The 272,577-nt window shown below is 41.2% G+C and overlaps 4 protein-coding genes, 2 long non-coding RNA genes and 1 pseudogene across 13 annotated transcripts; 3 read left to right on the top strand and 4 right to left on the bottom strand.

Moving 5' to 3' along the window:
- The first annotated feature begins 90,814 nt into the window (after positions 1–90,814).
- On the top strand, positions 90,815–92,257 carry LOC105103644 (tyrosine--tRNA ligase, mitochondrial-like; annotated as a pseudogene).
- A 19,352-nt stretch (positions 92,258–111,609) lies between these two features.
- On the bottom strand, positions 111,610–145,800 carry HNRNPLL (heterogeneous nuclear ribonucleoprotein L like). Of its 3 annotated transcripts, XM_064494571.1 has the most exons (14): positions 145,204–145,339; positions 139,988–140,067; positions 136,568–136,686; positions 131,930–132,167; positions 130,424–130,508; positions 129,206–129,303; positions 129,047–129,119; positions 124,748–124,819; positions 120,304–120,521; positions 117,369–117,490; positions 116,627–116,828; positions 115,900–115,957; positions 115,718–115,816; positions 111,610–112,674 (listed from the first exon to the last, which is right to left on the bottom strand). In XM_064494571.1, exons 4-14 carry the CDS (start codon positions 132,158–132,160, stop codon positions 112,619–112,621), a joined length of 1,314 nt encoding a protein of 437 aa, XP_064350641.1. In that variant the 5' UTR covers positions 132,161–132,167; positions 136,568–136,686; positions 139,988–140,067; positions 145,204–145,339; the 3' UTR covers positions 111,610–112,618. The 3 variants fall into 3 exon arrangements, with proteins under 3 accessions (XP_064350641.1, XP_064350639.1, XP_064350640.1); XM_064494569.1 differs by lacking the exon at positions 139,988–140,067 and having other exon boundaries at positions 145,204–145,800; XM_064494570.1 differs by lacking the exons at positions 124,748–124,819; positions 139,988–140,067 and having other exon boundaries at positions 145,204–145,800.
- Positions 145,801–149,364: 3,564 nt separating this feature from the next.
- Positions 149,365–244,563, top strand: GALM (galactose mutarotase). 2 transcript variants are annotated; one of them, XM_010997256.3, is made up of 10 exons: positions 149,365–149,468; positions 155,867–155,982; positions 184,573–184,661; positions 198,273–198,890; positions 205,685–205,839; positions 209,438–209,644; positions 214,806–214,887; positions 241,990–242,131; positions 242,430–242,604; positions 243,385–244,563. In XM_010997256.3, the coding sequence occupies exons 4-10, from the start codon at positions 198,701–198,703 to the stop codon at positions 243,460–243,462; spliced, it is 1,029 nt and encodes a 342-aa protein (XP_010995558.2). In that variant the 5' UTR covers positions 149,365–149,468; positions 155,867–155,982; positions 184,573–184,661; positions 198,273–198,700; the 3' UTR covers positions 243,463–244,563. The 2 variants fall into 2 exon arrangements, with proteins under 2 accessions (XP_010995558.2, XP_064350642.1); XM_064494572.1 differs by having other exon boundaries at positions 155,867–155,995.
- LOC135323075 (uncharacterized) lies at positions 212,481–227,316 on the bottom strand. 2 transcript variants are annotated; one of them, XR_010384221.1, is made up of 4 exons: positions 225,700–227,316; positions 219,528–219,573; positions 213,439–214,094; positions 212,481–212,979 (listed from the first exon to the last, which is right to left on the bottom strand). It is a non-coding gene; the product is annotated as an uncharacterized LOC135323075 (long non-coding RNA). The 2 variants fall into 2 exon arrangements; XR_010384220.1 differs by lacking the exon at positions 225,700–227,316 and having other exon boundaries at positions 212,482–212,979; positions 219,528–220,942.
- LOC135323076 (uncharacterized) lies at positions 237,317–250,751 on the bottom strand. The gene is made up of 3 exons (XR_010384222.1): positions 250,555–250,751; positions 238,371–238,453; positions 237,317–238,158 (listed from the first exon to the last, which is right to left on the bottom strand). It is a non-coding gene; the product is annotated as an uncharacterized LOC135323076 (long non-coding RNA).
- A 2,717-nt stretch (positions 250,752–253,468) lies between these two features.
- On the bottom strand, positions 253,469–259,003 carry SRSF7 (serine and arginine rich splicing factor 7). 4 transcript variants are annotated; one of them, XM_010997257.3, is made up of 8 exons: positions 258,838–259,003; positions 257,620–257,800; positions 257,175–257,351; positions 256,232–256,306; positions 256,036–256,146; positions 254,715–254,768; positions 254,138–254,173; positions 253,469–253,764 (listed from the first exon to the last, which is right to left on the bottom strand). In XM_010997257.3, exons 1-8 carry the CDS (start codon positions 258,863–258,865, stop codon positions 253,710–253,712), a joined length of 717 nt encoding a protein of 238 aa, XP_010995559.1. In that variant the 5' UTR covers positions 258,866–259,003; the 3' UTR covers positions 253,469–253,709. The 4 variants fall into 4 exon arrangements, with proteins under 4 accessions (XP_010995559.1, XP_010995560.1, XP_010995561.1 ...); XM_010997258.3 differs by having other exon boundaries at positions 256,045–256,146; positions 258,838–258,981; XM_010997259.3 differs by lacking the exon at positions 254,138–254,173 and having other exon boundaries at positions 258,838–258,981.
- Positions 259,004–266,627: 7,624 nt separating this feature from the next.
- Positions 266,628–268,705, top strand: LOC105103661 (tetratricopeptide repeat protein 39B). Its single transcript, XM_010997274.3, has one exon. It carries the CDS (start codon positions 266,785–266,787, stop codon positions 268,543–268,545), a length of 1,761 nt encoding a protein of 586 aa, XP_010995576.2. The 5' UTR covers positions 266,628–266,784; the 3' UTR covers positions 268,546–268,705.
- The last annotated feature ends 3,872 nt before the right edge of the window (positions 268,706–272,577 follow it).

Raw genomic sequence — 272,577 nt, 5'->3', positions numbered from 1 at the left:
GAATCTGAGACTGAAAAGAAAGTATATACATGAAGGGAGAAACATGTATGTAACATGTGGCCTCCTATCAGGAGATCTGAGACATAAGACCCATCCTCAGAGGAAAACCATTCTGAAACTCACAGCCCTCCTCCCTCTCCCCACAAATCTTGGGCAGCTGGCCAGCCCTGTTAGGAGAGACTCAAACAGCCCATCGTTTTTTGGTCTGGTCTACAACCATCACTGTGTTAGGGGAGGCCCCAGAGCACTAGATCTGATTACCTGCTGATGGTGATTTCAGACTGCAGAACAAGCCTGGTCCCATGAGTGACTGTGTATAATTACAACCTGATATGCTTTGGGGATCTTACCACAATTTTCTTTTCAGGGTTTCCCATTTCTTCCACCCCACTCCTACACACACAGACACACACACTCTCTACCTTGACTTGCCTGACAGCAGGAGGCCCATATGGAGTCTGGAAACTGGCTTAGTTTCATCAGTACTCTATACGTGTTTTTCAAGGTCCACATTTTCTTCCTTTAATGCCTCCCTCATGACCATGCCCTTTAAAACCCATCTTCCTTGCTGAATGTCAGAGTCTAAAACTGAAAGAAAGAGGGGGTGGGTGGTGGTGGATATTTCCACCAATTGTTTTCAGTAAGTGCCTAATTCCAAACTACAACAGAACTGTTAAAATGAATGAACTTAACATCTCAGGATCTCCATCCAGAAACAGCCAATATCCAATATGAACAAAGATGTGCAGAGCATGACACAAAGCTGCGTGTTGAAATGGGCAATCAACCAAGCACAGATCCTTTAGCTGATGAGATTTCAGAAATAGTTCTTAAAAATTGGGACAGATAAAAAAAATAAGCAAAAAAGGGAACTAAGTATCCTAGAGATTACTGTGGCCTTTGGAGAGATGTCTGTCGAACTGCATGCAGCCATAGGGAAATCAGGGTCATGTAATAAGATCAGACATTTTGAGTCCAAAGCACCCCTTCAAGCATGGAAGGACACAAACAATACTCTCTCCTGAAAGCCCGGGTGAGACAGTCCTTCTGTCGGCCCTGCCTTCTGGTCGGCTCAGGTTCATGCCCCAGGAAAATCCTTTTGAAAATAGAGGGGCTCATTCTACCTAAAATGTTTTAGCACTTGGAATGTAGGCTCTAAAGGAACATGAAGGAATTGGACATTTTCTAGAATTCCTCACTCCTGGTCCTTTTATCATCCTAGGAAGTGCCTGGAAGTGGAGTGATCAGGCAGGAAACCATGAATAGGGACGTTGGTGGGTTTGCGCCTCCATCATTAGTTCAGCTCAATTCAATCAGGAGTTACTGGGCACCTCCTCTGTGCCCAGCACTGTGCTGAGGGCTATAACAACTATGAAAGGAGCCCTTGACCCCCAGAAGTCTGCCTTCTTGTCAGGTGGGCTGCACCTGTACATATGAAGGAATTAGAGAAACACACAGGACAAGAATATGACTGAGCATTAAAACTGACCTGAAGTAGTAAACCAACTATACCCCAGTTTTTAAAAAATGATCCAATGTCTACCTAATCTCAGGTTCCTTAGGTACCATCTCACAAATATACTTACTAAATTATAACTAAATCAATTATAGTTTAAATATATTAAAATCCATCATGGGTCACATTCCAGCAGAGCTAGAATGAGAAGATAGATAATGCCAAGTGTTAAGAAGAAGGTGGAGTATTTAGACCTCTCATAGACCAGTGATGGGAGAACAAATTGGTAAAATCACTTGGGAAAACTCTTTGGTTGTATCTATGAATAGAAGTATATCCTATGATCCAGCAATTCTACTCCTGGATTCACACAAACTGAAAACTATATATATTTTCACCAAAAGACATGTGTAAGCGTGGTCACTGCAGCACTGTTTATAATAGCCTCAAACTGGAAACAACCCAAATGACCATCAATAGGAGAATAGATATATAACATATTTAGGCAATAAATTATTATATAGCAGTGAAAAAAACCTACAATTATGCACAACAATATGAATGAATCTCACCAACATAATGTGGAACAAAAGAAGCCAGTCCAAAAAAAATGACTACATACGCTATGATTAAATTTGTTTCAAAAAGCAGATAAAACTCACCTATTGTGCGAGCTCAGGATAGTGTTTACCTTCATTTGAGAAGACTAGTTATTGAGATGAGAGGTAAGAGGAGGATTCGGGGGTGCTGGTAATGATCGACTTCTAGATTTGGGAGCTGATGACACGAGTGTGCTCCTTTTGTACAAAGTCATTGAGCTCTATATGATTTACACATCTTTCTATGTAATTTGTCACCTAAAAAACCCTACAAGGGTCACATCAAGTATCACAAATACGTCAATATTTCCTGAAGATTTCTGTCAATGGAGAATTAAAGCCCAGAAGGGTCGTACAAATTGACTTTCATCAGTCTTTGACTAGGATCAGGAATTTCAAGTTTCTGAACTCCCTGTTCTGTCACTGATTCTCCAGACAATCTCAGAAAAACATTACTTCCACTGCTTCTGTTTTAAAAAACAGCAAGGTTGGCTTCCATTCTTCATTCACCACCTCATAGATTTACCTTTAAGGGGGAAATATGTGAAACTGTCCAGCAGTCGATGCTTTTGGTAATTATATTAAAATGAAAATTCAAGTCCCTCACCATTTTCATGATGGGTAGCAAAATTCTACTGCACCCAGGGAATCTGTTGTTATTGTCCAAACTTAATCATTATCATTACGTAATAACTGGGCTGATTCTCTGCTGTACCCACAGGTGAAGACTGGGCTGTCTGCCATAAACCTTTACGTGGAAGCCAAGTACTTTTTTCCTTCCCCTCAGAGGAACGTGGAGACGTGCTCTCTCATTCCGTACATGGACAGATTCTTTTGCTCTGAGGAGCCTGGAGGAGTAACAGGCCTTAGGAATATGAGTCGGAACGTGGAAAGAGAACTGGTTTTGATGGAAGAAGACCTGGTGCTATCACTGAATAGCTAGAACACTGTGGACGAGTCATCTCACCTCTCTGAATTTCAATTTCCTCATCCTTTATTTGGGGCCATAACAATCCCTCTCCTTCTTATCTCATTGGGTTGTTTTTGAGGTAGAAGTGAGATTATGTATGTAAAATCTTTTTTGGAAACTAGAAAATGCTATACAAAAGCGAAGTATTATAGTTATGTAAAAATGCTCTCAGTAAACTGTTGGATTCTTTTTAAAATGAACCACTCCAGGTGCTGAGGATATAGCGCAGGGGGCAACGACAAGCAAGGTCCCCGCTCTCAGGCAGCTTATGTAGTGGGAGAAGACACAGTAAAAAGGCAAACAAAAAATAAGATGGCTTCAGCTAGTAAAAAAGTGCTATGGTGGGAGGGTGTAGCTCAGCGGTAGAGTGCCTGCCCAGCATGCATGAGGTCCTGGGTTCAATCCCCAGTGCCTCCATTAAGAATGAAATATATATTTTATTTCTTTCTTTATATATGCTTATATATGTGTATGTATAACTGAATTGCTTTGCTGTACACCTGAAACTAACATTGTAAATTGACTACACTTCAATAAAAACAAGAATTTTTTAAAAAATGGAAAAATAGGGTGGTTTGGGGAATTAAGATAAATGGAAATAAAGCAGCTATGAAAGAAAGAAAGAAAGAAAGAAAGAAAGAAAGAAAGAAAGAAAGAAAGAAAGAAAGAAAGAAAGAAAGAAAGAAAGAAGAAAAGGAAGGAAGGAAGGAAGGAAGGAAGGAAGGAAGGAAGGAAGGAAGAAAGAAAGAAAGAAAGAAAGAAAGAAAGAAAGAAAGAAAGAAAGAAAGAAAGAAAGAAAGAAAGGAAGGAAGGAAGGAAGGAAGGAAGGAAGGAAGAAAAAGAAAGGAGGGAGGGAAGGAAGAAAAGAAAACGAAAGGAAAGGAAAGGAGAGGAGAGGAGAGGAGAGGAGAGGAGAGGAGAGGAGAGGAGAGGAAAGGAAAGGAAAGGAAAGGAAAGGAAAGGAAAGGAAAGGAAAGGAAAGGAAAGGAAAGGAAAGGAAAGGAAAGGAAAGGAGGACGGGTGATCTAATTACCTCCTCCCCAAAAATAAAATTAAAAAGTGCTATGAAGAAAGTGAAACAAAGCAGTGTGATAAGAGAATGCCTAGGAGGTTTCTTTAGGTTGTTGAGCAAGGTAAGCTTCTCTGAGATGATGGCGCTTGAGCTGCATTCTAACTGTGACAATGAAGTTCTGGGGAGTGTTCCAGGCAGAGGAAACAGTAGACACAAAGGTGTTGATGGGAGGGAGCCTGACGCATCTGAGGACCAGACGGAGAGCCAGTGTGGCTGCAGCAGGAAGGGAGGCCCAGTGGTCAGAAGGGCGGGCAGGGGCTTGACCATAGTTCTCACCATGGGTGGTGGTAGGGGTTGGTCCCCTAGGGAAAGGGCATACGGAGAAAAGAGGGCACAAGACCAAGAGCTGTTTACAGCAGCGGAAGAACTAGCAGGAAAAGACCTTCCTCCCGGGGAAGGAGCTGTGACATTGTAAAATCAGACCTTACTTCTGGCACTATTTAGGACAAACACCACACAGGTTCCAGAGGTGGCTTCACTGAGAAGCTCCTGACTATAAGCTTCAGAGCGCCCCACGTTTACCAGGCTCTTTCAAGGCCCTGGGAGGCACTCTTGTCATCAAATTTTATATTCTTTTTCTTTAAAAGATCTCCCTAAGCCTGCCCCTACCACTGAATGTATCCAAATGCCACTGCAAATTTCTAGAATCAGCGCTATAGCAACAAGCCAGGACCCAGATGTTTGGAAATGTGTTTGCCTTTTACCTCAGGGTCCGCCCACCCCAACCCTGGCCCCCACCCGCCTCACTCCCATCCCCACCCCTCCAGTGCAGGAAGTCTGAGATCAGCATTTCTATGAGCTGCCAGACTCACTTCTCATTTCCTCACCCGCCCCGGCTCCAGGCTTTCCGCAGCCTGGCCCCAGTTAACCTTTCCAGTCTGGTTGCCGGTGACTTCTCACAGCCTTCTCCACCCTCCATCTCCACTGCCCTCCCTGCACCTGTGCAAATCTCCACCAACTTGTCCCTCTTCCAGCCACACACAAATCCTCTCTTGGCTCCGTATTTTCGCACGGGCTGCTCCTCGTGCCTTGAATGCTCTTCCCCGTCTTCTCCTGTCCAACTCCTGCCGAACCCTCCTGCTCCGTAAAGCAGAAGTCTTCTTGTCCTCTTCCTCTAATTACTGCTCCCACGACACTGCGTGTATCACTTGATTAAGGCTTCAACCTCACACATTAGGGTTCTCACGTACATGTCTGCTCTCCCCTGGCCATCCCATACTGGACCGTTGAGTTCCCTGAGAACACGTTCTGTTCATTGCTGGCGCTCTCTTGCCCGTCCCAGTACCTAGCACCACAGCAGGAGGTGAATCAGTGGGTGAGCCTCCCAAATTCTTGGCAGAAGAGAACATGACGGCTTGAGGAAATTTCTAGTTATGCCAATAGACCTCCAAGCATGTAACGCATTCATTTTTATTTAATTATTTAGTTTTTACAGAAGCGTCCATCCCAGCAAGCCCAGTACCCAGTACACACTAGAAGCTCAGTGAGTGGTTGCTGACTTCATGGTTGTGCATTGGCTCTCCCGAGGCGTGGCGGTGGGCTCTCAGCTCCCCTGTTCTTGGGGGGAGCTCACACTCCAGTGCAAGGTCGAGCCCAACAGTCATTCTAAACAAAAATAATAAGATGACTTCAAACAGTAGTAAGTGTTATAAAGACCATTTTAAGAGCATTACAGATGGGGAAAGGAAACTAGTTTGGATAGGGTGTCAGGGATGACCTGTCCGAGGCGTAAATGATACACGAATCTTGTCCTCAGTGTTTGCTCAACAAACCAGTAGGAATTTGTCTGCTTCTCTAAGGGGGTCTGGCCTAGTGAGGGCTTGTCCCCTGGAAGCTTTTCCTGACATCCTGCAAGAGGAATAAAGCTTTCCCAGCTCGGTCACTGGCCTCTGGATTGCAGAGCTGGCCTCAGTGTTTACTAAACAAACCAGTGTGATTATCCTGTCACGATCTGAAAGAGAAAGACCAAAAAAACTTAGCACAAATACAAGGGCACCTATTCAATTAAAGCCACAAACCAGGGCAGCGAAAAGGCTGAATATAAAACAGTCAGGGAGAGTTTTAATAAAAGTGAGTTACATAACTTGAGACTTGCCTGAGACTCGAACAAAGGCATTCTTATCTCAAGGTTAAAGAAAGGAATTAAGACCAGTGGCAGTTTCCAAGCACTTCTCCTATAAACTTTCTGGCAACAGTGAGGCTCAGTGTTGGGAACTAGGGGTGCCGAGGCGCTACAGCTTAGCCATTCCTCAGGGTTCATTAGGATGTCTTCTGGACAAGGGGTGGATCCCCAGTGGTGTTGGAATTATGGGGCTTTCAAAATCATTACCATTTCCCAGCATGAGAACTGCTCCAGTTGGAAGCCACCTTTGAGACCCTAGGGCCACCCTCCTCCTATTCTGGCTAAAAAGCCCCAGAGGTCATCCAGGCAGTTATTACAGAACTAGAACCCCTGACCTCCAGCCTGGGACGACTTCCACTCCATCACACTGCCCGCACACCTTCTGACACCTCCACTGGCCCACAGTTGGCCGTCGATGGCTGGGGTGACAACCAGGCGTGCCCCTCCTCCAAACTTCTACAAATGGCTGGCCCCCACCCACCCTACCTGACACCTTCTTTCTCCCTTTCCTTTCTCTGCTCCTTCTCTCTTTTTCTCCTCCTTTCCCTCAACCTGGTATGTCCTCAACCCACTGGTGGCACAGAGGGATCTTTAGACATTGTTTTCTCCTGCTAGTGGCACCGGAAGGCAGTGTAGTCCAGAAACAAAATGTTTCTTTCTCTCCCAATCTCCCCTCCTACTTCTCTTCCAGTCCAAGCCTTGCCCCAGCTGGTGACCCGTCCCTGGCCCCCAAGCCTTTTCCTCCCTGTTCGTAATGATCAGTACTAGAAAACCAGTCATGTTTAAGGCAGAACCCTCCTCAAGATAGTTACATTCTAATAGCGCACTCTTTAAAGCCCAACAGCTTTCAATAAGAAATCGAGTCCTGCCAGTGGACACATTTAACAGATAAATACTTGGAGTCAGGGCTGTCCTGACCTCCTTTAGATTATAACTTAGAGGCAGTCCAGTCTACATCCCGCTGCTCAAGGACCTGTCAGAACTGCCAGATGCCCTGCACCGCCTCCTTCAGGGACCAGCAATCCCACCCTGGTGTCCATCACCTGCCCTGGCCAGGACTCTTCCTTTAGTGGGACCTACATTTCCCAGGCTGTAATCCAATGTCATGCTCCCGGTGCTATCCTCTTTGGGGACACAACACTGGTCAGCTCAGAAATCCTGACTCACACAAATGAGAAAAGGGTTACTTCTGAGCCACCTGTGCCAGGAGGTGGGTGGCTTATAGCTTTAAATACAGCAGAATGTGGCCCAAGCTAGTTCTATGGACGATGGAGTGGTTCTTTGTCTGGGGGACCTGCCGGACCAGGTTGAAGTTGGAGGCAGGCTCAGGAGGGGTTGGTAGTTTCCCAGGGGTGTTGGAAATTACACAATCTCTCTCTGGATGGACAGGCAGAACTGGCAGGCTTGCTGGAACAGAATGAGGCCTTGGGAAAGAGCTTTTTCCCTACAACTCTGCCAGCATCCCTAATTATTCTGGCTCTAGATTTGGGGATCTTAAATAACAAAATGATAGGTCTGAAATTTACTTTGCCACTCCAAAGAAAATTGTAAGACTCCCCACGGGCACCAGAATTTTAGAAGTGTTAGTTTTAAAAAACTGGCTTTTCCAAAACCCTGCCACATCAGCAAAGCACACCAGAGAGAATGACAATTTGCATTTCTTGGGGACCAGGTCCTGTACTGCCCCTTTTTTCTGAGAAGTGGCTGTCTTAAATTTGCATCAAAACAAAGGGTACCAGCTTCAAACTGGGTGGCTGTTGCTGGGTTGTTTTGCATTTTTCCATCGTCTTATTTAGAAAGCAGTAAGACCTTTTTCATTCCTTTGGGCTCCCTCCAAGTGGAATGGTTTTTTAGGTCCAGCATATTTCGGGATAAGCAATGGGTCAGAGAGAAGGCACAGGGTGGCTGAGAGCTTATGTTTAAATTTCTAGTGTTGCTCTTAGAACAATCAAAGAATGAAGTCTCCCCAGGGTGGCCAACACTCGCAGAGGGCAAACCCCTACAGTAAGTCAGCCAGGGAGAAGGGATGGTTAAAACAGGGGGAGGGCTGCCTCAGGGCTGGGCCTGATGACTTCTGACTGAGCTTCCAGAAACTGACATCCACCTCTACTGAGCGTAGCCCTAGGGAAGAGCCACAGACTATCTCCATGGTGTCTTCTGTGTGGACGTTATTGAAGACACAGTGTATTCATCATGCAAGACCCTCTGTATGAGGACCCTCAGGAGAAATTTCATCCTGGTCCTAATACCAAGGACAGACATACATCTCTTGAACCATGATGCCACCTTATGGGATTTTGTGCATTCCTGCAAGCAGTCTTCAGAACCCAGCCACATATTCCGCATAGATCCTGCATCTGTGGTCCTGTCGGGGGTGTCCCGAGGGAAACGCCTGCCCAGATGCTCAAACCTCAGAGGACTCTTCCCATGGACAGCCAACCCAAAGCCAGAGCTTCAAGAAGCACGGCCTCAGCCCAAAAGCAAAACCCTGGACCTGAGTTTCTGTAGACATATCACTCATTAAATAACAAATAGTTCATATGACAAACGAACATGCACTGTGCATCAGAGGACATGGCCATGAACGTGAGAGGCAAAATTCCTTATTCTCACTGAGTTTACAATCTGGTAGATTTACCCTGATGCATCCACTTGAATTTAAAGATATGCCAATGAAATTAACAGGCAGCTAAGGTGGAAACCTCAGAAAAGGACCAGAGGACCAAAATAACAACAACAAAAAGCTGATCAGAGCCAGAGTGAATAAGGACATTTAGAGAAAGTCAAAGAATTATATTTCAATCTGCTGTGCAATCTTGGGTGAGTGACAACCTCCGAGCCTCAGTTTCCACATCTAAAAAATGATGACACCACAAAGACTCATAGTGAGAAATGAGTGAGATAATACTGATTAAGCTCTTAACACATATTGATAAAGCTCATGAATGTGCTCAATAAACACTGGCTCCTACTACTCTATTGTTATCCAAGGAGTGCTGAGAGAAGAAGGGCTCTTGGTGTGACATTTTGGCCACATGGCCTGTTTCAGTCCTACCAGTGGTAGAAATGGAAATGTGGGGAGGAGGGAGGTTGCCATTCCATAGGGATCATGCCCTTGATGTCACCTTAAGTCCTATTTCCCATACACTCACACTTCAGTTGTTCCTAATCCCAATCCTTCTTTTTAGGTAAGAAGGTAACTCCCGTCGTCGCTTGCATGTTGCTGATGGGAGTGGGTTCCGTCTCACTGATCCTGGTCAGTGTTAGAGAGTTAGCACAGAGAGAAAGTCCAGACCTTCTCACTGTACCCCCTGTTTGTGTGCTATTTGTTTCAAGGGAAGAGAGAAATCAATTTGTGTTTTCCTGTTCCTTTTTGGTGGTAGCAAGCCATGTCACATGCCATGGACAAAACTCTGAACAGGCACATTCTAATTTTGGAGTTCTTTGCAACTGGCTTTGGGGTTATTCCTTCTCTAAAGTTCCTAGTCAGATGCCTCATTAAATGTAACATTGGAGGAGCTGTTGGTTGCAGCCCTGGGATGCACAAAAAGGAAAATTAAGAAAGTTCCAAAGATGAGGTTCCCTCTTTGGCTCCCATCTCAGCCTCAGTGAATAGCCCACTTCTTTTTCAAGGGATTGATCTTCGGTATGCAATCTGGACAATAAAAATTGCATTTTGAATCAATAAGATACTAAAGTTCCAGGATCTTGAAAACCCAGTTTATTTACCTCCTATGCTTCTCCTGCCCATTAGCCCCCACCCACACCCATTCCTCCATCCCTCCCTACACCTTTGTGGCCCTGAAGAAACTTCTCCAAGGCCAAGCAGAGAGTAACTTTGCAAAGAGGTGAATGGAGAGCAAATACCCACATGCTCCCCCACCCCCAACCCCCAGGAGCTTTGAAAGGGAGATACTTAAAAGAAATGGCCTTACTGCATGAAAACCAGGAAAGGCTAGAAGGTGTTGGAGAAACAGCATGCCACCCGTAATTTCTACTCACGCAAGATGAGCAGGCCAGTGACATAAACGGGAGAGGGACAAGTCTCAAGCTCATGTCTTTATTCTCCATAGACCTTATAACACCAATGAGCTGCTAATGGCATGTCCTCTGTCAGCAAATAGGACAACCAACAGCTGGCTTCTCTCAGCTGGTTCAGTTTGGGTACCTTGGAGCATGGGCCCCGAGGAGCTGAAAACATCCACTGTCTCACTGGGGCCTGAGGCTTGGAGCAGTTCTTTCCAGTCAATGTGCTGGAAGGCACAGGTCAGGGAGCCAGCTCTAGGTGCCCTTGGCAAGCACTTGTCAGAGCTCTCCGAACGTGGATTTGAGTCTAGGGGTCAAGTGCAGAGGAAGAGGAGAAAACCAGTGCCAGGAAACAGGGCTCTACATTCTCCAATTTTATACTATTTCTGCTCTTCTGGTGGCTCTGAAGTTGGTGTGAGCATTGTGCTGTCCTCTACCTCCCGTCGACTAGAAATTATATGAGACACTTCTGTGGCCTAATCTGTAGCCCCTGGGAGCAGCAAAACCCCCCAAGTGCATGGCACCTTATATATCGTCCTGCCTGTACACCCCTGGATGTACTCAGGCTTACCTGACCTACACAGGTTATATTACAAAAACTTCTGGGAAATCTCAAACAGTATTATCATGTTGACCTAGGCGATCTTATAATTGCTATACACATTGCTTTTTGAATGCAGAATATATATTGATTATTTTCACATCCAAAGCTGTGAAAGTTAGTGTTTATTTATTTGCATGCTTTAACTATCCTATATTCTAATTAAGTGGGAATCTGTCCTGAATCTACCTGATTTCTTTGATATTACCCTAATTAAAGATTATGAAAAATATTCTAGCTCCCATGAATTCACGTCTCACAGAGTCATGTCTACTATTTACAGGTCAGTAAACATCTCAGGTAATTTACATCCATCATTTCATTTCACCTTTACGCCCGCCCTATGGTATTACTTCCAGTTTACAGATGCTGAATCTAAAAGGCAGAAAGAGTAAGTCACTTATAAAATCACAGTTGCAAGTGGTAGAACCCAAATGCAAGCTCAGATATGTCTGATTCCAAATCCAGTGATAGGGCAATCTGCTTCTCCCCAGTAGGAGCCACCAGGTCCTGGAAACTCCTCCTCCCTCACTTTCTCCATGTAAATACTGAAAGGAACTCATGGGGCCTTCTTTTTGAAAAAGGCTCATGGTGTCCACGAGATGATCCTACCCTCTGCTCCATACTAGTGAGGCCTCATCTGCGGTGCTGGGAACACTTGTAAAAGCCACAGTTTAATAGGGATACCGGTGAGGGAAGTTGACAAATCTAGGTAGGTCTGGAAAATGCAAGGGACTGTTGAAGGGTAATTAGCCTATTAGAAAAAAAACACAAGCTATCGAATCGGAGAGACAGTCTAACAGCTGTATTTTAATACTTGAAAAGCTGTAATTCAAAGAAAGAAATTGATTTTCTTCATTCTTTCATTTATTCATCCATTCATCCAACAAACACTTCTCACACACCAATCATACGCAAGGCACTGAGCTAGGTGCTGGGGAACAGCGAGAAACAGGCCAAATACACCCACAGAGTATAGTAAGGAAGACAGATCTTAAAGAAACCATTGCAAGTGTAATGATCTGATGGTATAAGAAGGAGATGACAAGGAGTCTGGGTCTTAGTCCTGGGTAAGACAGAAGCAGACTATGAACCAGAAACACGGGCTCTGGCTCCAATCACTTCCTTGACTGATGTTCTTGGGCAATTTCATTTAAACTCTGAACCTCAGTTTTCTCTTCTGCACAAAGGAGCTTAAATATCCAGAGACTGACAAGACTAGTGAAGTTTTACCTTTAGGACTTGCCACCTGCACAGGCTATGAGCCTAACTTTGAATTCACTCTTGCGTTCTTTTTCTTAAGGAGGGACCCCCAAACTGTAATAAGCTTCAGGACCTACAAAACCTAGATCAGTCTCCTAATAATGGCTGCTCAGTCTATTACCAGGAAGCAAGAATACAGTAAGCATCTCTATGGCTTACTGATCACATTCATCCCTGTGTAGTAGATGGACACTGTCAGTGTCCTCCTGGGTGACTGTGAAGAGCTCACAGCTTCCGTTTCTCTGAAGAGTTGCCCTTCGCTGCATGGAGCCCCTCGTCCTGGAGGTTGCACCACCACCCTCATCCGGAGCAGCTACCTGACATCTGAGGGGTCCCCCTCCCTGTAACAAAAGGCTGCAGTCCTGTCTCAAGGTAAAATCAGCTCTGTGGTGCAATCTATACTTTTTGTTTTCCTTTTTTTTTTTCATTGAGGTATAGTTGATTTACAGTATTATATAAGTTTCAGGTGTACAACATGGTGATTTACAATTTTTAAATCCAGGCTGCTGCTTTGGGATCCAACTGAAGTTTGACTCCAGCTGAGATGGCATCTTTGCTTAGCCTCTTCCTCTGTCTCATTCAGCTTCCCTCACTCCCTTTCTCCGAGAGCACTGCCCCACCAAGACATGAGCACCTAAGTCCCTGCCTGGGGCTTGGCTTCTAGGGTACCTGACCTAAGACACAGAGTGATAAGAAGAGTGTCATTTATTTCCTATGTCAAAGCCTGTCTGGTCCACTTTCAAACACAGTCAAAAATGAGCCACAAGACCCACAGCAGCTAGTGTGCTCAGGTGACCGCAGAGATGTGATCCCATGACCAGCATCCGGGTACGAGGCCCACTCTGGATCCTGAGCAAAGTCTGCCGATGAAGAGTTACCCGTACCTCTGGAATCAGGCAGCGGGAGAGTGAGGGTGGTGATGCTATTTGTCAAGCCCTGCACTGTGACCATCCCACTCATAGTATCTTCTCTAAACCGTATGCTTCAGATGTTAGAAAAGAGACCAAAAGATGAGAAAAGAATGACTGGTAGTATCATGTCTCTTTTGATCATTTTCTTGACACTTTTTGCTGCAGGAGATTATAACCAGCTCTTTGATCCCAGCTGAATGGAAGAGGGATCGAGGCTCTCCAATGCTGCCTGTCATTTTAGAGAGAGACAGAGTCTAGGAGCAAAGAGATTTAACGCCTGCTTCTGCCTCACCTCTGACTTGCTTTGTGACTTGAATGGAATTAATCATCACCTTGGAGTGCTCCCACACGTGGCATGGAGATTTAGCTACACCCCCCGCAAAGAGCAAAGACTCTCTGGGAAGGATCATCATCACCACCCCCACATGTGTCCCATCTTTCTGACTGTCCTCTGCCATCATTTCTGGCTCCAGTTTCTTCTCTGGCTCCCTGTTGGGACCAGAGCCCTTCCCTGAACTCTTGTCCCATTGGTTGGGGCCCTGTTCATTCTAGTCTCTTCCCCAGGACAAATGGACCCTTGGATAAATATGTGGGATACACACAGAGCACCCAAACTCTCCTTAGAAATCCCACCCTGTGCCCTGCCTGCTCAACCTAGATAGAATCCACCCCTAGCCAGCCTGGCCTGGCTCAGACTCAGCTCCCTCCCCAAGCTCAGTGGTTTGGACCATGGGTTCTGCTCCCGGTGGGGATGGGTCTGCAGCCATCTTCCCCACCCCCAGCTAGTTCCTGTCCACCCTCAACTCAACATCAGTTGCAACTCTTTCCCTCTTTCCCCTTTGGGAGCCCACAGTATGGATAATGACAGTTTTTAATACTTTTCTCTAAAAATGTCAGCAAAGACAAGAAAGGCACAAGATAAAAGGCTCAAAAGAAATATGAAGCATGTGCTTTTAAATTTTTCATCCTTCAAAGGAAGAATCAAAGATAATTAAAATATTAGTGAAGGGAGCACAGGTAGATAAGGATTATATCTGCATATTCTTTAAATTATAAATTATTGTGTTGCCCCTGGGGAGGTGGGTGCGGAGCTTTCTACTTCAACAACTTAGCTGATTGAAATGATACAGTCTGCAGAACCCTGAAAGCCTGTGAAATAAAGGCACCTCGTATGCACCACACGCCTCACTGATGATTGTGTATTGTGTAAACTTTGCTGATGTGCTGGATGATCCTCAACTAAGCGCAAAGAAGGTATTAGGCTATTAGGCCAAACGGAGTGAGATGGCTCTTGTTAGTCACCTAACAGTTTGCAAATATGGCATGTGTTGACTGTTTCTCTGCTGGGCCAGGCAGGAATGGACTGGGGGTGGCTGAGCGAGGGTGGAATGTCCCTCCAAGTGCTGTTCTTGGAGCAGAGGAGAGTAATCCTTCTGGCCTCATCTTAAGACTCCCCTCCCCCACCCCCCACCGCCGCTGCCCCGCAGTTGTAAACCAAGTGACAGCTGGTGATCAGTGGCTTCAGGGGCTTGGAATAGACCCTCAGGAGGCAAACTAGGAAGACAGAGGTAAGAGCAGACACAAGAAACTGTCTACTTGGGAGAGGAGCCAGAGCACCTTTCAATAAAGCCTCTGTGGCCTCGACATGGCCAAGAAAGGAGTCATTTAGGCATCAAGGGGGGCCTAGATATTCCTCTTCCTCCAGGAGCTGGTGTGAGAAGGCCGGGTCCAATGGGGACAGGGAAAGACAGAGGACATTTCTGTTTCTGCTGCTAGTTCACCTGCTGCTCAGCAGCCAGCCAGAAAGCAGACAACAACTTCCTCCTGGAGTCATAACTCAAATCTACTCATCTCTACAATTCACCATTCTTGCAACACCAAAGATGGACACAACCCAAAACTTAGACTATCTAAGCATCTGGTGCCAAGATTCACACTTCATTTCGTGGAAAATCTCTACTTCTTTTATCTTGACTATAAAGTATTGCGGTTGACAATATTTAGGTCAGGTCTGGTAAGTAAAGCAGGCAAATATGATTTGGGACTCAAAATTGTTCAGTCTCTCTAGTGGGAGCGTGTGGGGCCCCTGACGAGGATGGCTCCCAGGGGCTTTGCTGGAGGTGGCTGATTATTTACCTGGAGAGCAGAAAGTACATCTCATCGGAGGACAAAGATAACCAATGAGAGAAGAGGAGGAGGGATGCCCACGAGGGTCAAAAGCTGAAATTGCCAACCACTGAGCTCACGGTTACTCTCCAACTTAAAATCCTTCTTTGGCTTCTCCCTGTCAAAGGGTCACCTCCAATTATGCTGCCCGTTAGGGTGATACATGGGACCTAGTTCAGCCCTATCTCTTGTTGGGACCTCCAGACACTCACCTTCAGGTGTCCAGACTGCTAGAGGCTGGAGTGACCTGGTGGTCTGACCACCTGTCCGCTTTCCTCACCCAGGAATAGTCCCTGCCCTTCCTATGCCTGGGAATTCCCTCCGCATCCTGAAGAATCAGCTGCTCCCTCCCCACCAATCTGCCTCCTCCAGCTGACCATGCCCTCCTTGGGCCACTACAGTAGCCTCAGCACCACTGTATTAGACTCACCTATTTTACGAGTTTGTAAATCCTCTAGGCAGAGAGGACCGTGTCTTAGCCTCCATATTTCAGTGTCTGGCACTGTGCACAGCACCTGATGGGTCCTTAACCAATGTTTGTTGAATCGAATTGAACTGAAATTCGGTGTGACTCTGGAGTAACAAGACACTTTCTTTTCCTTGTTCAACTCACAAATAATGTGAGAAGGAAAACAAAGTAATAGATAATGTATCATCCTGAGACAAATTACTTTAAAGGACAACGTCCACGTGAATTCTGGATATGCAAATTCTGTCACAGCATACATGGAAGTAAAACCAAGTTTGTCTCTTTAGCTTATAGTCACACTTTAGAGCCAGGGTAACATTCAGTTGACTTTATCATTCCTAGTTGTTAGAGAAGTGGGTGTTTCGGGTTAACCAAATAAAGAACAACCATAAAAAGAAACAGGAGACCTGGGTCTGGGGTCCTCACTTTTTCACTGATTGCCTCCTGTGGGATTTGGGCGAGTCACTTCATCTCAATTCCTTCCGCTTCAGAATGTGGATGATAAAGTATTCTTGTTTAAAATACTAAATAAATTTGGAAATCGATCTGCCAGTGTAAGGTACTGTTAGGCATACGCTGACCGATTTCCCAAGAGTGAAACTCTAATATATTTAACACCAAAATATATGAAGCAAGAATTGCATCTCTCTGTGATGATTCAGAACGTCTTTCAGCAAGTGCTTCAGGCTCATTACAGACATTCTTTAGCATTACACCATAGATCTGTCAAGACACCAGTTAATAAAAAGTTCCATTTGATAGAATGGTACTAAGCCACCTTCTGAATAATACTGTATTGTCTTCAAATGGACACACTGTGAATGATATAATGAGGTTATCGCCAAAACAGTGTTAAAGTTTCATAAGTTAAATACAGACTCAGAGCTGGAAAGGTTTGTTCCAGCTCTGTCAGCTTAATCACTATTTACTGGTCCCCAGTGGGTTCAAAGGGATGGTGTTAGGCATTACGATGTGTGGTCAGTGATTCACAAACAGATCCTTGTTTTCAGGCAGGGAAACCAAATATTTGGGCAACAAGCCTTGTAAGATTCTAGGTTACAGGGAGGTTAAGGAACCCTTGGTGATTAGTCTCATCCAAAGAGAATTTTAAAGGTTTTCATCGACTGCGAGTCTGAAAATTCTTATTTACCACAGTGACACAGAAACTGCATTCTAGGGAAAACATCTGTCTTCCTTCAGACTTTCTGGAAACCATATACTGTGGCGGATATTACTGCATGAAGAAGTGGTCTGGGCTGAAGAAAAGCTGTCCACCGAGGCTGTAAATTGAGTCGCATCTAAATTCATCTACCACTAGGAGATTCCATTTTGTAATTTTGCTTTGGGACCAGAAACAAAAGGTGGAAGCCTGTTCCTGTTAGTGCAAGGACTGTGCACTGAAGTCTCTAGGGGGAGAAAACCTGGTGTGGTAGAGGAGACAGAAGAATTGCCTCAACGAGTAAATACTAAATGTCAAGCCAGGAAAGGACTGGGAAGAAAATCGAGAAATAAAAATCATTCTGGAGGGGAAGGAGAATCTACTGGAGGGACTTTGGGAGTGAAGATGACTCCTATGCAAAGTTGAGAGACGCTTTGTAAAAAATGACATGAAAACAAAAAAGCATTATTAGTGACCGAGGAGGGAATTAACAAGTGTGAGAGAGAAGCAGCCTGTAAGAACAGCCTCAGTGAGAGAGCGAGCATCTTTGCACAAGTTCTAAAATGGTATATTCCAAGCTAGGACCTGGCTTCTCAAGTGAGGTGCATGGGGCTGCAGTCTCACCCTCACCTGGAGTGTGTTAGGGCACGCAGACTCTCAGGCCCCACCCCAGACGCACGGAATCAGAATCTGCAGATTGACAGGATCCCCAGAGAACTGGGTGCACAGAAAATTGAGCCCTAGTTTTTTTTAGAGCCCTTGCAACCCGTCTCCTTTTCTCCGGTCTTCTTTTTCTTCTTCTTCCCTTCGCCTTTCATCCTCCTCTTCCTCAAATTCCAAAAACAAGTTATGTGTGAACAGCAATATCTACTTGTCTCTACTTGGTCCTAATTCAAATATGCAAATACGTCTCTACTTGGGCCTCATTCAAACACAAACCAGCCTCCATACATAAACATGTGAACAAAACAGTTATATTGGGCCCCAAGAGAAACAGCAGGCAAGAGCCCTCCCCCACAAGATCTATATTTGTGTCATTTATTGAGACGGGGCCTTAAGTGTACACAGTGCTTTGTGGGGGAACATACCAAGGAAACATTACAATCCCTGCCCTTTAAAAAATATTTTTCTTCTTCTCTTACAGCCCTAGGGACTAGCAGGGTGAGGATGGAATTGTGAAATCTTCGGACCAAAATATTTGAAATAAATAGAAGGAAGCCACAGGTATTTGTTAAGGCCTCCAGACCTCTCTAAGAAAACAAGCACAACTTTCCCAAACAAGATGCTTGAGCAGATTTTTTGCTGGATGTGGAAACAAGCCCTTGATTGTGAAGGAGGCTCAATCATATACACACACCCCACCCACCGTACACACAAAACACAAGACACAGAAAGGTACTTTAAAAGGCATTTTGGACAAAGATATCCATTTAGAGAAGACATTTATAAAAGGAAATTTTAAAAGGAAAGATATTTGATGATACACACAAAAAATCAGTTACATAAAATATAGAACAACAATATGATCAAGTATTATTTGGCCATTCAGGATTTCAACAACTTCTAGTGCAAAACACTAAGTGGCAAAGCAAGATACCAAACTTGCCATTCACCACCATCCCACTTCTACGTAAATTAAAAAAGGGGAATTAAGTGTACCGAAATGTTGACAGCCCCTATCTCTAAAACTGCTATTACAAGTGATTTCAGCGTTCTTCTTTGTAGTCTTCTGTATTTTCCAGCTAGCACAGAAGCACTATGTGTGTATCACACACACAAGTAGTGCCTGTACTTCTCCAAATAGTCACATTTGCTTTAGTAAACGTTCTTTCTTGACCTCACTGATTCTCCTTTCTCTCTATTGCCTTACCAAAGTCCACTTAATTATTCCTCGCTATTCAGAAAAGATTTGGTTCAGAAACCTGGTGATTCTCTCCATTTGAAAATCTGTGCCGGCTCTACCACTGAGAGAGTACAGCAGGCTTGGAAGGGGTCAGAATGAGGAAATTTAACACCTTCCCCAAGCCTCCTATAGCAGCCCTTCAATGTGAGACTTTCAGACTTCATTTCAGAGTGTTTTGAATTCCCAAACACATCATCATCAGTTGATATGGAAACACATTTTAAAGTCCAAAACATGGTTTTTGCACTATCCAGAGACTTGACAGTGGAAAGAATTTTAAAGTTCACTAATTCTCAATTTTGGTGCATAATGCAATCACCTGGAGAGCTGGAAAAAAGGACGCCAGGGTCCTACCCTCAGAGATGCTGATGTATTGGTCCAGGGTGTGCCCTAGGTATCTGAAGTTTCTTAAAGCTCCCCAGGTGATTTAATGTGGATCATCATAATCCCTGCCACTTTACTCCAAACTCCACCCAGACCCCACGATGTGAGTTCCCTCTTGTCTAGAGCGGTGTGTCCGGCATGACCCGGCTCCATCACAGGCTTCCAGAGTCTGATCAGGTCTCTGGCTGTTGGCACAACAGTTACCTGACCATAATTAACTACAATGGGCAACCATGTCCTATTACTGTGGAAGAAGTGGAGGACCAACTTTGGTGGACAAGTAGCAGTCCTGGCCATATCGGATTATCTCCCTTTCACAGCCAAACAGACTCAAGTTAATTTATTTGCCAAGGACCCTAAACTAGTAAGTGTTTACGTCGAGATTCTTACTCCAAAGCCTCAGTCTTTCAACTTTACTATAGAGCAAAGAATCTAATGCATTAAAAATTTTTTTTTCACTTTCAAATGATTTTAGATTTATAGCAAATTTGCAGATAGCCCAAAGAGCTCCTGTATGAACTTCACCCAGCTTCCCCTCGTGTAAACACCTTACTTAACCAGGGTAATCTGTCAAAACTAATACATCAACATTGGTATGTTGTTATTAACTAAGCTACAGACTTTATTTAAATTTCACCAGTTTTTCCATTAATCTCCTTTTGTCTGTTCCAGGATCCCATATTGAGCATTAACACATGTAATATAACCACACAGGAAATGTGAAGTGCACACAGCCGAGAGCGTCCTCCCTTGGCGAGGGATACCTAGACGTGCATCTTGGAAGAGGTGGGGCCCTGCCTGAGCCTGGAGGGACGGGGAGTTGCTTCACGGGGGGAAGGGTCAGGGCACGCACCCCAGCACTCAGCGATATCCGGTATGTCTTCATGTGTGCTGGCTGCCCAAGGAACTTGCAGTTCACACTGGATGAAGGGTGTAGAGCTCTAATCAAGGACTCTGGGACTGGAGAGGACTGTGAGGTTGAGCATTTCCAGGCACAGAGGACAGACCTTCCCCAGGCCTGAAGTCGCACTCCTTGCCCTGCACAATGGTGCAAAGCCTCAGGACCCAGGCTTGTTTCTGAAGCTAGTTCTCAAGTCAAAGGAACAAAAGTAACAAATAGTTAGCCTTGCTGCTTCTGAGGATTCTCAGCTCTTTGCCTCTCCAGGGACCACCTTTGCCCAGAGGCACCAGGAGGCTAGTGAGGCAGGTGGTAGCACCCAGCAAGCCTGGAGGGGAAAAAGCTGAACTTCACTCCTGTGTCCTCAGGGCCCTCTCCGCTGGGCCTTCTCCGTCTGCCGGGTCACTGGTCTTTGCACAGGACTCAGTGTCTGAGGCAGGCTGGGCCTGGGGTGTTAGCATTCCAACTGTATTTGACTTGGAATCAATTCTAGATTTAGCTCTTCAGCTAGAATTTTCCCTCTTCCCCTCCCCTCCCTCTTCTCGCCTCAGGGCCAGGTCGAGGGTGAGGCAAGTAAGGGGCCCAGAATACAAAATGGAAGGAGGCCTTTGCACAACCTGGAGAACGAGCAGCTCCTTCAACTTTGCACCCTGGGCCCTTTGCTTGCCTCACCCCAGTCCCAGCCCGGTTAACTCCTTCCCCCTCCACCACTCCACCCCTGAGGTACCATCACAACAATTTAGCATCTACCAAATAAAAAAGGGGTCAACAAAACCCCCAAATTTCTAACTGCCCCCAAGTTACAACTAATACAGTTTTAAATGTCCCAACTTCCAGCTTTGGAAAGGACTAAGTAGGAACAGAATTCCGTCCTCCTGGCAGCCCCCTGGTGACAGGCCACGTTGAGCAGATTCCTGCCATGGGGACAGCAAATGGAACCCTGGCCCAGTCACCTGCTGGGGGTGATGGCGGTGGGGTCCTGGACAAGGCACCCTCTGCCCAGGCTCAGCTACGGGACCTGTAATTGAAGAGTTTGGGGGGCTGAGAAAGAAGAGAGACTCTGGAACCTCTGAGATCTTGGACTTGGTGGGGAAAGAAGTGGGAGCAGGCAGGTGGCCCAGAGGAAAGTACGTGGCAGAAGAGAGCAGACCTGAACTGACAGCTCTTACTGCTCTGGCTCCTCCAACACCTGGATGTCCAAGCAGGGCTCATGGCTCAGAATTGCCCTTGAGCGTCTCAGTCCTAATTTTCTCATATGAAAATGAAAGGAATTTTAATCACTGAACAGTTCTCAAGCCTGACTACACGCTAGCATCACGAGGGGGCTTTAAACACCGAGGCCTGAGCCCCACCGATGGTGGTGCTGTTTAATTAGTCCAGCCCGGCCATCAGCACTTTTTAAAACTCCTCAGCTAGTTCTAACGTGTTGCCACACTTGAGAACCCCCGTGGGAGATCTAAGCTTCCACCTCTGACATTCTGTGATCCTAAGAGAAATAACAGATAACTGTGTTTTAACTTGGCTTCTCTGAACAGAATGCAGTTCAAGTGCTCCCACTAAAATGTCCACAAGTTTGAAAAAGGTTAAAGGTTTTTAATTAAGTCCCTGGTTCACCAGCAGAAGGAAGAGACAGCCACGATGTCAAGGTTAATGAGTAAATTTCCAAATAGAAAATGCCACGGGGGCTCCCACTGCAGTGGCAGCAGAAGTCAAAATTAAGTTGCTTCTCATGCTCAGCAGCCAGTGGGCCTGACCTTGGGCCATGGCCGTGGTGCCCTAATTGTTACACGATTACTCAGCTGCCCCCCAGAGTGGGTTCAAGGCCTTGGGCAATCAGCCTGCAACCTCAGCTCAACCTCCTGGGAGGACACTGCTGCCAATTAAACTAGAGGCCACCTGGATCTGACAAGGGTGGCAGTCAGCCTGGGCTTCAGGGGGTGGTAAGGGAACAGTAGGCTCTGTGGTGCAGTGGCCGTTTGGGCCTCCATGAACTGGTCACATGCTGGAGCAGGGTGACTAAAAGGTCCACAGAAGATTGGGCAACAATTGATTTCAGGACCAAAGTCCAGGGAAGGGGTCCATCTAATACCTCACAGTACATAGTCCCGGTAGAGCTGCCCAGGATATCACAACTGGGCAGGCTCTTATCCAGATCATGAACCTTTTTTTTTCATTCCCTTCTTACTTTTTATTACTCTCCTCTGGACTTTCACATGTACTGTGGACGCTGAATCAGTGAACGCCAACTGATGCTTTTGAAGAGACTACAGCCTCAAAACATTATCTCACATACATCTCCAAAATGTTCTCCTAGGGCAGTCTACCCAAGCAATATAAATAAAAGCAAGAATAAACAAATGGGACCTAATTAAACTTACAAGATTCTGCACAGCAAAGGAAACCATAAGTAAAACAAAACGACAACCTACAGAATGGGAGAAAATTTTTGCAGATGATGAAACCGACAAAGGCTTGATCTCCAGAATATATAAGCAGCTCATACAACATAATAAGAAAAAAACAAACAACCCAATCCAAAAATGGGCAGAAGACCTAAACAAGCAATTCTCCAAGGAAGAAATACAAATGATCAATAGGCACATGAAAAAATGCTCAATATCACTAATTATCAGAGAAATGAAAATCAAAATTACAATTAGATATTACGTCACACCAGTCAGAATGGCCATCATTCAAAAGTCCACAAATAACAAATGCTGGAGAGGCTGTGGAGAAAAGGGAACCCTCCTACACGTCTGGTGGGAATGCAGTTTGGTGCAGCCACTGTGGAAAACAGTATGGAGATTCCTCAAAAGACTAGGGATAGACTTACCATATGACCCAGGAATCCCACTCCAGGGCATATATCCAGAAGGAACCCTACTTCAAAAAGACACCTGCATCTCAATGTTCATAGCAGCACTATTTACAATAGCCAAGACATGGTAACAGCCTAAATGTCCATCAACAGATGACTAGATAAAGAAGATGTGGTCTATTTATACAATGGAATACTACTCAGCCATAAAAATGACAACATAACGCCATTTGCAGCAACATGGATGCTCCTGGAGAATGTCATTCTAAGTGAAGTAAGCCAGAAAGAGAAAGAAAAATACTATATGAGATCACTCATATGTGGAATCTAAACAAACAAACAAACAAACAAAGCATAAATACAAAACAGAAATAGACTCATAGACATAGAATACAAACTTGTGGTTGCCAAGGGGGCAGGGGGTGGGAAGGGATAGACTGGGATTTCAAAATTTGTAGATACTGACAGGCATATGCAAAATAGATAAACAAAATTACACTGTATAGCACAGGGAAGTGTGTACAAGATCTTGTGGTGGCTCACAGTGAAAAAAAAGTGACAATGAATATATGTATGTTCATGTATAACTGAAAAATTATGCTCTACACTGGAATTTGACACAACATTGTAAAATGACTATAACTCAATAAAAAAGTGTTTAAAAAAAGAGAGAGAGAGACTATGGCCTCCAAGTGCCATAAGGAACTTTCTGGTGACCTGGGTGGAGGGGTGGAGTTCTCAACCCCAGCTGGAGTTAGCTGGTCTGGAGTGGAGTCCGGGCATCCGTATGTTTTTCAAGCTCCCCAGGTGATTCTAACATGCAGCCAAGGGTGAGAAGCACTGAGCTAAGCCTTGCTTGGCTCCGGTAAGGAGGTGGTGGGATGGGGTGGAGGGAACCCTGGCATGGCTCTCAGGGGAGTCATGGAGGAGAGGGAAGTCTCGAGAGGACCACGACAGGGAGAGCTGCGAGTTTTCAGAAATCACCTACTGATGCTTTTTAAACCTAATGCTTTTCAGTCATCCATTCATTCACAACACTGACAGCAGTTGGTTCCAGGGAAATAAAGATGAATGAGGCCCAGTCCTTGCTCCCAGGGAGCACTTAGTCTAGTAGGGGAGACAGACACATAAATGTAACTGTGGCACAGAAGCTGGTCATGGACCCTGTACATACTCCATTACTAGGCCCCAAAAGGCACCCCAATCTGGGGGTGAGGGGCAGGCTCACCCTACTGTCAAGCATGCTGGGAAAACTTAGGAGCTAAAATATCCAAGGAGAGCTTGGAAGGAGGGCCTGGACAGGGGAAAGGCAAGAACCCCCTGGCCTTTCTGGGCTTACTTTCCAGAACCTGTATCCCAAGAAGTCTGGGAAACAGGTACACCCAGAGCTACTCTATTGGACAACCCCAGGGGGGTGCCATTCGTGTTGTATTTCATGAAGACACTGCCTGCTAGAACTGTGCACTCAGCTGGCCCTGATGACGGTGGTGACGGAAGTTGGCTCTGAGCAGAGGGGCCCACGACTGTTAGGCTGGGAGGTGCCTCTGCCATTTGACAAGGAAGCCCCTGTAAGGAAACATGGGAAAAGATCTGGGTCTCTGGGTTCTGAGAGCTGCCATGTCTAGAAGCCAGCAAGAGGGCTCTCTATTTTCTTCCCATTCTCCCAGAGCTATCAGTGAAGTAGAACTAAGGACAGGTCTGTGGCCACCCTTCGAGCTGGCATGGTACCCAGACACTAGCATCCCCTGGGGCTAGGGTAGTTGTGGCTTCCCAAGAACTGCAGGGGGAGTCACTGCAGCATGGGCAGTGACCCAGAGTGATGAGTCGTGAGACCTCACCTGAAGACCCACTGAAAGAGACTAGGTGGAAGGGGACCCAGAAAGACGACTTGAGGTCCCGCCACCATCCTGGTGGGGATGTGCAGCCAGTGGACTTTAAATATTAATGTGACCTCATTTGTTCCCATAACCTGGTGAGGGCTGGGGAAGTGTGGCTTGGGTTGGGGACAGTCAAGTGACATTTAAGTATCGCATGAGATAATAAAGGACAGTATATGAACAAGGAGAAGCCCCAAGGAGAATGGTATCCCTGAGCAAAGGGTCAGGAATGTCAGGAAAAGCCTCTCAGCAACACCCTCTGAGTTGGGTCTTAAAGGATGAACGGACTTCAGCAAAGTGTACTGAGAGAAACAACCCAGATCAGGGGACAGCGTGCACACAGGCACACAGCAAGAGCCTTCTTCAGCTGGGACCTAGAGAGGCAGGTGGGGTCACATTGGGATGCCAGCGAAGCGTACACCAGCTTAGAAGTGTGGATCTTGTCTTGCAGTGGATGAAGATCCCCAAAGAATTCTAATCAGGATCATGATGTAATCTGATAGGTGGAAAATCTGTCCAGCAGCTGTGGGGCCCTGGTAGGGGAAAGACTTGAGGACACCAAGAAATGTTCCCTGCCACCTGTATCACATCCTGCTTCTGGAGAAAAGGAGGAGAGAAGTGGGTGCCTGTTGAATTGCCAGCCACCCACAATTTCTCCACAGCTGACAGCGGAGCTGGCCGTGACCTCTCCTGCACTCCCCATTGCTCACCACCATCAAGCAGAGGCTGGCTTTCAATTTCCAGGCAATGCAGAAACCTTGCCTTCCTTCCCTCTGATTCAGCTTATAAAATAGCTATCTCTACAGCCCAAGGTAAAACAAAAGGAGCTTCGCTTTGAACTTCAGGGGTGTGCTTCCCACAGGGGAAGTGAGGGCTGGCTAAGTGAGTTCCTCACCCGCCTCCCACCAACTCACTCTGACTTTCCTTTGATGGTCAAACCCATTTCTCAGGACCCCCAGAGTGATTCCCATCACGGCTGGGGTCAACCTGCTGCCTCCTTCCCCACCAGAAAGCAGCATGGGGCCCCTGGGCCTGTTGATTCAACAACCATTTCTAGACTTTATTTGCTCAGATCAAGAAAAGACAGAAAAACAAACTAAACTCTTTGACTGTGAGAAGACACAGACACGCAGACACCATGCCGGACAAACTGAATGTCAGAGAGAAGCATTATTTATTCAACTGTCTGGATTAGTGGGTGCCAGACAGCTATTAGAACAGAAATCATGCTTTTGGCCAACTGTGTCTATTTATGTCATGGGGAGCCTCCACAGAGAGCCCAGATAATGCTGTTATCTTCACCCACACGAGCCAAATGTTTGGATAAATAAAGATGTTGTATGAAATTCCCTATCTGTCACTTTTACACAAATTGACATAGAATGGAACACTGTTCGATTGTGTTCCATTTCATGGCTGCGTAGTTTCCAAGGCCAAGGAAAGAGGAAGGAGGCGGCTTCCTGGGACTAGGGATCCATGCAAGAATATGTTTGCTTAACCTGTCACCCTCCTCTTTGCCTCCTCTGTGTGCCACCACCAGGTCCTCCCCCAAGTCCATGGTTCATTGTACATGAGGTAACCGAATCCTTGGGAGGTTGCTAAAATTGTCCACCTGTAACTAATGTTTTAATCTAAACTGACCTAAATACTCAGGTCAGCGTACATCAATCAAAGGGAGTCTTTTAATAAAAGGGAATCTTGGGCACACCAGTCCCACTGGCAGCCACTTTCTTAGACTGTCTACCTTTGTTCCATTTTGGTGTCCAGCTTGTTTGAGACCCTTTGGGCTTTGTGTCTTGCTCCCGGATCCCTGGAGAATATACTCTAAGTCTGCTCCCTTGCTATGACTGCCAGCAATGGACTTGCACGAACCCTGAAGCTCCCCTGGGAACACAGTCCAGCCTACAGGCGCCAGCGAGCCCCTTGCTGGGCAAGTTCCAATTTCCCACATGGAAGGTTGGACAAAAACAGAAAATAAGTCAATTGTTACAACCAGAAAAGGCAATAACTGAGCCCTCCCTACAAGCCCACCTCGTTCAGGTGTCTAGCCACAACACAGAGAACCAAAAGCAGCCAACCTATTGTACCAGACAGGCTACACAGCCAACGAGCCCTACTAAGGGAGGCCCACTTTTTGAAAAGCAGCTGCACACAGACATGGCATACACATGTCCTCCCTACCACCTGTCTGAGCCTTTATGTGTAGGTGCTCACCCTAAGGTGGACTGAGCACCTAGTGGTCACCTTTTATCTCCCCCAAATCATTCTCCTTTTGAAACCAGGAGCCAATTTCTATTCAGAGGATTTGGGATGAGGCTGGTGAATAAGTTAGGACTAATTCAAACTAGTTTAAACAAAGAACAGATTGTGTTAGATGGACGCTGGGGGCATTTATAGGACCCAAGGAAGAATAAAAGAATCCAGTTGTAAGAAAGGCTGGGATGCAGCTGAGCCTCACAAACAATGAAAACCAAAGACCGCATTTCTGCCTGTATCTGCCTCTTCCTACAGGAGATCAAGTTCCTAATCATCTCTGGAGACCAGCTTTTTTCTCACAGTGGAAGACCCGGCCACCAACAGCTCCTGACAGTTTCATTCTGCGGCTTCATTTACTGGAGAAAGGACTTCCATCCCACTCCCTCTTGGTCTGCTGCTGTCCTAAACTTTCAGAAGGGGATCATTAGTCCATTTTGCAACATGAACTGCTTCCACTGCAGGCCCTGGATGGAGCCGGGGGCACGGCGTGGCAGAGCACGGCCCGAGAGCCCCCCAAAAGGGGATTGCCGCAGTTGATCAGAATAAGTGAGAGTCATCGCTTCAACTTGTTCCTGAGCTCCACCAGTCCCAGGCCCATCGAGCAAAACGAGAATTTCCCCGTTATGTCCCAGCTACATTGAAAGACAGAGGCTGCAGTTTGTTTTAGATAAGCCAGTGTGGAATCCTTACCGCTTACTGGCTTATAACATAGACGATCCCTTTTCTCTCACTGGGCAATGGAGAAAAAAATTGAGCTGCCAGTCTGAAGAGTCCCTGTGTCTCAGACAAAGACCTCATTCTGTATTCTGGATGAGGCCCATCCTTGACAAATGGCAATGTGAGAGAGAGGTTAAGCTCATTGGTTCTGGAGTTAATTAAGGGCTGAGTTCAAACGCCTGCTCCAACATGTATAAACTCAGTTTTATCATCTGTAAAGAAGGATGGTTGACACCCACCTCCTGGTGTTGGAGTGACAATTTGAGACAGTACCCAAAGAGCGCCCCGCACGACACCTGGCACACAGAAGGTCTGTCACATCTTCAGTGATGTTCTCTGTCCCTTCCTGATGTCTTCTTCATTTCCCTCTCCAACCACTCGCTGGGGTACCAGGGATCTGCTTCCAGGCTTGCTCCCTACCCGTTCTTCCTGTACAAGTGATTTCCCCGAGGGATCTTTATGAAATGTACATCCTCGCCCCAATTTAAAATCCTTCATGATGCATTAAAACAGTCAAGACAAAGTTGAACTCTAGCATGGGCCCCAAGGCCACTCTCAGTTTGGCCCTGCTGACCTCTCCCACCTCACCTTGCCTACTCTAAGCTCTCACCACGCTGGATCACTTGCTATTGCCCAGACATGCCATGTTCTTTAACTGCCACGCCTATCCCCGCGTGCTGTCCCCTCTTCCTGCAGTACCTATCTCCGACTAGCCTAGCTAAGCAGTTGTCAAGATTTGTGTGATTAGGAGATTCCTGGAAATTTCTGTGGACCCCAGCCCCCTTTATGAATTAGATATGCTTCGCCTGACTCCATTGCCGCCCGTGTATGCCTCTATCAAAGTTCTAATTACACTGTATTTACTTGTTTGTCTTGACTATTAAATTCTGAGTTTCTTGAGGGCAAGACGGCATTTCCAGCACCAAGCACAGAGCCTGGCATGAAACAGATGTTCAATAAAGTCTGACTGCTGAAACACCAATGACATATTTGTGAAGCCACGTGTACTGGAAGGAATGAAGATGAAATGCACAGTCCTTTTCTCCAGATGGCTGGGTGAGCCAGCTGGGCATACAACCCATGACCTGGGCCACAACAACCCAATGGGCACATCCAACTGCTCCACAGGAAACAGAATCTAGCACTGGGTATAAAATACTAGATCTTAAAGCTGGAAACCTACCTGCGAAGTCCTTACTTCTTATATCTTGGTCAAAATGCTTAACTCTGTTTCCCTCACTTTCAAACAGAGTTCATAACTTTATTATCAATGAGAATCAATGAGACAAAGACTATAAAATTTAAAAGTACCATTGAAATGCTTCATGCCATTTCAGCAGATGGCAAATATCCCCAGCTCTAAACCGAGGTTAGTCCTTGTTCCTAAATACCAAATCATTGTCTGTTACAAGATAATGCTGGTCATCATTTGTGTCTGTCTCATGTTTGGGTATTGCATCTCAAGTGGAGACCTGGGTATACACTTTACACCCCTCATGACTTTTAGACTTTACAGTACTCACTGGAGCCTGGCTGTGGCCCAGCACTGTCCTTAGGGGCCATGCTGTGAGATCAGGTCCCAAGCAAAACTCCTATAATGAGCTCTTCCTGGTACAGCCAACAAAAACAACCCTCAGATAAGATGTAACCTCTTCTTATGCAGACTCCTACGCTTTCGCAGTTCACCCTCTAGTGAGATGAGTAATAAAAGAAAAAGCTGAAAGTAACTGTGAGAATAAGGTCTGCTTACTCATCTATAAGGATTATGTACTGGGTTTTAACAATACATGTATTAAACATTGCTAAGCTTCTTCCTGCTTATAATTATTAACAAGTTGCAGAGGGACTCATGATAATTGTCCTCTGGGAATATTACTCAGATAGTGCACAACTCTAAGAAGGTGACCTAATTCCTAAGGTCAGGTGATGTTGAGCAGGGATGTCAAAGTATGCAGAACAGAAAATAATTAATGAGGTAACCACGAGCAGCAGGGCCATAAATTCATCTGAGAGGTTTGAATGAATTCAGGAAGAAAGAACCACAGCCTCATTAAGATTTGCACATTTCTAATGTTTGTTCTGTTACTGGTGGTGCAGTTTGTGGTTAGCTTTCCCTAGGTGACCAGCATATGGAACCCAGGGTGTCAACCTGGGGCAAAGTGGAAGTCAGCGAGCCTTCGCTCATTGCATAAACACTCAGGAAGCACTCACCGAACACTTGGCACAGTAGCAGGCCTATTCAGATAAGTTCCCGGCCCCAAGGAGGAGGTGCTGTGCAAACCAATGAGATAAAGGCAGTTCCAAGTCTGCAGAGAGTACCAGGACAGCCCAGAGAAAGGAGTGGCTCATTCTTCCTGGGAACATTGGAAAGGGTATCTTTGAGGACACGGCCTTCAAGCTAAGTCTTGAAAAGCTCCCCTGGCTGAGAAGTGAGGAAAGGGCATTCCAGGTTAAAGAGAAAAAGCAGGCGCTATAGAATCTCTCTGCTTGTCTGGAGCCAGAGTGGGCCCCTACAGCGTGTGGGCCAGGCAAGCTGGCCGCGAACCTCAAGGTCAAGCTAAACAACGAGTAGGGAGAGCCACAGAGGACTGCCAGCCAAGTCCTGGAGAGAGACAAAGTCCAGGCTGGTTGGCGACAGAATCAAAGGGTCAGAAGCTGGCGGATCAGGAAGAGAAGGAGGCTCCTGTTTATTGGTGGCAGCTAATAAGCGGGTTGGGCTGGTTCAGAACAGACAAATTTGCAGGCCCAGGGGCGGGTGTCTGGGGAACAATAAGTAACCAGCAAAACTGGAGCGTGTGTTTGGGGGGGAAGTGAAGAGGCAGGAGGATGACCCAGCAAGAGGGGCATGGGCCAGTCATGGCGGGTCTCCCCTGTTGACTGAGGCCTGGGCTTCATGTGGGAGTCAACAGGGAAATATTACAGTATTGCAAGCTGGGGAGTCTCTGCATCAGAGAATTCCAAAGGGCCACAGCACCTCGGGTCCTACAGCCATAGGCTCTGTCTTATCCGTGGCCAGCAGGTGCTAGGTGAGCTTTCGTAGACTATGCGAAGCTGGCAGGCTCTAATGGCTTTAAAAACTGCTTGTTTGGGCTATTTTAGAAATAACTAAAATATTTATTATTTAAATAAATTGCTGGATGTGTAAAAATTTGAGTTTGGTGTCGGCTAGCTTCTGAACTAACGGGTCCAGCCTGCAGTAAACAAACCAGCCAGGGGCCAATACACAGAGGTCGTCTTTGATTCGTTCACGGAACACAGCCCTGGCCTCCGGACCTCAGCTCCACTCCTCCCACTTCTCCTGCCTGCTCTGTACCCAGGCAGGAAGGCTCCCCCGAGACTGACTGACAGCTGGGTTTGGCCAAAGGGAGGCACTGGCAGAAGAAAACAGGAGAAAGGGAGAAGCTGGGGCATTTCTCCCCACTTTTCTGTCTTGGGCTGCGTTAACTCACTTCCTCTCTTCCACTGTCCCTCCAGGCTAAGGATGGTAGTGACATCTGACTACTGCCAATCTTCCACTTGTCTCCTTGCTCTTTGCTTGGTTTCTCAGTGTCATCCAGCACCTGTGTAACTGATTCTCCCCATTCAGTTCCCACTGTAAACACTCTGCGCGATTACACAATGCTAGACACAATCTCTTAGTTCTCCCCAGGCCTCCAAATTATGGTAATAACAGGGAGAGCCTTTAACAGAGACAACTGATATTTTCACAATCTTACCTAAAATGTGAGAAAGACATCTGTTAAAAAAATGTTTCCCTTTTTAACTAGCTAAAGAACATGATCTAAGGTATAGGATGTTAGCAGCCTCAAGATAAGGCCCCCAGCTTGCCTATCCCCCTTCCATCCACATGTAAGCCCTCTTGTGTGGAAATCCTGCAGCCACCCTGTTCAAGGTGATCGCATCGTGAGGCAGCCCACGATAGAGGAGGTCCATGAGTTCATACTCGGGCACCGCGGAGAGGGGAGGGGTAAGGCCACCTTCAACCTAGCAAGGAGAAAGTTGTGATTCTGAGTGGGGGCCCAGCTCTTCCAGACTATAGAACATCAACACTTAGGAATCTGATTCTCTTCTGAGAAGTCTCTGCCTCTTAAAATTGGCCGGCCTTACTAGTCAACCAAGATCCACTTTTATACCTTCTTCCTAAGACCAAGAATAACAGTAAAATCACCCATGGTCCCGTAGACCAGAGACACCTCCTGCTAACACCTTGGAATATCTCGATTTTAGATTTTTTTCCCCCGTAAGTGTATAATGGTTCTTTTACTTAAATAGGAGGTTGTTCTAGAATCTGATCTTTTCCACTCAGAATATTGTGAACATTTTCCCTAATCTATTACAAATCTGCATCATCATTTTTAGTGATGCAGAGTGTTCTAGAAGATATGGATGTCTTACCATTTCATTTACCAATCCCCTTGAATTTCCAGTATTTCCCTGAAATAAACAATGTTCTGACAAACATTCTTGTGAACACTCTTAACAGTGTCTTCAGTATAAATGCCTGACAGTGGAATTTCTTGAACAGAAGGTAGGCACATTTTAATATTTACGGCAATTTTGCCAAATAGCCGCCGGGAGGTTTGTGCTTTGTTTTGTTTTAGTTGTTTTTTAAGATTTTGGTTCTTTTCAGATAACAAATACCAGTGCTAGTAAGATACAGGAAAAAAAAAAAATGACCACACAACTAAATTATAATTCCTGGAAGGCTACGTTCATCTTGGTATCCTTCAGAGTGTCTATCCACCACAGTGCAATAAATGTTGGATTTGAAAGATTCACAAAAGCACAGTCAACCTCTATGAATTATTTTCTCAAAATAAAGGCATACCAAGTTCTACAACGTTTAGTCTGGTGGTTCTCACCCTGACTGCATGTTAGAGTCATCCAGGGAACTTTTCAAAGTTATAGGAGCCTGGACCCCACCCTTAACCACTTAAATCAGAATCTTGAAAGGAGTAGTGGGCAGTCCCAGCATCAGTATATTTCCAAAGGGCCCCAGAGAATTCTAATGTGGAGCCAGGGTTAGAAACAAATAATCCTTAAACATGGCAGATAACTGAAAAAGGAAAAGTGGTTTTGTTCCTTCTCCCTAGTCATCATGAAGAATATAAAAATAACAGAAATGAGAAAACCAGCAATTCGGAGACTATGAGTACCCAAGGCTGATTTCATGATATTTAACCCAAGGGAGCCAGTTAAATATCTTTTAAGGGCAGTGTGTTTTCCTCTGCACCCAAAACGCCAAGCTCTCAGGAAAACTCTATCTTTTTGTTCTCCCTATATGGAAACCAGGACACAACAGATGGCAGGATAATGGATCGTGTCTGCTCAAGTGAGAGCTGCTTTTATTTGCGAGACATCAAACTCATACTGACTGCAGGGACAGGATGACGTGATTTATTTCAAATGAAAATGGAGGCATCACGGGCTCTGTCTCTGCTCATCACCGTAGGACAGAGTCTCATCTGTGATCGGGACACAATGGATTAGTAGTGACAGAAACTGTTTGCAGGGGCTGCAAGAGGCCGCTCTTGTTCTCGGTGACTAAACGTCAAAGAAGCCCCACATGCCCAACTCAGAAGCCCGAATTTCACAGCAGTGACATTTCCCACCCCGGGTCCTGCTCCTCCAGGTCAGTCAGCAAAGCACAAGGGAAGCACCACTTCTGCTTATTTTTTTTACTATTAACGCTTGAATTACACACTCCTCCGTGTGCTCTCAAAAGTGCCGCCTGGCATTTTGAAAAGAAAACCTAAGAGGTACAGCCCATTCGTTTTGAAAAGAAATCATCCCCAGTGCCATGAAAGCAGCCCAGTCCCTGACTCTCCGGGATCCCTCGTCAGCTCAGCGGTGAGAAATGGTGAGACATCGGAGGGAGTCTGGCTGCTGTGGGAACTGCTCCCAGCTTCTTCCGGAGGCTGGCTGACAGAAAACCCCACCCCGTGGGAGAGGGAGCAGAGGAGAAACAGCCCAGGGAAGAACACGAGGGGCCCACGAACAACAGCTCCTGTCCCCCACCTGTCAGGTCAAGAGCAGAAGTGAGCCCCAGTGGCCGGGAGCACTCCCCACCCCTCGCCCCCCAGCCCCCCTTCCCACCCTCCACCAGCCTGGGAATGCTAATGACAGTTCAAGAAGGGTCAGTGATGTGGAAGGGCCTTAGAAATCTGGTTCAGAACTCTCAATTTATAGATGAGAAAATGAGGCCAGGGAGGAACAATCAACATGCCCAAGATCCTGCAGTGACTCAGTGGCAGAGCCTAGGATTCAGGTCTCTTGCGTCTCAGGCTGCTCTGCTTTGCCTCACGTAGTCCGGTAGTTCCCAAGCTTGGCTTCACATTAGAATCACCTGGGGAGCCTTATAAAAATATATATATAAATAAATAGCCCTGCCCGGCCCCATCCCCAGAGATCCTGGGTTCTCTGGCCCCGGGTGGGGCTTGGATGTGATCATTTTATAGCTGCCCAGGTGACGGGTGTGCCACCAGGACTGAGAGCCCCTGCACCCCTGCCTAGCTTGACTCAGCTGTCTGTTCCTTTTGTTCCATGATGAGCCTAGCCCTTGCTAGGGGCTGGAGTTGGAAAAGTGAATCATACTCAGTTCTTGCCCCAAAGCTGCTCAGTATCTGACAGAGGAGCCTCCTGTGAAGAGCTCATGCCAGCAGCAGGGTAACACTATAAATATAAATAAGTAACCACAGTGATGAACTCTGTATAGGAAGGTTGAGGGAGGTGATATGTGAGTCCACATTTAAAAGATGAGTATGAGTTTGCTAAGAGGACAAGATGCAGAAGGGTTTTCCAGGGAGAGGAGACAGCATGAGCAAAGGCCCGGAGGCATGAAATGACATGGTGCATTTGTAGTTTGGTGTATCTAAAGCAGGGTGCAAGGTGAAAGCAGTGGATACAGAGCTAAGGAGATAGGCAGGGACTGGATCCCAAAGGCCCCTATGATATAAGCCATTCTAAGGGATTGGGGACTATCTGGAAATGATGGTGAGCCACTGAGATAAGTCACGCAGAAAACTGACAAAGGACATCTTGCATTTTAGGAAAATCAACCTAATGGTGATATGGATGATGAACTAGAAGGAGAAGAAGCCAGGGGCAGGGAGACCAGTTGAGAGAGGAAGCAAAGAAATGATGAGGGCTTGATGAGGTAGGCAGTGGCCAAGAGGACTGAGAGCCGAGGACGGGTAACACCTGAATGCTGAACTCTGCCCCTGATGCACTGCATTTTCGAGGTGGAATTGATAGGATGAGGTAGTTGGTTGGTTGGTTGGGTGACAAGGTCTGATTCCAACCTAACTTCCCCCAATTCCCCTTCATATACTCTGAACTGAGCTCATTCCCCATTTCTCTGATTCTGCCGGTCCCTCAGCCTAGGATGCTGATCCCTCCTCCATATCCAAATGTCCATAAAGGATACATCCTTTGGAGTCTCAACTCAATGCTGCCTCCTTTGAAAATCTGGTTTTTGAAAGAAGGAAGGAGTGAAGTCCAGCAAGTTCATTCTATGTATTCTCAAGAATAGGTTGTTGTATCTGGCCCCCTGAGAAGTCTTCCTTCTCATCCTCACTGTCCTTCAAACCTCTGCTGAAAGTCACCTGTCCTGGGAAGGTGTTCTTGGCACCTGCAGATGTGGGTTGTGTCCCCATAACACTTTCTGCATTCCTCTGTCAGTATTTAGAGAACTGTCTCATGTTGTCTGTCATTATTGCTTTACACACGTGTTTTCTAGGATAAATAACCTCTTCTGAAAAACAGGGGCACTGTCTTCTCTCTCCTGTCCTAACACAGTGCACGGAAAAAAAGATACTTGATAAAAGTCTGTCAAATGAATGATTGTCGAAAGTTGAGTTTGTGAATTCCAGGGACGCGTTCTCTAGTAACGGCGATGACGATGATGCTCACCAGAGGCTGCAATCTCTCCCCTTGAATAGAGCATCTTGGGTTTAACTCTCCAGCATCATTTCAGCCCAAGGGTGGAGTATTATACTGAGGAACCACATCCGTGTAATTTGAACCTGTCTGCAGACACGTGGAAGACTTTCTAAGACCACCACAGGGCTGGGCACTGCACTTTGAGAACTGCTTCTAGGGCATTCTCTCAGAGGAGCCTTTAGCCATGCAGGGAGTGGAAGGCAGGGACAAAACTGCCCTGGCCAGGAAAAAGTGAGGCTTATCCTGTCATCTGGGCAATTCTGGCCTCCTCAGGTAACTCACATCCTCCAGGAATTGTGAGCCTCCGCTGGGTATTACAAAGAAACTTCTGATTAACCGACACACTTAAGGTATGTATGCACCTGTGGTTGCTATCGTACTCCTCCCACGGGCTTACCTTTGTAAAGCGCTGGAAGATTCATTGGAATTTCAGATGCTGTAGCGACTTAAAGGGGAAAAAACTAGGCCTCAGCAGTGTCCCCGGCTCCGTTACCATGAGGGAGCTGTATCTGAGGGTATCCCAACCCTCCTTGAGCCACACATTAAAGCAAGGAAGTCCAAATCTTGAGTCTGAGCTGGCAACTGAAGGAAGGGACCTAGAATCAGCATAGCAGTCAGAATTCTGCTTGAGGGCAGCACTGTTGAAACTAAAAGGAACAATTGTATCTGGAGCAGCCTCTCTACACACTTGTTCCCCTGTGGCAACTGTGATGTTCAGATTAAGGCTCTGTATACTGGGAGGCGAGGAGGAGGGGGGCGGGTGGAGAGGATGAGGGGAAAGAGGAGAGGAGGGAAGTTCCCCTTCCAGGCACAGCTGGATGTGAGGGATTTCCCAGGTGATCTGTTGACTGCAAGGAAAATGAACACCTTCCAAACAGACTGCCTTCCTCCCTGGGAACCTGAGGGCATTTAACCTCTCAGAGAAATTCCCTGAAGCTTTGGCTCTGCAGGAAATTCCTGGCTACTCTCCAGGAGATGCAATTGCTGCAGAAGGAAACTCGCAGGCTGGACGAGGGCAGGGCAGGCCCAGCCCTTCATCTCTCCCAGGCAAGTCCAGACTGCAGGGCCTTGTTTGCTTTGGGACTGCAGTTCTGCTTGGAAATGAGATCTGGAGGAAAGTCCCAGACAAGAAAGAAAGCCTCTCTCCCTGGAAGACCCGTCAGCTTTAAATCACCCTGAGGAACTGTGGGCGGAGGCCCGACCTGACACCTTTAAAGCAGCTGCAAATAAAGGACGCAGAGACCGTGTTGAGGGCAAGTGAAAAAGAAGTTAGTCAAAATGAAGAACAGAACATCCATGTCTGGAGCGTTTCTATAGCATCTGTTGCTTGGATGGGCGCCTGTGTTCCCTCCAGGATAATGTCTGGAAGCCTCCAGAACGTGTTATCCATCAGGCTGCCTGGCATGACACTATTCTTTAAGGCCAGATTCTTTCTGCCCGAGACCCTCTAGCATCACTGGATTGGGTCCTCAGTATAGACCATTTGAATTTTCAGTGGAAAACATGGAAACCATGCTTGCTTTACAACCAAGGGCTTGTTAATAGTTAAATACAGCTCTCGGGTTTGATGGACTGGTTCCTGTTTTGCTTTGTCCATTTTGCTCTGTTTTCGGCTTTCTTCTTGTTTTACCAGAAATGTAGGACCACTGACCTATAGAGCAGAAGTGCTGACCTGGACAATGTAATGACCACACTCCGATGCTGGCAAGGCGCCTCGTGATTAATGTACAGGACCCCGAAGACAGAAGAGCAGCCCACCCCGGCACGGAGCCAGCAGCTGTTTCCTGCTTCACGTCTCATGTAAACCCTGACTAAGCCTTGGGGAGTGGAGGGTTGATGCTTTCGGACAGGAGGCCGCTTTCTCCCCAGGATGCCAGCTTCCTTAAAAGAAAGCTATTTTTCCTTTACCCACCACTTGTCGCTCAGTATTGGCTTCTTGAGTGACTAGCAGCCAAGCCTGAGTTGAGTAACATCAGCCATCAGCTCTGAGGACTAGCACTTGGTGGCCTAATTCTTCATTATCACAAACACAACCACGATGAAGAGCAGTGGAGAACCATCGACAGTCCCAAACACTGCTGGTCGATGGCTATTGTTGGTCTCTGGAACTACCCAGAACAGGTACCCAAGCCAGAGGCTGAAGACCTGAGGCCCAGGACCCACTGTAAAGGAAGGGAGTGAAAATGCCTATTTATTACCCTCACTCTTCAGACTTCGATGTTTGCTCCAACCTTTCTATGTCCCATGCGGAAAAGGGAAGGTGAGCTGTTTTGCACTAATTCCTCCAAGTCTTCAGACTCTGCAGCACAAGGAAAACTTACGAAGCAAGAGACCACACCTTCCCTGCATTGAGCTCAGTGGAAGATGAACTCAGCTGCCTGCACCATCCTCTTCATGGCACAGCTGCAGGACAGCCTCAGCTGCATTGGTTTGGAAACCCTCCAAAGTGGACCGAGCCCCTCAGACTGGTTTTAGCACTGTTGTTATTCTTAACCCCTTCTGCAGGGAGAGGGCAGGTCATGAAGACTGCAGTTGTAGGCTTTGAGCAGATGAACAAATCAAGATGGTGGCACTGCCAGTTACAGACGGGATGCATTAGGTGACTAGGCCTTCCCCATTTCCTGGTCACTCCTCTAGCACAGACATGTATTGTGCTAGGAGGAAAATTGCAACAGAGTTTGGCTCATTTGCCACTAAGGCAACACCTACAAGATCAGCTGCAGTGAAGATGAGAAGTGAGGCCCAGAAAAATCTGATCATATAAACAATTTGAGAGCTTCCAGTTAAACCTGTCTTGTAGGGCCAGCATCACACTTTATGCTCAGTCCTCCACTCTCAGCAAAGAAAAGGGCCTTCTGGTTTGTTATTTTCTCTCTCTAGTCTTTTCGTATTTCTGGTGCCTAGTAAGGTGCCTGGAGCATAACGGGCATTTAGTTAACATTGGCCAAATCAATTCAGAAGGAGACACTCAGGGGAAGCTGCAAGGCTGTTTGGAAAATGGCCTTTCTGTTGGATGGACAATGCCCTAGAAAAAGGAGGAGCTCCCGGATGGGACCTGGCATACATCAAACCCTTCCCCAGGGGCAGTCCAGGGGTGGCTTTTGGTGGACTCTGAACATTCTGGGGCTGGAGTCCACAAGAACTTCTCGTCAAGGAGGAAGATTCTACAACTAGATCTGGAGATAAGGGGGTTAGAACCTCTTGCTAAAGTCAGAGTGGGAGAAGTACAGCTAGGCCTTGGACCTGGTTGTAAATATCACTTCTGCCACTGCTAACAGTGTGATCTCAGGCAAGTTACTTAGTATCTCCAGGCCTCAGTTTTCTCATCTGTAAAACTAAATTAACAATAGTACCTACTTCGTAGAATCAATGTGATGATTAAATTAGACAGCACATGGAAAGAGTGCAGCAACTGTGTGGCACATAATTGATGCTCAACAAATGACTCACTGATGTGCTGTTGGTCTGAGGTGGGAGGGGCACAACATCCCTTTGACAGCCATCGCCTATTGACCAGGAGGACAGTGAAAGAAGCAATGCTGCCTATAAAAATCCCCACACCTCTTTCCCTCTGCTTAACCCTGACTTCGTTCCTTCTTGCTTGTCTACCTGCTACTCCCACATTAATGTAAAGCTCATTGAGGACACAGATTATGACCCAGTGGTCAGCAGAGTCTTTCTACATTGGTAATTAGTCAATAAATATTTGTGTGTAGACTCATGGATATTTTCCCAACTGACTGGTTGAATATGACTTCTGATGCTTATGGGTATCAGTACCCAGGAAATATATAGTCTAAGATGGGAGAGACATGGGTTTAATATTTCCTAACATTTCTGCTTACCTGCCACCTATTTTTTTTAAGGCATTAAATCCAAAATCTTTAGATCCTGCTGCTTTGCATGACTGGGTTAGGTTGCATATGAGAATTATGCAAAGCAAAAAAAAAATACATCATACCAATTTGCATCTCAATTTCTGTTCCTCTCAAAAGCCACCAAGTCCCTTGGCAATAATCATGCGCAAGGCAAAGAAATTAAGAACTCTGGCTGGGAAGACATTAAATGAGTCTCTGGAACGTAGTACAAGACATATCCAAGGGTCTGTCCTTCTCCTAGATTTCTTTCTGGCCCTGCCACAGGAGAGCAAGAACTCCCAGGGAAGGTTCCTCTCGAATAATGAGAGACGATACAATCAAATCATGTTACAAATCGCTGCTTGGTACTGTGGGTTCATCACACTCTAGGTCAGATCATGTCCCTGTGCACAGTGGTGTGTGCAAAGCATTACTCCAGATAACAACAAAAACCTATAATGTAGAGTTTCTAAGGCACAGAGTCCCACAGTAATAAAAAATCAAGGCCCAAATAACCCAGGAGTTCTCTTTATCCTCTTTCATCAGCATTCCAGGCAATGTCTGCAGCCCTTCTCCCTTCCAGTCTCTCAGGAAACATAGTGATAATGAGAGCTTGGGGAAGGCAGGTGGTAGATGAATCTGAGTAGGTTATTACGGTCCAAGGTTGTTGTATTAAAAAGATGAGTCTGATTGAAAAAGAAACAAATGGCCCAGCCTGACTTATAATGGCTCTGAAGGAATTTGAATTCCAAAGTAGGGCTTTGTTTGTGTTTGTTTGTTTTCATAGAGCAGTAAGACTAGGAAAGTTTTCTCAGTGCTTTCTGTAGATTTACTGCTTGGAGGAGAAAGACTCTGAATCAATGATGGGAACTCCCCCTCTCACGGGGAGTGTGTGTCTGTCTTCAGTGAAGCCTCAGAGCCTCTAACAAGGCTTTGTCTGCCCAGTGGGCACGACAGGGTGGTCACCATTCCCATTTCAAGTCATTTCCTCTGGGAAGCCCCCCCCCCCAGCTGACTCCCTCCAGCTTGGTGGCCCAGAACACTTTTGGAAGCTCTTAACCTCTACCCATCAGAACACGAGGCCCAGAGTCTCCCTTCAAATATTTCACCCGTAGTCTCCACAATTAGATGGTTGGAAAGAACAGCCAGGATAAACATTCCTGGAATAACAATAAATCCCCTTTGCCAAGTCCCTCACCTCCTCCATGCCCACCTTCTTGGTGGGGCCTTCTCAGATGTGCGCATTAAAAATGCACCTAGCCCAGCCCAACCCCACCCCTAGTACTCCCTAGCTCCTGCCCCTGCTTCATTTTTCACCACAGAACTCACTACCTTTGACATCATTTACTTTCTGCTTACGTGTTTACCATCTCCTTCCGCCAGACTGTAAGCTCCGAGAAGGCAGGGATTTTTGTCCTATTCACGGGATTCCCAGTACCAAGAACAGTATGCAGCACAGAGAAGGCACTCAATAAATACATTTTTTGAATAAAGGCCTGCCGACGGCCAAAGGCTTTGTACTGATCGCAGCCTCCAAGCCAACTCCACAAGTGAATGCTGGCCTCTCAGGGAACCTAAGTGTCCTCTCAGGGATGGGCTGGGTCACCCTCTGCCCTCGGGGGAAGGCTGCCTCTCAGGAGGTATTTCAATGGCTGCTGGGTTAGTGGGTGGGGTCACTCTGCCAGGTCAGAAGCACAGAGTATGTAGTACAGTTTTTTTTCTTCTGTTTCTTTCTTAAGCCCCAATTGGTAAAAGAGTCAGACCCTGCCCTCTTCCTCCTCCTGTCTTCTCCCTGTTGGACTTGGCTTCTGTCAAGAAGGCTGCAGAAAGAAGTCAGTCTGAGCCCGAAGCTCGATGCCCTGGAGTAATGGCCGGCGCCCACCTTCCCGTTCTCACTGGGAGCCAGAGCTCCAGCAGTCACAGTTCTTAGCTGAACAACAGAAATTCTAACTGGCTAATTTAAGTAGAAAAGATACTTATTGAAGAATGTTAGTCGTCCACCAGTTCCAGCAGCTCTTCATCTCGGCTGTCACTTCTCCATCTCCTTGGAGCCTCCGCCACCCCTGGTTCCCTGACCGCCTTATTACCCCCTGCCCCTGCCACCCACTCTGCTTTCATCTGCTTCCTTCCACTCCTGTCTGGCCCCTGGCCCCTACTTTGCTCTTGGTTGTCCCAAGAACTCTTCTCTAGGAACCTTGACTCCAAAGTGGGCAAAGTTCCCTTCACACCTAGAAGGAGGCTGTGGTTGCACAGCATAGTGAATGCAACAAATGCCACTGAACTGAATACTTTAAAATAGTTCGTTGTATTTATGTGAATTTCACCCCCTCCCCAAAATAAATCCCTTCACCCTAAACCTATTTTTCTGACTCCATTCTCTTACCTCTATTATTCTCCAAAACCTGGCACTCCCTTGAAGAACACACTGTATCTGCTGATACACCTAGTCCCCATCTTAATTTGAGCCCTTTCCCTATTCAATAAAAAGTCTTAAATATGACATCCAAGAACACCCGCATAGAAGGACTGTGAAAATATCTGCAAAACTTTAAACATTGTACATAGATTTTTAAATATTTTGAAGTGGTCTGTGATCTCCAAAAATATTAATGTAAAACACTATGCAAAAAAGAGGAGAAAATTGATGTATATTTGCACACATATATGCATAGACTATATCTAGGGCAGTGGTTCTCGAATTTCAGTGTGCACCAGAATCACCAGGAGGACTTGTCAAAACAGATCTCTGGGCACCACCCCTGAAGTTTCTTTTTCAGTAAGCTTGGGGTGGGGCCTGAGAATGTGCATTTCTAGCAAGCTCCCAGGTGATTACTTTACTGCTAGTCCAGGGACCACAAGGCTCTTGAGAGACACACAAAAACTGTTAATATAATTACCTAGGGAAAGCAGGGGGTAAGGGGGGACCTTGTAGGCTGGGAGCAAGGGTGGAAGGAATTTTCTCTGTACACTCTTTTGTATCATTCGAATTTCTGTCTATGTGAATATATTTCCTACTTACAGCAAATCTGAAATTGAAAAAAAGAAGAAAAGTAAAATATCACTACCTTAAAGCTGCTCCCCTCCCTCAACCACATGAGAAGGGAAAGAGACCAGCTTTCTTTACACCCCCAGTGACTCTGTGAGAAGGTCGCTGCCCCGCCCTACCGCTTCCCATTTGTACGCTGTGCATCCACTCCTGTTACTTTATTCACATAAGCCCTGTTGCTGGGTACCAGAACCCATTTCCACCTTCCAACAGGAAGCCTACTGGTGTTCACATATTTCCTCTCAGACCCACCAGGGTTCACTGTTCTCAGAGGCTTTCAGAAGTTATCAGATTCATCAGTCTCTGCATCTCTCATGTCCTCAACCTTGGAGCACAGCATAAACCTCCCTCTCCTTCCCACAGCAGCCCCAGACCACCAACGACCAGTCTCATCACTAACTTCTCCAATCACAGCCCAGTGTCTCCGTTCTGTTAGCCCTCTGTGGCCTCACTCAAATCCTTGTCAGGTACCAATGCCATGGACCATCCCTTCACTTTGTCCTAATGCCTAGACTCCTTTGTCCCTCATTCTTGTCTGATGCTAGTGTCCTGTCTGGGACTCCCCCACCACTCACTTACCAGGTATTATTAATTCTCATCTCATAGGATCTTTTGAATTCAGCACTGATCAAGGCATTTTATATATCCTATAAATTTGATCACGATTATATTTTTCCCAGCTAATCTCCCCAATTTCAGTCTCTTCGTATTAGCCCACAATCTACTTTTGACTGTTTAAATTCACTACTCAAAAATTTTCAATAAATCCTTACTACTGCAGATCAAAATACAAATTTCTTAGCTTAGATTTCAAAGTCCCTCCACTGTGTAGGCCCTAATCTCTATTTCTGGACTTATCTGTTACTCCCCGAGAATCCATTTATTCTACCTGCCACTCCCCAAACACACTGGATACCTTCCCACCTCTGCCACCACCTCTCTCTGGAATTCTTCCCACCCCATCAAAATTCTATCCAGCTTATAAAGTCTATGTCAAATATTTGGGTATATTTTATTGCCCCTACTGGATTGCATATTTCTTGAAAACAAGTACATTGTCTTGCACATTTACGTGTTTCTCACAGCACTTTCCCTATGTTGGGGAAAGGAAAGAAGTTAGCATTTATTGAGCACCTCCTGTGTGACAGAGGCTGGAAATCACTTTACATATGTTATCTCATTAAATCCTAACAGTGACTCTATTTAATAAGAAATATTTTCTAATCCCATCAGTGATGAAACTGAGGCTCAATGGAGTGGTTTGTTCAAGGTCAAAAAAGAGCCAAAATCTGAACCTAAGATATGCCTAATAAATACATTCAAGGAAAGAATTATTGATGCTCACAAAAGGCCAATACAAAGGAAATACAAATGGCTAAAAAACACATGGAAAAATTCAGCCTTATCAGCTGTCTAAGAAAATAAAACAAAGATGAAATGCTGTTTATTGCCAACCAAATTAAAAGTTATCACACATCCAGTAATATGTTGGCAAGGGTTGGGGAACAGGGATTTCTTGCGCTACTGGTAGAAACAAAAATTGGATCATCTCTAGAAGGCAATCTGGCCTTTAGAAATATGCAGAGCTTTTGACCTAATTAACTCCACTTCTAGAAATATATCCTAAGGAAGCAGAAAGACATGCATAAAAGCATTTATAATTAAGGATGTTCATCTTGCCATAAAAAAAAAAAAACAGAAACCAACTCAATGTCCAACAAACAGCATTTATTAAATATTCTGTGCCCACATCTACCATGGAACCCAGTATAGCAGTAAAAAATCATAGTATAAAAAGATACGTAATGAAGTGGTTATGTTCTCACGATGTATTAAGTGAAAACACAAACTGAGTTAACAAAACAGCATTGCAATGTGATGCATTATGTTTAGAAGATGTGAATATAAGAGGACTCAAAGGATCTGTTCTAAAATGTTTAATGGTGGTTATCTCTGAGTAGAATGATGGTAAGTGGATTTTATTTTCATTGCACTTATTTGTATTTTCAAACGTTCCACACTGAGTGTATATTACTTTTATAATATAAAAAATTGGGGAGGGGACTTGTGTTGATATTAACTATGCTTCCTAGTATGAAAACCAAAGAGGCCCATCAAACACAAGGCCTGCTGACGGAGAGGCCTCACAGAGGGTTGCCACTGCCCACCCTTGAGACGCACACCCTTGGGTGGGGCAGGCCTCTGTCAATAGTAGGAAGCAGAGTGGAGGAGGGGAGGATCACATTGCTGCTGGGGCTGCTGTAGGTCAGGACAGCACCCAGGGGCCTAGGGGAGGCACCGAGGTAGTGCCCAGCCAGTGGCCAAGACCCCTGCCCACCCCTCCCAGAGCATTCAGTATAAGAATCCACCCGAAACAGTGAAACCCAGGTGTAGACTCCAAGATTCCAGGAGAAGGCGAGCGAGCCCGTCCTGACCTGCTTCCTGGAACCTTGGGTGGTTTGCGGTTAACCACAGCGCCTGAGGCGCAGGGCAGGCTTGAGGCCAAGTGAGAACTAGTGTGGGAGTGAGTCCCCAGAGTGGGAAAAAGAGTGCAATAATCAAGACAGAGACTTAAGCTGAAACTGGGTGTAGGCACTGACAGTGAAGGGGGCGGAGATACAGACAGACTTTGAAGGAAAACCGGTTTTTCCACCAGGGAGCTGGAATTTTCTAGGTTTTGGGTAGCCCCCACCTGACACAGAGCCATTATTTAAAAAACACACAAAATACTAATTTTGATTGTAAGAAAATGTCCCATCTGAAGAACACACTCATACTTGTGAAGCCCCTACCGTTGTTCTTCACAGCCGTCTTCCAAGGTAGACCAGGAACGGCGCGGCCCCCAGAGTGAAAACAAAAAACAAAAAACACCTGAGGCGTTAAAGCGAAGTTTCCACAGCTCAGTCATTTTGAAAGGTGACGACGCAACAGAATCTACAGTGTTAGTTTTCTGCTCAAGTGAAATTCCTAGTCCCAAACTCTGAACTTCCGTGTGGCGGTATTTTTTCAGCAAAAGCTGAAACTGTGATTTGGTAGGAGCACAGGATCTGGAAGAATCACAGACTGCAACTCTACAGCGACCCAACCAGCAGGCAGGTTTGAGCTGCAGCCCCACATCTGAGAGAGGTGACTAACATCTGGGGCGTGGGTTCCTTGTCTGTGAAGTGGAGAAGGTCACTCCTCCAACAGATAACTGGAGCACCGAGTATGTGTCAGACAGCATGCTGGGCACGAGGAGCACGATGACGAGGACACAGGGAGGGACAAACCACAGCCACAGGTTGTCTTTGTACTCTGCAGGTTAAAAAAGGGGTTTTACTTTTTTGAATTAGTGAAAAAATTAAAAGGAGGATATTTTGCAACCTGTGAAAAATTATATAAAATTCCAGTTTCAGTGTTCACAATTAAAGTGTCGTTGGAACCCCATCCCATTCATTAGCCGCTGCAATGTTTGTGGCTGCTTCCACGCTCCCAGGACACAGCTGAGCCGTCATAAGAGAGACTGCATAGCCCACAAATCTGAAAATATTTACTATCTGGATCTTTCCAGGAAAAAAATTTGCTGACTTTCAGACTAAAGGAAGAAAAACAAGGTAATTACAGATTCAGAGAAGCTCTGTGAAATGAAAAAGGGCAGGGGGTGGCATTTTTCAAGGCTGTTATGAAGGTAAGGATTAAAGTGCTCCACTGCTCTATCTACCGCTTTGTAAAACCCCCTATCTGGAGTGTTTCCAGGTCTCACTGGGCTGCGGGTACCAATCCAGTGAAACTAACAGATGTGTCAGAACGTCACTGGCTCCCACCTGCACCTACATGATGGGGGCCCTCCAGCCCCACTGAAGTCCTGCCGGCATTCCCAGAGGCTAGGAAGGGACTCGGGTGCTCCCAGGCTGCCCTCTGGGAATACACCTGTATTCTTGCCAAGGGGGCTGCTTCCACTACACCAAAGGTGTAGGGGCCAACATGGGGTTACGCTCACACTCAGAGATGTGCTGCACAGGGATGGGAGGAAGGCCCGTCCTCCATTCAGTGTCCATGGGAGTCACTCTGGAACCAAAGCAGACAGCTGGGGCCCTTGTCTGCATGAGGCCCTATGAAAATGACCTCCTCAGTCCCTTCCTGATGGCCTGGGAGACAAGGTCAGAGACTAGCATTGCCCTGTGTCCGTGCAAACTCTCTCCGCCGTCTTCCTCTCCCCTACGTCTGTCCTCAGCCTCCCTTCCTCCCCATGCAAACGACTCATGCAAACTGGTGCCTGTATCGACTAGTGAAGAACACACTTTGGTTCTGTAATCTGCCGTATAATCTGTATGGTGTACAGACGGCATTTCTTAATCCACCTCCCAGGCAGCCACCCAACCCTTCTTGATCCTACCACAACTCCCTCGCACACAAGTATCCCGTCAAATATTTGTTGACTTGATTGGATGGAACTTGGAGCCCAGCAGTTCAGATAGTCAGCCCCAGACTCCCTCGCCCCCTTGCAGGCCCTAGACTGGGGGCCACGGGGTTGGGGGGGGGCCCATGCCGCAGGATCACAGCCTGCGGAGGAGGCTGCTGCCTCTGGTTGTCTGTGGGGCACGCTGGCTGCCCTGACCACCAGGCTGTGGCCCTGACATTCTGCCTGGCTCTAGCCTGCCCCTGGCCCATGGGCTGAACCCTGAACCCTGTCCCCTGACTCCTCACCCCCGCAACTCCCACCTGCACAGGCTGTGACCGGGACATCCTGCTGTGAAGGAGTCAGTTCTCCAGTTCTGTGCATCTCCCACCAAGGGCCCTGTCCCACCAACCACGACTCACTGCACCATTACTAAAACTTGTCTGGGCTTCCATGCCCACTGGACCTTTTTGTTTGTTTGTTTCCATATTCTTTTTCATTATAGGTTACTACAAGATATTGAATATAGTTTCCTGTCCTATACAGAAGAAACTTACTATTTATCTATTTTATATACTAGTAGTCAATATCCGCAAATCCTGAACTCCAATTTATCCCTTTCTACCTCCTTCCCCCACCGGTAACCATGTTTGTTTTTTTGTACCTGTGATTCTGTTTCTGTTTTGTAAATAAGTTCATTTCGGTCTTCTTCCCACTGGACTTTGAACGCTACGTGTCCAGGCTGGGTCAGCACCTTAAATTGCTCCCTCCCCACCTATGTCTGGGCATCCTGCCCTCAATTTTTAAAAAGCATCTTCAGCTACCCTCTTTAGCCCAGAAACTCTCCCCAGCTTGCAAGAGATTGGGAGGTCAGTGTGAAACAACCCTGCTGCTCCAGTGGATGAATTCTGGTCTTTTCCAGGCTGGCTTCCTTCCCTCACCTTATAGGACCTATGTTCCCCTGAGGTCCCAGCCTGGATCAGGGCCCAAACCCACTTTACTATGATGGCAGCTGGGGTCATGGCATGGTTCCTGGCGCTAGCAGAGCAGAACAAAAGGTGGGAAGTCAAGTGGAAAAGGCGATTGTTAACACATATTGCACTGTCTCTGGGTGGGCTCAGAAATGCAGGTGGGCTCAGCCTTTTGAGAAAAGGCAGCCAGTGACCCAGGAGGCCAGGAAGACTGAGAGTGGGGGAGAGGTGACAGAACAGTCCTGCTGCCTTCAGCTGGGACCAGTAGTGAGTTCATTTTTGAGGAGAAGCAATGCCTATGTTTCTGTAACTTTAAGGAGGAAAGAAAGCAAAGACAAAGGGACAGATGGACCTGTGCACAGAGGATTCCCAAGTAGCAGAATCTCCCTGGCTTCTCCACTCCTACTTCCAAGTGATGGGTCCAACTCCTCTGTCATCTCTGTCCCTCCTAATGCAGTATATGATTATATTAAGTAGATTAAAGGTGTTTTTGACCATGAAAGGCATGCTGCATCTTTAGAAAGTTTTGCAAGCGTCTGTGTTCATTTTAATTCAATTAGCAAACTTGGAATTGCTCACACTGATTTTCGATTCTCAAAGACAAAAAGAATATCGATGCAAAATTTTATGAGTTTGTAACCTATGGCACTCCCTGTCCCTAATAGCAATGCCCTTAAAAAGCAAGTTATTAGAGGCCGGTGATCCAGGCTTGTTTAAGGAAAAATTATTTTATTGGTGGGAAGTTGGAGAGGTGACTTCCAAGGTCCCTTTTAACCCTAAGCTTTTCTGACTCTAAGGTTCATGAACACCAAGTTGTAGGGCAAGAAAAGCCATCTAGCAACCAGGGTTTAAAAAAGACTTGACAATGTGTTTTACCCAAAGCAAAGTGAGCCCAAACATTTCAAACAAGAGCTGTCAACGAAAAATGTGTTTGCAAACCAGACAGAATTTAAAATAAACTTCAGCCGGCGAATGATAAACCTTCCCTAAAAAGGTAATCAGATGGTGAGTGACCAAACTTTGGAAGCAGTATTAGGAAACATTTCTACACCATCCCAAATGCTTTCACACTTTAACCCCAAATGGGCCGGTGCACTTGTTTTGGGGGGGTCACAACTTGAGGTTAGGATTAATGCATCTTATTCAGCACACAGAGATGGGAAAGCTGCAAGAAATGGAGTATGTGGGGGCAGCTCTGAAAGGGAAAGCAAAACAGGCTAAATCTTCAGGACTGTGGTACAGAAAGGAAGGGGTAAACGTGGACAAGCTGCAGACCCAGGGCCACGTGAGCAAGAGGTCCTGAGGACAGCAGGACATGCCTCCATCCAGTTGCTGGTGCTTAGGGCAGGGGCGGACTAACTTCCTCCTTTCTCCCTGATTCCGTCCCACACCTTCACGGCACTACATTCGGGAAAGTTCTTCTTCCTTTGAGGCCCATACCATTCATCCACACTACCTTTTAGTAGCACTGGGGGCGAGGGTTTGGCTTTGACTTTATTTTAAATTTTTCTTCATTGTGAAATAGATCATTCTTACAAAAGTGTGTGTGTAACATGTATGTACAGTTTACAGAGTAATAATAAAAAACCAAACACCCACATGCACACCAACTTAAGAAATTAACTATTGCCAATACATTGTAGGCTCCTCTGGGCCCGCTCCTTCCCAGCTGTCTTCCTATCCCTTCCCACCCCAGGCAAGGCACTGACCTGACACATGTGTTATCCACTCCTTTGCTTTTCTTTCCAGTTTCAATCCATGGGTTATATATCCCTAACCACTAAATTGTTTAATGGTACCTAGTTTTAAACTTCATATAATGAATTCATGTGATGGTCACCTTTTGATTTGCTCTTTAGGGTCAACAGTATTTTTTAAATCCGTCCATGTTTATGTGTATACTGGTAGGTTGTTCATTTTCTCTGCTCTATGGGATTCCAGTGTACGATTTTAGCACCATTACCTCTCTATTATTTGTGGACATCTGGACTGCTTCCTTTCTTAGTTATTACAAACAAAGCTATTATAAGCACTCTTGTCTGCATCTCCTGTATAATATACGTGCAAGAATTTCTTAGGGCAGAGCTACTCAGAGAGTGGTCTGCAGACCACTGGTGCCCAAACTGTCGCTGCTTTACATGAGATAAGGAACTTAGACCAGGCTGTCTGGAAACTACATTACTAAGTCCACTGTGTGTAGTTCAACTGGCGTGTTTTCAGAGCAGGACTCTTGCAAAGGAGCAGCTGATTCACATTGTGGCCAAGCCCCTCATTTCTTGGGAGGAGCACTGGGTACCCTCTGCCTTTTTTCTTCACCTTCATCTATCAACCTCCAGCTCATCGCTCTTTAATCAGTGACGACACTGGCCCCAGTGCAACACCAAACCAAACCAAAAATCTTAAGCAAACAGGGGGATCTGAGGTCGCCACATTGTGGTAAGGGTCATTTCCCTCTTTCCCCTACAGCTCAGGTATCAGGTATCAATGGTTTTGCTTGGGGTATGCCATGACCCCATCTCTGATCCCACACCAGGCCTGCCAAAGCCTACTTTACCAGCAGTTTCCACTGCGGACATCACTCAGAGTGCCATGTGACACCATGAGGAAGGCTGTTTTACAACATCCAAATATAACCCGCATACATGTGGAAGGGAAAACAACAAAACCACAAAACCCCAAGAAGAATTTTCAACAGCAGCTGGGACAGCTGGGGATATGTTTGATGGAAAAAAAAAGATAGGAAGAAGCATCAAGCAAAGAGCTCTAAGAAATAGCAAGAGTCTCCCAGGAAACATTCGGCCCAGAAATAATTCTTTTCAAAGACAGAAGGGGCTTTTAAACTATTTTACTAGAAAAATCCGAAAACCTCTGTGGGCATTCTGTCTGTCCCTGTTTAACCTGAAGGGGGTCACAAAGCACAAGCACATCCCCATCACTGCCTGGAGCGGAGGGACCAGAGCAGCAGGTTGCCCCACCCCTACCCCTAGGTGGACACCCAGGTGTTCTGGGGTCACCTGGCCACAGTCTGTTTTAGGATCTGCCCAACTTGGGCAGGCTCCTGTAGTAGATTATCTTGGTGCTTCTCCCAGATTCGCTCAGATCTCTTTCAACAGGTTCCGTGCCCTCCCTCGCTCTCTTACAGGACTGCCCTGGGGCTGCTAAAACCCACTCTTCCTGCAACTAAAAGAGCTGAAGGTGGCTGGCAACTTAACCCCCCACCTGTGGCCCTCAGCCAAGGAATGAGGCTGGGGGAGCATGAAAGCCCCCCTCCCCTGACTCAGGTTGGGACAACTCTGTCTGTCCTACCAGAGTGCATAGGCTGTGCATTTGAGAACTCTGAAAAGTTAACAGTAGCAGGTGAACCAGAGGAAAAGACGGAGATTCAAAGCACCACCAAACTGGGGGTGAGATTGCCATTATTTTTTCCTGCAGTACCTCCCTGCCTGAACCCAAAGCAGCTCAAAACCCAGAGGCAGACAGTGGGGCACAGACGGTGAGAGCTCTGTGGGGAGCACTGTGGTTCTGGCTCAAAGCAGAAATGGGAATGTATTTCTACGGCTCAGCCAGGACGGGAGAGTCGCCCACTTTACTGTCTCTTCCTTTTTCCTTCCTGCTTCTTGCAGGCCCAGCCCCTGGTCCATGGCACTGAGCTCAAAAGTGGAAGCAATTAATATTGATGAATGAATGATGGCTATCGAGCACCAGGCTCAGGACTGGTCATCTCTTCTCAACTCAGTAAGAATGATGTCAGAGCTAGAAGAGGGAAGTTGGAAAAGAAAGTTGTGCTTCTTTTGAGCTTTAGTCCCCCACCTCCCACTTAGGGCATATCACGTTATCGTCCTTCCTCTCCTGTCTTTTCCTCCCTCAATCAAAAGAAGAGAGAAGTGTGTATCTGAGAGAGTGCGTTTCTCAGGAGTTGAGGAAGATTAAGACTCATTTCCTCTCCCTCGGCTTCCAGCCCCACTGAGGCTACTGTTAAGTCACAATTAACAAGAGCAGACAGAAAGAGCACTAGACTTGGAATCAGGAGACCTGGATTTAAAGCACAGGGGCGTCTCTCACAGCTGGAATGTCTTGGCATTTTATTACCAGTAGACACCCAGAGAGCTCCAAGGGGGGCAGGCAGAGGCCTGTGGGGCTTTAGGGCTATGCTCTTCAAACTGGGAACCAGGAAGGCCAGGAAATCAGTTAGTATGCTGGCTGACATTTCTGAATAGAATAGAAAATAACTTTACTTCACACTCCATCCTACGGTAAGGTTAGGAACTGTTTTGCAAAACTTTCATTACTCTGTGTGTGATGTAAAAGGTTAGTTTGTTTTGTTTTTTTTTTCTTTAACCATGGGTCACTGTCAAAAATGTTTTGGGAACTCTGCTTTGAGGAATAACTTCTAGCCAAACCTCTAGTTGTTACAGTTAAATGCTTTTACATTCTTCACAGATGTAAAATACACACACACAAAAACTTTTTTTTAACACAGTAATAAACAAAATTTGAGGCTATTGTAGTAAAGATCCAATTAACCAGAATGCTCAGGGAATTTAATGTCCTGGTTAATTGAATCTCTGCATTAATGAGGACAAATTAAAAATCCTTGTCGGGGGGAGGGAAATAGTTCAGCAGCAGAGCACATGCTTAGCATGCACAAGGTCCTGGGTTCAATCCCCAGTACCTCCATTAAAAAATTATAAATTAATTAAATACATTTTTTAAAAAATCCTTGTCAGGACACAGAGTCACAGAACTTCACTGGTGGAAGAGATCTGGGACATCAGTGTTCATCAATTCTCTCTCTCCTCTGAGCAGAAGCTGAGGCCCAGAAGGAGGAAGCGGCTGGCCACGGGCTCGGGGGCCACAAATCACCCGCTCAAAGCTCCTGTGAGATCGAGGTGAACCTCAGGCAAATCATCCATAACCCTTGGGGTTGCTTCTCAAAATAAAATCCCAGCTTTCAGCTTGTCTTTGCCATTTTCTTTTTCTCATAGGTCAGTGCAATTGGTTTTGCAGAATTTAGAGCAAACACCAAAGATCGGCTGGTAGCATCGAAAGGTTGGCGTGATCAAGCCTCTCTTTCCTTCTCCCTCTCTCTTCAATCTCTCTGATTTATTAGAACTCATTTTTCTTTGTTCCTTCTTTGCTTCTTCACGTATATTATTAGTATTCCAGACACAGGGTGAGAACTTACATTTTTTTATATATATTTATATTGCTTGAGGATAAGAGAGAGGCTCTTTTCATTCTTGAAATTCTCAAAACCGTCCCTATGACCACAGTTTGCTACTGTTTCTGCCTGCAAGCTATTCTTTAACTCACTCCATCATGTAGAAACCGAAATGCCAAGCAACGTCCTCCAGTGACATGAGCTGTTCTCTGCACACATTCAGTCTTTCAACACATGTATTCAAGCACCTACTGTGTGTCAGGCACTGTGTCAGGCACTGTACCAGGCACTAGGCATCCAGCAGAAAAAAGAAAAAAACAGAAAAATTCCTCCCCTTACAGAGTTTACTTTCTAATGATAATAAATAAACAGTAAACAAATCCAAAAGTAAATTTATGGTATGTCAGATGGTAATAAGTATGAAGGAAGTAAAAGAAAAAGAAAAGAACGTAAGAGAATAGGGATTGCTAGGGGTGGGTCATTACTATTTTACAGGAGTGAGCAGGGAAGGCCTTGCTAATCAAGGTACAGAGAGCTAAAGGGGTTAAGGGAGTAAGGTTGTCACTCTGGGAGAAGAGAGTTCCTGGCAGAGAAAAAAAGCACAAGTGATCAGCATTTGTGTCAGGTTACTGGTACACTCTCCATCATGTACCACCAGTGATTTCTGACTTATTAAACCCTCCTCACCAGCGACACAGTCCTAGAAATTATTAGATGTTGATTTAGGGATAAGTTGCATTCCATTCACAAACATAGGTGCCACGTTCGGGGATTCTGTAATGATCCCTTGGCCTCAAGATTAGTGACCAAAAATCACTACTCACAGAGTTCAGTGACAAGATGGTAATAAAAGCATTGCAAAGAAGGGAGGTAACCACAGGAAAGTCTACAGGGATTTCGAGCAGAAGAAAATAGCAGTTACGAGGGCACAGAGCCAAGAAGGCAGACGGTGCAGGCAGGGATCCTCAGGTTATCTGGCATGGTTGGAAGGTGAGTCTCAGGAAACCAGGATCGAACTGGGGAGAAAGTAGGAGAAACCCTACTTTCTGTAATAATGTTAAAATCTTTCCTGGTTGCAACCTAAAAAGCACTATGGAGTGGGGCTGGGAGGGTGCTTTGAGGAGAGAGGCACCAGAGAGGTAGACAGGGGCCACAATCAGAGGGTCACAAATTTTAATATTTGAAGCAGAGGAATGATATGATCAGATTTGCCTTTTATAAAGATTCCACTGATACCTAGAAGATGAAAAGAGGGAGAGACTGGAAGCAGGAGAATCAATAAGGAGGCTGAAGACGTTGACAGGCCCAGAGTCCTCCAGGTGAGACATGTAGATGGCCCTGCCTGAGAGACTGACAGAAGACCCAGGAAGAACGGGGTGAAACTGACACACGCTGGAGATGGACCGGATGTCGGGGCACAAGCAACAAGCGTCGAGGAAAAGGGAGTCATTCCCTCATAGAAGACAGAGCAAAAAGATAAAAACTATGTTTCATAGGCTATTTGGAATTCCTCAAATGACCCGTTGTAATAAAGACAAGGGTTATTACTTTCACAGATGATCGCTTCAACAGGCAGTTGTAGAACTGGCCAATTAATTTGGGTTAGTAGAGTCCAACTACAGAATATCATAAAATACAAGATAAAACATAAAATATTGTGGTCAATTCTTCAAAAGCCATACCAGGATTGTGGATATGATCCCTTCCTTGGAGGATAAATGAATATTATCCTTTCCTCGGAAGATAGACGTTCATTCCTACAATGCTGCCACTGCTGAGGACTAATTGGGACTTCCTTCAAGGATTTCCCTTCATGCTCACGTCCCAGGAACAAGAAAATCTTCATCCTTTCAGAAAGAATCTGATATTTAGAAAAGATGAAATGTCATTTGCTACAAGCAGATCACTGGCTGCATAAGACAGGGTAGGTGGGGACATGCAATGGGAGGCATGGGATACAAGAGACACCAGGAAACTTTGGGGGGATGGATGTGTTTATTATCTTAATTGTAGTGATGGTTTCATGAATGTATATATATGTCAAAACTCATCAAAATGTATACTTAAATATGTGTAGTTTATTGCACATCAACTATATCTCAATAAAGCTGTTTTTTAAAAGTTATTTGTTGCAAAGAATGATCATCTAAGGCTCATCATCCCACTAAGAAATCTCCCTTTATATTTTTTTAATGAAAAGATAAGAGACTAGTTTTCTTGTGTGTCTTCCAGACTGACTTGAAGGGAATTCTCAATCACAGGTTGTTCTTTGTTTAAGAAAATAAAAGAAAAATTATGGAAGAATCACTGAAACGAGTGATCTGCCCCCATTACAGAACAGTCCTCATGTGTGCATGTAAGTCCTAGAACATGTTTGTAAATTCTGTAGGCAGGCCCTGTAATCTAAATTGGAATCCAATGACTTGGTATTTCCTGGTTCTTCTACTCCCTCCCCACGAGGCACAGCTCTCGGGTCTCAGGTTTCCCTTTGCCTCGCTCATCTGCACAAAGGGCTGGGTGAGAACAAGGATCACTGCTTCTACTACCTGGGGCTTGGGTTTCCCATATGCAGGACCAGCCTTACGGAGCGGGGACCCCAGAAAGGTTTCCTTGGCCCACCCCAACAAAAAAATCATTCTCTAACCAGTCTGTCGTTGCCTGGATGTCTGTCCTTAAAGGATTCCTTCCTTTTAGGTTAACTGTCCCATCTCCCAGAATCCCATCTGAAAATAAGACCCTGGACTGGGTGATGTGCCACAGGGGAGAGATAAGGTGGCCAGGAGGCACTGTGAGGTGGCGTCCAAGCATGGAGGCCACTAATGGAGGGAAGGGGAGTCCAGAGAGGGGAGACAAGGCGCCACAGAGGACCTAAACTAAAGCTAATTCCTCATTTCCTTAGTCACTTATTTCTTCATTCAACATGCATTTCCTGAGTTCCAATATCTCCACCTTCCTTTTGCGTTTTACACTTAGCTGTGTAAAACAAGAAGCTTGGTCAAGTTGATTAGCAAGCTATAACGGCATGTTAACGTACATCGACAGCAAGAGAGCTGGTCTCTGAATCAGCGGTTGGCCCCACCCTGACTCAGAGGGCAGGTGCTCATATCGCACCTTTAGCAGCAGTTTGGAATTAAATGAAACAGAATATTGACAAATGGAAGTTTCAGAGAAGTATTAAAAACATGAATGCAAAGCAGGTGGGAATAATATCAAAATAGTTCATCTAAAAATAGTCTAATTCTATCTAGTGGCCAAACCCTATTAGGTTTCATGTTCATTTGGGTTCACAGTTTGTCGGGAGCTAACAAAGGAAGGGAGGAGGGTCTTCATGATCTTTATACTCAACCACACAGTGGCCTACCCTCCAAAGCTGAGCCCAAAATGTAGAGTAATAGAGACCAGGAAGAAAATGTTGAACATGGAGCTGTCAGGAGCCAGGAAGGTTTGGAAGGATTTAGAAGGAAAGTTAGTAAGGCTTTGAAATCCTCCTTTTGACCTGTCTCCCTTCAAACAAACGAAGTCAAAACCACACCTGTGCACTCACTGAACGTCTGGCATCCCCTGTGTGCCAGGACCCAGACGGCTGGGCCCAGGGGCCGTAAAGGCGAATGAAGCAAGGCCCCAGAGTGGAGGAGGTCGTATCACATGCAGGAGTAACCCAGGGCAATGGTCCTGAAAAGCACAAGGCATCCTCAAAGCTTACCCACGAGTCTGGCAAAGGCGCAGCTGCCCAAGAAAGTCCACTGTTGGGAGAGTGTTGGGATCAGAACCCAGGAAGGGGCTTGTGGCTCCTACCCACCGTCAGCTCTTTTACAGAAACTGCCCTCTGACAAAGGCCTGGACCCAGGGTCCTGGGTGTCAGACCATCTGACCCTGCGCCCTTGCCACGCCCTCCACCACCACAGCCGACTGCCTAGCCAGTGACCCAGAATGGAGGCCTGGACCCCTCGGCCTTTTTCACAGCAACGACAGCAGTTTGCGACGCAGCCTCGCTAGGTCAGGTATTACCACGAGAGCTTCATTTTCACCTACTGCTGTTTGCACCCCTGGTCTGTTGAATGTCCCATTCTCCTGGTGATTTAGAGGAGGCCAAACAGGTCACACGTGGCCAAAGGCAAGAGGGAGTGATTAGGGAGAGAAACAGAGGAAGCCAATGGCAGGACAGAAGGCAGCAGACACACAGGACGGCCAAGCCACATGGAGGACCCTGGAATGAAGGTCGTCATGCCCTCTACAGCGTCCACGGAGACAGACAGGATCCAGAGCCACCCATCCAGCCCCTCCTCTGTGAGTTCTGACCCCCACTGGCTGCTCTCCTGCATATATACATGAGAGGCTTCTCGCTCTGCTCGGAGTGTTACCGCTCTTACAAAAGCTCCCACTTTCTGAGGATCCCTGCCTGTGAATGAGCCACATGGCAATTTTGCAAGAGGTCTGCTGTCTCTGTGGAGCCCGATGTGGTCACTGGGATACCAGTGAGGTCCCCCTAAGAACGATGAAGTCTCAACCTCATGGGGCCCTTTGCCCTTTGGAAACAAAGAGAGTGAACTCACAGGCTCTGTTTCCCTTCTAAGCACTTACTTTTTTTTCCCCTAACAAATCAGCTTGCCAAAGTTTAGAGGCAGCAATACGGCGCCATAGAAATAAAACTAGAGCAAGGAGGATCACAAAATTTGTACCTCCCTTAATTAGCTGCGTGAGATTGGTCAAGCAATTTAAGTCTCTGTCCTAGTTTTCTCATCAGAAATACAGGACGAATATCATCTGCCCTACCACCTGGAAGATTTTTATGAAAATCACATTAAAATTGGCATAAGAAGCCTTCGAAAAACATGAGTAAGAGCTATACTATTTCATGAAATGTAAATGAGGATGGGAGGTATGAGGCTGGCACCATGCAGGTCAACCAGCCACGAAGTCACTACCACCTCCCCTCTGCCATGCCTGATGTAATCAGCACTAAAGAAGCCAAAAGATTAATATCCAGATCTCCCCCAAAATGAAGACCCACAAGTGCTCTTAACTCCAAAAGGGCATTAGCAGAATTGAAATGTATACCCCCCAACCCCCATCTCTATTCTCTCTAGATAGACAGATGATCAGTAGATAGATAGAGAGAGAGAGACAGTGAGATAGAAAGAAAGATAGATAATCAGGACGCTTCCAGCCCCAGGTAACCATATAACCCAGCTGTAGTGGCTTACACAACAGAAAATTTAGAAAATTCTCATAAAATTTCCAATGCCAAGGTTAGTTCATTTAGCGGCACACGGATTCGCTGGCTGCCACAGGGATGCACAAGGGCTGCCACAGCATCACACAGTATGTTCTTTCCCAACCACATCCAAAAGCAGGAGGGAAGATTTTTGTTAATTGTCTCTTTTTATTAGGGCAGAAAACTTATCCCAGATTGCTCCCCTCCTCACACACACGCCCAACACAGACTCGGCTACATAAGAGGCTGGAAAGTAGGAGTGGGCACTGCCAGCAAGGGAGAAGTGGGAGGCAGGGGTGCAAGGGGGTGGCATGGAAGAGACAGCTGTAGGGCTGCTGAGAGCATTTGGCTGCACAGAATGGAGTTCATTCTCACTAAGCAGAAGGAATTTGTTTTTAAGGTATTAACTGGCCAACAAAACCGGGCTGAAGAAGCAGATTCTGAGTTGAGCATTCAGGAAAAAGTCTTCAAGTCACCCTGCAGAACTGGACCACCAAGTAAGCTGCTGCTGGTCTGCACTCAGAAAACCAAAGAACCACACTGCCATGGCCACGTTCAGGAAGCCACAGTACTGCTCCCAGCTCCGTGACTCCACGGTGTCTGCTGTGGACCACACTGGCTCAACAAATGACCCACCCTGCCTCTTGACATCCACAAGGCTAGGGCCTGGGCACTGAGGTCTCCCCTACAGCTACTACTCAAAAACCAAACACCTCTGAAACTGAATTTGCTGGAGTCTTGGCCCCATCTCATTTCAGTGATCCGAGCTTTACAAAGGGTCATCCAATAGGCAGGATCAAATCACAGCAGAAATTATAGCTGAAAAAGAGTCGGTAGATGTAATGGTTAGCTCTCAATCCCTTGCATTACAGGAAGGCACTGGAAGAGGATGGAAGATACGGAGTTCCAACTCCACCAAATCACTCACAGCAACCGACTATGTCTGCCACACCCTTCTTCTGGCTATGGCTTCTCACTCATTAGATCAGCCCATATGTTCAAGAGGAGAGGGGAGGAGGTCTACCTATGATTCTAGGAATGCAGCACATGACAATCAGTGTATCTCATTTTTCTGGCCACAGTAATAGACTCTGGCAGACTCTTGACATCGGGCTGTTCAAGCTGCTCAAACCCCCAGGGTTTTGCACAGGCTCCTGCAAAGGGAGCTTGCTCCTTCCAGCTGAGCATGAACCTGGAAAATCTGGAGTTGCCACACCCATCTTCCATTGCAAGAGAAAAGCCTATCTGAGAATGAAGCCAGCTGAGACAAGGCAAAGCCAAAAGACAGAGAAAATCTGGGATCTGATGACATTTTAACCCCGGATCCAGCCATTCCTGAAGTTTTTTTAGGCTGAGCTTTTTTAGGCACATAAGCAAATATGATCTCTTTTCATTTAAGTCGATTTTAATTGTGATTTGCAATAATAATAATAATAATAATAATAATACAGAAATGTTACCAAAGACCCACTTTGTTCATTCCCATGAACATGCAGGAGGTAGCCACTGGTTTATTGAGATTAGTGCTCCAGCCCCTTAAGAGTTAACTACTCACACTAAAGTGAGAAAGTCCAGAGACAAGGGAGAGATGTTAGCAGCTGGAGCAAGGGCTGCAGTATGGACAGCTGCAGGCTTTGATTTTTTTTTTCCTCCACTGACATAAAAACCACTTTTGTCTCTGAATTCCCAACAGGCTGAGGATTTGTTCATTTTGCTTGGAAAGATGACAAGGGTCTTAACATTTTCCTTGGGGATCCCATTTAAAAGTAATAATAATATCAGAACACATTATTATATTTCAAATATATTCTAAACATATATTTAACTTTTTGCATTTTGAATGAATAAACATTCTTTTTAATCAGCCAAATAAACTAATTAATAAGAACTTATACATCTGTCTTCGTATCTAGTATTGAAGACGTTGTACATACGAACTGCTCAACACATTCAAGTTGATTTTTTAAAAATCATCACCTGGATGAGGAGAGACAAGAGGCCCAAGGAGTCTGACAGTCCTAAGCCTGGAGTGCACTACAGGGCAAGGGGACCAGAAGGGAGTCAGGGCATGGGGGCTCTGTGACGGGCCACCAGATGCCCCTTCAGAAATGGAAAGCTGATTCCCCCAGATGCTGGAACTGCTGTCAGCTGATAGGTCTCAGCTGTCAACTGTCTTTGGGGATTATCTCGGTTGAAGGTTACTGCCTCACCCAAGGTCACGACACCTTCCCAAGGGGAGCCCATATCCAATGACTAATTGACACAGGAGAGAATGGCCAGGCTCCCTCGGCCTGCCTGAGGCAACTGAGGGCCCGCCCAGCTCCCAAGCTCCCTGTGGGCGAGTGGAGGCCTTCACTGGGCAGGCACTACAGTCCAGTTTCGCCTCCAGCCACTGCTGTTCTTCTCCCCCACCTACTTCCACAGGGGTTGACCCCAATGGCTCTCCCCAGTCAGCACCCTGCTCTCCAGTCTCCATCTGAGGCTGCTTCCCAGGAAGCCCCCGCAGCACTGTGCTCTAGGACAGAGTTTCTGGAGTAAGCATCCTCTTTAGATATTTCCATTCCCAGAATGTCACTTAAGATAATTTCTGATCACTGCACCACATGAGCAAACTGAAGCCCAGAGATTCAAAGGCACATGGACAAGATCACACAGCTGGCAGATGGTGGAGCCCAGATTCTAAATCAGGCTTTATCTCATGAACAACCTTGTTATCCAACCTGTGGTCCTCAGTGGCTGTATGAGGACCTCACTCTCTCCTGGAGCAGCTCATGGGGTCAGCCCACCCACAGGCATCGCAGGCTCATGGAGGGTGGGGGAGATCTGCTCTCCTGGGTTCTCCAGAATGACTGGAGCCAAGGGGAAGCCTTGAAGATACCAATAATACAAGTTCACCTTGTGTTGCCTATCTCCTAAGATTTCTAGATGGCAGAGTAATTGGTCTTTCTCTTTCCTTTTAAGTTGACTTCCCAGTTTCCAGTGCCAGAGGCCAACCCTAGAAAAAACCTATACTAACTCGTTAATACCGATGCCATTAACACCTCCCCTCCTTCTTCCCAGGACAGCAGAAACACTGGCTCAATACAGATAATAATAAAGTCCTGCAGAGTGTGTGTGTGTGTGTGTGCGCATGTGTGTGCATGTGTATGTGTGTGTGTGGGATTCTGGAACAGTTAAATAAATATATCCTTATCTCTCATGGGATTCTGTGCAGTTTGGTTTTAGCCAACCAACATGGGCCAAAGACTATCCTAACCTGCACAACTCTAGTAAAAGGCAAATGGAACACAGAGCAATCTACATTCGATGCTTTCTGAAATGTCAAAGTCTCAGAGAATTTAGTACATGGGGAATCCCAAAAGTAGTTTAAAGATGCATGCACACACACACACACAAACACACACAAAATCATGAGCTGGTGTTAAATTTGTCCTTCGCTGGCCTGGTTCAGGGCATTTCTGGATTTACTTGTGCCCTCACTTTTCCTCCTCCCTAGGCCATCTTTTCCTGCCCCATTTGACCACAGTACTGGCCTTGACCCTGTTCAGAAATCTTTAAGCCTTGCCCCTAAGGATTCATGCGTCCCAGTGACCAGCCTCCGTAAAGGAGACGTTCTTTGGGTTCTGTCATTTGCTGGAATAATTTTGCCATGTCTGAGAAACTGCTGAAGTGACAGTTTCACCTGTCTACTGGCTCGCTCCCCTCGCACGACTGTGGCAGTGTGAGCGCCTGGTACAGATGCAGGGAACGCAGTGGGACTAATGGGACTGACACATGGTATGAAAGAATAGGCTGTGAGATGAGGAGGGCATTCCCAACAGTGCAGAAGGCACTTGGAGATCCAGCCTGAGAAATTCTGGAGGACATGCAAATTGCCACCAGCTACTGAAGATACAGGGACACGTGGACAGATGGTCTGAGAGAGGGCAGATGACTTTCAAGTCATTTCAGGCACGTACTCTGATCCACCCAGAAAGCATTCAGCCAGAGAAGGACCCAGTGGGGTTCTAATAATGACCCTGTGGTCCTTGACCTCACTGCCTTAATAATGGATGAATAATGGTCAAAATATTTATAAAGGCCATTTTTTCCTCCAGTGTGCTTGCTTGTTCAACTCACAGGTCCAGGGACAAGGCTCGGCTGTCTGGGATGACGGGGTGCTAAGATTCCATTCTTTAATCAAACTTATTTTTAGTCATGGGGACAAGGGAGTTGAATTACCATGCTACCATCCCCTTGGGATGAAATCCATCTGTTCCTAAGAATCTTAATGGAAATATTAGACCTTTTTTTTCCCTTCCATTACCTCTATTTTTGGGGAATAGATATTCTCCAAAAACTATTTTCTAAAAATCCATATTTGCTGATCTGTTTATATCTTGGGGTCTTTTTCCCCCCTCATTTCATCTTTATCTTCCTCGTCATCACCATTACTCCCCATCACTTACGTTCTCCCCACCTGAACACCTACTACATAGGAAATGTTGTTTGGAAAAGTCATCTTTCCTTTAATAGATAACTGCACAGAACAGCAAGGAGGCACTCGGGGGAGGTGGAGTACTATGCTCGTCATGGAATCTGGAGAGCAAGCTTGCGTTTGGGAACTCAACAGTCAGCAAAGGAGCCAGTCCTTTTTATGGAGACCTGTCAGTCTTCAGCTGAATGTCAGAGGACACTCCTGATCTGCCTGCAGTTTTCATTTGATGATCCTGACCTTTCCAGTGTGCGTTACCGTGGCAAGATTCCCATTGGTTCAATGAGCCTCATTTGGAATCAGATGAGTAATTATGTCTTTTCTGGCTTCCTACCCCATTCTAATTAGTGTACTTTCCCTAACCAGAGCCAGCAGGAGCTGCCTCAAACTCTCTGCATTCCTTTCTACTGAATCTCTGAAGCTTGTTTGACTAGACAGTAAATGTTAATTGCTAAAAGTAGCTCTGGAAGGGTTTACGACTCAGAGTCCCTCCTCCTCCTCCCTCCCCTCTCCCTCACTCCCTTTCTCTACCCTCCAGTCTTTCTTCTTCCTGGTCAGTCTATGTGATAATAACACCTTGATGTTGAATCTCTTTTTTTTTTTTTTTTTTTTTTTTTAGTTAGCATCATACCTTTGAGCCCATGTAAGAAAGACTTTAGGGATGGGATGGCAGGCGAGTGGGAGCCTGGAGGGCAGTGAGCTGTGGGGCTGGCCAAGGAGCATAGATGGAAGACTGAGAACATTTCCAAGGAAGGTAGCCCACCTGGGCTGTGACCCTCACTGCCTTCCCATGAGGGAACGGAGGACAGAGCCCAGGTAGGCCTTCCTTGAAGTGGAAATGATCAAGCGCTGGCCCTTGGGATGAGCAGCCTTGATGAAGTTCACTCTGAAACCAGTGGCAGGTATGAGCCTAAGACCTGGCTCTTGCCCATCCTGCATCTTCCCACTAGATCAGCGCTTCTCAGAAAGTGTCAGCAACAGGATCTTCACCCGAAACAAAATGTAGGCAGAATCTACTGTTTAAAGCAGGTAGAAGTTTAGAATGGCCATTATCAAAAAGGCTACAAATAACAAGTGTTGGAGAGGATGCGGAAAAAAGGGAACTCCTGTACACTGTTGGTAGGAATGTAAATTGGTACAGCTACTAAGGAAAACAGTATGGAGGCTCCTCAAAAAACTACAAATAGAAGTACCATACGATCCAGCAATTCCACACCTGGGTGTATCTGAGAAAAACAAACACATTAATTTGAAAAGATACATGAACCCCAATGGTCACAGCAGCATTATTTATAATACCTGAGACACGGAAGCAACCCAGGTGCTCATCAACAGATGAATGGATAAAGAAGATGTGGTATACATATACACAATGGAATGTACTCAGCTATCAAAAAGAATGAAATTCTGCCATTTGCAGCAACATGGATGGACCTAGAGAATATTATGCTTAGTGAAATAAGTCAGACAAACACAAATACTATATGATATCACTTATAAGTGGAATCTAAAAAATAATACAAATGAATGTATGTGCAAAAGAGAAACAGGCTCACAGATATAAAAAGCAAATTTGTGGTTACCAAAGGGGAGAGGGAAGGGGGGAGAGACAAATTAGGGGCATGGAGTTAACAGACACAAACTACTGCACATAAAATAGATAAGCAACAAGGATATATTATATAGTACAGGGAATTAAAGCCATTATCTTGTAATAACTTTTAATGGAGTATAATCTGCAAAAATACTGAATCACTATGCTATACATCTGAGAATAATATAATATTGTAAATCAACTATGCTTCAGTTTAAGAGAAGCAGAAGCTGAGTATGTGAGGGGAGAGAATGAGCTTCCTCCTCAGTCTCCCCTTTCCCCACCCTCTGCCCTTGCAATACCCCCAGCAAACTGCTGGGAAGAGTGGGGACCACCGCTCCTCTCAGCCAGCAGCCTCCTTTAGGCAGAAGGACACTGTAACCCTAGCCTTCCCCACCCCCACTCTCCCTCTCCCCAACCAGAGGGGAGGACAGATGCTCCCAAATAAATGAGCTGAAATCCAAGTAGGAGAAATTCCGAGGGGCTGTTTACTTGGTGTTCCATGCCTAGCAGGTTCTAGTGTGGCCTCTGGCTTCATCATCCCCCTGGGTTGTCAGGGAGGCCCGGGGCAGGCAGCCAATACTGCCAGGAAGCCTGGCAGCACTGGGTGACAGTGCTGCTGGCTCAAAGACACGTGGTGTCTGATACCTGCCCACCTGCTTGAGCCTTTCCACATCTCTCCCACTTCCAGACAGATTCCTGGCTCTGCTGTGTGGGGTTTCCTCATGCCTTCTCACCCATTCCACACCGAGTCTGCATCAAATTAGACAGCATGGATTCGGGGGGAAGAGAAGATATGGAAATGTTAGTACAAACAGTCCTGCTTTTTTTTCTTTTTAACTACTGGGCAGCACTTGGAGAGCATCCAGCAGAGCAGGTGGCAGACTCCTCCTTGACCTCTCTAGGGGGCAGCAGGAGGGGTGCTGGACCTGGAGTCAGGGGCCAGCTCTGCTTCTCACTCTGTTACAGACAGTCTCAGTGGTCCTCAGCAATGTCTTGACTCTCTAAACTTGGCCTCTCAGTAAAATTTAAAGGTTGTTTCTAAGGTCTCTTCTCTACCTTTGTGTTTAATAGGCCACCAATGGTTACTGCCTAGCGAGTCCCTAGCCCTGCTCTGAGGAAAGGGGCCCAGGAGGCTCTTTTGGTGACACTACCCTGGATAGTGTCTGCATGCTGAATGACATCAGCCTTGCAGCCCTGCCCAGGACCAGCTGGAACAGAGAAGATGCCCAGACCAAGAGCAATCCACACACTGGACCAGTGAGGCTGCCACCAGGGAGGTGATCCACCCAAAAGGGACCTTCCTAAATGATAGTGACCAGACCCTCAGGTCTTCCCAGGTCAGGAGAATAAATGTGAGGTTCATACAGGGAGCATGCGGGAGTAACCACTGGAAGATAGGGTGCTCTGAACGAGGACTGGCCGCTGTCCCACTTCTCCCGGGCAGTCCCCTGGCCAGCGCTGGGCGCACTGGGACAAGGCACAGCTGCGCCACTGTTAAGATGCTTTCCAGGGCCCCGTACTTTCTCTCGTGGCCTTGCAGTCAACATCCATCATCTGAGGAGAGCCAGGTCTCCAGGTCTTGTCCTTGCAACCCTAAGCACCAGCCCCAAAGCACCTAGAGATGATGTCTCCATTCTATTCTGTAAGCAGGTCGTGATGGGAAGGCCTGCGTCATAAACCACTGGACACCTTGAGTTCTGTGTTGGGCATGACTCACTCCGATTCCAACGCGCGGGATTAACTCCATGTGGGTCAATGGAGCAAATGTTACTTCAAAATCAGGAGCCCTGAGTAGGGTATTACTAACCAGTCAGGTGATGTTGAGAGAGGTGCTTGACCTCTGGGTCAGTCTCCTCAGCACCTGATGGGAACAATATTATTCAATCCCCTCACCTCCTAGGGCTGTGGCAGAAGGAAATCCAAGGTGATCCTGCACGTGAACCTACTTAGGCCTATACAGTGTGTGAGGCTGGTAGTTGTCCTTAATGCCCAGACCAGGACGGGCAGGAGACAGCAGGATGTGGACAGTAAGAGCACCGGCTCCGGAGTCAGACTTGACTGGGCTCAGACTGTGGCTCTGGCACTTCCTTCACATGAGGTGCCCTTGAACAAATGACTTAGCTTCCTGTGCCTCAGTTTTCTCATCTGTAAAGTGGGGAGGATAATAATAGTTCCTGCTTCATGGGGTTGTTAACGAAGTTGGCACATGTCAAGTGCCTAGAACAGTGCCTCGCATATAGTAAATGCTCAATAAATGACTACTATTTTTCAGAGCAACAGGTTCCTCTGGCCAGAAGCACATTGTGTGGGTGCCCACAGCCCTCCTGTGCACATCAGAATGGAACCCTTGCTGGGGGGTCCTCCTCCCTTAAGGCCAGTGCTAGGCCTTCATTCAGCTGCATCTGTACTGTGGGGCCTCGTGCAGCTCCCTCCTGCCACAGAGCCTCGGTCTCCTCCAAAAGGAAAGACCATCATAATGACCTGTCACACAATCACAGGGACTGCTTTGTTTGCTGCGTCCCAGAAAAACCCTGTACTCCACAACTTCCAGGCGTGCCCCTGACCGTGGGGGGGGCCTGAGCACACACGAGTCACGGAACCAGGACAAGAAATCACTCTGGGCCTGAAGAGCTCCCCTGCAAAGCACAGAGAATGGTTTTTGCTCTCACCTCCTTTAAAGGAGTGATTGCCCAGCTTTTCTTTTGTCTTTCATTTTCCTGGCTGGGAGCACAGAAACCCCTCACCTGGAGTTCACAATGAGGTGGACATTTTAAGAAGAGTTTAATTTCCAGAATGTAGCCTGCTCTCCTCTGCAGAGCCCCTCACTGGAACCAGCGGGCCCTGACCCAGCTGGTGGGCCGAGAGCGGGGAGGGCACACGCCCAGCCCAAGTGACCTCACTCAGAGTTTTCTGAGGGAGTAATCTGAACAAGTGAGCCCCAAACCCTGGCGGCCTGGCCTGAGCTGAGCCGTCCGTGCAGCAAAGGGCTGGGGGTCTCCACCACGCATCACTCAGTGCTTCTGCAGTAGTTCTAATGTCAACTGCCCAGAGATGATCACCTGGTGACCCCGAGACGAGTCTCCTTTGGAGCAGAAGGACTGGAGAGGGGAAGGGAGAGGGTCCCACTGCATTTTTATATACATATTTTTTTTCATTCAAGTATAGTCAGTTTGCAGTGTTGTGTTAGTTTCTGGTGTACAGCATAGAGGTTCAGTTATACATATATATATATGTATATATTCTTTTTCATTAAAGGTTATTACAAGACCTTGAATAGAGTTCCCTGTGCTGTATAGTAGGACTCTGTTGTTTGTTTTTTTATCTAGAAGTTAGTGTCTGCACTGTGAGTGGCTCTGTGTGTTGAGTCGGCTGCTGGTTGGATTGCCACACTCGGCCACGCCGTCTGTCACTGACAGACAGCCTTCATGTGTGGCCAGAGTGACATCTTTGGCTCTGAGTTTGGATTTCCTAACCCCTAGATGTGAGCCATAAGCAGGAGTGACCAGTTCTTGGTATTTACTCATATGGCACAGAGACGTCTGTCCTTGAATCAGATCCCAAGCCGAACCCTGGGCTCTGCCGGCCTGGCTTCCATAGCTGCTTCACAAGTGAATCCTAACAACTGACCGGTGTAACAGGAGGTAAGAAGCAGTACATCCGAGCCTCACCAAGGACGCAAACACGCAATCCCAGGAAGGCTCTGGGTCAGGAAAGACGGATCGAGAGTCCCCGCAGTGCTCCCCAGCTGCGCAGGCCCTGACCTGGGACTGACAGCATCTTCCTCCAGGAGAGAATTCCTCTTTGTATGCGAGTAAGGGACACAGGTGGTGAGGTTTTCTCTGTGGAGGTCAAAAACGTTTTGCAGATTTTACCTTTTCCAATCACAAAAATATTTTTAAAATTTCAATATTTTCTGGAGCAAAGTCTGTATGAGGCATGATGTTGTTACTGTGAATCCCATCATACAGCGAAGCCAAGGCCTGTGGGACCACAGGAGCGTAATCCAGTCCCTCTTCCAACAAATACGTGAGCCAGTGAAAAACCAAAACAGCCTGCTAAGTGATGCATAAATTTCTCTCACTAAAACACAGCCTGTAGTCACTCACAAGATTTGATAATCCAGCAGCTGTGGTCAGGACCTGATTAAGACCTTTAGAGACCGTAAATACAGAATTGATTAAGAAACCTCATCCCAAGTAAAAACAACACTAAACTGCAAATTTTTTTTTAATTATAAAGGGAGGAAAACAAGGATCTGATTTTCCCCATGATGAATACTTCATTAGCAAATGATCCCACCCCTCCACCCGCCTCCCTCCACCAAATGTTTAATCCGGCCTTGGGGGGGAGAGAAGGAGAGGTTGCCTTTGAGTGCTTATTGCCTAGAAAGTGAGAGCTCATTCCCAGGGGGGGAGAGAGAGCCTTTCTCACACTGCAAAGTGGTCTAAAGTAGCCACGGCACTTGAGGGGCAGCTCGCTGGAGCAGGGTTGAGAATTCTCTGGAGGGGAGGAGACTGATGCTGTCATCTCCGAGTGGGGAAGAGATGGCAAAGTCCAGCTCAGGAAGTCTCCCGGGAGGGAACTGAGGCTGTTTGAGCCTGTGGGAGAACGACGTTGGAGTGAAATCAGAGGGCAGACATGGAGCCCAAGCAGGAAAGTATCTGGACTCATCTCGGGAATTAAGAGCAAAGGCAAGAACTCAGTCTTCACCGAGAAGCATGTGTGCATGTTCTTGGGGAAACGCGGGGGAGAAACACTGGCATTTAAAGTCAGCTTTTAGGAGACACGAGACTTAAAAGTTAGGCTAGGGGAGTAGAGAAGGGCAGGAGATTGGGAAGGTTGGGAAATAGCTCAGTAATATTATTGGTTAATACAAGCTGATCCCTCTAACCTCCGAAACCCATAGTCTTAGATGTACTGTGCCCTGAGATTCGTGAGATTCGTCGGCCCTTGGCTGTGCCCCAGGAGGGTGGATGCATAGACACCGTGTGGGAGGGACACTGTGAGAGCCCAAAGGGGGAAAGGCTGGGAATCCCAGAGCACCCCTTTTGGAAAAGCCATTCCTCCTCGACCTTGGATGATTCTGGAAGAACATGACTATCATACAAGGGGCAATAAGAAGTGTCCGGAAGCCTTCTACCTTTCTACTTGCAACTGTCCTGAGACCAAGTTTTCATACAGTAGTACCTTGTGTTCTGTTTATTGTTTGTTTGTTTGACTTTCTCTCTAAATAAGTTTCTTTAGCTGTTAAAAAACCAGTGGTTCCTGAAACAGGGGTTGCTGGACCAGCAGCATCAATATCTCCTGGGAGCTTGTTAGAACTACGGATGCTCTATGTGACCCCAGACCCAGAGCAGCAGAAACTTAAGGGGTGGGGCCAGCAACCCATTCTGGCAATGCTGATGTAGGCCTGCTTGAGAACCACTCCTCAGCAGGCCCACTACCCTAGAAAAGTCCTAAATCATTCATCTTTTTGCTCTTCATCCATCTCTGTTTGGCTTTTGTGTTTAAACTTTCACTGACATGTAGCTCAGTGTTGCTGGGGTTATCATGCATTTTTTTTAACCTTTTTTTTTTATTGAGTAATAGTCATTTTACAATGTTGTGTCAAATTCCAGTGTAGAGCACAATTTTCCAGTTACACATGAACATACACACATTCATTGTCACATTCTCTTTCGCTGTGAGCCATCACAAGATCCTGTATAAATTTGCCTGTGCTACACAGTACAATCTTGTTTATCTATTCTGCATTTTGAAATCCCAGTCTGTCCCTTCCCACCCCCAGCCCCCAGGCAACCACAAGTTTGTATTCTATGTCTATGAGTCTGTTTCTGTTTTGTATTTATGATTTTTTTTTAAGATTTCACATATGAATGATCTCATATGGTATTTTTGTCTCTCTTTCTGGCTTACTTCACTTAGAATGACACTCTCCAAGAGCATCCATGTTGCTGCAAAGGGCGTTATGTTGTTGGTTTTTATGGCTGAGTAGTATTCCATTGTATAAATATACTACATCTTCTCTATCCAGTCATCAGTTGATGGACATTTAGGTTGTTTCCATTATCATGCATATTTTGAGTCAACTATTTTAGCCTTGAGGGTGAGGAGGAGGTGCAACGGGCCAAATTTGTAATTGGACTCACTGGATCTCCTGCTTTTCTAGGCTCGGGGTGGTCCAGCAAAGTAAACAAAAAGCTGTGGTTGCATGTGGCTCCCTCAGAGCCGTCTGGATTGGCCAGGCAACTGAGAAGTAGCCTTAAGACCTGCCCCAGCTGGTCCTGGTCCTTCCCTTGGGAAACCAGAACTCAGAGTGTGGCCCATGACAGGAGAGTGACAGCTGAGATTGTTCACATGCTTCCCCGTTCCCTTTTCACTTTCAGGTTCAGTCCCCCTAGCAGTTCTCAACCGCGAGGCCCCCCACCAACCCCCGGGGAAGATGGAATTTTATAGCCTAGGAGACTCCGTCCCACTGTCACCTTTTAGCCCCATACCCCTCCCTCCCCCCAGCCACACATTCCTTCTGGCTCTCTCTGGGTTCTGGGCTTGCCAGAACATTCCAAGACAGAGGCCACTCCTTCCTGTCTGGCTCACGTTGTCAAGGAAGATATGTGAGGCCAAAGACAGGTATCGGTCAGGGAGGCCGAAGCATGTGATCCCTGCGGCCTCTGGCGCGTGGAGAGGAGGAAGTGACTGGGGCCTGGAGCCAGCTAACCGAGGAGGAGGGTTCCTTATGCGAGGGAAGCACATGGGTCTGAGCACAGCTATTCACCTGCGGCTGCTAAGTGCGCTGCGCGTCAGCCTGCGCGAGCTCACCTAGCTGTCAGAGTGAAGACAGAGAGAGCCATCGGGAAGGGGCCGTTCAGTTCAGCAAAAGCATTCACTGAACCATGTCCTCTGTTGGCTGCTAAGGAGTTTGTGGTCAAGAAGAGGGACACAGGCCAGTAACCAGTTGTCCAAATCCATGTGATACATAAAATGAAACAATCTCCAGTCGACAAAAATCCTGCAGAAGCGCTTTGAAAGTTGAGTCAGGCAGACCTGGTGGCTGTTTCCAGAAGGATGTTCCAGGCAGAGAGAACAGTACATACAAAAGCCAGGGAGCAGGGCTGGGGTGCTCTAATCCTGAAACAATCAAATTAAGCTAAGGTTCAATGCCAGGAGCAGAGTAGGAAGGTGGCCTCCTTACAACGGGGCCAAAATCTGAACAGGAGAACCTGAGAGAAGAGAGCAGGTAAGGTCAGGCAGGGACGGGAGGGACACAGCAGGGTGGGGAGACGGGAGGCCAGGGAGGAGGGAGGCCAGGGAGGTTACTTGGACAATCAGGCAGCCCTAAGGCCTTTCTGGGTTCGTGGGTGCTGCTTGGGAGAGCAGGCTTGCCGAGACAGCTGGGCACACTCCTGCCACGCAGACTGTCTGTGCAGACGCTGACATCCCCAACCAGGAGGAACGGGGCTGCTCTGCTTGAAGGAAGAGTGGGAGCTGGAGCCTAGGGACATTTTAAACCCCCTTATGTGTCTGAGACGCCATGAACTGGAATAAAAGGGAGAATCCAGGAGTGTAGAACCGAAATCTGCCCACTCATACACAAGAGGAGGTTTTGCAAGAATCCTGGGGGCAAAGAGGATACAAGAATAGAAATGTTTACAGAACAAAAAAGAACTCACTGGAGGTGTGTTCTGTTCTGTCTCTACCTATAAAGAGATTTTTCCCTCCGATGTCGAGCTCTGTCCTCAGTTCTCCCCCCCAGTGTCACTCACTGTGGGTTATCTCTTGGACTTCAGTTACCACGACAACCCGATCTCCAGGCCAGTTTCCTGGAGCAGACAACTGCTTACTGGACATCTTTACCTTGACACTCATGGACACACAAACCTAACGTGACGCATCCAAAACCGAGTGTATCACCATCTCTCCTCCCCTACCCCTCTCCAGTGAACCTGAGCTCAGGAGACAGGACCTCAATTCAACTTGCTGGACCCAGACATCCCGTGAGGTCTTTTTCTCACCTACTCTCCCTAATGAAATTATTTACTGAATCATTCTGGAACCCATTCACCTTATGTTAGTTTCCTATGGCTGCTGTAACAAATTACTACAAACTCAGTGCTTTAAAACAGCACAGACTTATTATCTTGCAGTTCTGGAGATCAGAAGTTTAAAGTGGGTTTCACTGAGCTAAAATGAATGTGTCAGCAGGGCTGCATTCCTTCCAGAGGCTTTAGGGGGAATCAGTCCCTTTGACATTGTCCAGTTGCCTGCACTCCTTGGCTCCTGGTTGCTTCCTCCATCCTGAACGCCAGCAGCCCAGCATCTTCAACCTTCTGACTTTTTCTGCCTTCTTCATCCATCTTTTTAAGAATTCATGTGACCACCTTGGGGCCACCCAGATAATTCAGGATAATCCTCCATCTCAAAATCCTGAATTTAATCCCATCTGCAAAGTCCTTTTTGCCTTGTCAGGTAACACAGGTCCTGGGGATTAGGAAATGGACCTCTGCGGGCCATTACTCTGCCTACCACACACCTCTTCCCACCCAACACCACCACACCAGCATCTCTTTTCCGGCTCCAGTGGGCACAAGTACACTGCTCTTATCCATCCCAGCCCTTGTTCCATCCTTTCGTAACTGCCTGTCACAGACCTGTCTTCTGTGAGCTTTACCTGCCTTGAGGACAAGGTCAGAATCTGGTTCCATATTGTCCCCCAACTACCTCATAAGGCTCAATAAATATTTTCTGAATAGAATTTTTAAAAATAAAATTACTCCTTTGATTGAAAACCCTTTGGGTCTCAGACCTGATCTGGTTTGCCTATGTTCAACCCTAGCCCAGGTCTTGTTTTCTTAGTGTTTACTACCTATTGTTGGCCTGATTGAAGAGCGTAGAGACAAATCCAGCAGAGGGACACTTTATTAGGGGAAGGAGGGGGCCAGTAAACAGCTCAAGGCTTGTCTATCGGTCCCAGATCAGGAAGGCAACTGGGGACAAGGCCCTGGCAGAAAGTCCTGGCAGGTTTTCCGAAGCAGGGATCCAGAAGAGAGGTTCCCCTCTAGGGTCACATGGGTGAGGCTGGACACTGTTGTCTGTAATTTCATCGCTGGCCAGAGCCAGATTCCTGCGACATAATAGGAATTCCAGGACAGCACACATGAGGCAGCAGCTGGACTGTCAGCCTCAGGCTAGATGAAGGCCGGGCCAGTGTGGCAGCCCCCACCGCCCCCCACCCCTACCCCTCCTCTTCCCCCACCAAAGCCCCCTCCCCATCTCCCTTTCCTTCCTATGTACTCCTGAATGCCAGACCCACACAGGGCAGACATTTAAGACAGTACTATCAAACTTCTAGCAACTTCAACAGCTGCTGGGACTGAGGAGAAAAAAAAATGTTAACAAATGACTCCTTTCCATCTGTTTTTAATAGAGGAAAGGTTTACAAAATCATTATTAGTTTCCTTCAGCAGTTAGTGAAGCCAAGACAAATCACATCAAAAGTCCTTGTAAACTTAGTTCATATAGACTAGAAGATAAACAAGCCTCTTTTTCCTATTCCCGTCTCTGTTTTTTTTTTTTAACTTTTTAAAATAAATAAAGTATATATTATTAGGACTTTTTGCAGCCAGAAGTCAGTTTTTCACTTCCACTCCATGTGGAAGTTTTTGCTGTGGTTTATTTACTGTCACAGCTGTGTGATCTTCTGTAGCACGTCTGTTTCACAATGTCTTTTTCTCTTGCTGGACATTGAGGTTGTTCTCAGTTCTTCTCCTCTTATAAATAATTCTGCAGTGTATTCTGTGTGTATGCTTATGCACGTGTGGGAAAATCTAAAGATGGGCCCATCTTTACTAAACAAGTAATTACTAAACTGTACAAAATGGTCACATCAGCTTACCACCCTTCCCACCCCACCCAAAGGCATATGTATTCCTGTTGCTCCACATCTTCCCCAAGACTTCAGCAAATGTTTTTGGTTTTCACCAATCTTATGAGTATGAATTGGTGTCTGGTTTGCTGTAATTTACATTACCCTGACTACTAGGGAGATCAGGCACTTTTTTGTGCATTTACTGGCCTTTTAGATTTCTTCTGTGGATTTCCCATCTGTATCTTTGGCCTAATTTTCTATTGAGTTATTTGTTTTTACATATGCATTCTGGTCACTAGCCGTCCGTTATTTATAGGCTATGTCTGTTCAGGACCTCCAAGAAGCAGACACCAAGAGAGAATGAGAAGTGCAAGCCAATTATTGGGGGTCAATGCTCCTGAAAGGTAATGGGAAAAGGAGCTGGAGTACTCGGTTGGGAAGAGCCTTCAGACCCCAATGCAGATCTTGATACCAGTGACCGGAGAGAAGAAAGGAGAGCTGGGTAGGGAGAGCGTCCATCAGCAAGGCAGTTCTGAGAAAGTCTCGGTCAGGCTAAGGAGCAGCCCCAGAAGAAAGTTTGCCTTTTGAAGGAGACCAGCACTGGGCAAGAATGGCTCAGCTCAGGTTCTCCCACCATGCTCAGACACTGGTGGGGATCGGGCCAAGGGGAAGCATGGCCTGGGCTCAAACATGGTGGATCTTGAAGGTGCAGCAGCTACAGGCTGTCAGCCAATCACACACCAGGCTGGTGCTTCTCTCCTGAAGGGAGACCGAGCAGCACACGCCTTAGGCTGCCCTGTCACCAACAGCTTCTCCTGGTTCGTGTCTGTGTATTTTTAATCTTTCCCTTATGGCCTCTTTTGATGAAAAGCAGCTTTACATTTTAATGCAGACAAATGTATCACTATTTTTCTTTATGGTGGTGTCCTTTTTGTGTTTTCAGATATTATTGCCTACACTATGATCTTGAAAGTTTTCTATATTTTCTCCTAAAAGTCCTAAAGTTCTGCTGCTGAAAATTTTCACCTAGAATTTAATGGATTGTTTTGGTTTTGGTTTTCTACACGGCTTCCTGAATTCCCAGTGCCATTCACTGAATAGTTGGTTCTTTCTCTACAGATCTGCATGTTGCCTCTGTCATGTATCAAGTCTTCACATGCACAGGAACCTGCCTGGGGGCTAGTTCCCTGGGTCTGTCTGTCTCTTTCTGGGCTAATTCCACACTGCCTTAACTTTTTTAAAAATATATTTATTATTGTATTACTTATTTTTTATTTTGGTCAGGGGGTAATTAGGTTTATTTATTTTTAGAGGAGGTACTGAGAATTGAACCCAGGACCTTGTGCATGCTAAGCACACACTCTACCACTGGAGCTACATCCTCGCCCCACACTGCCTTAATTTAATAAGTCTTATTAGGCAAGTCGCTCATCTTGTTCTTCAAAATTTCATAGTTATTTTGGCCCTTTGCTTTTTGGCAGCAAGCTAGAATCATCTATCTAGTTACACAAAATATCCTGTCGTGATTTAGTTGGATTCACCTAGAATTTATAGATTAATTTAGCAAGAATTGAAATCTTATGACAGTGAATCTGTGTATCATGAACACACCTTATCTATCAAAGAATACCTAAATAAGTGAAGTTTTATAATTTTATTCATAAAGATTATGCATATATTTCATTAGATTTATTTCTGGTCCTTTATAGCTTTTGTTTCTCTTATAAATGTTAGCTTTAAAAGTTTTGCTCCCTCACTGTGATTGGTCATAAAAATACAAATCGATATTTGTATAATGAGCTTCTATTTAGCAACCTTGATGCCTTCTCTTATAATAAAACTCCTTGAAGCTCTTTTTCACACATCTCTAGAAAATCTGGATCCTTCTGTACCCAAGGAAAAACCCATCAGCAGGTTACCCAAGAAGTCCAAGCTGGGAGAAAGGCTATTTGCTGACTCCCCTGGCTAAACAGCAACGCCCCCTTCTGGAGACCTGCCAACAGGACAGAACTCTCCCCGGGACAGCTGCTGTGCCTGTTTAGATCAAACAAGGATCTGGTCAGAGTGGCCTAGCTTGAGGTCAGCTTTACTGTTACAAAACAGAATGAGCCCCAGGCAAAAGGCTCAGCGCCAACTGGGTTAGACAGGGGGCTGCCTGGGTGACCTGATTAGAGCATGTCGTTTCTTGATTGGCCACATCCACTCTGTCCTTCCACTCTCCCTACTTGGAAAGGCCTTGGGGACATCAGAAAGCAGGCCAGAAGGAGGAGGCAGCACTGCGACAATGGGAGTCAGAGTGAAGCCTGCCCCCACCCACCCTTCCCCCGACTCAGCCCTCAAGCCATTCCCCAACTAGGTCCCGCCAGAAGTGTCCACCTGGCCCGACTGCTGGAGGGCAGCAGGGCAGCTTCGAGAGCCCTCTGTGAGGCCAAGAAGATGTGTTCTATGGCCCATGGGCTCTGGTCTTCCTCAATGGACACTGGAGAAAGAAAGAGGACGAAGATGTGTTGCCCATTTCATGGACACGGGCCTCTCCTGGGCCCTCAGCTGTCTCCACAAAACAGTCCTCAGGTGAGGTCTCTTTTCCAGAGCTCCCACTGTCTCCTCTCTCATCTCTCCATGGCCTACTCGGGTATACAGGGTCCCAGTGACTTAATGAGAAGGCCTAGGTTTTATTTCCATATCCATCTGTATCTAAAGTGTGAGCCTGTGGGGCACAGTGAGAAATGAATGTGCTCTGAGTCAGACAGACCTGAGTTCGAATCCTGTAGCAGTCACCTTTCCTGATCTTTGGTTTGGTCTAAGGGAGAAGAATGTACCTCCCTGTGGGGCTGTTGAAATGACTGAATTAAATCATGTACATTGCTGCAGAGTGGATGCTGAGAAAGCTGTTTGTGTCCTTACAAGGTTCACGGCGAAATCACTAAATCACTTCTCCAGTTTCAAGGGGTGTCAGGTACTTGTCTACTTCACCTCTTCTCCAGGGAACCAAGAAATGTGAGTCCTGCCGAAATGAGCATTTCATCCTCACAACAACCCTATGAGGTGGACGGAGTAGATACTATGGCCACGCTGCAAATGAAGAAACTGAGGTTCAGAGAAGCAACATGACTTCCCAAAGTCTGATGCAGGACATGGCAGAGCAGAGAAAAGAAGCTGTGTCCCTCTTGGAGCCTCTGCTGCCTGCCCTCCCCTCCCCCCCCAGTCACTTCCCTTTTCCTGTCCTGGTGACTTAGCCCCAGACTTCAGATAACCCCATGGTTTTCAGCTGAGCTCCAGGGCAGTCCTGACCTCCCTGTTTCAGGCGGTAAGTTAAATATTTCAATTGCCAAGAGCAACAGTTCACTGACTCATGTGACCCTTCTAGTCTCCAGTGTTTTCCTGCCTACAAGAATGGACTGAAAGGCTATTGTTTTTCTTATTCTTCCTTTTCACAGGAACTGCCATTCTGTATAATGCCCCGAGCTGCAAAGTGCAATCAGATAAAGGTGAACAGGAAAGAAAGGTTAATGGGAAGAAAAGAAGGGCAAGAGAGGCTATTTATAGGAATCAGCAAACCATTATTTAAACAAAAAGTGATTGTTCTCACTATATAGTGCCTTTATTATAATGATCTATGCATCTGTAAGGCTTCCTCCATTCATCTGTAAGGTTCTGGAGTGTGCGTGTTGTGTGCGCACACGAATGTCGGTCTGTGTCTGTATTTAATCTTCTATTGCACCTGGCCTGGCATCTAACACGTAAACAACTAACCTGTTGAAGGGAGGAATGGGTGGCCCATCTTCCCAGAAATGCCTTCTCTGGCTCTCAGGTCTGACATTCGCACCACGAGAGTTTTCACCTCTTGGAGACCGTTCCCGTTTACTAGGGTAACCAGGTCCTACCCACTGTCTACAGAGCAGAGCAGAATACCATGGGAAAGGCCCCTCGATGAATTAAATGGAGGAAAACGATAGCCTTTGGGATGTTGTCCTTTGTGGGATGGGAACATGTTCTTGGGACATGGAGCGTGGCTCTAACCCTTGTAGGCAGATGAGGAATCGCTCCACAAGGAGCACCCCTGAGAAGGCAGGCACTGCTCCCGCCATCATCCATCAGGACCTCTCTGACTTGGGTCTGGTTCCAGGCTGCAGCCGGGGCCACCAGGCAGAGCAAAACTAAGGGGCTCCTGTGTAAGTCAAGCTGATGCCCTTGGTCTCCATCAAAATGGGGCTGACTACTAGGGACCTCTGTGGAGCCCAAAATAATCTTCAGAACAGGGGATGTCCAAAGCCTCATTCCATCAGGACAAGCCAAGAGGCTACTGATGTACTTTTTTTTCTCATTTGTCTGTTTCATTTATCATCTGATCATTGGTTTATTCAGTTACTCATTCATTAACATACTTATCCCTGCTTTGTCACAAAATGGATTTAAGGTGAAACCAGTTTATCCAAAAGATGACATTTTTAAGTCAATTCGTGTCTATCATCAATTGCATTCAATAATTTTATTCAACAAATAATCATTAAATGCCACCTCCACTAGCAGCGAGAGAACATTGGTGAAAAGATAAAGATGGATCCCACCCGAACGCACCTTCTAGTCTAGGTGCGGCTGTGGACAAGTAACAATGACAATACATGTCAACTGTTTTATAATTCTAGTGATCCGGGCTAAATATTTTCTCTTACTATCAGTCAGTCCCTAACCACCACAAAAATTAGTTTTCATAGCTGTTTATATTTATGTACTCTAATGACATCTCACTAACTGTCACAGCATTCCTTAGCAACCAAAAACTGCTCCCCAGATGCAGGCTGATTCAGCAGCAGCCCCCTGCCCCCACCCCCAGCCTTTGCTGCCCAACAGCCTGCTGGTGGAGTTCTCTGCTTATAAATGGAAGACTTTAAAAATAAACACATCAACGAGAATGAATGTTAAAGCAGTCGGCAGACAATTTTAAATGCAACTTGTAAATTACAAGTAAGCATGGGGAGGCAGCTAAACTGGCCGAGATTCCATTCAGGGTCTAGTTCTATTTAGCTCAGATGAAGAAATAGCAGCTTGACCACTGACTCCAGGTCACCCCAAAAGTTAGTGAAAAACCAAGACCCATGAGCCAGTCTTCACCTCCCCAGTCAGAGACACAGGGTAATGGCTAGTATTTGGACCTTGAATGTGTTTTTTTTTTCTGAATGTGTTTTAATTTATTCTCTCATTTTATCTCCTCAGGATGTCACATTTGGCAAATGGGGGGAAATCAGGCCAGAGAAAGATAGAAGACTTCCCTATGGTCAGTCACAAAGTCACTGTCGGGGTTGTAACAGGAATTCTGGGACCCAAGTTTCCTAGCACCAGGTATTAACAGTAAATAGAGCATCTGCTACACCTTTTGAGAGCAGCATCATGACTTACGAGGAAGCCCTAGCATGTCAAGTGTTACTATTGTCATACATCTTAGCTTGAAGTGAAGAAAGGGCTCTGGTCTAGGCTGAGGGTCAATCTACTTTTTAATGCAACGACATGATCTAGCACAGCAGTTCTCAAAGTGTGGTCCTGGGACTCCTAGCATCAGTGTCACCTGGGGACTTAACAGAATGCAAATTCCCCAACCTCACTGAAGACCAACTGGGTCAGACACCCTGGGAGAGGAGACCACAGTCTGCGTTTCAACAAGCCTCGTTGGGGGGGAATTCTGATGTATGCTCAAGTTTGAGGACATCTGCTCTACAGCAATGTTCTCAAGTTTTGGTCCTGGGACCCCTAGCCTCAGGATCTCCAAGGAGCTTCTGGAATAGGTGATTTGGAGGTGCAAGAAAATGAGAGAACCAAGGTTTACTCCTGCAGCCCAGCATTTCCTAAGGTGGCCTAATCTTAAGTATTACCAGGGACCTCTTAAAAAAAAACCATTATCTGACCCCTGTCCCAGGGGATTCAGAATCAGAGTGAGAGGGAAGAGTTGCAACAGCCAGGCTCAGATTCAGATGTCCTTTAGAGGCTGTGGCCCTCTCCTGGGGCTCCAGCAAGCACTGGTTTACTTAGAATATCCACCTCAGCCCAACACTATCAACATCTAAGAGAGACCAGCTTGCTGGTCCTTCATTCAGATGATAAATACTATTCAAAACATAACCTATTGGGGTTTTATAGCCTAAGAAAGTACAAAAACTTTTAAATACACATTTCTGTCTCTGATTATTTTTCAGGGTTAATTACGGACGGATCAGGCAAAGAGCAGCCCATAGAGACCCCTGAAAACAAAGCATTCAGTCAGGATGGAGAAAAGACTGTCAACAAACGAAGGGAGAAGAGGGACACTAAGTGGGAGAGGGGGCAAGAAGGCAAGGGAGAGGGGCAGAGAAGCTGAGATTTCATGGAAAACGAATAAAGGATGATTCTGATCCATTAGATTCATGGTAGGGAGCCCAGCTTGATGGTTAAACACATGGGCTTTCGAGGCTTCTCAGTTTAAGTACCAGTTCTGTCTCTTTCTAACAAGCAGCTGAAGCAACGTTTTTGAGCCTCAGTTTCCCAATCTATAAATTCGATAATAATAGAGCCTCCCTTGAAAGGTTTTGAGTAGCAACTGCAACGAGGTAGTTGGTATTTAACAGGAGCATCACCTAGCGTGGCCACACTGACAGCAAGAAGCACTCAGTGCAAACCATTATGATTCTAACATCTCTTTTGCAGAAATCATTTCCAATCTAAAATCGAATTTATCACTTCTTAGTCAGGAAGAAGGCAGTACCCTTGCAGACCATCCCCATGATGACAAGTCCTGTCCCCGACTTACTGTAAAACCAGACCACACACAAGTGAAAGATGTTATAGGGCTCTTATTGTCCCACTGATGAATGAGGAGAGGCGGATCAGACAAGGAACCTACTCCCGGGATGGTGGGGCCAGCAGCCCTCAGGGCCCAGTGGGTGTCTAAGCCTCCCCTTTTGCTCAATTTAAAATTCATCCCAGGTGCACCTTCTGTTCCAAAGACTGGATCCCTCTTCCTCACCTCAATTCACACTCCAAGCAAAACAGGGCAAGCTGATTACAAAAGAGACAAGGTTAACAAGAATTGTATTTTCTCTGGGAGACTTCCTGCAAAGGGGCTGGGGTGCTCCAAGCTAGAGCAGGTTGATAGACTACAGACTGGTTAATGGGTTACTCTCCACCAGTGGTTCTCAAACTTGAGTGTGCATCACAGTCCCCTGGAGGGCTTGTTCTAACAAAGACAGCTGCACCCCACACCCAGAATTTCTAACTTCCTAATTCTAGGGTGGGGCCTGACAATCTGCCTTTCTAACAAGTTCCCAGGAGATGGTGGTGATGTTACCGGCTCTCAGATCATACTCTACACTTCAAAGAAAAACTACAATTTATCAGAAAATATACATTATCATCAAAAAGTCAAAATGAAAGATACTCCTCCTCAATGGCTAATTACAATGGAGGCTGGAAGGAAGAATAAAATAATATCACTAAATAGACATCAGATTATCTTTATTATGTCATACTTAATTATAGTATTAGTCCCAATCACCAAGCACAGTATTTTTGCTTATGATACTGATGGTCATCTCATAATTTCGTTTTTAATTTATGAAGAACTTTGGTATCCATTATCCTGTGAAACCCCTTGAATGACCATTAGTCCAAAAGCATTTCCCACTTTATGAGAAATTTCCAACATCAGAACCACCAAGTCAGGGATGGTGTGTCCGGACTGATACAGGGAACTCAACAGAAAACCTGGAGTACCTTCTAGTCTTCTCTCATTTAGCTTGGAAACATTCATTCAATTAGTTTGTTAACACTTTGGTGCTGAGACAGTGAGATGCAATGAAGGTCTATGGGTAGGACCACAGCTAAAACCAGCCCCAGGGAAAATGAGATGGGAGGACGAGCAGCCTGAAGACTGGGGTATGAGGGTGGCTGCCCAAGGACAAAGGAGGAAAGGAGACACTGAAATAAGGTTATGGGGAGGTACTGGGTACCTGCTTTTGTGCCATCTTGATTATTAAAGGGGCTGCAAGATGCAAAGGAGAGGAGTGAAGGTGAGAGGAAAAACAGTTCCTGACTGCTCCAGAGGGAAATCAAAGAAACATTAACGGCTCAGCTCCTGACCAGCTATGTGTGCCCTGTTTAACTCACAAGAGCCTTACCTCTCCCTCGTGGATTGTCCCAGTTCTCGTCTCTTGACCCAGGAAGGCATGCTTTCTGTATAGGTCATTCCACAAGGAGGCTGGGTGACTTATTTCTGGGAGGATGTGGTGCAGGTCCATGGAGGGAGAAGATAGACAGCTCAACCTCAGACAGAAATATGTACCCTGAAATTTGAGATGCCTGTAGCTGACTCCCTTGGAGACCAGTGTCAGGTAACTGAGGACAAGACTGTAAACACAGGCGCCTCTGTCCACTCCTGTTCTGTGAGCAGAGTCCAGGACCTCTCTCCCACAGGCAGCCTCCTCAGGGCTCCAAACCAGCTCCTGGTATAGAGACGGTGCCTGGGAAGGAATATCTCCATTGTGCAGGCTCAAAAGAGGCTTCTGGGTGAGCTCAGTGCCTCCGTAGACAGCAATGCGCTCAAAAAGGGGGTGCTGATTAAAGTGTTAAGTGTTGGAAAACAGGATGGATAAGGTTAGGGGGCTCAAAACACAGAAGGCTGAGGGCTTTTGAACATATCAAAGGAAAGGTGGTACTCAAGTATTCTCTGTTTCCACAGCATGAGAGTGTTTGGTTACACATAAATGGATTATCTCAGGAAGCTAAAAAAATTCCTTCAGGAGTATTGCCCTGCCCTGAACTCGGAGAATGCATGGTAAACGGCACCCTTTGCAACTGGGGGGGCAGCCCAGAGGAAAAGGCATGGGTGTGGGGTCTAGAAGCAGTTCTGAGGAGCCATAGAGGAGGTGAGCCACAGAAGCCTCCCACCCCTACCAAACACACACTCACACAATCAAAAAGATTAACTGAAAACTTAAGGGCCAACTCTCAAAGGAATGAGGCTGTAATGTTACAACAGATGGTGAGGGGGCTGTTTTAGGCTTAGACTTGTCTGCCCCTCCTCCTCGACCCTCTATCCCCAACGTAAATGCCACTGCTTATTCTGACACTTGGAGAAGGAGGAGGAGCAAGATTCGTGCCCAGAGTCGTCCTAAGCAGAAGCCGATCCAAGCCTGGGTGGTTGCCCTCCATGGGCCCTGCCAGGCAGCTGTTGTGTGCCCATCCACAGACGGCTGGCTGGGTCCCACTGCAGACCCAAGGGTCCCCACACCATGGGTGCCAGCCAAGAATGGAGATTAGCAGCAAAATCAAATGCAAACCTTGACAGTCCCTTTGCCCATGGGCTTCTGTGTCTGCAAGCTTCAGATTCTGCAAGCAGTTCAACACCTGAAATGAGCTCCCTGGGGAGAGGTTCGGGGTCACCAGATCCTCTGAGAGGCTCCAGATCCCTAGAGACTGATGATAGCTCACCTCCTGTCAGAAGCAGAGAGCTGTGACCCCAGTCACAATGCACAGTGTAAGATGCTCAAGGCAGGCCCTCGGACCACACTGCCTGCCTGGTCCCCCGAATGCCCCCAGGGGCTGCCATATGCCTCTACTCATAATATGGTCCTTGCCCCCAGATGCCTCTCTGTTTTCCCCCTGTCAGTCTAAATCCTGTGCATCCTTCCAGGACTAACGGAAAGACACTTCTTCCTTGAAGCACCCCTGCCCACGGAGGTCTCGCCCTCCTATGAATTCTTCACCGTCCCTGCCTACACCACTCATCTGACTTTTCCCCGGCCTCTACTCCCTTCAAGGTTAGTCTGTCTAGATGATTACGCTTTTCAAAAAAATCTCCCCCCACATAGTGTGCACAGTAGGTATTCACATACCTATTGTTTGGCTGCCTAAGCCTGGATTATGGACAAACTTTTTCAAAAAGATATTTTTATTGGACCTGCATTACACCCTCTCAGAAGTAAACAGCCCAGCCTTCTGAGGTGTATAACACATCAAGGAAGGTCTTGCTAAACCCAGGAGAATGGATCAGGGCGTATCTACTCATATAGAGAAAAAAACAGGAAATTGAAAATATTCCTAATCCTACCCTCCAGAGTCAAGCTCTTCGTAAGCGTTACAGTACAGCCTTCCAGACGTTTACTTATTTATACACATAACAGCTTTATTGAGCTATAATTCACATTCCATACAATTTGGACACCCATAAGGAAAAATACAAAATCAGATCCATTTCTCACACTATATACCAGGATAATTCCAAATGAGTCAAAGATCTAAATGTCAAAATGAAACCTTACAAATAATAGGGAAAAAAGGGGCGAAACATTTTATACCCTAGGAGAGGCAAAATTCCAGAAGTAATATGAGAAAAGATGAATAAATCTGGCTCCATAGCAATTTTTTTTAAAGCCCTAAGTAAAATCAAAAGGCAAATGAAAATCTGGGAGAGACAACTGCAAATTATATCACAGACAAAGGGCTAATATCCTTAACAACTAAAGAACTTGAAAGAAGAAGAAAAAGCCCAGTAACTTGATTTTTTTCAATGGGCAAGAGATATGAACAGGCATTTCACAGAAAAAGAAGAGCAAATGAAACTAATGAAAATACATTCACTATTGCTCATAACAAGAGGGTTGCAAATTTAAACTATCCTGAGATACTATGTCTTATCTGTCAGATGAGCAAAAACCCAAAAGCTTGACAATATACTCTACTGGTGAGGTTCTGGGGCAACAGTCACTCTTCTGCATTGCGGATGGGAATTCAAAATGGTACAGCCTCTGTGGAGGAGGGTTTCATCATGTCTAGCAACATTGCATGTGTTTCTTCCCTTTGGCCCAGCAATCACAGTTCTGGGAGTCTACTCCAAATATAACTACTGAAATTGTGAAATGACATATGTTCAAGCTTATTCACTGCAGCATGATCTGCAATAGCAAAGACTGGAAGAAACTCAAATGTCCATCAGTACGGGCTGGTTGGATAAATTCTGGAATGCACACACAGTGGAGTGTTACACCACCGTAAAGAGAATAAGGATGGCCTCTAGAAATACAAGGTCAAAAGAGTAAGCATCATATTAGAAAGGGAGGAGGAACACAGGCACTCACACACGTAAACAACGATGGGAGGATAAAGCTGAAACTAATAAACTTGTCTCTAAGGCTAGGAAGAGACTGAGCCTTGAGTAGGGAAGAGGGCAGACAGGGAAGCTATACTTCTCTGTTTATATCTTTATTATAATTTTGACTTTCAGCCATGTAGACATTTTGCAGTATTATAAAACAAAATCGTATTTAGAAAAGGCAGCTCCCATCACATCAATCAAAAACAAACTGGGACAAACAAAACTAACAGTGTATCAAACTGATTTCACAATCACACAGGGAAGAATTATTTCAAGTGACTTTAAAATACGGTATTTTGACTGAACATCCCTAGTGGGAAAGTGCCTACAGACAAAGAGAGCCACAAAGACATCTTAAACCCATCTTCTCAGTCTTCCTAGTTATTCCATAGGACAAATGACCTACTTTCACCAATAAATAAAATGTATAAAAACTAAAAGGAAGACATTCTTTTATGGATAAGAAAAAACTTTAAGACCTACAACCAAATGCACCTGTAGAAAGAGAGTTTTGAAATACTCAGAGAACACTGAACTCTAACATTAGGTGACCTTATTTTTTTTAACATTAGGTGACATTAAGGAATTATTTTTAATTTCATTGAGTGTGATAATGGTATTGCAGTTACTTTTAAAAATCCTTTCTCATTAGAGATTTTTCCCCCTTACATTTATTTTGTTTGTTTGTTTTAATTTAGAGGTTGTTTTTTTTTTTTAAGTGGGGCTTTAAGTGGGTTCCCAGGCATCTGGACAACAGAGCAAAGAGATGGCTTTGAGAGCCCCAAGGTAACGTTCCAGGGCTCTGTGATACCAAGTCCTACAACACACACCTAAGTCAATGGTGAATTTTTCAGAAAGTGCAAGTGAGGAATTGGGAGTCTTAAAGAGAATGACCTTATAACACATACTCTGTTGGATCAAGTTGGTTGAATTGGAAAAACATTCTTGGCAGGTAAAAATCAAGCCATCCATCAAAAAGATACATGCACCCCAATGTTCATAGCGGCTCTACAATAGCCAAGATATGGAAGCAACCCAAGTGCCCATCAACAGACAAATGGTTAAAGAAGATGTGGTATAATATATATAATGGAATATTTTACTCAGCCATAAAAAAGAATGAAATCCTGCCATTTGCAGCAACATGCATGAACCTAGAGAATATTATGCTTAGTGAAATAAGTCAGAAAAAGACAAATACTGTGTGATATCACTTACATGTGGAATCTAAAAAAAAATACAAATGAATATATATGCAAAACAGAAACAGACTCACAGATATAGAAAACAAACTAGTGGTTACCAAAAGGAAGAGGAGAGGGAAGGGCGAGGGGCAATTTAGGGGTATGGGAGTAACAGATACAAACTACTATGTATAAAATAGATAAGCAACAAGGATATGCTGCATAGTACACGGAATTATAGCCATTACCTTGTAATCACTTTTAGTGGAGTATAATCTGTGGAAATACCAGATCACTATGCTGTACACCTGAAACTAATATAATACTGTAAATCAACTATACTTCTATTTAAAAAAATAAAAATTAAAAATTAAAAAAACAAACAAACCATCCAACGCCAAGAGCACAGGTTGCAGAGCCAGGCTTTTCCACTTTCTACCTTTTGGGCCTTGGGCTAGTTACTTAGCCTCTCTGTGCCTCAGTTTCCCTATGTTCAAAGGGGAGTGAGAATAATATCTACCTCAGAGGGTTGCTGTGAGTAAACACATGTAAGTCAAATACATGAAAAGTGCTTATAACAGTGACTGGTACCTATGGAGCACAACATGTTATTAGACACAATAAATCTTTTTTTAAGCATTTAATTTTTGAAAAAAATTTACCAGACATATATATTGCTCCTTTTAGTTTTCCAAGGGAAATAAAGTTTATTGAAATTCCTCAATAAACTGCCTAGAATTATTTTTGCACCTTTAAATGGAGAACGTGTTAGTAGTGAAATAGTCTCAATAGAGACTGACATCCTCCCCCGAGCTCTGCTCCTGCAAGGATGAGCCCCCTTCCGGCTGATTCCGGAAGGTGACTACCCTCCCTGGGGTCTGAGGAGTGGAGGAGCACTTTTATTGAGGGCAGACCAAGCCAGGTGCCAAATGACCTCTGGAATACCTCCTCCAAGACGGCTTCCATCATTCCTTGGTCCAGGGTAGGTGCCTCTTTGCCTCTTTTCCCACAGTGAGTAAGCACTACTTACTTACTTACAGAGGGCGCATTCCTCACTTTACACAGAAGTTCTCATCTTGTTTATCTCCCTGCAGGATGGCATCTAGTAAGGGTAGAGCATTGTCTTGTTCACTTTGTAACCCCCAGCACAGTGCCTGTCACCCCATTTGTTAAACCGAACTGAGTTTCAGCATCACCATGGGGATAGAGGGCCTCGTGCCTGAGCAGAGAGGAGATGAAAGAAGAAGGCAGGAGAGGAAAAGGGGCCACAGGCAAATGCCATCCGCACTTCCACTTGGAGCCTGCCTTGCCCACCAAAACTTGAATCCTACCTCATTAAAACTAGCTGCCTAATTCCCCTCAGTGTACATCCCTGGCTCCACTCCCCAGTCATTTACTGAAGATGCCCCTGAAGTACAATCCTGCCCTCCAAAACTTGAGACTGGTGAAAGAGATAAGCCTCATCAAAGGACATAATCAACACAGTGAAAAGGCAACTGACAGAATAGGAGAAAATATTTGCAAATCATATACCCAGTAAGGGGTTACTATGCAGAATATACAAAGAACTTCTACAACTCAACAGTAATAATAATAATAAAAAAAAAATAATAATAATAATAATAACAACAACAACAACAACCCAATTTTAAAGTGGGCAAATAATTTAACTAGACATTTCTCCAAAGAAGACATACAAATGACCAACCAGCATACGAAAAAATGCTCACCAACACTGTTCATTAGGGAAATGCAAGTCAGAACAACAGTGGGATAACACCTCTCACTCATCAGGATGGTTACCACCAAAAAAAACAGAAAATAACAAGTGTTGGCCAGGATGTGGACAAACAGGAACCCTTGTGCACTACAGTAAAATACTGTAGACACTATGGAATATAGTATGAAGGTTCCTCAAAAAATTAAAAATATATTTACTATATGAGTTTGTTTCCCCCCCAATTCTCATATGTTGAAACCTTAATTCCCAATGTGATGGCATTTGGAGCTGAAGCCTCTGTGGAAGGTGAGGTGATCAGGTGATGAAGACAGAGCCCTTATGAAAGGGATTAGTGGCCTTATAAACCAGACCCCAAAGAGCTCCCTCACCCATTCTACCACGTGAGGACACGGGAAAAAGACAGTATTCTACGATAAATGACAAGATCCTACTGTATACAACAGGGAACTATATTCATATATTCAACACCTTATAAGAACCTATAATGAAAAAGAATGTGAAAAAATATACATATAAGTGTATAACTGAATCACTATGCTATACACCAGAAACTAACACAACATTGTAAATCAAGTATACGTCTTTACACCAGAAACTAACACAACATTGTAAATCAAGTATACGTCAATTTAAAAAAAATTTTTTTTAAAAAGACAGTCGTCTATGAACCAGGAAGTAGATCTCACCAGACAGCTAATCTGCAGCGCCCTGATCTTGGACTTTTCAGCCCCCAGAACAGTGAGAAATAAATTTTTGTTTTCTATAAGCCACCCAGTCTATGGTATTCTGTTATAACAGCCCAAAAAGGCTAAGACAAGCCAGCAAGCCGACTTCTGGGTATATATCCAAAAGGATCCAAAGCAGGATATTTGAAGAGATATTTGTATACTCATGCTCATAATAGCACTATTTCTGATAGACAAGAAGTGGAAGCAATTCAAGTGTACATTGACAGATGAACGGATAATTAAAATGTATGTATACATACAATGGAATATTATTTATTCTCCAAAAAGAAGGAAAATGCTCACACATGCTACATAAATGAAACTGGAGGACATTATGCTAAGTGACATAAACCAGTCACAAAAGTCAAACCCTATATGATCCCATTTATTTGAGGTATCTAGAGAAGTCAAATTCATAGAAACAGAAAGTTCACTGATGGGTAATAGAGGCTAGGGGGAGCAGAAAGTGGGAAGCTGCTTAATGGGTACAGAGTTTCAGTTTCGCAAGATTAAAAAGTTCTAGAGTTGGTTGCACAACAGTGTGAATATACTTAACACTGTATATCTAAAAATGTTTAAGGTAATGAATTTTATGTGTTTTTTCACAATTTTAAAAAAGATAAGCTAGATGCAAAAGTAAATCTAAAGAGGTTTTTTTTTCATTTTTTGGGGGGTAATTAGGTTTATTTATTTATTCATTTATTTATTATTAAATGGAGGTACTGGGGATTGAACCCAGGACCTCATGCATGCTAAGCATATGCTCTACCACTGAGCTATACTCTCCCCTGCAAAAAGTTTACGGAATAATGTAAACTAGGTGGGAGATAAAAGCATGATTTTTGGTTCTATAATTGTCCTCCAACTAGTCCAGATTGGCTCATCTCTCTTTTTCTAAAGAGCAGGTCCCTTAATCACTTCTTTGCCATATATTCCATACCTTCCCAGTTGCCTTTGATCCTTTAAGAGTTAAGGCTCTGTCTGTAACCACGCAAGATCTTATGCCGCCTTCCTGGGACAGATTCCCCCCTGTCCTCCTGGTCTAAGTATGTGATTTGCTACAGCAGTTCAAAAATACTTTCTCTATAATCTGCCAAGTTCGTGATTTCACAGTTCAACAAGTCAAGATTTTTCAAGGTTTTAAGATTTTGTAGGGCTTCTACTATACAAAATCTTTGACTTTGTTTTCATTCAAATTAACATAGATAAGATTTGGACATTTCTCTGCCAGGTTTTCCAAGCCTCCAGAAATTACATTGTCACTAAATTCCAACTTTCAAAGTTTATTTAAGCTGGGCAGCCGGGCCAGTGAATTTAGTTCCACATTAGCCACACTCAGAAACTCTAATTTTTTAAAAGTATCATTCAGGCCCTCATTGTTCTTTCACAGGGCGGACAGTACCAGAAACAGACACACCAGAACTAGATAACCACTGCTTGACGGCCTCTCAGGGTCGCAGTTCCCTAGGACTAGAATGGAAGACTTCCCACATACAGACAGGGGTATAGAGAGCCTCAGTCTTAACGGGATTTTCCCAATCACCATTCAGCCGGTGCCAGATGGCCAAGGGACTCCTCAGCCTAGGGGAGAAAATCCAACTAAAGCGGACTCCATTCAAAACCAGGTGACCAAGTCTTACACCTTTCCCCCAAAAAGGAAAATCTCCAATCAAGGCATCCCAGGACAGAAGTATACCGTGGTGTCCGCACACTCGAGGTTCCGCCACTTACCACAGATGTCTCACAGACCGGACCCCGCCAAACCGGACCGGCGCCCTGTTTCATCTTCATCCTCACCCTCCTCTTTCTCTTCCTCCTCTTTCTCAGTCCTTCAGGTGGACCAGCTTCAGCTCCCTCTTCATCTTCATCATCTCCATCTCCATCCTCCTCATCCTCTTCTGAGTCTTGCCCTTCGCCAACATGGCGGCGCCCATGTTGCGGTGCGTTTCCAGGGGTTGGTGGTTTGGTATCCAAGACGGGTCAGGAGTCTTGCCCCTGGGGCTGCGTGAGGTCCACTAGGGCGCTCCGGAGATGCTGGCGGTGCAGAGGGCTCAGGGTCTGTTTAAGGAGTTCTTCCCCGAGAAGGGTACGAAGACAGGGCTCCCAGAGCTCTCAGACTGTGCCCAGCACGGTGGGCAACTTTGCCCAGACTGTGGCGGCTTCGACACCACGGCCTACTCGCTTCATGTGGGGCATCTTCCGGTGTTGTCGGGCCTGTTTCACTTCCAGCGAGCGGACCACAAGGCGACAGCAGGGGTGGGAGACGCCACGATGAGCCTGGGGGACCCGCAGGCAGGCAGCCGTACCAAGGAGCGCAAGGAGCTGGACGCAGAACAAGCGCAAAGCAACGCGCGCGCCCTCTGCCGAGGGTTCAAGGCCGTTCTTCACTAACGGGCGGGCCCTGGGCGGCTTCACGGTGCTGAACAACTCCGCGCGGTACCAGAAGCTGCACCCGCTGGACTTCCTAGTGGCGATGGGCAGCCGCTTCTGCATGGGCACGCTGCACAGCGGGCCGAGCGTGCAGACTCGCTCCAGAGCCCCGGAGGCATGAGTTTGGCCGAGTTTTCATACCAGGTGCGTCAGGCCTATGATTTCTATTACCTACTCCAGCGTTATGGATGCAGGGTCCAAATGGGTGGATCTGATCAGCTGGGCAATGTCATGTCCGGATGCAAGTTCATCCACAAGTTGATTGGAGAAGTTGTGTTTGGAATTTCTAGTCCTCTATAACTGGAGCAAAACTGGGAATGCTGTTTGGCCAAACAGGGAAAAGACAGCTCCATTTGGATTGTATGAGTTCTTTGTCAGGCAGCAAGATGCTTTGGTAGAAAGGTACCAGGAGCTCTTCATTTTCTTCCCCATCCAGAGATGACCACATAATGCAGCTGCATATCAGAGCCAGGTAAGCGGGGTCCTCAGAAACGACTTGCTGCAGAAGTAACAAAGCTTGCTCATGTACCAGGTCTGAACTCTGCTAAAAGGTGTGTTTATCAAAGTAGCATAGATGCAGTGGAGGTCACGTCTGATCAAGAGTTAAAAGAGGTTTGTTTTGTTTTTTAAAGAAGCTTCATTTTCTGAATTAGTTACTGACCCAGGAACAAGCGTCCTAGATACCTGCCGCAAAGCAAATGCCATTCCAGATGGTCCTCAGGGGTATTGGATGATAACAGAAGGTGGAGTCAGTACAAATCACAGACAAGTAACAATCTTGAGAGTGTTTTAGTTGTTGGACAACATATTCTTAAGAATGGACTTTCGTTACTTAAAAATAGGAAAAAGGAATTTCTACATTATAAAATGGCTTCGGCTATGATGAAAAATCCTTCTGGTGATTCAAATAAATTTATCCATCATTCATTCTCAAGACATGCTAACTTAACCTTTTGCTTATGCAACTCAAGTAAGAGGCAGGCAAGGACAGGGGGATCTGTCCCAGGAAGACCCCATAGGGTCCTGCTCGGTTACATGAGGACAAGAAGTTGCAGGACCATAGGCAGCGCCGTTCAGCTACATCAGACATGCATGAAGGGGGTCGTAGAGCTGAGGTTGGAACATGCCCAACCATGCCCAGGACTCTCTTTCCAGGCGCATTTGGCTCGGTCTGCTTTGCGGAGGGATAGAGACAGCTGTGTGACCCTGCTTGGGACCTGTAGGTTAGCTCAGGCAGATCAAGCTTAGAACACTTAGGTTCGCTTGTGTGCTGGCAAGGAGCTGTCGGTCTTGAAAGCAGGGTGCATTTATGGTTTACCTTTTCCTTTGTCTCTAGACATAAAATTAGCAAAATTTCTCCTGCAGCCAATCACGGTTTTCTATGGGCTTCATACAGAAGCACCAGCTGTCTCTCCATGACTCAGATCACTCCACACAGCTCATTATAACCTAAGTGACACTAGCCAAAATGCACTGGCCATCTGTCCAGCCTCCCCTGAATCCCCGTCACTGCACAGCCTGATGTTAGCAGAGGGAGGCCTGCTCAAAGGAAACAGATCTAGAGGTTAGCTCTGACCCCTCGCTTGATATGGGACTTCAGACAAGTTAGTCTGAACCTCAAACTTGTCAGAAAAATAGGAGTGAATACTATCTGCTCTAAATTAAGGATCAAATGAAGGAAATAATGTGCATGAATGTGCACTGAAGAGTGACACATGACACAGAAATGTAAGAAGCAGTGATGACGTGTATCTTCATACACTGAATGCGGCGTCTCTCCTCCCCTGGAGACCCAGAGAATGGAAATGCAGAAGGCAGCAGACAGCATGTATGTTCCGAGAGTGAGAGGCTGTGCACAAAGACATGATAAATAATCCTGCTGGCTTAAAATAAACACTGGTGTCACAAAAACACTGCTTCCAGCCCCCTGGAGTTTTGGGTCCTCCCTTTCTGTGTTCTACCTCCCTGCTCTTTCTCTCTATTTCTATGGCACCTGTCACCATGGTTTCTAAGTACTCAAATAAACACATCAAGTTGAAAACAGAGCCGTAAGTGGGAAGACACACTCACTTCTCAAAGCTGAGCTTGGAAAAGGAGCAACAAGGTGGAACTGACTCCCCGGATGATGGAATCTTGAGATTTCATATGGGAGAAGAAGGGAAGCAAATACCAAATACCTATCAAATGCCCACAGGGTGTGACACTTTATTCGCTGCCTGGAGATTCCGAGTAATGATTCCATGTTCCTTGCCTTCAAGGACTCACAGCTTCTAAGGCAATACAGACTCTCCAAATATACCGCCAGCATAGGAACACAGGCTTGCACTAGGGCTTGTCCTTGCCAAAGGTGAATAGATGTACGTACAGATGAGAGCTCACCTTCGGAAAAACACCAGCTCAGCCCAGAAGTGAAACCTCTGTCTCGTCTCATACTGTGCTGGGGCATCTGAACTAATGGATGAAAGCCATCACTATGGAGATGTGTTAAAGGGAGGGGAGGATGAGTAAAGACCTGCAGAATGGAGCAGGCAGAGCTAAGCAGGGACTGCTTGTTCCAAACTAAGAGATGATTCTTGTATTTCATCATTGGACACTGGCCCCTCTTGAGCCAGAATTTGTAAAAGTCTCAAATAACATCCAAAGAGAAGTCAGTCAGGTCCTTGGTTCTAGCTCCTTTTCTGCCATGATGTCATAAGATCATCTAAAGTGATGACTGAATCTTGTCTGATGACTGTGGAGTTACAGACCTTCAGAGTTGGATAAAACCCTAGAACCTTGCCCGTAATTTATGACCATGAGTCAGAATATATTTGACAAAACATCCTTATTCTGTTTCCAAAATTAAGAGGCTTTCAAAGGGGTATGGACTGAATGCGGGCATACTGAGCTCTCAGGGACATGTGATGATTTATAGTCACTGTCATAGGCAGAATATTGATAACAATCCTAAAAGCCTGAGACAAGGGATGGCAGGAATAGACAGCTTTCCAGCAGGACATTCCGTCTCAGGGCACCACCACGTGGTCAGAAGCACCTTCCTTAATATCTCCATGGGGGCTAGTTTTACTCCTGAAGCAAAAAATCCACTTCCTAGTAACTTATTCCTTGGTCCCAATTTTGCCCTCTAATCCTATACAGAATAGTATCTTCTCTTCCACAAATATTCTAAATATTTAAAAGAGAGACTGGTCTTTGCATGTCTTCTTTATTCTAAACCAAACATCCTTAGTTACTATAACCATTTCTTGGTTCCAGGCCTATTATCCGGGATAACCTTTTAGCTGACTGTATGCTAATGCACCACGCATCTTTTTAGAGAGATGGTTTGACCAGCGTGGTGGCACACATTAGCCACAGGGGAAAGTCAAGGCTCCCTTAGTCCACCCTAGGAGAGGAGGCAGCTGGAATCTTGTTGAGGGTAGAGAGTTGGGCAAACATTCTTTTGGCCTCTTCCACTCTCCTTCTAAGGATCTCCATCCCTTGGAAGCCCATGCCTTCAGTCTTGTCAAAAGGGCTGGGGCATGGGGATGGAACCTGCCCTTGCCAGCAGGACCAAGGTAAAGCCAGGTAAAGGAGATAGGGAGTAGCTGGCCTAGAGCAGACCTCTAGAAACACTGTGGTCCCTTTGCCTGGGGCTTCTCATCAACCAAGTAAAAAGGTCAGCTAAAGGGGGCCAAAGAGACTTTTCAGCTGCCTTTGGCCTGGACTTAGTTTGAGGGAAAAGGACTGCTGGAAGTTCACCCAGCCTTGAGGGCCGGCCAAGACCCAGCCATCTCCATCTCCTTCCAACAGAGAAATTTAAGCCGACCACCACCAAAGAGTAAAAGTATAGTACACTGAGATGATTACAGCCCTTGGCCCAGGTGCTGTGCTGCTATTAACACAAGCAACCATAGCATTTATCTTTTTACCCAGTTTCTCTACTGGCTCATATGGAAAGCACAGATTACAAGGGAAAAATGTTTTCTTAGATAAAATTAAACCTAGATCCTGCAAGGTTTAGCATCAGAAGGAGAAGCCAAAGAGGAAAGGATGACTATCTACGGAGCCCTGACTAACCTCTGGGTTCTCTCACTTCAGTTATCAAGTCAACACCGCACTGGTACTCAGAGGCTACAGCCTTCTGTCACAGCTGTAGTCTAAGAGTGGATGTCATGCCTTCCTTTGTCTGTTGGTTTTCTCTCAGCTCTGCTCTGCTAAGACCAAGTGGCACTGCCAGTATGGTGGTTGGCTCCAACATGGGTCATTTGTCCCCAGAGTTCACAGGGTCTAACCCAATTTACTCACTATCTGAGAGACCTACACACTTGCCCAAAGGGTCTGAAACAAGTCTTCACTAATCCCCTGTGGTTTCCTCATTTCTACACCATCCTCCAGCCCAGCCCCCAAGAGTTCCCTCATTGACAAGCTTGATATCCTCAACCTCTATGCAAAGTGAGATCACCCACTCTGCAGCCCACCCACATTTTCCCTGCTCAGATTGCAGAACCAGATTTGAGAAATGTTCTTCCTCCTTGGTTTGTTCCAAATCAAGAGATGATGGAATAAATGACCTCACCCTTCAGATAGGATCCTGCCTTGTCATGGAGAGGTGTGCCCTTAAGCACAATAACACAATACTCACAAAGTAAACTAGATGGCCAGCCTAGTCTTGGGCCAGGAAGGGTCCCCATGGACATGGGTCTTCATGGCAGTATCTCCAGGCAGGTCTGGTTGAGGGATGAGGTCTTGCCCTCCCTCTGTGGTGCCTAGGACTTGCTTCATGTAACAAAGGGTGCCAAGCAGCACATGGCCTGTGGCCTACAAGCTGAAGGGGGCCCAGCAGAGAGTTTCCTTCAGGATGGGCTTAGTGCCATAGCCATGCAGACCATAGGAAAGGGAACATGTGCCATAGAAAGCTGCCTTCAGGTTCAGGGAGCCAGTGAGGTCCCGGAAATTCACCTTGGGCAGGTAGGAAGTTATACAGGTCTCACTGATCTTCCTGGCAGGCAAACGGGAGAGGGAGAGTTGGTGCCCAGACCCCTGCTCTGATGGGGGCTTCACCTTTTGGAGCACCGTGCCCTCTGCCAGTGCCCCAAAGTACTCTTCTGCCTCTCCAGCTGTGCCATGTTCCTCCAGCACCAGGAGGAAGAACTGGTCTGCAACATCAAGTTTTCTCAGAACTCGGCCGGGAGGTCCTCAAGACTTGGGCCAGATGCCCTTCCACACACTCTGGTCTGCATCGCTTATTCCGCAGGCGATCACACTTGCTCTTCACGTGCCTAAGATGACTGTTGTAAGGAAAAAACACAGTATGTCATAATTCCAGCCTTAACACCCTTTCTAGAAAGAGGTAAGGATACAAAGAAATACACATGTGCCTGTATACATAAATACACGAATTGTGGTACTTGGAAATGTTAAAGAGCTCGTTTTAACAGTCCTTAGGCAAAGCACCCCTCTTAATTCCTGCCTGGAGAAAGAAGGTGGAGCAGGTTCCGGAGAGAGTCCTGCCTGTGTCTGAGAAGGCGGCTCGGCGGGAGCGCCCACTCCTGGCCCAGCTCCTCGAGACAAGACCTCAAACAAGGGTTAAAGGCCCATCTGCACCGGGCTTGTAACTACGGGGACCTCAACACCCCTCGGCTTCGTCCTCGCGGGAGGGCGGCGCGCACCCACAGGCGCGCGGGATCCGACCGCCCGGGCCGCGCACCCCGCCGGGTTGAGGCTCCTGGCCACCAGGTGGCGCCACGCGGCAGCCAGAGCGCCGCTCCAGGTGCGGGTCACGGGACGGAAGACCCAGGGTAACTGGCCTCCTGAGCCAGCCGACCCGACCTCACCCCGGGGGCCCGGACTCAACAACCCGGCTGGAGCCAAGGGGGACAGGCAGCTACAGCAGAATTGCTAAACAGCCTTGTAAAAAATTTCCACTCCACCCACCACTCCCAAGTCAATTTTAAAATAAAAAATAAACTGATAAGGGAACTTCTTGGCGACAGCGTACAGAACACCTTGGATACAGACAGCAACAGAGGTGCTATTTAAGAAGGAGCGTGGGTTCTGGAGTCTGCGTTCAAATATGCTTAACGACCTTGTGCACGTTATTTATTTAACCTCTGTATCACCTCATCGCCTCCTCAGCGACTGCCGATAATTTGCAGTGTTTACCTCATGGGGTTGACAGGAATTAAATGAACTGATACACCACATGTGTGTGTATTTAATATATGTATAGATTGGATTACATACATATAAAATACATATATACCTATACATTATATAATTATATATGTATATAATATATATGAAGTTATATGCCAAGCACACAGTAAGTACCAATAATGTTAGCTATATTTTATATTTTACTATTCAACTTCTACAACCTATTTATTTTTAAAAACAGCTTTCATTCAAACAAGAGAAAGTCATAACTTTGGGGGTTTTGGTTGTTAACTTTTTATATGGAAAATTTCAAATGTTCACAACAGTAGAGAAAATAGTATAATGAACCCCCATGGACCTATCACTTGATTTCAATAACTATCAACACATGATCAGTTCTGTTTCATCTGTACTCCGCATACTCTCCCCCAATCAGCTGCAAGTCCCAAATCTCATACCATTTTGTTTGTAAATACTTGACTATTATACAGTACGTTTAAAGATCAACTTTTATTTAATATTGTCTACAAGCACAATCTGTTGTATTCATCAGTCCAGAGATTTCCCATAACACAAGAATCTTCTCCACACCAGCATGTGACACAGAAATTGGAACTGAATATTGAATCATTAATGAAAATTTTGGAGCAGCAGTTTCTCTACTGGAAAAGTATTTCTGCTTCTCAAATGTGTTCTCTCTACGGAAGGAACATTGTGTTCAGCCCCTGGCTCCCTCCCAGTGAGAATCCAAAGGCCGCTCTATTATCCATGGTGACCCAGCCCTGGCTGAATTACTGCAGTCTGTGAAGGAGATTTCTCCTAATTAGTCAGATTCCTGCACTCAGAGCAGAATATGATCCATTTTAAGAAGGGAAACCACTTCTCCAGACACTTGAAGATTTTAGGATATACGCCCTATACTTCCAGGTGGCACGGATTGGGAAGCACTGGAAACTTTGCCTAGAATGTTCCTTACACAGTGCCAGTGTCACTTTCACGCTGAAATTTTAACCAAGTTGTTTCCCTCAAGGCATTTTGGAACTATCTTAACATTTTAAATTGTTGTCTTAAGACACACACACACACACACACACACACACACACACACACACACACACCCCTGCCTAATATTCCTTACATTAAGAGCCCTTTCAGACAGAAGACAGAAACCAAATAATAGGTTCTCATTCAACTGTATGCTTTTGAAATTCAGCACTACTGCTGACCGTTACATGAGTAGACGCTGCCTGACCAACAGTGCTGACGTGATAAAAGGCAGATCAGCTGCACTTGGGGATATTTTCAGCTTCTCTGGAGACAGTTACCCTATATTCTGTATAATAACAACAGCAGCCAGCATCAGGGTGCCTCAGACCTTGAGAGTAATATTCGTATTACTGATGATAAGGCACTTTCACCAAAGACTGTATTTAATCCTCACAGTCCTGTGAAGTTGGCATTATACCCATTTTGCAAAGGAAGACACTGAAACTAAAATGCAAAAGAGTCCAGGGACACACAAACACACACACACACCCCCTCAGACTTTACTCCAATTTTGTAGCTTAAATAGGCTGAGTGGATTCCCTCACTGAATCAGCAGTGCTATACAAACCTTAGTGCTGTTCTCTTATATTTATAAAGTAGACATCTGTCTTCCTCTCATTCTCAAAACAGGAAAAAATGTGACCACATTAAATCAAGCAGAGAGACTAACTAGGCCTAGGGACATAATTCTCAATTCCTCCAGTCTCTTTCAGCAAGTTGAATGAGTTCTCTAGAGTTCTCGAGCACAATTACACTTTTGACACTAGTGATCCCTTTTTCCTTTTTCTTTTCTTTTTTTAAAGAAAAAAGAGGGACTGGGGATTGAACCCAGGACCACATGCATGCTAAGCATGTGCTCTACCACTGAGCTATTACCCTCTCCACTGTGACCCCTCTTCTGATCATCATTCTCCCCTGTCTGGGTTAGGATTCCAAGCGTCTCATAGTGATCGGTCTCCAGTTCCTACGGCCTCTGCACCTTGGGGATGAGATTCCTTAAAATCAAGAGAGCTAAGCAGCGGATGACTCTCCCCTGAGTCCTTCGTTCTATCAGCCTACCAGCATACAAGGAGAGACATGAAGGTCCAGATAGCATAAGTCTTTTAGGGACCAGGACCCTCACACACTTCCAGGAGAGGGGCAAGGAAGCAGCCATATGTCCATGGCTATTGGCCAGTGAACTGAAGCCCGATCAAGAACTCCTTAAGCTCCTTTTCTTCTTTTAAAATCCACACTTTAAAACCTTGATCCTGCTACTAGATGTAATCACCCTCTTCTTCCCATTACCGCAATGATTGGGGTACATTTCCTATGCCCTTGCATTGGATTTGTTGATGTACTTTCAGCCTTCTCACTAGATGACAAAGATCAGCTTGTTTATCTTTTAATTCCTCAGTGCCCAGCCTCGTAAAAAGGGGGCGTGGGCAGCCTGGGCGGCTAAGAGCAGGGAGCTGTGTGGATGAGCTGGGGCAGCCGGGGCCGCGAGGAGACTGGGGCACCTGGGTCCCACCGCTTTGCTGTTTCAAAGAGAACAGCCAGGAAGGATAAGTGTGCAGGGAACACACTTTCCTTTTCAAAAAGGAGGTGGGGTGGATTCTGCAGAGCGGGAGGATGGTCAGTGATTTCTCTCTGGGTGGGTTTCACAGGATGAACACTCTTCAAATCAAGTAGGTGTCCAGTCTTCGCTGGTTGATCTGATGAATCAATCATGGGGGCCTTGACTTTGCTCTCTTGTATACCATCTGCAGCTAACGTACATGCTGGACTTTTTTTTTTTAATGTCATTCACAAATTACCTTAGCTTTTGTTTGTTTTTAAACACAAACGCTCCAGATTCAAAGCCTTCTTAGAAAGCAAGGGACATTTTAGCTTGAAGGCTCACTGGGGTACCATTAACTATAAAATTTAGGAACTACCAGAGGTAGAGCTGGTGGGGAAAAAGTGGTTGCAAAATGTAGCTCTTGACATCAATCATCTATTTTCTCCTCCTTGGAGTCAAGCTGCCCTCGGGCTAAAGTGGAATGGCCTGCCTTGGTCACTCACCTACTGTCAAACGTGGAAGAAAGCCACAGCCGACATCCAGAGCTCAGCGTCACCCTTCCTGTTTGAAGCAGCCCTTCTCTGTGTGATGGCAAAGCCCTGGCAACAATCCACAAGTGGAAATGCTCTAGCCATGGACTATAGTAGGCACCTCTCCACTGACCGCTGTACTCTGAGGGGATCTGTTTTCCTTGCTGTCCCCACCAGCCCAGAGTTTGGCTGCCTTTCTGGAAGTGTCCCTCACTACAGCACTTCCTCCCTCCATCCTATCCCACTAAGGCTTGCTGCATGGGACACGCTGTGTGGCATGTCTCCATTATTCATTTTTTGCCCATGTCCAGTTGGGACAGTTGCACATCTTCTAAGAATGTGATGCTATCTCTGCAGTGGTTGGCGAGCGCCAGGCAAGCTGGAGTGTCTAGCATCAACTCAGTCTGCCTATGGCCCCCTCACTTAGGTCTATCTTCCTAAAATGCCCGCTGCCCTTGGGCCCCCTCTCTTTCAGGAATCTACAGTGACTGTCTATCTCTGACTGGGAAGGAAGGACACATTTGTGAGGACCCAGCACCCTAAACACCAGGGAGTGCTGGTATTTACATGTGCTTGTCCAGCCTGTGAGGTAAGTGATACTGTCTTCTTTCCTCAGATGCAGACTCTGCAGCTCAGAGAGGTTAAGAAACATGCTCCAAGTCATACACCTGTAAGCAGCAGAGCTAGGACCCATCCTAAAGTCCACAGTCTTTCCTCAACACTAATTACCTGTCAAGGTGGAATAAAGATTAGAATATAGGCATCCTGTAATTCAGACGTTTCCTAATTGGCACCCACCTCACCTCACATGCCCTCACCCTCCAGTACTTTTCAAAGAAACATCTGCCACAGTCAGATTGGTCTCTGAAAGGCCCTCACGCACCTTGCTCTTTTGGGCAATGAAGAAACACTTGCCAGCCTTCAAGCACTGATGGTGCAAATATGTAAACGAATTTCTCACAACAAGGAAAGTAAATGGCAGGGTGAAAACTTCCAGGCTTCCACGTGAAACGCCACCACACAGTCTACCTCAGAGATGGCCTCTTGTTAGTGCCCTCCAACCAAAAGCCACCAGGAACACACCAAGAGTCAGCTGAGGGACTGCTGACTTGCTGCAGTGAGGGAGACTGCACACCCTCAGAAAGGGCTTAGGGCTAGGTGTGGGCGTGTGTTCGGTGATTCTGGGGAGGGTTCAAGGCCGTGGGGCTCTGCTCTGGACTGGATGTTGTCGGGAAGCAGGGATGATTCTAAGATTGGTACCTTACTCGTTATCGGCAAGGCAGGGGGAACAGAGCAAGCCCACAGCTGTACTTGGTAAAGATGCTGCTGTCACTCATGTTACCCAGGACAGGAGAATGTTTGGTGGCCACTTTTGTGGTGTGGACAATTCTTATTTTCAATTATGGTCAGACATGGTTCTAGAGGGGGCTTGTTTTTGTCTTGATCCATCACGGTCACAGAGAGGTCTTGTCTGATATGGATGTTCAGTGGGATTGTGTTTAACAGGAGTGTGCCCCAGACTGGCCAATAGAGCCAGGCTTTCTCACTCTCACTCCCCTCTCTTGGCACTGCCAGCATTATGTCTACACGTTTGTCATCCCCTGTCTCTCTCTATCCCTCCTCCCAGATGCCTCTGGACCCTGGGTCTTTTCCTTCACTGAATTTCTGCCTCCAACGTGAAATTTGGCACCCACTGTGTGTGGACATGTCCACAGAGGCTGGACCCTTGTGGAGAGGCCCAGGCATTTCTGAAGAGTGGGACCAGCCCAGGAGGGCTGATGTGTTTGAGGAGCCCTATTGGGCCTGCACCAGTGACCACCTAGCAAAGTGGGATGGGGGAGGAGGAAGAAAAGCATTTCTCCTTCCTGAACAAAGGCGCTGCTGGGACTTCAGGAATCCAAGGAAATATGGTGCCACCTGACAGCTCTGGCAGAGCGCTGAGCACAGGCAGCGCCCCCTCAGGGCAGACATCTGCCTTGGTACTGTGCTAAGGCCCCACCCCAAACAGGAGAGGGTTGGCTCCAAAACCACCGGGTAAGTTTTAGTGCAGAGCTGGGGATGCTGCGGAGTGAAAGGTGGAACCATGAACCAACATATGTCCACACACTGGTGAGGCCTGAGGAACCAAAGGTTATGCTTTTTTGTTTTACGAAAACATTTTTTAAAAGTATAATACACATCTATTGTAACAATTCATACAAACTGAATTACAGAAAGATAAAAAAAAAAATAGTAATTCTTTGTTCCTCCTCTGTCCGACCCCATCCTCTTAAAGTAACTGGTGGTAGCATGTTGGTGTATATCATTCCATACTTTTTTTATACTTACACAATCATAGAATTGCCTGTTTAGAGTTTCAGCTTTGCTTTTTACAAAAACATGATCATTCCGTTCATATTGTTCAGCACTTGCTTATTTTCACTTAACAATATGTCTTCCATACCTTTCCAAGACAATACATATAAATGTGATTTGTTCTATTTGGTGATTGCACGGGATTCCACAGAATGAATGCACCGTAATTTACCACATCAGCCCATTAATTATGACTTATGGTTCTATCTTATCAGCTTTGTTTGCTAATTGTTCCATCTGGGCTAGTCTCATTTTAGCTATACTCTCCCAAATAACAAAGAAGTGTCTTAAATACAAATTTCCTTCCTAGAACCTAACACATCACTGCCTACACCCGCCTCACATTTGACATGACATGAATATTCTTTTAATTTTGGAAATGCTCATAATGTTGTCTTCTCATTTGCTAAAAGAAAGACAGTACTTAGGACAAGAGGCTCATATTTGGCACATTTACTGAGCAGGAAGAGATCATTTTTAATTTCCTAATCCCATATGGTCCAATTTTTCTCCATATGTCAATCTCCCTCCCAATACGTGCATCATATTTTCTCATGGAAATATCCTTGTATCACTGTAGAAATCATTTAAGATCTTCCTCCATACCATAAAACTATTCACAGTTCAGAATGAGGCCGCCCAATCCAACACCCTTATTTTAAAGGTGAACAAAGTGAGGCTTGGAGGGATTCACAATTCGAGCAACGTCACATGGTTACTTAGCAAAGTAGCTGGGACTGGGACCACTAGAGGGCTCTCTCCACTGCAGGACATGACTCCAAGGCTTGGGGGTTGCTGGGGCACAGCACACAGGCAATGGTATCTTTGAGGAGAATTTAAAGGTAGCTCCTTAGTTTTTCTCAAAGACTTATTTTAAACAGGAACCTCATTAGCGCCACTTAACCACCCATCCCTCTGGAGAAGGAAAAGGGTGCAAAGGCACACCAGTTCCTGAGTCTGCAACTGGTTTTTCCCCAGGAAGTCTCCTCTTGCTTCAGCTTGCCGTTTTCTCTGTATCCAGAAGCTAACTGAGTGACGAATGCTCCTCTTTTCTTGCCTTCCCACGAGATCCTTGGCATCCCAGTGTGCCCTGGCATGGAATTGAGCCTGCTTTCTATCTGCTTAATGACAGGTGAAACAAACCAGGCATGGCCAGAGAGGAAACACTTCTCAGGAGTGGATCCAGACTTGGATGGCCTAAAGCTTGTAAAATTTTTCAGGTCATTTTTAATGGAAAATAATACAAAAATATATTTTTGCTATTTATACAAAAACATTTGAACACTTCTCTAAGTCCCCTCCCAGTGCCTTAGAAAGAGCCAGACCAGTGAGGGGTGCAGAAGCGTAATTTTCTTTAGCTTCAGGGTAATTGCCCCTCAGCCTTGTATGATGTAGGACCTCTGAGGCACCCTTTCTTTTTCTTGGGGGGGTAGGTAATTAAGTTTGCTTATTTAATTATTTTTTAAATGGAGGTACTGGGGTTTGAATCCAGGACCTTATGCATGCTAAGCATGCACTTTACCACTTGAACTACACCCTCCCTGCTGAGGCACCCTTTCTAATCCCTTACATGTATTTGGACAGAGCTGCCCAGACCCCCCCAGGAGCAACCAGAAGCCCCAGAGTTTTCAGGACAGTTTCTATTTCAAACATTTTATCAAGCCATGTGTCAAATGATGCATCCTGACTTTTCAAAAAATATAGCTGATAATGTTACAGAATGGAAGTACAAAAGACAAAGAAAACAAAGCCAAAAACCCCCAAACCAACCCCCCCAAATGAATACAAATAGGGACAGAACTACCAATTGTTTCCTGTCTCAGAATGTAAAGAACCAACCCAGGAAGGACAATAACAGCACACAGCCTCAGCAGTGTACCGAAGTTTCCACCTGCTAAGACAATAGCAGAAATCTTTCAGGAAATCATCTACCCTTAGTGGGTAGCAATAATTATGTTGCCGTGAAAAGCTTGGCTTCTTAGACTTACGCTGGATAAGAAATAAAACATACCCGGAAAGGACAAGTTGACTTCAAAAGACTAGAGAACTTCTCTCTAGTCCCTGTGCTCAGCTTTTTATTCCATAGTAACCAGACCCGAGATTTCAGAGCACAATACTGAAGCAGCTGTGCAGTGTAGGACTCCGCTGCCAAAGACTCAGGGAACTATTCCACAGACTTCTCGGGGGCTGTCAGGGAACAGATGTGCAGTGAAGAGCCATTCACCAAGCATTTATGAATCACCCATGTGGGTCAGGGAAGAAGCGTTCCTTCTGCTTTCTAGGAGACACTGTCTATCTGAGACAGTGACACACATCGAGCACTTCCAGGGTTAGCCCAGTGCAATCCCTCCTGTTCAGCAACAGTAATAGTGATCATAATAACAGTTGAGACTATGTGCTTTAACTGTTTTATCTCGTTTAATTTTAACAACTCTATTATTCTTCTTCTTTTACCTAAAATAAAACAGACTTAGAGATGTTAAGAAACATACCCAATGTCATACAGTTAATAAGTGCTAAAGCTGGTGCTCAAACCAGTTCTATCAGACTGCACAGGCCATTCATTTAACCAATGTGCTTTCGTGTCTCTTTTAATGGGCAGCAGATGGATTGCTGAGCTCTTAAGAAGAAAAGCAGGATTCAGTTAAACATGTCCATAAAAATTAGCCAATCCCTGCTTAGTGTCAACATCAACAGAAAAACTGCTCCAGGCCGAGCTCCATTCCCTCACCAGTCCCAGCATCAGAATTACCTGGGCACTTGTGAAAAAGGCCAATTCTTGGGCCCGTCTCGGACTGACAGAGACAGAATCTCCGGGCATGGGGCCTAGGAAACTTTGTTTTACATTCCCCACTCACCCACCCCCGCATTCTGCAGCACAGTCAAGTTTGAAAACAGCTACTTCTAGAGTACCATTCTCCTGGCTCACCTGGAAGAACAAATTTCTATCTGTTGTCTTGGCATATGTATCAATAGTGCCCCCTTTATTCTCATAAGTGTTTTTGTTTAGACAATCAATTTGCACGTACAGTCGTCCCTCTGTATCTACAGGTTCCACATTCATGGATTCAACCAACTGCAGATCAAACTTATGTGGAAAAAAAATTCCAGAAAATTCCAAAAACCAAAACTTGAATTTGCTGTGCTGGCAGCAATATACGGGTATTTTTCGTCATCATCTAGGGCCATTTGGTTACCACAAAAATTTTTTTTTTCAAATTAAGGAGCGAGTTTACTAGCTGCTTGGGTCCAATTTCAAGAGAGTGAGCACTTTCTAGAAAAGTCTAGTGGCTGGAGAACTAAACAATTTCAAAAACTTTGGCCACACTGCGCACAGACATGATTAGCAACAAGAAACCACTGAAATTACAATTTTCATGTCTGACTGTCAAGCCACAATCCCTTACTGCATTTCTTTGAGCTCAGGCAGTTCTTGAAGAGCACTTCATTTATGATAGGACACACTCTGTTGCCTCTCAGAAGAAAGCTTTCATTAAGCAGAGGCAGAGCTGTTTAAGTTCATGGGCTCTCGACACACAGCACTGCACCAAGCTATGAGACAATGGTTCTTTGTGTTCTGAGTTGGACATGTGATGCAGGGCTTTAAAAAGGGTATTTCCAAGGACACGTTCAACAATCTCTCTCAACCCGCATGCTCTTCTTACACTGTGACTGACACTCCTGCCAGTGAGAGGTGGGGTCTGTGTACCCCTCCCTTGGTCTGGGTAGGCTTGTGGCACAGCAGAACTGACACCACGTATGCACATACCATCGTTTGTTTATTCATTCACTTGTTGATGGACATTTGGGGCTGTTTCCAATTTGGGCCTATTGTAAGTAAAGCTACTATGAACATTTGTGTACAAGTCACTGTATGAACATAAACTTTTTTTTTCCTCTGGGAGTAAATGGCTGGATCACATGGCCAGTATATGGCTTAAAATTTAGGAAACTGCAGAATCATTTTTGCAAAGTATTGTACCATTTTACATTCCCACCAAAAGCATATGAGAGTTCCAGTTCCTCTACAGCCTCACCAACATTTTGTATGGCCAGCCTTCTTAATTTCAGCCATTTTAATAGGTATGGAGTGGTTATCTCACTGAAGTTTTAATTTCCATTACCCTATTGACTAATGATTTTAAGCATCCTTGTATGTGCTTATTGATCATTCATACATCTTAGGTGGAACGTCTATTCTAATCTTTTTGCCAAGTTTTATTGGGTTCTTTTCTTACTACTGATTTTTTGAGAGTTCTTTATATTCTCTAGATACAAGTCCTCTACCACATATACACATTGCAAATATTTTCTCCTTGTCTTTTCATTCTCTAAGAGCAGAGGTTTTAATTTTGATGAAGTCCAATTTATGAGTTTTTTTTTTTATGGACCATGCTTTTGGTGTCGTAACAAGAAATCTTTAACAAAGGTCAGAGATTGATCTCCTGTTTTGCCTACAAGATTTATAGTTTTAGTTCTTAACTTAGGTCTTTGATTCATCTTGAATTAATTTTGTATATGGTAAAAGATACGAAGTTTTGAGTCTGTTGGGTTTTGTTTATTTTGCAGCTTTTTTGCATATGTATATCCAATTGTTTCAGCAACATTCATTGAAAAGACTTTACTTTTGCCACTGAATTATCTTTTCATTTTTGGCAAAAAATCAGTCAGCAATGTACGTGTGGATCTATTTCTATACTCTTTATTCTGTTCCACTGATCTATTGCAATCTTACACCACCACCCACGCTGGTGACTACTGCAGCTGTATAATAAATTTGAAACCGAGTAACTTGAGTCCTCCAACTTTGTACTTCTTTCTCTAAGTCGTTTTAACTACGCTGGGTCCTTCACAGCTCGTGTGAATTTTTAGAATCAGCTTATAAATTCAATTTTAAAAAGCCTGTTGGGATTTTGATAGGGATTGCATTAAATCTATAGGTTAATTCTGGGAGAACTGACAATTTAACTATATTGAGTCTTCTGACCCATGAACAAAATACACCTCTCAATTAATTTAGGTCTTCTTCAGTTTCTCTCAGCAAAATTTCATAGCTTTCAGTGTATAGGTCTTGCACATCTTTGTCAAGTTTATTCTCTAAATAGTTCATCCTTTCTTATGTTACTGTAAGTGGTATTATAAACATTTTCAATTTCTGATTCATTGCTAGTTTTATTGACTTTTTAATTTTGACTCTCATTTTTTGATTTCTTAAGAGTTCATTGTGGTTTTGTTCTTTTCTGTTGTTGTTTAAAAGCATTCCATAGTTGTTTCACTCATGCAAAAACCTCATTTCCCTGAAAACGTAGAAGTTTTTTTTAATTTTCTTCTGTTCTTCAAGTCTTATGTTTTCTCTAGATTTCTGTTTTTGTCTGTTTAGATCTTTGTCTTTCATGTTAAAGTGCTGTATTTTTGGCAGTCTACTCATGTTTAAGAGGGAGATACTAAAATGCTGATTGAGAAGCTCTGCACACATTGGCAAAGGATGGTTCACCAATAGCCATCTTTGTAGGGTAAATGCCCACAATCTCCTATGTATCACTTTTTCTCCACCAGTTAGTTTCTCTCAAGAACAAAATGGCTATGGCAAAGCCAGGTCTACCTTATACATGCAAACCAGACTCCTTTGGGCCCCTTACCAACTCTTTAACAAATTCTAAGCTCTACTGTCTTTGGATTAATATGGGTTTATCTGTTCAACCCAGAACTAGATTACTGTGTTTAAAGCAATCGTTCCCAACAATATGACACCCTTCTATTATGCTGAAATAAAATTCCTAGATAGTACCTACCTACCTAAACACACACACACACACACACAAACACACACCATTTAATGAAAAACAAAACAAAACCCTAACTGTAATATAAGGGAGAAGTAAAAGTTACAATAAAGAGCACACTGTGATACATAAATGCTCAGGAATGGCTATAATAGAAGACATAAAGAGATGACTCTGACCCTGATATGTTGGAATGTCAACTCAGATACCACTTTGATGATGCAATTTTCCAAAATGGCAAACAACTTTTGGAAATATCCCGAACAAAAAATCCTCCTCCCTTGATTCATAAGGTAGTTGCATTCCTAGAAAATTCAGTGTACAGTATACAAAAATACTTTGTGTTTATATATATAAAACAGAGTTACTTTTAGGATAATATCTGATGAAATACTGGAAAGTCACTGTAGGGCAAGGGACAATTTTTCCTGGTCTCTGCCTATCAAGTACTTGTAGTATCCTCCACAATATGAAAAAGCACCCTTACAAACTGTCAAAATGTCCCCCAAGGGGGCAGTATCTTCCTTATTAAGAGACGCTGGGCTAGAGGGATGAGATTCAGTCAGTCAGGCACATTCAAACCTTGATTACTCTACAAAATGTGGGAGGGTGGAGGTGCAGCAATATCTACTATTTCTAACTTCCTCATTCATAAATTAAAACTAAGAGAATTTCAAGTGCTCCCTCAGATAAAGGGCTTTATATTGAAGAAACTTTTACTAGTAAAGCAAAGTTCACTACATTTGTTCAAGTTGAAAGCATTTTAAATTTGAGATGGCTAGGAAGACGATTAGTTTAAGTAAAATAGATTATTTTGATTAACACTCGAATTCCTTTGGTAGAAATGCTAAGTTTTAGGGAAAAACGACATCATGGATTAAATAGCCACTAGATTTAGAATCCCCAGTAGCTCTTTTTGGCTTAAACAAGAATCATGTTTGTACACTCACTTACTTTTTGGTTGACATTGGAAATCACTTACAGTTAAAAAACAAAAACAAAGCTCCGAATAAAACATGCTGAGGGACAGAACCTAGGAATCTTAATTTTTCATTTCATCAAATGCCATTGCTTTTTAAGGCTTAATTCTGTGAGCAAATAAATGGTACTATGAATAAAAAGGCTCTCTTCACATGGCCTCTCAAAGGATTAAAAGTCCCTTGAGCCAGACAGCCATAAGGAGACTGGAAGATTATTGTAAGTTATCTTTTGTGCAAGGAGCTTTGTCACCTGAAGAACTTTTTAAGTGAAGCAAATCTGTGCTTTAGATTCCTAACTATGGAAGAATGTTCTACACTTAAAATTTATTCTAGAAAGAGAATCTCACTGATAATTACTAAGAAGCAGTCACCTAGCCACCTAGCCATGCCTGCAGATACCAATAAAAGGAAAACATAAAATGACCCCATTTAGTTATTCTTATCCCCTTTTCTCAGTTCAGTCCTAGAAAATATACTGCTTTGATAATCAAATCACTAACATGCTGCCAAGTCTCATGTCAATTGCAACTGCAAATATTTTTTATTTGGTGGGGTAATACCCTCAGTAGGAAAGCAGGGATTTTAAAAGGCAGTTTATAGTCCATAACTCACTTTTGCAGATTATCAAATATTTCATAGGATTTGGATATGGAATGGAACTTCAGTACTAAAAAGTAAACTCAAAGCTAGTATTATTTCTTTACAGATGTAAAACCTGCTCTTTCATGTTCTCCCAAAAGCAGAAAGATAACAGAGGGAAGAATGTTGTTGTTAAGGCTAAATGAAGAGGCAGAGTTGCCAAAACAAACTCCATTAACAAAACTGTGATGCCCAAGCAAACTGTCAAAGACAACTGACAGCAACAGAACAGGACCCATATACCAGTGCGTAAATCAGCAAGGCCCAACCTACAAACCAGTTCACGTCTGAAGAATCTACTTGTCACTTTGGTGGGGAGAGAGCATTAAGATAGAGTTCATATCTAAAAGTCAAACCACTTAAAGCAAATCTAAATTAAGTCTTGTCACCATCCACAGGTCTGTCTCCTAAAATCTTAGGCACAAAGCAGTCTATAACACTGACATCCATATTAGTTTCCAGAAGAGGGCAAGGGAAGGAGACAACTATTACATACACCCACAAGTTACCTTTTAAAATTAAGACATCTCAATTTTTTTCAACAAATGTAGAAGAATATTTATGGGGAGAAAAAAAAGCTTTGTTTATTGTAAAGTCAGGTAAACTTAGGTATTAAATTGGCAATGAATAAGGAACACACACAGCCCAATATCATATATTTATAGTTCATACACAGGTTACTTTTGGCATAACTTACTGGATTTCATGATAAGGGTCTAAAACGTTTCTAGATGGAATTTAAAATTTTCTAGATCTTTAGAGGGCTGTCAAAATTCAAGGATAAATAAAGGTTAATGGGTATTTAATTTCCATCTACACTTTCTATTCAACAGATTAAAAAATTTTTTTAAACTCCTGAATCATTTCTAAAAGGATTAAGGCAACCTCCTTTATGTTAAAATTCAAAATAAAGCTTTTACAAAAGATCTAAATGAAACTTCTATATACAAATTTGTTTGAAACTCTCAGGATCACAAAACTACCATTGCCAACTATGGCCTTCACAGTTATTCTAAGTAGATAAAACATATTCTCCCTTCTTTTAAAGATGAAAATAATTTTCTATTATTTCATCAGTTTTCTATTATAAAAAAGCTGTGATAATGGGTGTGTTATATGGTATAGTCTCTCAATACCATGTTTAGCCCTTACACTAACTTGCCTTTGTATGAGATATATTATTCTCAAAAACAAACAAACAAACAAAAAAAAAACAAATCCAGTGGGAGAAAGAATGTTTAATTAATGGTGTTGAAACAAATAGCTATCTGTTTGGGAAAAAAAATAAATTTTGATCCTTATACCTTGTACCATGTAGAAAAATACATGTATTACTGATGGATTCAAGAGTAAAAAATAAAAATGTAAGTACCCAAAATTCTACATACAATTTTAGGGAGTTCACAGACTCCCTAAAGCCCATCCATGGATCTCAGATTATCTAGAAAAGGAACTGTTAATCATAACTTCTATTAAAATTTCAATGCCAAATACCAGACGTGTTTTCAAGATCAAGTCACGTGCAGCAAATGAAGATGAACACATTAACTCATTGCTGTAACTTTATAAAATCTCCAAACTGGAACTAGAAACAGAGGCATGTCAATACAAATGGACAATGACTTAGAAAAAAAAAATACACCAATTTAAATAAGTTTGAGTGCATACTGTACAAGTGTATCCATATGTCTGTTAGCCTTTCAGAAATAGAAAATCAGCTAAATCTGTAGTACTTAAATTTTAATATATGCAATGCTATTCTCAAACTTGATTAAAATACTCAATAAATACAAGTTATGTTTAATATGAATAACTGCAACGTACTTAAACATCTAAACATAGAATAGGAATTCTATAATATTAAAATGCAATACTTTCACCTGCATTAATCTCATACACAATGGAAAAATACTTGCAGATAATTAGCATTAAGAATGCAAATATATTTTCACTGTGGAAGAAAAATAAGATAAGAAATCATATATTTGTGTAATCTACAAGAAAGCTGTAGATAGTCTACATTATGATATTCTATTTTAAAATGAAAACAATTCAATATTTAAGTTTACAACAAATTTACTCAAGGCAAAAATATTTGTTTATTACAGAACAGGATCTTAAAGTAAGCAAGGCAACATTAGATCAACCATTTTAGGTTTTTTTTTTTTAAATGAAGTGTTGCTTTAAAATTGTAATAAAGGTAAACATAAATTCTAACATGCTCTTCTCTTCTTATAAATGGGATGATGTAGAAAAGCAAAGCTTCAATGTGTAGGGATTGGAACCATCTGTAAAAGTTAAAAAACAAAGTTAACAGTTCCCTTCATCAAACTTTCATGATTACCATCAATTAGCAGAGTAAATTACTTCACATTTTATAGTATTAGAAGAAGGAATGTTATGAAGGAAAATTTCTATGTAAGGTAAGGGGAAGATTACTTTTGTTCCTTATCTACTAGCAGGTAAGCTCCATGAAGGCAGGGACTTTGTCCATTTTTACATTCCTATTGTTCTAAGCATCACCTGACACACAGAAGGCACTCAGGAATTAAAGGAGATAGTGTACTTTTAAAAAAATTTACTATGTTAATATGATACACCGAGAAGGAGACAATGCCATTTTGGTACTATTCTTGCACAAAATGCATTATCTCATTTCAATCATGAGAAAAATCACAGAAATAAAATTGAGGGACATCCTACAATGTCTAGCCAGTACTCCTCAAAAATGTCAATGATATGAGAAATAAGGAAAGACAGAAGAACTCTCATGGGCTGGAAGAGACTAGGAAAAAATACCAACTAACTGTAATATGGGGTTTTAGATAGGATCCTGGAAGAGAAAACGGGTATTAGTGTGACATGGGTGGCATACAAATAAAATCTAGGCTTAGTTGACAGTAATATGACTAATATTAATTATCAATTTTTAATTTAAGAATAAATATTCAATAACAAAAAAGAAGTTTCTCAACTTTTTTAGTGAATCAATCATTATAGATGAATAGTATCAGGATTAGGCATATCTTTGTCTATCCAAAGCTCACTTTGCAGAAAACATTACCAATGGCAATTACCCTAGAAAAGCTAATTCAAATATAGCTTGGGAAGTGGGACAAGACTGGAATGTACAAGAAGACATCAATGAGCTGGAAAAGTTCCAGGAGATCTAGTATTAAATCTCTGAGCATCAATGGGGCATTACAGATTTTTAAATTGGAAAAAAAACCAAAACTGGGTATAATCCATAAAAATCCTTCCATATGATACATTCCTCTAATTTTTCAGACCAGGTAGAGATAATTCTTCATCAATTGATTATGCAAAGAAATAACTCTGGTACCTTAATGTACCAGAATTTTAGTATTAAAAGCTATTGCTCCTTAAGAAAATAAAATCCTGTAAAAGAAAAAGCATATACATCAACAAGTATTTGTAAGACAGTGCAGAGGATAAAAAGAGAAATAACTGTACTTGTCTCCCAGGAGTTTATAGTTCATATACTATCCTGAATATTTCTCAAATATACATATAATTTTAAAGTCTTTTAAAACTTTCCATCAAAAATTAAGCCTGACTCACTACTTGAAATTTACTTTTGTGACTGAAGGTAAAATGAGAAGTATTCCTATTTTTTATTTTTTAACTTTTCACTAAAAAAATTTTCAAACATAAAAAAAAATACATTTATTTTTATAAAAAGTATAAGGAACACCCATATAGCTTTAATAACTGTCAACATTTGGCAGTCTTATTTCATTTACCTACCCTCCACACACTTTTGGGGGGCTGGAATATTTTAAAGCAAATTCTAGATATATTATTCCACCCATAAATCCTTCAGTGTATATTCTTTTTTTCTCCCTTCACTACAATTCATCATCACACCTAATAAAATTAATAACAATTTTTCTCCTATTATTTAGAAAAATAAAGTTTCAACATCCTTTAGATCCAGAATCAAAGTAAATTACATAGCACAAAGCTTCAAAAGTTAAATACTTGAGTCTTCTTTGCACAGTAAAAAAGAGGCCATTTACCATTTCAGAGAGAATAAACATAGTGACAATTTCATTTGGAACAACTATGTGGAATACCATTTTTCATCTATCATATTGGTAAAAATTGAAAATGTGACAACACTCAGTGTTGGTAAGAGTGTTGGGCAGTGGGCATTTTCATATACCACAGGCGATAAGGTAAACTTGTGTAACCTTTTTAAAAGGCAATCTAGCAACATTTACCCAAATATAAACCTTTATGCTCTCCACTCTAAGAATACTGCCCTAAAAATACAAAAAGCACAACTATAAGGAGTTTATTACAGTAATAGAAAAACATAATTGGAAACAACCAGTGTTCATTAGTGCAGAAGTGGATAAATCCAATAAAGTGTGCTATATCTCTACTAAAAATAGCTACTCTGTGGTAGGGGTGGGGTCGGGGTGGGGGTAGCTTTGCATGTGCTGATATAGAAACAGCTCCAAGATATATTAAGTGAAAACAGCAAGGCACACAACAGTATGTACAGAAGAATCATTCTATGTTAAGTTTTAAAAATGTAGATACATACACTGGGGAGGAGGAATAAAAGACAAAAAGGTTAGAGGTTAATGAAAACTTTAACTTCCACTTTGTACCATTATGTACTGTCCAAGTTTTTTAACTGTATGTACTTACTGCTTTAAGGACAACAGGAATTATGGAAGTCAGCCTCCAAGATGGCCCCAAATTTCCCTACCTCCTGGTATTCACAGCCCTGTACAGTCCCCTCCCATACTGCACTATGGTTGGTCAGTGTGACCACAAGATTACAATATACGTCATAGTATGTCACTTCCAGTATTAGGTTATAAAAGACTCTGTGGCTTCTGTTTTGTTGTTTTTTTGTTTTCATCTCTCTTTCATCATCTCATTCTGAAGGAAATGAGCCAATGTGGCTTGACTGTCCCTACAAAGAATTACGAGTGGGCACTGAAGTGGATTTTCTAGCCCCAGTCATAAGATTTGAAATGACTGCAGATTATAGGTGACTGCAGCCTCATGAGACACCCTGAGCCAGAACTACCAGCCTAACTATATACACAGATTATTGACCCTCAGAAACAGAAGGATAATAAATGTTTGTTGTTTTAAGCTGATAAATGTTGTGATAGTCTATTACACAGCAATAGGTAACTAATACAAGAATTATGTGGGTTGTGGGATTTATATGCCTTTTTGAAATTTGTACTTCTCTGTATTAAAAAAACTACTAAATGTTATTTTAAAATTATCATCAATGTTTCTGATGGTAAATCCCATGGAATAATTACCACACAATCTACTTACTTGGAACTCTTATCTGGTAGTGATTTAGTGCTGTAAGGGCTTCTACTGCATCAGTTTTGCATTCCCACTCTAACAGCCCAGAAAGCGTTTTGGCAGAAGCTAAAACCAAACACAAATCCAGCTGTTATTTGCTTGTCATCAAACTAACCAGAAAACTTAAAAAAAAGGAAATGTGCACTTACGTTTTGCATCAAACACTTTATATTTGATGAATGTAAGAACTTCATGGTCATTACACAACTGTCAAAGAAATGTAAAACTCCATTAAAAATGTGGCCAACATAATATTCCTACCTTTTTTTTTCTCCCAGAAAGTAAACTTTATGGCAGCATTTAAGGTTTGAGTCTGGCATGAATGAATTAAGTAAAATATGTTCTTAGATTAATAAGCTGCATGAAAAAATCAATTAAAATAGTGACACTCTATAATCTATGTATATAATTTTAGTGCTGTACAATAAAATCAAGATTTGTAACTAAAATATATACTCAGAGTTGAACCAGGATTTATCAAGTACCTAAGGTAGGGAATGGAATTCCAGAAAAATCAATTCTTTTCTGAGGCATTTTCTACAGTTAGGGGAAAATACAGGGATATGTAAAATTTTTTTATAGGTGAGACTTAAGGGCATGGTAAAAGCACCTTCTGAATGCAGGAGTAAGGGTACCTCATTCTAATTCCAATTCTCAAAAAGACTGAGCCACAAACCAACAAGAGATCAATGAAGGATGGAGGCCAGAAAAGTTAATGGTCAAAGAATGAATTATATTAAGTACCAAATTAGTAACAGAATACTAATAATGTCAAAAGTGGATGATGAACAGAGCAAGACTCTAAAAAGCTAAAATATGATATATTTTAAAATAGGAAATAGGAACATTCTACACAAATTTTATTTCAGTGCCTACCTTTGTGAAGGTCTCTTCTGTGACACACAGTGGAACATTATAATAATGCAGCACACATGAGGGTGGCTGAATTATATTCTTAGACGCTTGGCCAGCACTTGTAAAGCGATTATTTTTGCTCATTGCAAAATCTTTGTAGCTACTTGTACCATCCTCCAGCTCAAATATTTGACTTGGAACAACTGAATGTTGTTTAGATACACTGAAGATTAGAAAGGAAAGAAGTACAGAACGTAACTTTGTTAGATAAAAAGCAGCAAGTAGACAATCTGAAAATGTTAACATGTATGCCTGCATCAATCTTAACAAATATATAGCTATTTAAGTACAGTTTAAATACTATTTTTAACATGTAAATACTTTAAAGTTATAATCAATCACTCATATAGATTAGACATCACTTAGGAAGAAAAATCTATTGAATACATTTTCAAATTAGAAAACTTGAATATAAAAACTTGCTCATATTAAAAAATATGCTATTATACACAACATTGGAAATGACTATAACTCAATAAAAAAATGTTTAAAAAAATTGTTTTATAATCATAAAACTAAAAACTAGGTATATTTAATAAGTAAAATCTAAATTATATGACCATAAGGGTCTAAAATGACATCACTATAGCTGTTAATTTCAGATTTGCCCGCAGTTACATTAAAATTTTCTGAAATGGAAATTAATGTCTCTAATAAAAAGGCTAAATATTTTTTAATTTTACCACTTAAGATAAATAATTACCAAACATTAAGTCTTTTCCCAAATAATTTGACATTGTTAAGGTGTGTGACAGCTCTTTCTACAGCATACTCATCACCCATCTCTACCAGTGCTGTACCAGGAATGGTCTTCATAAATTTTACCTGTAAATATGAAATCCCAAAAAAGTTAACATTTAATCCCCCTTTACAGTAGCAGAATTTCTAAAAGATAACATAAGTGGTTGCTGTCAAATAAAGAAGATAGCCTTGAATCTTAACTTTATTCTGCTGTGCTATTAGACACTCATCAAAGTTCAATAAAATTAATTAATTAAAGGAAGACTATAATTCTATTATATAGCACATCGAAGAAGAGCACAGGCTTATGCTGACTGTCATTTATTAATTGTGTGATTTGGGGCATTTTACTTCAGTCCTCTGAGCCACAGTCTTCCCTATAAAATGGACATGATAACATTTGGCAGGACTTATCAATATTTATTCATTCAATATTTATTAAGTGTCTAATATGTTTTAATAATTATGCACTGTGCCAGGTACTGGGGATTTAATGGCAAGCATAATAGACATGGTCTTCTTGAAGCTTATACTCTAGTAGGTAGGTTTGAAATTTTAAAGTAAATAATAATTAACAACTATTCAGAGTGTTTAAACAATAAACACTCTAAAAGCAATAAGCAAGATACCATATAAGAAATAATACAAGATGGCCTTGAGATAGCATTGCCAGTAGGAAAGTTTGCACAAGGCAGGGGCAGCTTATTAAATAGGCAGTACTAGGCGGGAGGGTATAGCTCAGTGGTAGAGTGCATGTCTAGCATGCATGAGATCCTGGGTTCAATCCTGAGTACCACCACTAAAAATGGAAGTAAATAAACCTCATCTCCCACCCCTCCAAAAACAGGCAATACTTCACAAGTTTTCATGACATCTTTGACAGAGGCCATACTTATCCTCTTAAATACTATGCCAATTTTAGTATATAATGCTGTAAGGGTTAGATGGGAGAAAGTACGACAGCATAGTGCCTACCCCTTGGGAAGTCCCTAAATAGTTATTAAGTACCACTAACATTCATGACACTTTGAACATACTTCTTTCTTATCTGCTAACATCAAAGGGAAAGTGGGAATGTATTTATACAACAAATGCAACATAGCATTTATATCTATCAATTTGGATGAGCTATCCTAGCATTTTTATACTACACCTGTACTTGAACAAACCCGGTTGTAACAGGACTTTTCAGCTTTACTGGAAATCAATTGTCTTCTTATGGGCAAAATTTCCCTCCCTTGATTTAATCCAATAACATGCTATAAATATAATAATGACTAAATATATATGTCAAATATGTAGTTCTTATATTAGTAAATTTCAAAAGAAATCAGAAAAAATTAACTATATATAGATTTAAAGGATTATGATGGCTTGAGTTTAATGTATTATATTGTGTCATTTAAAATGTTAAAATGTTTTGAAATGTGCATTGAGAGAGACTAGAATTATTGAAATGATATACAGAAAACTTAAGTTTTATTAGAAAAAGTGATTTGGGTTTCTAAATAATGAGATAATTTAGTTCATAACACAAAAGACAACAATCTAAAGATGTTGATTAAAATGCCTGATTCCAGTTGTCTACGAACGTGAAAAGCACAAACAGATAAGTAACACTACATAAAGGTTAAAATATAAATTAAAGCCCATTTAGTTGTCAAGTACGTGGTTTCTAGACCTTAACTAGACACCCAGAAGTCTAAAAAATTTATGTGAAAAAATCTGAATTACTTTTCCCAACGTTGCTGAATCTGCCCTATTTCTTGGTTAGTTATATAAGCAGAAATATCCCATATGTTATCCCCTAAACCAAATATGGAATTTTTTTCCTTTAAAAAAAATGTGGTCAAGTAGTAAATTCTTTTTTCAGAGATTTTCAAGTTGCTCTCTCAGATCAAGGAGAATTAATGTCTCAGATCCATTTAGAATTAATTAACTAAGAACTAAGAGTACCAACTCCATACTCCCCTCTCCCACACTCTTGTGACTCATACACTTGTACTTTTTTATTGTTGTGAAAAACACACTAAAATCACTTTAAAAAACAGGGAAAAATAACATTACAACTATATCAAAACTCAAATAAGTGAATATATCAAAAACTGGTAATAAGCCTACCAATTGTTTCCCCAGTTAAATTTTCCATGATTCTTTCAAAAATAGCTTAGAATCTACTTTGTGACAGGGACTATTCTAAGTATTCGTGAGATGTCAATGAACAAAACATCACAGATCAGGGAAAACCACAAAGTTACCCGGGGAAAATAAAGTTACAATTTTAAAGATCTTCAAAATATGTAAAACTGAAATGTTTTACCACTTTTTGAGTGTAAGCCTCCAGACAGAAAAGTTTTGGACACCTTCTATCAAAGTGGGTCAGTTACAAATACTGACTGAGCTAAAAGCATGTTGTTCCTCAGAAGATACTAGGACTCCAGCACTTAGAAGGTAAGTACATAAATCCAGAACTCTCCTAAAATTCATGGCTGTGGCCACGCTGTGAGGCATATTTATGTGTACCTAGCTCCATGAAAGTAACTGCTCTTTCAAAACCCCACAGTTCAACATGTTAAATGCTAGAATCTCTCTGAAATGATTTTTTAAAATATGGTTTATGCCTCTAGTATGCTAACTGATTAAACTACTTACCGTTTTGGACTTCTTTTTATTAGTAATTTTAAAAATATTTTTAGTACCAACAACCTATACCGATCACTTACCAACAAAAAACAATTCCTAGAATTCCTACCTAATGGAGTTCTAGCTTATGTGGATCATCACTGAAAGAACTTGCGTGTTCCTAAATACAAGGAGAAGACACATATATTTGCAGCCTTTTCAGATATTCCTACTACATATCCTAACAAAAGAAGCTAATATAAAATGAAACTTACCTTTTCAATATTTCCATATAAGCAGAATAGGTTGAAGACTCTTGAACAATTCATTTTCAGTTGATGTAATCCACTAACCATTACAACTGAACCAGAGGGATTTCCTCCATGCATGTAAGAGGAAGAAGCCTGCGGTAATGGATATGCAACAAGCTCAGGTGTATCTCGAGAGCCCATTCTGTAACGACTTGGTAAAGGTAATAATGGACCATGGGATCCTATTAAAAAAAAAAAGGGGACAACAAAACACAACACAACTTTAGTAGATACACTTCACCACATATAAAAACAAACCCTTAATATTAGCTAGGTGGATGGTATGTCCAAGGAAAACTCAAATGAATATTCAAATATAACCTGTGGAAATTAACAAAAATCTATATTTATTTTGCACCAGATCCAATATATGTTGACCTGCACACACCTGCATACAACAGGCTTTAAGTTCATATTTTTAAAAAATAATAGTTTAACAAAAAAGTATACAAGACCAGGCCATATATGGAGGGGGGAAATCAGTGCAAAACTTTGGGCCACTGTATATAAATTATACCTAAAAAAAAAAAAGAAAAACTTCTGCCAACATCTTTTAGAGGATAATACAATAAAATCTACAATGAAATCTAGGAAACTATCTTCATACAGATATAACAAAAAGAACATCTTCAGTTCCACTGAAAAGTTGTCCCCTTGAATATATTTTACTATAATGTACTTTCAGGCTAGTATTTTATTCTCCTAATTATAATTAAGGAAACTACAACCCTAGATTTAGTTAATACCCCCCACCTCTACTCAGAGGTGTCATTACTGAGCAACCTCCATTTTTTGAAACAACATCAAAAACCCACTAGAAAATAACACGTAAGTATCTAAAACTGTTGTCACAGAAATCTGTATCTCTTACACTGAGAATTCTTATTAAGAATCAGCTTACTAACTCTGGAGTAGTTTTAAACAACTTTAATTTATTTAGTTTTCCCATCCATAACAGATTAGAAGTAACAAGAAAAACAAAGCTAAAGTGAATTGGAATAGACAGGAATGAGGAAGTCCAGAGAAACTGTGATACTGAAAGTATGCATGGGGCACGCTTACAGCAGCAAGAAGAGAGGCATAAAAACCCAGAAGAAGCAACTAAGATGGAGAGGTGTAACTCAAATATATAAACCTACACATCTTAGCTGCTCCTGAGTCAGTGATTACAGACGCATACTCTGGGGTGCACTGCAAGATTCTCCTGATGTGCAAGAAACCAATCCAAAATCTCAAGTCCTTTCCTCATTTCTCAAGAAGTACAAAATGTGTAACACTACTGACTTTCATTTTTATCTAAGACTAAGGAACACTTGTCATCTATTGAGTTACTAAGAACTATTATATTTTGGTATCATAGCACATTATAGTTTATGGGGACTCCAATTTGGTATTCAGTATCCTAAATATAGCTGCCATTCGTAACAACACAGCAACACGACCACTGAGCACATACAACATGGTGTAAATTCCTGAAGTTTTATGGAGGAATACTTTATGAACACACCATCAGTGTTGCCTTAAATTGGTCACGGTTTTCAACTGCTCTTACTGCTGGTAATTGGTAGCTTATCAAAACAATCAACGTAGCTCATGGTGAGTTACTGGTTGGCAAATATAAGTACACTGTCCTCCAATTTAGACTATTACACATATACTGGGGTCAAATATCAATTATTCTTACCTCTATAGCAAAAATACATATACATGTTATACTTCACCCCCACCACTACCATTTGCTTATACAGTATGACACTTCAGTATTATCACTAAATTTTCTCACAGAAAATAGAAAAATGTATGGAAGATGGGCAGTGGAAGTTTCCACTCTGCTTAAGCAGACCAAGGTCCCAAAACTCTGAGATCCACTGCCATAGGTAACAAATTCAGTGCAAAAGAATACCTGATGTTTGTAATTATGATATTGAGCCATCAGGATTAAATTATGTTACTTACACTACCTAAATTGTCACCTATGTTAAGAAGATAAGGAAAAAAAAAGTCTTTTAAAAGCTTTATATACTATACTTTTCTATATTTTCATGCAAAAAGCTTTGGTGCTTAAAAAATGAATGCTTCAAGTTTAAAAAATCTTACTTATATGGAAAAATACTACATAAATGGCATTTTGAAGATTTTGAAGGCATTCCCCATCTTTAATACTTTAAAATCTTTGGCCCAGGAACCACATCCAAAAATGCCAGCAATTAATATATAAATTTTTCTTGGGCTCTAAGCAAACAAATCTGTACATTCTTTTTTGCCACTTTTCAAGTATGAGGGTTTCTACCAGTTCCTCTCACAGGACTGGGCTTCCCAAATTAAAAGATTTAAAGAATTCTGAAATCAAAGATTTATACTGCTATATTAAACTAATGAATAAATTCAATCTATTAAATAAACCTTTTCTGTTCCTTCTCACATACCATTATAAAGGAAAAGTCACCTCTTATATGACACCAAAATGCAAATAAACCTGTTTTTGTTGAACTGCTGACTGAAAGGATACAGCTGTGATTTGCAGCATTTGTAAAAAGGCTCTGTATCATTAGTACCCACTCCTGTCTTTGCTTTTCCCCCAATTTCCTCATCTTACTTCTTTCCTCTACCAATCTTTATTCATCTCTCTCTCTCTCTTCTATACCCTATTCTGCTTACTTCCCTAGAAAAGTAGAACAAATTTTCTTTTGAGTTAAATGTTTCAATGGACATAGCTCAGAACGGACGCACCTACACCTTACCACAACCATTCCTCCTGGCAGGTCTCTCCAGAACCTGAATGATCCCCATTTAATAAATGTCATTACAAAAAATTGTGCACCTCTTTAAGTAAGCTTACATTTAAAAATTTATACACACACACACACACACACACACACACTTATAAATTAGAGCATGAAAGTGACAAAGAACTTCACAATAGGCTTTTTAAAAATATAAAGCTCCTCTAGGGCATATAACATATTCTTCTTTATGCAATTTTTCAGTAAAATGTATCTTATAAGCAAAGACAAACCTGAAAAGCCATACTGAGAAAACTGTCTGTGTCAACACTACTACAGCAGAGTTCTTCGTCCTTCACTTACACTTTCACAGATTTCTCTAACCCACTTTGGCAGAACATGTAACCAATTTTTAGCCTTAAGCTGTCATGACACATTTATATGCTCCACAACCACACTGCAAACTTGTGATCAGTCATTCTTTTGTAGCCCTCCATTAAACAAAGCACAGTAGTTTCCTAGTAAGTGTTTCTTTACTGCAGGATCAAAACTACTCATACAACCACATTTAATATTTACTCTGTAAAAGAAACAACTAAGGAAAACGATCAAGGAACACACTAAAACGACTGTAGTAAGATTATCATTCTATACCACACTGTTTTGATATAATATAGAGATTGTTTCAATCTCTTCCGCAATATAGACTACCACAGAAACTTTAATGAATACAAACACACAGACATACACACACACATGTAATAAATTCCTGGAGTTCAAATAAAGACACTAGGGAATAAGCTAGAACTCACAGCTAAAAATGGTCACCAAATATGTATATAATGTGAAAACATTTTGGACAACAGGCAACACTGGGTTTTTTTTTATAATAAATCCCCAGACTACAAATAGCAATTTCTATTTTCTACCACTTTTAATACTACTTCTAACTGTACTTTAATTTTAAACCACAGAATAGGTGAGGTCAACAACTACTGCTAAAAACTAAGAAATATTTAAAAACATAGAACCTATATCCAGTTAAAAGTTTAAACAATAACAATTTTCAACATCTACTTACAAAGACAACAATCTGATACCTAACTTTTCTGGCAAAGATTATTATTCTAGGTTTCATAATCTTATCAACAGAGCAAACATTAAAACTGAGGTTTTTTTTTTTTTTAAGAATTAAATACAAATTTAAGCAAAGCTGAAATACCAACTGTAGAACTAAAAGAATTAAGGATCTAACCAAAAACATGTTTCCTTTTCAACAAAAACACTAATCTCTCTGCCTTTATTATTCAAAATTCCTCTTTGCTCATAATCGCTAGAATGGGAGAAAATACACTTACTGAGCTATACTTCTTTTTGGTCCTCTAACAGACTAATTACTAATCAAATATCTCTAATCAACAAATCAAAACAAAATATAATGGGAAAAAAGCTTTCAATCCCAGTGAATAGCTCTCAAACCTCAAAGATTATGAGCTATAACAATAGCATAAGAAGACAAAGGAATTTAGACAACTCCTTTGGAGTACATTTATGAAGGACTGATCCCATAAACCAAGTCAGGTGAGCAGGAAAAACAAAGACAAGAATTGTGCCATTCTTCATCAGAAATGCAAAAATTCTAAAAGTTTGTCTATACTACCTTCCTTCTGCCTTGACAAACTTACCATAGCCATCATGTCTAAACGAAGAAGGGTGTTCTCCCAAAATGGCTTGTCTCTGGCGACCCTTTCCTCTATCTGACACAAAAGTAGAAACATGGTTTTAACAATTTTGACCCAAGTACTTAACAGAGTTCTCACATGGGAAACACCCATTCAAAACATCCATTACAATTCATAAAAGAAATGTGATTCCTGGTTAACGTTAAACATCCATTCATATCCAATTTAAATACAAACAACAAAAGTTTAAGAAAGTAATTCTATCTAACAAATTCCACTTAACTTGAAAATGTCTTTTTGGCAAATGCCAAATACAGTCACACTTTCAAATTTAAGGAAAGAATGGATACTTTTCAGAAAGTGAATGTACACAATGCTAGAGTTTGACACTGTACAGAAGTTTTTACCAATACATGTCTTTAAAACAAGCTTTAAGTGCAGTACTTTTGAAAGACAGTACCTGATGTATACTATTAGCTTCAACAGCAACACATTTTCAAAGTGGGCTTCTTTCAAGAAGTTCAGCATAAGCCAACAACAACCTGTATTACATGGTTTCACAATCAGTAAACACAGAGTATTTTGTATGTATATACACATATTTACAAACACCTAGTGACTTGAGAGCTGGAAATCTGCACATCACTGGCCCATATTGTATCATGATTGGTCATTGTCTATAGACCTTAATACCAGCCAAGACTAGGAGCACCCCCCGAAGTTTAAATATGCAAAGTTAAAGCTAACCAAGGGGGCTACATTATTGGGTGAGAGTACTACAATACTCCTAAAGGATAATTTTTATGCTAGCTACTTTTTAAGGAAAGGCATGCCAATCTTCCCAAATCTGAGACATCAATAAAAAAAAATTACTTGTAAGTTTCTAAAATAGCACTTCCTATGTTAGTAAATTTAAATCATTGTATAATACTTTTAGAACTTTGTTGATCAAATTATAGTGTTCACTAAGACTTTTTTCATATATCTTAAGAGTCTGGTCATTCTAATCTTTGAAAATTCAAAGAGAAAGGCTTTCTATATATATCCTTAGTCACCTAAACAAATGAGGTTTATGGGAGATGAGAAATACTTTAATTTTCACTTCAGTCTACAGAAATATCATTTTAATTACCTATTCCAAGTTATCACAGCACTGAAAAGGACCTAGGAGGTCATCTAGTTCAACTTTTACTGAGTATACAAATTATCCTTACATTCTCCCTGGGACTGTCGACTGGGACCATCTAGCCTCTGCTTACCCAACACCGATAAGACACTCACTACTTTCCCTTACATTTTCAGTTAGTCCTAAATCATGAGAAAATTAATTTTTATATTGTATAGAAATTGATCCTCTACATATATTCTACTCCATTTAGAGCCTCACAGTCTTTCTCATTACTCAGTCTTTCTCCAAAGATCCTTCTGAATGCTTAGAAGTTATGATCCTCCCTCCGTTTCCCCAAAGTCATTTCTTGATCTTCAGTCTAAACACTCAACAGTTCATTCTTTCCATTACATGGCTTGCAGCATCATCATTTAAGTCTCACTCCTCTTCAATCAATCCAGTCTGTTAATCCATTCTGCTAACATTCCTCTGCTTAAGCATGCCACCAAATGCTAAATTTAAGTCCTCATCTGAGCTAAGAACCTTAAACCAAAACCACCATAATATTTTCATGGCTTAGTTTTATTGATACAGTTAACTGTGTGCTATAAAGGAAAGAACACTGGATTGCGAATCATAAGATTTCAACTTAACCACTAATTTGCTATATATCATAGAAGCAATCTTCATTCATAAAACAAAGGAGTTAGAGTAGATGATCTCCAAGGTATCTCTCACCCAAACATTCTCAATTATTAATAATTCTTTTTATTGGAAGCATTCACTACCTAATATAAGGTGACATAAGAAGTGTGAGAGAGTCAAACACTGAATATATCAGTCTATAAATAGTGGTTTGTAACCTTTTCATGCATTCATCTGAAATCTGCTGGAAGTGTGGACCTTTTCTCCCCCGCAAGATGCACATATACACAAGGTTTGCTTAACATTTCTGGAGGGATTCTCTGGAGTCCAGGCTAAGAAATCTTTGCACTAGAATGTAATTTGAGCTGAAAAGAACTTTTAAACATGAGGTCTACAAAAGCACTCTTTTTCTTTTTGGTAGAAAAAATTACAATTCAATATCAACTTGAAGCTGAAATCACTACAAAAATAAAAACAAACTGCTATAGTCCTGTGAGACAAATATTTACCTGTAAGAAATTAGAAAACAAGAATTCTTTTCTCTCAAAAACAACTGAAATTCTGTTTTACCTCCTTTAATTATATTTCCCTATTTAAATATCTACTTTATATATTTCTAAACTTTTCTGATTGTAATTCCTTATATGAAAATCTAATCTAAGCTGGTTTTGTGTAAACTTTAGACTTTTTAAAAGAATTGATGTAAATAAACACTATTAAAATAAGAAGTATGTCTATAAATGTTTTAAGAGACATAAAGAGAAATGTAACCAAAACTCACTATTTCAAATAAGTTAAAAAAAAAAACTGCATGTTCAGTAACCAACCGTAATTTGACAGAAGTGAGAGATTTCTCATCAACCACTTGTTCTGTTGTTTAGTACTAAGGCTTTGTATTCCAACAGTGTATTCAACTATACCAACCCTATGCCAAGCAGATTTCTGTGAGTAGTGAAAAACGTGGGGTCCAACCAAACCTGCTTTACCAAACAAACCTCTCTGCAACCCCATGCATAAGGCAAGATGATTTCCTGAGAATTGAGAATTAAAGGGGCCAATCAACCAAAAGTCCTAAATATCTGAACATGCAAAGGATCACTGCAATGTCTCATTTTTTTTCTTTTGGCAAGAGTACATGCACTATGGAGTCTACTGCCACAAGATACTTTAAATGCCATAAAATTTTTTCCTAGTTTATTGACTTCTACAGACATACTCATCTTCGTGAGTTCTTCCAACACATGGTTCAAACACTGATATTGTAGTTGAGATATAGCCAATACTGCAGCCCCCTTGTTTTTACAAGATCCACATTTTGATTTGTATATTCCAGAATTGCCACACAGTCAGTTGAACAATTTTGTCAGTCAAACCTATGCTCACGAAATCTAGCATTTATGTTATAGGTGAAAACGCACCTCAAATGAAATGCTCTTATTTTCTGATCTATCAAGTTTAAATATATTCTACTTTGAACACATGTTACTTTCACCTACATCTGAAATATCAAAATTTCTAGTTACATAATTAACATGAGTGATAACCTTAAATTGTTACAAAAAGTGACAAATTATAAACAGCCACTTTACAAAAATCAAACCACACAGAAAATCGTCTTTTACATATAATGCACCTTTTTCATTATTATGTTACTCTACTCAACGTCCACAATTGAGAAAACAAAAAAAAGTAAACTTAAGTGCAGCAAGTGTGCACCTTTCTAATCTTTTTATCTTTAATATCTGTGTGGATTGGTTAAGCATTGTAATTCCCAAGACCTGTAGATAAAGTGGCCCTGGTTATTTGTCAATTAACAATTTGAATCTAAGCTACAAACAGTTACAGTAATGGGAATTAAGATTTACAACATTGTAGATAAAATCTAGTATCCATTAATGAAAAGTTTTAAATTCTACAACTGAAACCTTAAGGGAAATCAAACCAATATATACATACAACTTGAATAAATGGGCACAGTCTATCATGGTATTCATCCCATGCAAGTCTGAAGTACTGTTAAGTGTCCTCCTTTAAAAACTTGGGGTGATGGTGCATGCAGTATGCAGTCAAGGTGAATTGCAAGTCTGAGTTTTTCAGAGGGCTTTTTGCTGATGCCGATGTTGTGCATGATGAAGTGTAGAGTCAGCCTGCTGGAGTCCTCTATCCTTCTTAATGCCTCGTCCAGCTTGGGGGAAAAGTCCTTTCCTTGGAGAAGCAGTGTGCAAGTCTGCAGTTTTTAAGGAATATTCTGAATCAGTTTCCTCTCCTCCAAAGAGAGAGAGCTGCTTGGAGAAATGCAAGTCCTTGAACTGCGGGCGTGCCTGTATGTGTGGGCTCCTTGTTGAACTAAATATAAATAACTCATTACATACCAGTAGGGGGCACTAATGTTCAAGGTTCTTTTCCAGCATTACAAGGCCTTTTGCAACAAAAGCTTCACCAGCAAGGTTTTCATTTGAATGAACTAGCTCATAGAAAAAAGGAATCTAACCACACGTAAAAATTTGTCAGCAGATGTAAGTACATTCTAAAATGCATAGAATACTTACCTCGTCTTCCCAAATATGGTTTAGTGTAGTCCCAACTGTCATTGTCATTCCTAATAACATTGAGACGAGTTGGCTGTTAAGATTAAAAAGAAAGTAAGTTCAAATTGTATATCCAAAGCATAAAAATTTCTTTGGCGAGTGTTCAAAAAAAATATTTACCCGTGCATATTCAATTTTTAGTGTGCAACATCCAGCATATATATCTGCTCCATTGAGTGCTGCTTTAGCTTTCTGGGCACAAAGGACTGATTCAAACTTAAACTCTATTAAGGAAATTTGGTTTAAGGTGTTCAATATTTATCTCTATTCACTCTCTAAGAAATGGACTGAAAAAAATCAGAAATAATTCTCTCATTTCTGGAAGTACTTTGCCAAATAAAATTTATAGATGAATTTTAGTAGGAGAATTCATTCTTAAGATCAAGGGTACCAAAGAAACCTTAATACAACCAAACTGTATACATTAATCCTTCTAGGTCATCAGAAGTACTTTATAAATTGGGGGTGGGGGAGGATGGAGCATGGTCCCATTCCCTAGCAAAGGCCAGCTCGCTATCTTGAAACAGGAAATATTTTACTCTTAAAGTAGGAAGAACATTACAAAGAATCAATATAACACAAAACAAATATTTGATTTTCATACATTTCTGAGAAGGGAGGTTTATAATCATTATCTTAATTTTATTGGTTTTAAAAAATTACTTGAGTCTCTAATTGTTTAAAAAAAAAAATCCACAAAAGTGGTTTAAAAAAAAAAAAAAAAAGCAAAAACACCTTGCCAGAACTAAGCACCATGAAGAGGTTGCTATTTATCCCTACCTTTTTCTATGAATACATACAGGTTAGGGGTCTTTTTCAAATTATTTTTAAAATGGAATTACACTATATGTACTATTTTGCAACTTGCTCTTTTTACTCAATATATAACAAATTTAACATAGAGAAGTAAGTCATACATAAACCATGACCATCATTAAAAAAATTTAAGGAAGAAAGTCAAGAAAGGTTCTATCAACTCCGTTGTTTTGATACTTTCAAACTAATTTTAAAGAGAGATTCAGAAGATCCATTCGGGATAAATTTCAAAAATGTACAAGTATACATATTATCAAATAGTGTTTTTCCTCCCCATTAAAAAAGCAAAGCACACTATAAAATCAAGCACTGGATTGTTTTATAGTAGCAAGTTATTTTATGAAAAATAGTAAAATTCTCTATGGGCACTGCAGTTTCATTTTTTAAATCTAAGATAAATAGATGTGGGAAGCAGTGGGGGAGAATCAACAACACTTGTCTAGAAATGATTAAGCAGGAAAAAATAATCTATATTACACAGCATTCACACCCATCAATAAAAAATTCCAAATAAAGGATATTCAACCATTGCTTGTATCCCATTTCTCTTGAATATAACAATACGTTGCACTTTTCCAACAGGGTTGCATACAGTATATAAAACATCCTATAAAGGAAAGAAAGTAAGACTTCATCACATTTTATATTTAGAAAAATAATACAGGTATACTGTTTTATTTTACTAAAAATAAAACTGTCAAGATATCATTTCTATTAAGTACTAATTAGATTTTTAAAAATTGTTACTTTAGTAAGTCTAAAGTTATTTCCTCACCTACACAATATACCCACATTAGAGAAGTTCCAGTGCATTATTACTTATTTTTATCTCCTAAATTAATCCTCAATTTGTACTTTCTTAACAGATGCCTAAAAGAATCTCTGACAATACACAATTAATAAACCAAAACTGTAATCAATTACTTTGTTTTTTCCAAATGTGCTTTTGAAATGTTTAATCTTATAACCACTTAAAGTAATAAATGTTTATTAAAAAGTAGTAGTAGAACAACTCAGTATTTATTTTTCAAGGACAATGGCTATAGAGGAAAGGCTCAGGGAAGATCATTTATACAGTATTAAATTTCACTAAACAAGATGCCTCAATTATCTGCGAATCTAAATACCCACTTAGGAACAATTCTTCAACTTTCAGATTTCTTGAGCACCTACAATTACCCAGCCACATCATTAGGTACTAAAGATACAGTAAACAAATCAGAGTACTCATAATACTTACATTCTTTTTCCTTAAACACCAAATACTGCAAATATATTACTATTTAATCAGTAAGTCTATAAATATTATAAAAGTAAAGAGATATATAATGCCTAACTAAATTTAAATAGTGTCTTATGCTTTGTTTTATGTCCCAATATCACATACCCTTACTAGCAACTGTACTAAGTGAAGCTCCATTTACTGTGATTTCATTACAAAAATCAAGTGTCTTTGTCACTAGTTTATTATTAAACAGCATGTGATTATTATGAAGTAGAAAACTCAACTGGTTCAAGACATAAATCCTTTTAAAAACCCTATTAATATCACTTTTTGAAAGTGTGAAGAAGAGAATTTAAAGTAAATCGGATAGGTTTCTAACAAGCTATCTCTACACAGCTTATAACAATAGTTGCATCTTACTCTACTACGAGATTCTGTCATTACCTAATAGATGCTCTTAACACACGTGCTTGCATATAACTGAGATATTTCTTGGATCATTTCCAACAAGTCTAATACTTTATTATTAGAAAGAGAGTTAACACTGATCCTAAACAATAAGATTTTTAAATGTGCTTATTAATAATGACAACTGTGCTTCTGACCTTTTCATAGCTTCAGTGCTCATCATTTCTTTGTGCGTTAAACTTGATAGCCAAAATTAAGATTAATTTTAACAATTCTTTTTTAAAAACCCACTCTTTTCAAATATCTAGATGGCTGTGAAGAAAACTACAGGTTATTCACACAAGGCAAATTTCAAAATCATTTTTAATTTACTTTGTCTTACTAAAAATACACACCACCGTAATTGGATAAAGAGGATTCTGAATTGACAGCAGCAGAACTTTGTTGCCTCCTGATGGATCATCAGTATTTCCTGGCCGAGTGATCCTTTTGCTTGTAGAATAGTTGAAAAAAGCTTGCTGCCCAGCTATGTACACAGGTTCATCTGCAGCAAACGTCACACATTCTTTGGCACTGTCTACGTTCTCAAATTCCACTAGAGCCTGCCGTTTAAATGGCATCATCATCACATAGCTGAAAGGCAGATGGGGAAAGAATACCCTAATATAGCAAGTTCAATTAACATTATTTTTCTCAGTCAAGTAAAAGAAGACTTTAATAAAAATGTGTCAAATCATACAGATCAGTAGTCTTCACTACCTACATCCAGTGTTAGTCAGCTCCTAAATCATCCAAATAAGACGTGGTATACCAGGTAGATGGTGCATATTTGAAAGCTCCTCCTCCTATGAGTGAAAGCTTATATCTCCCTCATACTCTCAAGTGCAATTCTGTTATAGGTTACTAATAACGCCATCTAGTTTATTCCTCAGTATGCCAACTCCAAGCAGTATTAGAAAATATCTAGATACAGAAATCAATAGATAAACCGCAACAGAAGGTAAACTCTTTCTACTGAATTTTCCAAATAAGTGTCATAGGAAGAAATGACTACACTTTCATTTATCTCACTAAAAATAGAGAACCAAAAGATAAAAAGAACTACAAACAGATCAAATTTCATATAATAATCTCCTCTAAAATTCTTAAATATTTTTAAATATTGAAGAATCCATAAAAAGATATTCACCAGAATATGGTAATCATGGATGCCTATGGGTAAGAGGATGAAGTATTTACTTTTTGGGGGGAGGTAATTAGGTTTTTATTTATTTATTTATTTATTTATTTATTTATTTATTTATTTATTTATTTATTTATTTATTTTAATGGAGGTACTGGAGATTGAACCTAAGACCTAGTCCATGCTAAGCACGCACTCTACCACTGAGCCATACCCTCCCCTGCCAAAGTATTTACTTTTCATTGTACACTCTTTGGGAAGGAGAATATATTTTAATACATGAAATGAAAAAGAAATGGAGGGAAGAGAGAAATGAGAACACATAGATCAGGACAAGGAAACAACATGTTCCCTATTCACAGGAACAAGGACCTCAAAAAGATTTTAAATACAATTAACATGCTTTTGATAATAGCAGAAGGCCAGAGAAACAACATCAGGCCAGGTACTCAGTGACAGCACTGCCCCTCAGTCAGGCATCCAGGACCTACCTCTATGCTTCAAAAACTAGCAAGTAGTTTCTTAATAAGAAATAGACTACTTCGTAACCTGGCAAATGATGTAATTTCTTATGAATTTCAGCTTCCTCCTTTACACAACTCGGAGGACTGCTGTCAAGATTATAGTTTCTGCATACAAATTGCTTGCCTTGCCTCATTCATCTTTATATCCTCAGAATCTAGAAACGGAGCCTGGCACATGACAGGTATTCAATCAATATTTGTTGGTCTATGAGGCTTGTTAGCTCTCTCAACCCACATTATTCAAAATTAAAGAAGAAATACAGAAATAATAAAGCCTGGGATTAAAGGTTTACTAACTATAAATGCAACATATAAATTCCAAGAGAGAAACATTCCTTTTAGAAATGCAGACTCCTAGCTGAAGTTCTAAAGTCTTGCATGCAAAAAAACAGAAACCCCTGGAATCAGGTCTATGCTAAAAGAAATTAAATAATAATATTCTCCTCTCACAAATATAAGTTGGTTTAATAACTAAATGATATCCCAAGTAAGTATGTTAATAATGCCCTTTGGCTTTTTGGAAACAGAAAAATTATAAAGGCTCAAAAACAAATTCTTTATTGGCCTATTATAATAGACTTACCTGTTCATAGTAAAAACTGCTTTCTATAATTATAATATGGAGCTAGAAGCACAGACTTAAAAGTTAAATACGTTATTCAGGAAAAGTGGCACCACATGAAGACAGAGAAAGGAAAATTAGAAGGTTACAGACATTTTAGAATGTACTTAAATTGTGTGGCACATAATTTTTAAAAAAATCTTTAAAAAGCATTAATATGATAAAGACCAAAACACCAAAGAGAAAAAAAAATAAACAAAAAGACTAAGGAACACGGTAGGATAGGTGCTTTCAACTTATAGCTTGAAACATGTTTACTAATTTTTAAATAAAAATAGGAGGAAGCAAGAGATTCACTATACAAATTAGAATCCCCAAAGTTTTGTTTTAAAATTTAAACTGGTATAGCTAATCACTACCTAGCATCCTCTCCTTTAATGAGAAGGGAAAAGGGAGGAAAAGAGACTCTGCACATACCTTTAAATATTCTTTTGATTATAATACACAGAATAAAGACCAAAACACAGCAATTTTATTAGCCTGATAACAACCATTCTCAACATCCTGTTATAGTTTCTCTTAAACTCTTTCCTATGCATCTAGTTTTTAAGTATAAACTTACTATATATTGAACTTGGTGACACACCTTTTTAATATGAGCAGTTTTCTATATAATCTTTATACTCCCCCTCAAATCAACAAGAACAAAAAAAAAAAAATAGGGAAAGGTTCTACAAATGCAACATTTTGAAGCAAAACACCTACTCCTCATATAAGGCTGCCCAAGGTTCCTTCAGCTTTAGTAACAGCCACCTCTTAAGATCATTTCACACAATTCAAACTCCTATTAAACGTATTTATGCCAATTAAGCTCTTAATTATACACTAATTTGTTCCAATTACTTTAAGACTTTTCTATCCACATAACTACCAATCTTGAGGGCAAAAGGATGTACTATGCAAATTAACTGAGTAACATTCATATATGGAACACATTACTATGGACTAAATATCAAACAGTATAGAGTCTAAAACTGGATAGGCCACTCAAAAGTAATTCAAATTACTAATTTAAACAAATAGTTCTATTTCTTTAATCTCCAGCATTCAGATCATGGTCATAATTAACATCAAAATATCAGTAGTTAGTTGGGAGGACATAGCTCAAGTGGTAGAGTGTATGCTCAGCATGCAGAAAGTCCCAGGTTCAATGCCCAGTACCTCCTTAAAAAATAAACAAATAAATCTAATCATCTCCTCCCACGCATACACAAAAAAAGAAAGAAACAAACAAAATATCGATAGTTATTATTTCCATAAACTGTATTTGTTCATCATCTTGTTTTTGACATTGCTTTAGTATTTCTTGGCTATAAGAAAGTAACTTAGAAAGCCCTAAATATATAAAAACAGAAGAAAAATAATCCAGAGATAACCATCTCTTTATTCTCCATGGGACAATGAATGCAACACTTTATAGTGACTGGAGCTAGTCTAATGCCAACATGCAAGTCTAAATATGGTCTAAGAAGTCTGCTTCAAAACTGTGTAACTCTCCAGACAAACTTCCAGTATCAGTTCCAAATGACTAAGAAGTGATAGTCATCTTGGTGATACTTCTAGAAACGGGCTTTTTTATGCCCGTGTGGATTTCTAATTTGTACTTCCAAGGATGATTAGTATGTTAACAGTGGTTTCTGAGGTACATAAGTTGAGGGAACTGGTTTGCTAAGTCATCTACTTTTTAATAAGGTCACCAAAGAAATTAATAAAAAAGATGCCATGAGGGAAGGTGTCCCCTAACACTACTAGTACCCTTTGAGCAATGATTCCTCTCTGTTGAACATCTCTGATCACTCCCTCACCAACTATTTATGCACCATCCTTTCAATACTCAAAACTCCATATATTTCTATAAAATTGAAGCAATCAAGTTATCTCAGTAAACATACTGAAATTTCTCTCCTATTTATATATTATGACTTAGTCTGTATCTCTGCTATCTATAACAAAAATCCCGTATCTATCAATAGGGGAAAAAAAAAAAAACAAACCCTCTAGATTATCCATACTAAGAAGAGAACAACAGCCAGGCATACTCCAAAAATAATTTAGAAAGAATTTTTGAGTGTCTATTTTTAGCAGCATATTCACTTTTTAAATTATGTTATTCACTTAAGTCAGTATTTTTTTTTAATTTATTTTTATAAGTCAATATTCTTAAGCACACACCAGCTGTGGGAAGAGAAAGGAGGAGCCTGAGTGAATACAAAACACAAAAGGAAGACAAGCTAAGCTAAAACACTGACTGCTCTTGATCTGCGTAAGAACTCACAGCAACAGGCACCTAATGAAATAATGCCTTCCCCTTAAACTACCCATTTTTCATTGCCAATTAATTTATAAATAGTCAAAACAAATAAAAACAAAAAAATCAGTATTTAAGTACCACTAATTGAAACTCTGAAGACAAAAGATGTAATTAATTAACTCAATTGTTTAAAGTAGAACTTAAGAAGAAATCATGCACTCATTTGAAAATAAGATGAAAGATGCAATAATCAATTTTATATACAACCTGGTTGAGGAGTGAGAGGTGAGTGTAGATTCACAAAAATTTATCCATGCATCATTCCAGAAAGAGTCAAAAGGTTTCAAAGAAATACAGTCATATGGAAACAATATATACTATGGTTAAACATCAAGGCTTGTAGTGTTCTATAATAACTTTTCACAATTTGCATTAAGTCCCTATTGGCCTTACCATATTGTCCCAAATTTTTCCAGAGCCTCCACGAGGTCTGCTTCCACCACAGATTCACAGAGTCCTCGAACATGGACAACAGGTGAAACAGAAACTTTATGATGACTTCCACCTGCCTCCTATCAAGATAAAATAATTTCTAGTTAAAAACTTTAAAAGTCTAAATTGCACCTTTCAGTAAATCTCTCTCTGCATTAAAAAGCAAACATTTTTTTAAAAATCTCAAACCAACTCACAATTCACAAGTAAGCAAAAGGACTTAAGAGTAAAATTATCAATTAAGTGTTTGGCATGAAAATTTTGATTTCTTAGAAGGGAGCACTGTCTCACAATAAGAAGTACAAATAAGTTATTTAATAACTTATTTGAACTTCAACTTATATAATACTAGACTAACTATACTAGATTAACTATGTATCAATTAAAAAATAACTTATTTCAACTTCAAGGAAATCTCAGAAAAAACTTCAGCAGGTTCAAAACATGCTACAACTGGAAATATACTTCATATTCATAATTTCATAGTTTCACCTCCATAAAATCAAAATCTCAAGTAGTCCAAATGAACAAAGTCACAATTTAAAATTTTTGTTTATTATTAAGATTATATACTTTATCTTTCCTGCAGTATAGATTAATACCACCTTTTGTCCTTGTTTATTTGGTTATCTAGTCCTACTATACCTTGAAGTTACTCACTTGTACACTTGCCAACTTAAATTTATGCAAGGTACCACCTTTGCTGATGAACAAGGAATACTCAAAATACAAAACTTCCTGGGCTTCTGTGAAGTACTGTGTATCTCTGAGTATGCCCAGCAAGAAGTTTTGAAACATATGGTCTTAAAGTTTAATTTAAAGGAGACTATGTATGAGAATTATCTTGAAAATGAAAATAGCTCTCATTTACTTATTCAAGCTCTACTTAGACAAAGAACTATATTTATAACTAGCCACTGGTCATCTCCCCTGCATCACTTCAGAAGTGACTTCCATAGCATGGTGTCCATCAGTAGATGAATGGATAAAGATGTGGTATGTATGTCTAAAATGGAATATTATTCAGCCATAAAAATGACATCTTGCCATTTATGACAACATGGATGGATCTAAAGGGTATTATGTGGAATCTAACAAACAAAACAAACAAGCAAAACAAAACAAAAACAGACTCATAGATACCAAGAACAAATGGGTGGTTGTCGAGGGGGTGGTGTGAAATAGGTAAAGGGGATTAAGAAGTACAAACCTCCAGTTATAAAACAAATAAGCCACAGAATGTAATATATAGCATAAAGGATGTGGTCAGTAATATTATAATACATTCATATGGGACAGATGGTTACTAGACTTGTCATGGGGATCATTTCACAATGTATCCAAATGTCAAATCACTATGCAGTACACCTGAAACTAACATAGTATTATATACTAATATATTCCAATTTAAAAATATTTTTTAAAAAGGAAAGAAATGACTTCCATGTACAACTCATATATACACCGCCCAAAAAACCTGTTAAATGAAAGGTTTTTTCTCCCACAAAGAGGAAAAGGTTTTTCCTCCTAACCTAAAAGCACAAATGTTTTACCATTAAAATTTAAGAATTGTTTTAAGAACATTAAATCCCTTTATGACTATTTTTAAGACTCACTAATTTTTCTTTATTATAAAAACTGTTAGGAAATCCTGTAATAGTCTTGTGCCCTGCCAATAAAAATGTTAAGAGTTTAAAGAAAATAACTAATTTAAATATATAAAATAACCATGAGACTACTCTTACACTCTTGTCAAATCCAACAAATAAATCCAGTCCTTTGCAAATACTAATTCAATCCTTGGAATTTCATTTGAATTGCTTATGCTGAGGCTTTTCCATGGTTAAACAAATACTCATTACATGCTACTAAGTTTGAAGTGAATCATTCTGATTGAACCCTATGTGACACCAACCCTCTATTAGCAACCTAAACAAATGAGGCTGCCTCAGTGAAACTACAACCAGAAGTACATTATCATCATTAAGCTCTTAAGTATAGCTGGATAACAATAATACAGGACAAAAACTCTAAATAATACCGAAAAATTTAATTTAGGGAATACATTTAAAATATAAGCAAATTTTACTCCAAAAATAATTAGACAATAATAAACCGCAAGAAATAAGACAGTCATCTCTGTTGATCCTTAGAAATCAGCTGGCAAACACAACTCCTCCCCCTACCCCTCTTCCCGTTGTGGATAACCACTATCTTGCACACAGTGCTAAAAAATACGAGTATTCTCCACACTGGTCTCTTACAAAGAAATGGATTGTAGGACCAGTTTAAAAATCCCTCAAAAGATCTGACTTCAATAAATTATTATTTAATTATATTTCCTAAATAAATAGATCAAGATTTAAGTCATTCTTTAAAGGCTGAAAGATGTTAAATGCATTCAGTATGGTACTTAGGGGAAGATATGATTATCCCAACCTCAAGGCTGAGAACATATCCCATACCTCCCTGTATTTCCCTTATTCCCAATAACTCTGCCTTCCATTTTATCTACCTTGATATTTCTGTATCTTTAAATTATGTCCCCTTTTTTTTGAACTTAAGAATTTCTCATCCTGTCTGTAGTTTATTTAAAAAAACAAAACAAAACAACTCTAGGGTTGTTTCCAAATATAAAACTGACATATTAAAGGTATCTTTCCAAACTGTATTTTCACCATCCTTCTTCTCCCCCCAATATACTAACACTTTTCTTAAACCAACATTTTCTCTCTACCTATACTATACAATGGTGATAACAAATCTGAAATCATCTGTGGAGCTTCTTTTACTACCCTAAAATTACCTCCTTCAAGCATCATACTATGCACGTGAATCCTAAATTGGTGAATAAGTCAGTTATTATTCACCCCATCCACGTATTAATACTTTGGCCATGTCTTCTAAAGCTTAAGGAGTTTTTTAATCCTTTCTCTTATAGGAGCCCAAATTCTTTTCATTTCAAATGTTTAGTTATCTAGGCTCTCTCCTGGTCTATTTCTATCTATTATTTATCAGACTAGAAACAATACTCCAAATAAGTACCCAACAAATGGAGGCATGCCTACAACATATGTATACAATTTTTTTCTTTTTTAATTACTCAATCCCTTCTTCAGATAAACTGGATCAACTATATGGAAGCATTATTTGGTCCTCACTGCAAGCTACAGACCAGTTACAAACTCCTAGACCCTCAAATGCTAACTCAAGGGCAAACTCCAGTAATACCAATCTTGAGTGCTAATTTTGACTATTGCAGATTTGAAGACCAGGCTCAACCAAAGAAAAGGGATCAACAGAGTATAAATGAAGCTTCTATCTGAGAGGAATGAGAAGGGCCCATTAACATCTCTCAATATAGTGAAACTGTAAACTCACAATGTCCTTAGGCTTTTTGTTTTCCCAATATCTCCATGCATAACATGTTCAACAGTCAATGAACAACCGTTTCTGCCCTCCTACAAATATAGGATTAAAACAGACAAGTCTCAAATTCAATAATTCATTCCCCAAAACCAAACACACACAGACCTACTACAAGTGATTATCAGCCTCTCCTTAAACACCTCCAATGACAGGAAAACATACTACTTCATGAGACAGCCTATTTTTAGAAAATTCTTCATAATATGCATCCAAATCTGTCTCCCTGTAACTTCCCATACAAAATGGCTTTTAAAGTCAGACCCAGGCATGTAAATCTTTGGATGTTTACTAGCTCTGTGATCTAACACTACTTAATCTTTCTGAGCTTCAGTTTCACTTTTAAAAAAATAAGAAAATCCTTATCACATAAAACTACAACAAATAAACAGAATATACAGTGTCTAGCACAGTGCTAGACGTAGTTGTTGAATAAGGGTTCAATAAATATTAGTTGCCACCCCCATCCTTATCTTCATTTCCCTTTTACATAACCTTCCTATTACTTGTGACGATTTCTTAAATCATACCTAAGTTTAACCTTCAGGCTAAATATTCCCCAAATATCTTCTGTCATTCCTCTTATGATGTGATTTTGAGTGCCTTCTCTATTCTGGTAATAATTTTCTGGATACACTAGAATTTATTAATATAGTACCAAGAAATAAGTACAGTATTTCGAGATATTTAAGATTACCCCTCCTTTTATTTTGGATACTTCATATAAACCAAGGACAAACTAGTTTAAGGTACGGTTGCAAATATTTTTTAACTCACACTGTGCTTAGAGTTAACTAGTTAGTACACGTTTTTTCTTACTAAATTAAACAATCACATCTCTTTACTTGGTCTTTTTCTTTTCTGAAGGAAATAATAGAGCAGATTCAAAATATGGGAAAGCCTTTAATTTTCCTATCCAAAGTTTTAAGGTACATTTGATTCCATGGCAAAGATTAAAAAGAACAGCCATATGCTTCAAATAACTTTTTAAAAACTAATCTTTATTTTTTTGCTCATGTGGTAGAAATCCTTTGGTTTTGCCTATTCAGAATGCCTTTCCCATTCTTCTGGTTAAACACAAAAAAAGAAAAATTCCTCAACCCCAAATTATTCTACTGATATTCTCAGTCATATAGTCATGCCTCCCTAACTTCAGAGGTAGTCCAGTGATTAGCTGGGGGTAAGGGGACATAAAAAAATGGCTGATCAGAGGGAATGAATGCGGGCTCTCGGGGAGACTGTTTTATTTGCTAGCTATAAGAATGTAATCCTAGCTTTATCACTACATAGAGGAAATAGAGCTGAAACATATAAAGAGACAGAATCTTGTCCCTATGATGACATCATTTAAATCCTTAGATCCTGCCATGCCTAAAACTAATGCCACAATTTGGCATTCGTAAGTATATGGGCCAATACATTTCCTATTCCCGCCCCTTTTGGTTTTGCTTAAATTCATCTGAGTTGGTGCTACGCCTGCAACTGCAAGCTTTGAAAGTTGTACTCAACTTCATAGAGAGAAAGAAAGCACTAAATGAGGTAGAATCACAGATTTTTAGATATGGATTTTTTTTTTTACTATTATATCCTCATCACCAAGAACAGAACCTAGCATATGATAAGGCTCAAGTATTACTTTTTAATGAGCTAAGAGATCATAGTGATCATCTAATCCAACCAGCTCATGTGACTGGTAGCAAGGTGAGTTCCACAGAGGTTAAGTCACAAAGCATATTGGTAGCAGAGCCAAGGCACCTGCTTTAGTTGGGCTTATGGCTCTATTAACAGCACTTTTCACTCTTTGTACTAACATGAAGAAATGGTCACTTGTTAAAACCAAAAGATAGTAAAACCTACTACTTTTCATTTACTTCCCAAAACTAGGCCTAAAATCCTCACTCTACTTTAGCAGCTTAGCTAAATGAGACAGGACGTTACTGCTACAGAAGCCTCAAAGCTCTGGCACTTACCTCTGAGGTACACATCCTTGAACTTTTTTATTCTCCAGAGCGTAGTTACTATGCTGTCAGTCTCTCAACTTTTCCTGTGGGAGCTAAGCTAACAAAGTGACTTCATGCCACCTCCCATTCCATAGTCATCTCAATAAGACATCAAAATATTCCTATCATCTCTGTATTCAGATCTTTAAAGTTTAACAGTGCATCTTAAATTCAAACTAGATTCTCCATATAATGCATATTCCTTTATTTGGAAATCCTAAGATCTATATTTTTATCTTGGCATTTTGCCACCTTGCAAGTCTATTTATTAAAAGTTGAGAAACATATTTTCACCTCATCAGCAAACAAATCACTTTAACAGTCACTGATTTGCCTGTTTACTCATTAGCAGAGCAGAATAAAAGAAAAACTTAAAAGTCTCTAAAATAAATTAGCACTCCATTAATTTTTATTGATACCAATCTTTATAAAAGGAAATCTTTTCTAGGTAACTTCCCAATTCAGTTCCTCAACTAGTTTTGCCAAGTGAAGTGCTAATATTTAGAAGTCAAGCTGCTTTTTTTAAAAGATACAGAAATTTACTATTAATACGATCTTGAAGGTCATAACTGAAAAATTTAAGAATACAACTTACTCCGTAAGAATAAAGTTAATTGTATAATATATAGCATGAACCTCCATAATCAAGCTTTGTTCAAAATGCAGCCCAAACAATCTGAAACACTCAGGAGGGGTTTTGCTCTTCAAAGTACCAGAAGACATAAATTTGAAGGGTATCATTTCTCATATCTGAACTACAAACTCATTTCTCTTTATACCTTAAAACATCATGATCGTTCACAATGATCAATTCATCTTTAAATCAGGAGCATTTGTAGAAGCAGTTTTTCTTAAATACTCATGTTCCTCTTTAAATCTAGTTATTATTCTCAAGGAAACTTATGAAAAGCCAATGTAAATCTCATGTAAATCTCTGAAGTCTTACTGTACACTTTTACAAACTTCCAACTAGAGTTGAAAAGATTACCCATCATTGTACCTAATCTGCATTTACTCACATAGTTTGATCACAAAGGTTTATTTCTTCTGGGACCTGGCTGAGGTTGAGCCAAACCTTTTTCAGCTAGATGAATTACTATACTTCTGGATAATGACACACTAGACAGTAAACGTCTATTCAGGGCATTCCTGTCCTAGTAAAATTTTAGTATGTGCAGGTTTCCACAGTTGCAATGATTTCAAAAATAGTACCCGAAATTACATGAAGAAAAATGTTTAAAAAACAGGAAAAATAATCCTTCATTAGATTTCACAGTGCAGTATTGGTTCTACTGTTAAATAAAAGCAATTCACCCTCTCTTAAGAAATATAACACCAATAAGATAAACAAAATTTGAATTTATAACTCAATCTGCATACATTAGTTCCTGCCGAGGTAATTTAAAAGCTGTATTACATCAATCACTGAACTACAACTTCAGGTATGGAAAGCCTGTAGTTCAACTTTCACATTTTACAGACTAAGAGAATTCTAAGTAGTAAAGTGACTTTCCCAAGGTCACATAGATGTGTGCTAGCCTGACTCTCCCCAAGACCTGTCCAGTGCTATTCCCACTGCTACATAAAATTCACTCTGGATGTATTAATTATACATAATTTTCTTCCCAACATCCAAAATAATACTATTGGCTTAATATTTAATTTGTTTTCAAAAACAAAAATTTTTTAATAAACAGGTTAAAATATTTTCCCAAGACACTTGATGGAAGACATTTCATGCTGCGGCACAAAAATTCAAGCAAGACTTGGGCAAAAGAAATACACTGATCCAATGCATCTAAATATCAATTATAATATTCCTGTTTCCAGCATCCACAATAGAGTTGGCTTTGAACTGAAACTTAAGAAATGCACTTCCTTTATTCACACTTTTTGTTACATTATGAAGTCTGAAGTTACATTTTGAATGTTCCAAATAGCCAGGAACAAAAGTCGAAAGCAATATCTAGATGTAAGAAAACTCTTATATTTAGAGGAAGAAAAAGTTCCTTTTTTTTTTTAATGTGGCAACATTTGTATCTGGAACTCTAACACTGGAAACTACTGACCAGAATTTTTTACATAAAAATGCAAAAAAGAGCTAACAGACTTCTAATTTGCTAAGACTTATAATTTCTTATAAAAGGTGCAAAACATTCTAATATTAGAATGTATGTGCAAAATTTCATAAATTTCGGGAAAAGTCTGCTTTGAAAAAATCACAATTAAAATGTGTTAAACGTTTAAAGAACATTTAAGTCTATTAGACACCATAAGTGCACCAAAAAGGGCAAAAACATTTGCTTTACTTTGTTTCCTCAAAGCTGAGCTACCACTTGCTGTGGATTTTCACATTCCTTCTGCCTCAAGCTAACCTTTTTAATGAAACAAGAATCTAGCAATGTGTGTTCGATTTTCAGTTCCTCTTTCTATGGAGCGAATTGGGAACAAACTGCCCATGAAGAACTGCGGTGATTCTTTTTACTTGGAAGTAGAGGTGTGCGAACACCTACCATTTTTTTTTTTCAACCTAAGAGCTAAAAACTGTACTGAGCAATAATCATGAAACTGGAGCAAAGCATGCGCGCCGGGTCTATTAAGAGTAAAAAATTTTAAATTAAATCTTTAGGGGAACTAGGGTGTGCGAGTCAGGGTCAAATCTGTTACCTAGCTGCGGCTCTCCTCAGGACCTGGGCGTAAAGAGCCCTGGGCGGAACCGACGCCCCTATCCTGAGATCGTGACCAGTGCGCGGGGATGCTGCGGGCAGGGGGCTGAAGGGAGCGGGTCGTTCCGACGCCGGCCAGCCGCCGGAGGAGTTAAACTAACAAAGGGCTAATCACGCAACAGAGCGCCCCCAACATACCCGACCCCGAGCGGGAGCAACGCCTCCATTCCGCCCCCGCCCCCGGACCCTCCCCAAGTTCAAGGCCGGCGGCTGACTTTCCGCGGGGCCTGCAGCCAGGCCGGGGCCGGGTTCGCGATCGGGATGCTGGAAACAGGTAGGGCGAAGACTAAAAGCCTCAAAAAGAAGAGCCGGCGTTTCCCGAAAGGGTCAACGCAGCAGAAGGGGAAAACGAGGCGGCGGGAGGCCCGGGGCCGAGTCCCCGCCGCCGGGCCCTGCTTCCCGGGGAGCCGCCGGGCACAGCGGACTGGGCGCCCCGCTTTGTTACCGGCTGTGAGAAGCTCCGGCCACCACCGCCGCCATCGCCCCCGCCCCGGGGCGTCGCTTCCCGGCGGTTCTCGCCTTCCTCTGCCGAGTAATCGATCTCGCCCTCCTCGGTCTTGAGGCGTTTGGCCTGGCTCTCGTACTCCCGGTCCTCCTCGTACGTCTCCCTAGGGGAGGATGAGGAGGAGGACATGGCGGCGGCCGGAGGGACCGGCTGGCAGGCGGGGGGGTGGCGGCAGGGCGCGGGCCTCGGACGCCACCGGCCAGTCCTCCCCGCGGGCAGCGCCTCTTCAGCGAAGGTCTGCGCAGCTGGGCCGTCCGCGGGGGCCGCGCGCTCAGAAGCTGGGTGGGTCCGGAGAGCGGGAGGGATGAACGGGGGGCCCCCCGGGAAGAGGCTCCGGAGCGGCCGCTCCTCTTTATCACTGAGCCAATATCCAGCCTCTCCCTCTGCCTCCGAATCCGCTCCCAGCCGGGGGGAGCGAATCTAAGGATGGGGACGCGACCGTGGCTTCCGGTCTTCCCTCCTCCCCTAATCCGCTCCTCGCCGCCCAAGCGGACCCTTCGCCCCCGCCTTCGCGGCGGCGGCGTAGGATCGAATCCAGCCGCAGCCCCCGGGAAGCACCCCCCCCCAACCCGGGCCTCGTTCCCTATTGGCAGAGGGAAAAGTGGACCATGCTTCCAATTGGCTGTAAAGGCTGTTCGTCAAAAGCCGACCACGGCCTGGCCTCGCCCGCCCCCTCCCCGCGCCTTCTGAACTCGCCGCTTGCCTGAGACTCCCGGCCTTGCAATGTCCGCTGCGCGCCGCAGTGACGGTTGCTACCCCCGCGGCCGTTAGTGCTGTTGGGCTAACTCGAGGTGAGGCACGAAGTGAACCCCAGCGGGCGAGGAGGCGTGCAGTGGGGCCAGGGCTGCGGTTGTTAACCGCCCTCCCGCTAATTTAAATGCTTTTATTAACTTCTCTTCAAAAGAGAAAATCACACAGCCCTAAAGCTACAGGGGGTGAGGGGAGAAAAGGGCTTAGAACCGTGAGAGTAGCCTTCTTCCCTATGTTGTGTGCAAAATCTGGTACAAGTGGCCTCTATCACCGGCCCTGAGTAGATATTCGAGAACAGTCGGTATTTACTGAGGTGCGAGTCTGAACGAGACACTCCACAGGGCGACTGTCAGTTTGATCGGTTAGCACTCATGGGTCTTCTGGACTCTTCTTTTCCTGGCAGTTACAGGGGACTTGTCTCAAGTCCTTGCTCCAATTAAATGCGTCATAAACCTTCCATATCAAGTTTCATCCTTCGTCTCAAGCCTTTCCGTTCTGGGCGATATGTTTATTTCACATTATCGTTTATTTGAAAGATACGAGAGCCTAGAGCCTATCAAAATTGTTTGCCCTTTGGACCACACACAGCTCATTTCCTCTGTGGAGCCCTGAGGACTCCTCAAGCTTCTAGTTGCCGCTATTTTGCAGCGGGGCCCTTTATAACTGCCTATTAGGATGTTCTGCTTTAAAGACTAGAAGCGCTTGGAGACAGGAACTGAGCTCTTTTCATCTTTGCTAACCCAGTTCCTGTACAGCCCCCGGCACAAGTTCCGTGCTAAACGATGCTGTGTAAGTGGGCCTTGGGAAATAAAAGTCCAGTATGTTTCAGGAGCGGAACTGGCAAATCTGACACAACCTAACTGCCCTCGGTGGCTTAACCTTTGGAGGATTGCTGAGGATCAAGATTCACTTAAGTGTTTCATTGTCCTTGCCCCTCAGATGCTTCGCTAAATGTGGCTCTTCCTTTCCTAATGGTGTGGATTGTTTCCTTCCCCAGCCTAGTCTCTCTCCTTTCCAAAGTTCTTTCCTCAAAAAAAGCCATTTTTATTTATTGCTGACAGTGCTTTAACCTACACTGTTTTGTAGTTTATAATTTACACTGCCTGTCATTTTGGAATCCATTTGGAAGCTTTTTCACAACACCGTATAGCTATAATTAAATTTGTGTGCGCCAGCTGGTATACATTGACAAAACAGAACTAAAACACAATTAGAAAAAAAAAAGGAAGAAAAAAACACAATTAGAAATGTATTTTTTAAAGTATTGATAAAATGGAGGTAGACAGAAGAAATATCAAAGGGAGCTGCAGAGCTGGCTGCAGGTGAGAAAATGTTGGCGGAGCACTGTGAACAATGAGTGGAGCCAGGAGGCCTTATACAAACTTTCCAAATATTTCTTGTGATGGTGAAAATATTTTAAATTCTCGAAGCCTATATCCAACCTATGGATTATACCAGGTTAAAAATGCAGCTATCATACCAATCTACCGGTAAGGAAACCCAGCCTTGCCGACCCTTGCTGCTATACTCAGTGTTTACTCCACTAACAGAGTAGAGTCAGTATGTACTAGTGTTAAACTTAAAACTTTTTTGAAACAGCTCAAATCAAACTGTTGATTTAAAGGACTAAGAAGTAAAACTCAAAAGCATATTTAAAGGACATAGATCTGTACATTGACTGAGAGTGACCTTTGAGCTTATTGCAGATGAGTTGTTCAATGGCAGTAGGCTCTTAGGCATGGAAAAGTTCATCACTACAGAAAACTAGCTCATCACTAAAACCATGACAAGAGCTAAAGAAAGAGGACATACGTTATATTCTGCATGATTTAACTTAGGCAAGGTAAATAACATACTGCCCAGTAGCTGTAAGTGCCTGAAAAACTCAGAAACAGCTCCTAAATGTATGAAAATAAATCAGTTATTTAACTCAACCTGGAATCTCTTGCACGAAAATACGTACAGCCTCAGGCTTCTGGCCAGTTGTGTGAGTGCTTGATTGGACTGGTAGCTGTTGATTGGAGTAGGCAGCAGTCATGAATTCCCATTGCCACAACTCAAAGGGGACTCAGAGATTGTACTAGAGTGGGAGACAGGTCTAGGGAAGGTCTGGGGAAACTGATGGTCAAGGTCCTTTATAATCTAGCCCCAAATTGCCCTTTAGTTTTAAATATCATTGCTGACCTGTGTAATTTGTAAAACATTGTCCTGAGTGATGAAGAGACTAGAAAACTATATGAGCTAGTTTCTGACTCCTCAAAGCTTGCAATCAGGTTGAAGAAACAAGGCACATATAACAGACACATAATAATAACAGGCACTTAGGATGCGCCAGGCACTGCGCTAACCACTACAGGGGTAAGGTCAATGATTTCTGACAGAAGCCCTCTAACAGAGGTGTTATTATTACTGTGCCCACGGTACAATTAAAGTCTAGAAGAAGTTAAGAGACCTGCCCTAGACTGCTGTTAGTAAGCTAGAGAGCCAGGACTAAAAACCAAGTGTCTGATCCCAGAGCCAGAACTCGTCATCATAATGAATGATGATTTAATTATTATATTATTTATTGCCATGAACATATAAATCGAATTTATATTCACTTATGATACTTATTCCTTCACTAATTTCTACCAGGGCTTAGACAGCTGTAACTCTGGGAAGGCATAGATTATAGTTATCACTTTTATCATTGGCATAATGAAATTCAGTTAGTTTGCATAGAAAATTACAAATATAATGCACTGTTTTAGTCTTGATTTTTAAATGTAATTTCTGTAGACAAGGCCCAGAAATCATAAAAAAAGTTTCACCATTTTCTGATGGATGCATCATTTGAACAACTAGAAATACAAATAAGATTTTCATACCCAAACTCAGTTTCTAATATTGCTACTTCACTGAGTATACAAAACTTTTATTTCCTGCCTCAGCTCCTACAAAAATCAAATAAAACCTTAACCTTACTTGTGAGCACTTATTTCCAAAGGATTGGAATCCTAAAGAGGTATTTTAATTAAGACATGTTTAACATGAAATCCAGCTTAAAACAAAATTCATTCAGAGACAAATCAATTAGTTCCTATGAAAGTCTGTCAAATCCAGAGTATACTATTTGTGATGATACCGCTTTCACGTTAGAGATCACCAAGAAGAAGCGCTATGGTGCTGTTACCCAGTCTAGCCCCTTCAATTCATTTGGTTAGTTATGGTGAAAAGAAGCCACCGTTCCAGGAGGATGCACCCTGCAGGAAGTGCCTCAAGCACTATTACCGCACTGTGTAGTCAAGTGTAACCACAGTGGTATTCTCTTTCAGATTCTATCATCATGCAGGTCTGCATTGGGGCTGGAGCTGCCACTGTGTTTGGCCTCTTCAAAGAAATCATTTGTGACGAATCTGCAAAAATAAATACATTGACCCTAGAAGGATATATGGTATATGACTAGATAATGACAGGTAAAATTCAGATTCTTATCAGTTATAGCCAGTTACCCTTAGTCTTAGAAATAATGTTTAAATTGTTTTTATCTTTCTCTGTGACTCATGTGAACTGATAGTTTCAACATCTTTAAAAATAATTTTAATAAATAAAAAGGAAAATCATAGCATCTGTCCATTGTCAAGAGTAAATAGAATTTATTAAAGTAAATTCATCTTGCATATGAAAATGTAGGTAAAACAAAATTAACCAGTACCTGATCACTTTTAACAAAAACATTTTAAGTACTACAGATCATTCCCAATTATAAGTGATCAGTAACATGTAATACCTTTTTGTGTGTGTGAAGTATGAGCTCTCAATTCTTTTCTGTTTTTTTTTTAATTTGAGTAAAATAAAAATATCTTGGTTGTGGCCCACCTGACCCCATCAAGGAAGTTTCCTTCGTAAGCATGTTGCAAACAACTTCATCTTTTCCTGATCTTTAATGTTGCAACCACTATAAAAACAGCAAGGAATGCTAATGGTAACACATAAAGTTGGCTTTTTAGACCTCAGTTTTTTTACCTTTGCTGTCTTTAGCTTTCTTGGCTTGGCAGTGTCTTTGCATTCCAAATATGTTAGGGGACATTTTAATCAAACAGAACAGATTTTAAACAGAAACATGTAATTGTTTCCGTTGATGCTACTTACTTCCCCATATCATTGCCGCACTTTCCCCACCCCAACTCCAAGACCAGAAAATTAATAGTCCACCTTTATTTTAAGACAAGAAAACTTTTGCTCCTGCATCTTTTTTTTTTTTTTTTGGTAACCACAAGTCAGCTATTGGGTTCGGCCTAGACCTGTGCTGTCCAATACAGTGGCCACTAGTCACAAGTGGCTATTTGTATTTAAGTTAAAATAAAATAAAATTCAGTTTCTGAGTCACACTAGCCACACTTTAAGTGATCAGTGGCCATGTGTACAATTGGCTGCTGCTTTGGACAGTGCTGGACTGGACAGTAGGATAGGGGATGACCGTATCTCATTCATCTATGTGTCTTCAACACCTAGAACACTGTCTCATACGTGGGAGGCACCAACTAAACATTGGTTGATCAACATTGTTGATCTAAATTAAGCTTCTCTTTCACATAGCTCAAGAAATAGAAGCACATGAAACAAAGCATGTGAACTTTGCAACTTATGTCTGCAAGTTTCCCAGAGACTGATCTTACCCATGTTTGAAACGAGATCATTGTAAGATACGATTCGATTTTTCAAACAACTAAACAGCTATAGCTCATTTTGTGCACTGCATGTACCAAAACACATATTATTTAAATTTGCAAATCAACATTTGTATTAAATATGAGAGTCACATTTAATGAAAGTTTTCCTATTGTGAATATTTTTCAAAAGTGAAATTCCTTTCACAAAGTAAGTAGTCACTCTCTTATTTATCTTTAAGAACACCATTATATAAAAATCAGAATTTGCAATGAATTGAGAATTAGACAAACAAAAATAGTTGTATTTAAAGGTGCTATTATAAGTAGCACTTTCGTTGAAAACTTTGTAGGATAAAGTTACTATTATAATTAGAAGTAAATAATCAGCACTGTGTAGCACTTTATTATGTACAAAGCAGTTTCACATAGTTTGCCTCATTTGATTCTCACAGAAACCTCATGAGGTAGGGTAGGTCCTTACTATCTCCATTTGTCAGATGAAGTTTGGAAAGACTAATCTTTTGTCTCTAAATTCCCATCTCTTCATTATACCAATGAGGACATATGAACTATCTATGATGATTAAATTGGAAATGGAACTTTAATTTTTCTGCTGTAATTGGATGGAACTATTTTCCTAGAAATATAATTTTTAAAGCAACATATAATTTGTGTGAGCTAAAATCATTGCTTTACACATCTGAAGATATATATGTACTATATATCGCAACATCTTTTCAGAGGAGGCCTTCAATAAATATTTGTTAAATAAATCAATGAAAAATGAGTTGTCCTGAAAACAGATTGAGCAGACTATATCAAAGTTCAGCTGGGAAGAACAGAACCCATTCTGGTTAGTTTAAGCTGGAAGTATTAATACACTTGACAAGAATAATTGAGAATATTAATGGAGCAATTCTCAAAACCACACCTCAAAACTAAAATACGAAAAGAGCTGTGCTCTTCCTCTTTGAGAAGCCGACAGCTTCCAAAGTACAGCACCACAGCCACTGTCTGGAAGACACCAGAATCAAGAAGCTGCCACTTTCACAGCCAGCTCCAGAATCACCATACCAACTAATCTGAACCAGCAAAATATATGCACTGCCAGTGCTTCCTGATGTTCACAAAGCTGATGACTGAACAATGACACTTCTGATACCTCTGCTACAGAAGAAAAAATTGCCTCTACAACCATGCCTATCAGAGAAACAGCTCTCCAGATTGTACATGGAAGCTTTTGATTATTGAAACCTATATATTTCCATAATAATAGCTGCAACAAAGTCTGGAGGATGTGATTTTTGGTTTACCGGCCCTCAGGCAGTACTTGAAGCTTGAAGGAGGATGAAATGACTTAGGTGCAACCTCCTTATCTTCCACGCACACCTAAAAAAAAAAAATGAACGTTTGGTTTAAGTAGACCATGTGTTTTATTCTGCACATTTATAGAATACTGAAAGATTTTAAATGTATACGAAGCTCCATGATGACAGAAGAGTTATAGGATCATATCTTGGATCCCAAGCAATGCCATTTAGGCACAACTTCTTCCAGGGGAAAAAAACATTTTAATGATGTGCTATTTTGTTAATGTCCAGTAAGTGCAACCTCCCATATCTAGTAGTACTACCCACTATTTTCTAGATCCATACTCTCAAACTTTAATGTGCACATGAATCACCTAGGAATCTTATGTTAATGCAGATTCTAATTCAGTGATAGAGCCTGCGAGTCTGAATTTCTAACAAGCTCCCAGGTGACGCTGATGGTGCTGATGTGAAGACCACATTTTGAATAACAGCATTTTAGATAAGCCATCTCTAACCAGGTCACCCAATGAATGGGGTATGCTGAGAGAAAGATTCCCTTCAACCTTTGGGGCAGCTGGGTGAGACCAGGCGCAGGCACAGCCTCCAGGCCAGATGACTCCAACTTACATCAGTGTGCAATACAAATATTAATATTTTCTATGTGTGCTGTGATGTAGGAAGCATTTGAATAAATGTTTGAATAAATACGTCCAATATTGAGTCTTAGTCAAGTATTGGCCAATATATGTGCTCTTTTTGGAATCTTTTATTAGTAACAATTTTTTTAATAGTAAATATTCTTGCAATGAAGAGAACTGAAGATAGCAATAATCATATCACCAAATTAACTGTTCTAATAAAGACTTAGAAAAGATAGTGCTAATACAGATATTATCTCAATCTGAAAAGCAAAGTCCTAAGATAACTTCAGCTATTCTGCAAATGACAGCAAAATGACCATAGAAAGGGAAAAAAGAGTCAGTCTGCTTGATTGTTTTCATACTACGGTGCTTTTTGAAGAGAAGAAGTGAAAATTTACAAAAACGATACTTGGAAATATTTCTGCATGAACACCAATGTGTGCCTCTGCAGTTCAGACATACTATATACATACATATGTTTGGGGAGTTTTTTTGGTTGTCATTGTTTTGTCCTGCAAACAGTAAGACAAACTCTCGTGCTTGTAAACTAAAGGCAACAGTTCTGCCTAATCAAATTGAGTTCTTTTCACAAGAAGTAACATTTCAACCACTCCTTAAACCTCTTTTATGCCCCCCCACTTCTCAGCCCTATCAACCAACTGGAGATGGAGCACTAAGAGGGTAATTGCTGGGTGAGCAAAGAAGAGAGAGAATCTTGTAACCACCACCTTAACATGGAGAGCAATTTTGTGTGCACTCTGGTATGGGGTTCTAAATGGCCAGGGCACGTCGGGTATTGCATGCCAGGGAAAAGGGTGAAGAAAGCTGAGATCACAAAGATAAACTTCACCTACTGCACAACTTTAAAAGATTAACTCTGCCCAGTGTTGTAGTGAAGAATGACCTCCAGATTATCAAGCCCTTCTCTTAGATATTCAAATATAAGAAAGGGAAGAATGGATTAAAGAAGACAATCTAGAAATGAAACGAAGCATCAAGTCTCTTGATTGCTATTTATTTCCTGGTATTTTGGAGGAATCCAGTTGTGACAAGCCAGGCTTCACAGTTCAATACTGGGACAGAGTCAGTAATTCATAATCTGGTTGACACCATTACCACATCGTGAAAAAATTATTTTTAGACACCCACAGCTACAGATTCAATTCACTTCCTCTGAATTTTCAGCTGGGCATACAGCCACCCAGCTAAAGATTACATTTCTCAGCCTCCTTTGCAGCTAGTCATAGCCGTGTGACAAAGTTCTTGCCAATGGAATATGAGGAGAAATGATGCTGCAACTTATGCACCATTTGCTTAAAAAGAAATTGTTTGACTTGTATGACCTTTCTTTCCCTTTTCACATGCTGGAGTACAGATGGGACACTGAGCTTCCACCTTGCCCAACAGTAAAAATGATACAAGAACAGCAAGATTGAAGGCACCAGGTCCTAGGATGATTTTTGTGGAGCAGCACCACCCCCATGTACTGTGTGCCTTACTTTGGGACTTCTTGTTTATGGCAGTTTGTAGCCTATACATAGCATATCCATGTTAGACCCTCCAGGGAGGGAAATTGGATTGCTGGAAACTCCAGTTTGAAAAAATACGTTATATATTCTTTTATACTTTTCAGCTTTTGTGCCATGTGTATGTATTCTCTAGTTATTAAAAATTCACTGATCAATTTTTAATGTCTTTGTGTCTCTTAAATTAAACAAAAACCAGTGTTATCTTGCTAGAGAGTGCTTTTTATCCTGGCTGAGAGGAAGAGCTATGTGTTTGTTCCCAGACCTTCAATATATTGGCTTCTACCACCAATGTTAGGAGATATTTCTAGCAGAGTCTGATAACAAGAGCTATAATCTTTAAATCATCGAGTATAATGATAATTATAAAAACCAATCACAACATAAATGCTAATGGTTTTATGGGAACACAATCTATGCTGTCATCTGTCCCCATAAAGTCAGTCAGATCAGTTAGTCTCTTCATGTGTTACTCCTACCCTTGTCTGTCCATTCAACAATTGTTTATAAGGTACATTTTCAACCTGATGCTGGGATGGGCACTAAAGATATGAAGATGAATAAGGCACCATCACAACCCTTTCCTCCAGGAACATAAATATGGGTAAAGCGATATCTGCTCTGCTCCTAAAATCATATCGTCTATTCAGAAAGCTAAAACTCAGATGTAATCCTCCCCCAGCACCATTACTTCCCACTTACAAAACTATAGCATTAGAAACTGTAGTTACAAGCAAACTTTAATTCTCTTTAATAAACCGTTAATAATGAATGTGTTTTGCCAAAGCTAACGTTTATAAGTTTCCTATACCAAGTTTAAGAGCCATTAAAATGATAATACCCTTTATCAAAGTAATTTTACTTGTGAAAATTTAAGTTTAACCCAAGCAAATTTAGAAGCCATATGTATGAAGATGTTCATAACAGTATCTATGATATCTGAGTGGGTAAATCATTAAATGAACTATGATTGTCAAATAGATAAAGGGATAATTACAAGAATCTTATGACAAAAATAAGATTATTTAGCAAAGTTTTGAAAAGCATAATACAAACGTGTGTGTGTGTACAAGGGCTTCTCAACCTTGACACTATTGACATTTTGGATTGGATAATTCTTTTTTGAAGAGTTACACATTGTAGTATGTTTAGCATCATCCTTGGCCTTGCCAACAACGTACACCTGCCCATATTAGGGACAATCAAAAATGTCTCCATTCATTTCCAACTGTTTCCAGAGGGGCAAAATTGCCCCTGGTTGAGAATCCTTATTAGATGAACTATATGGTTAGTGTATATTCTGTGATTGTAGTTATATATAGCACACACACATATATATAGATAGATATAGATATAGACAAAGCTGGAAGGAAATTTGAAAAAATTTAAAGGCATTTTAAATAGGATGTTGAAGGTTTTGAAGCTTTTAAGCATTCTCTGTAACATTTTTGCAATAAAGATATTAAGGCAATAAAAATGAAAGTGAGTACCATTATGATTCACAAACTTCTAAGGAGTTTTAGTCTTTAAAGATTATTGGACATTTTATTATTAGAGATAATTTTTATTTCCCCACTATAAGCATATCATCAAAAGAAACTTTATTTAGATGGTTGAAAAATCATTTTTTAAGAAACCGTAAAGCCAAATTGATATATGATTCAGATGGGAAAGAAGGACAGAATGACTCATTAATACTGCACGTGATTCTTATTCTGCAGAATGCTTCTTGGACTTAGCCCACGTTCAGGATTGCCACTGATTTCAAAAGAAACTCTGTACAAGAAAAAAGTGATTTCAGAATTATTTCATCACCGATCCCCATCACTGGATTTGAGTAAGAACTTAATGTATGTTTGGTTTCAATGGGAAAGTTACTGAAAACATTTTGACAATGCCCTATTTTGTAAAAGATGTATTAGGGATTATAGCATCTAACATTTGCAGAATACATCGTTCATTCTCTCATTTAATGGAAGTGAGCACAAGAAATAAAACTTCAGTCATGAACATGTGCTGAGTAACACAGCAAGTATAGAATATAAAACAAAGTGTAGGCTACTCTAACACTGTAGGATTGAGAAAGAATAAAACCATTGTCAACATTTATATAGCCATTCTGTTCCCTGCTCCATTAGAACAGATGATTAAAAACTTTTTTTTGCCTTTTCTTTCTTTTATTGAAGTATAGCTGGTATATAATGTTGTGTCAATTTCTGGTGTACATCGTAGTGATTCAATTATTCATATGTGTGTGTGTGTGTATATGTGTATATTCCTTTTCATATTCTTTTCATTATAGGCTATTACAATGTATTGAATATAGTTCCCTGTGCTATACAGTAGGACCTTGTTGTTTATCTTTGTTTATCTAGATTATATATAGTAGTATCTTCAAATCCCAAACTCCCAATTTAACCCTTCACCCCCCCACTTCCCCCACTAGTAACCATAATTTTGTTTTCTTCTGTGAGTCTATTTCTGTAAAAACTATTTTTGAAAGTCTCAATGACATTATTCTGAAAAGCAATCTATCTGAGAAGCAGGTGACCCCGTGGACCTACACTTTGGCAGAGAGGTTGATGGTTGATGGATACCCTCTCCTGTTCTGAGGCATATATTTGAATCTGTAAACAAACACAGAGGTGTTTGACTTTTGACTTAGAGAGTTATGCCTGGAGGTTTGGGCGATTTGAAAGCTGAGGAAGAAAGGAAAAGAGAGATGATTGTGAACAAGAATCTGGAGAGAGTAGAGTGGAAGGCATGGCCTCTCACCCCTCCACCTCTGCTCCACCCTGCCTACTTGATCCTGTGGACTCATTAGATCTCTCAAGTGTTTGAATCAGAAGCTGAGGAAACTCTCATGATACTTTGTCAGACTGGTTATATACGGTACTATTTTGAGACCCAGGTAATAAAGAACAGAGTGGACAGGGGGCATTGTCTTCACTTCTGAATAGGTGGAGCAAAGCAAGTACAGCCAGTGCTGTACAGGTGGAGCAGCAGAGAAGCAGAATTTACATGGCAGGCCTCAGAACAGATTTTGAACAAGGGGCTTCTTCCGGGAAAGTGGACCACCACAGGAACGTGAGCAGATTTCTTTCTAAGCACATGCAAGAAACCCACTCAAAACTCCTGAATTAACTGGTGAAGATTTTGTGAGGGGAAGTTATTGAAGTCTTTTAGGTGGGCATGTCTTGTTGATAGGATTTTTTTGGTTCCCATGGGCTAACTAGGTGTGGAAACATTCAGACTGTATCTGATTTACAAAAAATAACTTGCCAGTTCCCAGCTTTATATTCCATAATATTCCTTACTTTATAAAATAAATATTTCAGAAAATTTGACTATCTTCTAAAACCCTATTTCCTCATAGGTAGCCATTTTTAGGTATCACTTAGATACACAGTAACCATTATATTCTTCTCCAGTCAGGGAAAAAAAAACAGGTTTAAAAAGTTTTGATAAAGAAGGGCATTGAGATGAAGGCTAGGTTGGAGAAGGCTGGGCATTGACAAGCCAATAGGGGTACTTCCCCATTCTAAAATTATTCCTTCACTGGAAGCCACTGCCATGGTCTCATGTTCCAAACTATACCAAATTTTTAAGCTCATATTTATGAAACCTAAAGAATGATGCTTTAATAACATCATTTTGCAGGTACTATAATCATCATGCTAAATTAACATTAACTTAATGTTACTTAGAACAAGTTAATTCCATGTTTATTCCAGAAAATTAGAATGTTTTATATTGAATGATGCAGTCTCTGTTAGGGACCATGCGGGCTAGCACACAAAATAAGACTCTACTCCATCAGGGGTAAATAAACCTGTAATGGACATCCCCCGTTTTTAACAGTCTTTTCCTTCTCCTTATAACAGAGCTCTTCTTTCCTGTAAGGAACTCAACTCAGTATCTTAGTTGGGGCTGAACTCTCAATCAGGGCTACATGACCATCATCACAAGAGTGCACAAGGGCCAGGCCAGACCAACCAGAATTCTTCATACCCTTCGTGTCATTACTTGTTTCAGAGATATATGTGACCTAGCAGAACATATCAGAATCACCTTAAGGCTTTTTTGAAAGAGCTATCGGGAAAGGCTATTCTTTTTTGCTGGATTTGCTAAGCTGGGAGCATAAACATCCGCGACTTGAGAAACCCAGAATGAAACTGCAAGAGACAAGTAGAGCTAGGGTATAGGGGAGCAGCCCTAATAACTTCATTTGAGCCTCTGATTCCAGTGATATCTGAAGCTCATTCCATGTTACCTCCTCTTTCTTTTCCTACCATCTGCTCTGGAGCAGTAGGCTCAATTGCTCCAATCCCAGACTAACTTACCCCACTCACCAGGAGTAAAAACTGTCACTATTTTCCAGTGCTGAATTCCTAGGGTTTCATTACAGGAATTGGTGCCAATGAAACAACTGTTGAGGCAAATAAGAATATGCAAGCACATAATTCGTTATCTTCATTAACTTTGACTAAAGTCAGCGAGAAAGATAACAGGTTGAAAATATCTAGAAGCTCTCTCAAGCCCACATGGTCTAGATAATCCTTCTTACAAACAGAAATTATTTTCCTCATAATATTACTCTTATCTGTGATCAAATCACTTAAAAAACTCCTCTGTAGATAGTTTCCCAAGGTTCAGTTAGCCAGACGACCTGTGACTTTGCCCCTGCTTGTTATTTGCTTCATTTGTATGTGGTCTTTGTCATTATCGAAAAGAGGGTGTTCTTTTGCCAGAACACCTGTTGGGAAGGAGTGCGTCACAAGTTGAGTGAAGTTTGAACTACACCAGGTTCAATTCCCACTGTCTTCTTTGCTGCCTTGCTTCTGTGTTCACAAAAGCATAGGCATTCTGCAGTTTCTACATATTTCTCTTCTTGTTTTGTGTCCTTCCAAAACTTCTAGCTGACATGTTCACTTTGTCCTGAATTTATTCATTTAATTTGTTTTACTTATCCTAATTAATGTAGATAGTTTGTGTTCCTCCTACATAATAGATTATTTCTCTGAATTTCTCTTTTAGACCAAAATTGTTCATTCAGCCTCCTGAGCCTCCCAACTTGCATGAGCCAATAAATTTTTCTTTTGCTTAAGCCTGTTTGCACAGGGTTTCTTTCACTAAAAAGTTATTCAAGTTCCTGCCACAATCTGCTCAACTATTAAACCTTTCTCGGGGGGGTTTATTCCTCCTACTTATAGTGAGCCAATTATTGGGATGCTCACTACCATAATTCCTGGGATTGAAAATCAACTTAACTAGATAAAGGGAGGAAAACATGGCAGAGTGACCACATGCCTGTTCCTCCTCTCAAGCACCAATAAAATAACAGTAAAGGAATATATGGTTAAAAAAAAAAAAAAAAAGACACTACCCCCAACAAGTTGGAGAGAAGACAGAAAGAATACTCAACAAACTAATAGAAGATGGAAAGTAATAACCAATTTAATAGAAGAGAGGCAGTTGCAATCTAAGTATCTCAGAAGAGAATTCCAATGAATAATGAACTAGAAACTAAAAGTCTCAGTGTTTGGAGGCTCAAAAGGTAGAAATGAGGATGTGACTCTAAAATTAGTGGGATTGGTGGATTATATGTGTGGAAAATGGTTGAACCTCTAGTCCTAGGTCCCCTTCCAACTTTAAGCAGCCAGATAAATATCCACTCACCACTGCACAGGAGAATGGAGGTTCATACATGAAAGAAAGTAACCCACAAGGCTCTGGACTTGAAGACTAAGCCACATGCAGAGCAAAGACAAATCATAGAGTTATAAACTGGTGTGTTATGTAAGAAGCTATAGACTGAACTGTGGAAGCTTCAGGTGTGTCCCTTTCCTGCTCCTAGAATGCCAGCAGCCACGCATATACCTGGCCCCAACCCCTGCCCAGTCAATTAGAGATTCTCCTCTACAGAGACTTGACAGTCCCAAAAAAGACACTCCAGACACTGGCAGTAGAGAATCTCCCAGTTATAAGGCTGGTTCACTACCCAATCATCCTACAGCAAAGTCCTTCAGGCAACAAACCTCGTCAATGTACCCAGAGTTTCCAAAGAACATTTTTAAAAGTTAGTCTTAAAAATTAATGGCCAGCCAAGGAATCCAGACGTTTGAGAAAAACATGGTAAAAGGAAAGACATATCACAAAACAGAGAAAAATGAAACTCAGGTTTTCGAAGCCAGAGAGTTATTGACCCTGGAAAGAGCAAAGTCTAGTTACAAACACTGCTTGTGAGGATATTTGATCAGCGGAATTAGTGTTACTATGCCCACAAAGTCTCATGTCAGCTAGGATTACATTTAGTAGCTAGTAACAGAAAGCCAGACTACTATGGCTTAAACAAATAGTCTGTTTTTCTCAAATAACAAGAAAGAAGTAGCAGGCATTTGTTCAATATCTCAGTTATGTCAGAGATGGCACCCTTGTGATTTTCTCACTCTTTCCTTCATGGCCCGAGATGGTTGTTGCACTTTCAGGCACCATATACTGTTCAAGGCAGGACAGGGAAGGAAGGGGCCAAATACGGAGCCAGCTATGTCTGACTTCATTGTATCATCTTATTGCCAGAAGCACATCACACCACTACCTCCACTGCCATCACCATTTTGCCTGGGACACTCATATTGACTCTGGGATGAGCCATTGCTGCCTTAACAAAATCAAGATTATCCCAACAAGAAAGAAGAGGGAAATGTTCTTTGATTAGGTAACTAGCAGTGTCTATTACAGTATTCAAATTAAAATTGCTTCTCTGGAATGTACACTTTCATAGAGCTTGTTATATAATGTCTGAAAAGGCCATAAATGATTTTTAGGTGGCAATGTATCAGAAGAAAGGTCTAGAAAAAGTTCTTGAAAGTAAAGGTGGAGATGCTGGTGTCTTTCTTCTACACCACAGAGTTTAGTCTTTCTATAGCTGATATCACTTAATTATTCCTGTAACAAGGAATCCAGGAAGAATCCACATTGCCACAAAAATATGCAACTGAGACAATTCCCTAAATTTACATAACTTTTTCAGCCTTATTTCTCCCCTGTAACTTAAATTTTGAAGTTTCTACATACTTTCTTGCATATGATGAATGTTGGCTCACCAACAGCATCAAGAACAGCACCATCATAACTGCTGTAAGAAAATTATAAATGAATACATGTAATTAATATCTACAATAAGTTCCAAAAGTGGCTACAAGAAGCATACCATAGGCTTAAATATGAACTTGTTCTTCATCAAATCTCCCATACTCATGTCTAACATACCCTGTAATAAAACTTTGTTCAGCTCTATCCTGCTAGAACTCAAGCTCCAAACGATCTTTGCAGGGATCTTTGTTTTGTTTCTATCAACAGGGCCTAGAACAGCACCTGGGACATAGTATTAATAAATATTTATTAATTAAATATAAATAATAATAAATATTTATTAATTAAATGAATGAATCTATCTGTCTTCCTCTTTTCTCCCTGCTTCCCTAGTCTACCTCCTACTTCTTTTGAAGAGGAAAACCACATGTTAGGCATGTGAAGGACTTCACTGAAAAAGGTAGAATTGCACCCTAGTTCCTAATCTATGCTAAAATATCTTCACATTGTCCAACCAGATAAAGGATATTATAAATCATATAGAGGCAGCTGAATGTCTAGAATTTTTTTATTACACCCAGAAAAATATGATGAAGAAAAAGAACTTGCATAGGTTTTACCTGCATGTAAAAAGCATGTTGTCATGGTTGTTTATGAATGGATCCATAGTGACCACTACTGTTGGCAAAGCTCTTCTCTTCTTTTTTATTTTAATTTTTTAAAATTGAAGTATAGTTGATTTACTATCTTGTATTAGTTTCTGGTATACAGCATAATGATCCAGTTATACATATATATATTCTTTTTCATTATAAGTTATTAAAAGATATTGAATATAGTTCCCTGTGATATACAGAAGGACCTTGTTGTTTATTTAGTTTATAAATAGTAGTTTGTATCTACTAATCCCAAACTCTTAATTTATCTCTCCCCCTCTTTTCTGTTTGGTAACCATACATTTTCTCTCTGTGAGTCTCTTCCTGTTTTGTAGATAAGTTCATTTGTATCATTTTTTAGATTCTATAAGTGATATCATATGATATCTGTCTTTCTCTGTCTGATTTACTTCACTTAGTATAATAATCTCTAGGTCCATTCATGTTCCTGCAAATGGCATTATCTCATTCTTTTTTATGGCTAAGTAATATATATATAAAATGTCACAACTTCTTTATCCAGCCATCTTTGATGGACATTTAGGTTGCTTCCATGTCTTGGCTATTGTAAATAGTGCTGCTATGAACATTGGGGTGCATGAGTCTTCAAATTAGAGTTTTCTCCAGATATATGCTCAGGAGTGGGATTGCAGGATCATATGGTAACTCTATTTTTAGTTTTTTAAGGAATCTCTATACTGTTTTCCATAGTGGCTGCACCAAATTACATTCCCACCAATAGTGTAGGAGGGTTCCCTTTTCTCCGCACCCTCTTCAGCATTTATTGTTTATGGACTCTTTAATGATGGCCATCCTGCCTGGTGTGAGGTGATACCTCATTGTAGTTTTGATTTGCATTTCTCTGATAATTAAGAGATATTGAGCATCTTTTCCTGTGCTTTGGCCATCTGTATGTCTGTATGTCTTCTTGGAGAAATATCTGTTTAGATCTTCTGCCAATTTTTGGATTGGGTTGTTTATTGTTACTGAATTGTATGAGCTGTTTGTATATTCTGGAAATTAAGCCCTTGTCAGTCACATTATTTGCAAATATTTTTCCCCATTCCATAGGTTGTCTTTTAATTTTGTTTATATTTTCCTTTGCTGTGCAAAAGTTTGTAAGTTTGATTAGGCCTTATTTATTTTTGCTTTTATTTCTATTGCCTTGGGAGACTGACCTAGGAAAACATTGCTACAATTTATGTCAGAGAATGTTTTGCCTATATTCTCTTCTAGGAAATTTATGGTGTCCTGTCTTAGATTTAAGTCTTTATGCCATTTTGAGTTTATTTTTGTATATGGTATGAGGGGGTATTCTAACTTCATTGATTTATAGGCAGCTATCCAGCTTTCCCAACACCACTTGCTGAAGAGACTCTTTTCTCCATTGCATATTCTTCCTCCTTTGTCAAAGATTAATTGACCGCAGGTGTATGGGGCTCCTGTCTTCTTTAGGCTTAAGTTTAAGGAGGAGGGAGTGGGGTGATGAAGACAGAAGACTAATTAGGACACAGGTCTGAAGCAAGACTTTTTTAAACAATCGTTTTGATGTAACCAGGTGAAAATGGTCCTGTATAAGTATAAAATCACTATTTTTAAAAAGCTCCAAGTAATGAATTCAACAGACCCTCTTGACCTTAGCCTATCCCCTATCAGCATTATTACTAAGACACTATTTACAAATTTAATGGGTTTTTTGGAATTGAGAATAAAGGATCCTATTTTATATATTTATATTTATATAGTCCCTACCCAATCAGTCTAGTGTATACCAGATCAAGATCAAGAATAATATAATAATGAGATCTACAGAAAATAGAGGTATCTATCCTCTAGTGTAAAACAATGTTTCTTGCCATTTTTAAAGAAAACTTTTCTTTCAGTAAATACAGAAATCCCATCTCCTGCAGAAATTCATTTTCCTACTATTCAATGATATTTTGTCAAGCTTTCTTTTCTTTACAATATGAAAATTGCTGAATAGCCAATCAAAATCTCTCAGTCTTGGCTTTTAAACAGTCTCTTGGATGACTCAGTCATGAGGGTAGATAGATGCTCAGTGATACCCGGAGGATGGTAGCTCAGGGTGCAGGATTTGGGGTCAGTAGAGGAGAGGGGCCTCCGATTCAGGTGGTGTCCAGGATCCTTCCTGGTCTTTGCTGTGGAAGGACTAGTTTGGTCTTATCCCTGGATAATGAACTCTGAGTGCAAATGTTCCTTACTCTCTGGCCATTTGGGGTATTGTGCTGCCACCAGTGATAAAGCAATGGTTTTATTCATTTGCTTTTAGTCGTGAAGTCTCCACACAGCTCTTTGTCCCATTCCAGGCCTCTATTGAACGATGTGCTGCTAAATATTTAACAGCTGGTTATCTTCAAACTACCTCATGTCCTTGGGCCTCTAACTGCACAGGGTGCTCCCTATGGCGCCTCTTCTAGGTCTTCCTGTTACTCTGCCTATGCCCCCACAGACCCTTTTGAATCTCTGGCTGCCACAAAAGAGAAGGACTTCTCAAAGATCTCACAGTGTTTTTCCTCTGGTCTGTAGGTAAGTGGAGATGAGAGATTTGAGTGGCCAGAAGTGGACAGGGACTCTAGAGAGTTACACTGAGTAGATTCATGGTGGTGTCCCACACCTACCTCTTGAGCCCCCTTCTCATGCAAGACTGTCACTGGCCAACTCAGAGAGAAGCTGGGAGAACAGGAAACTCTGCTTTCCCCTCTTGGTCTCAGTCTCCATTAGCCATACCCCTACTTGATCAAATCCAGTCACTTTTTCAGCAAATATTTATTAACTGTCCTTTATGTACAAGGTGCACACTGGGTATTTCAGGGAATTCAGTAGTGAACAAACCACAATCTTCATTTGTTCTCTGAGATAATCTAGAACAGGAGATGAGATATGTACACAGGTTATGATTTTTTAATGTTGCTATCTTTTAAGTGTCAGAAGAGTTTTTTAAGACAATAAATCAAACCTGTTGTGTGGTATTACCCCTCAAATGCTATGCAAGCATCTCTCATAGTTCAAGAGCAGTTTGCATTTGAGTTGGCAGTCTGCAATTTCAAGGGATGTATGTCAATCATCATTAAAAGATATATAGACTAAACATGGGAAAATGAAAGTGATTCATTTGTTAGGGTGGTGGAATTATGAGAGACTTTTACCCAATAGTTTTTATTTATATTTCTATTATATAATGAGGTTTATAAATATTTTTATGCTTAAAGGAAAAAGGTTAAAAATTGTTGTCAACAACCTAGCTCCAAAAACCGATTCCCAGGTTAGCCCAGTTCATCTCTGAATTAATCCCCTGAGAATCTGAGAACTCTACAGGATGCCATAGAACACTTCCAGTTTTACATGGTCATAGCAACGTATTTTTTAACCATTTGAGACTGTTTCATGATATATATGTATCATATATAATATGAAATACAGTTTTAAAATGATAAGTGTTAAACCTTTGAAAAGTGATATGCTCAGGTTACAAAATTATACAAAAATCAGTTGCATATCTGTACACTAATGACAAAATATCTGAAAAAGAAAGAAAACAATCTCATTTTCAATAGCATCAAAAACAAGAAAATACTTAGGAATACATTTAACAAAAGAGGTGAAAGATCTGTACACTGAAAACTATAGGGTTTGATGAAAGAAAGTGAAAAGACACAATTAAGTGCAAAGATATCCTGTGTTCATGGATCAGAAAAATTAATATTGTTAAAATGTCCATACTACCCAAAGCCATCTATAGATTCAATGCAATCTCCATCAAAATTCCAGTGATATTTTTCACAGAAATAGAATAAACAGTCTTAAAATTTACACAGAACCACAGCTTTGGCTTTTCAGCCAAAGCAATTTTGGAAGGAAGAACAAAGCTGGGGACATCACACTTCCTGATTTCAAACTATATTACAAAGCTATAGAAATCAAAGCAGTATAGTACCATTATAAAAATAGACACATAAACCAATGGAACAAAATCAAGAATCCAGAAAAAAATGTATATATAGTCAGCTAATATTTGACAAAGGAGCCAAGAAAACTCAATGGGGAAAGGATAGTCTCTTCACTAAACTATGTTGGGAAATCTGAATAATCACATTTGAAATAATGAAACTGGACCCCTATCTTACACCACTCACAAAAATTAATTCAAGTTGGGTTAAAGACTTAAAGACCTGAAACCATAAAACTCCTAGAAGTAAACATAAGAATGAAGCTCCTTAACATTGGTCTTGGCAATGATTTTTGGATACAGCACCAAAAGCACAAGCAACAGAAGCAAAAATAAATGACTGGGACTACATCAAACTAAAAAGGTTCTGCACAGCAAAATAAACAATCAACAAAATGAAAAGGCAACCTACAGAATGGGAGAAAATATTGGCAAACCACCTATCTAATAAGGGTTAATATCTAAAATACATAAGGAACTAATACAGCTCAATAGTCAAAAAAAAAATTAAAATGTGCAGGACATCTGAATAGACATTTTCCCAAAATTTTTCCAAAAAAGACATACACATGACCAATAGATACATGAAAAGATGCTCAATGACACTAATCATCAGAGAAATGCAAACCTAAACCACAGTGAGCTATCACATCTGTTAGAATGGTTATTATCAAAAAGACAAGATAGCAAGTGGGGACAAGGATGTGGAGAAAAGAGAATCCTTATGCACTGTTGGTAGGAATGTAAATAGGTACAGCCACTGTAGAAACCAGTATGGAGTTTCCTCAAAAAACTAAAAACAGAACTACTATAACAAAGACCTACTGTATAGGACAGGGAACTATTCAATTTCTTATAATAAGCTATAATGGAAAAGAATCAGAAAAAATATATATGTGTGTATACATATAACTGAATCACTTTGCTGTGCACCTGAAACTAACATTATAAATCAACTACACTTCAATAAAAATAATTTTTTTTAAATTAAAAATTAATTAAGTAATTAATTAATTATAAAAAAGAACTATATATTCCAGCAGTCCCAATTCTGGATCTATATTCAAAGGAAATGAAATCGCTATCTCAAAAAGATGTCTGCATTCCCATGTTCACTGTAGCATTATTCGCAATAGCTAAAACATGAGGACAATCTGTGTCCATTGACAGATGAATGGATAAAGATTGTGGGGGCTGTGTGTGTGTGTGTGTGTGTGTGTGATGGAATATTATACAGCCATAAAAAGAAGGAAATCCTATCATGTGAGACAACATGCATGGATCTTGAGGGCATTATGCTAAATGAAACAAATCAGAGAATGACAAATACTATATCATCTCACTTATACATGGAATCTAAAAAAGTCTAATTCATACAGATAGTGGAATGGTGTTTGCCAGGGACCAGGGGGTGGGGGAAATGGTGAGATGTTAATCAAAGGGTACAAACTTCCAGTTATAAAATGAATAAATTCTGGAAACTTAATGTACAGCATGGTGACTATAGTTACCAATGCTCTATTATAGACTTGAAAGTTGTTAAGAGAGTAGATTTTGAATGTTCTCACCACGCATACACACAAAGGCACTTTGCGAGGTAATGGAGGCGTTAACTAGCCACATTGTGATAATCATCTAGCAATGTGTACACCTTTGCATCTCATTGCATACCTTAAACTTACACAATGTTATAAGTCAGTTATATCTCAGTAAAGCTAGAATTTCTTTAAAACTGATGTGCTTGTAGGTCTCTCAAGACCCAAATTACATCCTTCGGTATTGGTGGTAACACTCCCTCATGGGCACACTAATTGCCAGTTAACTGAATATAAAGCATCATTAGGGAAACAGGTGTCAGCAGCGGCACATCTGCTGATTTACCTATAATCATTACCTGATTACTTGCATTTAACAATCACCAGTCTAAGCCAAAAATCCTCAAATGGGAACTGGTATACTAATACCAGGAAGCATGCCTCTGAGTCTTTGGCAGCCATCAAGCCACTCCTATGAACAACTTCCCTTACAACCTTCAAAATGGACACAGGGCCAGAGGCAGCCCCTTCTCAGCTGCAGTCTTAAAGGCCATCTGGAAAGACACTTCAACCACTTGTTCCCACTGGCATCCTCCTCCACTGTTCCCAGCCCCAACTCCAGGCTCTCAGGAAAGTGCCTAGAGGATATAGATCTTGGTTTCAGAGGATGATAAGACCAGGAGTGTATCTGAATCTAGGTTGCAAGTTGTGTTATAGAGGCATATTATTATTCTTGGTAGCGTCAGAGTATCCCATAGTCAGCGTAGTGGTGGCCTGACAGGAAAAAATTCAGTGATAAAAATAACATCTTAAGTATTGAGAATGTTTCATATGCCAAGCACTTTGTGAAACACTTTACATATATTAATTCACATAATCCTTACAGCAACCCTGGCAAGTAGATTCTCTTACTATCCCATTTTATTGTTGAGGAAAGTGAGGCTAGGAGGTTAAATAACTTGCCTAAACTTATACAACTAGTAAATGATTGCTAGAATTGGGTTTTCTTTCATTGAAAGCAATAGAAACCCACTTGAAGGGGGGTGGATATAGCTCAAGTGGTGGGGTGCTTGCTTAGCATCCACCGGGTCCTGGGTTCAATTCCCAGTACCTCCTCTAAACAAATAAATAAATAAGTAAACCTAATTACCTCCCCCCCCCAAAAAAAGAAACCCACTTGAGCTAAATTAAACTCCCCCTCCTACACAAAAAGGAAATTTAAGAACAGAGGGGTGTTACAAGTAACCCAAGAGTCAGGAAGTAACATCAGGCATCGAGATGGACTTGAATCTGAAAATGTAAATCTGTTGGAGGTGCCCAGAATTCATATGAGGGTACTTGTATGGTTAGTTCATCTCTATTTCTTCCTTTTTATCTTCCTTCCTCAAAGTTTCTTGCCTCATTCTCTGCGTATCTTCTTCCTCTGTTTCATTCTTTTCTGTACTGTGCTTCTCCATATGTGCATGGCCAAATGTAGTTGTCTCCTAGCTTTCAAGTTTACTTGTTCTAAATCCAAGTGATCACAATTCTAAATATTAGGAGAGAAAAATCAATCTTGTTGCCTCCTCCTCTGATCCAATCAAATATGTCAAGTCAGGCAGTCACATAATATGTGAGTGTAGGGCACACTCCTGGAGGCAGTTCTCAGAGAAGGAGGCTTGTGGTCTCGGCAGACTTCCCAGAAGGTATATTCTTCAGTGCTTGAGATTGGATTAGAACCCTGGTCTTTCTGACTCTAGAGCCAGAGTTCTTAACTACCATGTTAATCTGAGAGAAAAAAACTGAATACCTACTGGATTTCCACATTGTTAAAAGTCATAGCAAACAATGTATTTGTGATGTTTTAGTAATTGGGATGGAGATTAAGTATAACATTCTATACACTTTTGTGTATTTAAAATTTTTCATAATTTAAAAAGCTAAGGCATCAAAAGATGTTGAGATTTTAGAAAAAAATTGAAAAGGTGACAAAAACTTTAATTTTTAGCAATATGGTAGCCCAGCAATATGGAGGGTCCAGAGTAACTCTCCCAGTAAAGAACACCTAAAAATTCTGGATAAGCTATTAAAGCACACACACACACATAGCAGTCTTTCAAATGTGTGGTTGAGCTGGCTGAGATATAAAGGAAATGGCGGGGTGGGGTGGCGGAGAGCAGAAACATCCAGAGAAGCAAGTGATGAGTATTTGCCGTGGTGTATCTGCTGATCCCTGGTAATACTTGAACTTTAATAAATCTCTTGAGTATGAGGGAAGCAGGAGAAAAGCATGAGGTTTTCACAAGGCGAGAGTTCAGAACAGTGGCCCACAGATAAAGCTAGAATGCTGTAAAGATGACCCACTAAATGGATGATCTAAGAAAAAAAAAAAAAGCAACTCACACAGTGTGAAGGGGAGATCTTTTTCAGTCTTAGTGCTGAGATACTCGTGTACTCACATAAATCGTGGGTATTGACATTGCCTATATGACCTGAAACCCCCAAACTGAAAACTTAGCTTAAGTGGTCCTAAATTGTCAATGCTCCCCAGCACTTAGCAGGTACAAAAAAATGTATCTTTGATAGGACACACTTTAAACACAGGCTTCAAAGAATTCCCACAAAGTTCCAAGCAACATGACCTCACAACCAAAAATCATAAAACACTTGGGGAAACAAACCACCATAGTAAGAGTGATCAAAACAAGAAACAGCAAAATCTGTCTACCACAAATATAAATGGAAAGACATATCTTTTTCATAAATAGGACATCATAAAGTTGTCTGTTCTCCCAAGGTAATTTACAGATTCAGTGTAATTCTGAACCATAACCCCATCAGGTTTCCTTTTTAACTTTACAATTTTCTTCTAGCATTTAGATAGAAGAGCAAAGTGCCAAGTATAGCTTAGACACTTGAAGAACAGGTGTAGCGATTCGTCCTAGTGAATATTAAGACTAATTATAAAACTGTAATATTAAAGACTTCATGGTATTAACCCAGAGACAAATAGGCCAACAGAACAGACTAGATAAGTGAGAAAGAGACTTGCATGTGGAGATATGTTATATAATAGAGCTGGCATTGAAACAAGTTACAGTAGCATGCATATACTATGATTGCATTGATACAAAAGTTGAAAACAGGCAAAATCAAGCAATATATTATTTAGGTATTACCTGGTAAAACTATTTTAAAAAGCAAGAAACAAAATTCAAACTTTGATAACCTTAGGGCTTGGGAAGGATGGGATGGGAGAGTTTCAGAGGGCAACATCAAAAATATTCTATGTCTTAACCTGAGTGGAGAGTATAGAGGTGTTCTTTTACAATTCTTTGCATTGTAAAAATATGCTATATATACTCTTTTGTTTGAATATCTTTATATTTTTAATTTAAAAGGTAATCTGAGTTCATTTTTTAAATTATTATATTAAAAAGTTGAAAATGCATAAAAGTAAAGCCAAAATTATCTAATACTGTATAAAGTTCATATAAATCAATGAGATAAATACTAAGATAGTGTTAGAAAATGGAACAGAAGTCAAGAAAAGACAAATTCCAAACAACAAGGTCTTACTGTTTAGCACAGGGAACTAAATTCAGTATCTTAATAGCCTATAATAATAATGAATATAAAAAAGAATATATATATAAGAAACTGAGTCAAAATGCTGTACACCAGAAACTAACACAACATTGTAAATCAACTATACTTCAATAAAAAAATAGACAAATTCAAACAAGAGGAAATATAAATAGTTAAATAAGGTAAGCAAAACAAAACCAAACCAACTTCCATCAACCTAGTAGTAAAAAAAGCCCTTAACATTTAATATTTGAATACTATTATCTCTCAAATTTTAAAAAAAAGGTTAAAAAACCATATTAGTTTTGACACTATACTACTGATAGGCCAATAAATTGATGCAAATTTGTGAAAAGCAATTTACCAATACCTATTAAGAATCCTGAAGTGTTTATACTCTTTGGTTAAATAATACCATTTCCAGGAATCTGTTCTATAGAAACAATTCTTATATATCCACAAATATTTTTGTTACAAAAAGAATAATATTTACTGAACACTTATGCCATGTGCCAAATATGGTGCTAAACCATACAAAATAGGTAGTGTTACAATCCCCATTTCACAAATAATTGAGTTGGGCTAAGTCACTGCTTAGATTACTCAGCCTGGAGGTACAAGGGTCAGGATCCAAGGGCAGTGTGATTTTGGCAACAACCTAAATGTCCAAAATCGCAAAATAAAGTATGGCATATTTATAGCAATTGGAGATGGGAAATTACTCATTTTTCATTTCAGAAATTTTAATACATAGGAAAAATGCATCTTAGAACTGAAGAAATGTATCATGGTTCAGTACAATGTATCACTGTTAAAATTAAACTGAAAATGAAAGTCCTACTCATGGTGAATCAATAATATATAAATAAGCAAAAGATATCACATTCTTATTTCTATTCTAATGTAATGCTAATAATATATTCACATTTTCCAAACATCAAAGTATAAAAACATACACAGTAGAAAATCTCACTCCCACTCTGTCCCAGATCCACTTGGTTCCTATTCCTAACCCCAACACAGGTCATCAATATTAGAAGTTTTTTGTTTAGCTTTCCAGAGGATTGTTCCTGGTGAAAGAAAATATATATTCTTTGTCCTCTTACATTTTTTACACAAATAATAAAATACTGTACATATTTTCCCAGCAACTCGATTTTTTTCATTTAGTATGTCTTGAAGATCTTTCTAAATCAATACAAAAAGCACTTACTCTTTCTTTTTAATAGCTGTATAATATTCCAAAGTGTAGTTATCCATATATTATTTTAAAAGGCCTGTACTAATTGACATTTATGTTGCTTCCAATTTTTTGCTATTACCAAAAAATGTTGCATTGAATAATATTTCTTAGATACTCTCTCTAGAAATCATTATTCAAAGTAGAATTCTGGATCCAAATGCATATCCATTTGTAATTTTGATAGGTTCTGCCAGTCCCTAATGGGGTCATCATTATGCTTTTAGGTCTTTCTACCCAAGAACATGGTCTGCCTTTCCATTTGTCCCTGGCCTCTTTTGTGAAGGACAACATATTTGGGACCTATTACCTTTCAAAAAGCAGTATATATACACAAAACTGTATATATTAATGATTTCAGTTACACAGGAAAGATTATGTTAACATTAATCTATCAGTGCAAGTGGGACTATTGTTTATATAGGTTACCTTTGTATTCTTTATCCTTTTCTACATTTTTCAATTCCTTGCTTTATTTTGTTTTGTTATAATGAGCATGATTACTTTTTTAATAGAAGTTTTTTAAATTCTACTTTTATTAATGTATAGTTGATTTACAATGTTAGTTACAGGTGTACAGCAAAGCAATTCAGTTATATGTATACCATACATATATATTCATATATTTTCAGATTCTTTTCCGTTATTTTAATAGAAGTTTTAATAATGGTCATCTGGCCCAGCCTTTGGCCTTCAGTCTACCAAGATGAGACAGCTAAAGCAAAGAGTTTAAATAACAAGTCCAGGGTCACATTAAATTATTCATCTTAGCTGGATGACAGCTCTAGTCTTTTGCCTCCCAGCATGGGATTTTTTTTTTTTTTTTTCACTCTCTACAACTGGCTACTTCATTCGGCAACAATGAAGGTTTCAGTTACTTGCTAAAGTTTGGGAAAGTGCATTTCATAAATTTAATTCTGTTATTATGCAGTGTTTTCAAGGTTAATTTAGTCCTGAGTTTTGATACAATCCTGGGCTATGTTTTAAACATGAGGTCACTGTATCCCAAGAATAAATGTCTCCAGAGAAGCCCCATACTTTGTTACAACTTTCCTGAAGACTAAGCGGAATGCAGTTTAATCTGGCCAACTGCCACTCTTCCATTCTACATCTTCACCACCAAAACATCTATTTGGTTCTTCAAAAGTAGTATCTAACCAGTACTACAAAAAGTCGGCAAAATCTGGCTCAACTGTGTGACCAGTAAGTACGTCAAAAATTCTGCACTTCCAGGAAAGTCATTGTTTGACAGAAAAGTTAAGGCATGGTAGAGGGTAGGAAGCAGGTGGAATTGGGAATACATAGTTTTCCAGAAGCCTAGAAAGAAGACACAGGTTTGTAGTTATTTGTTTTATTTCAGTTAAAAATCTCAGAATAGTTAATAACTTTTCAAAGTAATAAGATTTAGCATCTTCAGGAAAAAAGCATGCTCAATCTACAAAAGATTGGCCCAGAGGATTAGGTATTGAGGTGAAATTATACAGTGTCTAGATAAAGCAGATTCCCCCTTTGTCCTTACCATGCCTACTATCAAGTGACAAGTTCATGAAAGACAAATGAAGAGGAAGCTATACCCTTGCTCTGAGTTTGACCTTTCTCAAAGCAGAATGTGGTTTTGCTAAAATAAGAAAATAATCTATCAAAGTCATACTGTACTTGCTTGTTATCTTAAAAAAATTTGCGAAAGTTTTGCCCTAAATCTATCAGCAGTACTGACAATTTCATAGAATTTGTTTAAGCTGGTGCCACCAACTACTGATGCATAATCTCATTTTAGGGAACTATGGTCTTGGGAAGCCACAGTTAAAAGTTGTATAATTTGATTTTCTATGGGACAGTTTGAAGAATTTCTGAAGGGAGAAATTCTAATATAGAGACTCATTGAAGGAAAATTTTACTGAAAATTTCCTTTAGGGGAAATTTCCTATGTGGCATAAATGACTTTCCCCTCTTTGGTCAATTCTTATAATAATTCTTTCTTATAGACCAAAACCTTTTGAACTTCATATCTGGGGACAAAGGAAAGAAAGAAGCAATGGAAGGAAGAAAAGTCTTAAAATTCTGGGGGAAATAAAAAAGGGCTACTCATAATTATGCTAGGGGCTCATCCTAAGCAAAATTACAAGAAGTTTCTGCTCCTGCTGTTAAACTTCACAGTATCCTCTCCAACTTACCTGTTTTGTATTTGCTCAAACTCTTCTTGCCAACCAAATTTCAAACATAGAAACTTAAAAACAAATCTTCATTAAGATGGTTTTCCTTTCCAAGGGATATTCACATTTCAAAAAAAATTTCTAAAGACCAAAAAATCTAAAGACCGAAAAGAACATATCTCTAATATTGGTGGCTCAGAGAATATAAGAGGCTGGTGCAGAAACATAAGAGAGGCACATACCAGCATCTTTGACCACACACACAGGTTGGTTACATACACCAACTACTTAAGGTTAGTCCCAGATCCCCAATATGCCCTAGGAAAAGAATCTTCATTATTTCTACCTTCAAATAAAGGAAGAAGGAATATGTTCAAATAGATGGCATATAAGGTTTTATTTTTGGTTTTTGAAGCAAAAGATACCTTCAAGCATGGCTCCAAATCATATTTCATTAGAGTTTCATTTAATACATTCAAAATATATTTAACTATAAAAGGAGATTCACAAATTATCCATAGAAAAATAAATGAATACATCTACCACACCTAATGTGTATCTCAATACAAAAAATAATTAATCCTCCTAATTATAAATTTTCTTTTGAGGCTACTTATCAGATCGCTGAGTTTTCCTGGATCAGAAACAATGAAAACTCCTGCCCACTACTGCAAACTATCAAAGTTTTATTCTCCTGTCTTTAAAAAATGAGATGCATCTTGGAGAGATGCATAAACTCTATAGGATAAAATGTATAAATGAAGAACATTAAGACAAATGGTAAACAAAGGTTAGAAAATAAGCCATTAAGTGGTTAACACATAAAAGCCATGCCACAAGGATCTTTCCTCTTAACATAGGTGGACTGTATGCTTGGTCTTCAGCTTCTGGAGCCAAATAAGAGGAAAACTAGATCAGTTAGAAAAATCAAAAGCCAAGTTGAAGTTCTTGAGTCACTGAGCCCAAGAAAACAGGACACAGATGTTGTCAGGTGCAACATCATATATTTATTTGAGCTCTTCCATGAATCTGTTACCAAGGACCAAGATGCAGAATTGTAGTAGGGAGAAGTCAAGACTTACTCAGGAGAGGGCAAGCTCTTTACTAAATCTGGTGGCTAGAGGGGAGTCACAGACCATAGTCATCAAGGGCTGGCCTCCCTGACTCACCCCCATCTAGCAGGGAAAACTAAATGTTTTAAAGGCAAGAGCAACCACCAGGAAGTCCATATTAAAAAAAAAAAAGAGAGAAACATTCAGGATACAGAATAAGAAGATAGTGGAAAATATGAAAAATGAACTTGAAGGATTCACAGCAAATTCATGGTTGATAATTGCAGGAGATGAGGAGAGGAGATGATGTGATGATGAGTGGGGATCAAAGGTACTTGAATGGGTAGGGAATATTTATTATATATGTATTTATTACATACAGAGAAATATGCATAAAGTCTAAAAACAAATATGTCAAAATGCTAACCACACTTAATTCTGGGAGGTGAGAAAACTTAGTACTTCATATTTATACTTTATATTTAAACTTTTACTTTATACTTATTTTTGTATTTTTTTAATTTAAAAATATTTAATTGTTCTATGTCAATAATATTGATTGATACGATCATTTTTTCTTTTCCATTATAGTTTATTACAGGGTATTGAATGTAGTTCCTGTGCTAAACAGTAGGTCCTTGTTGTTTATCTATTTTGTCTATAGTAGTTTGTATCTGCTAATCCCAAACTCCTCCACCACCTTTTCCCCTTTGGTAACCATAAATTGTTTTCTATGTCTGTGAGTCTGTTTCTGTTTTGTAAGTAAGTTCACCTGTGTCATTTTTTGGATTCCACATATAAGTGGTATCTTATGGTATTTTTCTTTCTGTCTCTGGCTTACTTCACTTAGAATGACCATCTAAAGATAAGTAGATATAGTTGCTCTGAGTAGTATTCCATTGTATAAATATACCACAACTTCTTTATCCAGTCATCTGTTGATGGATATTTAGGTTGCTTCCATGTCTTGGCTATTGTATATAGTGCTGCTATGAACACTAGGGTGCATGTATCTTTTTGAGTTAGAGTTTTCTCCAGATATATGCCCAGGGGTGGGATTGCTGGATCACATGGTAACTCTATTAGTTTTTTAAGGAATCTCTATACTGTTTTCCATAGTGGCTGCACCAATTTACATTCCCATCAACAGTGCGGAGGGTTCCCTTTTCTCCACACCCTCTCCAGCATTTGTTATTTGTAGACTTTTTGATGATGGCCATTTTGACTGGTGCGAAGTAATACTGTAGTTTTGATTGCATTTCTCTGACAATTAGTGATGTTGAGCATCTTTTCATACGCCTATTAGCCATCTGTATGTCTTCTTTGAAGAAAAGACTGTTTAGGTCTTCTGTCCATTTTTTGATTGGGGGTTGTTTGTTTTATATTTATCTGTATTTTTAACTCACTTAAAAAATTTTTTTAAATAGAAGAAACTGCAGTACAAGGGATACATTGGTAAAGGATTCTTGGAGATTAGTTTTGAGGCAAACTGTAAAAAAGTGGACTCTGGATGGCCTCAGAGGAGAGTTGCCAGGGTCAAAGACTAAGAAGCTTTCTGTTTGGAAATAGTTCCTGTTTTTCAGAAGCTAGTTAGGAGTATAAGATTTACCTATGTGAAGCACCCAGATACCAATACACAATCATGCAGACTTAAAAGTTATATCACTTATTACTAATAAAAGAGAAAGCAAAAAGAAATTACTTTAGAATGAATAATTCGGAGTTTTTCGTATGACCTCAGATACACCTTCTTCTTTCTTTAATCTTCCTCACTCATCATGACCCATACCTATGTTATTACCATGTCACTGATTTCCTTGAAATAGTCTAAAAATAAGAAACAAAGAGAAAGAATAAAGAGGAAGAGAGAAAAAAGAGAGGGGGGGGATAGAAGAGTGAGAGAGGGAAGCTGAAGAAAGAGGAGAGAAAAGAGAGATAATATATGTCCATGTAACTCACTAATGGGCAGGATTATTAGGCATCCTAGAAAAGAAAGAAAAAACCAAGTAAGTCCACAATAGATGTTCCACAATATCATCTTTGAAAATAAGAAGTTTTATATTTTGAGGGACAAAAGCAAAGGTTGCTCTAGAAGGATACATGGCAAGTCTCTCACACTGTGATTAAGATATACCTGAACATTTTTAGTTCTGTTGGGTTGTCTATTTTTATGAGTATGTGGTTACAACAGAAGTACCCCCCGCCCAATGTTTCTCAATCCTGTTTGTATCAACTCAAGTTTTTTTGGTTTGTTTTTTTTTCAGTGGAGGTATTGGGGTTGAACCCAGGACCTCGTGCATGCTAAGCACACCCTCTACCACTGAGCTATTACTCTCCCCACTCAACTTAAGTTCTAAATGTGTTGAGTCCTTTTCTTTTTAAAGATACTTCATTATCTTGGTATCTTTGGGTAGCATGTATCAATTAACAGTATAAGCTGCAGGACACCTGGCAATGGATTCTGTTACCACAGCTGCAGAACTCATCCATGCTATAAAACTGCATTTAAATTTTGTCTTTTAGAGTTTGAATGAAGTATAATTCCATTATGATGCTACTGAGCACACCTATAATGTGAGCATTCACAAACACTGCCTCCATGATTAGATATTTTTTTCTTCCTGAACTGTTGAAGATCTCTTGCCTGGTGTAAAACAACCTACAATGTGAGGTCAGAGTCTGATGCTTTAAGTCCTGCAGATAAACAAGCATAACACTGCATTGACCATATTCTTTGGGGAAAAATGCATATATTTTCACTATAATTGCTGTGTCTTAGTCCTTAATGAGCTGTCTTTTGCAGAGAAAATTTTAAAAAAATTCTGACATAGATAAAATGTTCAAATGAAGGGGGAAAGTGAGAACATTCAAATCACTCTGAAACTAAATAATGGTAAATTGTAACAGCTTCCAATAATTACTGTGTTCTTATGAAAAGTATTTGCCATGGCAACCACTGCATCAAATTGCTCTTAAATAGTTCCTGAGCTGTACACACAGAGAGAGAGGAAGCAGGAGAAAATTTGTCTACAAGACCGGTATTTGTTCACTTTAGGGGCAAGAAGGTACTCCTACAGTAACATGATAATACAAACATATTACATGTGCACCATGCTTTCCTCTTTAAAGAACACTTCACTTATACCATTTTTTTAGATGTGTTCATGATGCTGCAATCAGTTTAATTATCTTGATCTCCTTCCTGACATTTCAGAAAGGATTCCCAGACTATTTAATTGTGAAATAGTAGGTCTTTAGCAAATGGTTTGGAAGGGTCACTCCTCTCATGAGATTATTGAAATAGTGTTAAATTCTTGAAGGTCCTTCCATACTACAAGGCTACTTCCATATTTCACTTCATATTTTAAATCCAGGCTATGTCACTTTCTAGATGTGTGACCTCTTTTTCTCTCAGTTTCTCAACTATAAAATTGAGATGATCATAATACCACTGTATAGGATTATTGTAAGGTTTATTTAAGTCAATACATGCATAGGGCACATGAACAATGCACCACACAGCAAGTGCAATAGGAGTCTTTGCTATTATTGTCACCATCATTATTAGGAAGCACATACTATGTGCCTGGCCACAAGATCCTTTATATTCATTAGCTCATTTCATCACTGCAGAAACCTTATATAGCAAATATTGTCTCACTTTACAAATGAAAACTCAGACCCAGAAAAATTACATAATCTGCCCAAATCACACAACTGGTAAGTGGTAAAACCTACCATTGCAAAGCTAATTAAATAAATAAATGTAAGATTCTGGACCAGTTTTCACTAAATTTAGTTGTGATATTTGCAAAGAAACATCTGACATAAAACAGAGGCTACATGGTTTACAGAAAATTCACACTGAGGGAGGACTAGAGAGTAGTAATGGTCCAGAGCATCTGATGCTGAAGTACAGAGTGAGTCCACTGGGAGTGCTCACTGGGAGACACACACACACACATATATGAAGCTATTACAGGCAGAGGAGACAGAGTGATCTCAAATACAATGCTCAAATCAGAAACCACAAGGGCAGGCTCACCAAATTATACTGTTAATGTGCAGAACTGTCACCTAGCTGCTTCTCGTTTGTACAACTCTGTGCAGAATCGTCCAGGAAGCAAGTAATCATTTATTAAGTGACAACTGTTGATCTTCTAGAAGAGGGTCAGCAAACTATGACCCATGGACAAAATCTGGCCCACTGCTTATTTTTGCAAATCAGTTTTTATGGGAACATAGACGTAGCTATTTCTTTAGGTATTATTGATGGTTGCTTTTGAACTACAATGGCAGAGATGAGTAGTTGTGAAGAATACCATGTGCCCTTAAAGTCTGAGCTATTTACTATCTGGCCCTTTACAGAAAAAGTTTGCTGACCCTTTCTTTAGAGCAAGGCAGGAAAGGCTAGCCTATCTTTCTATTTATTTCATATTTACAAGGTTTTGAAATCTACATATTTGTGTATATGTTTGTATATGGATATACAGATGTTTAAAAGAGGAAAACACATCTGAATTAGAAATAGATTTTTAAATAGAAGATGCTCATTTTTTTGTAAAGAACAGTTTCACATGCCCAAGGTTTTTATAACTGTGACACTCACGTGTTTCGTACTGAGAAAGTTGAGGAGGAAACAGTGAGCTGTCTTGGATAGGATAAACGTACGGTGGTGGTGACACACCCAAATTTCTACTTAGAATATTTGCTAGGCAGATGGCGATATAAAGTCTGATGCCTGGGAGACAAGACTGGAGTCCACATTCAAAAAGTGATATTTTTAGCTCATAGACATGGAAAAGCACTTATAAGGAAAACATATGGGGAAAAAAAGCATGCTTTGGTCCAACATGTCACTACAACTTCTAGGTACAAATATTAAAGAAGTACTCACAAGACAATATGTACGCAAATGCACATAGCAAAATTGTAAATTGTAAAATTTGACAACAAACTAAATTTCCATCAACAGGAAAAGGGATAAGTGAATTGTAAATATAATTCATGCTAAACTACACAGCACTGGTGAAAATGAATAACTTGAACTACATGTAACAACATAAACTAATCTGACAAATATGAAGTTGAGCAAAATAATCAAATTGAAGACTGAAGTATATAGTGTATTGCATAAGGTATAAAAAAATAATAGCATCTAAACTGTAATAGAGATGCACCAGATAAACATTTTGGCATAAGGCCAATAAGTTGAAATCAATATTTCGTTGAGGACAAAGATAAATATCAACATCAAATAATGGCTTCTGAGATACAAAAATAAATCTGAAATTACACTTAAAGTATTTATTGCTGTTTAATTATTTACTAATGACATCATAATTGCATCGTAGTACATAAACAGTAATTCTTTTAGCACTGTCAGGTGCTATTTTGCTCCTGCAGTCAGTGGTCCACCTATGTGTGATACCAAATGGACATTCGTTTTCACCTGAGGTCAGTAGAAAAGTGAGATATTTGGGGATTAGCTAATTTTCCTCTATACTTTTTTCTTTTCTTCATATATTTTATATTTTTTATTATGTCTAAACAAAAAATGATTTATTATAGATGTTGTACATGATTTTGGAGTTTTCCTCTCAGTGAAATTTTGAGATGGCAAAATTGACATTCAACTTTAAATTTATTCCCATAAAACTATTTACAAAACAGAAACAGACTTATGGACATAGGAAACAAACTTGTGGTTATAGGAGTGTGGCAGGGGGAAGAGAGGCATGAGGAATAAATTGGGGAGTTCGGGATTTGCAGATAACTAACTACTATATATGAAATGGATAAACAGCAAGGTCCCACTTTATAGCACAGGGATCTACATCAAATACCTTTTAATAGCCTATAATGAAAAAGAATATGAAGAGGAATATATATATGTATAACTGAATCACTGTGATGTACACCAGAAATTAACACATCATAAACCAATAATACTTCAAAAATTTTTTTTAATTTATCCTCATTAAAAAAAGGAATTTCCCAAATGACAGTTTCTTGAACAATTCATGTTCTAAGTGGAATTTTAAAACTAAAAATTAAGTAGAGTTCTTAAAGATTATTTTATTTAAGGTTTTGTACTAGTATACAAACAATTGCACAGTTATTAAAATTATGATATAATCTAGTACCTGTTAGTCTGACTTGGGTTATTATTTCTATAAGGATTTATATTTATTGGCTCAAAATCTATTGTTCTTCCTACATATGTCTAGGGAATGCACACAATATTTGTATTAATTGTCCATTTATTTATTTCTTTATTTAACTATTGTAAAGTTCTTAATAACTTTATGTAAGATTAACAGATTTCACAAGTCATTAATGATTGCAGCATACCCTCTTGCAATAATAAATATATATTTTACTTCAACAACTGATAGCATTTGAAATACAAAAGCATACAAAGAGATTTTTTACTGAGTTATATCTAGAATGCTAAATTATATTTGAAAAGGAATTTCCAAATATTAGCAATACATCCAAATAACATGTCTTGTTCAAGTAACTGGTATAGCTGCACTGATTAGCTGTAAAGTTATAAGATCACGTGATCATTCTTTGATCATACCTTGATCCCTGAAATGGGTGCCATAAATGATCTTGAAGCAGGATTCAGCTATTTGGCTTTCCCAAAGCTGAAGCTGATGCCAGAATTATAGTGCTTTGGAAATGTTTAAAATATGCAAACAAACCTGATTTTGTTTAGGATGTTAGAAAAAGAAATTCAACTGAATAAATTTTGAAGATCATATTGGCCATATTCAGTGATTCATGAATCAGGCGGTATCCAATCTAGCAGATAGAAAGGAGTTCCAAGGAGCTGTACAAAATGAAAGGCTTTTATAGGTAGAAGGAAGTTGTATTTGGCAAAAAGGCAGATTGGTTATTCCAAGGTTACTTTCCTTTAGGAGATGATAGAGGTCTGGCAGGCAGATATTACCTAAGTAGTGCTAGTCAGGCAATTCCTGGTTGACCGGTTTTAAAATTTCCTTGCTAAGAGAGCTGATCTATAGTTTTAAGTCTCAGTTTGGAGACATGGGGCTTAAAATAAGTGACTGCACGTGGGGCCTGTTGTCTTGTTTTTAACAGGGATTACATGGATATGTATCACAATTATAAAAGCATGTCTGAGAATAAAAACCAAATTCAAGTATGAATTTAGTTCTTCTGCGGGGCGAAGTGAAGAATGCAGTAGATGAAAGATACACAAAAGGGCCAAATCTATTTGTAACGTTTTATTTCTTAAGCAAGATACGAAACTTGAATGTTTATTATATTTTTCTTTATCCTGTTTTACATGCCTCAAAAATTTAATAACAAAAGAATTTTTTTAAGCAAAGAATTAAAAACTGTGCTTATGAAGAAGCCTATACAGTTCTAGAAACCAGAAATAATGCTTTCTCATTTACAAACATTTTAAATTGGGAAAAATACTTTAAAATAGGGATTTATCTTTTCTTCAGAGGTGAAATTATTGGTTATTAAATCATCCACTTAGCTGTTGATTTATTTAACTTTCAAAAAATAAGATAAAAAAACAGAAATCTAAGTTAACCATACACCATTTTTAATGGCAAACTGGAACCAAAATGTCTCCCTGCAATCATGATAGTAATTAAAGGCAAAGGGGGAAAAGTAGCTAGGGGGAAAAGTAGCTAAGAGGAAAAGAAACTTTATAGTTTGTGTCTGAAACCAAGTGAGCAGCATGCAAATCTGCAGTCTTCAGGGGTAAGGTCTTTAAGTGGTATGTAATCCAATATCGAAAGCCGTCTATTTGAAATGTCCCCTCACTTCTGTTTGGGCACAGTTTTTCCTTTTTCAGTATTATCTGGCACAGGTTTTCTGTTTCTCTCCACACCTCCTCAAACCTCTGATCAGAAAGGCGTAGCCCTGGAACTCTTTGGTCATAGTTGTTTGCTTAATACCAGCTTCATTTCCTGTTTTTTCTCTCATCTAGATGTAACAAGTACCAAGTAAAGCAGGATATGACAGTTAGAGGGAATGTCGCAAACAATAATGAAAGCAATTATTCTGCATCATAGGCCCATTTGCTCATTTTCATTTCAGTAGATAAACGATATTATCTTTTGCAAATAACACAAGGTGGGACAGGGTCTGTACCCGTCCCAGGGGAGAAGGAAAGGCACCTGGCTCAGTTATCACTGTCAATTAGCAAATGCTTGGGCTCTTCAGGCCTTGAGTGTTGTTGTTTTTTTTTAATTAAAGGCTTCCCACTAATGAGACTTTGCTTTTGAATTTTGAGTTTTGTAACTATTTCTACTTTATATCTTCATAAATCTCACCTTTAAGAAAGGCTGAACTATAAGACAAGATTTTAAAAACAGCATGATTCTTTAGGACGAAATGAGGAAAGGGATGAGGTGCTTAAAAATTCTGCTTTCACTGAGTGCAACAGTGCATCAGTTCCTTCACAAGAAAACTTTACCACAGTAGATGAATTGCCTTTCATGATATATTTAAATCGAATTACTTACCTGGAAGCTCATTTTTATGGTGCTTCATACTGACTTTCCTGCACAAAATCACTCTTTTAAAAATATGTTCTCAAACAAAATAAATTAGTGGTTGCCTAGTCCTGGGGAATTGGGATGGGGATGACAGTGATTGCTGCTGGGTATGGGGTTACTTTTTGGGATAATGTTCTGAACTTAGATTTGGGTGGTGGTTGCACAACTCTGTGAATATACTAACACAACTGAATTGTACTTTTTTATATATACTTTTTTTAATTGAAGTATAGTCAGTTTACAATATTGTGTCAATTTCTAGTGTACAGCACAATGCTTCAGTCATACATGAATATACATACATTCGTTTTCATATTCTTTTTCACCGTAAGCTACCACAAGATATCAAATGTAGTTCCCTGTGCTATACAGTATAAACTTGTTTATCTATTTTATATATACTAGTCCGTATCTGCAATTCTCGAACTCCTAATTTATCCCTTCCCACCCCCTTCCGGCCTGGTAACCATAAGTTTGTTTTCTATGTCCGTGAGTCTGTTTCTGTTTTACAAATAAGTTCATTTGTCTTTTTTTTTAATTGTACACTTTAAATGGATGAATTTTATGGCTTGCAAATTATTCAATAAAGTTTTTTTTCTTTTAATCTGTTCTCAAGGAGGAATCTGAAAGAGAAGAGTGGCATAAAGAGAGGTCTCTTGGATTTGAGTAATGTCTTCTCTAAAGCTCTACCACCAGGAAACAAAGGTCAGACCTGAGATTTTTGATCTATATATCCTAATATTCCACCATTTTCTCTCTCCACCTCTCATCAAGGTTTTTTCTTTATAATTTATCACATGAATAATCTAACCCAGTGGAGCCTGGTGATAGACATTGGGGATTGGCAACCCGGAAACCACTCACAATGCTCTCTTCTCTTGCCCTTTCCCACCATAGAGGCTGGAGAGCAAAATACAGTTGGCCATCTATACTTTCGGTTCTGTATTAGTGGATTCCTCATCTGTGGATTCAACCAACCTCAGATTGAAAAAAAATTTTTTCCAGAAAATTCCAGAAAGTAAAACTTGAATTTGCTACATGCTAGCAGCTATTTACATAGCATTTACATTGTATGTACAACTATTAACATAACAGTTGCGTTTATTAGGTACTATAAGTAATCTAGAGATGATTCAAAGTATACACGGAGGACGTGCGTAGGTTATCTGCAAATACCACGCTATTTTATATAAAGGGCTTGAACAGCTGCAGATTGTGGTATTCGCAGGGGTCCTGGAACCAATCCCTGGGTGATTGCACTCCATTTTCCTTTTTTGCTGCTAGAAGCAGCCATATGATTCAGTTCTGGCCAATACAATGTAAGCAGAACTCTCTCAGATCAGATTTCCAGGCAAGTTTTACTTTCCAGATGAAAAGGATAGTTACAACTGGCAGAGCCCTTTTGTCCCTGTCGTCCCTGCTGTCTCTTCCTCCTTCTTCGTGCCTAGAGAGCAGACATGAGGCCTGAAGATGCAACAGCCAGTTGGTGACATGAGGTGACAAGCATGAATAAAGGCCCATAAGCTAAGGAAGTTGGAGCAGAAAGACTGACAGACTCTTAGTCTTTGTCAGCATTTCTCAGCAGCTCTACCCGTGCTGGACTGCTCAGCTCCAGATTTCTCATTGTGTGAAAAAAAGAAAACACTTTTTTGCTAGCCTACTATTACTTGTTACAAACAGATATCCTTTTACTTGCACAGGTACCCTTTAATTGCAACCAACAGCACTTTTAACAAGCCAATTATAAGACTTTCATATTTCAAAATGATCTAAATATGTCTAAGTCAAAGTGGGCTTATTTTAATGTCCAGGGGAATGGAAAAGGATAACTCCCTTTTAAGAAAATAAAATAGGCCTTTATTTTATACATGAGTCTCTTAAGAGTGTAGCTGGTATTAGTTGCCCTAAGCAGGACTCATCCTGGGGCCCTAACAAGACTGAGTTTCTTGCCCAAAAGGCTGAGGACCAAAGCCTGGACTCATGGGTGAATTCATACTCTGATGATCACTTGGCCAGTTTCTCCTGGTGACACAACTACCTCCCCATCCTGCCCCTTCTGTCAATGTCATATCACACTGATGACTCCACCCAAGGAATCTTTATGGAAACAGAAAGTATAGTCTAGCCTGATACAGATATTTCCTCTCAGCTCCTGTGCCTGTCCCAAGACACACTCCAGGTGCAGTGGACAAGCTGTCCACTCAGTGACTCATCCCTGAACCACTTCCCATCACCTGGCCCACTTCCTTCTGACCAACTTTTTAAAATCCTGGCTGCTGATTTTTGTATTCCTTCTCCTACACATTTCCCCACTGCTCCCATTGGATTTGACCTTGGTTGACTCAAAAAGCCTTGGGTGATCCCTTTCCTGTTTTGACTTGTCTCCCTCTACCCCAACCCTGAACTTAAGGGCTCTCTCCCACCAGGCCTGCCCTGTTCTTGCAGACAGGACTTAGACCCACAGAACTATCCAGGGCACACTCCTCCTATCATAAAGGGCACAAGTTGGAATCAACCACACTGGATTCAGCATGAGATGTGACAATCCCAGCAATTTCCAGAGCTGTTGCCTGGGCTTTTCTACCTCAGGGAAGTTCAGCAAAAAGACAGGGAAACTTTCAGCAGGACTGGTGATTTCCCAGGGAGGCTCTGAGAAAGTAGCCGCTTCAGTAAGTAGCATCTGTAGACTGAAGCTTTTCCTAGTTGGCAGCCCAGAGCTGTCCTGTCAGCTGCCATTTCCATAGCAGCGATTATGGAGTGACTGACACTCGGTACTGTGTCTGCGGTGACTCCAGCTAACAATTAAGTCACACCAGCTCAGCATGTTCCCTTTTAATTACTTACAATCTGAAGTAGGTATTAGAACCAGGCAGGCCTGAGTTTGAATACCAGCTGTACCTAGTTGGCCCCAGTCTTCCCTGAATCTCAGTTTTCTCAGTCATGAAATAATAATAGTTATACCTCCCTCACAGATACACCGCATAAAAACACCTAGCATGCACATTCCTGACGCAGCAGACACTGACCAACGTGAAGTCCAATTCTTTTTTCTTATTCCAACCTGAGGTAGAATCTCCAGGATCCTAAAGACCTGCTTCACCTGGGAGTCCTCTATATTCAGTTCTAATTCTTCCTTGTCCTTAAGTCAGGGGAAGGTGGTATCCTACAGTCAGACTTGAGTTTCTGACTGGACACACTTCTAGACAGGAGTAGTATTGGGGGGTGGAGATAGGCTCAAGGAAATGCTTATTCCATGGCTTTTAAACTTCAGTGTACATGAGAATCATTTAAGGAGTTTATTAAAAATACGTATACCCAAGTCCCTCCCTCAGTGACTGAGAGTCAGACCCAGGAATCTACATTTTTAATAAAATTTTCAGAATGTGCTCCAAAGTTCGAGAATCACTGCCCTGTCTGGAAGTTTCTCTCTTCTCTTGACCTAGCTACTCTGGTAGATAGAGTAGGTGGTGGGGCCCAGTTGGGAGCTGTGGTATAGTAAAACATATTTGATTTCTGTCTCCAGTTCCTGGCACAAAACTCCCAAATGCTTGGTTCTCTTGGGTGATGAGTGTCTTGAGTGATGAGTGTCTTATGCTAATGAGACAAGCTTTGGTTGGTGGAAGGAGGGTTAGGGGGCAGCCACACTAGATTTTCACATGGGGACTGGTCACCAGAAAAACCAACCAAGTGATTAAAAGACTAGACTTTTGGCTCTAGCCCCTGGCCTCTTCAGGAAGGGGAGGGGGAGAGACTGGGTTCAATCACCAATGGCCAGTAATTTAATTAATCATGCCTAGCTAATAAAACTTTGATTAAACCCCCCTGAAAAACAAGTTCCCTAAGCTTCCAGGTTGGTGAACACATTCACGTGCTGGGAAGATGGCACCACAGGAGAGAGTGTGGAAGCTCTGTGCCAATCCCCACCCCTCACCCTTATTCCCTATAACTTCTCTATGCATCTGTAGGGGAGCAAAATTTGCCACCCCAAAATATCTCTTTGTCATGCAGATTATTTTGAGCTGAAAACTATCAAGTCCCAAAAGACTCAGGAAGAACGGTTGACCTTCTCCCTAACTGCCTAAAGAATGTAGATAGAGGACCTGCTCCGGGAAGGGAGCTATCACTATGGATGACTATAGTATGAACTAGGTATGACTGACAGGGAGGAACCTAGCAAAGTCGGTTTGTTAAAATTCCTGTGTCCCACTGTCTCTGTATGGCCCAGCAAATATTTGTTTACCAACAAATTTTTGTTTTTCCACCTCCATGTCAATTGCCTCTCTCCCCTTTGAAGTCCCAAACCACTACACTCAACATCCTCATTTTCTTTAACTGAAGATGGTATTTAAGGTGAGAGCTTCAGCCATTTTGGCGAGTTAGTTTTCCTGGGTTTCTCCCATAAATACATGTTATTAAACTTTTATTTGATTTTCTTCTGTTAATCTGTCTCGTGTCAACTTAATTCTTAGACCAACCAGAAGAACCTAGAAGGGCAGAGGAAAATTTCTTCTTCACTGACACATCTCTTCCATTTGGCTGTTTCTAAGTTATATCCTTCATAATGAACTGGTAAACGTTAAGTGTTTTCCTGAGTTTTATGAGTCTTTGTAACATATTATCAAATCTGAGGAGAGTGTATGGGAACTCCCAAATTTGGAGTCAGCCAGGCAGAAGAGTGGATAGCCTGAGTACCCCATTTGCAGCTGGTCTGAAGTAAAGGCATGCACGTGGGACTGAGCCCCTTAACTCACATGATCTGGCACTAACTCTAGGTAGATAGTATCAGAATTGAATTAAATTGGCACCCAGTTAGTGTCATAGAATTGGTTGGTATGTAGAAAAACGACACACATTTAGTGTCAGCTGTGGTGTCAGGGAAAAAGAACCACTACACAGGGGCCTGTCACATTTTGTCTCCTGACTTCACCTGGCCCTTGTGTAATCACACTTCTTTATAGAATGTGGTTAAGCTCAGAAGAAACGGCCAATTCTGTTGCAATTCTCTGACCTAAATTCAGTGTTAACCTTTTGAAGAGGAATAGAAGTGGGGTTAAAATGTTCCCTGTTCAAGTCTACCCAAAAGGAGGGCAGAATTTCCCTATAGGCCTCTGACATACTGACTGTGATCCACAGCACACCCAGAGGACAGTCTCCAACAAGCCACGGAGCTAAGGGCCTGTGCTATAATAGCGTGCAAGCTCATTTGCTGGAATCATCAATGGACTAGTTGACCACCTTGACTCTGGCTGGACCCCACCTGAGCTGCTCTCAATCTTTTGAGCCTAGTCATATTGTATCTGCCAGACCCCTTCCATCTAGCTAGATTCTCTGCCCTGGTTCCTCTGGGCTGTTTATTAGTGGTCAAGCCTTTCCTCAAGCCTCAGAGTTGCTGTAATAAGCTCATTCAGCCATTTCCACCAGAATGTGTCCAGGTAAAGTCTTTGCTGATAAGCCTTCCAATCTTGGCCCCATGTCTGAGGTTCCAGCTATGCTGCTGTCCCAGCATTTGTTGTTAAGATGCTATTCCCTCCCTTCCTCACCTTCTCGTCTCTCTTTCTTCCTGGAGTAGCCACGCAGTTTCATCAATCAATGCCACTCATCTTGTTATAGCTTCTGGCATACCTGAAATCATTCAAAGGGGCCTCATTCTTAGTCTTTTGTGTGTGTGTGCGTGTGTGTGGTAATTTTTCACAGAGATTTCCTCTGCTAGGACCCTGTTCAGGACAAAGTTAACCCGGTCAATGATTGTCTCACTCACCTGCAGGGAGGGAGACACAGTCACTTTGGTAAAAGATGGCACAATATCAAAGGACATGACTGAGGCTCAAGGTGCTGAAGTCCAAGTGGAATGAACTAGCTGAGTGAGCTGAGTGCTTCTACTTTGATCAGAGGCTTAAGTCTTCCATGAAGGAGAAGCTTCCCTGGGACTAGAGGGCTATAATGCAGAGCCACCATTAGCTAGTGGAGAGCATCTGCCAGCTGCAAGGTCATCCCCAGGGCCCTCAGCTAGACACTACTTGTGATAATGCCCCAGGCATTTGACCTTAGGAAATTCCTTACTCTAACTACACAGGGTCAGTACTGACTCTTAAAAACTGCTCCCTCCAACTTTGGTTCAGTCTCCTCTTTCATGATACAAATAACCCTTGAACCCTTGTCCTGGGCTGACTGACTTGGGTTTCTCCATGTTCTTATGGGAGTAAGTTATGTGAGGTCTAGGGGGAAATCCTGTGGGCTTGGATTCTTCCTCCACTGACAGACCCATCACCTTCAAAATGCTTCCCAACCTCACCCAACTAGAGCTCACCCAGTGACGAGCCTCTCCACGTAGAGCTTGTTTAGACCTCGCTACTTTGATCCTTGGAATCTCTAGCACCACATTCACAAATGCACCATCAACTGGAATAAAATCCAGATTGAGAAAGTCTTCTTCCAGATCCCTGGAAGTCACATGATTCCTTTGTGTTACTTTGGGCAGTGCCTGGAGAGTATCTGATAACAGTCCCATCCCAGGAGTGTGTTCATAGATATCTGTCACCAGTGCCTACCCAAAGCGTAGGCTCAGATTCTCATTATGTACAAAGGATGGGAGGAATAAAGCAGCTATTAGCAAACCTCTAAGGTTCGTACAAAGTATTTCTTTAAATTCCAGCAAACTTTAGTAAAGAATGTGTCAAAGTACTGCTATCTCCAATGTCTTTTCCTTTATACTACTTTAATAGAATCCTATAATTAAGATTATACATATCCCAACCTACCCTGAAGTTTGTTATGATCATGTGAGTAAATTCTGGCCAATGGAGATGAAGGGAAGTAAAGAATAAAACTTTCAGGATGTGTCCTTAAAGGGAGGGGGCTGCCCTTTCTCCAACATTCTCGCACCCTGCCTCCTCTCCTTCACCCTTCTCCTCTAAATGTGGACATGCCAGCATAACTCCTTGGCCAAGTGAACTACAGGCCACACCCTAGAGATGTGAAGCAGCAAGTTAGAGGGAGCCTAGGTCCCAGGTGACCACATTGAGAACTGCCATCCTAACCTTGACCACTTGTTGAGACAAGCAATGGTGAGCCTGAGCATCCCTGAACATCCCTTTTGGATATGCCAAGAATACAAGACCCTGACTGCTCTTCAGCCAGCCATTTCTCAAAGTTGAATTCACAATGAGCAGGCTCAAGGGATAAAGTAACATCTTCTCCCAGACAAAGAGCAGGCTTGCTCACCACTCGCTATAAAAATGGTAGATTACAGTTGTCATGCAAATCCACTGTGTGTAGAGTAGCCACCTTGCTCCCTCCATGTTGCCTCCAAGGGTCTTGAGGGGCATGGGGAACCAGCACCAACATGATGCCCATGCTGCTTGCTATGCAGTGAGTAATAAAATCTTTTGTCTCAGGCCCAAGAATCTTGTATCTTCAGCCAGCATCCGTGAAACAGTAATTTATTAGTTTGAAGTAGAGTAAAATCCTAGAACTTCACATACTTACCACTAGACTGTTTTCAGGAAAGAATCAACTTATATTTCTTTTAAGCCACTGTTATTTTGGATCTCTGTTACAGGCAGCCAGACCTAATCTAAACTAATCAAACAGTTGCTTTTCAAAGTTCTGATTTGGCAAAAAAAAAAAAAAAAAAAAAAAAAAAAAGCTTATTACATCTTGTCAGATATTTATCATTGAAGCTGAGCCAAATATGATCCATTAAAAAGCAAGAAATTATAAAAGTGTTAAGGGGAGGGTATAGCTCAGTGTGTAGTGTGTGTGCTTGGCATGTATGAGATCCTGGGTTCAATCCCCAGTAATTCCATTAAATAAAGAAATAAAACCTAATTACCTTCCCCCTCCAAAAAACACAAAAAAAATTTTTTTAAATAAATTTTAGTGGGGAGGATATATCTCAGTGGTAGAGTGTGTGCTTAGCATACACAAGGTCCTGGACTCAATCCCTAGTACCTCCATAATAAACAAACAAACAAACAAACAAACCTAATTACCCCTCTCCACCAAAAAAAGAGAAAAAAATGTTGAGACCTCTTGAACAAGTAGAATATAGAAATTAAGAAGATCACATTATGACTGGTTCCCATGGTTAGCAGACATGGAAAGGACTGAGTCACAGCTTACTGAATCAGCCTGGCAAAATCACGAGAGTGAATTCTTCACATTTCTTTGAGTGAGATAGTCTTAAAATGTTTCTTGAATGCTACTTTCTACCGAGAACTATATTCACTCATGATTTTTGACTTAAGTTTCCATACTGTGAGAAATAGAGTCCAGATAAACTTGGAGAGCAATTCCCTGATCCGCCTTGTCCTCTTCCAAGGCAGGGATTAATGTGCTTCAGGCTAGGCTGGATCTGAGCTAACTAACATTCTTTGTAAAATGTTGATAGCTCTGTCCTTTGAAAAACAGCAGGGTAATTAAAAGTGTTGAGAAAGGTTCCAGCAAAGTTACATCAATACCACATTAGTCAAGAGATCGAGGCAAAGATACAACAAGAATAAAGTGACGATGTGGCAACACCTGCTACTGAACCACTGACAAGATGTTGAAAGCTTTTTATGAAACATAGGTATTTTGATGTGTCAAAATATTCTGAATGCTTGAGTAGAGTTCCCTACTAGAACTCTAGTAGAGTTCCCTGTGTAGTTATTTTTTATTTCCAGCTTCTAACACTTAAATGACATTAGTCCCATTACTCTTTTTGGTGGGTGCATGTTGTTTCTACCTGACCAGCATCCATTTTCTCTTTGGGAATAGCATCCTGGTTTCCCTCTGGGGAATCACCCCTCCATCCTCTCCCAGTCCATATTGTTGGGTGAGCCTGACTCCACACTACCAAACCCCAGGTAATTTGTTCAGAAGAGCACATGACCAAGTGAATTCAATACTGGGACTTTTGTTGATATTATTGGGAATGTGAAGTTTCCTTTATTCTAAGATTGCTATTATAAGGTAATATAAGCCTGGGGATGCTAGAAATCATAGGTAGAAAGAGCAGTTCTAAAAATAGGGCTGACACAGTGGAAAACAGAACCAACAGGAAGAGAAACACCAAGTCCTACTGACATAATTTTAGCTCAGATCCAACTATGCCTGAATATACCTATTCATCCCTAGACTTTTCACTATGTTAGTCAATAAATTCCCTTTTTTGTGTAAGCTAAGTTTGAGTTGCTTTATACCATCCAGAAATAAAAGAGTTCTGACTCTGGAAAGTATCACAAAATACACTCAGAAGTGGCTATTCCTCAATTAAAAAAAAAAAAGAGAGAGAGAGACAGAGGCAGAAAACGGGGAGGGGTAGGGGGAAGAAGTGTGTATTGAGTCTGTATAAAAGCAAAGAATGTGCTCAGGCTAGTTGTGGCTCCAGGATTTCTATAAATGGTTGGCACAATCAAAGTCAGACAGACTGGATGAAGGATTTGTTTTGAAGCTGTTTTACATAAGTTTGCTTAAACATCTGTTATTTATATCAAAGAATAGGGGGAAGAAAAGACCCCCCACCCCAACCAAGCTACTCCCTTGGCACTACTGACTCAAACTAAGGAAAGATCAACAAACAAGGCTTCTAGAGCACTATGAGGTGTCTAATCCATATCTGACTATAAATGCTTATCAGAGGCAGGATGATAGAGTGGAAAATGATCTGGGTTCAAATCCTAGCTTTACAACTTACCAGGCTAAATGACCCTGGACTAATGGCTTAAATCCTCGGAGATCTAGCTTGTTCTGCAATTTTTTGTATTTGATATAAATGATATAGCTGCACCCTTCTGCCCTGCTTTACTTCTCCTTTAACATTATAATTATGAAATTCATGCCTGAGAATCTGTGGAACCCTAGAGCATTCATTTTCCTGTTATGTCATATTCTATTACACGGAAGTATCAATATTTTTATCCATTTTTCAATTGATGGATCTTAGATTGTTTCCAAATTTTTATTCTTACATAAACTACTGCCATAAATATTCTTGTTTATATGCAAAAGATCATCTAGGGTATATTCCAAGGAATGAATTTCTGGATTTGGGGCCATTGCTGAGGTATGTGCAATTTGAATTTATTAGATATTGACAAGTTGTCCTCTAGAGTGGTTTTATCAATTGAAATTTACACCAGCTTTGTCAGAGAGATGCTTCACGTCCTTTCTAGCAATCAAGCATTCATTCAACAAATATTTTTTAGTGACCTACTAATCTGTTCTAGGTACTAGGATATAGCAGTGAAATCTGTTCTCCTGAAGCTTCATTTTCTTGGCAGGAGATATGATAATAAATAAAGAAATGAATATATAATAGGTCTGGAGGTGATGATTGCCTTGTTTCCAGGGCCTTTGGGTGCCAAGGACTAGTTCTTCTCCTTGCGCTCTTTTTTGCCCACAGTAAGTGAATGCAGTGCTCTCTTGAGCCCAATGTGACCGAATTCCAGACACTGATTTTCTAAAACTTTCAATTACCATAAAAATTAGATGATGAATATTTTACATTGATGTAATGTTTTATAGTTTAATTAGTGCTTTGGAATCCATGGTCTCAATTGACCACAACACTAGGCAAAATGTAAGGAAGTGGTTAAATGCTCCTATCTCTGTGGTCAAGCTGCCTGAGAACAAATCCTGGTTTCCTGACTTACTAACCACGTGATCTTAAACAAGTTATTTAACCTCTGTAAGTTTCAATTTCTGTATCAGATAATAAAGTCTGATTCACAAGGATGCTCATCAGAGAGCTCAGTAATTTTTATCACCTTGTTTACTAGGATTAATTAATAATTGGATGGACCCATCATGTGATATGATTCCCATTTTATAGATGAGGAAACTGAGGTCCAAAGTGGTTGAACAAATTGCCCAGGCAGTAAGTTCTGGTGCCTCTTGAACCCAGGTCCTCTGGCACAGAATCAGCTCTCCACTAGAACATTATATATATGAATCTATCATGTATTCACTCAATAATCATTTATTGAGCATCTAAAATTGCCAGTCACTGCTTTGTGCTAGGAAATCCCCAATATCGGAATATTTCCAATATGGCTGATCATCTTTGGGCAGGCCTAGAATTATAGCTATCTTGAGGTCAGTTCCAGTACTGACTATGAATTGAATTTTGAAGATTTTACTAAAGCTTTTATGGAGGGTAGAGATGACACACCAAAGCATAATAATTATTTATATCATATTCGACTGTAAACATCTTGAAGGCAAAGATCATATTTTACCTATCAATGTACAAGTAGAACTTAGCACAGTGTCTGGCACATACTCATTGAATATTTGATGAATTAATGACATGCCATACAACAAAATTTAATCTGTCTTCCTCATCAGCTTTTCATATGCCCCCATAATGTGTTCCCCAGCAGCTGCTTCAAAATTGTTGATGAAATAGAGTTGAATTTAACTGTGAAGAATTCTACCTCTTGTGAACTTGATGGGATTCTCCCAGGAATTCCTGGCTTCCAGATACAAGTAGTTTTCACCTGAAGCCAAATAGAGTGTTGTTTGGGTTACAAAAAATATGGAAGTCAAAATATTGAGTCAAGGAGCCCCAATAGTTGAATAAACAATAACAACAAAATGTATTCATGGAAAGATTAAGAAATGATCTAAGACAGTGCATACTGAGTACCCAATGAAGAGAACTGGCAATAAACACTATTGGATTTCAGAACAATAAGAAGGGGAACAGGAGGGTGGTCAGGTATCAACCTGACTGAAGAGAATCTATTCTAGGTTTCTTTATTGACTAATTGTGAGGTATTGTGAGTTGGTTTTATCATTTTAGCTCAGAGAATTTCCTCTGTGTGGTGGCCTATCAACAGCCTAAGGCTTCGGAGCCATCTTCATGGGCTTAGGATCTGATGGATCCCAGAAACAGTCCACTTGCAGTTTCTGTTTAGAATAAGGAGGTGCCACCCAGGGTCCAAGGCTCAGGTTTCCCCATTCCTGACTCCCCTAGCACTCAGCTTTGGGGACTAACCTCCAGCTGAGAAGAGGAACAGACCTTATTCTTTACCTGTCCGTCCTGATACCTCACTCTCTGGTTGAAGAAAAAGGTATCCACCTTAAGTAACTCTTCTTTGACATGTGTCACAATTTCTACTCCTTTTATCTTGTAATCTCACTCTCTGCCCCTATTCCCAAAATAGAAATAAATGCCTCCTAGAATTTGAGAATGCCTCATTTTCAAGATTACTACCTTACTTCTGATCTAATCCAACATATGGGAGGGAGAATATTTCCTTAGATTTAATCATCATCATCATCTTCTTTTTCTTTAAGTGAATAAATATTCCTTTAGTGTATCACTGTGGAACTAGGAAAATAGGATATTTTGGTAAGAAAAATCAAGGTTTGTGCCTGACAGTTGACTTAGCACAAGGACAATATGTTAAACTCTTCAAAGCTAAAGGAAAATGAAATAAGTGTACCTCTTAAAGGGACATCATGGTATGTTTCATTTTCTACCAAGCCGAGTTATAAGACACCCACTAGTGTCTTGGCTCTGGCCATCCAAATGCATTTATTTATTTCTGTGACAATATGAGCTTGGCAGAACATTGAGAACTGGTGGCTGAGAAAAGACTACAGATCACAGAAGACATTCTAAGACATCCTTGCTAACACAGCTTTGCTGAAAGGGCTTGTGTATGAATCAGCCATAAATGTTAAGTGGGCTGATGAGGGTTGCAGAATTCATGAGAATTTCTGATGAAGCAGCACCAAGAGTGCCTATCAGTTATTGTACGAGTGCGGTGTAGTCTATAATTTGATTTGTTTGGGTCTTTTTGTTATTACATGTTATGCTTCACTGAAGCTTGTTGCAAGCTTTCTTTTTCCTTTGCTATCAGAGTTCCCCTGATTCATGAATGAGAACTGAGGCTCTGTGGCAAGAATGTTAAATATTCCTTCAAACTACTCAAACAGATAGGGTTAAGAGACGGTTTTGTTTTATTAGCATCTGATTCCAGGAGTATGATTCCAATTCTCCTAATTCCCTAATAGATGCATTTTGGCACTCACCACAGTCTAGTTGGATCCCCTCTGAAGTATGTAGGAACCAGATCAAAAGCAGCATTGCAAAGACTAGATGAGTATGCAGATGGTCAAGTAAAACATGTCATCAGGCTTCCAGAATCTTCCCCCTTCCTAGGCCCAGTACTGTATGGAGTGGACAGATTTATCAGAGAAATGCATAGGCCCCTGTATTTTATCTGACAATCCTATTAAGGCCTTTAGTAGCTCTATTTTAGTCCTCAGCCGTTGGAGCCTTTTTTGGGAGAAAAAAAGTCTGAGGTTAGTTATCGAAATTTGGAGCAATATTTCTCAGGGTCTGGTCTCTGATAAACTGCATTAGAATAATCTGAGCAACCTGTGAAAAAAACAGACTCCTGAATCTCACCCTAGACTTACAGAATCAGACATTTCAGGTATGGGCCTGGGGATATGCATTTTAAAAACTTCTTATGTAAGTCTGAGACACACCAAAGCATAACAATTATTTAATAACTTCAGTGTTTTTCCTCTCCCAGCAGTACAGACTTAAAGCCTTTTACTCCTTATGGAAAGGAGATAATAAAATTATGGTATCTGACATTGATGAGGACCTTAATAAATATGAATCCCTAATCCCTTCTTGTTATTTTTTGGGGGGTGGGGTGGGGAACTAGGTTGATTTGTTTTTTGAGGAGGTACTGGGAATTGAACCCCAGGACCTCATAGCATGCTAAGCATGTGCTCTGTCACTTAAGTTATACCCTCCCCCTCCTTAATCCCTTCTTAAAGGAACTTTGGACTTCAGGAACAAGATGAGATAGATACCCAAGACCCTTTCCCAGTCTCCTGAAGAACAGAAAAGTCAGAGGCTGCCTCTGATCTCCTTCATATAGCTAAGCCCTTATCCATCTACATGTGACTCTGTACAGGCTGCAACTCCAGGCTGGCATCAGGAGAGCCTCTGGGCCGTGACTTCAGCAGAAACTTGTTCAGAGCTGTTTGTGTGGACAAACAGAATGGATCTTCAGTCATTACGCAGAGAAACCTGCAATTATTTACCCCTTCTTTAAACTACTTCTGTACTTCTTTCCCCTCTGGATCAGAGTTAACTTAAAAACCAAAATTTCTTGGGGAAGGTATAGCTCAGTGGTAGAGCCGTACTTAGCATGCATGAGGTCCTATGTTCAGTCCCCAGTACCTCCATATAAACAAACAAACCTAATTACCTCACCCTCTTAAAAAAAAGAAAAAAAAGAAAACACCAAAAATTCCACCTCTTCCTCTCCTCACTGTTCTAATTGTAATCTCTGTATTTTCCAGCATTTTATCTGAAAGTCAGCCACCAATATTAATGGAGAGCTCATTGCACGTTGAAAACCTCGGCCAGAGAATGGAATAGAATCCTGCAGATTCAGGATTTGGGTTTAGAAAGACTACAGGCCCCAACATGCAATTTCACCTTCCAAAGACTATCACTCCCAACATGCAATGCATCCAGGGTTAGCAAAGGAAAACAACTGGCTGGATACTGCCAACCCCGCGGCAAAGTGCCTTCGTGCTATCCTCAGGCAAAGGAATGATTAGTGCCCCGGAGGATTTTTTTTGTGGGAGTGGTCACTCCCTAAATCCAGGCAAGGAAGAGGAGGAGTCTGAGCCGCGTCCCGCCCTTCTCCAGTAAACTTGTCGCTCCAGGTTTGGCGGCGGGAGTTCGAAGGCCCAGGAGCAGCGGCACAGCTCGAGCTTTCGCCATGGTTTCGGTGACCAGAGCCGTGTTTGGGGAACTGCCCTTGGGGGCAGGGACGGTGGAGAAGTTCCAGCTGCAGTCAGACCAGCTAAGAGTGGACATCATGTCCTGGGGCTGCACCATCACGGCCCTGGAGGTAAAAGACAGGCAGGGCAGAGCCTCAGACGTGGTGCTCGGCTTTGCCGAATTGGAAGGTGGGTTGAATTCAGTCCCGGGCTACGGACGGACCCCAGGCCCACCGCGCACACTGCCCCACACTGGCTGCTCGCTATGCAGCGTGCAGGGACCGAGGGGAAGTACCGAGTTTGTGACCGTCAGGCTTGCTTGGATCCGGGCTAACTCACTATGTTGGGATCCAGTGTTTGGAAAAAGGCAAAATGCATGGAAACAGCTGTAGGGCTTGGACTCTGGGTTATACATTCAGGCCTTGCCTTAATTAAAAAATCAGTTGAGGGTAAGATAAAACTCCAGCAACCCTGGAGCGATCTTTGATCTGCCAGATCTCTGTGAGGGAGGGAGAGAGAGAAAAGTGCACCCTAGAGGAGGTGTGGCTCCCAGCTCTTCCCTCTTGCCCTTCCTGATGAATGAAAAAAAAATCAAAGACAGCATCTTCTACTTCCTTTCTCCTTGATCAGATTCTCTTTGGGTTTTGGTTGTCTCACAAATGCTCCATAAGGTAAGCTCAGAGGGTGCAGACAGCTTATGCGCTTTGGCCTGTGGGGTACAGTGCCCAGCACCCCCTGGCTGATCAACAACCACGTGTAGGTTTATTTTATTTATTTGTTTATTTTATCAGAGGTACTGGGGATTGAACCCAGGACCTCGTGCATGCTAAGCACACGCTCTACCACTGAGCTGCACCCTCCCCCAACAACCACATGTTGAAAGGACATGGAAGAACAACTTATTGTCTAGAAACAAGTCTCCTTATAACTTGGGTGGACTTTTATTCTTTGGGAATCAGCAATTAAGAACATTAATATTCAGGGGGATGGGTATAGCTCAGCGGTAGAGTGCATGCTTAGCACACATGAGGTCCTGGGTTCAATTCTTAGTGTCTACATTAATATTCATTAATTCAAAGACTGTTGATTCGGTTATTTCATTCAGTGAGACAGACAAAGTTCTCACCCTCATGGAACTTGCAGTTTAGATGTGGAGATAGACCTTAGCCAAATAATTGCATAAATAAATAATTAAAATTGCAGTTTGGTCGGGACAAGGGAAAATGTACACATTGCTTGCTCCCTCGTGGCACACCCAAGTAGCCAGACAGAAAATGACGTCTGAGGTAAAGTTGGCAAAGGACACCTGCTTGAGAATTAATTCTCTCTGCTCAGTGGTCAGGGAATGAACAAAATCTGTTAGAGAGGAGATCTGAGGTTTTACTGTAAATGTCTTTTTTTGTCTGTGTGATTCTTTAGATATGTAACATGGCTCAAGGTTAGAGGTCAATAGAAAACTGAGAGTATTGGTTTTCCCTTAGGATACCGAAGCTGGCCCATTTCCTTGACAAAATGTATTATAAAAAATATTCCTAAAGATCCTATTCTTTGCCCTCTGGTTGTCTTTGACTGCTTTGGAGCCTTCACAGCTTGGCTTGGAGAAGGGGTAGGTAACCTTCAGCAGAATTTCTTTGGTAATTTCAGTGAGTCTCACTGGTAGGAGGGTGCAGGGCCTGGGGAAAACCTTCCCCACTTCACCTTGTTCTCCACGTCCCATTCAGCTTCTGGGAGTGGGTGATCATATCTTCTGTCTTCAGAGTCAGAAGGCAAGAGAGTTGACAACTGACGAAAGAGAATTCTTTAGAATTATTTTTTGCTGAATCACCTCTCTCTGTTAGCATAACCATTTGCTAGACTGAAGCAGAATCACAGAGATTACTTGACTGGTGCAAAATTGCCTGATGGGATCCAAGGAGAATGGAATCCTAGAATTTCGGAGCCAGTAAAGCATTGGAGCTGACAAGCTATAACCAACTGCTTTTATCACCTCATTTCCATCTCTGCCTTATCACCATTCAGGAGGGGACTACCCTCACCCTACATACACATATGTACACACGCTTGTCCACACACTGGCTTCTTACTTTTTTTAGTTCTGATGTGAGAGTCACGTGGATCTTAAAGCACAAGGCACCTTTGTGGAATTCACATGAAACGTGTGCCAGGATGACATGGCACCTGGAAAGCACCAGTTTCTTACCAGGCACAGAAATGCCAGTTTTGTCAGGGCATTAATATAATTGTCACTGTGTACCCCTGAGTCTTGCGGGAGTCTAGGTGAAAGAAAGTATTATCCCCAGATGGAGAAAAAATAAATCCCCTCGGATTACAATGATCTAGCTTGTATTAGCTGTGCTGCCCTCCTTGTTATTAACATCTCTTGAGAAAGTTAAATAGCATTTTTTTTTACCAGGATACATCACAGGCGTCACAAAATGCCAGGTGGAATCAAAGCGTCTAAAATACTCTAGGTGCTAGATCAAGACAGACATTTTCAATCCAATGTTAAAATTTACATAGTTTAATTATTTAAAGAGGGCAAGCTATTTTCAAAAGAAAAAAGCCTTCAGAATATCTAATAAGGCTTTCTAATATGTTCAGCCATCTTTGAGTTGCAAGTGGACCTTTGTTCTGTTTTTAAAGCCCTGTCTTTATGTTTTTGTCATATTTAGTACATTTTGTAGTATTTCCGTTTTTTAGTATTGTCAAAGATACGGAAGACTTCATATATGTCGTAACAGGCAGCATAATTGTCTCAATCAGAATAGTGTGAAATGGTGGTCTGCTACTATTTTGATCAATCCTAGTGTGTTAAAACCCATGTTAAGAAATTGGTGACAGAGATGTCTTTAAGAAGGGTAGCTAGCAGGGAGGATATAGCTCAGTGGTAGAGTGTGCGCTTAGCATGCACGAGGTCTTGGGTTGGATCCTCAGTAACTCCATTAAAATAAAAAAATAAATGAACCTAACTACCTCCTTCAGGAACAAAAAGGAAGGAAGGAAGGAAGGAAGGAAGGAAGGAAGGAAGGAAGGAAGGAAGGAAGGAAGGAAGGAAGGAAGGAAAAGAAAGAAAGAAAAGAAAAGAAAGGTAGCTGGGGTACAGGAATAGGAAGGAGATTTAATTTTCACTCTAGTCTTTTAGAATGTCTGGGTAGGTAAGTATTGTACAAACTGAGGCAAACAGTTTAAAGCAATAAGATGTGACAGAGTAAGTGGTTGTCTTCACATTATCATGTCCCAGAAATGTTTTGAGCCACAGGGAAGAGAGAAGCATGCATAATTCCATGAGACATGGTCCTTTTGTAATTGTCAGGTTAGATGTGAACTATCTCCAATTTCCCAGATAGATTATATAAACTACTTGGACGATGGCCATGACCAGAGGTCAGAATGGTTCAATTCCTCCCTAGGAAAATGAGATCTTCTGTAGAATTCTAAAAAGGCAAATCTTATGACTGTTTGGTAAAGGCTAGAAAATCAGTAGTGCCTCCTGAGGTTTTTTGTTTTTTGTTTTTCTTTTTTTCCTGCCATTTTTTTGTGTTGAAAATATCTTTAAATGTTTTTCATCTGCATGTTCCACCTGCAGTCATTATGACTTCTTTTAAAACCAGTGATGAGAATATTTGCTTATAAGCTACAGGTATAAATAACCTACTCATACATGCAATGTGATTCCTTCCCCTTTATCTTTCCCCCAGTTAACACCAACACCCAGCTATTACTGCCATGAGAACCATCATGGAAAGATTAGAAAAAATAAACTTAGTGCTTTTGGAAAAACCTGAGTTTATAAAAGGGAGTGGGAAGAAAAGGGACCGGTTTAGAGACTGTGGTTTTTTACAGATGGCCATATTCCAGGTGGCCAAGAGTGTCCTTATAGGAGCATTGAGGATTCCTAGTTTAAATCTCTGCTTTGTCCCTTAAAACTGTGACCTTGGGCAAGTTATTTCACCTCTCTAGACCTATTTCGTCTGAAACAAATGGATAATGATGATCAGATGTGCTATTGGCTGTGATTGTGTCTGACTATAGTGAACAATTAATAATTTTAATCTCCTTTCCTTTTGCCCCCAAATATCTTCCCTCACACTCTGAACTTTTTATTTCACTTTGTTAACAATACACAAAATGGCATGGAGATTCGTCTGGGACAACCATCAGCCATTTAAAAATATATAAAATATTTGGGATGCTTAAAGCATTTGTCAATTAAAATAGTGTTTGTTTTCCTCAAAAAAGCAAAAAGAAAGTCATTCAGGATGTGGATGTTTTGACTGAGAATCATGAGAAATTTTATTTGAGACTTTCAGGCACTCTGGCTAATGGCTAAGGCTTGGGGTGGGTGTCATAACTGGAATCTTTGGGATGTTAGAGGAGTGGAAAGGGCCATACCCCTTGTTAAGCACTTATTGATATATTCTGGGCAGTCCCTTGCCTAGAGAAAGGACAAATTTTTCTTCTAACCATTATCCCACATCAGCAATTGACTTGATTAAATCAACATTCATGGCGTAGAAACTGCCCGTTCTCATGGAAAACAGTATTTTCTACTTTTCATAACAAGCTTTTTAGTCCTATTCAGAATTTGGAGACTGTCACTTTTCTTAATTCTGATTTGATTTAAAAGCTTAGTAATATATGAAAATAGTGTAAAGTCCATTTGTTCTGAAGACTTTCTCAGAGACAGTTGGGAGCAGTGGTTTCTACTGTCCTTATGGTTTAATCCTTAAAAACTTCATCTTAATTAACCAAGGTCTGACAAGTGCTTCTTACCTCTGTGAGCTTATTAATTGTCAACAGAAAGTGGTCCCTTCTGAGGGAATTCTTGCAAGCCCGTGAGGCCGTGGCCTTGCTTTTGGATTTGTCCTAGTCTCTGATGCCAAGCACGTGGGGGGCAGAGAGTAGGGGCTTTGTCAAGGTAGGAGTCAAAAAGAGCTATAGCCAAATAATTTTTGGAAAAAGTTCTGCTTTTACATTTTTGAGCTGAAAAGCAAATGAAATTTGTTCCACATTATATGTCATAAGGGAAATGCAAATTAAAACAACATTGAGATCTATTAGAATGGCCAAAATCCAGAACACTGATACACAAATGCTGACAAGGATGTGGAGCAACAGGAACTCTCATTGCTGGTGGTTACAGCTACTTTGGGAGACCATAGTTTGGCATTTTCTTAGACAACTAAACGTATATTCATATAATCTAGCAATCATACTTGGTATTTACTCAAAGGAGTTAAAAACATATGTCCACACAAAAACATGCACATGGGTGTTTATAGTAGCTTTTTTCATAATCGCCAAAACTTGGTAGCAACCAAAATGTCCTTCAGTAGGTGAATGGATAAATAAACTGTGGTACATCCAGACAATGGAATATTATTCAATGCTAAAAAGAAATGAGCTATCAAGCCACAAAAAGATATGGAAGAAATTTAAATGCCTATTACTAAGTGAAAGAAGCCCATCTGAAAAGACTGTATTCTGTGTAATTCCAACTCTGTGACATTCTGAAAAAGGCAAATCTATGGAGAGAGTAAAAAAATCAGTGGTTTCCAGGGGCTAGTGGGATGGGAGGGATGAATAGGCAGAGGACAAAAGATTTTTAGGACAGTGTAAATACTCTGTATGATATTACAATGATAGATGTATGTCATTATATGTTTGTCCAAACCCATAGAATGTTCAACACCAAGAGTGAACCCTAGTGTGAACTATGGACTTTGGGAGATAATGATGTGTCAATGTAGGTTCATCAATTATGATGAATGTACCACTTTGTTGGGGAATTTTATAATAGGGGAGGGTATGCATGTGTGAGGGCAGAGAGTATATGGGAAATCTCTGTACATTCTGCCAGTTTTGTTTGAACCTAAAACTGCTCTAAAAAAATAAAGTCTATTAAGAACTAAAACAAGAGCAGATGAAGCAAAACCAAGAAAAGTGTTTGGCACTTGGGGACTTTTGTTACTCGACGCCCAACAACAGTTTACACTCATCAGTATACCATGTAGCCGACAAAAGGAATATGGTAGATGGATATGTAGACACATGGAGGGATCTTAGGACATTTGATAAATGAAAAGTTGCAAAACAATGTATATAATCTGAGTCTCTATGTAGAACATGTATGTGTGTATTTGTTTGTGCTTATATGTAGTTAATTTAAAAAACAAAAATAAGCAGTTAGAACTGTATATATCTCAGACTGTTAGTGGTGGTTATCATTGCGAGGGAAAGGAGTTAAGAGTTGAAGGAAGGTTTTCATGTTTTTCTCTTTATTAAGGTTGCCAGATTTAGCAAATAAAAATATAGGACACCCAATGAAATTTGAGTTTTAGGTAAATGATTATGTTTTAAGTGTATGTATGGCCCATGTATAATAATAATAAGGACATACTTATACTAAAAAATTATTCACTGTTTATCTGAAATTCAGACTTAACTGGGCATCCTAGATTTCCTCTGGTAAGCCTAAGCTATATACTTGTGTATTTAATGCTCTTTAAAGGTTATTTTTATGTACTAATGTTTTTAAAAAATAATAAGAGAAGTATAAGATAGTTTCTTCTCAAGAGTACACAAAAATATAATTTTTAGTTAGAAAAATTGGCCTAGAAAGAAGCAGATTACAAGGCAGCATGTGTATGAAGTCCCCAGTTGTATAAAAACAAGAAAAGCACACGCAGACATATACTTAAAGACAGAAAGATATACTTACAGTGTGTAACAGTGGTTCGTTCTCTCTAGTGATGAGATCGGGATGATTTAAATTTCTTCTCTATGCTTTACAAAGTTCTTTTTAAATGTTTATGAAGAACATGAATTACTTTTAGAAAGGGAAAAGTTCATGTGTAAAGAACACAATTTTTCCATGAGGACGTGAATGTGACCAAGTTGCCGACAGAAGGAAGTGGACAGTGGTGTGAGCCTCATCTTTGGTTTGAAGTTTTAAAAGACTCTGTCATCCCATGTCCTTGCAGGGTACTTCCAAAAGCAGCCCTACTTTGGAGCAGTGGTTGGAAGGGTGGCCAACCGAATTGCCAAAGGAACATTCATGTTGGATGGGAAGGAGTATAAACTGGCCATTAACAACGGGCCCAACAGCCTGCATGGAGGAGTCAGAGGGTTTGACAAGGTGAGTCTGGAGCATTGGACAGAGTCCTCTCTTAGCGCATTTCACTAAGTACCTTCCAACAAATCTGTTTTCCAGGCACAACTGTAGGTCCTAGAGCAAATGCACAGTAAGGTGATACAGGAAAGAGGAGTGGTTGGGGAGCAGATGTGCTGGCTCTGTTCCAGGACCCATCCTTCTCTAGCTCATCTGACTGTAATAGGCTGGGGAACCCAGAGTGAAAGGTTGACAGCCCTCAACTTGAAAGACAGGGAACACCTTTCTCACAGATTTGGGATCAGAGAGTTGGGTGGACCTTAGGCACAACAGAAAAGTGGATTAAAAATAATACCTTCCACTTTCTGCACAATGCATTTGCATATATTATCTCCCATTCTTACTAGAACCCTGTATTATCACCAAAGGAGAAATCTGAAGCTCTGAAAGGCCACATAGTGCCTAAGTTGGGCTGCCTGACCCAAGGCAGCCCTCATTCCTATACTACAGTTGCTGTTGTCCTCCATGGTTGCTCTGGGTGCCCCCAATCCAACACACCCCCTGTATCAGCCAGTGAGCCTCTTCCCTGGGCTGTGTGGTGCCACATCCAGGCCTGCCTTCCACGGAAGTGCCTCAGGCCTCAAAATGACCTTAGATTCTCCCCAGTTCCCCCTTTCCACGTTAAAACTCCATTCCCCACGTGAATCCCTGAAAAACCAGGTTAGGAAAACAAATTGATCAAACAGCTTCTCCCTGAGGTACAAATGCCTGACCTCCTACTTGAAGCTGTGTGGGAGTCTGCAGGTTAACCCTAGTGACTCTCTCACTTGTCAGCTTCCGAAAGGTAATTTTGGTAGTTTTCTTTAAATTATACCACTCAGGCTGTTTCCTAGAAGAGTCAGAGAAGAGAGAAACATGTATGACAGCTAAGAATTACAGTTTCTTCTTTTCTGCCTCTTCCTGCCTCCTGCCCCGTTGAAGGAAGTTGGTCACTCTCTGTTCCCCTGTCCTACCAGCTTCCTGTTTGTGGCTTGGAGCCAGACGGCTCCATCACTTCCCTTTTCCTCCATGTGGGGCTCCTCCCACCAGGGAAGCATGAAGGCAGAGAGTAGCCTCTATCCTGGTAATACTAGGGCACAGGGTCTCTGGGATGTGCCAGGCCCATGGGCAGACCTCAACCACAGGAAGTTAGGCACAGCTTCGTTTGGACAGGGATCTTCAAAAGAGCCTCAGGACAGCACCTTGTTCTGGTTCGTTCCACTGTGGTATTTTCTGTGGTGTCGCTTAATGGATTTGCCCTTATGAACAAACGTAGCAAGAGAATGAGTACATCTATCTTTTAATGCACTGTGCCTGCTGAGCCCCTTGTGTAGACCAGAGAGCGTAAATAGAGGAGGATTCTGGAGACTCCAACATAGTGAGGGAGCCGGACCCTTACACAAGTAATGGTTACAGGCAACAAGCCTGTGATACAGATGCCAGTGGTATGCTATAGGAACTGGATCTGGACAGATTGATAGCAACAAGCGAGGTGAGATTTGAACTACTCTTGAAGAAGAGTCAGCATTTCATTTAATAAATGGATACTGGAGAGAATGGCTGTGCAACAGCCCACAGAGGGGAGGGGAAAGAATTGGAACTAATCATGGAGCCACTGAAAGTTTTTGAACAGTAGGTTTTCATGAAGTAATGTGCGCAGTATCACATGAACTTTGTTTTAAGTTGTATTTGAGCTCAACAATTACTGAATAATTATTGGTTTGGAGGTGTGTGTTTTTCTATTTATACCAACACATTCTTTTAAAAGATGAAATTTAAGTAACCTGACAGGATTAGAAATGGTGTCTGTAGGACTAGATATGCAAATTTGGAAATTTTCAGAAAATTTGGAAACTATAGAGTCAAAGAAAGTCTTCCATGAATAGGAATTATACTTTCCACAGAATTATACTTATCTGATAATACTGGTTTACACAAATATCTTTCCATTGTGTCCTTTCTCTAAGGGAGAAAAACTCGGTAGCAAGTTAAGAACATTTTATTTCAAATATTTTATTCCTAAAATTTTCTATTTAGGGGATTCCTTTTCTTTTCTTATTTCCTTTTTTTATGGTATAAACAACTGAAATTTATTTTCTCAGTTCTGGAGGCTAAAAGTCTGAAATTTAAGGTTATGGGCAGGGTTGGTTCTTTTTTTTTAATTGAAGTGTAGTTGATTTACAATGTTGTGTTTGTTTCTGGTGTACAGCAAAGTGATTCACTTACCATATATATACTTTTTCATATCCTTTTCCATTACAGTTTATTACAAAGTATTGAATTAAGTTCTCCATGCTATATAGTAGGATCCTTTTTTTAATACCCTCCCTTCTCCTATTCTTTTCTTAATCACACCATATAACAGGGTTTATATTTTAAGTGTCTTGAAAGTTCAACATTTCCGGGGATAATTAGGGTGTAAAATTAATTTTTCACTAAAGTCAGTGAATTTGTTTCAAATACCAGTTGCTTTCACTGTAGGTGATTGCAGAGACCTCTGCTCCCACTGAGCTCCCCTTCCTGGCAAATGCAGTGTCCATAAGAGATCCAGGCCATGCCAGGAGTAGGTGGGCAGAGCCTGGGCTTGTGGTCTGGTCCTCTGGCCCACAGAAGCTATTATCTTCAAACTCTTATTTGGAAGGACAGTGTTTGGCCTCAGCTCTGCTATTTGAAACTGAAGATAGGAACAAAACATTCACTTAAAGTAACGTGGAATAGTGTAGACTGTCAGGCTAAGTTTGAATCCTAGCTCTGTCACTAATTATGTGTAATAAGATTTTTTTTTCCCTTTAATCAAGTATGAAAAGATTCTCCATCCTTTGGAATGTGGGAGGTGGAAGTGGGCGAGTTAACTCCATTGTACTCAATTTGCTCATCTGTAAAATGGGGGTAATATCATTAGCTGGAGTCATGTGAAATTGCCAGTGTTCAACTGTTTTGACATATAAAGATGGTAATTTCATTTGGTTCAACCAAATTCTTACCTTACAAAGTGGTTTATGTAGAGTACCAGGTCAGTGGCTGATGAGCACCCAACAAAAGGAGGTCTTGTGTCTGCAAAAGGCCCCTTTACTAGTGACCCCAGGGCTCCCCAAAGGGTCTAGGGGGGGTCTTTGGCTACCTCATCCTCTAATGGTGTGGAATAAAGGAGCAGGCTCAGGATCAGACCACTTGATTCAAATCCACTGTCTTATTAGCTATGTGTAGCTATTGTAGATAATATACATGTAAATTTAAGGAGAACGAGTATGGGAAATGTGATTAGGTAAAGAAGAAAACTTCTTCTCTCAAAAGACATTTTTCCAGGTAAAACAAAATTTTAGAATAATTAAAATCTAGGCTATTTATCATTCAGCCACCTTAGTGATTATATAACCACCTCTCTTCCTAGAATAAATTGTCTTTATATATTTTAAAGAATTTTTATTGAGGTATAATTGACAATATCATGTAAGTCTGTTTCTGTTTTTTTAATATTCACTAGTTTGTTTTATTTTTTAGATTCTGAGTTGCCTTTAAATATTGAAATGTGTCATTTAGCTTGGGATTGGAGTGACTAAACAGCTTTAAAAACACTTTCTTCCAGGTCCTCTGGACCCCTCGGGTGCTGTCAAATGGCGTGGAGTTCTCGCGGGTCAGCCCAGATGGAGAGGAAGGTTACCCTGGAGAGTTAAAAGTCTGGGTGACATACACGCTGGATGGCGGGGAGCTCGTGGTCAACTATCGAGCACAAGCCAGTCAGGCTACACCAGTCAATCTGACCAACCATTCTTACTTCAACCTGGCAGGCCAGGTAAGTGAACTTGCTTCTGCTCACCTGCTGCAGTGTTAAGTGTCAAACTTGCCTCTTCTCTACTGCGATGTGCTTTGTGGGATAACCTGTGGGGGTGACTGGAGAGACTAACCCAGGATGGAATTACTCTGGCGATGGAGTCACCCCCATGGTGAGTAAAAGTGCCCAGCAAAGCATCTAGCTTATAGTAGGTGCTCAACAAACGGATGTTGTAGGGAAAGATAGAATGAATACATCGTGCTGCCCCACATTCTCAGACAAATAACTAGCTATGTCAAGAACTCCCTTTCATCTAACTGTAGCATGTGCTTACATTTGCTTCTCCTGTTCCACGCCTACCCCAGCCCCCCAGGATTACTTCCAATTAAGGCACTTTCCCACCCTTGGATCCTCAGAAATGTGCTTAGCCTGGCCCCTTTAGATATGCCGCCAATATTTGTATGCTCCCACCGTACAGCCCATCCTAAGAGTAGTGGAGAGACACTGACAGCCCCCCTTAGGTAATTCCTTCTAAACTACTTCATTCCCTCCTAACGGTATTTTAGCTTGTTGAGGAGGCTATTACATGAGATGGAATAGAGAGCTTGGCTAAGCTCTGTAGATTCTATCTATGACTTCCTTTTCATCTGAGGAACTCATTATTGTCCACCATACTTGAATCCCTTTGACATGATTTCCTACCACAAGATATTCATAGCCAACTAGTATTGCCTTGCATTTGTATACCTTTTTAGGAGTTTGCTGTTAATCTGCTGGGGGTTTTTTTCCCTAGGATTTTTTCAAATAGCATGAGTTAATTGGTTCTTACATAATTTCTGAGGTCCTTCCTTTGGAAATAAGAAAGATGGTTCTTCATTAGCTTGTTCCTTCTCTTCAGGAACATCCACCCTTTTTCTTGAGATCTTAAAGACAAATCAAAAAACAAAAGCAAAACAAACATGCATAGCCATAAGAGGCTCTGCAATCATTGGCATGAAGACCCCACTTTTTAAAATAACTTCAGAAAGAAACTTGGCAGAAACAGAACAAAATATTAATAGTTTTGTGTGGGTAGTAGATCGTGGTGATTTTTCACTAGTTTCCACATTTTTGTATGCTTAAGACATATTATTTTATAACCAGAGGGGTGGTCTCAAGGAATATATTCAGAATTAGAAAGAGAACTTAGGCGTGAAGTTCTACAGGGACTTAGAGTAACGGGTATTTCTAAATTTCTTTTCAGAGGTTAAATAGTTTCCAGGATCACAGACCCCACCTAGAAGGTGGTCAGAGTCAGCTCTCTTCTGTGTGCTGTCTTAGTAAGTGCAGCTCAAATCTACAGCCACTAGGTCAGGGATGAGGCTAGGTGGGGGCCATCAGCCTTTTGGAACACTTAGGTAAGGGTTGATGGGCAGTAATCCCACCTGGGTCTTCTGTATTTTCAGAACATCTCTTGCCCTACCTGGAAAAACATTATGTGTCTTAAACTGTCCTCAGGGAAATAGCTCAAAATTTGATATTTAAAACAGTCAGCTCATCTTATATATTTTCTTTTTGTTTTTTTTTTTTAATTTAATAAGCAGTATTTTTGTCCTACTCGGAGTCAAACTTTGACTCATCACATCTAAGTTTGAGTGTTGGAGGCCTGGGGGGAGGAGAGCACTGTGTTTTTCAAAGAATGGAAAAGGTATGTAGGTTGTAGGTTGGTTGGGGGTTTTCTTGACTGTTCTTTCTTATCTAATGCAAAACTGGGTGAACTTTTTTCTTTCTTTTTTTTTTTTTTTAACTGAAACTTTGCCTAAAGAGCTATGAAAGCAGACTTGGGGCAACGTGAGATAAAAAGCAATAGCTACAGTCCTGGTATGACTGGGTAGGTATGTCCTCAAGGACCCAAGTTCTCTCATCATTCCATTCTGCTTCTTCAGTATTATGGTTTTTGTCTTCAGGCTTTTCCCCTCATGGTCACAAGATGATTGCCACAGCTCTAGAAATCACCTCTTCATATAGTCACATCCAGAGACAAAAAGAAAGACCAATTCCTTTTTTTCACAGCTCTAATGTTCCATTTTTAAGAATGAATAAAACTCTTCCTGGAAGCTCCTCAGCAGGCCTTCTGTCACATTTTCTTGGCCAGAACTATGTCTTATGCCCTACTTAACTCAGTGACCAACAAAGGAATTAGACCACCATGATTGGCATAGACAAATCAAAATTTGCCCTCTGGGATCAGGGTAGGGGTCCTTTCCCTGAATGTATGGCCTAGGACAGGATAAATCAACAAGTCAGTGTTCTGCCAAGGGAAAGGGAAAGTGCTGATAATGGAATTGTGATGGCTTTTGGGCAGTTTCCAATAGTGTCTATTATATCCTGCTTGAAGGGGGTAGGAGTTGAATTAAGGCAGCAGTAATGGCAATGCACAAAAAGGTCCTTAAAGCACCATGCAAGGCACAGTGAGCTCTATAAATGGTTAATATTACAGACTGGTAGCAGCCAAACAAAGTCAACCAAAGCAAACAGAATTCAGAGATGTGCCTCAAGTTCTGTTTGTGAATCAACATTCCTTGCCAAGGAAGATAGTCTAACAGTAGTATTCTGCCAGAGTAGATCATTGCATTATTCCAGGTCAGGAGAGTCATAAAATGAAAAGCATGCTTCCTTTACTGAAGGAATGTTACTGCTGCTTAGTGACCCAACGATGACCAGTGGGTGCCTAGTCGTGTTCCTTTCCTTCTCCTCCCAGACTTTTTTTTTTTTTTTTTAACATTTTTTATTGATTTATAATCATTTTACAATGTTGTGTCAAATTCCAGTGTTCAGCACAATTTTTCAGTCATTCATGGACATATATACACTCATTGTCACATTTTTTTCTCTGTGAGTTATCATAACATTTTGTGTATATTTCCCTGTGCTATACAGTGTAATCTTGTTTATCTATTCTATAATTTTGAAATCCCAGTCTATCCCTTCCCACCCTCCACCCCCCTGGCAACCACAAGTCTGTATTCTCTGTCTATGAATCTATTTCTGTCCTATATTTATGCTTTGTTTTTGTTTGTTTGTTTGTTTTTGTTTTTGTTTTTTTAGATTCCACATATGAGCGATCTCATATGGTATTTTTCTTTCTGTTTCTGGCTTACTTCACTTAGAATGACATTCTCTAGGAGCATCCATGTTGCTGCAAATGGCATTATGTTGTTGGTTTTTATGGCTGAGTGGTATTCCATTGTATAAATATACCACATCTTCTTTATCCAGTCACCTGTTGATGGCTCCCAGGCTTCTTCCTAACATCTCAGACTCAATTTATTTGGTGTGTGATTTTCATGTTGAATCATTTTCTTCCTGCCCTAGTGCTAAAACAAAAAATAGAAAAAAGACATTCCTAAGAAGCTTTATTCATAATATTAAAAAAAAAAACTCGAAACAACACATCAACAGGAGAATGGGTAAACAAATTGTAATATACTCATACAATGGAATACTACTCAACTTTGAACTGAGCATTAAATGGATAAAGCCAAAGAAACAATCCCAAATTCTCTTCCCTCACATCTGCTCCCCTTGCTGGCAGTAGCCCTGAGGCATGAGGGGATGACAGTAGGGAGAGCCACACAGGAGAGAGACCCCCCCAACCCCAGGCTAGAACTGCTCTAGGCAGGGGTACAGGCCCCTTCCATTTTGAACCTGCTTTCCCAGGTCAGATCAGGGACCAAACAAGTGGCTAAGACAGTGTGAGCAGAGAGGCCTGTGCCCCAGCCTTGTCTCCCACCCCCTCCTACCCCTGCCCAGCTGGGACAATACAAGAGACTCACAGCTCTTCAGAAACAGAGGCGCCTGGTAGTGTAGATCAGCCAGATTTCTGTCATGTGTAGACGTCGATTCTTATGGTGTCTAACATCTTGGCCTTTCTCCTCAGGGTGACTCCATTTGATTTTGTGAAGCTGAGTCTTTCTAACCGTAGAATTTGTTTTAAGTTAACCGAGAATGCTCTGCCTCTCTCTGTGTACTTCCTTCTCAGGAACCCACAGAGCCTTCAGTTTAGCCTAGTTCAGAGTTTCTCAGCCTCGGCACTATTGACATTGTGGGCCAGGCGGTTACTTGCTGCAGAGGTCAGGAGGCTGTCCTGGGCATGGTAGTGTGTTTAGTAGAATCCCTGGCCTCTCCCCACAACTGTTTCCTCAGCAGCATTCCCACCCCCAGTCATGACAAGCAAAAATGTCTCGAGATGCCGTCAAATTTGCCCAGTGGGGCAGAATCATCCCCAGTTGAGAACTACTGATTTACCTTGTTTTTGAGCATTCACTCAGTAAAAGCCCTCACCTGATTCCCTTTTCACATCTCCTGCTGGGAATCTTTAAAATACTCCTATTAAAATATGGTCCTTCTTATTAGAAACATTTGCACATGTGTATTTTCCAGTTTGCAAGCAGCATAGCACATCTTTACTGAGCTGTTCCCTGCAAGAACCCTGGGAAAAATGGGGACATCATCAGCTCGGTTTTACGCAGAAGAAAAAGAGATTCTAGGAGGTTCAGTGACTTTGCTGGGGCCAGTCATTGGGGTCTGGGACCAAGCCTTTCTGACCACTGACCAGTGCTTCGTGTACCACCAGCCTCTGACTCCCCCAGCAGGGCAGGCTGCATCTTTATGGAGGAGATGGGACCCCAGTTCTGACTCCCAGGCTTCTGCCGTGTGGCAGGGAGTGGGTCCACTGGGTGGGAACTAGGCCAGAGAAGGGGTGACATGGCCCACCCTTAGCAAGCCTGGTGGCCGTGCTCTAGCGGTCCAGCTCCTGTGTGTTACAGGTCCCCGACCCTTGCTCTTCTGTTTGCCTGGCTTGTGAAGAGAGTAGAAGAAACCCCTCTGCTAATAAGCCCAAATCCAAAAGGCTTTCAAACCACTGTTGTCTCTCTGACGTTTCACCTTCATAATTGCGTTCAGAAAAGAAAATGAATGCTGGGGTCACACTTGAAAGCTTTTTTTAAATGTATCACTGCTATTTTGAGACCCTATCTACCTAAAGTAAATTAACATACTAATCATTTTCATAGGTCAAATGGAATTTCTAAAGGTTTTGTCAATGTTTGAAAATGTTTCTGCAAAAGAAGTTATAAAACAAATATATAAAGTAAGGCTTAGCATTAAATCTTCTTTTCCTTCTCTTCTTTTTCCCTCTCAGGGTTCCCCAAATATATATGACCATGAAGTCACTATAGAAGCTGATGCTTTTTTGCCTGTGGATGAAACCCTGATTCCTACAGGTTGGTGAATTTAAACTTTATGTGGGAATGCAGAGCTATGGTGCAATGTGAGAGACATTAAAACTTCATTTCCCTAAATATACTTCCCCTGTTGGCCTGACAGTGCCTGTGATTACCATGATTAGTCGTTTATTTTGGTTAAGGCTGGGTGACCATGTAATTAAACACCCAAACCAGGACACTTTTGAGAGGGAAAGGGGATGCTGTTAATAATTAAGCCAGGGCAACAGGCATAAACTGAAATAGTGCCAAACACTGGGTCAGATGGTCATCCTAGCTGAGCCTGAGAGTCCAGAAGTTACCCATTAAAATCTAAATCTGTTACTCCTTAGCACCTTGGCAGAGATACATTTACCTAAGCATTACCTGACAATTGCAAAACCCTGATAGAACATGACGTGGTATTTGACAAGTGAAAGGGTGGAATGGGTTGTACCCTGAAGAGGTCAAATGCAAATAGATCACCTCTGAGGCACAGTTAGGGGGACGGGGTGGAAGGGGGAGTCCAGTGTATCAAAAAGCGAGGTGAGGTATTGTCAGTCAGGCATCATGGGTGTGTATATGTGTGTGTCCTGGGTTAACTGGACCGAGATCATCCTAGTTATCACTTGAGATCAAAAGCACCTTGGTTCAAATAGGCAGATCTATAGAGATAGAGAGTAAGTTAGTGGGTTGCCCGGGGCTGGGGATAGAGGAGAGTGGGGAATCACAATGGGTACGAGATTTCTTTTGGGGTGATGAAAAGATTCTGGAATTAGATAATGGTGATGGTTGCATACCACTTGTAAATATACTAAACACTGCTGAACTGTACACTTTAAAAGGGTATGTGAATTATATCTCAATTTTTAAAAACAAGAAAGAACCTTGGTTCATGTGTTATCTCCAGGGTTCAGTGGTGTAGTTTTGTACTGGATTGCAGGTGCACCCCCATCTGTCTTCAGGGGACAGATGGCTGAATACAAGGTGATTGGCAGGGCTGCTGTTATTTGTGGCAGTTGACAGAAATTAACTTGAAGTAATTACTCCCAAAGGTGCATATTCTTATTGAGGTTTTGTTAAGATCAGAGATCAGCTGAATACAGAGGCATAGTCAAAGAAAACTAAAGTAAACCAAAGTAGAGGATGATGGAAAGGAGAAGCAGAAACCTAGAAAGACACAAATACTTCCTGCGTCAGCTCCCCTTCTCCTGGAGGAAGGGCCGCCCTTGTGCTGCCTGGCTGATCAAGGTCTCCTGCCTGTGTCTGACAGCAACTTGACTTCTCAGATGTGTTACCTCATAGCTCCTTGGTCAGATGTCTTATGTCCTGTGTTCTGGTCTCTCAGGGCTCTGTTTAGGGCTCCGGCTATCGCAGCTACTTGTGAAAGGCCAGGAAGGCCTGTGCCTTCTGTTCCCACCCCATGTGAGGGCGCTACTACTTCAGTTGTCTCTGCTCCAGTAAAGAGCTTAGCATGATAGCAATGTGAGCAATTAGAAGCCAAGGGCACCATCTTGGTTAATTACTTGATTTACATCACCAGTAATAAGACATACTGACATTATGTCCCCCTCATGTGATGCACTGAAAAAGCACATCATTTGTGTGGTATTCTGTCAAAAATGTATAACCTCAATGCATTCAGAAGAAAATATTACATGAACCGAATTGAGGGACAGTCTACAAAGTAAGTGAGCAGTACTCTTCAGTGGTATCAAGATCATAAAAGACAAAGAAAGATTAAAGAGCGGGTCACAGAGGAAACTAAGGAGATAACAATAACTAAATGCAACATGGGATCCTAGATTGAATCATGAGGCAGAAAAGGGGCATTAGTGGGAATGCTGGTGAAACCCTAATGAAGTGTGTACTTTAGTTAATAACATTATAGTATTAAATTTCTTAGTTGTGATCATTGTACCATGGTCATGTAAGATGTTAACATTAGAGGAAAGTGGGTGAAGGGTACACAGAGATATATTATTTCTGCAACATTTCTGTAAGTCTAAAATTATTTCAAATTTTCACAATGGAAAAAAAAAGGCTCAGAGCTCCAAGTAAGATATTACTTAAGTTTATTGGGCATCTGCCTTATTTTAGGTAAGGGCTTCTGTTTTGTTTTATTTTGGCATCTTTAAAACAATGGGGTTGTGTATATGGCTGCTAGTTCAGAATTTTTAAGAGGAAAAAGAATGTGAGCCTGCATACTGAACAGCAACTTCAGTTAATGGCCGGAATTAGAAACTCCTATAAACAAGGCAACTGTGAAACTAATTAGAATAATAATGAGAAATCAAGATAAATGGATTAAAACATTTTAACTTCACAGTGTTGAATGTTCTCTTGGCTCCCAGGCTGGGTTTAACCGCTTTTATCTGCCTTGGTAACGTGTTATCCTGTGATTATGATATTGATGAGGCTTAATAGACAGGTGAGAGTCAGCTGGCCCATCTTGTCCTAGGTGCAGAAGTATTGTATTAGGACTATATGTTGTGAACTGCAAGGGAAAAATAGTGGTGGCTACTGTTTTGTAACTGATAAGGGGGAAAAGCAACTAAGTAGCCTATAAGTGGAAGTGATGAAATAAGGGCCCATTTATTTGGGTATATTTATAAACTCTTATGCTGCCCTGTTGAGTTTTGATCAGATGAAAATCACAAAAATGCATAATTCATGTCGGGTAAAGATTATTTGTCATAATTGTAAGAGATAATTGTGGCAAAGCACAGTAGAGCTTAACAGTCTAGTGGACTGTGTAAAACTCAGGTTCATCTCAGTTCTGCACTGGTAAGTGGCTTTAGGATCAAATTCCATACTCTGTACTAACACTGAACACCTGAGAAGCTGAGTGGGCTGTAAGAAGTCTAGACTCTCAGGGAAACAAGAGCCCTGGTTCTAGTCTTCCTTTTGCTGTTAACTAACCTTCAGTGTATGTATAATCCTTTAACATTTAATCTCTAATAGACTCTCATTTTCTTTTCTGCCAATAAGAAGGAAGTTGAGCTCAATTAGAATTCATAAATTTTCATAAATCAGCCCCATATATTTTATTTAAAAAACAGTTTGGGAAACTTATCTGGGGTTGCCCAACTTTTCATTTTGCCAAGTTAGAAAGCTACTACAAATACAGGGCTATTAAAACGAATTGGGAATGTATGTACATTATATTTCAATTAAAATTTTTAACCATTGGGGTAATAATGAAGAACAGAGATAAATAGACTACATTTTTTTTAAAAACCCAAACTACCTTCATAGTCACCATTTTTCATAAAAGAAAGAATATTTTAATAGCACAAAAGTGGGGAAAATTTAATCTCAGAATAAAAACAACCGTTTAAATTGAATTCATCTTTTTAAAGAAGTGTGACAGCTGCTTATTCAAATATATCTCAGTTTTCTGTGGACCAGTGAAAATTTTATCACGGACTCATGATTGAGAACTAGTCATTGGTCTGTAAGGTCACTTGTAGCTGTTATATTCTGTGATTCTACAAGTATCTTAGTATAACATCTTACTGCTATTTCCACCACACTTCAAATTCATTAGAACTCTATCACAAGAGTAAATAAGTAGCAACAACTTCAAAGTTAAAGAAAAAGTCATAATTCTCTTTTACATGTCCATTCATTAGCCAGTCCCACACATGTTATATCTGATTGACCAATGACCCTTAAACTGAAATTATCTGGGGGCTCCTCGATAGAGGAGATGGGCATTAAATAAAACCTAGAAGGGCAAGTAGAATTTTGCCAGGCAGTGAGGAGGAGAAAGCTGTTTTGGACAGAGATGAACAAGAATGGGCAGGACTGTCCCCCAGGGAAGTGCTGGGCTTCTGAAGCATTCGGGGCATGCTTTCGGTGGCAGAAAAATGGACAGGCCTGTAGAGATTGGCAGGGGCCATGTCAAATCTGCACCAGGCTCGGCTGTGACTATAGTCCCTGATGGGACTTGGAGTTCAAGGCCAAGCCACACAGGCAGACTCACGGTGTACCAAATATTCAGCCAGAACTGTACTAGACTGAACCCCAAGGACACTTGCCTGAGATGTGCTGCCAGAAATCTGTTAGACTAGCCACACTCTGTTAAGAGTTCTGGGAATTGATACGCAGTATCTAGAGATTGTGGTTGTGCTGAATTAAGAAAAAGGAAGAAACTTTTTCTCTGTGAGATAAGGTGATGGTTTACGATAATATAGCTGGTATTTCAGAGATGACTTTATAAATAAAGAATCCACACCACAACCCTATAAGGGTTCTGTTCCTTTTCTTATTTAATGAATGTGGAAACTGTAGCACAAGGAGTTTAAGTAACTTACTAAGGACCACTCAGTTAAGGAGCAGTGGAAAGCTGGGATTCAAACCTAGGTAGTCTGGTACTGAAACTCAGTCTCTTAACTAGACCTGTACTCTGCAGACCTTACAGTGTGGTTAGATGTCATAAAGGTTCTGGAGTGGAGGGGGAAAGGAAGAAAGGAGAGAGGGAAAAAAGGAAAAGTAAATGAAACTCTGGACTATATCGATATCCAAGATCACCATATAGCCAAGAAGCAGGAAGTAAGCCAGAAAATAAGTAAAGCTTTCGACAATTGTCAGTTCCCGTTTTTTGGGTTTGTTTTTTTTTTGCCACCTTTTATATAGGTGGCCTCACAATTTCTTACCCTGTTTTCCTTCCTGTGTCTTCTCCTCAATTACATTTCTGCTTTTCTGCAAAGAAAACAGAAAAACAAGTTTGTTCAAATTACATTAAAAAAGAGGAAAACAGAAAGGCCACGCCTCCACATTTTGTGGCTGTTATACTTACAGTTGTTTTTCACCTCCTTGTTTGCCCTTCCTGAAATCTGTAACCTGAGCTCTTCTTAAGGGAAATGCTGATGTAGATCTAAACTTTGGGGGTGTTTTTTTTTTTACCTTGGTTACAGATACCCGGTAAATAATTTTTCAGGTGATGGGAAAACCCATTGTGTGAGAAAGTAGCACCTGTGATACTGTAGCCGAGGTACCTGATAAAAAGGGACCTTCCCCCGGCGTGTGTCTGGGGGAGAGGTGAAGTCCTGTCCTCCATCTTGTTTATCGCAGGCTTACTGATTAGGCGTTATTGCATAGAGAGGAAAGGGATACCCTGACGTAGAGTTTCCGGGAGCCAAAGCAAGCACAGTGTGATGAGATCTCCTCCTCCTAATTTATAGCCCCATTTAGACCTCTACCCCAGGCAGGGCCCACGGACCTCCAGCAGCCTTGCACACCTGTTTCGTTCCTCCTCCTCCTCCCCCCCTCCCCTTTTTTGAGGTGGGGAGATAATTAGGTTTATTCATTTACTTTTAGAGGAGGTACTGGAGACTGAATCCAGGACCTCCTGCATGCTAAGCATGCACTCTACACTTGAGCTATATCCTCCCCCTCACCTTTCTTCTTGTTGGCAATTTTTGGGGGGCATATAACATGTCTTCAGCCCTTTCTGTCAATAAAGCATAGAACACAACAGCCTCTGCTATGTGGCTTCTACATTCTTCCCCTTTCTCTGCTCTGGTAAAAGGCTGTCCTTTTCCAAAAGCCCAGTGGAAGTGCCTCAGCAAGGGTGAGGGTATCAACAGCCTTCAGAGGGGCCCATACCAATAATCTAAAGTCACCCTCATTTTCCCCCTTGGAAATTTCTGCCATCTTGTCAGTCCTCGAAGCTTCCTAACGCAAGCAAGCAATATCCCTTGTGTGTTGTTAGGCTGGAAGACTCCAGCATCTTTGCTTTTCTTCTGGGGAAAAAAAAAGAAAAAAGAAAGAAAAACAAATATTCTGAGTAAAAGAACAGAATCCATCACTTAGCTTCTGAAGCTATTGCCCTGGATGAAATTCCAGGCACTTTGGAGTCGGCAGTGGTGTTTTGAGAACCTGGTCCGTGCTCCCGGGTGCCTCTCTCCTGCACCAATAGAAGATCACTGCAAGGCTGAGAGCTCATTTCACCTGTAGACCAGGAGCAAAATAGCAGCTAAGTGTCAAGGCTGGGTGTGCATGTCAGCAGTTAGTGTAGCTTTGCTTCTTCTGAGCAGTTGTTTTTCTCTACTTTAAAAATTTGTTTGTTTGTTTTCTGCAGCCCATATAGCACTTGCTACTACTTAGGATGGGGCGTCTTCAGGTCATCTTGAGTATGTTTTTATGCTGTTGTCAGGGCTGTCCTGTAGCTTCCCAGAGGTAGAACTCCTGGAAGAAGCCGTTTACCAGGAAGCACAGGTATATAGTGGGTGTCCACAGAGAGAGAACACTCCAGTGCCAGCCCTCTGTGCTTACATGTCGGACATTTAGCTTCGAGACCTGAGTTTAGCGTCCTGCCCTGTGGAAACAAGGGGAAACTGATCCCTGGTGCCCTGCTCAGGTGTTAAGCCAGCTGAATGTGAGCAGGTGAGAAAATTCAATCCTTCTGTTTCTCTAAGGATTAATTCATCCCCAAGGTGGTAAATATTACATTTCATCCTTTTGCCTTACAGAACTGTGAGACTTGAGGTGATCTGGGCCACCTGCCCAGACAGACTTCATGATGCATACAACAGAGTGCAGAATTAAGCATGTCTTCAGGCATTCACAGCACATAGCTTTTTTTTTTCCTTTTAATTTTGCTGTTCTTTAGTTGTAGTAGTAGATAAGGAATTAAGAAAGTAAACATGAATGCTTTGATTAGGTCTTAAAGTAACATTAGTGAAATCCCATCTTACTCTCTTCCTTAAGAAGAGATACCTTTTATTTTCATAAAAATTTACCCAATCCACTCTGTCCCCCAGCCCATCTGTGTTCACTTGCTGTTCTTGCTGCTCTCTGTTTTTGAAAGTTCCTTCTAAAATTACATGAAAGCAACCCCATTTTGACAAAATTAGAATTCTGGTAGGGAAGGCTTACCACGAGGCTGTGGAGAGAAGCTCAGCAAGACATTTGTATTTTATTTCAACCTCTGAGTTCAACCTACAATTCAGTTGATTTTATAATTACTTCCCTAGGGCAGGTCTAAGTCTGTGACCTAGAGAAATAACAAATTCCAAAGTAGTCTCCTGGTTCAAAGACAGTGCAAATGAAGACTGTTTTGATCTACATGTTTTAATCTTTGTGGAGCTTCTTACAGAAAACTCCTTTAGACTTTATATAATTCTAAAATAGTGGACATAATATTAGTTTCAGCCCTCCATCAGTATGCTTCCTCTTTCCTTTTCGTCCCACCTCCTCACCCCACCGAATATCATCAGGTCCTGCTGATTTTTTTTTTTTCACTAAAACTTAATTTATTTTAGAGGAGTTTTAGGTTCACCACAAAATGGAGCAGAAGGTACAGAGATTTACCATATACCCCCCAGTCCCACACATGCACAGCCTACCCCTTATCAACATCCCCCACCACGGTGGTGCGTTTGTTACAATTGATGAATCTGCATTGACATTGCCATTATCACTCAAAGTTCATAATGTACATTAGGGTTCACTCTTGGTATGGTATATTCTGTGGGTTTGGACAAATGTATGACATGTATCCATCATTATGGTATCATACAGAGTATTCCCTGAAAATCCTCTAGACATAATATTAGTTTCAACCATCCATCAATGTGCTTCCTTTTTCCTTTTTAATCTCCCCACTCCCCACTCCTGTATTGTTAGTCATCAAGTCTTGCTGACTTTTAGCTCCTAAGTATTTCTCCAATCTGTCTCCTCGGTAGATATTATTGTGTATATGGCTCCATCTCCATTGTCACTGTCCTAGAGTAGGCTGTCTTTTCTTGTTTAGATCACTGCCTGGCTTATATTATGAGATTCATAAACTGGGATCAGTAAATGAACAAATGAATCTGGACAACAGCTCTCTAGCTGGGGAAAGAAAATCTCTTTAGATCTATCCTCCCATCTGGTTACTAAAGGCATCTTTCTAAAATGCAAATCTTATTTTGATACTCTCCAGTTTAAATTAAAAAAAAAAAACTTTTAGATGGCTCCCTGGCTAGACACCAGCTGCCTCCCAGACCCCCCCCCAGCATGCCTTACTCATTACCCCACCCTATTACAGTGCCCTCCTCCCACCCACAGGGACGACCCAGTACCCCTTCCTTGCTGCATAAACCCCTACTGTCTTCAAGGCTCATACTTTCTCCTTAGAAATCTTTCCCCCACTTTCTGGAAACAATGGATTCTTCGTTGCTCTGGGATTTTCATAATAACAAGCTGTTTAGAGCATCTGTGTTCCTTATCTTCCTCTCCATTACAGATCCAAAGTAGGGAGCTAAAGGGGAACTTCAGGATTGCTCTCTTTGGCTTGAAGCTAGAAAACCAATCTATGCTAAACAGAAAAATGAAACCCAGTAGTAGCCAATCTGCACGTGCTATGAACAGCTACTCCTTCTTTTCCCCTACCTCTTATCAGTCTCTCTCCATTCTTCTCTCCTTACATTTGTTCTAAACGTGGTGTATTAAAGCAATACTGTGTGATAACTGGAATTCAGCAAAACTGGATACAGGTCTCACTTCTCCTGCTCATCAGTCATGCGCTCAGGTCAGCCATGAAAACCCTCTGGGCCTTCTAACCTACTGTAAAATCTTGTTAGATGACAGTTGTATTAACTGAACTCCGAGGTCCTGTCAGTTTCTAACTGTGATTCAAAGACCACACAGAACCTCTACCCCAGATATTCTTAACCAGGGTCCATACTTGTATGTCTGGAAAGATGATAAAAGAACTCCAAGGGATTCATGAGCATTTCACACTGTGCGAGTTGGTCACATCACCTTGGTCCACAGAGGGGTCTTCTGGTCTTTTTTTTTCTCTCTCAAGGTAACGATAGTTTATAGTTACCCTGTTATGTATTATTCATAAAGATAGTCATCATTTTTGAGACTAGCAATGGTATATTTTCCTCTTTGTAATATTTAGGGTGGTTTAAAATTTTTTCTTTTCTTTTTTTTTTGGCTAATTCATCACCATTAAATTCCCCGAAGGGAGCTAGAAGGCTAGCTAGAAGAGAAAGATGACACACCAAGAAGAGTAACTTCCCCAAGGTCTTACTTGGAGGAGCTACAGCAGCCAAGACTCTAGGTTGGACGGCCAGCTTTTGTTTTTGCTTAATCAGATGAATGGAAATGTCTTCCAATACTCACTAGCCCTTGTATAGTCAGGATTCCATGGCCATCAGTCCATGGAGTATGGGAGCAAGCAGGCATGCTGGGGCCACACTGTAAGTAGAAGCTCAGAGCATGGTGTTCTGGCTGTTACCCTCAGCTGTGCAGTTCTGGAGACAAGCCCTTCCAGGTCCGAGTCTGTCCCTCAAGTTTCTTTTCCCATTTTCCATCACTAGCTGATATCAAGTACCTACTATGTGCCAGGTACACTGCAGCCCTGGGAAGCAATGCTGAGCAAAATAGATATGCCCAGGCTGCCTGGAGAACACACAGCCATGTTCATAGCACAGGTCCCGCTCTCAGAGAAACCAGGCTACAGTTAAGTAAGTGCTTGAATAATACTAAAAAAGTAAAACTGGTGATATTGGATCTTATAGACTGTTGTTTACTCTAGAGCTATTTGTTCTATGGTAGGTCCCTCCTAGACAGTGTTCAAGGAAGTTCAATACCGAAACTCCAAAAAACTCTCTTGATAGCAATCATACCCTCCAGGGGGATGCATTACTGAATTTATCTCTATAAAATTGGTCCCAAGAATAGCTTTTGATGAGGCTCCAGAATAACTCCCAAAGCTACTCATGTTCCCTGCTAGAAAACATCACTGCTATGAGATTGGCAAACATGAGCTAGCATGGTGGAAATTTGGCAGGAAGAAAGCTCAGAAATTAGCATTTGGCTAGGCATCATGTAATTCCTATGAAAGTGTCAGACTAACATCAAGTAAATTTGTCAGAAGGAAAGTTACTTGCTAGAACTCTGACTGCTGCCCTTGGAGAGCTGATGGTTCAACACCATCCCTCCCTCGCCCCAGGTCTGGATGGGGGCTGGCTTTAGTTCATATCTCGTGCACAGCAATCCTTAGAGGGCACCCTATTCTGAAGAGGCTGAGAAGTAACTGTGGGCTTTGCACTGTGGGCCTAAGCCTCAAGCAAAGTTCCCAGAGCAGACCTGCATTCAATTCAGCTAACATTTGTGGAATGTCTACTGATTGCTACATGCTGCCTGGGGCACTGGCCATAGAAAAATGATTCGACAGGGAGTAGAGAATCTAATGTAGTCAGGGCAGTGGTGGAGCTAATGCCCATGGGACTAAGGGAGCATAGAGGCAAGGGCAGGAAGAGGCTTTCTTGAGATCACCGTGAGCTTCAAGAAGCTTCTTAGTGTCTGTAAGGATCTAGCAAAAAGGAGAGTAAGAGCACCAAAACACAGAATGTAGGGCTGGGCTGTTAAGCCAAAAGCTACAGACAGTTGGGCACAGTGGAGGCTAGGGTGGGCAAAAGAGGTGCAGCACCTAGGGTGCAAAATTTAAGGCAGGACTCATGTTCAGGGTTGTGCAAATGCAGGATCAGATCCTCAGGGTGAGTGTCTCCTCAAATTTTGCACCCTAGGTCCTCGCTTTACCCTGGTCCCAGCCTTGTAGCTGAGTGTAGTCATCATGGGCTAAGCAGCCGGGATTTTACCTTCAAATCGTGGAAGGCTTTGAAGCATTTTAAGCCAGGAGATTGACCTAGCAAGACTGGCATTTTACAAATACCACCAAGCAACTGTTGGGGGTGGGGCTTGACTGGAGACAGACTGATGATGAATCTATTTTAGTAGTCCAAGCAAGAATAGAGGACCTAAGCGAGAGGTCAGATGGAAGAAATGTGGTCTTATAATATTTAAGAGGTAAAAATCAGGAGGCCTGACCTGAATGTAGTAGATGAGGAAGCAGGAAGGCTTTAGGATGACTCTTAGGTTTCCAGGGCAGCTCCTGGGCAGGAGAAATGGAGATATTAAGTAGAGCGAATGAAGGAGGTGGAGCTAGCATAGGGGTGAGGTGAAGGACGGGTCATCTGGGAAAACTATGGATCTGGTCTCAGGGATATTTGAGGGTCAGTTGGGGCATCCAGGTGGGGATGTCCAGCAAGCAGTTGGATGGATGGGTACGATGTTAGGAGAGAAGTGAGAGCAGGAGTATCAATCAGCATGTGCTTTGTAGTTTAAGCTATGTGGATTTCCCAGGGAGGAACTGTAGACTGAGAAGAGCAGTGATCTGAGGGCTAAACGTAGGGGAACCAGAGGTAACTATCATTCATATTTAAGGTGCAAGAAGGGCTCACACTAAAGGTGTGGAGGAAGATGGTTAGAGGAAGAAGGAGGAGAAAAGATGTCCAGAAATCTTAGAGTGACCAACAGCATCAGTATTGCAGAGAGGTCCAGCTGGGGAGACCTGGGAAGGGCGCCTGCGCTGTAATGGCTCTCACTGCTGACCCATTTCACAGAGGGTTAGGATAGAAGCCAGACTGTGACAGTTGGAGGAGTAACTGGAAGTGAGGTGAGAGAGTCAGGGAGTGTAGTGGTCCTCAGGTAAGGCAGCTTTTGAATATGGAACCCTGGGCCCACCCTAGAGATTCCCATTCATTGCTCTAGCATGGGGTAGGGAACCTGAACGTGTAAAAGCTACTTAAGTGAGCTAAGGAAGCCACTGGTGTTGAATCTGCTTTCAAAAAGCTCTGAAAGGAAGAAGAGGACACCTCCGTGAGTGGAGACACAGAGCCAAGGAAGAGTTTTTTTAGTGGGAGTGGAGCTGACTGAAGACAGGTAAAACGCTTGTCAAAAGGTGCTGAGAATCCAGGGGAGGACTGAGACTGTGAATCTGTGGTGGCCTCAGTGGATGCTTCTGGGGGTTTTCTCCAGTTTCTCTCAGCAGTACGGAGTCAGGAGCAGAGAAGGTGGATTGTAGGATGATCCCTGGATCATCTGGAAGGAGGGGCAAGAGGAGAGGTTAGGGTCTAAGGCAGGTCAGTAAGGGTATTACTTACCAAGTGGCTCAGGTCATAGACAGTGGGCCCAGGCAGGTAACAAAGAATGTGAGGGACCTGATGGACACCATGGCGGGAGGCCCTGGAAGCCCAGGGGAACATGGCGGTACTCAGGAGGAGAGCAGGTCGAGTGGGAATGCCCTGCAAGAAGGCCAGGAGGCTGCAGACAGTGGGGAAACCTTCCACTGGCGGCAAATTCCCAGACATCTTGATAGGAGTCTAGGATGGAAAAATTCTCTGTATGAAAATGCCTCAACAGGCCCAACTGTGAAGTATAAAATTGCCTTCTCACCTGAAAACATCACGTAACGGTGTTTAGCAATTTATGCTTCAGATGGCATGTAATATCCAGAAGCAGTGCCCTCCCCCACTGCAAGTCAAAATAAAATCAAAAAGTGCTCAGTGGAAAGAAACAACAACAACAACAGTAGAATAAATCTGCAAACTCAAAGTATCGGCAAAGGAAAGGGAAAAAACTGCAGCAGAGACAAGCTTTCAGGTTGTGTGATCTATGAAAATTTATAGAAATGTTACCTTAAAAAAGAAATCCTAAAGTGCTTAACTTGGCAATCACTGGAATGAAGTCAAAATTCCCACCCTGGGTGTTAACTTCTAATTATCATTCTCTTTATGCTGTTTCCTAAAATAATAACAGGCATTGTAGAGGTGATTAACCAAGATGGCTTAATTAGGTGTCAGATGACTACCTGTGCCCACGAGCCCCATTACTGCTGGCTTCCTTGTGCAGATTTGACTGACTGTTCTGAACCTGACTAAAGAAACAGACATAATTGGAGCATCTGGGGTGGAAGCACAGCTGGGCTGTCGCCATGGAGATCAGATTCCAGCACCATGGCGCTCTTCCTATTGCCCCAGCATCCTCCCACCCTTTTCCTTTACTGAGATGAATGCACAGCCCATGTGAGCCTAGGTCTCCCTTAGATGGTCTCCACATCAGTACCTTTCACCTTTAATGTGCACACAGATCACTTGGGAGACTTGTTACTACGCAGATTCTGACTCAGTTGGTGTGAGGTGGAGCCCTTGGGTCCACGGTTCTAACAAGCCCCAGGTGGTGCCTGTGCCCATGGTCCTGTCTGCTCCCCGCTCCAACATTTCACACTCCTGACTCTGGGTCTCTCTTATCAAAAGCCATTCCTTATAGGTCATTCTGTAAAGAGCTGCTCTCAGTCAGTGACCTCCCCAGGTAAGATAAGCTGAAAAATTGATTTTAAAAAGAGAGGAAAGAACCAACCAGATACCACAAGTGTGTCCCTGAAGGGAACAACCTGCTTCATTGTGTTTATTCTGTGGGCCATTGGACATCCAGCCCTGGAATGTTACAGTTGGAAAGAACCTTCTCCAACCACCATCTTCCTATTGAGTATTTGAACATCAGAACCATGGGCTTCGCCCGCCTTGGTACAGGGTGCTCACTGCCCATCCTGGGTCAGCACATCAGAAAGGCCTTCCTGATACTGAGCTGAAATCTGTCTAGCTAGAACTGACACCCTTGGCTTAGTACTGGGCCTTGGGTTCCTACAGAGCAGGCTTCTGGCCTTAGAAGACAGCTGTCATGTCACACCCCCCCCACCTCCCAGTCATTTCTTCTTGAGGCAGAACATCCCCAGCTCATCCTCTGATTCCTGAGCTGCAAACAGTAACCGAACTGTCACCACCTCACTGCAGTCTTTATGTGACTCTTAATGGAACTTACTGCCAACCACATCCTTAAAGTCATTTTCACACATGCTGTGGCTCAGCTACGTCTCCTCTTTAGTTGGTAATAATTGTAATTAGACTTCACGTTTATGAGAGTTAACATGACATGGTGGTTAAGAACATAGGCTCTGGAACCAGACTGCCTAGGTGTTGGAGCACTGTATGAAGAACCATCTGAGTGTTAGCGATCTCCATCACGACCACTGTCACCATCACTGTACTAAGCACATTCCTTGTGTTAACTGTCTTAATCCTCATGACAACTTCATGCGGGAGAGACTGTAGTGTCCCAGTTTTACAAGTGAGGAAATAGAATCTCAAAAGGATTTTTTGTGCCTCAGGTTAGAGTTACAGTCTAAACCTAGGCAGTGTCCTCTGGGGGAGTTTTTTTCAGACACAAGTGCAAGACCTTATCTGTTACCATTATTCATACATTTCATCTTGTCATCAGTGCTTTACCCCCACTTTGCACTGTCTTTTGTCTTCCTGTTTCTGTCATCCAAAGTGTATCTGCCTGCTTGGTTTGAGAATACCTTCTCTGTCTAGATCAGCCACAGATCAGAGGCCTTTGGCAACCGCCTACAGATTCTGCTCACTGAAGCCCAGATGCTTCATCTCCCTGAGCTCCATGAGCCATCAGCCTTGTGACCCAGTCCAAGAAGCCTAGGGGGTGGCCAGGAATGATTTGTATTTGAATGCATCTGTGTTTGGTTCCTGGCAAGCATGCTTTCTCCTTCGTTTCACATCTCCATTCCAGAATTCTTCCCAGGACAGAACAGCTCCTAAATGCGTAGCATGTGAAATTGATCTTGTGGGCAGGACCAGATGCAGATACCAAATAAAACTCAGGGTCTGCAGAGCACACATCCCAGAGAGGATAACGACCACATCCTGCGGTTAGTGAGATTGAGAAGGCCCGGCCTGCATTTCAAGGCTCCCTGCCTCCTACTCCACTAAGTACAAACACAGGCCTTCTATGCTCAGACCAAACGATAGGAAACTGAGCAGTTGCGGTGGGGCGAACATTTCTGTGTAGGAGGAGCTTGGGACAGCTTTCCCAGTAGAAGGGAGATTGTGGTGTGCCTTGAAACTTAGACTGTACATTTATTTGGAGTGATTTGTGAGAAGGGGGACAACTGATGGAGATCAGAGGGGCTAAATACCCCACATAAAGCCATTTCTTGGCACTGCCACTGTGTCAATTGACCAGAAAGTCTAGACTGATTTCTCCCCTCTCTCCTTTACTGGTTCTGGTCTCTGACCCTGGGCCATCAATGTAATTTGGCTATTTTTGTTCAATTACTGTACTTTTCACAGCATCAAGATGTCACCGACCTGTCCCTGCTGCTCTTCTTGGCTCCCTGTGAACCATGACTGTGGGAGCCTTGTGACTCTTGGAGGAGAGGAGGCCATGGGTCTCCTGTGAGCCTGGGCTCCCTAATCACACCCTTGTCGGTGGAGCCTGCCCAGGCTGCTGTGAAGCAGCGAAGCCAGCATGTGGGAAAATTCATCTGCCCCAATGTGTTCCCCTTTTGATATTATCAGACAAACCCAGAACACTATCTCTGTGTGGTCAGACAGAAGGGCTGTCCCTCTCACACAAGAGTCATTAGTAGCCACTGGCAGACCAAGCCCAGTGGATCCTGGAGGGTTTGGGGAAGGGGGTCTTGGTCCTCATACAGTAACATCTGGCCTTAGCAATGCACCTGCTCTTGGCCAGTGGGTCCCCCAGGGTGTCATGGAAACTGATAGTAGGAGGAGGTAATGGAGCCCCAGGCATAAGTGTGAAGTACGTCTGACCTCAGTGAAGTGAGGCCTTGGTATGACCTTGAATAGCTGTTTAAAAGGGCTGACTTTGACACATCATCATCAGGAAAACACAGTAGTTAAGGGCATGGACTGACTGCTTAGGTTTAAATCCTCACCAGCTCTGGGATCTTTACCTCTGCAGGCCTCATGTAAAGTGGAGATAATAACTGGACCTACCTAATTAGTTGTGAAGATTAAATGAGGTAATATGTGTAAAGTGCTTAGAACAGTTCCTGGCATTTAGTTAAGAGCTTTGTAAGTATTAACTCTTACTATTACCACCAGCATTACCAACATTGCCACCATTTACTGAATGTTTAATACGAACCAGGCACTGAGCTAAGCACATACATGCATTAGCTCACAGAACTACAGTTTAAAATATTTGAAGAAAATGGATGCTTAGAGAAGTCAAGTAACCTGCACAAAGTTAAACAGCTAAGTAATTGGTGGAATCAAGACTTGGACCTGTTACTGCCCTCACTACTGTGCATAATAACAGCTGTTATCACTAAGGACTTCCTGCTTGCTGGGTCAGAGCACTTTACATGCCTTATCTCGTTGAATTTTCGTAATTCTATGAGGTAGACACTCTTGTTACCCTCAATTTACAGATGAATAAATCAAGATTTAGAGAAGCTCAATGACCACAAATTTTCACAGCAAAGAATGCCAGGATTTAAATCCAGGCCTGCCGGACTCTAAAATCCATTCTAATGTCTATTGAGTTTGACTGCCCAGTGGGTGAGCAGGATGCTCCTGGGACGCTGGTAACAGTAATTGGTGGCGATGAATCCTGGTGTCTCCTGTGAAAAAAGGGGACAGTTTGCCTTATCAGCCCCATTTTCCGAGCTGCCATTAGGGGCAATCTCCACTTTCTCTCATACTTCATTTTCCTGCAGTTTCTGAAAGCTGATGATTTGCTCAGATTAAGACAAGCTTCTGTGCCCTTTCACATGTTAGTTTGTTGTCCATGTTGCAAGTATATGGAGGAATCGTAAACCGTCCAGAAGGAGGCCCTGACGTATTATGCAAAGCCTTTGCTGCATTGCTAGAGGAGGTACCTGCCAGGAGGCTCTCCGTCTGCATTTCTTGACTAAACACCTCAGGTTATGTGACTGCAACATCCCAAATATGCATTTCAATATCGGGTCACGAGAGGGCAACTTCTTTTGTCACGAGTGGTGGTACAGGCAGAATATACTCACCAGCTTGTTCATCACAGATTTGTAACCAGGCATGCATGGCTGGACTTCAGGGGTTCTAGGCACATTGTGTGTGTGTGTGTGTGTGTGAAAGAGAACACTAACTATGTGCCAGGTGCTGGCCTAGAGACAGGACCTCCTTCATAGCATTCTCTCAATTAAACATCGCAGTCACTGTATTAGGTAGACACCAATATTAGCTCCATTTTATAAATAGGGAAATTTAATCTTATAGAGGCATAGAAACTTATAGAAGGTCAGTTAGTAAGTCTGTCTAAATCCTAAAACATCTTACATAGATTTATAAATCAGCATATAGGACAGATATAAAAAATAATTTTCAAATAACATACTCAACATTTTAAAAATTATTTCTTCTTTAAGGGAGAAAAATTATAAGAGAAAACTTCTTCCTCCCTCCCCCCACCTCCCCCACCAAATTCTTCTGGAAAGTCTATGCCAGCTTTTCTTTTCCTCTCTTCTCTTTTCCCAGAATGATTTTTGTTGTTATAAACAGGACTTAACCTGTGCTGGGGACTGTCTGCAGAGACTGTGGTTTTCTTCTAGCACTTGTATTACTGAGTTGTGCGAAGATGAGGTAGAAAGAGGGCCTGCCAGGAAAGAAGAGGCTAAAAATGAGTAAATATGAAGATTCAGTGACTCTGACAGTGGCCGTCTGTTCACCTTCTGAGAGAGTCATGCACTAGGGCCACCAGGCAGGAAGAAGAGCTATTTCAGATGCCGGGAATTACATCACCACAGGTGAATTTTCTCATGAGGAGGGTGTTCATGTCCAGATGTTACACAAAAAACCATTTCACTGTAGTCAGTGTTTGATCAGGAGTTCACAAGGACTAATTTACCTTCCACTGTGTTTCATAAGTCTTTTGCCCCAAAAATTAGAGCTAGGAGCTCATAGGTTATGTGTAATAGCAATATGTTTTGCCCACGCCCCAAATATGGGTGATGAGAGTCCATTCCTGTGAGATTTAGTGCCTTGTGACAGAGCTCTGGAATGTTAGAGCATCTTATTTCCAATAATCAGGTCTACATCATCTTCATGCAAGAATGAGGCAGCTGTAGCTACCGAAGTGATACTCATATGACCACTCTTGTCATTCATGGGTGACAGCAGTTCATTCCTGTGCTTGTCCTGTCCAGTGCCTTATCCAGTGAGCCAGTCCTAACTTACATTTCAAGATTAGCCTCCTGTCACCACCTCTGGGAAACCCTTCCAGACCCCCCAGGTTGCATCAGGTGCTACTTCTCCCTGCTCCATCAGAGTTCTTTGAATGCCACCTCTCACTGCCATTTGTCACACTCTCCTGTAAGTTTTTATTTTTTGGTCAGTCTCATCAAAGTCTAGATTCCCTGAGGTCAGTTTAATGCCTGGTACATAGAAGATACTCAAAAGTAAGTAAGCTAACAAATTTCTATTTGTTTTTTCCCCATCCAAAAGTATTTGCAAGGATTCATGGTCTTATGGTAGAAGCATCTAAAGGCAATTTTGACTAAGTTAAAAAAACGGGGGGTAGGGGGGCGGGGGAAGGGCACATTCACCTCCTGTCAAGACCTGTCAAGTGCCAAGAAGTGAAAGCATTCCAAGGCAGTATACTAGTTACCTATTGCTATATAATAAATTACTCTGGCCCCTCGTTTATTATCGCTCATTGTTTCTGTGGTCAGGATTTAGAGTGCACGTAACTTGTCTTGACCTGCATACCAGCATATATTGTCTAGGGCCTCTATTGGAAGATTAGAGCAAGGGCTGGGATCACCAGAAGGCTCATTCACTTGCGTGTCTGGCAGCTGCTACTGGCTATCGGTTGGGGGCTTTCAGCCAGAACATCCCATACATGGCCCTTTGATGTGGCTTGAGCTTCTTACTACATGGCGGCTGGGTCCAAGAACACGTGTCCTGAGAGAGAGAAAGAGCGAGAACAAGCCAAGCCAAAGCCACTCTGTGCTTATAACCTGGCCCTTAGAGATCACATAGCATCACAAATGCCACTTACTATTGGTTGAGGCAGTTGCAAAGGCCCATCCAGGCTTAAGGGAGGGAACAAAGACTCTACCTCTTAGTGAAGGAATATCAACGTCGCGTTGTAAGTAGAGCCTGTGGGTTGGGATACATCCTAGTATGGACATTTTCTTTGAAAAATGCAGTCGGCCGTGAGCAGTCATGGGGGAAAGGACAAGTCCGTGTAAGAATCCATCATGTGAGATGAGAGACATGAATCAAGACGAATGGACCTCATGAAGGCAGTGAGTTTTTCCTTCACTTCCAGAGGGCAGGTAATTATAACTCTGTCAGGAATGCAAATAGAGGAAGATTTAAGGCCTTGTGCCAGAGATCTGGAATGTTTCATTGAGTCCTGTTTCTAATACTCAGGTCTACATCATCTTCCTGCAAGGACCAGGCAGCTGTAGTTCCCAGAGTGACACTCACAGGAGATCTCTTTGTTGAGGTCATCTATAGATTTGACCTCATTCCTGGCTCACTGTCACTCCAACACCGCTCTTGTCATAATTCTTATTTCATTTTCTATATTGATACTACCCCTGACCTCGCAGCTTCTTACATCCCCTCTTCCAATGATCTTGTTGTCCTCCAACCTTCTCAGCTACTCACTCCTATGGTCTTTGGATCATACCCTTGACTTCATCATTACCTCTTACTGCAGCCTTCTGTGATCACTATTTAAGGAGTCTGTTTCAGCCTCAGTAATTCTTCCATGCCACAAGAACCTGTATTCACTTGATCCTACCACCCTTTTACTGTTCACCTCCTCCCTCACTTAGATCAGAAGTCCATCATTAGAATCACCTCTTTCCATATGCTCTCAGCTCCCTTGCCCCTCTCCTTTTCCTTTGTATTCTCCTAACAACCCTGATTAATCCTACCCCTCCACACACACCCTCTACAGCTGCCACCACACAGCTATTGGTCTCACCCAAAATTCATGACAGTAACCTCAAGTGGGTCCTTAGTGGTTCCTGCAGTCAGACTTCCCCTGAAATGGGGAAAGAGAAATACAGCCTTAAGCCACCTGCCTGTCCCAGCGCTGTAACCCCGCATCTTTGGGTCTGAACCTACCATCTGCCAGGCTTTGCTGCTCAGACCTCAGCGCATACCCAGCCAGCTTTACACAGGAGAATAAGAAATCCTCTTCAGAAAACAGCTTCTCTCTGCCAACACCACAGCTTTCTGGTGACTTCAAAACTGAAATCTGGTGACGTGACATCCTCTCTGAAGGCACCCTTTCCATTTCCGCTTCACTTTCTGTTCACTCAGAGCTGCTGAGAGAGCTATTTTGACATCTCCTTCTATTCTGAGCACCAAAGCACAAACTCACATATGCAGATAAACCAAAATTAAAAGAACTGCACGTTTGTTTTCCAAATTCTTAGAAAAATCAAGAATACTTGAGGGTTGAGGTTGGGAGGGGCTGCAACCAAGTCACTCCAGGGCAAGGTGGAAAGTGTCTGAGTAGGGGCCTGGAGACTTTGACATTGTGGAGATGTGTCACTTCGGGCAAGTCCCTTTAGCTGTCTGGGTCCCAACCTCACCATCTGCAGAGCAAGGGAACTGGATGAGGTAATTCCACAGGATGCTACAACATTCATAGTTGCCCCTGTTTTTTTCTGCCTCTACTTCATTCATTCATCAGTTTTTTAATCAAGTAAAGGCTCTTAATGCTTAATGCTTAGAGGGTACAAAAGTCAACAGGACACAATCCTTACCCTTCAAGGGCTCAAATTCCTTATAGATAGTTAGCTTAATGCAATCCTATAATCATGCCTTAATGTGATGAATGTTTTGGGGGAAGTATGTTCTAAATGTGATAAACAAAGTAGAACAGGGGATTAGTTGTAGCTGTGGCAATTACAGTCCTTCACAGAGGAAAGGGCATTAGAGAATAAGCATTCTTAAATGAGCCAGCGGACTTTGCCAGAGTGTGGTGGGGGGAGGGGCACAGAACGGTCATTCCAGTTAGGAGAAAGGGCCCAAAGACATGGTGAATCTGGCAGACAAATTCCACATTTCCCATATCCTGGAACATCAGGCACACGAGGAAGTGTGTTAGGGCATGAGGCTGGAAAAGATAGATTGGAACATTCTCTTTTTCTTCTCATTTGGCAAAAGTCTCATTTTAGGATTATCCCAAGTTTCTCATTTTTAAGCCAGAGTTTCCCTGCCATTCTTGTAGTCTTACCCTCCCTATATACTCTGCTTTGTGTTGTATCTTTTCCTGAAATTTACCCCTTTTGTTTAAGACATCCTCCTGAAATTGTTCAAGTATATCATTTATCAGATATTTCCATGTAATGTGTAGGGCAGCAAATAAATGCAGCTTCATTTTTCAGAGAGAAAAGCTAAAGTAAACATTGTTGATTTGACTGAGATTGCTCAGTATCAGGTAAACAGACATGAAATATGCCCTACATCCTTCCTTCATGAAAGTTCCATGACTTTTTTTTTTCATTAAAGTCAAGAGAAGTAAGTAGTCTTGACTGACCTGGGCAATCCCATTAGAACTGTCATAAGGGTTAGACTTAGAGTCAAATAGCTTTAAGGAAGAACTAAATGTTGTGAACACCATATTAAGTTGAGGGAGAAAGCATAACATAAGTCACCACTCAGAATGTGGGTTGGTGAGATTAAAATCTTCTTGGGCCCAAGACAGCAGCTGCTTCTTTTTCCCAATCTCACTGTTTCATGAGAAAACACTGTTGTCTTTTTAAAGTCAGTGTGGGAGGTGGTTGATCACCCAGACTTTACCGGACAGTAGCACCCAAGTGGGCCCAGAAGCATCCAGGATTTGGCTTCAGAGATCCCAAAAGTTCAGCTATCGTGCAGAACCGCTCAGGGTTTAGAGGACTGACTCTGAACTCGGACAAGGTGGATGTTTATAAAGCAAGCTCTTTACATTGTGTCTCTAGCGCCATCTACCGGGAAACCAAAGAGCCTTCATTAGAATTACATTTGAGGGTATCAGAAACCCAACTCACGAAGCAAAGGGGAGAAGAGGAGGGAAGAGAAGTTTAGCAGACTTTGGCTAAGAAACAGAGGATTAAGTATATTATATTGCAGTTACTTGTATTTAGATGTAAGCACTAAAACAAAAGGACAGACTTTCTAAATTATCAGAACACACACACACACACAAACATAGACCATATTGTTAAAGATATTTTTAGAAGCCACTAGAATTCATAAACACAGAAAGCATACCATAAAATATGACAAACTAAAAATGCTTATAATATACATATGTCATATTAATGCCATACAATGTCCCTATTAAACAATCTCTCAGGTTAAATCACAAAGTAAAACCCAAGAGAATGCTATATGCAAACCAGGTAACTCAGAAAGGTTGAAAATATGACAATTCAAAAGCAAACCAAGCATGTGAAAACAAAATAGCAGGGGGTCTCACTCCGAACCTCAGTAAAGGCTGATTTCAGGAAGAAAGCATTAAATTACATAAAGGAAGACAACTTGTAATGATAAAAGATGCAATTCACAATGAAAGTTCACCAAAAAATGACCATATCTAAGATGAAGAAAACCTCAGGCAGTTTTACAAAATATAACACAAACAATATTGTCCTAGAAATATTTACTAATCAGCAATGTTAGTGCTGTTTAAAAAAATAAAAGCCTATTTATACATCCCCTCATTAACCAAAACTTTACTCCTTCCCTCCTTCCCAACCCCTACACTCCACCACCAAGAACTTCCACTAAGTGACCGGCAGACTCATCCATGTCCTCAAATGCTCCCCTAGTAGTTCCTGCAACCCCTGGCCTGAGTGGAGACCCCAGGCAATTGTGTGCCTCTCACTCTCCCACAGCTCAGGGCCCGATGGGAGAAGAATGGTCCTTCTTGTTAGCCATTGCTGCTTCCAACAGTTATTCCCCTACCCTTCCTCTTCTGTCACTTTCCCTTGTTCACCAGAGACTTTAGCACCTGATCCATGTCTCTTTGTCTCTTGCAGTCCATGTCATTGAGCTTAGTGACTCCCAGATGCAGATAAGCTGCTCACCCAGCGCCCTGCCCATCAACTCTGACCTTTCTTAGCTGCACTTCAGCCCATGTGCCCATGATTCCATCTCCAAGTCCCTGCACCCCTTCCAAAAATCATGATTTTGCAGATACAATTTTTAGATCACATCTTCCTGTCTTGCCAGGAATTCTTCAGCCTTGTGAAGGCCGCCAATCTGTTAATCCAGGTACTTATTTTTTCCTTGTGTTCATCTGTCCTCTCTTAACATCACTTAAATCTTCATGACTTACAATCCATGACTTCTCAATATCATCATTCCCCTGCCACTGTCTTTAACTGTTTTACCCTTCTCTCCTCTCATCACACACACCTCAAAAACTAAACAGTTTGTATACCAACCTCTCCAGGAATGGCTGCAGAACACCACAAAATGGAGCAAATTATTGTCAGTTTAAATGAATAACTCACTTCCGATGGGTACTTTGTGACGCCTGGGGCTCCTACTCTCTCTGGTCAGCTTGATTCACTCCTTCTGCTCACTTGTCAAATTTCCCAGTCTTATCTCTGGTGATATAGATGAAATGGATAATTTCCTGGGAAAACAGGTAAATTTGCAAATGTGACCCCTGAAAAGAAACTTTTAATAGATTATCATAGAAAAATAGAGAAAAATATGAGTGCATATGGAATGGTCTAATGAAATATCTAGGAATAAATTTAGCAACAACCTCCAAGATAAACTGAGTGAAAAAATCAAGGTGGAAACAGGCTGCATATTTGTGGGTGTACATGGATGTGCACTTACATGCTTGGATATCCTTGCAGTATCGCTGGACAGGGGCATGAGAAACACGTAACAGTGGGTGCTTCTGCTGAAGGGAACTGGATCTGTGGGGCACAAAGAGGAGAGAAATTCTTTTACTATAGAGTTCTATTTTGTGCACTTTCCTATTTGTTACCTTTTAAATTGATTACATGTGCAAATATTACCTACTCAAAAATTCCTTTTTGGAAAAACAGAAGCAAAGTAAAGGAAATAGATGATTTTTAAAGGATGTTTTCAAATAGAACATTACTTAATTTTTCCTAAAGGTAACTCTGGTAAAAGAGAAGGATTCTCTTGGTTAAACAGTAGACGCCGGACTCTAGGAAGGTCTTGGCCAGCCCTCCATGTCTCCCTCAGATGCTCCCCTGGGAGCACTCAGACCCCGGTCCTCACACACCAAGGAAGACTACATTTCTCAGCAGCAGCTCGGAGTTAAGAAAAGGATGATACCCTCTTTTCACCCAAAGACATGAGGTTCATGTTTCTTCTCAGTATTCAGGAACTCACAGAAGCAGAACCAAATGCTTTAAATGACTAAAAGTCAGTTCTCCTTTTACTCATTTAACTCTTTAAATGGTAAGGTACAAGTTCCTGATTTTCCTTAGCCTCCAAAGAGTCCAGCCCCACTTTGCATGCTGTATCTCTCCTCTAAAAATAGCGAAAACCAAGTTCCTAAAACATCTCCATCTGACCACATGAAAGGGAAAATAACTCACCCTAAAAGAGTATGTTAAATACCTAATGTTTGTACTTACCTTTAAAATATATGATACAGTTCTGGGACAATACAAAAACTCTTAAAGGGACTAAACTGTATCATTGTGTAAGGCTCTGAAACAGAGTCCCTTTCTTCTTTCCCCCTCGAAAAAGATTGGCCAGACTGCTTTGCCTGCTGCAGAGGAGCCTGGGATTCTTCGTGTCTGGGGCAAGATCCAAGGACCAGGGGCTTCTCACTCCTAAGCGGGTCATACTTTTAGAGGGTTGGGTGGCATGCCCCTCTGCTGTCATTTGTTCCCAGGGTTTGCCAGCTCTGCTGCTCAGAGCCTGTACTGGCTTCACTCTGGCTTTTATATTTATGTATTTTATATTGTATACAGTTGACCCTTGAACAAGGGACACCAAACCTCCATGCAGTTGAAAATCTATATAGATTTATAGTCAGCCCTCCAAATCTGCAGATTCAACCAATCAAGGACAGTGCATTACTGTAGCTAAGTATTATTGAAAAAAATCCGTGTATAGGTGGACCCATGTATTTCAGACCCACATTGTTCAAGGGTCAACTGTATATGTATATTTAGTTTATGTGTGTATTGAGCTTCCCTCTGACATAATTTGGCAGCAGTGAGGTGGAGGCTGAAAGTCAGTGATAATCAGCTTATTTGTCACACTGATGAAAAACCCTAGGCTCAAAGACATGACTCCATCTAACTTAATCTCTTTCCTCATCTGAGGCATTTGACACCACCACTACACACACACACACACACCCCACCTTGTACTCAAGCTGTTTCCTCCACATCGAATATTATTCAACCTTCTTCGCCCATTCAACCTAATACGATCTCACCTCAGGCCTCAGCTTGACCACTTTCATCCATGACATCTCCCTAGTCTGCCACATCTAAGCCAGCCCAGTCCCACTGTCTGCCTTCTTTCTTACAGCTGTGCTTCTACTAGAGCACTCCTCACACTCTTAGGATTATGAGCTGCTTTTATGTCCATTCCCTCCTCCAGACAAGTGGCTTAAGAAGGCAAGTTCCCTGTCTCATTTACCTATGTAGTGTCCCTGCTCATCAGAGTGCCTGGCATACAGTAGGTATTTAGTAAGTGTTGATCAACCAAAAGAGTGACTTAGTGAATGGCTCCTAGTCCACTGCTCTAGCTCTGATACATTCCAAGAATATTCTGACCAGGAGGAAGCTTCCTCACTTTTCCTAGGCTTTCTTAACTAAGTTCAAAATACCAGTGTACCCTGTTTGAGATGGTTCGGCCTAGCATCTAGGGAAGAACAGACCCGAAAGTTAGGAGGAGAATGAAAGCTGGTAAAGCCAAATGGCACAGTATTCAGAAGAATGTAAAGCCCCTATTGTAGGCCTTTTGGCAAATGTGTCTAGAGGACGTCTGTTGAGAAATTCTCTCTCTCCTTTGGATCTCCAGTGAAATTACAAGATAATCCCGATTCCTCTTTTTCACACTCAAGGCCCTGATTTCAGTGGTTTTAGCAGAGCGGAAGACGTGCTAAACTGTTTTCACGTATTTTATCAACTCTAAGATGCCATCAATTGTGAAGTTCACCCTTATTTTACATACCATGAAGGAAAAAACACCTGCCAGTTAAACTATGACATGATTTCAGAAATTTTAAAATATGAAAATGAGTGTCTTAAGTTGATGACATACAGGGGGGAGGGTATAGCTCAAGTGGTAGAGTGCATGCTTAGCATCCAGTCCTAGGTTCAATCTTCATTACCTCCATCAAAAAAACATATATAAAACCCAATTGCCTCCCCTCCTCCACACACACACACACAAAGTTAATGACATACAGTGTATCAACATCACAGGTTGTTGTTTGATGTATCAAGTATGTGGGTTTGTTTCCTCATCTGTTACACGAGTGGTTTGGTCCAGGTGAGCTCTGAGAACTCTTCTGGTCCCAATGCCCTTGAGTTCTGTAATACCACAAAGGGATGTTCTTGATTGGGCATCATTGGTTATATAATAACCACCAGGGTGGGGCTCCTATCCAGGTTCCTTCTATGCTTTGCCCTTTAAGAACTGAGGGTCCTCACACAGCAGTGTCCTCCCTCAGGACTGGCCACCCACCCATATCATTGTGAAGAGGCTTCAGAATGTCCCACCTTGATAAGGACAAATACACTGCCCTTACAGGTTGAAGAATCTGGCTTACAAACAGGATGGGGGCAGTGCTTGCCAACTCTTAACTCCTCCAAGGAATCACTCCTAGAGACAAAGCTTTCATTCAAAGGATTGAATCTAAAATTGGCTAATAGTAGAGTGGCCATATATCTTAGTTTGCCCCAAACTGTCCCTGTTAACTCATTTGTCCCAGTGTTATTATTAACAGCCCCCTCCTAGGCTTAGTGTTTACAGACTGATCAGGGAAGTGATTGGGGGAGAGTGGTTATCAGTGTCCCTTTGGCTACTGATGGCCCCAAATGGTTTGAGAACCACTAATCTCAGGGGCATTTTAAACATCTGGTTAGCCAGTGCCAGGTGCTCAAGCTTGGTTATGAGCCCTGAGATATTTCAGCATTAAAGCAAGAAATGTCTTCAGGGTGATTGACTCAACGGTTAGGACAACCCTTTATCCAACTCATCCCTTAATGAAAATTATGCGTTTCCTTGATTTTTGTACTGTTTTCACAGTTGAATGATTGTTACAGCTACTGCATCTTGCAATCAATAGCATCTTACAACTAAGGAAACCCAATAATTTATTCTCCTTAGAATGTGGGTTCCTATCACCTTTACGAATTGAACTGAAGGCTGAGAGGGTAGAACTAGTGGGTCTTTAAGATACAAAGATTTTATTTAGGCATTTATCACTCTTTTTTCTGCCTCTTTCCACCAGGAGAAGTTGCTCCAGTGCAAGGAACTGCATTTGACCTGAGGAAGTCAGTGGAGCTTGGAAAACATCTGCAGGAGTTCCACATCAATGGCTTTGACCACAATTTCTGTCTAAAGGGATCTAAAGAAAAGCATTTTTGTGCACGGTAGGTACTTTTCACTTGCTGCCTCTTTTAGGAAGAAGAGATACCAACTTCTGTTTGAGGAGCTTTTCCTCTGGCTATATCCATGCCATTTACGTTACTACAGGGGACCAAGTACCACATCCCATGTCTTTTCAAAGCTTCTATTCCTCAGATGAATGTATCCCCCCTTCCCCCACCTTGTCCCTGCTCTGTGACTGGGTCTGATTCCTGTCTCAAAGCTGCCTCCCAACTTCTGTGTCCTTGCCTGCTTTTCCACTCTGAACCTGTACATATATATGTGCTTTGGCTTTATCTCCAGGGTCCATCATGCTGGAAGTGGGCGGGTACTGGAAGTGTACACCACCCAGCCTGGGGTGCAGTTTTACACGGGCAACTTCCTGGACGGCACGCTGAAGGGCAAGAGTGGAGCGGTCTATCCCAAGCACTCCGGTTTCTGCCTCGAGACTCAGAACTGGCCTGATGCAGTCAATCAGGTAAATCCACAGGCCAGTTTGTCAAAATGGTATTGTAGCCAAGGTCACACCACATGACAGAGGTCACGACACAAGTCAGGTCTGTGTGATTCAGAAGTCTGTGTGTATTCTTTTCTCCAAGTCATGATAAGCACAGGAAACAGTCAAGTTACTAACATGGCAGTCACGTTTTTAAAAAAATATATTTAAAAAAAATTTTTTTAATTTAATTTTTTTCTTGGAGGGGGTAGGTAATTAGGTTTATTTATTTATTTATGCTTAGAGGAGATACTGGGGATTGAACCCAGGACCTCAGGCATGCTAAGCGTGCACTCCCACTTGAGATATACCCTCCCCGCTAAAAATGTTGTATTTTATACCTTCAAAGTCTTTCTGCAATTTAATGTTTCTGTCAATACCTACTCATTTTATGCAGCCACATGATTAAGATGATCCTCCATATTTTATTTGCTTCTTCTGAACTTTCTTTTCTAGTTATTGCTAGAGTAATGCTTCTCAAAGCTCCAGCCCGTAAGACACTTGCAGTTTACACCAGAATGTAAATCAACACTGCTTCTTTCATTAAGAAAGTCTTCACTGTGACAAAGCATACTTAGTGATGTGGTTGGTTTTTATTCTGGCTCAAGTTCCTTATCTCATTGCAAACCAATAATAAATAGTTCTTACACTGGCAACTGGTTCACAGAGCTGGTCTAGAGACCAGTTCAGAAGCCATCCTAAACGGTTAAGGGTACAACCCAAGTTGGCAAGGTGTATCCTGTATTGTTTTCCCCTTCACAGCCCCACTTCCCTCCTGTGCTGCTGAAGCCTGGTGAGGACTATGACCACACCACTTGGTTCAAGTTTTCTGTGGCTTAAGGAAGTGTGAAGACCTGCTCCAGGGCCAGGCTGGGACCCCCTCCAGCAGCCTGTCTCCTATGCAGAGATGAGATGAAGATTTAGAGGCGCTAAATGTGATCTGGTGAATTAAAATCATACAAATGGTAGCTGTCATGATCATCAGTCTGAATATTGATTTTCTTTTCCAGTGACTGGCTCTAAGTCAGGTCTAATGCAGTTCTGTTCTGTGTAGTGAAGAGGTCCCAACCACCAATGTCATCATCTAAGCACTGACCCTAGCCTAGAAGTGGTACCCACGCTCCTTGTGCTCTGTTAGCTCCATCCCTCTACCCTTCCTGTTTCTTTTCTACTTCTCACCCTTCCTTTGATCCTACTCTCATTCCTTTTCTTTCCCTCCTTCTCTACCTCAAACCACCTTGCCCTGTGCAGCACTTAGGTTTCAGAGGTCACTGAGCTCATACAACATGCTGGTAGAGGGGTATCTCTGCCTTATTAAGGCAGTAGACTGAGAAGTGAGCCAGCTGGGACTTAGAGAGGGTTAAATGACCCACCTATAAAGGCTCCCAGCTAGGAGAAATTTTAGCCAGGACTTGAGGTCAGGTCATGTGAATTCAAGTCCCCTTCTCTGCCTCCACTTTAGTCTTCCAGAGCATTACTTGGGTCACTGATGGACAAAGAGGGGTCTGACCTTTACTCTGTTAGAGCCAGCCTTTCTTCCAAGATTCACTTTTATAAGAAGCATTAGTCTGAATTTAACTGTCTGTGTGCCTTACTCATGGTAGGACTTAAAAGTGCAGGATCAAAATATCCAGAAAGAATCTGTAATTTTGAGTCTCTGCCTTTGGGGTTAACTGAGAAAGCCTAGCCCAGCCAAGGCATGGGAAGCAAGCCGTTGGAGACATTAGCTGTGTTACTGTGAAGAAAGGACCTTAGTTGAGGACTGCACATTGCACCTGAAGCAGATGTTGTGTTATGTAACTGAGGCAGGGGGCTCCTTCCTTTCCTGAACAACTGCATCAACAGTGATGGGTTTGGGTTGGTGGTTTTTAAAGAAATGTGTCTTACACTATTATACACTAACAATCAGCTGAAATAAAACCAAAATCTGCACCTTCAGAAGATTCCCAGTTTCTTTACTCGTCTTTAGATCTGTCAGTCATGGACCTTTGAGAAATGGACCAAGTATATATGATGTGTTCTAGACTGTACTATGTATTCCAATATAAGCCCCATCAAATTGCTAGAAAACTACCTAAAAAGCGTACTTCCCCTCTCTTAGCAACAGTAAACCAAAGATAGTGTTTATTTTTTAATTCATTCCAGCATGTTTTTTCTCATTACCTATTATGTACACAGTTCTCTGCTAGGTCTTTTAAGGGATTCAAGAGGTAATGTCCAAGATGCAGTATGTTCCTTAGGGATATCACAGTCTCTCTGGGGAAGACAGAAGTAGCAGTAAAAACTAGATGACGAAAAACTGCACCATAACAGAGTTGGGAGCCCTGAGCACTAACTTTGCTCCTGGCCTCTTCTATATGGGCAAACAATCCAATTTCTCTTGGCCTCAGTTTTCTCACCTGTGAGGCAAAGGGATTAGACTTTAATTATCTGGGAAGTGAGTATACGGCTGCAGGTTGGAACTAAACCTAAACCTGGCCACTGATACAATTCATGTGAGGTGGTGGGAAAAAAACATGGTATTCAATATGAAAAACACCGTATATAATTACAGAATTATTAAAGCCTTGTTTGAAAATGCAAATAACCACTCTAATGCAACCCCTCCCCGAAAGAATAAGCCTCCAGTCCCCCAATGAGTCCATGCCTTCTTTAGCATACACCCCCTACCCACGACCAGACTAGTGCTGTAGTATTGAGTTCTGATCTTTCCCAGGTGAGCATATCATTGACTTCAGTTCAATGATTTATGGATTCCTGTTTGTTTCAAATTCATATGACTTAAGATCTTACCATTAGCTATGAGATTTTCATTTTTCCAGTTCCCAATCATTTTGTCTAACAAGGTGAGATGTAATAACTGCACAAATATTGCTGTAAAGTCTAACTAAGATGGCATGCTGTGGAGGTTGAACTGTTGTGACCGTTAGGTGACCACTGATAATCCTATCTCAGAAGAATAAAGAATGTCAGTGTCAATGAATAAGTGGATAGTTTGTGAAAAGTAGAACATGAGAAATTCTAGTACTATGAGCAGAAGACAAGAGGGAAACACAGCATATATATACCCTGTTCCCTAGCCAGTTCCCGTGATTGGTTGTAACTATTTTAAGCAACTGGATCTTAAGTTTGCAGTGGGCTATATGGGTAGTTTTGACCTGAGTGCAGTGCTTTTCCAATTGAGGCATTTATCTTCTCCCTTTAAGTTCCAACTCTCCTCCAATTAAATTACTCAAATCATAATTAACATCTCAGATGCTCTGGGTAACACTACCAGCTATTCCCAAGTAAGGTCAGACAATCTTCTCCTCAAAAAAGCAACTATAATGTTGAAAAAAATTGACAAAACAGTTTTGGTGCTCTGGAAGTTGACCCAAAACATGTAACAATCCAAGACATGTTTATGTTTGAAAAACAGAACTTTGGGTAGGAACAGCAGAGAATTGTGTGGCGTTCTTGCCTGGGGTTGCTTCCATTCCCTTTATTCCCTCAGCCTAGTCACTGGAGCTTCTGCCAAGCCACAACAGAATTATGACGACCAGCAGATGGCTATGGTTGAAGGGGGTTCTCAATATGGAGTGGTAGGTGATACCCATACCCAACTGCTTTGTCAACAGAAATGATGACCTTGGTGCTACTGTGAGCAGGGAGGGCTGATGGCTCTATTAGCCTGAGGTTGCAGTTGTGATTGGAGCAAGCAGATTTCTGGGTGATCAGAGGCTAAACACATGCACGTGCAGAGGAAATTAAAGGGAACTTAGCAAAAAGTAAAAGCTAGAGCAGACTTGTAAACAGCCTAAGGATTGAATCCACTCCCTGGGTACACACAGCCCCATCAGCAGAGGGCAGAAATCTGACTGGCTGAGGTGTTGGAGCACAATTTCTGTGCAGTTATGCTGACCACCAAACAAGCTCTGCTCACGGCCACCCCTCAACAGCAGAGCTTAAAATAAACACACAGATTAAAAAAAAAAAATACCAAATAGAGATTATAAAAGAGAACCAAGTGAAACTTCTGAGGTTGAAATGTACAGTAACAAGTGACAGTTCACTTGAAGCTCAGAAGCAGATTCGAGATGGCAGAAAAAAGAATACATGAACTTGAAGGTACATCAGTAGAAATTATTCAATCTGAAAGAGAAAAAAAACTGAACAATTTGGGAAAGAACGTCAGAGACATGTGGGACAACAAGCACATCAACATGTGTGTAATGAGGGTCCCAAAAGGAGAGTAAAAGGACAGAAAATATTCCAAGAAATAATGGCAAAAAAAAAACCCCAAATTTGACAAAAACCACTATTCTGTACACCTAAGAAGCTGAACAAAGTCCAAGAAGGATGAATACAAAGAGATTCCCACTTGACACATCATATTTAAACTGTTAAATGCCAAAAAAGCAAAAAGAAAATTTGAAAGCAAAAGGAAATGGCTTATCACTATAGAAGATCACCAATACAGTTAACATCTGACTTCTCATCTCAGACAGTGGAGTCCTGGGGGCAGCAGAATGACATAATCAATGTGCTTAAAAACCGAGGATTCTGTATTGCCCAAAACTACCCTTCAAATGCAAAAGTGAAACAAAAACGTTCCCAGATAAACAAAGGAGAGAATTCCTTGCTAGCAGATCTGTCTTACAAGAAATACTAGAGGAAGTCTTTCATGCTGAAAGGAAATGAAGACAGTAACTTGTATCCATGGTAATGAGTATTCTCAAAAGTGGTAAATGTCTATTTTCATTTTTTGTAGTACATACACGTAGCACAAGGGAGGGAAGTTCAGGAAAGGAAAATATATGGGAGCAAAATTTCTATATTTTACCAGAATATTAACCTGAAATAGACTGTGATATATTAAGGTACAGCCACAAAGGAAATAACTCAAAAATAAAGTTAAAAATCAAGAGGAATTTAAATGGTACACTAAAAAAAAAAGTTTAATATAAAATAAAGTAGTAAAAAGAAGAGAAACAGGAGACATATAGAAAACAACAAAATGGCAACTGTAAATCCAAAACATACTAACAGTTGTTATATGTAGATGGTTTAAACAACCCAAAAGACAGTTTGTCAGACTGAACTAAAAAAGCAAGATCTAGCAACTACAGCTGACCCCTGAACAACTCCCCAACACCCCCCGCCCAAATCAAAAATCCATATATAACTTTACAGTCAGCCACCTGCATCCACAGTTCTGCATCCACGGATCATGCAGTACCGTAGTATGTATGCAGTGTCTACTGAAGAAAACATCTGCGTGTAAGTGGGCCATGCAGGTCAAAGCCACACTGTTCAAGGGTCAGCTGTATATGCATCAATAAGCTGGAAGTAAATGGATGGGAAAGATATACCATACAAACAGTAATCATAAAATTAGTGGAGTGGCTATACTAAATACCAGAAAAAGGACTTTAAAGAAATAGTACTAGAGAGAGATTTTATAATGATAAAAGCATCAACACATCAGGAAGATATAACAATCATAAATGCATGCATGCATGTTAACAGAGCCTTAGATGCTTTGAAGCAATTGTGACCAGAGGTCATGTCTGGGGTTGCCTTATTGTTGGGCATGACCCAATAGGTCTGGTAAATACTCCTTCAACTTTCTTGAACAGAGTATTAACTTTGTTAAAAAGTATTTCTCTGAGCACAGTGACCTCTACTGGTACTAATATAAACTCCTTTTTCATAGAAAGGTTCCACTCCAGGATTATTTGGTTAGAGAAAGTATCAGAGAATCTTAGAGGATATATCATAGAATCTTCCTTTGAATCCCATGTGAGTGCTGCTAATTTTCTTGTAATAGCAGTAAGCCAGGCCAGTCTGTCTAATAACTAGGGAACTAGAAGCACGCTAACACTAGCCCCCTCAGCAGCAGTTTTTCATTCTGGTTGTATATTAGCACTACCAAGGGAGACATTTAGAATATTAATGCCCAGCTTCACCCTCAGCAATTCTGACTTCATTAGGTTTTAAAGCTCTCGGGGTGACCCTAATACGCGGCTGGGGATGAGAACCACTGCCCTCGTAACATTCACCAATATCTTAAGTGCATTAATGTGTTTAGCTAGAATTTGCTCTCTAGCTTCAGGAAGCACTTCCTCCAGAATGAGTTACACACACACACAAAAAAATCTTCCCAGACCAAAAGTATGCCTTGTTAAGGCCCTGGCAACCCTACTGATAATCCTGGGACCCAAGATCTTCAGAGATAATTATTTTGAAGATTGTAAACAGTTAAAGAGAAATGTCTTAACCAGGGGTGGGCAAACATTTTCTGTAAAGGGCCAGAGAGTAAGTATTTTAAGCTTTGTGGGACTTAGTCTGAAGCAGTTACTCAGCTCTGCCCCTGTAACACAGTGTACCCATCCTTAGAAAAAGGAAGGAGTACACTCTTGCTATAGGGGCCCAGAAACTGTGGTGATGGTCCTCTAGACAATGACCAAGATAAACCCATCCATCTACCTTTATCTCTGTCACATGTTATTTCTTTACAGCCAGATTTTTTTATCCTTGGCAGTGAAAGGATCCATTTTCTAGAATCCAGATTTCTTGGAGATATAAACCAAAATAAAAACAGGGTCTTTGTATAGGATCACACCTAGCCACCTTCAAGCTTTAGTCACTAAGAACCCAGAGAAGTCTCAGAGGTAGATAGGACATAACTTAAGGCAAAGAAATGGAAGACTCACCTGGGCTCACCAATTCTTGGGGTGGTAGGTAAGTTTGCACCCTTTCTGCACAGAAATTTTCCACACCCTTTCTAAGTAGAAGTCTGAGAGTTAACCTGGATGAGGGGATAAAAACCTTGCACTAGAGATGCAGAATAGAGCTGGGCATTATAAACAGCAGCCTAAGGATCTAAATCCTCTGCAGGCAAATTCACATAGGAGTCAGTCTTACAGGCAGTTAAAATGAAAATGTGGGCTTTTAACTGAAATAGTGATTAATAATAAAAGTCTCAAATAAGAGAGGCAGTTCTTCTACTTTTCTGTTTGGCTTAAAAGAATTCATTCATTCATCCATGAATTCACTTTTCATTCATCAAATATTTAAGTGTTAATAAGCACCAGGCAATGAAAAAAAAAAAAGCACAAGGCCTGGTACCTGCTGTCACAATCTGTGTTGTGGTAGCACATCTGCACATAAGTAAACAGGCGATTACAGTGTAAACAGCAGTCCTACTAGAGAAGGTCAGTGTGTTGAGAGCAAGGGAACCTAAAACAGACTTTTGAATACATGGCAATTTTCCAGAGTGAGGGGAAAACATGTATTTTACCACAATTAAAACAAACTGCTGAGATACGATTTTTCAACACAAGATTGGTAAAAATCAACAAGGTTGACAGCCCACCATGTAGCTACACCATGTGTACCAAATGGGCAATGGTACAGAGAAACAGGCACTCTTACACATTCCCACCCGGGCGAGTAAGTACCTAAAAATACAAATGCACGGAACTCTTGACCCAGCAATTCAACTTCTAGGGATTATCCTAGATACACAGGGTCACATTTGCAATGTATTGTACAAGGCTATTCACTGCAGAATTGTAATAGTAATTAGAAACAACCCTCATATCCATCAATAGGGAACTGACTGAATTCCTGTTACTCTGCTCAAAAACTCTCCAAGATAGTCCCTTCCAAGGCATACAAAGTCCTCCATGATCTACATCCCCCTCCTTTCCTATGCTATCTCTTCCCACACTCTCCTGTCCACTTCCTGCTGGCCTCCTTACCCTCCAACAGCTCAAACTACTCTAGGCCTTTGTTCGTACCATGCCCTCAGAAGTTGGTGTGCCTTACTCCCTCACCTGCTCATTGCTGTCACTATCAGAGGCTTCCTCAGTCCACCCTTAACACAACAGCAACCAACTCCCTAGCCTTCTTTCTGCTTCATTATTCTCCATATCAGTTATTACCCACCTGGTATTCGTTCATTTGTCTCTCCAGAAGTTAAGATCCATGAAGGTAAAGACTGTTCATTTCTGCATTCCAAGGCTAGCAGTACCTGGCATACTGAAGGGGCACAAAAGTTTACTGCATAAATTATACAACATCCAGGCAACTAAATAGTATGCAACAACAACAAAGGAAAAACCACTACTTTGAGAAGTGGCCTTGAGAGCTTAACAATTAATTGACTACTGCATTCCATGTGCTCCAGAGTTATCCAGCAAAATTTCCCCATTAACTCTAAAAAGAAATTAGCCAAGTTATTAACTATGGTATACAATAGGTAGGACACCAAGGGTTATTTTGTTCTTTGACTTTTTCATGTGGTTTTGTTTTAAAAGAGCAGTTAGGTGCTTCATTGATTAAAAAAGCAAGAGCTGAAACCATAGGTATGATTCAAACTTCTACCTCCTAGCAGATTAATAGTACAGTATTAAGTTACCAATCTCTCTGAGCTCATTTCCTCTTCTGTGAGATGAGGTTTAACAGTACTAATTCGTTGTGAGGTGAGGATTAAGTGACATCCTTCGACATTTTTACTAGAATGGTTAACTGTAAACCTGTAAGGTGTCAAAAAGATTTATCAGACGTCGAAATTGGCTACTGGTGCTCTTCTCCCCTGCCCCCTCCCCGGCCTTAGGATAGTTCTGGATGTAACAGCTTTAATTCTACCGTATCATAAACCTAGGGATCTTTGCCTTATTTATTTGGTTTGTCGCCAGTTCCACCACCCTCCAAACACTCCAAGACCAGCCAGGCCCTTAGTATTTTTTGCTACTTTGACCTTCTTTGCTTCACCCTGTCTTTACAGCTATGTGTACATCCTGCACGTTTCACAGCCCTCCCCTACAAAGGTCTCCAAAAAACAGCTGCTCAGAGCCAGCTCTAATTAGTTCTTTGCTACTATCTTTCACTAATAACTCCTGGCCACCCTGCCAGTTTGGGGGCTTCCAACTCCTATCAGCTTAGTACATCTTAGAAATCAGGGTTCCTTTAGACTTCAAGGTAGGCTACATAAAGACAAAAATCACAATCCCACACTACCAGTTCATTTAACCCAGAATCTCAAACTGATAGTATTTCAAGACCCCCTCAGATTTTCTTTGTCCTCAGGAAAGGAAACATGGAAAGATAGGACCACACCTCAGCTTAATACTTAGCCTAGTTTAAAGCCCAAGGGAGAACTATCAAAGTAAAGGTTATGTACTTACCTCTTCAATGCCTAGGAGAGAGAACCAAGGCCGTATACCCAAAACAGCATCTGATGTGTTCAATTAGCTACCCATTAGTGCCATGTTTAAAATTTAAAATGAGTCTGGACCAGCACTTTTCAAGTCAATCACAATCAATGTAAGCAGCCTCAACTTCTAAAAATAAGAAAAAAGATGCACTGCACCAGTGTTATCATCTAAAGATGTATACTAAACACAGGAGGACTTACTGATTTGCAATCCACGGTACAAAAGGTATTGGCCTATATACCCAGCATTCCCTTTCCCCATTAAGAAAAAGAACTTTTTTATCTAAAAGCCGTTTTTGCCCCTACCTCTCCTCCATATCCTTTCATACTAATCTCTAGGATGCTGCTAGTAATCCATCCCAAAGCCACAGGATTAATGGATTTCTCCTCTTGGCTCAAATCTCCCACTTGCAAAAATTGAGTATCAGGACTGTTTATTCTCTGCAGATTTATTGTTGAGTAAACTTATCTTTATATATACAGAACAATTAAAGCTGACCAAGTGCAACAAATAAGCCTGCTGATTACACACATAGCTTTATACCAACCATATAAAGCAGCCAATTGTCAAAATTCCAAAAACAAAGCATCCAAACTTCCAACACACTAGTGATCATTCAGACCACTAAATAAATGAGGCAGATCAGTATTTTCAAATTGCAATGCCACCCAGTAACTTTGTTTAAAAGCACAAGAAACAAGGGCAGATAGCTGTGCCACCAGCTTTTTTTTTTTCCTTTTTGCACCAAGGCTACAGAATACTTGGTAAAAGCTTGACCAGAAAACTCAAACTATTACTGCCTTACTATACGTAAGATATTTAAAGTGAGAATAAAGAATCGACTGGCTATTAACATTCTAAGGTCTACCAGGTGCTACCAGAAAATAACTACATGAAGTGTTGCTAAATATAGGTGGGATTTACAAAACTGCTTTAGTCTCATTAACATTTCTGATTGACATCTTTGATTACTTTGCACCAGCCTGGCAAAATGAGATCAAGCATGGTGGTGTTCGGGAACTGAAAAAACCTAGCTTGGGAACTAACAGATCTCTGCTCAGAGTAAGGCAATCTATTTTAAAGGACAGAGAAGAGTATCTGGGCTGGAAAATTTTGCAAAGCTGGTTTACATTAAGATGTTTTGCCCCAAACTCAGACAATTCCTCAAACATGCAAAAATTTTGGTATAAAACTGGTTATGTTGACAACAAAGAACATTGAATAGAATGAACTTCCTAAAATGAGCTCTAATTTGACACCATCCCATGTAACAGCCTGAAAACCTCAGTTAATGTACGTAAAATAACCTTCAAAAAACTCAGTCTCCAACATCAGGTCCAACTACTTCTTATATACCACATTTTAAAACTCTTTATTAGTTCCTGTCGTTCTAGTAACACCAGCTCCAACAGAATTGGAATTGTCATGATGCATATTAAGGAGGACTCAAGTTCTTAACCAAAGCTCTAAGGGTAAAAAAGAATTTCTTATATGTATGTATACTAATTAGTGATGTTCGAGACTTAAATAACACCATTAAGTTTGAACATAGGTCTGCATGAACATAGGTCTGCATAAACATAGTTAATATTGACTCCTGAAGTTTACCAAATTGAGTATTAATATCGAACACAAATCAAAAATCTAGTTAGAAACATTTTATTTAAATGTGCCAAATAAAAACCCACATTTTCAGACCATAGGATGTTAATACATTCAACAAAAATTTGTATTATCTTACTGCTGTGAATTTACACAGTAATAGTCCAGATCCATTTTGATTAGATGGTTGAAAATACCCTTCCCTAGGTTACACAGACATCACAAATCCCTTATAATAATGTAAACAAAATAACTTCTCCCTAAAAGGTGAACTTGAGAACTTCAGTCCACTCTTTCAGGACTTGCACTTCTTCGCGGACTTCCTGAAGGGGAACGACTAAAAAGAAAAACATCAGGTTTGGAATCGATTAGTGTCTACTGAAACTTACTCTTATCACATACATTGTCAAAGCTCAAGTTTCAATAAACTCAAAGGTGGCCAAAAGTAATAAGTTCCTGTAGCAGAAATACAAAAATTACTTGAGGCTTAAGAGACTCCTTGCTAAAATTACAAAATTTAGTTAAAGAGAACAACTATTTGAATTTTAGGGGTTTGGGGGAGGACTGTCTAAGAAACTCTGTACCTAGTATTTTGATGTATATAGCACCAATTCTCCAAAGAGCTCAAAGCCTGCAAAAGTGGGCAGTAAGCAAATATTCTGAAGTTATTCTGCACAGTTAAGATTTGGCAACAAATAAATTTAGCTTACCTTCTTTTTGGAGATGGAGATCTGGACTTTGAACGGCTGTCAAAACATGAGAAATTCTATTAAGAAAAAGTACTATCCAACCCCCTTCTTAAGTCACAATACCATAAAATAAACCCCCACACTGTCCTGAACTTTCAATGTCAGGCTGCAATTAAACTGAAAAATAACCTACCAGTTTTTGTCAACAAAAATCCAATCTTCCAGTAACTTTTCTTCATCAAATGAGTGAACTGCTTTATTTTATCATGACCAATCCTTTACACTGCTTTAAAGCACAATTATCTCAGAACTCTTCTCCATGCATCTTATCAGTTCTAACATGGGCCTCTTAATATAACCCCAAATTCACCAACATCTTTCTCACTAGTTTAACATGCCCTTGTCCAAGAAGTCAGCCAAAATAGGCCATGTAAAAAAGGAAGTTCTAAAGTTTAGATTTACTAATGAAATGCCATATTCCTACTTAACATCTGGCTTAGAGCTAACACTTGAAATTTCAACAACTCAAAAACACTTTGAACTCTTTGGATATTGGTGCCATATAACTAGAAGAGTATCAATGAGATTTTTACTCTACCTGCTTCTTGGTCGTGAAAGAGACCTGGATCTTGATCTCGACCTGGATCGGGATCTTAATAAAAAGAAAAACACAAATACAATTATACCAATTAGTCCATAAGAGTCATCTCCTTAAACATCTACTGAGTACCTTACTAAGTAGGCTAAAAATAGAGGGGCTAAAACTGAGCAAGATGCCTTTTATCAGTCTAAGATCGGACAAATAATCACTTTTGATAACCTGTTATCAAATAAAGAACTACCATTTCAATTATCTATCATCCTCAGTGGAGCTGGGTTGTCAGTTCCTCTACCAAAGTACAGTATTCTTAAAACACTGTGTAGTATCCAAGAGAAGTAAATGGTTTTCAGGAGAAAACTGGTATGATTTTATCTTAAAAGAAATCAACCTCATGTAGACTGCTGAACTGAAAATTTCTTCAGGTGGTAAGCTCAATGAAAAAAAAAGTCAAGACGTGCCAAGGCTGACAATTTTTCTTGAATCATCAACAAACTATCATGCTCCAGGACCATCAATTTGTCAGACAAACCAAATCAGGCTAACAGACACAGCCTGAGGTCTTCCAGTCAAATTAAATGCATTTATCTGGAGAAGGTCCAGAGTTTTTTCAAATGGACCACAAGTTTTGGAATCCCTGCACCAAAGGACTTTGTGCTATTACTGAATAGCAGTTAGCTCCCAGTAGCATTCCCTACCATTGACTCATCCTGGGGTAGCACCGTCAACCACTTTTCTAAAATTGTATCCATTTCTATCACCTTTTAAAGCCTTCTACAAAGTGATTAAAAGCTTCTGAGGTGTCTAGTTTGATTTTTAACTTAAATTTCAGTGTCTCACTTAAGTGGTGAAACAGGCCATGTTCACCCTTATGTATATTATTACCCTAAACAACTTTCCATGGTCTCAAACTCACCCTATCATTCCAAAAAAGAGTAAACTCCTTCTAATTCTAAATCTCTTCCATGTCCTAATGGCCCTTCTTATGAGGAATCAGCCAACTATCTTTTAGAGCTAGTATCTTTTACCTGAACAGATACCACCTGACAACAGAAAGTTTTCAACATGTTTAACCCGAGTGTTCGCTGGAATGATATGAGGATTTGTGCTTTGGATCCTCCTCTACCACAGCTTCTGTAACAACTCTTATTAAATCTTTAGTTGGGCTTTTCTCATCATGTGTACATGTATAATTTCAACTTCTCAATTTCAAATATTTTCTGCAGTATTCCATTTCAATTATGTCCTTAAGACATTCCATTGCTGTCATTAAGACGTGACAATCCAAATACAAATGAGGGGAAACAAAAATGTTACATACTGGAAATACCTCGATCCTTTTATAGAACCAGACCTAGATCGTCTGAGTGATGCTGATCTTGATCTACGAAGAGACACAGATCTCGATCGTCGAGGAGATGCTGATCTTGATCTAAAATGTAAGTCAAAGTAGTTTAAGTCCATCTCCAATTTTTTTTTTATCATGTTAACAACTTGAATTAAACAAGATCTCTCACCTCCTTCCCCTGCTCCTGCTGCGTGAGCGAGAGTATCGCCTACCTCTGGATCTTGAATGTGATCTAGACCGTGACCTATTTTTCAAGTCAGAAAAAAGGAAAATGTCAGATGGTAACTCGTCTTTAGAGTTTGTGTGCCTCTGCTGAAATCAAATCTCAAAACTATTTTAATTTAGTGTCTCATTTGGAAATAAACTCTGGGCCTATTAGTTTTTTTTTTTTAACTACCTAAAAAAAGATTTGTTAAAAGCTCAATTACATTTTAGAATTACATAATATAAAACACCATAATGTGTATTTAAAATAAACCTTGCAAGTTTGCAGGTCGACCCTCTTTGGCCCATGGTCTAGTAGATCTAGACGATCTAGAAGTATCTATAGCCGATCGCTGCATCTAGATGTTTTCTTCAATCTAACGACGATCAAACTGACAGCCAAATGAGCCAGATGAGGCTTGATTGACGCAAGAAGATTTTTCTAGTTGGGAATGTGGTCAATCTGGTGTTCCTCTTTCTAAACCGGAGGGGGCCCCAATTGTAAGCCAAATTTACTGTTACGGCGATCACCGTCTCAAATTTTCTGCCCTTTAAAGAATAAGGTGAAGCTAGGTGTAGATGACTCGAGGGGATCTGGCCTCTTATGCTGATCACCTCAAGGTCTAGGAGGATCTTAATTGTCGGATTTGCAAGGCGCCTCAGCATGATATCATAAGGCTCGTGACATTCTGAATCAAGGCGACTGACTCAAACGAAGAAACCTGAAAGGTTTTGACCAGGTTGATTATTAATATATTAACATTTATTTAATTAAACAAAAATTGTAAAATACACCTGTACAATTAACATTCAAGTTTATAGAAAAAAAATACTAAATTCTGCCTTGGTAATAAAAGAATTAACTCGATTAACTATTATACCAACCGTTCCTTTATTAAAATAAATACCTGCTTCTCCTTCGTCGGCTATAGCGATGACAATCATAAGCATAATGTCCCTTTTCGCCACACTCATAGCATCTATCATTGGGATCAAAGGGACGGCGGGCAGGTGGTCTATCAAAACGAGATCTCCGAGGCATGCCTGTTGATAGTTCAACTCTCACTCGGGAACCACAAATCACTCTATAAAAGAAAACAAAATTCTAATGCTAAAAAAAAAAAAAAACACTCTTGTGACTTCCAGATTTGGGACTTTACAACCACTCCTTCTTTGCCCTCACAAGCTTCAGCTATGTTTCTAAGCTCTTCAATTTCCACTTTTGCTCCCCCCTTCCTGTCTTAATAGAATGATTAGGTATTTATCTAAAATTTCCTCCAGACTACAGAATCCTAGCTTAGGACAGGAATAGTCTCATCAACATTTAAGTTTCATAACTGACACCTTACTTACTTGCCATCCAGGCCTCGCACTGCATCTTCTGCATCTCTAGGATCTTCAAATTCCACAAAGGCAAATCCTGGAGGATTTCTCGCAATCCACACAGTTCTTAAGGGGCCATAATAACTGAAAGCCCTTTCTAACTCTCCTTTGCCAGCACCAGTTCCCAGGTTACCGACATACACCTTGGTTTCTGTTTAAAAATGCAAATAGAAAAATGCATGTTATGCAAAATCTGGCTTAAATTTGAATTTTTTGCCGTAAAAGAGGCTATTCTTAAAACCGTGCAAGGCACATTTAATGCTCTATCAAGGACTGAATTTAGTCTTAAAACCAGCAAGTAGGTCCGTACATTTCTGAAAAGCTAGGCGTACGTCAAAATTTTTAACATTCAAATAAGGTGGGGAACCTCAAAACACAAGGGCAGCTGCATGGTAGGATATTCCGAGGCGTGAGGCGGGCTCCGCCCCGGCCCCGCCCCCGAGTCCCGGCAGCCCCGGGCGCGCTGGGAGCGCGCGGGCCGGCGGTAGCGGCGGCAGCAGCGTCGGCGGCGGGCAGGCCCCGGCGGGTGCCGGACCGGGAGAACGGGGCTGCGCCGGCTCTCGTCCTCCACGGCAACCGCCCCAGGCGCAGGCTCGCCCATGACTCCAGCTCCCCGCCCCAGAGCCATAAACCTGGCTCGAAAGAGCTAAAAGAGAAAAGAAACCAGCCGCCAGACGAAAAGATCATGTCTCCATTCCCACTCCGCAATTCGACCAACTGACGAGAATGCACAGCTCGAGGCTGCCACAGTTTTGTCCAGTCTTATATTCACCCGTTTTTACGGCTGCGACCACATCTGTCCGACAAAGTGGCGGGAAAGCGCCAAGGAAATGCGCCACCATGGTCGTCAATGTGCGCAAAATGGCAGCCGAGGGCGGGGGGAGTGTGGGGGACGGGCGGGCGGCTCGAGGAAGGGCAAAAGCAAAACAGTGATCGAGGGCCTGGCCCGGGCTGGGCGAGAGACCAAAATGCCCAAGAACTGGCATAAGCCCCGGCACAGACCTACCCCCGCCATCCCCAGGCTTCCTTTGCTACCCCGCCCCCGCCGCCTCCGGCTTCGTATGGTGTGCGCCGAAGCCGCCATTACGCACGCGGAATAACCGTCTCCCAACCGCCGCGCCAACCCCACGGCCTCTAAATACTCACTACACCCACAGCAACGTTCCTCACTAGGCCCCAGCCACTTACCTCCTCCGTACCGCCCGTAACGCGACATGATGACTGGCCCGCGAGCTCTGCTGTTTCAGCTCGCAGCGCCCAGAGAGCGACGAATACAAAAGCTGCAACACCGCCACACGCCAACGATCCCAGCGGCACTACAAGGAAGAGCCTGGGTCCGCGCTTATATATGCGGCGGCTGGGTTTCATTGCGCATGCGTCACCTCGACGTTCTGCGCGGCACAAAGGAGCTGGGCGGAAACAGCGGAGAAGCGGCGCGGAGGGAACTGAAGAGGCTAAGACGCGAACCTGAAGCGGAGGGATACGTTTCCATGGGAACGCCACGATTTCCCCAGTAAACCCGTGGCCTTCCCCGTGGTGTCCCGCCCCGTCTCTTCCCCCCTTTCCCTGTACCTTCCTCATTTTCCTTCCCTTCTCCCTCCTCCCTTTCATTCTTCCCAATCTGGGGACCCTCAGCTCTGGTAATCTTCCTACAGGTGCACTAGACCGGCCTTATGAAAGGCTGTAAAATTTAACCGCTGATGTTGCAGCCGTCACCGCCTTTCTGCTGGGGGACCTGGCGTAGACTGCTACTCATTGATCTTTGGGGCTCGTCAGAGGTAATCGGGAGTTTGGCCAGGGTGAGAATTCCATGAACCCCGCCGTTCTGAGTAGTGCTCTCTGCAACAGACGCTTCAAAAAGGTGTGACGCCCCTAGGGACAACCCGCCCTGCACGGACCTTCCAGCCCCCTCAGGGCCAGCCACCAATATTCACCAACAGGGTCCGAGTTCTTCGAGTCCGGGAAACAAAGGAATAGACTCCCCCCTCCCCCCCTATATTGGAATTGTGACAAAATCCGAAATCCTTAAATCGTCTTGAAATTATTTGCATTTGAAGCACAAAGTAATATTTGTGCTTCCTTTCCAGTGCTTTCTGCTTCATGTTGCAGTACCACATCTCATCCACTAATACTCAGATACTGAGGACTGGGACTTTAAGTCGTCTCTGAGTAGCAGCCTTGCTGCTCAGCCACTCTATATATCAAATAGAAGAAAATCCGTATTTATGTTAGAATCGCTGAAAATTCAGTTTCGATTTTATACAATGCATTTACCAGAAACCAACTCTGTAAATAGAGATTTGACTTCTTTTTTTTTTTTTTACCATTTATTAATAAAAAAATTACACTAAAAATACTTGGAATACGTGAGTTGGAACTGTTCCACATAAAAGAGGAAATTCTTAGACATCTGCATTTTTATTTTTTTCATCTGTTGTAACTTCACTTGGTATGTATAGGTGTAGGATACAAAGTATAGGGGAAAGGAGGCTTAGGTAAATAAGCCTTTATTCAGATGAATAAAGTATGGATTCTCTCGGAGTAATGCTACAAATTTATATATATTTTTTTTTAGTTTTCAAATTGTGAGAGGAATTTGTCTATCTCAAGAAAATCTCTAGCAAGAAAATAGTTGTATACAGTTTGTTATATTCATTCTCCCTTATTGATTTTTTGTTATCTACTAACAAGATTCTTCTCAAAAGGATTAAACAATAAAGATCTTTTATATATACCTTTATATATTTTTATATAGAAACAATATCAATACTGCAAAACCTCATTAATTTAACTTTCTCCTGTTAAGAATTTATGAAAACTACTGTTGGACAAAGCATAGGTAACTTAATTGAAAGATAGTAATTATTGTACTGCATAGCTCTTAATAGGCCTCAATAAATATTTTTTGGCTCTGAATACAAAGTCAATTGTACAAAAGAGAATTTCTAAGCAAATAGTAGTGTAAACAATAATGAAAAGAAGCAGTTGTCCAACGTATAACAAACTGCTTTCAAGCACATTAAAGGAAAAGGGGTAAACCCAGAGTGGCTTCCCTGCCTCTGTAGCTAAGTATTCTTTATGTCTATTAAAGAACGGCCAATTCTAGGCTGGGCTTTGCTAACCTAGTTGCCATTAAAAAAAAATAGTACTGTATACTACTTTTGTACACTGTTATACTGAACACTGTTTCTTTAAGAACATGTAACCAACTCTTTTCACTAAATGTCAAATCCAAATCAGAGAAATTTTTTTTTTGTAGAGTTCTTTTATTCCTGCTGATTCTTTTGAAATCAGCTTCACCTATATAAATTTCTGCCTCTAGGATTCTATGTCAAATTACAATCTCATTCCCAGGTTCAATTTGAATATGAAAGTTACTTAATTCAATTCAACAAATATTCTAATATTTCCTATTATGACCTATTGAATAATTCTTATGTTACTGTTGTTAAATATTAATAATATTATTAGTTTATGAAGGGGAGGTAATTCCTAATCCTACTGCAGATTTCAAAATTTATCTGCATTTCCTAGATTCAGTATTTCCAGAGAAGCATTAAAGAAAAATTCACTTTTTATCTTACTTTGTTCTCCATTTTAGTTTCACTTTTAAGTCATTGTCACCATTTTAGCTTGAACATGAAAACTTTACAACTGGAAAAACAAGTTTAGACCTTTTGTACATGTATCAGTTTTTAATATAAAAAGTAGTCTTTATGTTAGAATAGCATTACAAACACTAATCCTTTACTATGTATTTAAGTATGTGCTGTGTATGTTTGTACCATAGGTCAATCCAAACAACTATGGTCAACCACAGCTTTCATTTTTCAACATTTCATAATCTTCTATTCGCTCTAGACTGCTGTTAAGTTCTGGAAAGGAGAAACTCTTAGGGGCATGTTTATAATTCTTTCATATTGTATTAAAGAAATAAACTTCTCATTAGCAAAGTACTGGACTGCAATCAGTACTGAAGTATATAGGACTGAGAGGAGAACAGAAGTAAAGAATACCAGTATTTTGACCAATTTCAAAGAGTAAAACTAGGAAGAGTAAAATGTGATGCAAGAGTGCCCACTGATACAAATATTACCTAAATGGGTGATTTAGGACTATAAAGCAATCCAGGAAGAGTGAGACTTTCTGAGGAATGCCTGATTGTATTTAAAAAGTGTGAAACTGTAAAATCATCAAGCCCTAAACTAACCAACTGTGTTGTTTAGGAACAATATTAATGAAAGGGAGTTGGTGAGCTTGGTGTCTTAATTATAGAGAGTTGGACTAGCTTAGACTTCGAGTTTAGCACTTAGCACTGTCTTGGAAGGAGCGAACCTGTATTATTAACCACCTCTCAGCTATACTTAGAGAAATACTGCACAAGACCATTGACTTTGTTTCGTTTGACATTTTGACACCGATCTACTAGTCTCTGGAAATGAATGTCTTCTGTAAAAATTAAGATAATTTTAGTTCGGAGCGATGGTATAGTGTAATGATTAAGCATAAGCTCATGAAGTGTGACAGAGTTGGGATTGAAGCTCGGCTCCACTATTGAATAGCTGCCTACCCTTGGCCGAATTTTTAATCTCCTGGTACTTCAGCTTCCTTATGTGCAAAATGGGGTTTAATAACAGTACCCATCCCGAGGAGTTGTTGTTAGGATTAGATGAAGTAAACCAAGTATGTAACATGGCACAGTATCTAGCACACAGTGAGTGTTCAGTGCATGTTAACTGTTAGTAATAGGAGTAGGAGTAGTAGCAGTGGTTTGACTAACCTTTGTCAGTTGCTAAAAATCTGATATGATCCAGGCGTGTTGACAAAATTGAAGTTTCTGCAAAGCTGCAGACCAGATTCTGGAACATGGTGGTAACCATCCTTAAGTGGCCACGCCTAAACCACTCCCTAAGATACCTTTGTCTCTTCACAAATGACTTCAATATGGGAAGTTGTAACTTTTCTTCTTTGACCCAATCCACATAGAGGAAAACAATCTGGCATGTAAGAGACAAAAACTCAGAAAAAGAAATTTTCTTCATGAAAAGTAAATCCCTAGGAACCCCTAAATCAAATGCTGAAACTTTTCTTAAGGGCACTATGCAAAGATATTTGCCTGTGGAATGGGGAGATATGTGTTCATGAGCAATGTGGAAATTGTCACTTTTTATTACAAAGTTTAGTCTTGGAAGCTAATTTCTATAAGATTAGGCACACCTTAAAAAAAAAAAGGAAATGAAATCTACTTCAAAGCCTATGACAAATGTATGCATATACTACAACTCTCAAATAGATTATCAAGTAGACTGCATATAAAAGAAATAGCTTGAAATTCAGAGACAGGAGGAATTTTGTTAGGTCACTAGTCTAACCACCTCATTTTTCAAGTGAGAGTAAGACCTAAAATTGCAGCATGATGAATGCAGTTGTTCCCAGATCCTGCTACAAGGACTGTCAGTTGGAACTTTGATGAAAATTTCTCCAGTCTCAGAAAAATATGAACTATTGCCAACCACTGTTTCTTGGGAAGAACCATCTTTTATTCTGTGAATATGTCTTTTTTTTCCTGTTAAAATCTTTTTCCTGTTAAAATTTTCCTGTTAAAATCCTCTCATTTTTTAAAGGAAAAGATGCTAATAATATTTCTTTTTAATCTCATGTTTTCTTGATAAAAAAAGTCTGTCCCCTCCATTCCCCAATTTTTTTCAGATCTATCTAATACCCCAAGTTCAAGAGTCTAGAATCTCTAGTAAATAACAAAGTGTGATTTTTAACCCATAAAAAATAGAGAAAAAAAGACAGTTAAGAAAAGAAAAAAAAATTATGTCCTTACTGAAAATACAGATTAAAACAACATCCTATTTCTGTCAGGAGTGCAATGAAATTGGCACTTACACACATTAATGAGAATGTGAAATAATACATTTGAGGTGGTCAATTTGGAAGTGTTTTAAATTGTATGTCTGTTTTGCCTCATCAGTCTTACTTCCTGGAATTTATTCTAGGAATTATTCATAGTTATGCATAAAGATTTATATGCAGAAATGTTGGTAGGATCTTATTTATAATGTCAAAAATTGGAAATAGTTTGAAAATTAAACATAAAGGGAGTAGCTAAATGTTATGGCACATGAGTTGGTTACATATATTATGGCCATTAAAAACCACGTTGTATAAGACTTTATGTCAGAAAAATGTTAACGGTATGTAGTTAAGTAAGAAAAGCAGATGTCAAAATGATTTGCATTCACAGAAAGATTCTGATTTTATAAAAATAAATCATATTAATGAGTAAGTTTTCTTGTTTTGTTTTTCTGTATTTTACAACTTACTATAATATTTTTTTAAGTGGGAGGCTTGGAGACAGGAATTCCAAGTTTGAACTGAGAATCACTGTTTAGTAGCTGTGTTAATTAGAGCATGTGACTATATTTGTCATTCTAGGCTCAAGATTTCTCAGAAGAAAATGGAGAATTTAATGATGCTATCTGTGGATGGGTGGTATTATGAGTGTAGTTTACATGAGTTTTGTTTCTTTTTAAATTTTTTCTTTTTTGATCTGTATTGCTTGTAAAAAAATTGAATGTAAACTGAAATATGAATAAGTATAAATATTTTAAGTGGAAGTAGTAATGAGGGAATTAAACAGGACAGTTAATATAGGGAGAATCTAGCATTAATATATATACTCCCAAACTATTAACTGTGGTTGCCTCTGGGAAATGGGGTTTGGTTGAAGATAGAGGAGCTTTCATTGTGTAACTGCACAGTGTAGTCTTATGTATTGTTTGAATGTTTTGTGGTTTTCTAAACAAATACAGTACTTTTATAATAATGGTTCAACATTATAACATGCCCTTCTCCCACACTCTCTATACCTTTTACTCCACTCTATTTTCCTTCATAGCTTTTCTCACCTCCGACCTCTTCATTTATTCTGTGAAAGTCCTTCACATGGTAAGACCCACAAGGGCAGGGACTTTGTTTTACTCACGGATACCTTCCTGCTGCCTGGCCTTGTGCTTGACCTATACAGTACTGGGCTCTCAGTAGTATTTGTAGAACTAATGAATTCTGCTAAGAAAGTATTTCAGCAGCTTCACATGGTTGTTGCTCAATCAATATTTACATGTGATTTTCCCAAGGTTATATAGCTATTTAGAGTCCAAATCTGAACCTCGGATTCTCTCAGTCCATAGAGCTTTCTTTTGCACCACACTGCCTCCCTAAAAATAACTTGTTTTTTCTATGAAAAATGTCGTGAGTATTTTGACAGGGGTTGCACGGGAACTGTAAGTTGCTTTGGGTAGTACAGACATTTTGATAATGTTGATTCTTCCAATCCAAGAGCACAAGGTATGTTTCCATTTCTTTGTATCATCTTCAGTTTCCTTCATCAACATTTTACAGTTTTCAGAGTATAGGTAACCTCCTTGGCTAAGGTTATTTCTGGGTGGGTTTTTTTTGTTTTTGATGCAATGGAAATGTTTATGCCAGTTATAAAATCCTGGTGTTTGAAGTGCAAAAAAAAAAAAAAAAGGGGAATGAAGGGACACAAATGGCAAAATATCCTTCTTTTTTATGGGTGAGTTGTATTCCATTGCACATATATGCTACATCTTCTTTATCTATTCATCTATTGATGTGCACTTAGGAAGCGTCCATGTCTTGGCAATTATAAATAATGCTGCTGTTAATAGTGGGGTGTATGTATCTTTTTGAATCAGTGTTTTTGTTTTTCTTGGATGTATGCCCAGGAGTGGAATTGCTGGGCCATATAGTGGTTCTGTTTTTGGGTTTTTGAGACACCTCCATATTGTTTTCCATGGTGGTTGCACCAATTTACATTCCCACTGACAGTGTGCAAGGATTCGCTTTTCTCTACATCCTTTCCAACATTTGTTATTTGTGTTCTTTTTGATGATGGCCATTCTGACAGGTGTGAGTTGGTGTTTCTTTGTGATTTTTATTTGCATTTCCCTGATATTGGTGATGTTGAGCAGCTTTTCATGTTCCTGTTGGCCATCTGCATTTCCTTTTTTGGAAAAATGTCTGTTGAGTTCTTCTGCCCGTATTTTAAATGGGTTGTTTGTTTGTTTGCTTTTTAATTGAAGTACAGTTGATTTAAAATGTTGTGTTAGTTTCTGGTGTATAGTATGGATGGACTTGGAGGGCATTATTCTAAGTGAAATAAGTCAGACAGAGAAAGACAAATACTGTAAGATATCACATGTGGTATCTGAAAAAATATAACCAACTATTGAATATAACAGAAAAGAAACAGACTCACAGATGTAGAGAAGGAACTAGTGGTTACCAGTGGGGAGGGTATAGGGGAGGGACAAGATGGAGGTGGAGGATTAAGAGATACAAACTATCAAGCATAAGGGGTATAAGGGATATAAGTATAAGGATGTATTGTACAACATGGGGAATATAGCCAGTATTTTATAATAACTATAAATGGAGTATAACCTTTAAAAACTGTGAATCACTATATTGTATACCTGTAACATATAGTATTGTACATCAACTATACCTAGTTTTCTATGAAAATATATGCAAGCGTAGCAGTGGTACTAATGGCATGAGATGGATTTTTCATTCCCATAATCTTTATTCTTTGGTCTAGACAATTTACTTCTTCCTCAGTCTTAACTAAAGACCTGCACAAATACATTCTTCTTTCCAGCCAGATTCTTGCCCCCAAGGCCTTCCTATAGAGAATTCATTTTCTCTGTACAGCTATCATAGTACAGTTCTGCAACACAAACACACAAAAAATTGATCTTTTGAAAATGATAGATTGGAGGGATGGTTACAAAAGAACTCTTTGGTTTACATAGGATTTGCTTCACAGTATCCTAAAAGAGCATGTTTTCTTTAGTACATTCCAAATGATTTGAACTTTTCCAAAATACATCTGGGTAAATAAAATTATCTTTCTTCCCCCTTTGTCTGACATAGATGAGAATATCTCCATGCTGCACCTCACAGCTATTAGTTTATTTGCCTCCATTGTAACAGCAACAGCCGTGGAAGAAGTGACCCCAGTCAGCAGAGCAGGAGCTGCCCTCGTTGCAGCCACATCACTCTACTTCAGATATTTCCCATCTCTAAAGTGGGGAAACAAATATGTCAGTTACTCTAAGTAAAAGAGGGAATGATAAGGAGGATGGCTTTACATCATTTAGAAAGGGAGAAAATGATGAGGACGTGTTTGAAGACGCCTATGAAACTATCCCTGCGGCAACAAAAATGGACCTACTATCTTCCCTGGAAGAATGCACAACTGGATTGTATCTATTTCTAAATAACAGATTCTCAGATGCCATAAGTCTCATTTATCCATGGTCAAAAAACAGCATATACCATGCTCTAATTTATGGTATCCTTATGGTTGTCAAGGCCATCTTGACTTTTGATCCACAGGATATAGAGATTGGGATGATTGCCGCAAAGGAAGCTTTGAGAACCTGTAACAGTTTCCGAAGAAAATCTAGGATGATGAGTTTTTCTCGTCTAGTGAATAAACATGGAATAAAGGCTATCAAAGAAGAGGAGTTGCATGCAGAAGTCTGCTATGCTGAGTGTTTGATCTTGAAATCCACTGTAATGTTTATACAGGATGACAGTGTGCTTAGTTTTCTCAAAAGCGGGATTAGTATTGGGTTAAGTTACCAAATATACAAAGACTGTCAACAAGTAATAAGACAGATACCTAATTACCAAAGCAAAACCTACAGACACCTGGTTGGAGGAGTAAAATTTGGACTTGGAGCGTTCAATTTGATACTATCACTTGTGCCGCCAAAGACACTTAAACTACTCAATGTTATTGGATATTTTGGTGATAGAGATGCAGGCTTGACTTTGCTTCATGAGAGTGCATCTGAATCTCACATAAATAATACATTAAGTGTTTTGACTCTACTCTTTTATTACAATTATATCTCTGTAGCTTTTGGTGTTGAAAAGAGCGACAGTTCTGCCATGGAGAATCTCTCCCTAATCTACCTCCAGAAATTTCCAAACTGTGTCATACTTAAATTTTTTCATGCACGTTTTAGCATGCTGAAAGGAAATTTTAAACATGCACAGTTAACATTAGAGGAGTGCGTTTTTATTCAGAATGAATGGAAGCAGATTCATCACCTCTGCTACTGGGAACTCATGTGGTGCCACATTTTTCTGCTGGATTGGAAGCAGGCTTACCACTATGCCAACCAACTGTTTCAAAACAGCAGGTGGTCCAAGGCAGTGTATTCATACTCTAAAGCTTCACTACTGGCCGTGCTTCCTTTGGATTTTGCGAAATCCGTAAGTGAGGACATGAATTCTCTCTTCTTAAGCGTGGATAACCTGAGAATCAAAATTTTAGGAACTTCTGTGCCAATAGAAAAGTTTGTTGCCGAGAAGGGTCAGCGATACGGCACTACTGCAGGCTGGTTTACAGCACAGCCCATTCTGGAATTCATTTATGGCTGGAGTGGTTTCCGAGTCATGAGCAAAAGACGAGACCTTATTTCAGCCTGGCTATCAATAATTGACAAAGGAGAACAGCTTTTACAAGAAAATCTGAATGAAGAGTATGGGATAGACGACATAAGCTTGTTAAATTTACTGAAAGGTCTGTGCCTGAAATACTTAAGCAAGTATTTGATGGCTGAGCACTACTTTAATCATGTCATTCAAAAGGAGAAATTGTTAAAATATGACCACTATTTGGTGCCATATTCTTACTATGAACTGGGAATTCTATACTATCTAAGAGGAGATTATGCCAGTGCAATAAAAAACCTAGAAAACGTAAAAACCTACAAAGACTATTCCATGGAAGCCCGATTACAGTTTAGGACTCACATAGCCCTTGAACAAATACCTAAAGAAAACTGATTTAGACACAAAGTATGGTTTTGTTTATTATGAGTGAAGTATCTACAATCAGCAAGGTAATTAAAAGGTAGAAAAATAATTTCTTTGTGGATGAAATCCAAGAAGAGGCAACTGCTAAGAATCTGACCAGTAACAAAGAAGAAAGGAACTGGCCATTACATTTCCCTCTTTCCTTCTCTATACCTATAAAATGGAACGTCTTAGACTGACAAATGGAGTGATGCACATTCTTGAAAAAGAAAAGGCAAATGATGTCCATTATAACACGTAGTATCTCTCTTCTATGTTATGAATTTATCAATCATGTTAGACAACATTTTTAAAAACTCAAAATATTTTTTAACGTCTCACTAGATCATGTATAGAGCTCACAAATAAAATAGGGAAAGTAGCTATACTAGGAATACCAGAACCCTGTAAATGTTTTTATTTAATTGTTAGAGAAAGAAAAAAGGCTTTAACGTCTTCCATTTCAAAACAATGATGCCCCAAATAGCATAGACTCTGATTGGTTTTTCCTCATACACAATACTTTTTATACCAGAGAAGGTATTTTCCCCTGTGTGATCAATGGTTTATTTTACCCTTTTTCATTAAGAGGCTCAAATACGGGTCCATAACTTGCCACAGGATAGAGAAGAAAGAGGCCTCCCTTTCGCACACGTAAACCTTTTGAAGAAATTGGAGGAGGACAAGAGGATAGATTCACTGGGTAGAAGAAAAAGACTAGGTTGTTGGAGGGAGAGTTTAGTTACCGCAAAACCCTCCCTTTAGCTGTCCTCCCTAAGGTAAAATTTCTATTAAGATCTGCTCTTCAACTTAATTAAACCACTTGCACCTCTCTTGTTGCCATTGTTAATGGACTAATCTGAGTAAACAGCAGCCGTAGGAATGGGGCTCTGTATTCTACCTGCTTTAGGGATAAAATCAGTCCCTGACTTCCAGACCATTACATCTGGCTACGACCATTACATCCTCCTTGCAGTCACCCTTGGAGACAGAAGTTGCTGGGAGAGTGGCTTCCCAAAACACATGGGCAAAACACATTATCCTAATGCTTTGGGTGTCCAAACAACCAACTGGAAAATAGTGAGCACAGTGACGAGCTGGTATTTCAGATTTAGAAACGCTTACTTTGAAAAACATGTTCCTCATTAATTAAAAATAGGCTTTTAGGGGAACAATTATGCTCGAGTTATTCCCCATTACTTAATTAGGACGGTATAGTGGATAAGAGGGCAGGCTTTGATCCACTTGCCTGCATTTGCATCCTAGCTCTGTCACTTACTAGCTGTGGGGCCTTGAGCTTCTGTGCCTTAGTTTCCTTAGCTGTAAAATAAGGATAATAATAGTTCCTATCTTATGGTTTTTCTCTATTAAGATTGACTTAATATGCATTTATTATTATTACTACTACTAGTAAGGATAGTAACATATATAATCTTCAGTGCAGAGGGTTTAAATTACTTCCTTAGAAAAAGCAAAGTTCCCTTTGTTACCTGCTTTGCCAGCCTAAAATTTGACCTGTCAATTTGCTTTTTCTTTGCTTGTTCTTAGATTATCTTGGTCATTTATGAAATAAGTAACTCTCCGCTTAAGTTACAGTTTTGTGTTTTGTCCCAGCTTTTCCTAATGAATAGAAAATGTATTAATTGGTTAAACAAACATATATTGAGTGCCTACTATATGCAGGCATTGAACCAGGTACTGAGAGTATAAAAGTAAAGCATGGTCTCTCTCCTGAGGACTTTATTAGGGAGATAAATTAGAAAATGATTTTGTTGGTGGTGGAAACACTTAAAACAATTGCTTAAAGAGACAGGAGTTTATTTGTTCCAAACAAAAGAAACCCAAAGGCAGGTAGTTCAGGTCTGCGGTGGCTCTTTTCCTTTCTTTTATTTTTCTGTTTGGCATGTAGACTTTCTTGCGCATGTCTCCTCACGGTGGAAAGAGTGTGTTTCACCCTGAGGCAGGCTGGTGGAGGAATGGTTAAAGGACAAAAAAGGCTTTCTCCTTCTTCTGCCTCTTTATTTTGGAAGGCGCAGCCTTCTTAGGGACTTCCATATATCTCGTTGGCCAGAAGTCTTCATATGGTCACTTCTCCCAGCAAGGGAAGCTGAAGATTGAGTTTTAGCTCTCAAGCCTCATTAGAAGGTTGTGGGAAAGGATTGTTAAATGAGCCAACCTGCAGTAACTGCCACAACACAAATTAAATAACAATATGCTACGAAATGGTATCAGAGGGCTGCAGTTGAAAAGGGCAAAGTGACAATGAGATCATGGAATCACCTGGAGAAGACTATGGAGATCTAACAGGAGATCTTGCAACTGGCATTTCCTTGAAGTTGCTCCCCACAGCCCAAGTTCTGGCCTTTACTTGGCCCAAGAGTTGACTAGACATATTGAGGCTGATTCTCACCAAACTCACAAGAGATTAAGGGATAATTTACTAATTTACTCATTTATAGTAGAGACTAATCCAGAGTCAAAAACTCAGTTTCCTGTAGGGATCAGGCAGATCACGTAAACATGAAGGGGCCAAGCGTAAAACAATAAAAGTGGCCAAAACTAATTGTGAAGAGAGAGGAAACTTACCTAAAGGCTTTCGAATTAAAAAACAAAATTTAACACTGTGCAGATGTTAAACCTATCTGCATGTCCTGATGTGACATTTTGACCCTAGCTTCTGGTCTGTTCCTTTCTGTTGACTAGACACTGCTCATGTTTCTGTCTCAAGAACTGTCTCCTGATAAACAGTGCACCTAGAAAACCAGTAGAAGAGTCACAAGGCAGAATATAAGGAGGCAGGTAGTTGTAGGAATATCTATTCCAGGCCAGCCAGGGTGAGACTTCATGAATCATCCATTCCCCACAATATGCATATATCTCTGGAAAGTCCCTGCCTTCCAGATTCAGGGTCTTTGATAAATACCTCCCAACCTTTTGCTTGCTGGCCTTTTTCCTTTGCCTTCTGCCAACCCTGGATTACTGAGTGTCCAAGTAGGATACAATATAATTGTTCCATTTACTAAAATATAGTCCCATTCCAGTCCTGCTTCCAGAGGGTGCAACCAGGTCACTTAGTTTGGAGCATGGGTTGTTCCCACATTCTTTGGTTACTCAGATTATAGATGGTCTCTTTGTGCAAATGAATCAGATCACACTCATTTAATGTTGAGGGTTGGTTTATAAGAGCTTGGAGGAGGTACCTCACTGTTGCCTTCCTGTGCCATAAGCACAAAGTTCTATTGAAGCATTTTTTATTTAATGATGAAATTTCCTTAACTAATTTGGTAGATAACTATTTGCAGGCCTGAGATACTGGAAAAATGAAGAGGAAGAAGGGGTTATGAATGAATAAAAGGACAAAGAGAATTTCTGTTAGAGGCTTAGGGTCAACGTTCTTCTCAACATGCCCTTACCCCAATACAATCAATCACTAAATCCTTTGATTTCTCCTTTGAAATATTTGTTGAATCTAAGTTTTTTTCTCTTTTTCATTTTCGTTGCTATCAACTCAGGCTAGGAGTTTATTATTTCCTGTCTGGACTACTGAGTTGGAACTCAGTACTGAATTTTGTTCCAAAGCAATTCCAGGGAAAAATAAAAATAGTTAACTCCACTTCTTTTTTCAAATAAAAATAAACTATGTAAAACATGTATATTCCTACCACTTAGATTGATTACTTCATCGAGTAAGAGGAACTCAGTGGAAATAAAAGGTACTGGGCATATTTGAGAAGTTATTACCTGGGCATATTTGAGAAGAAACAACACAGGAGCAGTACTCTAAACTTTCATGCCTTACATTTGTTTAGTTCTCTCTACTTTTCAGTTGGTGAGAAAAGGGACACCAAGTGAGTATGAAGGAGGCACCAGCAGGACCAAGGGTAGGAGTTGACCAGGGTAAGGAAGTGCCACACCAGCTAAACTCAGTGAGGACAGGCTACAGGAGAGGGCCTTTCTGTGAACTTGTGTATGGTAATGAACTGGGCTCAGTCTGTTACAAGTCAGTGATTTTTATCAGCAGGT

The sequence above is a fragment of the Camelus dromedarius genome, chromosome 15 (genome assembly GCF_036321535.1).
Source record: "Camelus dromedarius isolate mCamDro1 chromosome 15, mCamDro1.pat, whole genome shotgun sequence".
NCBI classification, from domain to species: Eukaryota; Metazoa; Chordata; class Mammalia; order Artiodactyla; family Camelidae; genus Camelus; species Camelus dromedarius.
This window is presented reverse-complemented; position numbering and strand designations above follow the sequence as displayed.

Coding starts and splice junctions, on each gene's coding strand:
- HNRNPLL (XM_064494569.1), bottom strand. CDS start 145,392: ATGTCCTCCTCCTCATCCTCCCCTAGGGAGACGTACGAGGAGGACCGG. Junction 136,687..145,203: donor GCCGGAGCTTCTCACAGCCG/GTAACAAAGCGG, acceptor TTATCTTGATAG/GAGGCAGGTGGAAGTCATCA. Junction 115,817..115,899: donor TAAAGTGTTTGATGCAAAAC/GTAAGTGCACAT, acceptor GTTTGGTTTTAG/CTTCTGCCAAAACGCTTTCT.
- GALM (XM_010997256.3), top strand. CDS start 198,701: ATGGTTTCGGTGACCAGAGCCGTGTTTGGGGAACTGCCCTTGGGGGCA. Junction 205,840..209,437: donor GAGTCAGAGGGTTTGACAAG/GTGAGTCTGGAG, acceptor ACTTTCTTCCAG/GTCCTCTGGACCCCTCGGGT. Junction 242,605..243,384: donor GGCCTGATGCAGTCAATCAG/GTAAATCCACAG, acceptor TCCCCTTCACAG/CCCCACTTCCCTCCTGTGCT.
- SRSF7 (XM_010997257.3), bottom strand. CDS start 258,865: ATGTCGCGTTACGGGCGGTACGGAGGAG. Junction 257,801..258,837: donor TTACGGGCGGTACGGAGGAG/GTAAGTGGCTGG, acceptor ATTTTTAAACAG/AAACCAAGGTGTATGTCGGT. Junction 256,307..257,174: donor AGCCGACGAAGGAGAAGCAG/GTATTTATTTTA, acceptor CTTGAAAAATAG/GTCACGGTCTAGATCACATT.
- LOC105103661 (XM_010997274.3), top strand. CDS start 266,785: ATGTCAGTTACTCTAAGTAAAAGAGGGAATGATAAGGAGGATGGCTTT.